The 202,820-nt window shown below is 44.4% G+C and overlaps 1 protein-coding gene across 1 annotated transcript; it reads left to right on the plus strand.

The window, feature by feature from the left end:
• Positions 1-20,774: 20,774 nt before the first annotated feature.
• LOC115457664 (mucosa-associated lymphoid tissue lymphoma translocation protein 1-like) lies at positions 20,775-202,473 on the plus strand. The gene is made up of 17 exons (XM_030187200.1): positions 20,775-21,312; positions 95,855-95,983; positions 105,918-106,036; positions 109,099-109,252; positions 112,593-112,774; positions 126,118-126,214; positions 127,732-127,779; positions 130,412-130,465; positions 135,160-135,186; positions 137,580-137,783; positions 157,333-157,510; positions 161,959-162,033; positions 163,326-163,453; positions 168,246-168,395; positions 174,948-175,099; positions 189,799-189,924; positions 198,609-202,473. The coding sequence occupies exons 2-17, from the start codon at positions 95,974-95,976 to the stop codon at positions 199,005-199,007; spliced, it is 2,103 nt and encodes a 700-aa protein (XP_030043060.1). The 5' UTR covers positions 20,775-21,312; positions 95,855-95,973; the 3' UTR covers positions 199,008-202,473.
• Positions 202,474-202,820: the final 347 nt, after the last annotated feature.

Consider the following 202,820-nt stretch of genomic DNA (forward strand, 5'->3'; position numbering starts at 1 on the left):
CATGCCCTTAACTCCTTAACTGCTGTCTGCCCCCTCCCACCCCCCCCCACCCCCGTTAACCAACATGAATTTCTGTTTTTCTAATTATTATAAATGATACGATATTTTGTTTTGTACAATAATTATATTTCACAGCACTTATTCCGCCTGATTCTATGTATGGCGATCAAAATTGCATGTGCACAATTTAATTGAGTAATGAGCCAATTAGCACTAATAATTAGATACTAATAATCAATTATTGATGCTAATTGGCAACAATTAGAATTTATGTACGCATTTTGCTAGGTGCTATTCAATAAAGATGATTGCGTAAATTCTTATGCATGAATCCAAAAAGGGGTGTGGCCATGGGACAGACAGGGGGGGGGCCTTGATGCTCCAAGAATTTGTGCGCAGTGTTAGAGAATAAGGCAGATCTGCACCTAATTTATGCACAAGGATTTACAGCAGGTTTCAATTAGGCGCAGAATCCGGCGCTGCATGCTATTCTATAAATGGCACCCAGCTCAGAGTGCCGTTTATAGAATAGTGCTTAGCCCACAATTTTTCAGCGCCATATATAGAACTTGGCCCATTGAGTCTTAATACTACTACTACTACTACTACTTATCATTTCTATAGCGCTACTAAGACATACGCAGCGCTGTACACTTGAACATGAAGAGACAGTCCCTGCTCACAGAGCTTACAATCTAATTAGGACAAACAAACAGGACAAACAAGAGATAAGGGAATACTAAGGTGAGGATGATAAAATAAGGGTTCTGAACAAGTGAATAAGGGTTAGGAGTTAAAAGCAGCATCAAAAAGGTGGGCTTTTAGCTTAGATTTGAAGACGGCCAGAGATGGAGCTTGACGTACCGGCTCAGGAAGTCTATTCCAGGCATATGGTGCAGCAAGATAAAAGGAACGGAGTCTGGAGTTACCGGTGGAGGAGAAGGGTGCAGATAAGAGAGATTTACCCAGTGAACGGAGTTCCCGGGGAGGAATGTAGGGAGAGATGAGAGTGGAGAGGTACTGAGGAGCTGCAGAGTGAATGCACTTATACGTCAATAAGAGGAGTTTGAACTGTATGCGGAAACGGATAGGAAGCCAGTGAAGTGACTTGAGGAGAGGGCTAATATGAGCATAACGACACTGGCGGAATATTAGTCGTGCAGCAGAATTTTGAACAGATTGAATGGGAGAGCGATGGCTTAGTGGGAGACCTGTGAGAAGCAAGTTGCAATAGTCTAAGCGAGAGGTGATAAGAGCGTGGATGAGGTTTCTGGTAGTGTGCTCAGAAAGGAAAGGGCGAATTTTGCTGAGCAGTCTGTTGGATACGTGCAGAGAAGGAGAGGGAGGAGTCGAAGATGAGCCCAAGGTTACGAGCTGATGAGACAGGAAGGATGAGAGTGTTATCCACAGAAATAGAGAATGGGGGAGGAGGAGAGGTTGGTTTAGGGGGACAGATAAGAAGGGCCAAGAGGCTCCATTGGTGAGCTGTGCTTAGGACATCAGTTGACCTTAAATCCAGCCCTGGTAACAGGCCACCACCCATAGCTCTGTTTATAATCTGGTCTGTCATGTCTAGAACCCCACATGTACATGGCCTCCAGCAAGTGCCTGGTGCTAGGGAACCAAACCTTTCCAGAGTTACTAAATAATCAGCTACAAGAGTAACCCAGGCATACTGTCAGAGAAAAGAGAACTTATTATAGGATTCAGTAATAATACCACAAGCACTGTGAGTAGTCCAAATGGATTGCTGCACTCATTCTGGTTGTCTGACAGTTTATACATTTCTCCATGGGACCAGAGATGCTTGGTCCTCTGGAATCTTAATTGATATAATTTCCCGAGAACCATAATCAGGAAGACAGGAAAATAAAACAAGATAAGCAGGTGAAGACCTGGCTCCCATTCTAGGTCAGACCAATACTACTACTACTAATTACTTCTATAGCGCTACAAGGCATATGCAGCGCTGTCCATCTAGCCCGGTATCCTGTTTCTAATAGTGGCCAATCCAGGTCACAAGTACATGGCAAAAACCCAAATAGTAGTAACACTCTATGCTACTAATCCCAGGGCAAGCAGTAGCTTCCCCATGTCTGTCTCAATAGCAGACTATAGACTTTCATCCAAGAACTTTGTTAAGAGGGAGTTAGCAGTTTACAAGAAATACATCACAACTTGTCCAAACCTTTTTAAACCCAGTATGCTAACCACTGTAACCACACCCTCTGGCAAAGAGTTCCAGAGCTTAACTATTAATGAAAAAATATTTCCTCCTGTTCGTTTTAAAAGTAGTATCACGAAACGTCATTGAAATTTTTTTTAGGTATATTAAAAGCAGGAAGCCGGCAAAAGAATTGGTTGGACCACTAGATGACCGAGGGGTAAAAGGAGCAATCAGGGAAGACAAAGCCATGGGGAGAGATTAAATGAATTCTTTGCTTCAGTCTTCACTGAGGAAGATTTGGGAGAGATACCGTTGCCAGAAACAGTATTTAAAGCTGATGAGTCAGAGAAACTGAATGAAATCTCTATAAACCTGGAGGATGTAATGGGGCAATTTGACAAATTGAAGAGTAGCAAATCTCCTAGACCGGATAATATCCATCCCAGAGTACTGATAGATTTGAAAAATGAACTTGCGGAACTATTGTTAGTAATATATAATTTATCTTTAAAATCGAGCGTGGTACTGTAAGATTGAAAAGTGGCCAATGTAACGCTGATTTTTAAAAAAGGTTCCAGAGGAGATTCGGGAAATTATAGACTGGTGAGCCTGACATCGGTGCCAGGCAAAATGGTAGAGACTATTATAAAGAACAAAATTACAGAGCATATTCAAAAGCATGAATTCATGAGACAAAGCCTCACCAATCATGCCTCACCAATCTATTACATTTCTTTGAAGGGGTGAACAAATATGTGGCTAAAGGTGAGCCGGTTGATATTATGTATCTGGATTTTCAAAAGGAGCTTGACAAAGTACCTCATGAAAGATAGAAAACAGAGAGTAGGGTTAAATGGTCAGTATTCTCAATGGAGAAGGGTAGTTAGTGGGGTTCCCCAGGGGTCTGTTCTGGGACCGCTGCTTTTTAACATATTTATAAATGACCTAGAGATGGAAGTTACTGCTGATGACACAAAGTTATTCAAATTTGTTAAATCGCGAGTGGATTGTGAAAAGTGACAAGAGGGCCTTATGAGACTGGGAGACTGGGCACCTAAATGGCAGATGATGTTTAATGTGAGCAAGTGCAAAGTGATGCATGTGGGAAAGAGGAACCCAAATTATAGCTACATAATGCAAGGTTCCAGGTTAGGAGTCACCGACCAAGAAAGGGATCTAGTCATCGTCGTTGATGATACATTCAAACCTTCTGCTCAGTGTGCTGCAGCGGCGGCTAAGAAATCAAATAGAATGTTAGGTATTATTAGGAAAGGAATGGAAAACAAAAATAAGGACGTTATAATGCCTTTGTATCGTTCCATGGTGCAACCACACCTCGAATATTGTGTTCAATTCTGGTCACCGCATCTCAAAAAAGATATAGTGGAATTAGAAAAGGTACAGAGAAGGGCGACAAAAATGATAAAGGGGGTGGGACAACTTCCCTATGAGGAAAGGCTAAAGTGGCTAGGGCTCTTCAACTTGGAGAAAAGACGGCTGAGAGGAGCTATGATAGAGGTCTATAAAATAATGGGTGGAGTGGAACAGGTAGACGTGAATCACTTGTTTACTCTTTCCAAAAATACTAGGACTAGGGGGCATGAAATAAAGCTAAAAGTAGTAAATTTAAAACAAATCAGAGAAAATATTTCTTCACTCAACGTGTAATTAAACTCTGGAATTCGTTGCCAGCGAATGTGGTAAAAGCGGTTAGCTTAGCAGGGTTTAAAAAAGGTTTGGATGGCTTCCTAAAGGAAAAGTACATAGACCACTATTAAAATGGACTTGGGGAAAATCCACTGCTTATTTCTAGAATAAGCAGCATAAAATGTATTGTACTGTTTTGGGATCTTGCCAGGTACTTGTGACCTGGATTGTCCACTGTTGGAAACAGGATGCTGGGCTTGATGGACCTTTGGTCTGTCCCAGTATGGCAATACTTAAGACTGAGCTTCTTGTCTTTCTCCTAAACCCATCTCTCCTCTTTCCCCATTTTGTATCTCTGTGGATAACACTCTCATCCTCCCTGTCTCATCAGCTTGTAACCTTGGGGTTATCTTTGGTTCCTGTCTCTCTTTCTCTGCACATATCCAACAGACTGCTAAAACCTGTCATTTCTTTCTCTATAATATCATCAAAATTTGTTCTTTCCTTTCTGACGACACTACCAAAACAATTATTCACACTGTTATCACCTCTCGATTAAACTATTGCAACTTGCTTCTCACAGGTCTATCACTAAGCCATCTCTCTCTCCTTCAATCTGTTCAAAATTCTGCTGCACAACTAATATTCTGCCAGAGTTGCTATGCTCATATTAGCCCTCTCCCCAGGTCACTTCATTGGCTCCCTATCCATTTCCACATACAGTTCAAACTCCTCTTATTGACTTACATTCACTCTGCAGCTCCTCAGTACCTCTCCACTCTTATCTCTCCCTTACCGTTCAGTGAATCCAGACTGCCCCAATTTGACTGCCCCTATCGGACCGACCGTTCACTTGTCTATTAGATTGTAAGCTCTTTAAGCAGGGACTGTCTCTCTTTGTTAAATTGTACAGCGCTGCGTAACTCTAGTAGCGCTCTAGAAATGTTAAGTAGTAGTAGTAGTACACTCCTCCCCAGGAACTCCGTTCATTGGGTAAATCTCTCTTATCTGTACCCTTCACTTCCACTGCCAACTCCAGTTTCTTTTTCCTTTTATCTTGCTGCACCATATGCCTGGAATAGACTTCCTAAGCCAGTACATCAAGTTCCATCTCTGGCCATCTTCAAATCTAGGCTAAAAGCCCACCTTTTTGATGTTGCTTTTAACTCCTAACACCTATTCACTTGTACATCTTTCCCACCTTATTAATTCCCTTATCCCTTATTTGGCCTGCTTGTCTATCCTGATTAGATTGTAAACTCTTTCGAGCATGGACTGTCTCTTCATGTTGAATTGCCTACGTCTAGTAGCGCTATAGAAATGATAAGTAGTAGTAACCGGGTTTTCACTGCTTTCTTGAATTTTCAAAGGGAGGATTCAGCACATCTTATAAGGGGAAAGAGAGTTCCACAGGAATGGCCAAAGATAACAGAAGGCGGAGTCTTCTTTGTTTCTGTCCAGGTTAAATTGACCTGTACAATCTGAACCTGGAATTGGCCATAAAGAGAACATACCGGTTGTTCACTCGATAATGTGGCTTTGTTTTCCCTGATAGTAAATGCAGAGAGAAGTTTCTGTGACTCAAAAGTAGCAAAGCTGTGAATTCTTTACAGAAAATCCTGCCTTCAATGCATGGCATATCTGATTAGCATTTTGTTAAGAAATGTTGTTCCTGTGAGTTAAATGCTAAGGGGACTGTTTCTGACTGTTTTGCTGAACTGTAAAAGGTAAGGACTTTCCGCGCAGTCATATCTGATGGGTTGAAAATGATTAGGGCTTTATTATGAAAAAAAGCCCATGCCTGTAGTGATATTAGCAAGTTTACTCACTGTTGTTCAGATTCGTTCTGATAAGTTTTTATAGACTGTATTAAAACAAACAGCAAAACAGTAGATTTAATAGTCAGAAAGGCTCATGACTTCCCCATCTGCCCCAGTATTTCCACAAATATTCCTAATTATTTTTCTGAATAAGCTGCCTTAAATCACCATGTTTGTATGGATGTTGTAAACAAGGCTCCTACTGGCTAAGTCCGTGAAGCCTCCTCACCACCAGCACCGAGCTCTCTGTTTTCCTCTTTATGTGTTTCTTCGTCTTTCTTGGGCCTCTTTTGGGATTGGCAACCCAACCCCCCCCCTTTTCTTCAACAGCTCCTCGGCTGTTTTAAACCCAGTCCAATTACAGCCAGGGTTCTCTCAGCACAGCTCAATAAAGTCAGGCTGTTTCTAACACAGTCCAATTCCAGCCAGGCTTCTCTCAGCACAGTTCAATGGAGCTAGGCTGTTTCAAACACAGTCCAAGTACAGCCAGGCTTCTCTCAGCACAGCTCAATAAAGTCCGGCTGTTTCTAACACAGTCCAATTACAGCCAGGCTTCTCTCAGCACAGTTCAATGGAGCTAGGCTGTTTCAAACACAGTCCAAGTACAGCCAGGCTTCTCTCAGCACAGCTCAATAAAGTCCGGCTGTTTCTAACACAGTCCAATTACAGCCAGGCTTCTCTCAGCACAGTTCAAGGGAGCTAGGCTGTTTCAAACACAGTCCAAGTACAGCCAGGCTTCTCTCAGCCCAGCTCAATAAAGTCAGGCTGTTTCTAACACAGTCCAAGTACAGCCAGACTTCTCTCAGCACAGTTTAATGGAGCTAGGCTGTTTCAACCACAGTCCAAGTACAGCCAGGCTTCTCTCAGCACAGCTCAATAAAGTCAGGCTGTTTCTAACACAGTCCAATTACAGCCAGACTTCTCTCAGCACAGTTCAATGGAGCTAGGCTGTTTCAAACACAGTCCCAGTACAGCCAGGCTTCTCTCAGCACAGTTCACTAGAGCTAGGCTTTGCGCGGGCTCAAAGCCTTGGGTCCCACCCTCTAGGTCAGTCTCTATTCTCCTGACCTCCTCCCGCATTGACCCAGGCCTTTCCCCTATACCTCCAGTGCTGGCTGAGCCATAGCCAAGAGCTCCATGGGTTCGTCTAAGACCAGCTCAGCTTCCTCTTGCTCCATCGCCTCTGGTTCATTCTCTCCTTCTCCTTCAGTAGCCCAGTCCATTTTCTCCTCCCCCCACCTCAGCTGGTCCGGGCTCTTACCCCTCAACATGTCCGTTAAGGGAGTAGCCATTACAGAAACGTGCGGGATGAATCTCCTGTAATACCCCACCATACCCAGGAACCTACGCAATTGTTTTTTCCGATTGGGTCAGGGAAAGTCTTGGATGCTTTTAACTTTATTCAGTAAGGGTCGCACCTCCCCCCGGCCTACATTATACCCCAAATACTTCACCCTATACTGGGCAAAGTAACATTTCTTCGGGTTAAGGGTAAGTCCAGCCTCCCTAAACGATTGCAGCACTGCCCCTACCTGTTTCAAATGATTGTTCCAGTCCTCACTGTGTACTACCACATCATCCATATAGGCCGCGGCATATGTCTGATGTGGTCTGAGGACTTGGTCCAGCAATCGTTGGCAGCTCGCCGCCGCCGAATTTAGGCCAAAGGGCAGCCTTTTGAATTGGTACAAGCCTATAGGGGTACTAAAAGCTGTCTTTGCTTGGGCTCCGGGGGAAAGGGGAATCTGCCAGTACCCTTTTGTTAAATCTAAAGTGGTAAGATACTGGGCTGACCCCAACCTGTCTACCAACTCTTCAATATAAGGCATAGGATAGGCATCAGCTTGAGAGATAGTATTAAGCTGACGGAAATCAATACAAAATCTCCACTCCCCTTCAGGTTTTGGTACTAACACCACAGGGCTGGACCAGGGACTATGGGATTCCTCAATTACCCCAAAGATAGTAGGGCCTTTGCCTTACTATCTTACCCCGTTCAGTCACAATGTCATGCTCTACTAGGTGGGTACCCCCGGGCATGCTGTCAAAACATCTTTAAAGCGCTCTAAGAGCCTTCCTATCTCTTTTTGCTGCCCCTGGGGTAACCGGGGGTTAACTCCGGGCTCGCAGGGTTTGAAAATCTCTCTTATTTGAGGCCCTAACTCCTCTCCTTCCTTTTTGTCCCCCCGCGTTTGAAACCCTACCCTCGCTACCCAAGGTTTCATAAGATTAACGTGAAACGTCTGGACCCGACCCCGCTCATTCGCCACCTCATACGTGAGGGGACCGAGTCTCCTCTTCACCACCCAGGGTCCTTTCCATCTAGAGGCGAACCTATGGGGGTCTTCCGAGATTAAGATGAGGACCCTATCCCCGGCGGCAAACTCCCTGTCCCGAGTCCCTCTATCGTAATATCCCTTTTGTTGTTCTTGGCTCTGTTCTAGACGGTCCTGGGCATACTCCTGCATCCTACCCAATCTGCCCCTTAGATCTTGCAAATATTCGCCCACGGACTGCTCGCTGGCTTCCGGAGGTACCCAGTGTTCCTGTACGATATCTAATATACCCCTGGGTCTTCTGCCAAACATTAACTCATACGGTGAAACTCCTAAGGAGTCTTGCACCTTCTCCCGGTATGCATAGAGCACAAAGGGTAAAAGTTGGTCCCACCCGGTCCTATCCTCCCCCAAGGCTTTTTTTAGCATCCCCTTTAAGGTCCTGTTAAAGCGTTCCACCATCCCATTGGTTTGGGGATGGTACGCTGCCGTACGTACATGTTTTATCCCAAAGGCCTCCCATACTTGTCTTAAGGTATGGGACATAAAGTTGGAACCCCGGTCTGTCAAAACTTCTTGGGGAAAACCTACCTCACAAAAAATTTTTATGAGTTCCCAGGCAATACCCTTGGCCGAAATGTTCCTTAAGGGCAGGGCCCATGGATACCTGGTGGCCATGTCCATAACTACTAACACATAGAGATACCCTCTCTGTGACCTTGTTACGGGCCCCACAATATCCATGGCTATTCTCCTCACCGGTTGTTCTACCCGAGGCAGCGGCTTTAATGGGGCTTTAGGAGGGAATCTGTCTGATACCTTCTGACATCTGGGGCAAGACTTGCAGTATTTTTCCACCTCCCCATATATGCCCGGCCAATAAAACCTCGCCAATATTTGGGTCAGGGTGGCCTGGGAGCCCTTATGTCCGCTCAGAGGATGGTCGTGGGCCAGCCTTACCACCAGCGGACGAAAAGCTCGGGGTACCACCAGCTGTTTCCCTCCGCCCGAGTGCTCCCAATTTGGCACCCTTCTATATAGGATGTTCCCTTCTATCAGGAACCCCGGAGCTACCTGGCCTTCTCCCTGGCGCGCCCTTTCCCAGGCATACTCTAAGGTAGGGTCCGTGGCCTGCTCCCTATGAAATTGGGGAAACTGCTCCCTCAATTCTTCCGGGGCCACCGGCAGGTAACTCTCCCTCTGTGCCTGCTGAAGAGCCTCCCTTCTACCCTTCTGCTCCTTTTTTTTCACGGCTTTCCTTTTTTTTTCCCGGCCCGGTTCGCCCAATACCTCCCCCTGAAAAGGAAAAACCCCCCCTATTGCTTCTGTCTCTTCGTCTACCTCGCGGTGAGCCTGGGCCCTGGTAGTGACCAACACTTTTCTCTCCCCCATACACTCTATAAATGGTGGCCAATCCCTCCCTAAAATCATCTCATGCGGCAATCTGGGTAGAACGGCCATGGCCAGCTCTAGCTCTCCGGTGGGCCCCTGTAAGTTGACCCGCTGGAGTGCATAACGGGTCCTGGCCCCATGAATACATTGGATAGACACCCCTCCATCATAGGTCTCCCTGCCCGGGGCCCTTCTCTTTCTTATCTGTTGCCACAGCCTCCGGGAGATCATGGATTGGTCGGCCCCAGAGTCTAACATGGCGGTGATGGGTACTCCCTCCACCTTAACTTGAGTTAGGTACCTGGGCCTAACTCCTTTTTCTACCTGAGAGATCCACCCCTCCCGCCACTGGCAATCCTTTTTGAAATGGCCTACCTTACCACACTTAAAACACCCCTTGCTCCCAAAAGGAATAGCCTTTCTACTCGGGCTGGCGTCTAACTCGGTCTTTTTACTCCCGGCGGGGGTCTCCGGCTTAATTAGGGAAACTTTCGGGCCCCCTTTTTCTAACGCCCGAGTCCTGCCTCCCTCCCGCTCTGGTCCCCCCCACTGCTGGGCTTCCAGGTAACATTCCAAACCCGATGTCACCCCCTCTACCGTCTTACATCCCCTCTTTATTAATTCGGCCCTAATTTCGTCGGGCAGACCCTGGAGGAATTGCTCCACTACTAATTCTTGCAGTACCTCGTGCAGGTTGTGTCGCTCGGGTTCCAACCATTTTTTCACTAAATCCATTAGCTTATTTGCTACCGTTTTAGGGGGGGTCCCCTTTTCCCATTTGGTGGCTCTAAACTTACGTCTGTAAGCTTGTGTACTGAGTCCATATCTGTCCTTGATAGCTTCTTTCAACCTTCCATAGTTGGCAGCCTCTTCCGGAGACAAATCCCTAAAGGCGGCCAAAGCCTCCCCGGATAGAGAAGGCACCAATCTCATGGCCCACTGCTCTTGTGGCCACCCAGCCGCCCCAGCCACCCTCTCAAATGCTGTCAAAAAATCGTCCACATTATCCTGCTCGGACAACTTCCCCCAGTTAAGTGAATTCATGGAGACATGTCCTACCGCACCGCTTCCTCCGGGCCCGTGTCCATTTGCTCCGGTTTCCCCCTCACGGGGAACATTAGCCCCTCTCTGGAAAAAGTCTTGTAGCATGTTGAGTACTGGTTGCTGCTGATCCCGGGCCACCATCAGAGAGTCCTCTACTATCTTGGCCGTCAGCTCCTGCTGTTTTTGGAACTGGAGAGTCATCCACCCGAAGATCTCCTTGGGGTCCATCACGGCACTGGCACTGCCACCTGGGGGAGGGACAAAACAACAGAGAACCACCTCCAAGTGCGATTACCTCACTTAAGTTGGACTCTTTCTCTGATCCCTCTAACACCTCCCCCCCCCCCCCCCAGTTAGGCCCGCTTACCGGAACCCAAGATGGGTCTGCGCCTTTCTCAGCGTTGGCCCTCTCGTGGGGCTTCTCGTCCAGTCGGGTCACGGCCTCCTCTAGCGACAGGTCCTGCAGCAAGATCCCACCACTGCCACCACTTGTAAACAAGGCTCCTACTGGCTAAGTCCGTGAAGCCTCCTCACCACCAGCACCGAGCTCTCTGTTTTCCTCTTTATGTGTTTCTTCGTCTTTCTTGGGCCTCTTTTTGGGATTGGCAACCCAACCCCCCCTTTTCTTCAACAGCTCCTCGGCTGTTTTAAACCCAGTCCAATTACAGCCAGGGTTCTCTCAGCACAGCTCAATAAAGTCAGGCTGTTTCTAACACAGTCCAATTCCAGCCAGGCTTCTCTCAGCACAGTTCAATGGAGCTAGGCTGTTTCAAACACAGTCCAAGTACAGCCAGGCTTCTCTCAGCACAGCTCAATAAAGTCCGGCTGTTTCTAACACAGTCCAATTACAGCCAGGCTTCTCTCAGCACAGTTCAATGGAGCTAGGCTGTGTCAAACACAGTCCAAGTACAGCCAGGCTTCTCTCTGCACAGCTCAATAAAGTCAGGCTGTTTCTAACACAGTCCAATTACAGCCAGGCTTCTCTCAGCACAGTTCAAGGGAGCTAGGCTGTTTCAAACACAGTCCAAGTACAGCCAGGCTTCTCTCAGCCCAGCTCAATAAAGTCAGGCTGTTTCTAACACAGTCCAATTACAGCCAGGCTTCTCTCAGCACAGTTTAATGGAGCTAGGCTGTTTCAACCACAGTCCAAGTACAGCCAGGCTTCTCTCAGCCCAGCTCAATAAAGTCAGGCTGTTTCTAACACAGTCCAATTACAGCCAGGCTTCTCTCAGCACAGTTTAATGGAGCTAGGCTGTTTCAACCACAGTCCAAGTACAGCCAGGCTTCTCTCAGCACAGCTCAATAAAGTCAGGCTGTTTCTAACACAGTCCAATTACAGCCAGGCTTCTCTCAGCACAGTTCAATGGAGCTAGGCTGTTTCAAACACAGTCCCAGTACAGCCAGGCTTCTCTCAGCACAGTTCACTAGAGCTAGGCTTTGCGCAGGCTCAAAGCCTTGGGTCCCACCCTCTAGGTCAGTCTCTATTCTCCTGACCTCCTCCCGCATTGACCCAGGCCTTTCCCCTATACCTCCAGTGCTGGCTGAGCCATAGCCAAGAGCTCCATGGGTTCGTCTAAGACCAGCTCAGCTTCCTCTTGCTCCATCGCCTCTGGTTCATTCTCTCCTTCTCCTTCAGTAGCCCAGTCCATTTTCTCCTCCCCCCACCCCTTTTCCAGCTGATTACACTTTTCTTCATTAACTCTGCTAGGCTGCTTTTCCTTCTCCTGCCACCGGTTCCACCACCTCCTCCACCAGGTGGGAGAATCAGTTTTTCCTTTTCCCTGGCGGCCCTCTTCTGGAGCTCCTTGGTTCTGCACCCTACTTCTCCTCCCCCGGAGCTCTCCTGTGGCCTTCTGGGAGTTGTAGTTTCCCATCTTTATGTCCCTTTTGGGCAAAACCTGAGCATCCCTAGGGTCTTCCCTCCCACCCTCCGGCTCTCTTTTCTCCGGTGGGTAGCTGGGGTCCCTCTTCCTTTCGGCATATTCCTTACAATGTGCATGGAAAAAAAAATCTCAATTTGGTTCCGTTTCAGATCAATCATCCATTTGATTCATTTTATGATTCCAAATTATTTGGACTATTCTCTTCATTCCTTTCCATCCAAGTCAATGGAGTAAGCAATTATGCCCTCTAATAGTGGGGTTTTTCACCTGTTTTCAATCAAACTGACTAGCAGGCATCTGTCAGATAGAAACAGCATTGCAAGATCTCAAGAGAACCACGAAGAGGGGCAAAGGGTATTCACAGTGGCATGAAGACTCAAAACCACCATGAATGGAGCAAAGCAACTCCAGGCTTGGTAGGAAGAGCCCAATGCACCACAAGAAGATAAAGCAGCACCAAGACTGACAGTAAGACACCAAAGCAACAGAAGGGGGTAAAGTCACACAACATTGATACAAAGATCCCATATTCTCTGAGCACTGGGCAAAGAAGCACCAAAAGGATTAAGTTATGGTCAGAGTGCATGAAGGAATATCTGAGTGTCTCCATAGACGGGTTTGCCTGGGAGAATTTGACAGCAAAAGCCTAATTCTGTTGTATTGCTAGAAAGATCACTGAAAAAGACTTACAGGCTTATTTTCAAAAGAGAAGGATGCCCATCTTTGGACACAAATCGGAAGATGGTCATCCTTCTCACAGGGTCGCCCAAATCGGCATAGTCAAAAGCCGATTTTGGGCATCCCCAACTGCTTTCCGTTGCAGGGATGACCAAAGTTCCCAGGGGCGTGTCGGAGGCATAGCGAATGTGGGACTTGGGCGTGCCTAACACATGGGCGTCCTCGACCCATAATAGAAAGAAAAGGGCGTCCCTGATGAGCATTTGGATGACTTTACTTGGTCCAGTTTTTCTTATGACCAAGGCACAAAAAGGTGCCCGAACTGACCAGATGACCACCGGAGGGAATCGGGGATGACCTCCCTTTACTCCCCCAATGGTCACTAACCCCCTCCCACCCTCAAAAAAGAACTTTAAAAATATTTTGTGCCAGCCTCTATGCCAGCCTCAAATGTCATACTCAGATCCATCACAACAGTATGCAGGTCTCTGGAGCAGTTTTAGTGGGTGCAGTGCACTTCAGGCAGGCAGACCAAGGCCCATCCCCCCTACCTGTTACACTTGTGGTGGTAAATGTGAGCCCTCCAAAATCCACCACAAACCCACTGTACCATCTAGGTGCCCCCCCTTCACCCGTAAGGGCTATGGTAGTGGTGTACAGTTGTGGGTAGTGGGTTTTGGGGGGGCTCAGCACACAAGGTAAGGGAGATATGTACCTGGGAGCTTTTTCTGAAGTCCACTGCAGTGCCCCCTAGGGTGCCCGGTTGGTGTCCTGGCATGGCATGGGAGTGCACTACGAATGCTGGCTCCTCCCACGACCAAAGGGCTTGCATTTGGTCATTTCATGATGGGTGTCCTTAGTTTCCATTATCGCCGAAAATCAGAAATGACCAAGTCTAAGGATGACTATCTCTAGGGATGACCTAAATGTCAAGATTTGGGAGTCCCCGTCCATATTATTGAAACGAAAGATGGACGCCCATCTTGTTTTGATAATACGGGTTTCCCCACCCCTTTCACTGGGACGTCCTGTGAGGACGTCCTCAGGAAAACTTCTACGCCCATTTTGATTATGCCCCTCTTAGAGACCCTATTTTGAAAGGAAGATTGGAATACAGTGTAAGGTACTTAATTTAGAAGCACTATTCACATGCTAGATGTGCATAAACCAGCATTTAGACATTTATATTGCATATTCATCTGAACTCTGATTTTAAAAGGTCATGATATATATGTTTAAACTGAAAAATGTGGATTTGGCAAGGTTGCATGGTCTGGACATGTTTTGGATGGGAATAGGATGGGCTAAAAAAAATAAACATGTAGAAGCTGATATTCAGACTGCAGGAGTTAGACCGGTTAACTCCCGCAGTTGGAACTAAAACCGGATATTCATTGCCGGGCCATTTTCAGTGACCAGCATTGAATATCCAGTCTATTTTTGGCTGGTTAAAAGATAACCAGTTACGCCAATATTCAGACTTAATCTTTAAACTGGCCAAAGACATCACATGTTTTCACGCGGCCAAATATGGCCACTAAATCAGCTTTAAAAGTCGGCAGATAGACGCTAACTGGGGATATTCAGCGGGGGATAGCCGGTTATCCCCCACTGAATATCAGTGGATAGCTGGTTAAGCGTTATTTAACCTGCCAGCAGCCGTTCTGGTTGGTTAAATAGCGCTGAATATCGGGAGGAGGGGTACTGTATATACTCAAATATAAACCAATTTCACTTTAAAAAAGGGAAACAGTTAACTTGAATAGGGTAGAAATCCAGATGTTCAACCTCAGCTCCCCACTTCTGCTCCCCACCCCCACCCACAGTGTCCTGCAGAAGCCCGACGGTAGTTCCCAGCTCCAGCATGTGCCATTTCCGGTGCTATAAAAATATTTTCTATTTTCGTAGCGCCGATGCTTACCTGGCAGTAATCAGTTAGGGCGGAAGCCCTTATCGCCACCTCAACGGGGCCCCTAACCATCTTCAACCCCCTGAAATGGCTACACGGCAAGTGGTTCACTTACCACATGGCTATTTCTTTTTCTGAAAAAAAGACAGCCTTTTGTCCACTGTGGGAAAAGGGGGCCTCAGCGTGCATCAAAAATGCACACTGACACTAGCACAAGCCCCCTTTTACCACAGCTTAGTAAAAGAACCCCTGAATCTGGGACAGGCTTGTTTGGCTGCTTGTCAGAAAGTTTTAACATGATTAGTGAAAAGACTGCTGACTGTCACATGCTGAATATTGCCCAGTATGTTGCTGTGTTGCTTTGTTATTGTGGAATGAATCATATATTTGAGATGTCTACTGTGACTGAAATATTTCCATTCTTTTTGTGCAGAGTTTCTTTATCTACTGTTACTAGGCACCAATGGATGAGCAGTGGCAACCCCGTTCCTACACTGTGAATCAACATGGGCAGTCTCTTTTCTAATCCATATGAAGGTTCTATGTTTAAATTAATGAAACTGAGATATTTTTGTTTTCATTCTGTGCAGATTCCATTTCCTCTTTTCTTCAGCATTGACTTTCCCACGAGTTCCTACAGAAGTTGCAATGGAATGAGTCAACTGTGCATATGTAAAATGCTGGCAGTCTAAGAGCACCATCACCAGTAACTGGACTCATGATCCCCCAGTACGGATTGTGCTATGGGATATATAGGTGGCCGGTTCAAATCCTACTGCTGCTTCTTGTGATCTTGGGCAAGTCACTTAACCCTCTATTGCCTCAGGTACAAACTTAGATTGTGAGCCCTCCTGGGACAGAGAAATATCCAGCGTACCTGAATGTAACTCACCTTGAGCTACTACTGAAAAAGGTATGAGCAAAATCCAAATAAATAATAATAATATAGTATTTCCAGTGCCAACAAGAGACTCCATGGGTCAGTTTTCAAAAAGACGTATATGTTTAGCAGATAATGCCCAGGCTGTTGGAGCAGATATTCAGTGACTACCAGTTAAATACTGCTAAGTAGCTGAATATCTGTGCTGACCCAGTCAGCAGGAGTTAACCAGGTAAAAGATTAGCTCACGCTGAATATCAACCCCATTGTAAAAGATAGTAGAATAAGACAAATGACTCATTCAGACTGATTTGTGACTTATGTTTATAACCAAAGACAGATTTGTCTGTAACTGTTATTTTGACATACTTTTAAGAGACTCCTGGGGCAGGCATGTTTGTGCCGAAACAGGGTGCCCTGTCGAGTCATCATTAAGAGTCATCAATAAAAGTTTTAATTTCATTTTGGGTGTTCCTTGGTCTGTGTTTGAAGTGCCTAGATCCATCTCCCACTCCCGTTTCCTGCTGTGTGCTACCCCATGGGATTCTGGTGTTCTTTCTACTTCTGTGGTTTGTCTGCATTTATGTTTTTGGAACCGCATTGAATGGCAGTGTTCAATTTTGTAGTATATAAAGTTGTCTTAAATAAATAGATACAAATAAATGTTTGACTTTTTCAGAACCACAAATTTTATATTTTTTCTAGTTTCCCCTTTTATATTGTCTTTCTTTTTAAAATGAAATGCTAAAGCAGTAGTTTTCTGTAGTGTTCTCCTTCCAGTGAGTATGATAAATTTGATCAGTCCCACAACTGTTACCTTTTGCATCACTTCCTATGTTCCAAGTAGAACTAGATCTAAAATAATTTAACTTCTCATCAATTCCAGGACCAGCTGCTCCATGAAGCAGCTATTTATGACATTGAGAAACTTTATTTACCTCTCTAGAATATCCCAATGAGACAACTAGAAAATATATGTTGAAGTAACTGAAATCTCCCTTTGTTACATTTTTTAATCTTCTTTATTTCTATCAGCTTTTCACTATCTGTCTGATTCCCAGGCTGCTCCTCTAACCATTTGATTACTCCTCCATTATGGGTATTAGGTTGCACAGCTTCCCAGATGTTGCTTCCTTTTCCTATTTCTATACAGTATTTTCCCGAGGGCTTTCTTCACCCATTCCAGCAAACCTAGTTTAAAGCCTTCCCCAGTAAGTTAACCAGTCTGTTCTGAAGAGGCTTCATCTCTTCATTAATAGGTGGATGCCATCTCCACTCAGCAACCCTTGGAGGTACAAATTATTATTATATAGGATGTTCTAAGAGCTAGAATCATAACAAGGTTACAACATCCTAAAACTCCCGCCAGAGGCTCCTTCTTTTGTATTGAAGCTGCTTCAGGGGACTGAACTGGACATCCATTTGAGAAGTTGTCTCCCAAGATGGCTGCAGGAAAACAAAGACACCATCAGTTATACACTCACATTGATGATGTAAAAGCTCCACACCTCATAAAAATCAATCACAAAACTTTGTTACTTTCAACCAAAAACATATCAAGAATGTGTTTTCCATTCAATAGCCACATTCAACCCCCATAGTGAGTCTGCTGTGACTTTCTTTATTATTAGTAATTAAAATCTCCCATTATTATTGTCTGATCAATGTTGTGAGCTTTTCAGATTTCTGTTAGCATTTCACTGTCTGCTTCCTTATCCTGGCCAGGCAAACAGAAGTATATGTGTACTCCACTAGATACAGAAACATAGAAACATGACAGCAGATAAAGGCCTTATGGCCCATCCAGTCTGCCCATCCTCTGTAACCCCTAACTCTTCCTTTTCCTAAGCAATCCCACATGCCTATCCCATGCCTTCTTAAATTCTTACACAGTCTTCGACTCCATGACCTCCACCAGGAGGCCATTCCACACCTCCACCACCCTTTCCATGAAATAATACTTTCTTAGATTACTCCTAAGTCTATTCCCTCTTAACTTCATCGTATGCCCCCTTGTTCCAGAGCTTTCCTTCAGTTGAAAAAGGCGCACTTCCTGTACATAAATGCCCTTGAGATATTTTAACGTCTCTATCATGTCTCCTCTCTCTCTCCTCTCTTCCAGCGTATACATGTTGAGGTTCATAAGCCTGTCCCTATATTTTTTGTGTTCAAGACCGTTACTAATTTTGTAGCCGCCCTCTGGACCAACTCCATCCTGTTTATTTCGTTTCGTAGGTGCGGACTCCAGAACTGCACACAATATTCTAAATGGGGCCTCACCAGAGACTTATATAATAGCACTATCACCTCCTTGTTCCTGCTGGTCATCCTTCTTTTTATGCACCCAAGCATCCTTCTGGATTTGAACGTCGCTACTATGCACTTCTTCACCACAAATGGCATTTCGGTCCACAAGAGTTCCATATTGCATTTTATTTCCTGCAGCACTTATATCCTGTTGACTCTGTGCCATCTTTACCATATAATACCAGCCCTCCACCAATTTGATCCACCCTGTCATTTCAATATCTGTACCCTGATAGCACAGTGTCCTATTGGTTATCCTAATTCTCAGAAAACTGCAAACATTGCAAAATACAGCTGCATGTTTCATCTATAAATCTTCTGAGTTTGAAAAGGTAACACCATTTTTCTAGGAACTCCATTGGCTTCCAGTGAGAGCCCGTGTTATTTTCAAAGTTTGCTCATTGGTTCACTTAATTGTATTAGGACTAGCCCCAGATTACATGCTTCAGCTCATTGACCTACCAACTAGAAATTCTGAGGTTTCAGCTAGATCTTATATGATGTTGCACTATCCTCACTCCAAGAAGGTCAAGTATAAGAGTATTCATAGCGCAATTTTTGTATCAAGCTACTTTCTGGTGGAATTCATTATCGATGATTATTACGTCTGAATTGCATCATAATCGTTTCAGAAAAATGTTTTTAGTAAATTTGTAAATGTCTGTTAACAGGCAAATTGCTCTTGGTGGAACATTGTAAACAGATAACCAATAGCTCTACTGTGCTAAATTCTACGGAAATAAACACTTGATCTCTGATTTCACGTTGCTTCTTTTATTATTTGTTATGTTATAGCTTGATGCCCATTATTCATATTCAGTATTTGTATTCGGCCAAATAATACATTTCATTATTTGTATTCGGCCCAAAAGTAAAATATGCTATTTTGTACAGCTCGAATTTAAGACATATTATTTTAGTGGAGCCAGACCTACTATTTTGGGTGGACCCATCGTTAACTAGGATGAGCCAGTGGAAACCAACCCCTTTAGCTCAGCATTTCCTCTGTCCTTCCTACCGCCCCCAAAGACCAGCATCTGCCCCCTCTCTAAATCCTACCATTCCTCCTTGGTGTACCTCAGAGGCATCCAGCACCCACAGTGATTCATCCTCACTGCCTGCACCGGCACCTGCTGGCTTCCCTTTGCTGCTTCCTGCCACTCCACAGAAAGTGATGTCAGCAGTGGCGTAGCCATAGGTGGGGCTGGGTGGGCCAGGGCCCACCCACTCAGGGCTCAGTCCCACCCAACAGTAGCACATGTTTAGCAGTAGCTGGTGGGGATCCCAAGCTCCGCCAGCTGAAGACTTCCCCCTGATAGTAACGAAAATGCTACTCTCTATGATACCAGCACTTGTGTATGCTCAGTTTCAGCACAAGCCTGCTGCAGGCTGCCAAGGTGGAAAGAAGCATTTTCCTGCCAGCTGAGATTTTTTTGGTGGTGGTGGTGTGGGGGAGAACACTTGGTGCCCAACCACTTCTTACCTAGGCCCACCCAAAATCTGCTGTCTGCCTATGCCCCTGGGGCATGACAGAGGGAAGCCAGTGGTGGCCGGCACAAGCTATGAGGATGAATTGTTACAGCCACCAGGATGCCTCTGAGGTACACCAGGGAGAGATGGAGGGATTCAGAGAGGGGGCAGATACCGGATCGCTGGAGAAGAGGAAGAGAGGGGAGTGAGGTGCCACCACTAGGTGGGCCTGAGCCAAGAACAGGTGGGCCTGTGCCAGCTCAGGCCCACGCACAGCTATGCCAACCCAGTTGTTAGTAATTAGGTCTCATTGCATATAATGGGACCTGTGCTATAACAGCATGAGATAGTGGTAAAATAACACCTTAATGGTAGCTCATGTTGATAATTTTGCCCTTTTAATATTTGAAGTCATAATGCCCATATCCAATTCTGTATATTTATAGGATCATTCTAGGAGGTCTGGTGATGGGTGACCATGATTTTGGAGTTGAATTATCAAATTGACCAGAGGAAGGGATTGGGAAAATAGGGGCATCAGGCTAGAAAGGTGAGAAAGTTGTGAGGCTGAAAGCTTGCCTAGGGTTTTTAACACCCTTGCACCAGCCCTGCTCCTCAGTTTAAAGCTCTCCTTCCATGCTCTTTTCACATTTTCCATGTGATTTATTCTTCATAATGCTGGGTGCTTAATGAAAAAGCACTTCCTCAGGAATTAAGTAGAAAGCTAGCGTAAGTGCCCTTTTTACTTCAGCTTGGTAAAAGGACCCCTCACTTTGAATGGGTTGCAGCTTAGTAAACGGGGAGGGGGGGGGGGGGGGATTTGTTCTTAAACTTAGGGCCAGATGCCTGAAAGGGTTTTTCCTATTTTGTGTCTATTGTAAAATCGTTTGGTGCATATCCCAATTACAGTATTTACTGTGGGTTTCAAATTTTATTCTGAGCGAGACGCTCTTAGCCGTCGGGTTAGAAAACACTTCCTGGGGACGCTTTTGTGGGTTTTCTGACAATGATCTCTGAAAACGATATGATATGTGATTCATAGTTTTGAAAGGAAAATGATGTTGCTGAAACAGAGCTGCAACTTTCTTTAGCGGAAAGCGCCTGGGCCTGCTGGATCACCACCCCTCGACTCGTGGCAAGAATAGGTAGATATCAGGCTCCCACGCAGACCAACGCTGCTGGCACCTCCCCATCTAATCGTTACACATAAGCATTAAGCTAGCATCACAAAAGCTGTCTTCTCAAGCCAACAGGGCAAGCATTACACTCTGCTTCTGAGTCACGTGGATGAAATGACAACATTTCGTACGCGTTGAATAATAAACAATTAAGAGATCACAGCACAGCAGGTAGGTAACTCAGAAGACGAGTATCGATTCATTGATTGTGACACTGCAAATGCCGGTAGCAAGTTCAGAAGGACACACACACTTAAACATATCGAGCTGTGATCTGTAAAAGTGTTGTTGTGACCGGCAAATCTCTATGAAAAAAAACTCCGCGATTGGAGCATCTGCAGGAAAGGCGGAGACCTGACCAGGGGCTCATTGAGCTGTTTTGTTTTTTTTCCACTCGGCCCGCTCGCTTTCACTTTCAGCGCCGGGGAGAGAAGCTGTGTTGCCGGCTCAGAAGTTCGCGCGAGCTGTGCGGCTGAGCAAAATGAGGAAGTGCGGGTTAAGAGCAGCAGCAGCGGAGACTGAGCACCGGAGCTAAGCTGGTATGATCACAGCCAGATCCTCAGCCTAGCAGCCGGCAAACAGCTCTGCCAGGAACCCCTCACCGGGAAAGGGGGGATCAAGACCTCCCTCGACAGGATTTGTGCGTGTGGCTGCCTTTCAGGTAGGTGTAGATCGTGACCAACCCATTTTGAGCCGCCTCTTTCGCAAAGTTGTTTTGAGGCGACTGTGGAGGTTCTTCCTAGCTTGGCTGACATGTACTTTCAGCAAAGACTGGGTTTGCTGAAGCCTTCGGCGTCAGTGAACTTTAGGAATGAGAATATGCTAAGATAAAACCATCCTGTCCCGGCAGTAGCTAGTCAGGGTCACATGTACCTAGCAGATTCTGAAATAATAGACTCGAGGGAAACCCCTGACAACTGAGCAGCTGTGGAAGGCTGAGGGAACCCAAGAGGAAGAAGGGGGCCATGAGAGAGCAGGCAAACTCATGAGCACTACCAGATCAGCTTATTTTTAGGGGGAGGGGATCAAACAAATCAATATTTGCCACCACCACCCCCAGGCTCCTAGTTGATGATGCTCTATGGCATCAACAATTGATGGGACCTATTTCTTTAACCAGGCACTGGGATATGGTTGATTCTTGCAGTGTGAAGACCAGTGTTTATTTCTCTTTTGCTTGCTTTTCTTCTCTCTTTTGTTATAGTTTGTATCTGTTGTAAAATGCTTTAGAACGTACGTGAATTGCCGTAATCTGTGATTAAAGAATAAACTCCATTCTGCATCATTGGCTAAGGGTGGGGGCTGGTTTGTTTGCCTCCCTTCCCCCTCCAAACAAAAGCGCTCTGCTGTCCCATGGCTGTAGGGACCTTGTGATCTACTGGTACAAATAATAGTTGTTTTTCCCAGGAAAATTTATCTTGAGTAATCGCCAACCACTTTTTTGGCGATATTGAGGGAAACGGTACCAAAAGTGGGGTTACAAATAACAGAGATAAAAGCTATAAAAATTTGGAGGGGTAAATTTGGAAAACTTTAATTTTTTAAGTTTTGTGTACTATACAAAACGTGGTTCCATAACTTCCATGCTATTTTTCAAATGTGTTTTTCCAAAAATCATACTTTCTTATTGATAAACATGACTTGAGCTACTACTGAAAAAGGTGTGAGCAAAATCTAAATAAATAAATAAATAATAAATACATAGTAACATAGTAGATGATGGCAGATAAAGACCTGTACGATCCATCCAGTCTGCCCAACAAGATAAACTCATTACATAAGGTATGATGCGATACTTCATATGTATACCAGATCTTGATTTGACCTTGCCATTTTCAGGGCACAGTCCTTGTTCTGAAACTTCAGAAGTTGTCATTGAAGCCCCCTGAAAAGCTCCACTCCAACCCATCCAAATCTATTCAACCACATTCAGGGCACAGACTGTAGAAGTCTGCCCAGCACTGGCCTTGTTCTCCATACCTGAGGCTGAGATTGTGCAGGATTATGTAGCTGATATCCTTCTACCTTTTGATATAAATAGGCCACATACCCCACTTTTGGTACCTTTTTGCTCAGCGGGTCACAAATATTTAAGAACTTTCAACAGTTGCTGACATATATAGTAGTTTTCAAAAACTGTGTTTTCAACACAGTTGGAGGGTTTTGGACACTGATTCTCGGTGTGGCAAATGAGAGGAAGCCCTTCAATTCCTATGAGCTTCCTCTAATTTGCCGCGTGGGGATTGCTAGTCCGGCTTTGTTAAAGATGCCCTGAATATAATTGTGCCATGACTACAAATTGCTGGAAGTTATGTTTTTAGACACTGCTGGATTCTATATGTCACATCTTAAATTCTGTGCGGAAATCGAAGCATGTTCTAAAACAATGCACGTAACTTAATTGGTTAACTAGCTAATCAGCGCTGTCAATTGGAAGTTTTTTTTTTGTTACATTTGTACCCCGCACTTTCCCCACTCATGGCAGGCTCAATGCGGCTTACATATTGTATAGAGGTACTTATTTGTACCTGGGGGCAATGGAGGGTTAAGTGACTTGCCCAGAGTCACAAGGAGCTGCCTGTGCCTGAAGTGGGAATTGAACTCAGTTCCTCAGGACCAAAGTCCACCACCCTAACCACTAGGCCACTCCTCCACTAATGGGCATTAATTAAGATTTACGTGCACAACTTGCTAAGCATATTCTGTAACGTGACGTGTGTAAATTCTAAGTTGCATAGTTGAGAAAGAGGCATGGCCATGGGCAGGGGGTGGGTGTTTCTAAAATCTATATGCGTTCTTATAGAATACATCTGCGCTGTGCCTAATTTAGGCGTCGGGATTTAACATGATGTAAATAGCCATCACTAAATGTGGTTGTATGGAGAGGTACTTGGCGTATTCTATACACCGCATAGAAATTTAAGCATATTCTATAAAATTTAGGTGTACTTTAGAGCATACGCCTAGGCGTATTTGTTTTCCACGTGGCATTTTCAGGCACTATATATAGAATCTAGCCCTGTGTGTGCAGATAATATCTGACACTTTATTGAGCACATACAATTTTTCACTTTATTATATAATGATTTTTATCATTTTTTGATGAGCAGGAGACTGAGGTTAACAATCAGTTCCTTTGTATATGGACATTTCCTTGCATACATCTTTCTTTGGGGTCCTTTTATTAAGCTGCAGTAAGCGCTAATGCGTGCATACCGTAGGTTAAAAAGCAGTACCGCAGGGTGCATTTGTGTGTCCCGCAGTAGTTTGGGGATCTGTGTACACTTCCCATGCACTAAACAATAGAATTTATTGTTTTAGCGCTGGGGCAGAGAGTAAATGTGTTCTGCATTAATCGGTTAGCGTCATCCAATGATGGGGAAATTAGTGCCTGGCCATTAATAGGAATAATGGAAAATGGGGCTATTTTACAACCGTGCTAAAAGTGGCCTCAGCATGTGGGAAAGACCCATGCTGGTCACTTTTTAGGACCGCTTAGTAAAAGGGCCCCTTTATCTTACCCTCTTGTTTTCTTTGTTAAGACAGAGTAGGGCAAAAAAGAAAGGTGATCGATGAATAAGACCAAATGAGGCTGCTTTACAACCAAAGAACATGAAAGTTGATTTTTTTTTATAACTTTGGCTACTATGTACTTATTTGTTTGTTAAAGTAAATTGAAACGGAAACCCTCCAGAGTAGCAGGGTACATGGACCATATTGAAAACAGAACAATTACAAGTGATTTAAGATTAGGCTGAGCTGCTGTAATAACTGAGTTCTTGGACTATTTATAGAAAGAGTAAAAGAAAACATGGTGGAAATTGTCTGTTATAAGCATTTCCCAGCCTTCCTCTTTCTGGTCTTCTCTTCCAAGGGCTCACTAGTATTTACTTTTAGAGCCAGCAGAGCTGGAGAAGAGGAGTGGTGACACAGACTCCCATTTCCTTTCCTCCTCCGGTCACTGCCATTTCTACAAATGCTAGTGGAAAACCCATTTGTAATTTTGTTACCCGGAAATGGCAACCGCCACTACGGCAAATGTAAGCCGCATTGAGCCTGCAAATTGGTGGGAAAATGTGGGATACAAATGCTACAAATAAATAAATAAATTAAGAATGCTGTACACTGAAAGCATGTACCCTAGCCTAGCCTGGAGGCTCAGATAGTAAGTGTTTTGCACTTTCATGCAGAACAGACCTAGTTCAGTCCCTGGGTCAGCTGGGACTAGGAATGCCATAAAGGCATGTTATAAATCAGAGCCTCAGGGGGGTAAGGAGCAGTTCTGGCCAGCTGTGACTGCACAGCATAGTGGATTAGAGGTTTGCCAAATCCCAGTCTCTCTGATTGAAAAACATAAGGGCCAGGTCAAAAATTCCCCCTGCCCTCCCCCCCTATAAAAGCCCATACATGTGCCCTAAATCTCCCCCTGCCCTCCAGGTCACAGGTTGAAAGTGAAAAGGGAGTAGACTCAGAAGTAATCTAAAGAAATATTTCTTTAGGGGAACAGTGGTGGATGTGTGGAACGGCCTCCTGGTGAAGGTAGTGGATTGTATCTGAATTCAAGAAAGCTTGGGACAAGTATAGAGGATCTCCGAGAGAGAAGAAAGGATTGTAGAGCTTAGCAGCCGGTGTAGATGGGCAGACTGAATAGGTTGGTTGGTCTTTATCTGCTATCACTTTCTCTGTTTTTACCTCGATCATCACACTCCTACTTACCAGGGCCACTGAGAGACTGAGCCGGGCCCGGGGCAGGATTGTCATCGCTACCGCCTCCGCCCTCCCAAATCATCATCGCCGCCGCCCCCCTCCCTCCCACCCGAAGTACCTTGACTACTAAGACTCTAAACTCTAAAGGCTTCCCCTTACATTCAACCAATCCTACGCTGATACATTGAGCCCCTACCACCCTCTAATGCCCCCCTACACACACACACACACAAAAGAGGTGATGGAGGAGCTTCAACCCTGATGTCTAGACACTTCAGGTGCTTATGGGATGGAGACTCGCATGGGGTGGTTTCTAGAAAAAAAGAGTGTGGTGGGGTTTAGTTTAATGTTGCTTATTGTCCCACCTTCCAAGTCAAAATACCAAAGTGGTTTACAATGCTATAATTTGAACAAATACTAGTAAAACAGATCTCAGATATCTGTGTGTACGTATTGTGCACACGAGTGGGGTGTCTTTGGATAGAGATTGTGGAGTGTAGTCTGTGTGTTTGTGAGTAGGTGAGGTTTATGTATGCAGTGAGTAAAGTGTTACAGGTCCATTCAAAAACAATCTTCTTGTTTCCAGCAATATATATCTGGAAATATTTTGTTTTTAAATAAGCTAGAATTACATTTCCCACAGTGTCTTTGCTTCCCTTCTCTATCCCTTCTCCTCTCTCTTCCTCCCTCTCTCTCTCTCTCTCTCCCTCCCTCCTCATGGCCGGCTGGCTCCTGCCCTCACTGAACTTCCTGTTTTGGAGAGGAAGGTAGCGGGCCAGTCTTGAGCATGTGCGGATGCTCAAGGCCCTGCACTGGGCCAGCCGTGCAATACTGGTGATGCAACTCCTAGAGTCGCCGCCCCATGAGAAAAAGGTGAGACCAAAGGCTTCATTGGGAAGGAGGAAGGGTAGCCTATGGCTGGCTCAGCTGGACCCAGACACAGGCAGTTACATCAAACCTTCTGTTTCTGGATCCGGAAGAGCCAGCCTCCTGTCTGCTGCTGACATCATCATTAATCGTAAATTATTATTATCTATTTATTGCATTTGTATCCCACATTTTCCCACCTATTTGCAGGCTCAATGTGGCTTACAGAGTTTTGTTATGGCATAGTCATTCCAGGATGTCAGTTACAATTCGTAATGTACAGAGATTAAGAAAGGGTAGTGAGAAGGAGGGTATTAAGCAGGGTAGTATAGAGGTGGACATTAATAGCTGGGTGAGCTGGTAGGTAGTTTTGTAAGCTTATGGGTTCTCTTTGTAGGCCTTGTTGAAGAGATGTGTCTTCAAAGATTTGCGAAAGTTAGTTATTTCGTCAATAGTTTTCAGGGCTGTAGGTATTGCATTCCACAACTGCGTGCTCATGTAGGAGAAGGTGGTGGCGTGTATCAGTTCTAGTGGTCATTAAAAATTTAAAGCGTTAATTGCGTTATTAACATGTTAGGGGCCTTTTTTTTACTAAACCACCCTAGTGATTCCTGGTCTTATTCACCATCCTTTTCCTAATAATTCCTAGCATCCTGCTTTTTTGGCCGTCACCGCACACTGAGCAGAAGATTTCAGTGTATTATCTCCAGTGAATTCTAGAACTTTTTCTTGAGTGCTGACACCCAAGGTCAGGGAATGGGTGATTAGCATCGATAGCAGCACTACCCAGCTATAGATAGATATTTTATATCTTTTTAAGCATGGACGTCCTAAGACAGTCTGCCACCTGAGGTGAGGAGAATGGCCTGCCGCCCTGGCTCTGCTCCAACACCCCCTGGCTCCACTCCATCTACTCCCGGCTCTGCTTCACTGCCCCCACTTCCTTCCTTCCCCGTATTTACCTTATTTTCTAGCTTTTGAAAAGTTGTGGCGGTAGCAGTTCCCATACGCTGCCCTGCCACTGACCACGGCCCCTTTTCTCTACTGCTGCCTTCCCTGCCTCCGAGCAAACAGTAAATGTGTCAGAGAGGCAGGCCATAAGAGAGAAGGGGTCGGCAACAGGGCAGCATATAAGAACTGCTGCCGCCCTGACTTCAGGGAAGGAAGGGCGAGGGACGAATCCAGAGCACTGCAGGCATGGGGGTGGACGCCGCTCCAAAAGAGTGCCGCCTGAGGCTCCCTCTTCAGGTGGCCTTATGCTAGGTCCGCTATTGTTTATAAGCAAGATGAAACTGTGCTGAATGTGTATAGCTCATTTTCAAGTGAGTCAGCAACAGCTCATATAAATACTGCACCTAGTGTGGTTTGAGTACACTTAAGCACTTACAACACAGTGCTTTTATGCAAATCCGTTCTCAGACATGAAATCCTCAAGCTCTTGCACCATTTTTATTGGTGTTTATTTTGTCTACTTGTGAAAGATAAAAGGCTGAACCAACTACATCAAGACTAGAAACCAGTGTTGTAACTAAGTGAATGTAACTAGTTACTGTACTTAAGGAAAAGTGTTGTTACTTTTACTTGTAAAGAAGTACAGATAACATTTGTTACTATTACTTTTACTAAAGTAATAATTTCACCAGTTTTTACTACTTTTACTCAGTTACATATGATACTTGCAGTAAAAAGTAAGAGGAAGTGAGATGTAAAGTAAACCAAATGAAACAGCAAAACCAGGAACAGGAATTTACTATTGCAAACTTCGTCACATAAACAGTGGATTATCTCATCTTAAATTTTGCTGTTCAGTGAATATAGCCTATGAGAACAGTGGAGTTGCCTGTGTTTATTGAATTGGTTACTGGTCTCCAGCCAAACAGAACAATGATGAGTTGGGTCACTTTAAAGTGGAGGTGAAGCTTTTAGCAATTCTTGGTGAACAGACATATGTCTCTACAACAATAGACTGCTGGCCATCCCATAGAAAAAATTATATTGGGATGACTGTCCACTTGATTGACAGAGTCTGTAGAGAGGAAGTCTGCTTGTCTAGCCTTAAGACTGAAGGCTTCTCACACAGTTCACATTCTTGTTTCAGTTCTCATAGATAGGAGTGGAAGAGTAGCCTAGTGGTTAGTTCAGCAGCCTGAGCAACTGGGTTTGATTCCCACTGCAGTTCCTTGTGGCACTGGGCAAGTCATTTAACCCTCCATTGGCCCAGCTACAGAAAAGTTAGACTGTAAGCCCACTAGGGACAGAGAAAGCAGGGCCGCCGAGAGACTGGGCCGGGCCCGGGGCAAGGCCGCCCCTGCCGCCCCCCCCCCCGTCCACCCCCTCCGTCCGCCACCAGGCCAGGCCCCCTGCATTGAAATCACAGCGCTTCTCACCTCCATGTGAAAGCGCTGCAGGCAGCAGCAGATCACTTCCCTTCGGGCCTCCTTCCCTCCCTGTGTCCCGCCCTCGCGGAAGTTACGTCAGATGAGGGTGGGACACAGAGAGGGAAGGAGGCCCAAAGGGAGGCGATCTGCTGCTGCCTGCAGCGCTTTCACACGGAGGTGAGAGGCGCTGTGATTTCAATGCAGGGGGCCCGGCCCGGTGGCAGATGGTTGACGACGGAGGGCGGCTGGGACTGCGGCGCTGGGCCCCCCTTGGAGGCCCGGGTATGGGGAATTTTGTCCCTCCTCGGCTGCCCTGAGAGAAAGTGCCTGCATAAAGGGGCCCTTTTACTAAGTTGTGTAAGTGTCTATGCATGTCCAACACATGCCAAAATGGAGGTTACCACCTCCTGGCTACTGTGTGGCTTTTGCGGTAATTTCATTTTTGGCGCACATCCGAAAAATAATTTTTTTTTTTGGATGTTCTTATTGGAAGCGCGCCAAGTGGCATTTGACGTACGTAGGTCATTACTGCCCGGTTACTGTGTGAGACTTTACCACTAGGTCAATGGCTGGCGGTAAGGTCTCACACCCCAAATGGACGCGCAGCAATTTTCATTTTGCCGCACGTCTATTTTCGGCAAAAATAAAAAAAGGCATTTTTTGCAGGTGTGCTGAAAAATGATTCTGCACGCACCCAAAACACACGCCTACACTACCGCAGGCCATTTTTCAGCGCACCTTAGTAAAAGGGCCCATAATGTGTACAGCACTGTGTACATCTAGTAGCATTATAGAAATGATAAGAAGTAGTAGTAGTAAGTAGGTATTCAAGCAGAGTTTGCCATCAGACAAAAAATAACTAGAACAACAACAGGCAATGATTCCAACTTTGTGAAAGCCTTCTCTGTAATAGATAACTATCAAGATACAAGTAATGAGTTGCAGTACTTCTGATGCAGATAATAATGATGATAAAGTATTCTTTGCTATACGGAAGTCATGTGTTGCAGACAGAGATTCCCTTGATCAATATCTGCAGACCCAGACAAAATATTACTACTGCCTGGCCCGATTTGAGGAACCTTTTGTTAGACTAAACACTCCATTCCTTAGTGTCCCTCCGGACCGGCCCAGAATGTTACTGATGGGTTGTGCACGCCTTCCAGCAGGTGGAGACTGAGAAATAAGAGCTCTTGGCAATAAGAGAAAGATCCAGTAATCTCAGTCTCCAGCAGGTGGAAGATGGTGAGCCCTTCAGTCTCATTCTTTATATTATATTTATGTTATATTCTTTATATTTTTTCTGTTTCTTGCTGTAATTTTTTTAGTTGGTTTTAATATCTTGGTTTGGATGAATTTATTTCTTCTGTGCATCCGGATATATTTTAAAAAAGCCTGTTATTTAGAGGCAGAGGCCTGTGGGGGTCTCTTAGCGCCTTGGGGGTTTCAAACTCAGGTGGCCGGGTCCCTCCCCCCATTTCCTCCCTGGTATTCTTTTAAGCTGTGCTTGAGTTAAAAAAAAAAAAAAAAGAGGAAATCTCTGCACAGAAAGGCAGTTTCCTCAAGCTCTTCAGGGGAAGAGCTTTTGAGGCAGGGAGAGGCAGCCAAGAGAAAAAAAAAAGACGAGCTTTGATTTTGGTTCTCTGCCCTTTACTTTCTCTTTAAACAAGCAAGACAGCTTCTGTTTTCTCTCTGTCACGGTTTGCTGTTGTTTTTTTTCTGGCTCCTGTTTTGGTTCGCAGTTGGCTTAGGCAGACGCGATGGCAGAGAAGCTCTGCCGCTGTTCAGTCTGTCAGTGGCAGGGAGTCGGCGCGAGCGGTGCTTGTAAGTTTTGCACCGTGGTAGATGCTTAGTCGGAGCAGGGAGCTGTAAAAATGTCGGCGCTGTTAGCGGGGGGAGGGGGTCTGATTTGGCAGTTTTAAGTGCGGTCGGGTCAGCTTCACTGGCAGCGCCAATTTCGGCGGGAAACACTGCCATTTTGTCTTCCTCTCTAAATGCTGCATTCATGCCTGCTTTATTGGCCTCTCTACCGTCTCTGTCTCAGACTCCTGTTTCTTCAGCGGGTGAAGGTGGCTTCCCGCCTGACTTTGTGGTACAAATGTACTAAGCTTTTTTATTGCACAAAGCTGCTCCAGGAGAAGCTTCAGTGAAGAGGTCTCAGGAGGGCCAATCAGCAGCTGCTAAGTGGCCCAGGCAGTTTTGAGATTTAGAAGAGGATTTTTCTTCTGATTTGGACCAGGAAATGCCGTCCTTGGAGGAGACATAGGTGTTTCTGGAAGGTCATTTTCCTGAGGACCTCGGTCAGCTGGAAGGTGGTGCAGAGCCTCTCTCTGCTGGGGAAGATCCTTCAGTGGTGATAATTTTTCATAAAGGTGATCTGCAGGAGCTTATTTCTCAGATTTCCACTACCTTGTGATTTGAGGAGCAGGAGACTCCAGTGCCGGAGTCCAGAACAGTGGCGTAGCTACGTGGGGCCATGGGGGCCTTGGCCCCCGTAGATTTGGCCCTGGACCCCCTTGCCGATGACCCTCTCGACCCCCCCCCTTCCCACCGCCAACCTTCCCCCGCCGCCGCTGGCTACCTTTGCTGACGGGAGACCCCAACCCCCGCCAGCTGAGGTCCTCTTCTTCCGGCGCAAGGCTTCGTACAACGTGCAGGACGTCAGACTCACAGAAACAGAACGAAGCCTTATGCCGGAAGAAGAGGACCTCGGCTGGCAGGGGTTGGGGGTCCCCGCCAGCAAAGGTAGCCGACGGCGGCGGCAGCGGGGGAGGGTTGACAGCGGAAGGGGGGGTCGAGAGGGTCGTTGGCAGGGGGAGGTCAAAGTTGGTGGTGGTGGTGGCGGCGGGGGCTCAAAAATAGGGGGGTCAGCGGCGCCAGGGGGGGCTAAAATGTGCCCCCTCACCTCGGGCTGTGAACCCCCCTCCCGCCAAAGTCTGGCTATGCCCCTGGTCCAGAAAGGTGGATTTACTGTTGAAAGATATTCATAGGCCAGGTAAGACTTTTCCAATGCATCAGGATATTAGGGACATCATTCAGGCACAGTGGGAGGTTCTGGATTCTGCCTTTTATCTTGCCAAATCTATGCTTAGGCTTTATCCTGTTCCGGATTCAGACAAGGATCTTTTATGCCCTCCAGTGGTGGATACCGTAGTGTCCGCAGTCACTAAACGAAATATGGTTCTCAGGATCGCCTTATAGAATCCTTGTTAAAGAATAGTTTTGATGTTTCTGCTCTGGCAGTGCAGGCTGCTATCTGTGCTTCTTTAGTAGCGAGAGCCTGTTTTCTTTGGTCTGAAAAGGTCTTGGATCATTCTTCTGATGATGTTTCAGCGATAGATGCCGAAGTGGTGAAGTTGGAAATTGGTTCGGCCTTTTTGGTGGATGTTCTTTATGACTTACTTTGGGCCTCTTCTAAGTCTATGGCTCTTTGCGTGGCAGCCTGTTGCTCTCTTTGGCTTCGTGGCTGGTCTGCGGATGTGGCCTCTAAGTCCAAGCTTAGTAAATTTCCTTTTAAGAGTTCTTTTCTCTTTGGCGATGAGTTGGATAAGCTGCTGCTCAGCCTGGGTGAGGCTAAAGGTCTGAGGCTTCCTGAGGATTGTCCCAGGGGGCCTGGATGTGGTGTTTTTTCCGGCCGTGGTAGGGGCTGTGATTTTCGGTATAGACCAGAGTAGTTCCGTTTCAATGATCCGAGTTTTTTTCAGAGGACCTACTCCTTTTGGGGTGGTCGGGAAACGGGAAATTCTTTCTCGTCTTCCTCCCATTCTCAGCAATGAAGGTTTGCGGGCCCAGCCTCCGGTTCAGGTAGCTCAGTTGGCGCAGTTTTATGGGAGGTGGGCCCAAATTACTTCAGACCAGTGGGTTCTAGAGGTTATTCGCGATGGGGTTCGCCCTAGAGTTTGCTCGTCATTTGTCAGACACTTTTGTGGAGTCTCCCTGCTGTTCTCTGCTCAAAACCAAGGCTGTCAGGGACACTGTATGTAGACTTCTCGACCTTCAGGCTATTTGTCCAGTTCCTTTGGCAGAGCAGCGTCTAGGACGTTACTCCATATACTTTCTGGTTCCCAAGCAAGAGGGTTTTTTCAGGCCGATTTTAGATCTCCAGATGGTCAATCGAGCCCTCAGGGTGCCCTCATTTTGTATGGAGACTTTGCGGTCGATCATTGTGGCGGTGCAGACTGGGTATTTTCTGACGACCTCACAGAAACCTACTTGCATAGCCCTATTTGACCGGTACACCAATGTTTCCTTCGGTTTGCAGTGCTCAGCCAGCATTTTCATTTTCGGGCTCTTCCCTTCGGGCTTGTGACTGCTCCTCGGACGTTTACCAAAGTCATGGTCATAGTACTCAGAATGGAAGGCATTCTAGTCCATCCTTATTTAGACGATTGGTTGATCAGAGCAAAGTCTTACCAGGAGACCGTTCAGGTGACAGTTCGAGTAGTAGACGTTTTGAAGTCCCTAGGTTGGGTAGTCAGTGCACAAAAGATCCGTCTGCAGCCATCTCAGTCATTGGAGTACCTGGGAGTCTGTTTCAACACGTTACAGGGCCATGTTTTTCTTCCGCCGGCTCGTGTTCTCAAACTGCAGTCTCAGATTTGTCACTTATTGCAGTCACCGAGGCCAGCGGCCAAGGATTATCTTCAGGTCCTGGGTTCCATGGTGGCGGCGATTGAGGCAGTGCTCACATGAGGCCGCTTCAGAGGTCGCTTCTTTCTCGGTGGTCGTCACAGAAGGACTACATCAGAAATTGTCACTTCCGGTTCAGGTGAAGAGCAGCCTACGTTGGTGGCTTTGAGATGCCAGTATGACCAAGGGAATGCCTCTGGATCAGCCCAACTGGAGGGTGGTTACAACAGATGCCAGTCTCCAGGGATGGGGAGCTCACTGTCAGGGACAGTATGCTCAAGGCCTGTGGTCTCCTCAGGAGAGATCTTGCTCAATAATCTATTAGAGACTAGGGCAGTTAGACTAGCAATCCAGACCTTTGTCCATTTGTTGAGGGGCGAGGCAGTCCGCGTGATGTCAGAAAATGGCACCGCGGTGGCTTACATCAATCGGCAAGGAGGAACGAGGAGTCGGCAGTTGGAGCAAGAAGCGTCACAGCTGTTACAGTGGTCAGAGGTGCATCTGGTGTCGCTGTCAACGGCTCATGTGGCAGGAGTTCAAAATGTTCAGGCAGACTTTCTCAGTTGAAACATGCTTGATCCCGGGGAGTGGGCTCTAAGCGATGTGGCTTATCAGGCGGTGGTGAACCGTTGGGGGTTCCCCAAGATGGATCTGTTTGCTCCCTGGCTGACCGGTCTTCTTTATGCCTTTCCTCCCTGACCATTGATAGGGTGTCTACGTCCGAGTCGAGATGCACAGGGGCCGTCTGATCTTGGTGGCACCGGATTGGCCTCGCAGACCGTGGTATGCCGATCTTCAGCAGCTTCTAGTAGAGGATTCATTCAAGCTCCTGGTCAGGCAGGATCTTTTGGCTCAGGGCCCGGTGTTTCATCCGGATCTGGGTTGATTCTGTCTTACAGCCTGGCTCTTGAGCGTGTGAGACCGACAAGAAGGGATACTCTGCTAACGTAATTGCTACTATGCTTTGCTCTTGTCGGCGTTCTACCTCTTTGAATTATGTTCAGACCTGGAGGATTTTTGAGGCCTGGTGGGAGGAGCTTGGGATAGCTCCCTTTCCTGCGTCCATCTTGCAAATTTTGGATTTTCTGCAGCGTGGTTTCAACAAAGGCCGTGTTTTGGCTTCTCTTAAAGTGCACATTGCAGCTCTGTCATGTTTTCGAGGTCGTGTTCAAGGAAGATCGCTGGCTAGCCACCTGGATGTGTTCCGGTTTTTAAAGAGGGGTTAGCTTCCTGTTTCCTCCGTCTTTCTGTTCTTACTGCCTCAGTGGATGGCAGTAAGTGCTCCCCCTGAAATGGCCGCGCAGTAAGTGCAAACTTACCATATAGCCATTTCTTTTTTCAGGCTTTTTACCCGCTGCGGTAGAAAGGGCCTCAGTGTGCATCAAAAATGGCGGCTACCGCTAGCGCAAGGGCCCCTTTGTCTCTGTATCCACTTATGGCCGACTGCGCTTCTTTTGGCTCATTACTACAGTGCACCCCTGTGCTGTTTCTTTTTCCCTTTTTCTTTACCTTCACTCATTTTTTTTTATATTATTATTTTGATAATATTTTATTGAGTCAAGGATGCGCACCATACAAACTTATTTGTTTGTGGGCAGTAACCCCTCATCCAATTTCTATGCAGGTTACAACAAATATCTATTATCAATCATAAAACTGCAGCTTAACAAAAAGCTGAACAGTTAAGGCATCAGTGTGGAATCCCACCCCTGACCCAGTAGAATTTTTATTGTCAGTTCCTCCCCCCACCCCCCCCACCCCCATCCGTCTATGTAGGGATATGGGTTATACTAGTGAGTTGCATTCTCATCATTGTCCATTAAAGTATGTTTAGAGACATACCTACTCCATATGTCTCGATACTGACGCTGCCCCAAAGAGAACGAGAACCTAAGTGAAGTTAACAGCCGCTCCGCCATCTCCCGCGTAAAACTATGCCAAGTGGAGAGAGATGGAGGCACAGCCCCCACCCATGACTGCAATATACATTTTTTGATAAGGAAAGTGGCTACTAAAACAAATTTACACTGAGCGTCCCCAAGGCTATTCTTCCTCAATGCAGCTGAGCTCCCCAACAGCACCACCGAATACGACTGGACCCAGTTGAGTCCCATGAGTATCGCGTATTGTATTTTCTAAACAAATTTAATGGCCTTTATTATTGATTTTACATACATGGTTATTGCATTTTTATACATGACTACTGCAGGAGTATTAGACACCCTAGGCAAACCTTAAGCTTTGTGCTCCTAGCCCCTCCCCCCTCAAGATTTTAATAACCCCTCCCAGAATGATCCTGTGAAAGTGTATAACTGCACATCATATCTTTAAATATGAAACTTTGTTTTGGTTAGTTATATGTACATATATGAGATAGACTTGTATATACTGGATACCTATTGCATGCAAATGCAACTCATTCATTCTCATCTTGGTAATCCTGAAATCCCAGCTGGCTTGGTGTGCCTCCAGTAGAGGGTTGAGAAGCACAGATTTAGCCAGTCATTTCTTCTACAAAAACATAATGATGGTTATTATGATATTCAACACAGGAAGAGAGAGCCAGTCATGCAGGATGACAGAAAGCAGCTGTCTCGTGTCCCTGTCCTCTGCTGTTATACAATCTGATTCATTTGCACATCCTGGCAGTACTTATAATTAGGGAATAGAAGTCAAATCTGTGTGGTGAAGTAGCTCCGACTTCAAGAGAAAACTGTGATGTTTAGTACAAGGTTATGGAAGAATGGTCACTGTCACAACAGTGTTTGGGTACACAGAGGGAGTCGTCTTAGGGAAAACGGGATGCTTAGGGATGGAATTAGAGAATGACACGGGGACAGGGACCCACAGTAACCACGGGGATGGGGACGGGGACAGATCCCATGGGGATGGGGCAGGAATGGGGACAGAGCTCACGGGGGACGGGCACAAACTTTGTCCCCATGTCATTGTCTACTTTGAAGCCTGTTAATGAACTGGACTGTTATTTATGCTTGAGTGATGCAGACAACGATATTTTGATTTTTTGGAAAAACAAGCAAACATGCTGGCCACATCTAGCAAAATTTGCATGGGGGATCCTGTACATCCTGCTACTAGCACATCTAGGAATACGTCTTCTATTGCAGGAAGGACTGTGGAAGACAGGAGAGCTAGACTGAATCCTGAGGTTGTTGATGACTTATTCATCCACAGATTAAAACATCATAACAGTGCTTCATAGGGTATATTTCTCCCCTTCTGGGTCATACAGAATGGGTTGTATTTTGTACCCCTGGACATTTTAACATGGTGTGGATTAGGATTTCTTGGGGTAGTAGAAATCAGCTATTGTTGGGGTTGGAAGGGTAGAGGGTGGTGGTGAGGAGGGTTATTATAGCTGCTCGCTATTATTATTGTTTTCTATTTGTAATTTGTACACAATAGTTGCATAGCATATTGTCCCTTTTTATACTTTAATAAAAAGATTTAAATATAAAATCATAATTGTTTGAGGCTTCTGCAAATGAGGACAGAGGCCATGAGGACGGGACGGGGTGGGGATGGAGACAGGGCCTGCGTGGACGGGGCAGGGACGGAGACAGAACCTGCAGGGATGGGGTGGGGACGGAGACAGTACCCATAAGAATGGGGCAGGAACGGGGACAAACTTTGTCCCCGTGCCATTCTCTAGATGGAATGAATGGGTTGGAGTATACTGCCCTGCAGTGGCAGAAGGAAGAAGGAAGCTTATTTTTAGCACGTGCTAAAAATGCTAGCGCACCTTAGTAAACAGGACCCTTACAGTGCACTAAAAGGAGTGAAGACAGACCCAGAGGTTTGTTTTCATATTCAGCTTTTATTCAACAGAGTTGACACACTGTACAGTACAGTGGCATAGCTGTATGGGGCCATGGGGGCCTGAGCCCCCCCAAATTTACTGTGGGCCCCTGGTTTTGCTGGCGGGGAAAATATTTTTTCACTCAAAGAATAGTTAAGCTCTTGAACTCATTGCCAGAGGATGTGGTAATGGCAGTTAGTGTATCTGGTTTTTAAAAAGGTGTGGACAAGTTCCTGGAGGAAAAGTCCATAGTCTGTTATTGAGATGGACATGGGGGAAGCCACTGCTTGCCCTGGGATTGGTAGTGTGGAATGGTACTACTAATTGTGTTTCTGCCAGGTATGTGTGACCTGGATTGGCCACTGTTGGAAGCAGGATACTGGGCTGGATGGACCATTGGTCTGACCCAGTATGACTGTTCTTATGTTTTTAAAGCATTCAAGGAATCCATTGGAACATTTCTATTCAGGTAACCCCATCTCTTTAGCCAGATGTTCAGAAATCTCTGTAAGCATTGACCTACGTATCAGAAGTTGTGCAGTACAAGTCTGTTTGACAACTGCTTTAACAATGCCTCTTAAACGTCCGTGTACAAGCTAGACCACGTGCGCTTACAGCTTGCTGCTACAAGTGACGAATGAGAATCCTTTATTATTTTGTCCTGCTTGTTAGCTAGTTATGACACTGTGGAAATGTCAGTACCAATCTTTTCAGCAATGTCTTTGTGCTTACACTTGTCTAGCATTTTTATAATCTCCATGTTTGAATTTAAAAGTCCAAATTGACAAGCTTACACTTAACCACCATTCTAATGTGTATGTGTAGACCGACACATCATTGCTAAACAGAGTCTGCATGAAGCTTTAGCTGAACTAGAATCTGTCATGTGATAAAGAAAAGCACTGTGATTGGCTTTTTAGCGGCATGGATCCTCACTTTGTGACATTAAGCGGTAGATTTTGAATCACCAAGTGGCTAAAATTATTGACATTAACCAATATGTGACATTATGTGAAGTGAGAGTAGGTGGAATAAGTAAGTCCTTGTTAGTTACAATGGGTGCTGACTGGTATGGGTGCTGACTGGTGATAAAAAATGCAGTGATATGTGGGGTGTGATATTAACTACTGTGAAAAATGGGTTTGACTATATATAGAGTGTTAACCTGTTATTAAGGCTGTTTTATTTGTTGTTTATTTTACATATGTTATGATGTGCTTTCATTTTGTGTACCATTTTGGTTTGTATTATATAAGAAAGCTATATATATATATATATATATATATATATATATATATATAAATTAACTGTATTTCAGTATATATTTGTATATACATGTCTAGATGTATATGTGTCCTGATGTGACTAGATTTATCCAAGCTGTGGCTGCCTGTATCCTGTTGCATCTAGAAGTATACAAATGGCATATGGGTTGAATAATTCAAGCTATGCTTCTGTATGCCCTATTACAATAAGATTTATCAAAATTATGGCTGCCTTTCAGGGGCATTTTCAAAAGAGAAGGACGCCCATCTTCCAACACAAATCAGGAGATGAGCATCCTTCTCTTAGGGTCGCCCAAATCGGCATAATCGAAAGCTGATTTTGGGCGTCCTCAACTGCTTCCCGTCGCGGGGACAACCAAAGTTCACGGGGGCGTGTCGGCACCGTAGCAAAGGCGGGACTGGGGCATGATTAAGAGATGGGCGTCCTCGGCCGATAATGGAAAAAAGAAGGGCGACCAAGCCTCAAAAAGGTGCTGAAACTGACCAGATGACCACCGGAGGGAATTGGGGATGACTTCCCCTTACTCCCCTAGTGGTCACCAACCCCCTACCACCCTAAAAAAAATTTTTTAAAAGTTTTTTGCCAGCCTCAGATGTCATACCCAGCTCCATGACAGCAGTATGCAGGTCCCTGGAGCAGTTTTAGTGGGTGCAGTGCAATTCAGGCAGGCAGACCCAGGCCCATCCCCCCCCCACGTTACACTTGTGCTGGTAAATGTGAGCCCTTCAAAACCCACCCGAAACCCACTGTACCCACATGTAGGTGCCCCCCTTCACCCCTTAGTGCTATGGTAGTGGTGTATAGTTGTGGGGAGTGGGTTTTGGGGAGGGGGTTGGGGGGTTCAGTACCAAAGATAATGGAGCTGTGCACCTGGGAGCAATTTGTGAAGTCCACTGCAGTGCCCCCAAGGGTGCCCGGTTGGTGTCCTGGCATGTGAGGGGGACCAGTGCACTACAAATGCTGGCTCCTCCCACAACCAAATGCCTTGGATTTGGTCGTTTTTGAGATGGGCGTCCTTGGTTTCCATTATGGCCAAAAACCGGGGATGACCATCTCTAAGGTCGACCATGTCTAAGGTCAACCTAAATGTTGAGATTTGGGCGTCCCCGACCGTATTATCGAAACGAAAGATGGACGCCCATCTTGTTTCAATAATACGGGTTTCTCCTCCCCTTCGCTGGGACGTCCTTAGAGATGGGCACCCTTAGAGATGGTCATCCCCTTTCGATTATGCCCCTCTTTGTCTCCATGTGATTAGAAGTATCCAAGTCACAATTGCCTGTGTCCCAGTTCATCCAGAATTATTCAGTCCCTGGCTGTCTTTGCTTCAAGTGCAACTAGAATTTGCCAAGCTGCAGCTGCTTCTGTGTTGATGTGTCTCTGATTATTCTGAGCTCGCTCTCCATGACTCAGAACCAAACACTCAATCAAGATTCCCTTTTTCTTTTGACTCAACTATTAGTTGAGGCAAGGAGATATCACGGAGTAGAAGCTCAGAAAAAGTCACTGCAGAAGCTTTTGTGAGTTGGAAAAGTTCTGTACAAGGAGCTTTGGCTAGCTCAATCCTTTCTAGAGCCTTATGGAAGGATGCTGAAAAATTACAAATCAAGGAGCTTCTGGCATTCAAAGTTTCTGGCTGGTTGAAAGAAGGGGAATTTAAGAGTAAGCTGGTTTGGAGTAGGCTGGCTTATTCCTTCTTTTTATCTGATTATTTATGCTTCATTAGCACAGACACCTCTCCACGGTAACACTGTGTGTGCATTACTGGAGGCTGAATATATTATAATATGGTGGCATTTCACTGTGTCACAGTAGCGTAGCCAGAGTTTAATTTTTAGATGGGCCTGGAGGTGGACTGGGTGGGCACAGGCCTCGCATTTCCTCTTCATCCACTACCACCACCACCTCCCCCTGCCCACCCGCCTGCCTGCTGCCACTGCATTTCCTCTCCACCCACTACCCCCCCCCCCCCCCCCCCGCGACAGCCCCCTGCACATGGTCAGTTCTGGTCATTTTTACTGACCTGAAGCGCCGTTCTCCCTCCAGCACCGGCGATTCCCATAGCCAGCCTTCTGCCAGCGCGTGTCGTCAGAGCCTCTTCTCAGGCGTGTCCCGCCTACTCTGCAACTTCCTGTTTTCCACAAAGGTGGGGCGCAGGAAGTTGCAGAGTAGGCGGGACGTGCCTGAGAAGAGGCCCCGACGACGCGTGCTGGCAGAAGGCTGGCTATGAGAATCGCCGGTGCTGGAGGGAGAACGGCGCTTCACGGCAGTAAAAGTGAGCAGACCACGTGGACGGGGAGAGCGGACAGAAGAGGCTGGGCGGGCCTGGAGCAAAAGTGGCTGGGCCCATGGCTACGCCCCTGCCGTGTCATATAAATGTTGACCCCTGGCTACTGAGTGGCCTAGTTTCCAGGGTCAGGTTTCAGGCTAGTTTTGTTTTTTTGTCCATGCCACCTTCTGATGTACAGTGTCTCCAAACGAGTTAGTTCTACACATAATGATCCTCACTCCTTCTGGTGCATTTTGGTACCTTTGGTGCTGGTTCTAAAAAGGAAAAGGACACTGCATTGGAATTTGCACTCCAAAACTTGCACTGCACAATTCCACAAACTGGGTCACCCGGCAGTTCTGGGACTTTGATTAACACAAAATACTTGTGATTCAAGATGATAGTTTGAGGGAGGACTGGGTATGTTGGTGCTCTCTGCCACTGCATCTCCTTTTTTGGCTAGGAGAAAGCAGTTGTGAGCTCCTTTCCACGAAGCCAGCTGGCTTCTCACTTGCTTCCATTGCAACACCAATAGAAGCCAAAGCACTTCTGGTTGGCAAATGTCTCTTAATCTAGATGAGAGGTTGACCCTGTTTGTAGTGTTTCTGTGGTCAGAGTGACCTTTATTGCCGGACTCAATGGAGAGAAAGGCAGCATTGGAGGGAGATGCTTTGGCCTCGGTAGAGATCTCGGGTTGACTCAGTCTCAGCCAAGCAAGGAGATGTAGAGAGTTGTCTTGAGAATGCCGCAGTGAGTACTGCTGATGTAACAATGGGTAGGAGACCTGAGCCGCCTTTTCTACTTCCCTGGAGAGCACAGCTGCTCTGAATAGCTATGTTGCTTTCTTGATGAATCAAGTTGTAATAGTTCTGGCCAATATCTGAGAGACTCAGACTGATCTGCATAAGTTTATTTTAACACTGCTAGTTCTTACCCTATGCACCTATGGTATTATTACTGGTTTATATGGAGCCGGCAAACACATAGGGGCCCTTTTATTAAGCAGCGTAAAAAGTGGCCTGCGGTAGTGTAGGCGCGTGTATTGGGTGTGTGCCGGGCCAGTTTTTACCGCATCTACAAAAAAGGGCACTTTTTTAATGGGACAGGAAAAGGGCCTGTGGTAAAAAAAAAACCAGCGCGTGCCCAAAACCAACCTGTGCCCTTAACACCACCCATTGAACTAGCATAGGAGGAAATAAATAAATAAATAAATCATCCACACGTTATGGCAAATCTGAAATTACCTCCAGGAGGGCATGCTGGCCTTGCGGTAGTCTCATTTGGGCACACGCTACATGCGCTGTAACCAGGTACCTCTAAGTGCAGCCAAGGATAGAACAATCTCCTCCAGCCACGGGCTCCCGGTACAGTCAAGAAATAAATTTCCACCAGCAACTTCAATCTTAAGGACTTTATTCCTTGCAGGTTTCTAGTAGACCTGATACCCAGTTCCAACAGCAGCATTTACCTTCAATCTTAAGCACATATAAGCCACCTGAAAGTGTGTGGCAAATAGTCCCCTTTAAGCAGTAGGCTCTCAGCACATATCAGGATTCAATACAGGCTCACAGTCAGCTCCAGTCTGGGCTCTTTATCCAGTGCACAATAAACAGTAGTTCAATTCCAAATAGAAGCAATTCATTCAATTCATCATCACAGTTAAATCACAAAGCAACAGTTTCTACCTTCTACTCTCTTTACCTTCAGGAGAGTTCAAAACTTTAGGGACTCCTCATACCCAAGGGATTTCACCCTGCATCAGCTTCACTGGTAAATTCAATACTTTAGGGACCGCCCTTACCCAAGGATTTTCAGCCTGCAAATACTTTTGGGACTTCCTCACACCCAAGGGATTTCAGCCTGCTTCAGTACTTTAGGGACCTCTCTTACCCAAGGGTTTTCAGCCTGCAACTGCTTCTCTCCTCTGGGACTCCTTCCCACCTGCCCAATCAATTCCTGGCTTCTGCTACCACAACCAATCATTCTCCTTCCATTAGCTTCCCCCACACCCATACCAGCTGAGTTAAGCATTAGACTAATGAGACTAATGATGAGCTCCTGCACACAGGGTTTCCTATCTCTCTTTCCCCCTAGTGGCAGCCAATCTACACGTCCTGCCAGCTTACACCCATATCTTCCCCTATTGCAGCTAGGAGTCCAGTCCGGGTTCCTCATCTCACCCCCTGGCTCCTTGCCTGCAATGCCTTCTGGGACTTGTATTTCAAACTGACACTGCCTTAACCCAACTATCCTGGATGTGACTTTATCACAGCGCGTAGAGCCTACCATGGCTTAGTAAAAGGGCCCCTTAGCCGGTTAAGTCAATATTCAGACCTTAAGTGGCTATGGATTTATTTATTGATTGATTGATTTGTTACATTTGTATCCCACATTTTCCTACCTAATTGCAGGCTCAATGTGGCTTACATAGTGCTGGAGAGGCGTTTGCAGACTCTGGTGTGAACAAATACAAAGTTATGGTAAGATAAAGTTCATGTGGCACAGCCACATTAGGGAGTCATTCAACAGTAGAGTTGTCTTATGTCCGTAACATAATTTGGTTTTGTTGTGTTGCTGGGATCTGTCATTTAAGTTGGATTGGTAGCATATGCCTTTTTAAACAGGTTAGTTTTTAGTGATTTCCGGAAGTTTAGGTGGTTGTACGTCGTTTTCAAGGCTTTAGGTAATACGTTCCATAATTGTGTGCATATGTAGGAAAAACTGGATGCGCAAGTTGATTTGTATTTAAGTCTTTTGCAGCTTGGGTAGTGCAGGTTTAGATATGTTCATGTTGAATCGGATGTGTTTCTGGTTGGTAAGTCGATCAAATCTGTCATGTATCCCGGGGCTTCGCCGTAGATGATTTTGTGGACCAGGGTGCAGATTTTGAAAGCAATGCGTTCTTTGATTGGGAGGCAGTGTAGTTTTTCGCAGAGCGGTTTTGCGCTTTCAAATCGCATTTTTCCAAATATAAGCCTAGCTGCCGTGTTTTGAGCGGTCTGAAGTTTCTTTAAGGTTTGCTCTTTGCATCCCACATAAATTCCATTGCAGTAGTCTACATGGCTTAGTACCATTGATTGTATCAGGTTGCGGAAGGTTTCCCTTGGGAAGAATTGTTTTACGCATTTGAGTTTCCACATTGAGTGGAACATTTTCTTTGTCAGTTTGGTTTTGTAAGGAATGTATATTATGACATAGTCTGCATATATGGAAAGGTTAAGGCCTCGGTTGGATAAGGACTGGGCTAGTGGGGTTATTAGGTTGAAGAGGATTGGTGATAGCGGTGATCCTTATGGTACTCCACAGTCTGCTTTCCATGGTGATGATTTGTTTGAGTTAGATTTCCACATAAAGATAAGATTGACTTTTATGTGGTCCCATTTATGCAGCAACCCTGGCTGGTTAAGCGCTGAATATCGGAACCTAACTGTTACCATGCTGAATATTGACTTGGCTGGCTATGTTCATAGTGGCCAAAAATAAACCAAATATTCAATGCTGGTCACCTGAAATGGCCCAGCATTGAATATCTAGCATCACCGCCAACCGCAGGAGTTAGCCGGGCTCCCTGCCGCAGTCTGAATATTGGCCTCTAAGTGTGTAGTGCAGGAATGGTCACTCTCTGCTCCCTGACATGTCCGTTCAAAAATTTTGCTTTTTAGCATGAGCACATTTGGCAGTTACCGCAGGACACCTGAGCACATAGGAGCCAACTTTTCAAAATAGCTGGAGCTGCAAAACCCAACAGATATTGTCCCTCCCTGGACATAGTCAAGGAGTTTGGTCAATATTGAGGGTGCTCAAGCACCTACAGAGCTGGCTTCTTTGCGCATCCTGTGGTACACTTTTAAACTGCATTTGGTGCACATTAGCACCTCATGCAGCTTAGTTAAAGGGCCTCTTAGTATGTAAACAAGAACTAAACAACATGCATCGAATAATGGCAGCTCCAATAATACAGGGTGTATAAAATTAATGGCAGAGGGAATTAACCAGCATTTTGCTGATCTAGAACAGAATGTAGCCCTGCCTCCTGAATCAAGGCACAGATGGTTAGAGCTTGTGGTAATGGAATGTAAATTTTACATTCAGGGGAATTCCCTGATGTCTGTTCATACACTTTTTTCCACATATAAATTACTGGCTTTGTGTTGGTTTGCATTTTGGTGGTTGGCCTATTTATTTGTGAGTAAATGCAATTTGGCAAGGGTAATCAGACCTCTTCCTGTCCTGGGACATCAAGTTTCTGCAAGGGGATCTTAAGTGAAAGAGATTCTATGATGTGATGGAGGGCAGAGAGGTGGCTTTGTTTAAACTGTGGTCTAGTGACCTAGGACAAGAAGTTACCCCTGAACATTTCAGTGCTTTTTGGGCAAGTGTGATTTATGCAAAGCTGCGAGTGCAGCGGTAATATGCATGCAACATATTTTGAATTCTCTGTAATGTGGAAGGGACCATACCAAAGTGGGCACCCCGGGACACATCCTCTACTATTAAAATATTTTGGTCTCGGGTGGTGAAGAAAATAAGTGAGTGAATTGGGCCTTCTGCCGTACTAAGCCTGCTCCTAACATTGGGCTAGATGCACTAAACCTTAACGACCCTCTAACAACCCTTTAACGAACGAAATTCCCAACTGTTGCATGCATTAAAGGCCTTTTTCCAACGAAGCAAGCAGCTAACGAAAACGGAGTAACTACCATTGTAATGTGGGCAATTCAGGATGCACTAACAATACCGACGATTACACTGAATCATTTTCCGCAACATATTTAACGTGTGGTCAGACCAGTCGTAAAGGCCTGAGCTGTCATCTCCCCGCTGCCCCCTGTACCAGAAAAATCAAAGCTGGCATGTTTAAACATGAAAAGTGAGAAAAAAAGAATAAAAACACCACAAACACTGGCTCCCCGCTTTCCCCTGCATTGCTAAAAAAATTAACATACCTTAAAAAAGGATTGGGAGGGGGCAAAGGCGCTCTTCAGAAGCGTCCTGTATGGACGGCCTTGCCCCCCCCCCCCCAGATCGCCGCTGTTCCACACTTCCGCCCTTCACTAAATTAAAAACTGAAAATAAAAAGTTAAACTTTAGCAGCGCCGGGCCCCCCTCCCTTCCTGTGTTCATCTTCTTCTTTTCCTAACACTGCTCCGTCTCCTGCCATCCTCCACCCCCTTGCTCCGCCCCCCCGAGTTCGTCGCCGCCGTTCCCTCCCTCCAAAGGACCCCCCTCCGCCTTACCGGCCGTGCAGCGCCTCTCACCTTTGTGTGAAGGCGCTGCACGAGATGAAACAACGGATCGTCGCTCCCTTCTGCCTCCACCGATGTCTCTCTCCTTCTTCCTCATGTGCACGCCCTCCTCTGACGTAAGTTTCCTACGTCAGAGGAGGGCGTGCACAGGAAGAAGCACAGGACGCTTCTGAAGAGCGCCTTTGCCCCCTCCCGATCCTTTTTTAAGGTATGTTTATTTTTCAGAGATGCAGCGGGGAGCCACGTGTTTGTGGGGGTTTTGTTGTTGTTGTTCTGACGGTTCTGGCATGCGCAGAGCAGCCAGCATAACGCTTGGCTGCTCTGCGCATGATTTAAGGGCCGATTACCGAACAGCATTGATACATTGTACTTTTTAAATCCGCACCGAACTTGTGCAAATTGTTTTTTTTTTGAGCATTGTTCGTTTTTTTAAATTCAGTTCGGACTTTAACGTTTGTAATTTTTTTACGTATGGTTGATGCATCTGGGCCAATAGTTTGGAGTAGATGTACTGTATGTTCTGATCTCTAAATCTCAGGAAAAGCACCATAAAATCTGTTTTACTCTTTTGGGATCTTGCCAGGTACTTGTTACTTGCATTGGCCATGGTTGGAAACAGGATACTGGGCTTGATGGACCTTCAATATGTCCCAGTATAGTGATGCTTATGTACTTTAAGAAAGTGAAGTTTTTCATTAAAGAACTAGAGTTTTTCATATAGGACCTGATTTACTAAGTTTTTTTTTTTTTGCCATGGAGTGGGGAAAAACTTTAATACACTAGGCACAGAGGTTTTAAACTTTTGTATTTATAATTCTAAATGAACCAAAATATATTTAGGGCTTCTGATTTTAGGTTTTATCCAATAAACACCAATAGCCACCCATAATGCAAATAAATTAGAATAGGCCTTTATTGGATAAATATTTGAAAAAAACTTATTCTCCTAAAAATCTTCACCTCTCCCCTACCTTGTCTTGTATCCTTCACTCAGTAGTGTATGTGTTGTGCAGTGATGATCCTTAAGTGACACAAATGTGCATATTTGATTCCTCAGGAAAAGGTACCCAGTAACAGTACCAGTGGTGTGAAAATGTAATGTAAGCCACATTGAGCCTGCAAAGAGGTGGGAAAATGTGGGATACAAATGCAGCAAATAAATAAATAAATTACTCACCAATAAACACCAATTTTTCATATCCTCAAAGAAACCCCGCCCTAAATACATAGATGCCAAGTTACCCAGTTCCAGGCTGTAGACTTTTTGGCCACTCCTGGTTTTGAACTCACATCCCAAAGCAGTGTGGGATTTGTAGTGCCTGATTTTGCCCATTGAAATCAATGCTGCAACTCCCATAATGATGGGGTGGGCAGAAATCCAGGACAGTCCCAAAATCTTCAGCCTGAAAATGAGTAACTTGGCAGCTCCATAAACAACTACCCCCCCCCCCCCCACCAATAAAAATAAAGGAATAGAATCCACTTATCCCTCTCTATGAGGAAAGGCTGAAGCGGCTAGGACTCTTCAGCTTGGAGAAAAGATGGCTGAGGGGAGATATGATAAGAGGTCTATAAAATAATGAGTGGAGTGGAACGGGTAGACGTGAATCATTTGTTTACTCTTTCCAAAAATACTAGGGGGCATGGAATGAAGCTACAAAGTAGTACATTTAAAACGAATCGGAGAAAAGCTTTCTTCACTCAATGTGCAATTAAACTCTGGAATTCGTTGCCAGAGAATGTGGTAAAGGCGGTTAGCTTAGTGGGGTTTAAAAAAGGTTTGGATGGCTTTCTAAAGGAAAAGTCCATAGACCATTATTAAAATGGACTTGGGGAAAATCCAATGCTTATTTCTGGGATAAGCAGCATAAAATGTATTGTGCTTTTTTGGGATCTTGTCAGGTATTTGTGACCAGGATTGGCCACTGTTGGAAACAGGATGCTGGGCTTGATGGACCTTTGGTCTCTTCCAGTATGGCAATACTTATGTACTTATGTACTCTGTCCGCAAGGTTGCCAGCGGACTCAAAAAGATTTAAAGAGCATTGAGGCGAGGACTAGAGACTGACACATGGACAAAGTTTGTCCCCGTTCTGTCTCTGTCCCCACCTCCTTCACCGCAGGTTCTGTCTCCATCCCCACCCCGCCCCTGCAGGTTCTGTCCCTGTTCCCGTGGGCTCTGTCCTCATCTACAGAAGCCTTGAATACTTATGATTTTATATTTAAATCTTTTTATTAAAGTATAAAAAGGAACAATATACTGTGCAACTGTTGTGTATAAATTACAAATAGAAAACAATAATAACAATGAGCAGCTATAATAACCCTCCTTCCCACCACCACCCTCTACCCTTCCAAATAGAAAATGACACAGGGAAAAACTTTGTCCCCGTCCCTGTGGCCTCTGTTCCCGTCCTGTCCCTATGAGCTCTGTCCCCATCCCCAATCCCTGCGGTTCCCCATCCCCAATCCCCACGGTTACTGCGGTTCCCCGTCCCCGTGTCATTCTCTAGCGAGAAACAAACTTTGGGAAACACTTCTGTACAAGGAGATAAAGGGAAGAGGGGGAATTGAAGGTGACCTGAAAAACACAATCCCTAAAAATGAGTTAAACCGATGAAGAACAATGCACCCCCCCCCCCCCCAACAAGTGATAGCAAATGAGGAGCTGACGGTCTTTTTTTTACTTTTATTCAATAAGATATTTTGATTGCTCACCCCCACGGTGTCTTGGGAGTATTGTGTTGATCTTGCTACTCTTTTGCTGTTCCTCTGTGTTTATCCAAGTAGGGGATCTAGTTTCTACACTTTTTGTTGTTTTTTTGTTTGAGCTGATGGCCCACCAGGTTAAAGGCAGAGACAGGTTTAAAGACATTATTATTGCTGCCTGATCTGAAGAGGCAGTCTTGATGACAAGGGCTGTGGCCAGGGTCAGGATCCAATGAGCAAGGCAGAGGGCATGCCAGGAACGGCCACTGAAGAGGCAATATCACTGGGACTGTTACTTTAGGAAGGCCTGAAGCACACAATTCAGGAAGGACCTGCTCTATGGAAGGTCAGAAATAAGCTCCTGTACATTCCAGGGACATTGACCGGCTGATGTGGAGGAGCCTTGCTTGTCGCTCCTTATTGAGCCTCTTGTGTGACTGTACGGTTGCTTGTACAAATTTGTGAAAGCTGGAATGAATGATGGATTTTATTTCATGGTGCATGTAATAAAATGTGCTGTGGAGAGACATTATAAGTTGGCACTTAACAACCAGGGGAAGTCCAGAGAAATAGCATTGTGGAAGGAGAAAATGAGGAAGTGGCTAAACAAATACTAATTCATGCCACAGGAAATCAACATCAAAGGCTGTCTTTTACACATGGTCTAAAGAGCTTATCTGTTTATTTTCTTCTGTTGAATGGAACTGAAATAAATCATTAATTCACGTTTTGCTGAGGGAAGAAATCTGAGGAGAGCTATGGGAACAGCCAAGCTGAACTCTGATATATTCACTACATCATTTCCTCTTCCCATTTAAAGCAATATGGCTGCTGTTGTAATCCACCTGGATGCCTAGACAAAAAGATCAATAAATATGTAGGTGATACCTTTTTTTATTGGACAAATTCAATATGTTTATGACAGATTTTGAAGCTTTCTGCTTCCTTCTTGTAGAATTCTTCAGGTCAGTGCAGAATGAGTCGAGGTTAATGTTTTCAACTATATAAGTGAATTATACCCATCATTATGATGGTGATCTATCTGGTGGTATCTGGTTTTGAAGCTATAAATTTGTTAGCTCTGTAAAAAGGCTATCACTTTACTTACAACTTGTTTGTTGAGCTTTCCTTCTATTGCTTCCTACTTAGCGCAGCTGATCTATTCAAACTTTATCCTGTAACTTCCAGTTCCACTAAAATGACTCACAAGTGGCAATTGAAGTACAGAAGCATTCTGATGCCCCTGTCTTCACCAAATTCAAGCCTTCTCCCCCTGGTGTCAGACCCCTACTTTTTGCTTTATGGTGTAGGGGTTTATATACTACTTTTCCCTCTAAGCTGAGTGGGAGTCTTCCAACTGCATTGCTGCCAGTGGGTGATGGTGCTTCAGTATTGTGCTTTCAATTACTGGGGGCAGGCAGGTGCCCTGGAGTCCTGCAGAGCTTGTCTGTCCCTCACTATTGAAAATGTGGTCAAGAAACAGCACCACCCACTGGCAGAACTGTAGATGGAGAAATCCCGCTCAGCTTAGAGGGAACAGTGCTGTATTATTTATGTACTAGTAAAACATGCCCGTTTCTTGTGCAAATAAAATGGGCGCTAGCACGCTTTCCTTCCGAACCTCCCCCCCTCCCTACTCACCCCTTCAGTGTTCTGAAGGCACTGACCGCCATTGTTGCGGACCTCGGCACGCCACCTTCAATCTGCTGATTCGTTGGTTGTGAAGCCACTGACGCCATTGCTCTGCCCTCGACGTCATCACGTTTGACGCGAGGGCGGGGCCCCAACACAATGTTTTCGGTGGTTTCACCACCACGAAGGCTTCGAACTGGAAGGAAGTGCCCGGAGGACCTGACAGTGACGTCAGTGTCCTCAGAACGTTGAGGGTGAGTTTTATTATATAGGATTTATTATTTATTAGGATTTATTAACCGCCTGAAATAGACTTCCTGAGCTGGTACATCAAGCTCCATCTCTGGCCGTCTTCAAATCTAAGCCACCTTTTTGATGCTGCTTTTAACTCCTAACCCTTATTCACTTGTTCAGAACCCTTATTTTATCATCCTCACTTTAATATTCCCTTATCTCTTATTTGTCCTGTTTGTCCTAATTAGATTGTAAGCTCTGTCGAGCAGGGACTGTCTCTTCATGTTCAAGTGTACAGCGCTGCGTACATCTAGTAGCGCTATAGAAATGCCAAGTAGTAGCAGCCAATTTGCATGTAAGTTCTAGAATACTAGCACTTGCGCTCGTGATTGTTACAGTTACACGAATAAGTGCTAGCTGTGCACTCAGTAGCATTCTTTAACATAAGCATCCAACACATTTACCCCCAGATTCTATAAAAGTTATCCATATTTGGATATGGATCCAAGAGGCACATGCAACTAATTAGTAAATGTCACGTAAACATCCTCCCTTAAAATGACATGTCAGAGATGTGGTCTTGTGGTTGGCGGAGGGTGCAGGGAAATTAACATTGTGTCACAGACTGTGATCTCACTCAAGTTACTGTGCTTCTCTCCTCAGTTTCCCTACATTTAACTATAGCACTATAGCCGAGGCAAAGAAGCAGTGATAGACTCCTGGTTTTAAAGCTGAAGGTGTCTAACGTCAGAGTAGCGCGTGCCCGCAGGTACACACCCAGACTGTAGGCACGCCGGATAGACGCGCCCAGACTGTAGATGCGCTGGAATGTAGGCGCCCAGGAGGGAAGGAATCTACATGCGTAGCATCTGGGTCAGGAACATTGTGGGCATGTACGTCTGGCTCCGCATGTTACACTCCAGGTTTGTGACAGTAAATGAGCTGTTAGCTGTCAATTGACGTTAACAATCATTTGTTGATGTTAATTGGTAATAATTAGGATTTGCATCCCCCTGCATGCTATTCTATAACACAGTGTGCCTAGATCGCATATCGCTTGAAATTGTACACTATTTAGCAGTCAGAAGAGCTGCTGACTGGTTAAATAGTGCTTAATTGGCTATCCATTGATATTTAGCAGGGAATAACTGGCTATCCCCCGCTGAATATCTCCAGTTAGCTGCTATTGGATAGCCGGTTATATCATGCTGCGATATAACCGGCTATCTGCTGATTTGTAAAATGGTTTTATTGGCCATATTTGGTCAAGTTAAACCCTGGAATATCTTTGGCCAGTTTAAGGATAACCGGCTAAATCTGAATAGCAGCTTAGCCAGTGGATCTTCAAACCGGCCAAAAATAACCCAGATATTCAATGCTGGTCACTTGAAACGGCCCAGTATTCAGTATCCGGGCTTAGCGCTGACCGCAGGAGTTAGCCGGTCTAACTCTCACAGTTTGAATATCAGCCCCATAGTGCGCATCTCAAAAGGGGGTGTGACCATGGGAGGGGCATGGGTGGATCAAGGGCATTCCGATAATTTGGGCACAATGTTACAGAATAGTGCCATTTATGCACTCAACTACCATGAGTTGGGTGCTAACGTTTACACCAGGTTTCAGTTACTACTACTACTACTACTACAAATCATTTCTATAGCGCTACCAGTCGTACGCAGTGCTTCACAATTGAACATGAAGAAGAGACAGCCCCTGCTCAAGAGAGCTTGCAATCTAATTCAGGACAGACAGACAGGACAAAGTTAGCATGGGAATTGCCACTACACACTGTTGTATAAAGGCTGCTCAGCCCAGAGTGCCCTTTGATTTTTGAATTTCCTTTATTGAATCAGGTCCTTAGGTCAGAATTGCAAGGTGAATATTCATGGGCAGATCCCACATGTATGTGCATGACTTTCAGAATACTGTAGGCTATACGCTAAAGAGCCCCATTTAGACTCATATTTATGTAAAATCATGTGTACTGTACCTGCCAGCATACCCAGTAGGAGCAGCAATTTAAAAAAACTGTACATGGAGAAAGAGAGCTTCCTGTTCTCCCAAATTTCCAAGTATTACAGCCTTTTAAAATTGATGTGTCCCACAACATCAAGCCTCCCACCTCCTCCAAGCACCCCCCAACTTTCCCAGATAGTGTCAGAAACTTTTTTCCTTTCCCTCAAAACCCCCCAATAACATCATGAACGTTTTCCTTCTTCTCCCAACCCCCCTCCCCACCACCACAATAGTACAATAGCAACAGAAATAATCTCTCTCTATCCACTGATGAAGACATAGGTACATCTCCTTAAATCCCCCCAGTACCACCACTCCCTAACATACATAGAGGGGAATAATCGAACGGTGCCGGCGAAATACATGGGCGGCGACGTATTTTGGCGGTGCTGCAAACAGCTGGCCAGACCCGTATTTTCGAAAAAGATGGCCGGCCATCTTTTGTTTTGATAATACGGTTCCGGCCAGCCAAATGCCTTGGATTTGGCCGGGGTTTGAGATGGGCAGCTTCGATTTTTAGCGATAATGGAAAGTTATGTCGGCCATCTCAAACCCCGGCCAAATCCAAGGCATTTGGCCATGGGAGGAGCCAGCATTTTTAGTGCACTGGCCCCCCTGACATGGCAGGACACCAACCGGGCTCCCTAGAGGTCACTGCGGTGGACTTCAGAAAAGCTCCCACGTGCATTGCTCCCTTACTTTGGGAGCGGAGCCCCCCACCCCCCCCCCCCCCCCAAAACCCACTACCCACAAATGTACTGCACCCACTAAAACTGCTCCATGGACCTGCATACAGCCTCTAGGACTTATTGCTGCTGTATAACTTTGGCACATCACTTGACACCTGAAGACTAATCTGTTTGAAAAAGTCCTTTATTTGAATAAGCACGTTTACTCACAGTTAACTGCAGATCAGAGGTTGTGCCCCACTGGCAGAGTCCCCTAGTACAAAGATGAGCAGTAGGTCAGAGCTGGCACAATGGTGTACAATGCCCTCTTTCAGCACCATTCAAGGTAAGAACTACGTTCTCTAACGTGGGTAACACAGGAAAGGGAACTAAAACTGGCTTACAGAAATGGCCACTACCGCATGGAATACAACAGGAAACAAAACAGGGCACACTCTGACCCAGTAAGCAGGGGGAAAGCACCAGGGGAGTAGAGCCTACCAACTACCAATACCTACACCCACCACAATGCATTGCTGATGTGACTCTGCAGTGCAAATAGCAGAAAAGGTGTCACACTCACCCCAGAGCCACATCACAAGCAGGAAAAGGCTGTCGGAGGGCATTGTGCTGTCATGGAGGTGGGTACGGCATTTGAGGCTGGCATACAGGCTGGAAAAAAAAGTGTTTAAAGTGGGGTTTTTTTGGTGGGAGGGGGTTAGTGACCACTGGGGAAGTACGGGGAGGTCATCTCCGCTTCCTTCCGGTGGTCATGTGGTCAGTTTGGGCACCTTTTTGAGGCTTGTTCGTGAAAATAAAAGGACCAAGTAAACCCGGCGAAATACTGCTTAACGCCGTATTTTTTTTTTTCCATTATCGGCAAAAGCCGGCTATCTGGTAGCCACGTCCATACCCGCCCATGTCCCGCCTTCGCTTCGCCGCCGACACGCCCCTTTGAACTTTCGCCGGCGAGGCGACGGGAAAGCGGCGATGCTGTCAAAAAAAGCAGCTTTCGATTATACCGATTTCGCCGCTTTCCCCAGATCGCCGGCCATCTCCCGATTTGTGTCGGGAAATGGCCGGTGATCACTTTCGATTATGAGCTGGATAGTAACATAGTAGATGACGGCAGAAAAAGACCTGCCCGGTCCATCCAGTCTGCCCAACAAGATAAACTCATATGTGCTACTTTTTGTGTATACCTTACCTTGATTTGTATCTGCCATTTTCAGGGCACAGACCGTAGAAGTCTGCCTAGCACTAGCCCCGCCTCCCAATAAAGTCATAGTAACTTCTCTCCACAGTACCCCCATAGCTCCCTGATAAAGGAAGCTCTCCACAATGATGACCCTCCCCCTGGTGTCTGGTGGGGAGGTAGGAGCATTCCTCAGTCACTCCTGCCCCTCCTGATACCAGGTTCAAAATGGTGATGGTTGGACCCCTATTGATAGTTTCTTGGTACTGCTACTAGGCATGTTGCCAAATAAGGTCATTTGATTTCACCTTTCTTTGGCAGCTTGAACCCTAGTGATTGTACCATGAGACTACAGCTAGAGGTCAACTGGTGCCATACTTTTTATCAGGGAGGTGCAGGGGGAGAGGTTTGGGGATGTTACTATGTGTTTTGTCAGTGGATGAGGAGTTTGTCAGATGTTACTGTGCCTTTACTGTGGGGTGCAGGATGTGAGGAGATGTTTCTAATGCTATCAGGTGGGTTTGAGGCAGGGGTAAAATATTTTTGATACTTTCGGGTAGGTTCAGGGGCAGGAAAATGTTCCTAATGCTTTCTTGAATTCAGATACAGTTCTTGTCTCCTGCACTTCCATATTGGACGGAATCCAGCCACCATTAATTTGTCAGCATTAACCTGGTTAATTTTTGAGGATTGTATCATATTAATTGTAACCCTGCCATGCAGTGGCTACGACATCATAATATTCTTCTTCTTGTATCTGTTCCTTGCTTACTTATCACTTTTGCTGAAAAATATCAACCACACCAACTTGCTTGCACCAGCTCGATTGATTTCTTGGGAGTTGGAGCCTGCTGATTCCAGTCAGGCAACCTCATGACCTGGGGGTGTTAGATTGTGCTTCCTGTACCGCTTTTCTCCTGTTTATCACTTCTGGAAGAAGTGAAGATTGGGTAATTTGCAATACCGCAACCTCCCAGCTCTGTTTCTACTGCTGTTTCCTGTATCTTCAAAACTGATTTCAGTGGGTAGAATCAGGGACTACAAATACATCACCACTTTAGGATGCAAGTTCAAAACAAGGATTGGCCAAAAGAAACTTTGCCTGGGACTGGGTAACTTGGTAACTTTAAGTCAGGTGGCAGAGCATTAACTTCCCATTTCAGGGCAAGAAGGGACTGCCCTTAGTTCATGACTAGATCTTAGCTTTGATTGTATCTTAAAAGAGGCCAAGAAATGATACTGCGCTGACATTCGGCCTAGTCATTCATAGCAAATTTGTAAACTTGTCATGAGTAGGCATGTTGTATCACAAGAGTTTGTGAATTATTCTGTTACCAGAAGGCTTCTGTAGTAAAACAAAACCTTGTGTGTTCTGATTGCTACACTTTGTGTAACATCCTCCCTTAAAATGACATAAGTCAGAGATGTGGTCTTGTTGTTGGCAGAGGGTGCAGGGAAATTTACATTCTGTCACAGACTGTGATCTCACTCAAGTTACTGTGCTTCTCTCCTCAGTTTCTCCCTACATTTAACTATAGCACTATTGACTCCTCTGAAGAAGGGACCTCTGTGTTATGCTGCAGTATCTTTACATACATTTTTTTAGGGTCAAAGGAAGGATATCACAACCTGAAATCATCCATTTTATTAGCGCCAAACATAACTCCAGTTTCTCAGTTCTCAGTACTCCTGCTTCTAATCAGGAAAAATATTTTAGTTACACACATCCAGAACCCATGCTCAATACTCTGCCCAGGCCCAAGTGAATTGTGGGGCCTCATTCCCTTCAAATACTGTAGTCCATCCAAGCTTCATTCCTAGCAGATAGAATTACACTTTTTTTCATTGACAGCTAAGCAAAAATGGTATTTTTGCCTTGCTCTTCTCCCTCTCCACTTAAAACCTTTAAACAAATAAGACATATCCTTTTCCCCGGCTTCAGATGTGTTTTCTGGTTTATTGCTTGCCAGACTAACATTCCTTTCTCTGTTACATTTTGGAGTCAGTTCCTGGCAAGAGCTCGATTAAGTTTATTTACACAGACATTCATTGCAGTTATAATCTCACTACTTAATCATTAATTTTCTAAACCAGTGGAAAAGCCTGTCATAAAATGAGGGTAAAAATAGATGGTGGGCTACTACTTCAATTTAGGCAGCAGGATACCCACTCCCTCCCGCCCTCCCTTCAGTCCTGACAATCAAAGTCCAGGCTCCCTGCCAACTGCACTTCTGTTTGTGCCATCTCTCTGTCCCCCAGGCACTGCCTTTGCTGAGCAGGCAAGACCTGAGTGGAGGAGTAGACTAGTGGTTAGTGCAGTGGACTTTGATCCTGGGGAACTGGGTTTGATTCCCACTGCATTTCTGGGCAAGTCACTTAACCCTCAGTTGTCCTGTATATCCTATGTAAACTGCTTTGAATGTAGTTGCAAAAACCACAGAAAGGTGGTATATCAAGGTCCTTTCCCTTTCTGCCACTCTTCTTGTTTATTGCTGTGGTCATCTGTTTTGAATGCAGCATACATGTAGAGGGCAAGTCTATAAGGGGCTGTCTATTGGGATCCTATTCTGGAAAGAAAAGTACCACCTACTTTCCTCTATAGAATACTTGCAAACAAGGTAATGGGGTCACAAGAAGATGAAATATCATATTACCTTAACAATAATAGAAACAGGCTAAAGATAAATCTGAATCCAATTCCAAAGGACCATCAGAGCGTAAGCACAAGCATCTAGCTAGAGCGGCTTACAATACTACTACTACTACTACTACTATTTAGCATTTCTATAGCGCTACAAGGCGTACGCAGCGCTGCACAAACATAGAAGAAAGACAGTCCCTGCTCAAAGAGCTTACAATCTAATAGACAAAAAAATAAATAAAGTAAGCAAATCAAATCAATTAATGTGAACGGGAAGGAAGAGAGGAGGGTAGGTGGAGGCGAGTGGTTACAAGTGGTTACGAGTCAAAAGCAATGTTAAAGAGGTGGGCTTTCAGTCTAGATTTAAAGGTGGCCATGGATGGGGCAAGACGTAGGGGCTCAGGAAGTTTATTCCAGGCGTAGGGTGCAGCGAGACAGAAGGCGCGAAGTCTGGAGTTGGCAGTAGTGGAGAAGGGAACAGATAAGAAGGATTTATCCATGGAGCGGAGTGCACGGGAAGGGGTGTAGGGAAGGACGAGTGTGGAGAGATACTGGGGAGCAGCAGAGTGAGTACATTTATAGGTTAGTAGAAGAAGTTTGAACAGGATGCGAAAACGGATAGGGAGCCAGTGAAGGGTCTTGAGGAGAGGGGTAGTATGAGTAAAGCGACCCTGGCGGAAGATGAGACGGGCAGCAGAGTTTTGAATCGACTGGAGAGGGGAGAGGTGACTAAGTGGCATAATAATGGCATAAATACAGGTTATGCCTCCATTCTTCATCAGTCCAAAATATGGATGTTTTAAAATTTTTATTATGTACAAAATACTTCAATCGATATAAAATACAAAATTATAAATGTTTTTCTTTTTTATCAATTTTCCTTGTATAAAAGTAGTGAAACTTAGCTTAGTTGGTCTGAAGCAGGTCAAGCCTAATAGAGCCTCCGACACAGCGCCTTGTTTCACTTCAAGCTGCGTCAGGGAAGTATAAACATTGTTCAAGCTACTTCCAGGCATGTATCATATCCATATCAGTTAGCTACACCGATATGGATATGATGCATGCCAGGAAGTAGCTTGAAAAATTTTTACACTTCCCTGACACAGCTTGAAGCAAAACATGGCGCTGTCAGAGGCTCTGTTGGGCTTGACCTGCTTCAGACTGACTAAGCTAATTTTCACTACTTTTATATAAGGAAAATTGATAAAAAAGAAAAAAATTGATAATTTTGTATTTTGGATGGAAGATAAAAAGGATAATTGAAGTATTTTGTACATAATAAAAAAATTTTAAATTCTGTATTTTGGACAAATCAGGAATGGAGACATAACCTTATTTTTTTCTGTTATTGTAAGCTGATTTATCTAGATGCTTGTGCTTACGTTCTGATGGTCCAATGGAACTGGATTCAAATTTACCTTTAGTCTGTTTCTATAGAATATTAGCATAACCTGGTTTATACATGCGTGCTTAAAGCGTGTTCACTTATACCCGTTGCCGTGTTATAGAATTACCATTTATCCCCCAGATTCTGTATAGGTCACCCAAAGATAGGCACTTATTTGGGGCACAGTGGCAAAATTGGAGCTAACGATTATTAATTGGTGTTAACAAGCACTTAATTGGCAGTCATTAGGAGTTAAGTGCACATCTGCCCTATGTCCTATTCTAGAACATGCGTATCTAAATTTCATAGCACGCAGTTCTAAAGGGGGTGTGGCAGTGGAAGGGCATTTGGCGGGTCAGGGGTGTTCCCAGAATGTAGGTGCGATATTATAGAATATCTGCATATTCACGCCTGACAGCCATTGATTGGGTGCAAGCATTTACACTAGCCTTTAGTAGGCATAAGTGCTTGTGCCCAAAGTTAGGCGTGAAATATGTGCTAAGTTAGCATTCTATAAAGGCCATTCCACCTAGAGTGCCCTTTACAGAATAGTAGCTTAGCACAGATTGTTTGATCACGTATCACCATTATTTGTTAAGTATCACCGACTGCCCATCCCCTAAAGAACTAAGTTTAAGATTTTGTGCTTCGCACATAAGGTGCTCTGGGATCAACAGCCTCCCTATTTGAATAGGTATACAATCTTATATACGCCTTCTAGATGTTTAAGGTCTCTGCGAGATTTCAGGATGCATCTACGAGGATCAGAGCGTTCTTTTGGCAGGCCGCTGCGCTCTGGAATGATTTGCCTAAGGTAATCAGGGAGGAGATGAATTATGAGAAATTTGTCTACTGAAAACCTACTGCTTTAAATTAAGATTATTGTTTAATCTGTAACCTAGGGGGTTGAGTAATTAAAATGCCTTCGCTGCTGTTACAGCTGTTAGGACTGAATGTAACTTCTGTGTGCTTGTAGTAGGACAGTCCTATCATACTATGGAGTTCCTTTCCTCATTTGCTTTTCTTTTATTTGAATTTTATTGTAAACTGCTCTGGTCTGGAAAGGGTGAGCAGGTAATCAAGCGTTTTAAATAAACATAAACATTTGTTGAATCTATCCCTCCAAATCTCCAGGAAATTATGCAGATTTTTGTAGTCTTAAACTAGGCTTAAATTCCTCTAGCTTGAGTTTGAGCTGATTAGTTTATAGTTCTCTACAAGTCTTATACAATAATACCCATATGAACCTCAATAACATTGTATTTCCCTGTTTCCTTTTGGAATCTCCATGCTGATATACGAAACGCTGGTGCTATAACATACATTCTGTCCAATCACACCACCTAATTAGCTTCTACTGATAAGCCAAGAGTTACTAGTTCTGGAATAGTTCTGTCACATGAAGAAAAGCACAGTCATGCTGAAACACTGGCATGCTAGCTCTCTTATTTCATTATCAACTGGCTGAATTTTGCTGACTCTAGTTCCATTAAGCAATAGATGAGTGGTTAAATGGAAACATATACAGAGTAGTTTATCTAGGCTGACCTTTTATGAGTCACTTCTCTTATTTGTTCAAGTCATAGGAAGCATGGGAGGTTAAGTTCTTCTTTTGTAGTTGTTTCAGACATTAGATAAGAAGAGATATTTGTCAGTTAGTATTGATGCTTCACTTTCTGTACTCACAAGACCATAAGGCAGCTTTCTGTTTTTCTTGCCCATCTGTTGTGCTTTCATCTCAGATGGAACCGCTATCCACCGCTACCCAGGGACTTTTCTTTTGTTTCATCTATTTCAGTGCTTTTTACTTATGACTCTTAAAGGCTGCAAATGGGTTGCATGCATGCAAATCTATCTCATGCATATTTATTTATTTTATTTATTTGTTACATTTGTATCCCACATTTTCCCACCTATTTGTAGGCTCAATGTGGCTTACATAGTACCCGAGAGGTGTTTGCAGACTCCCATGTAAACAATTACAAAGTGATATTGTGGTAAGATAAAGTTCATGTGGTGCAGCCACATTAGAGAATCGTATAACAGGAGAGTTGTGTTATGTCCATTACGTACTTTAATTTTGTTGTGTTGCAGAGATCAGGCATTTATGTTGGATTGGTAGGGCATGCCTTTTTAAACATTCATTGGGAATGTCCTGAAAACTCAACCCATTTGTGGCTATTGAGAACCTTCAAGAAAAAACACTCACCTATAAGCAAGGCGCAGTGCCCCCTGGGTGCACATAGCCGCCATTAACATGGCGCTGTGCCCCGACGGGCATGCGCTCTAATGCCAGTGGGGTGGAGCGGAGCGCGATGGGCACGTTCCCGCCGCTCAGATGCACCCCGCTGGGAAGGGTGGGGTGAAAAAGGGGTTTAAAACCCCTGGGCGGAGCCCGGATGTCCTTTTCTGGCGTCCGGGCATCTGCATGCCTAAAGGCCGGTGGGCCTGAGAGCAAGAAGATATCGCAGCCGGAAGGCGGCCCTGGTGTCCGAGCACCGGCTTGCAGCGGAGGCTGCCGATCGCCCTTCCTAGGTTGCGTGCAGGTGGCCCACTCATGCAGGTGTCCCACTTATCCGGCGCGACGATGCGCCCTGGCCCGTCGGCGGATTCACTCGGGCTTCGCGGTCTTAGCCAGCGGCGCCAAAGAGCGCGAGCGGACATCCCACAAAAAAAAACTATTCGTGGGGCCGCCGGTCACCTATTGTATATCCCCTCTCAAGTTTCCTTTGTCTGGTCACTGCTGCCACAGACTTCTGCCTGGGGCCACTCACCAGTGCTCCCTCTGGAACCCTTTAACCATGTACCCTAAATCTGATCACTACAAATATGCCTCCCTCTAACCCAGGGGCTGTGAACATTGCTTCCACTGGATCCCCAGCCCCAGATGACTCGGGGAATGAAACGTCTGAGTCAGGAATTTAACCCTAAATGGCAACTTTCATTGCTTAAGCTTTCATAACTTTACTGACTAGTTAAGTCTAGCTCCGAACTTACTCCTACAGTTTTCTTCTGACATTGAGGACATGTCTCAAAGACGTTTCTGCAGTTAGAAAGCATCCATTAGCTGTCTGAAAATTCCCCTCTCTCAGTGTGGCTATTATTCCATGCATTGTAATGAAAAGTATGCATGTACTGGGCATTCTCAATCTACGCACATATTTATCAAGCAACATTATACCTACACAAAAAGCAGGTGAGGCTGCGTACGTAGATGTCCACAGCTGTTTCCAAAACTTTCATTTCATGTGGACTTTTGCTCTGAGAAATGGGTAAAAAGCATGCATGGTGTTTGTCCAAGTGTGGGCAGTTTGACAACCTCCTCCCAGTGTGACCATGTGGATTTACTGATCAATTGAGTTTTCAGGAAAATTGGATTCTGGAATGAAAAAGTTGGCCTTTTGTGGACACTGAACGTGCATCCGTGTGCATTGTGGCATTCACTGTAACATAGTAATGATGGGAGAAAAAGATCAGCCTGGTCCATCCAGTCTACTCAGAAAGGTGGCTATGGTTGTACCTGCCTCTCAGTGCAGGTTACACCCCCACCCCTTTTTTTGTTTATTTTTAGCATTGTACCTGTTAGTCCGTGTAAATTACCCCATTTTGTGTTTAGGGTTGTAACTGTTGCTTCTTGCAGGTTACCTTTTTGTTAAAGTGTGAAAGTCATTTAAGTTTTGCTTTGGGTAGAAATGCTCTATACTTTTATTCCATCTTGCACCATAGGAATTCTCCTATGCCTTTCTGATTTTTGTCACTTCTTTTGACCTCACTAGTTCTCACTGAGATCATTCCAAGCATCTATCACCCTTTTGTGTGAAAGAGTATTTCCTGATGTTGCTTCTGAATTTCCCTGCTTACAGCTTTATTTCATGAGGTCAATAGCCTCTCTGTTTTTGGAAAAGGTTTGTTTGTTCATTGGTATCTTTCAAGTGTTTAAACATCTATATCATATGTCCCATGTCCCTTCTGTCATCAGCCTGTAGTTTCCTACCTCTTCTCTGTTACTCTTTTTGTGAAGCGAGACCACATCAGCCTTTCTCTGGTCCTTTCTCCAAGGGTCTATTAAACTCATGTTTATGTGTATTAAAACTTGATATACCACCTTTCAGTACTAAAAGCAAAGCGGTTTGTATAAAATAAAATCAAATGTAGAAAATAGAAAGGAACTGCATCCTTTAGAGAACCCACCAGAACCTCTCTGAACTTGCTTAGTATTCTGGGCTATATCTGATCCACACCCATGGCTTTGCGCACATTCAGTTTTGTAAGCTGTTCATAAATATTTTCTTCCCTGAACTGTAAGAGCTAGAGCACCCCCAGTATTGTGGAATCGCCTTGACTGTGTTCATGGAGGGGCAATTTCCATTTGATTTAGCGCTCCATTCCTAGGCCATGAAAGGTGCGGTATCTATGCTATTCCCATTTGTATGTTTGTGAATCATCTGTGGACCTTCTCTACGTTTTTCTTCAGTAAACACTGAATAATAGTATTTGTTGAGCATTTCTGCTTTTCCCTCAACACTTTCCACACATCGGTCCTCAGCACCTTTGAGTCTTGTAATGCCACCTCTGGCCTTCCTCCTGTTTCCAACATACCTGAAAAAGTCTTGTCTACTCATTTCCCATCTTTAGCCATTTTTTCTTCTAGCTGTGTTTTTGCCATCCTGATTTCTTGCTTTATCACTTTCAGCTTTACATGTTTTTTTTTTTTGGTATTCCTTTTCTTGATATCTGTATTTTGTGAATGTTGCCTATTTTACCTTTACGTTTGCAGTCACTTCTTTGGAGAACCATATCAGTTTCCTTTCCTCTTGCTTTTATTTACTTTTGTATACAAGTGAGAGAAAGAAAATAAAAAACAAATGATAGTGACTCCAGTAATAATATCTACCTGGCATGGAGGAGTAGCCTAATGGTTGGTGCAGTGGACTTTATGTCTGGTGACCTGAGTTCAATTCCCACTGCAGCTCTTTGTCACCTTGGGCAAATCACTTAACCCTCCATTGCCTGAGGTACAGAAACTTAGATTGTGAGCCCTCTAGGGACAAAGTACCTACATATAACATACACTGCATATGTCTAGTAGCACTATAGAAATGAATCAAATGATTAATAGTAGTAGTTTCTGTATATCAATAAGACTCTGCAGGTCTTCTTCCACCCTTGGTTTGCTTTGCTTACGTTTCAGTGGAAGGCGTGAACCCCCCTTCTTCCTGTGTCAACACAATAACATACATAGTAGATGACAGCAGAAAAAGACCTGCACGTTCCATCCAGTCTGCCCAACAAGGTAAACTCATATGTGCTACTTTTTGTGCACACCTCACCCTGATCTGCATCCGCCACCCTCAGGGCACAGACCGCAGAAGCCCGCCCAGCACCAGCCTTCCAGACAGCCACCCGAGAGAGAAACAAACTATTGCACAGTGAAGTGCAAGGTAAAAAGAAAGGTTTACTTAGCTTTAGCACAAATGTAGATATCATACATACACGCCAATTGTGAAAACATACTGGCAGCAGTAAGGCCAATTATTGTAGGAATAGCACACATAAAAATCTGCATGGCATGCTCAGAGGGCTTTAGCACAGGAAACAATGTGCATAGCAGAGATGGCCATAAATTATATTTAAGTGCAGTGAAACATATGTTATGCTATGCATTCCCAGTGCTCAGAGAACAGCACACACTCAAACCTTGGAGCTGGCTGTGGAAGGTTTGAAGAGAGAATTTCTTCTGATTTCCAGTTTTAAAACTGCTGGTTTTCATTTCATTTAGAAAAGGCAGCTGAGGGGATATATGATAGAGGTCTATAAAATAATGAGTGGAGTTGAACGGGTAGGTGTGAAGCGTCTGTTTATGCTTCCCAAAAATACTAGGAGTTTGAGTATCATTTCCTTTCAACATTGGAAAGATATTTTTCTGCACTGTTCCAGCAGTATGGGATCTGCGCCGTTGGCTTTACCACGGGAGTTCTGGGACTCGATCTTATAGTTAGGAGAGCCCCACAACCAAAGATGAGTCCACTATTTCCTGGTCACTTGATCCTGGCACTCTACTTCTGGGTATGAGGCTCTGATTTATAGATTAGTTTTACATGGTGTCTCTATGTGATTAAAGCAAGGTGTTTTCGGTCACATAGCACTTCTGGAAGGTCTTTGTTTAAGGTAGCTCTATGAATCACTACCTGAATTTTTCCTGAATTTTTCTACAAATGTTTCTCTATTTACAACTTTCCTTACAAAAAATCAGTTGCCATTTTTATAGCCTCCTTCCAGTTTTGCAAATGGCGTAATAGTTAGTGCAGTGGCCACTGCAGCTCCTTGTGACTGGGCAAGTCACTTAACCCTCCATTGCCCCAAGTACAGAATAAGTACCTGTATGTAATATGTAAACTACTTGGATTGTATACACAAAAAAGTGGCATATCAAACTCCTCTGTCCCTTAGCCCACTTTCATTCCAGTTCCCTTATCACCTCCAGTCCTGCCAGCTACTCCTTCAAGAATTTCCCTGTTTTACTGAAGATATCATGTTTGAAATTTAAGTTTCCTGTGACTGAATTCTTCCTTAGCTTTTATATCAAACCATACCGCTTGCTTTTTTTCATTTTCTATCAGCACTACAAATTCCAAAATATAATAGAAGGCTATTTATAGATGCAGGACTGGGTCACAGCCTGCAAACTTGACACATCCTGCATAAGCATGTTGGTGTATAAGAAGCCGACTGGAAGATCTCATATGGTGACAATATTCAAAGCAATTTAAACAGTCAGGAGAGGCTTCTGGCTGTTTAAATCACTTGACAAAAGAAAAGGGGAAAACCAGTGCTTCCACAAAAAACAAGCAAACAGAGAAAAGGTGGAAGACTTCATGAGGTATGTTCCTAGATACCAGTAGGTGCAAAAAAAAACAACAACAACAACCCAGAAGTCTAAAACATATGAAGGTTTATTCTCCAGTATTCAGATACAGAATGTGTTGACAGTTCTGACCCAACATGAGCCGTGTTTCTGCTATTGGCCTTCCTCAGGGGTCCTAGCTGATAGACAAGTAAGGTTACCATAAACCACACTTAGTAAAAATTACAATATGCAATAGAAATATATAATATTTAATAATGTCAAAATGTAGAAACCAGTGAGACGGTGTGAGACATAAATATGCAAGTGTAAACAAGTATAAACGAAAAGTGAAAGTAAAAAAAGGAAAAATGAATAAAAAGAAGGTATCAAATTGAAAAGTGGAGAAGGTATCATATAAGGTATGATGAATAACCAAAAACTACCTATATACAGTATATTTATTTACTTGCTTACTTATTTATCTATTCTTCCATCCCACTATTATCCAAAAACAAGTTTTGATTCAAAGTGGCTTACAATTTACATTTTGGTGGAGTTTCAATAGTGTTGTGCAATGTGGAGAGAACATAAGAGTAGCCATACTGGGTCAGACCAATGGTCCATCTAGCCCAGTATCCTGTTTTCCAAACAGTGGTCAAGCCAGGTCACAAGTACCTTGCAGAAATTCAAATCGTGGCAACACTCCATACTACAAATCCCAGGACAAGCAGTTGCTTCCCATGTCTGTCTCAATAGCAGACTATGGACTTTTCCTCCAGGATTTGTCCAAACCTTTTTAAAAACCCTGATACACTAATCATTGTTACCACCATCCTCCGCAAAGAGTTCTAGAGCTTAACTATTCATTGAGTGAAAAAATATTTCCTCCTGTTTGTTTTCAAAGTATTTCCATGTAACTTCCTCAAGTGTCCCCTAGTCTTTGTACTTTTGGAACGAGTAAAAAATCGATTTATTTCTACATGTTCTACACCACTCAGGGTTTTGTAGACCTCAATCATATCTCCCCTCATCCGTCTCTTTTCCAAGCTGAAGAGCCCTAACCTCTTTAGCCTTTCCTCATACGAGAGGAGTTCCATCCCTTTTATCATTTTAGTTGCTCTTCTTTGAACCTTTTCTAATGCCGCTATATCTTTTTTGAGATACAGCGACCACAACTGAACACAATATTCAAGGTGCGGACGCACCATGGAGCAATACAAAGGCATTGATAGTATTTTCGGTCTTATTCACCATCCCTTTCCTAATAATTCCTAGCCTCCTGTTTGCTTTTTTGGCTGCTGCCACCACACACTGAGCAGATGATTTCAGTGTATTATCTACAATGACACCCAGATCTTTTCTTGAGTGCTGACCCCCATAGCTACCTGTTGCTAGGGTCCACCTTGGGGGTCAGCGCTCAAGAAAAAGATCTGGGTGTCGTAGATAATACACTGAAATCTTCTGCTCAGTGTGTGGCAGCGGCCAAAAAAGCAAACAGGATGCTAGGAATTATTAGGAAAGGGATGGTGAATAAGACTGAAAATACTATAATGCATTTTTATTGCTCCATGGTGGGTCCGCACCTTGAATATTGTGTTCAGTTGTGGTCGCTGTATCTCAAAAAAGATATAGCGGCATTAGAAAAGGGCATCTATGTAGAAGTACATTTGAAATGGAAAAGGTAGTGATAGCTTTAGTGTTCATTTGTAGAGTTTTGGTGATATTTATTCATATAGTTTTTGAAAAAGTAGATTTGAAAGGATGGCGACAATATCTTTGTGATTAGCTGTAGAATTTTTTGAAGAGGTAGGTTTTCATTCCTTTCTGAATTGGAGGAGATTTGTGATACTTCTTATGGTTTTGGTATCAAGTTCTACCATTTGGAACCCAGGTAGCTAAATCCTGCTGTGTAGATAGTTTTGTAGATGGTGTTTTTGCAGTTGAGTAGATGTAAGAGTAGGTAGAGTCTGTTTTCTAGGCTGGCATTGTTTGAGGATAGTTTCAATCATGTTAAGCATATATTCAGGTACCATTCCGAATAGTATCTTGAAGATTAGGCTGCTTCGCTTAGAAAATATTCTTGCCTTGACTGGTAGCCAGTGTAGTGTTTTCAAGCAGTGGGGGTTGTTCTTTATATATATAAAATTTCAAAGTGAGAAAGCAGAATCAAAAGTGATTGGAAGACTTTGAAAAGTATGCTGGAAAATTTGCAATGGTCCTAAGTCATGCAGATTACTGCAACAGAATCTATGTGGGATGCAAAGATCACACTCACAAAAAACTCCAGACCGCCCAAACACAGCAGCCAGGCTGATATTTGGTAACGCACGATTCGAAAGTGCCAAACCCCTCCGAGAAAAGCTGCACTGGTTCCCAATCAAAGAAAGGATCATCTTCAAAATCTGCACCCTGGTCCACAAAATTATCTATGCGTAGTCCCAGGATACATGGTAGAACCTCATAGATCTACCAACCAGGAACAGAATCCGATCATCACGATCATACCTAAACCTACACTACCCTAATTGCAAAGGACTTAAATACAAAACAACTTACGCATCCTACTTCTCCTACATAAGTGCACAACTATGGAATGGACTCCCAAAAGCTGTGAAACAATCCATCACCATTTAAACTTTAGGAAATCACTAAAAACCAACCTCTTTCAAAAAGGCTTACCCCACCAATCCACCGTAAATCCCCACACCCAGCAACACAGCATAACCAATAATCTTACTGGACAATATACAATCTACACTCCCTTCGACCCTCATGTTACCTGATACACACCTACCTCATTAGACCACAATACAACCTGTATTTGTTATCAATCAAATTGGCGAATGCCATTACGGTATTATGTAAGCCACATTGAGCCTGCAAACAGGTGGGAACATGGGGGTACAAATGTAATAAATAAATACCTGGTAAGAACGCTAAATAAAACCTGGAGAATAGCCTGCCAAATTAGAAACAAAACCAAAAAGACAAAAGATGTATCCTAAAAAAAAGCCAAAGGCTAAAACCACAGATAACAAAACCTGGAAACACTCCAAGATGGTCCAAAAGAAACAATGGACAGTGCAAAGGTACAACGCAGTGTGTAAGTAGTGTAGATAGTTACAGAAAGGACAAACAGGCTGTGTAGCAAAAAGGACAAGCAGCAATAGGAGAGTCTGCATAAAGCATTACTATTAGTCAATGTTAATTCTAAGGACTGGCCTGCACGTGCAAATTTTTTTTCATTGAGTGACAATTTTTAAAAACCAACAATTTTTGAGTGCCAGTATTAGCGCGATTTTTTAAAAACTTGTTTAAATCGGGTCATTTAAAGATGAAGTTTTATAATTTAATTTTGTTTGCAAGTGGGATCTGTATTTTTCTGTTAGGCAAGTCTGTGCCCACCATACTGCTGCATCTGCTGCCCATCTTCCCACCTGTGAAATTATTCATACAAGGGCTGTCTCCTTCTGAAAAAAAAAAAAACTTGTATCCTCCCCCCCACCAAATAGTCCTTAAATCCCTACCCCACCCCACCCCATCTTCTTCCACCTTTTACTCCCTTATTCCCACAACCCTCTATCCACTGTTGCCCCGCAATTAGGGACTACCACATAGTAACGCCCTCCCCTGACCCCTCATCCAATTTCCCTATACTATAAATAGAAAAGAAGAGAAACTCCTATATATCAGGCATGGCAAGGCATGAGGGGAAAGCGGCAGGGCTCAAGGTACGAATCAAGAAGGTAATACTGAAGTCAGGCAAGGCATTGAGGAGAAGGCTTCCTGCCGCCAGTCCTTAACATAAGTTCCTTCAGCGCACACGTGCACTCGCATACCCAGAATCTGGCGGACACTGAAGGAGCTGCAGAGACATGGACCACTGCCCCGAGGAAGGTCGCAGGACCCGACAAGAAGGCTTGTCTAGGTTTAAGAATGGATACGGATTCTGACGTTACTTTCATAGCATTTTTTCTCATGGTTTAGGTTTGGTGTCCTGATTTTCCAGGTGCGTTGGGCGTCAGGGGAGGGGAACATGGAGAGGGAATGTGACAGTTTGTGAGTGACCATGTAAAAAAATGTGAGCAACGCTTCTGCAATGTATGAGCAATCACACACGTGCTTACCTAGAGGGAACACTGGTTGTAGTCTAATCTTAAAAAGCCAACAGAAGACAGCTACATAACAGAAGTAATGGCACTAAAAAAGTGATAAGTAGGACATGCAGTATTACAGGCGATGGTGAAACTCGGTACTGGTTGAAAGCCGGAACAATAATGGGAATGGGAAGAAAAGAATGGCACGAATGCATGGAAACATCTTAAAAGGCAGAACAACAGTGCTCGCACCACTAACTAGGAAAAAAAACACCAAAGCCTTACCCTCCAAGAAGTCATAGTACGAAAAGCGCAGGAAGATTTCAACTCGGCAGTATACAAGTGCTCAGACTGTTTATGGCACCAAACAAAACAGCCAGTAATAAAGAGATGTGGTGCTGCATTACATGTATGCAAATAAAGCGTGCCTCAAACATATCTCAGGAGCCTGTTCTACTCATTACATATTTAACAAGAGCAATCACGTCGCAGTATGCCTATGTGTGTACATACCACATGTGTATGAAATTTAAGATCTATATGTCCATATTTATCCAACCTGGAGGAGTAAGAATTAAAAATAAAGAACAGGTTGAAGCCTCGCTGGTCAGGTGCACTGTAATAAGAAACTACAGTGGTGGGGAATGTGCTCACCACAAAATCGACATAGCTGTATAACACCACAGGAAGGTTCTAGCTGGAATCCTGCAAAGAGATACCATGGATAGAAATAATTTTCTATTTTCTACCGTGGGGGGCGTTCCTGGCAGTAACTGGCGCAGTAGAAAATTATTTTCTACTGTGGGATTACCACAGTAATCAGAATTACCACTGGGCGCATGCGCTGCCCCAGCGGTAGTGCATGATTGGCCGTGCGCTACCTGAGCGTTAGCCTCCCGCGCCATTGTAAAAGGGCCCCTAGATGAATTCTGTAATTCTGTGTGCAACTTTTTTGAAATGCCTCAACATACCACTGGCCACGCCCCATTTTCAGATACACGCAATGAGAATTAGACGCCGAGCCTTATAGAATAGCGCGCAGGCCAAGTTATGCACGCAAATCTAATCGATGCCAATTAACTGCTAGTTAAGGGGCATTGATCAATGAAGTTGCTCAATGCAGCTTGGGCAAATGCCCAAAATTTTGGCATGCAGGTTTGGGCATCATCTATAGAATCCAGGATGATAAGGCAGAGTTGGGGGGGGGGGGGGGGGGAATGGGTCTTTTTGCCTTCTTTCCCTGCCAAGCTGGCAGCTGTGATGCAAGCTCCAGGGTCAGTGGGGTTGGGACACTAAACATGGCCTGTACCAAAAGAAAAGGGAAGGGAATCGAGTGCTGCTTTAGCTGCGATACCACCACTGGATGAGGAAGTTTAGTTTTTCTGTGTATTTTCTGCTACGCAGCAGAGAACAGCATTACACATTTTGTGAGGGGAGGGCCCTGGTCTTAGGACAGAGACAGTAGCCAGGAGAAGGCAGTCTCTGTGAGGAGGTAGTGCCTAAGAGGAACCAGGTTGAAGCTGGTCAAGAAAGGGCCGAGAGTCTTGCAAGTGCAAAAAGACTGGAATGCCAGGGGTTTTTATTTATTACATTTGTACCCCGCGCTTTCCCACTCATCGAAGGCGCAATGCGGCTTACATAGTAACAAGAGAGTACAATCTGTAGTATCAGAATCAACAAAGGAGGTATGTGATAGGACAAATGAACGAGGAGTAAATGGGATAGAAGAGGTGTGAGAGAAAGGATAGGGATAGGTAAGGAGGTGGGGCGATAAAGAAAGGAGAAGTGGGAAGAGCATGGAGGGTAAGAAGGTTGGTAGGAGATATTTTCTGAGTCATTGTTGTTAATGATTAGTTGGATCCAGCAGCACATGAGTCAGGGTGGATATGCTGAAAGTGAGTCGTTCAATGTGTGTGGAGACACTGCCTCTACTCTGCACTGGTGCAGGGAAAGGAGTCAGGAGTTGGGTCAGTGTCAAGACAGAGCATTAAGAGATAAAGGAGTCAGAGAAAAGAAGAGTGGTATGTGAGAGGGAGAGTGAAAAGGAATGTTTCTCTTTCAGATTCCAGGGGGTGTGGGAGTCACAGAACAAGAGAGGAGTTCTCACGGAAAATACTAGTACGCCTGAGTGAGGAGTCCCCTGAGAGGTTTATCCAACTGTCTGAGAGGCCTGAAGATTACCCAATTCAGTAACCTTTAGAATTTTGAGGTGCCAATAACCGTGAAGCAACAGATGAATTTTGATAAATTACAGTTTTACCGTAATCCACAGCAGGGCTGCCGAGGGGTGGGGTGGGGGCAGTGGGGGGCAAGATTCCCCAGGGTCCGACCTCCAAGGGGAGCCTGGCACTGACAAGTCTTCTGGTGGCAAGCAGGCAGGCAGGTACACAGTCAGAAGGTTCTGCTCCCTCGGTCTGTCTCTCCTACTCCTTTAAAGAACAGTACTATTAGTATTTGCACTGAACATTTATATAGTGTTGCCAGGTATACAGATCACAGCACAGCCTCTGGTTGGTGGGATTGGATCTTTGTGTGACCTCTCAATGGTTACATCCTAACTAGTGTGGACCAATGAGGCCCATGGCGAGCATGACAACTTGTGATTCTGTTTCAAACATGGCTACAGAAGGGGGATGATAAAAACAGCATGGAAGTTCTTAAAGACTTTCAAGCTTAACCACTTAAAAGATACAGGCCCAATATTTAAGGATTTATGCTCCTAAATTTGAGGTTTTTTTTTTTACAAAGGTGCAGTAAAATTGGTCTTTCCCACGTGCTAAGGCCATTTTTACCACGTATAAAAAAATAAACAATTTGTATTTATTTCATTAATGGCTGTGCAACATCTGTTCAGCAAGCGAATTGTTGAACTGTGTTAAAAAAGTGAATATGTAGCGTAAAAACTCTGCAGTGATGTGTCTAGCTCAGTTGTATCTGAAGAACTGACTGAGCTACACATATCACTGCACTGCAGAGAGATTTTATGCTTCGTATATACTGTTTTTAACACAGTTCAACAATTTGCTTGCTGAATACATGTTGGACTACAAATTGTTGAATCTTTGAAGGATAACTACAGCTGACCACTGTAGTAGGCATTTGCCAAAACACGGCCCGTGTCGATTCCTTGAATAAATATTGTCCTATTACACCAATTCTTGAAGCCAACGTGCTTTTTCTTTACTGTACCATTAATGCTTAGCCATTTTTTAAAATTACCATGCGAGCACTTACTATTGCTTATTGTGTATGCAGTACGGGCTCACGGGGTATCCATGCACTAACCAGTTAGGGCAGGAATGTCCACTCTCCCGCCCCTGACATGCCCCCTGAAAAAAAGAAAATAGAAAACATTTTTTAGTATGTGGTTAGTGCATGTATAGTTTGAAGTTACCAAAGAATGCCTGAACACGTCTATGGCACGCTGTTCTTTGCCGTGTTAGGTGCGTGTTGGTGCCTAACATAGCTTAGTAAAGGACCCTGTGGTACTGTGATCAAGGGCGGGCCACAGATCCCAGTAAGACAAGCCACACACACTCCACAAGTTACAGTGAAAACAAATAAATGTTTAATTAAAGGTATCCAGGAAGGGCGCCTGTTTACTTCACAGGAGGGGAGAAAACAATATCCAAAGTTAATTATGTAAGCACAACAGCGTCTTTGAGTGGCCTGCTCTTGCAGGGCCACAACATACAGGAATGTCCTTTTCCTCAGCAACAATTCTTACTAGTCTCTGGCCTGATCCCTGGATCCAGAGTTACCAGCACAGTCTCTAGCAGGCACACAAGGCTGGCCTGCAGCCAGATCAAATCACAAAAGGGGCCGCTATTCAGACCTCGGTAAGTAGCCAGGCTGCTTCCGTGTGGTCGGCACTGAACCAGGATATTCAGTGCCATGCTGTTCCACTGACCGGCATTGAATATCCAGGTGTTTTTTGGCCAGTTTAAATTTAACCATCCAAGCCAATATTCAGTTCTGGCCGGTTAAGTTTAAACTGCCCAAAGATATTTCAGTTATTTTGACGGCCTAAATTGGCCAACAGACTTAACCGGTGTTGTGCTGAATATTGCTGGATAGCCGGTTAAGTGCCATTTAAACTCCTGGCCAGTTAAATGGTTTAAAATATCAGGTGATAACTCTTCAAGGTTCCAAGCTAAGCTTGGCCTACCTGAACATAGAAGGTTATTGGTAAAGTAATGGAAGCGATGCTGAAGGAAAGGATAGTGAATTTCCTGGAAGCAAATAAGTTGCAAGATCCGAGACAACATGGTTTCACCAAAGGGAAATCGTGCCAAACGAATCTCATTGAATTCTTTGACTGGGTGACGGGAGAATTAAATCAAGGACATGCTATGGACGTAATCTATTTAGATTTCAGCAAAGCTTTCGACACGGTTCCCCACAGGAGGCTCTTGAATAAACTAGATGGGCTGAAGATAGGACCCGAAGTGGTGAACTGGATTAGGAACTGGTTGACGGGCAGACGCCAGAGGGTGGGTGGTGAATGGAGTTTGCTCGGAGGAGGGAAAGGTGAGTAGTGGAGTGCCTCAGGGATCGGTGCTGGGGCCGATTCTGTTCAATATATTTGTGAGTGACATTGCCGAAGGGTTATGAGGTAAAGTTTGCCTTTTGCGGATGACACCAGATTTGCAACAGAGTGGACACCCCGGAGGGAGTGGAAAACATGAAAAAAGATCGAAGAAGCTAGAAGAATGGTCTAACGTTTGGCAATTAAAATCAATGTGAAAAAATGCAAAGTGATGCACTTAGGGAGTAGAAATCCAAGGGAGACGTATGTGTTAGGCGGGGAGAGTCTGATTGGCACGGACGGGGAGAGGGATCTTGGGGTGATAGTATCCGAGGACCTGAAGGCGACGAAACAGTGTGACAAGGCGGTGGCCGTAGCTAGAAGATTGCTAGGCTGTATAGGGAGAGGTGTGACCAGCAGAAGAAGGGAGGTTTTAATGCCCCTGTATAAGACGTTGGTGAGGCCCCACCTGGAGTACTGTGTTCAGTTTTGGAGGCCGTACCTTGCGAAGGATGTCAAAAAATGGAAGCGGTGCAAAGAAAAGCTACGAGGATGGTATGGGATTTGCGTTCCAAAACGTATGAAGAGAGACTTGCTGACCTGAACATGTATACCCTGGAGGAAAGGAGGGAACAGGGTGATATGATACAGACGTTGAAATATTTGAAAGGTATTAATCCGCAAACAAATCTTTTCCGGAGATGGGAAGGCGGTAGAACGAGAGGACATGAATGAGATTGAAGGGGGGCAGACTCAGAAAGATGTCAGGAAGTATTTTTCACGGAGAGGGTGGTGGATGCTTGGAATGCCCTCCCGCGGGAGGTGGTGGCGATGAAAACAGTAACGGAATTCAAACATGCATGGGATGTGCATAAAGGAATCCTGTGCAGAAGGAATGGATCCTCAGAAGCTTAGCTACAATTGGGTGGCAGAGCAGGTGGGGGAAGAGGGGTTGGTGGTTGGGCGGCGAGGATAGGGGAGAGCAGACTTTTATACGGTCTGTGCCAGAGCCGGTGATGGAAGGCGGGACAGGTGGCTGGGAGGCAGGAAAAACTGCTGGGCAGACTTATACGGTCTGTGCCCTGAGAAAGACAGGTACAAATCAAGGTAAGGTATACACATGAGTTTATCTTGGGCAGACTGGATGGACCGTGCAGGTCTTTTTCTGCCGTCATCTACTATGTTACTATGTTGTAGTTTCTCAGCTTCAGGGTGAAAGCATCTGCAGTGGCTGTTGCTTCTTTCCTCTGTGCATCTTTAACCTAGCTCTAGCCCAGCATTTTATACTTCCTGGGTCATGCCCTCCTGGCTCTACCGCTCTCCTTTAGGAACCCTTGGGTGGGACAAAGGTTCCTAAAGGCTCCTTTTACAAAGCCACAGTAGTGATTCCAGCGCATCAAATGCAATGAAGGCCATAGGAATTGAATGAGCTTCATTGCATTTGCTGCACGGGAATTACTAGCGCGGCTTTGTAAAAGGAACCCAAAGTTTGGTTTAAAATAAGACATTTAGAGCCATGGAGTCCAACAGACTGGTGCTTCCCTTCCCCCCTCCCCCACCACACACAAAAGAGCACACTATGAGTGGACTAGAAATGCTGTTTTTTGCTATTTGGCACATATTTGTGGAATGACTTACCGCCTTTTTTTCCACATCAAGTTGTCATTTATTAAATTTAAATCTGGTTTAAAACTCCCTTTATTTTTAACCTTGCTTTTAGCAATCCCCAATGATATTATCTCAGTTGATGGGCACTGTGTGCACTCAGAACGGTTCTTCTTGGTATACCTGTTTAGCTGTGTTTTGCTTTTAGATGTGTGGATGTTAGTTACCTATTTTTATTCCTGATTGGCATTCCTTTTATACTTTTATATATTGTAATTTGTAAACCGCCTTAAACCTGCATGACAAAAATGGCAGTATATCAAGTCTGATAATAAAGATAAACATAAATTTTGGAGCCTAAATTTAGGAAGTCAGCTTTTTTTAATATCGGGCTCGACACTTTTTAATCAAAAAATGTGTGCAGATTGTAGCTGTACATGTTTTTTTTAAATATTGTTCAGTGCATGTTATTCAAAGCTTGCTTTTAAATGAGATGCCTGAAACCTAAAGGGAACTATTAAAGATTCTCTATTCATGTGCAAGGGAAAAATACTCTGACTCAAGTCAGCCTTACAGTTTCCGTTCTCCATGGTATGTATATAGCCTAAGTTATTTATAGACCTTTTCACAACTAATTCCGCATTTTCATTTCCTGCACCGAGAAGTATGATCCTGCCTGGCACGCCAAGCTGTGTGTAGGCGCATCGAATGTGTGTGTGGGTGTTTATGTGCCTATGGTAATATCTCTTGTGATTACATCCTCTCCCATGAGCTGCATGGGCCAGCAGACCTAAGCTGAAAAAGCTGCATCCCCTGCTCCTCCCCCTTAGCATCCTCAGTTTTACCTCATCTTTAAAATCAAGTGACAGGGTTAAAGGGGAAAGTAAAGCAGAGCAAGGCAAAGTGGCAGCAAAGGTTGCAGGCTGTTCTTAGAGTGATGTGTGAATGGATTGTGAAACTTTAAATGTGGGTTGCTTTGAAAGAGTTTTATTCCCTTTTTCAATTCTCAGCGAGAGACTGTTCTGTCACATTCCTTAGGGGTTAGTGCTGTAAAGTAGGTGCTAACATTTTCATTCTGATTAATTTTTCAGTTGGTTTTAACTATTGCATGCTATCAGGACTTTACGTGTGCCACCTTCTTCTACAGGGTCTCTCCCAGATTTGCTGGTCCTCTGTAGACAATTTTTGTTGCCAGGACACACTGGGGCTCATAATCGAAAGAGAAAAACATCCATAACGTGTCATAAAGCAGCATTTGAATGAATTTCTTCTCAAAATGTCCAAATCGGTATTTTCAAACCTATTTTGTAGATATTTATCTATGCAATTCGTCTGCAGTGCGTCCAGATCACAATAGAGCATGTTGGGGGGTGTTTAGAAGGTGGGATTAGGGCATGCCTAACACTTGGACATTTACAACCATAATGGAACAAAACCAAAATGTCTAGGGCAAAAAAACTTCAACATTTGGTCTAGACCTTTTTTTCTAACAAATAAGACCAAAAGGTGCCCTAAATGACTAGATAACCACTGGAGATGGCCTCCTCCCCCCTCTTACTCCTCCAATGGTCACTGACCCCGTCCCACCACCAAAAAATGTGAATAAAATAGTACTCACCAGCCTCTATGACAACTTCAGATGTTATAAGGAGCCAGATCCATTAGAGCAGCATGCAGGTCCCTGGAGTATTCTAGTGCTGAGTGCAGTGCACTGTAGATAGATGTGACCCAGGCCCATACCTCCCCCTCCCTGTTACACCTATGGTGAAAACTGTGAGCCTTCCAAAACTCATTAAAAATCCACTGTACCCACATATAGGTGCCACCTTCACCCATAAGGGCTATTGTAGTGCTGTATCCAGTTTGGGGGGGTTCTGGGTTTTGGGTGGGTTTTGGAGGGCTCAGCAGACAAGATAAGGGAGCAACAGTGAGATATGTACCTGGTAGTATTTATATGAAGTCCACAGCAGTTCCCTCTAGGGTGCCCCATTGCTCTCCTGGGATGTCTGGGTGACAAGTTTGCTAAAAAGTGCTGGCCCCTCCTACATTCCAATGGCTTGATTTTATGCTTTAGGGTTTTTTTTTTCAAAAATGGCCTAAAATGATAAACACACAAAGCACAAAACCTTGTTCGAAATGGTATTAAAAAAAAAAGATAGATGTTTTTCTTTTTCTGAAAATGGTTACATTTGCTATTCAGATCTGGGACGTTTAGCACAAAACATAGTAACATAGTAGATGACGGCAGAAAAAGACCTGAAGTTCGACTTAAACACCTTATCAAAAATACCCCTCACTGTCTCCCAAGTTATTAAATATCACTAGACCTAATGCGATCATGAAACTCATACATTATTTCACGCCTTCTGGGAGTGCCCGTGAATTCGTACATTTTGGAGACAAATTCAACGGTTTCTGACTAAAACAATACAGAAACCGGTAGGGGGGCATGGGAACACTACGTGTTGGACATGCAATCAGCGTTTAACACACAGGCGAAGGGACCGTGGCTGCTGGTGTCGCAAGGTCTGTCTGATAGCTGGTAAGACCATATTACAAAAATGGATATCCCCTAATAGCCACCTGCATATTGGCACTGGCGAAACCAAATACACGAGATGGCCACCTGGGAAGCCAAAGAAGCGAAAGAAAACCTGAAAGGAAAAAATATTCTTGCAATATGGGGCCTTTATTTTGCAAGGGCTTAACCCACGGGGTAGAAGCTTACTGCTAAATTTGCTGTAACATGACCCTGGACAATTAAGAAATGAGAATGTCCCTACGTCCAGCGCGGGCTGGTACAAACAAGGCTGACCCGCTCACCCTAAAACAAGACATAAAAAGAGGGAGAGGGGGAAATGGAGGGTAGGGGGGAAGGGGAGGGAGGGAGAGGGTGAGGGGAGAAAACTGAAAATGTGATGATGAAAAACCATATTTACTCTGTATCACTTTTTGATGTTGACATTGTATTATTGAGTTAAGAAGTTAATTGGTTGTGAACATCTGACTGATTCATCAATAAAAAAGTTGAAACTAAAAAAAATATATATACATATATATCACTAGACCTTCTAGCTTCCACTCCCACCCAAACTTTGAGATCAGTATTGGCAAAAGTTCTCATGACGATCTTGCTAAGCTTTCCTAACTCAATCAATGCTCTTTTTAGTACACAGGACATACTGGACTCCCGCTAAATTGCACATTATTAATACTGCATTTTCTAGCTGTTGCTGGACATGTCAGTCTCATTTGGGAACTTTAAATATGCTCTTTGATTGTACCAGTTTACACCACTACTGGTACAGTTGGGCTACGCTGGGGACTGTATTTCCAATCCAAGCTGCTATTTCCTGTCAGCTGATACTCTTGAAATCTTTACTTTTCCAGCAACAGCTTAATACACCAGAGTGTTACCTATTTGATCTTCCGTTGGCCATAGCATGTAAAATGGTGTTAGGTTATTGGAAAGACATTTCAAAGGTCACTTATCAGTAATGGTGGAATCTGGTGTGTTTAATGTATCAATTTGAGGCTTACATTGCTAAGAGAGCTGGTCATTCTGTCAAGTTGCTGAGCAGTGGTCCCCTCTGCCTATATATCTCCTAAGGAAGAAGATGAGAATTCTTTGCTAGCGTAGAGGTTCACTACATGCCATAGATTATACCAACAATTATTTGATTCAGAACATTAACTATAATCTGGCACAGATCACTGATTGGTTACAACATAACAAATTGATGCTCAATCCAAATAAATCTAGCTGTGTTCTCTTTTCAAACTGCCCAAACGCCTCTCTATCCTGGCCCATCCTTCTCAGGGCAATGGCTATTCCTCAATCATCTAACACAAAATTTTAGGCATCGTTTTAGATGATTCACTCTCCTTTAGGCCACACATTTCTACTGTAATTCGACAGTGTTTCTACAGAATATGACAAATCCATTCAGTTCACACCTATATTGACCCACCTGCAATAAATATACTCATCCACTCTTTTGTTATCAGCAAACTTACTACTGAAGTTCTTTTTATATAGGTCTCAAAACATCTGATAATAGGCGCCTACAAATAGTTCAGAATGCCACCATTAAAGTTATCACTGGAAAAAAGAAATTTGATCATGTTACTTCACTATTGAAAGCTGCCCATTGGCTCCCCCTGCCCCACCATATTATCTATAAGATTTTACTCTTGGTCTTTAAAATCCATCTGTCTGGTGAACCACCCTTTCCTTCTCGTTTGTTAACCCCATATTCAAATACAAGAACATTGTGATCATGTTTTCAGAATTTACCACCTTTCCGGGAGATAATACGCCAACACACTAGGAAGGCAATCTTCTCAGTTCATGGTTCTGAACATTGGAACAAGCTACCTCAGTCTCTTCGGCAACAAACATCTCTCCAAAACTTTAAAATTGATCTTAAAACTTTCCTTTTCTCTGATGTGTACTCCTAATCCTGCTAATAAAATTCACGGAGATGGAACCTGTTGGACCCAGCGGACCAGTTTCAACTATCCTTTTCTATCCCCTTCTCTTCTATCCTATATGAAATTATAGTTCTACCCCACCCCTTCCTTCCGTCTTTACTATTTTCTTCCTTTTCTGTAAGCCACCCAGACATGCTTTTTGATGGGTGGGATAGTAAATCCTGAAATAAAATTGAAACTGGAAACTTGCTGTAATTCTTGGTGTTTTGCTTTAAAATGTACATTGATGATGCTGTCTTGTAGACTTTGTTGTGTATGTTTTGTGGTTCTCTGTTACATGACATTTGCTTATTAATAAGTAAGCAAAGACTACTTGATTAGAATAATGGCATATAAGTAAGTGTGTATGTGCACATGTAGGAACGGAAATGCCAAAAATATGACTAAGCAGTTTGCTGCAGTGCATATTTTAAAGGTGGGCACACACATGAGCAGACTCCAGGTGGAACATGGTTGGGGGGGGGGGTGCACATTTACACGCATTCAGCGAGATTCTATAAGACTATCTGTACTTCAGGAAGCAGGTGAAAGCTTGGCTCTTCAACCAGGCCTTTAATGGCAGAAGTAACTAACTTGTTAGTCTCACTCACACACATAAGGAGTGACACGGGCTGCATATACTGCAGCAGGACATGTTTATCCACTCCTACCCTAGCTAATATAAAATGTAACCATCTTTCTAACCTCATATGCATGTTTCCTTAAATTAGTCACCTTATTTTCTAACTCCTCTTACTCTGTTACCTACCTATATGTTAACCATCTCTCTGACCTCATGTGTAACTTTCTTTGAATTAGTCGCCTTACCTTCTAACTCTTCTTACTCTCTTACCTATCTATATGTTCCATCTTTGCTTATACCCTACACTGTCTATTAAAATGTTCTATTACGTATTGTGTTGACGTAAGTAGTATACTATGCTATACTTTGTATTGTTATTTGAATATTTTTACTGCTGTAATTGCCTATTTCTCATGCTTGATTTACTCTTTCTGTACACCATCTTGAGTGAATTCCTTCAAAAAGGCAGTAAATAAATCCTAATAAATATAAATAAATAAAATGTACAGTACTTCAAGCATTCCTCACCAGAAACTCTTATCCTCTCCACAACTAATTTAAAGATAAGTGTTTTTGTGAGCAATGCTTGAAGTACAGTACATTTGAAAAACTGTTTGGAGTTTCATTCAGTTGAAGAACTTATTTGAAGAACTGTTCAGTTTCTTTTGAAGTACTAAGCATTTGCAGACCTGTTTGAAGCTTTTTCTGTTTGAAGGACTGTTTAGTTTGTTTTGCTTTTTGTTATTGTTTTACCCGGTAGGCACGTTCAGTTTTCATAGCACAGCATGCATTCATGGCAAATGAGGATATATAATATGCGATGATTGAGAAATTGGAGAGCTATTACTTAGGGTGGTTAACCCATGCTGGTCTCTTCAGCAACTTCTGAGCATGTTACTATATGTATGTGTGTGTATATATATATATATATATATATATATATATATATATATATATATATATATATATACAGTGCACTCCATTTAAGTGCACGTTGGATAAGCGCATGCTCTGTTTAACTGCATGCCATACTTCGCTCCTGTTTTTGGCGCCATCAATTTCTATGGTGAAAAACTTCAGTTTAGCGCACCACTGATAAGTGCAAGATTCACTTATATGCATGGTTTAAGACCGCTCCTCTGCAGGAAAGACTCCGCATAAGCGCATGTGCGGAATATGGAAGTCAATTGGCACGTGACAAAGGGGCAGTAAATTTGAAATCTCGTTGGTTAACTGCCACAGGCAGAAGAAGTGAAAGAATGTTGTTAGAGTGTACACTGGCGGCGGCGTCCTCGCGCAACTGTAAGACTTTAACACTGGCTGAACGAATAGAAGTTCTTTAAAAATTAGAAGGCAAACAAAGTCAAGCATCTATTGCTAAAGAATATGGTGTCAATCCCAGTCAAATTTCACTTATCTTGAAGCAGAAAGACTAGCTTCTGGAAGATTGGCAAAACAATACAAATCCACACTGGAAACGAAAACGGGTGGGAAAAGCTGACGAGGTATGCTCGTATGCTCTTCTTCGGTGGTTTTCTCAAGTCAGGAGCAGGCAGTTTCCTGTCAGTGGTCCACTGCTTATGGAGAAAGTTAATCAGCTAGCTGAAAGTCTTGGACTAACTGAATTCAAAACCACTGTTGGATGGTTGGAAAGATGGAAGGAGAGGAACAACATAAAATTCAAGAAACAGCATGGTGAGAAACAAGACGCTGATGACTTTGGTGCTGAAAATTGGGTTGTTTCAGTTCTTCCTATCATCTTGAATGAATTTGCACCTCGTGACATTTTCAATGCTGACAAAAACAGTCTCTACTGGCAAGCGATTCCTGATGGAACACTTGCATTCAAACAAGCCAAAACTACAGGAAGTAAAATGTCGAAGGACTGACTGACGATCCTCCTTTGCTGCAATATGGATGGGAGTGAGAAGTTGGAACCCCTCATCATTGGAAAGAGCAAACAGCCCCGTTGCTTCACGAATGTTAAGCGACTTCCTGTGTCATACGAGGCTAACACAAATTCATGGATGACTGGGGAAATTTGGAAGCAGTGGCTAAAGAAGTTAGACACTAGAATGCAGGCACAAAGGCGTCAGATTTTGTTGCTTTGTGATAATTGTGCTGCACATAGTGATGATGTCAGGCTGTCTAACGTCAAGGTGGTCTTCCTGCCACCAAACACTACCTCTCTGATCCAACCTATGGATCAGGGCATAATAGCCAATTTCAAACAACATTATCAGGCCCTTGTGCTATGTCGTCTGATGAGCGTTATGGATGACCAGACTGGCAAGGATAAACGTGCTGTTGAACTGGCTCGTAATCTATCACTGTTGGATTCCCTACATATGCAGAAAGAAGCCTGGAATCATGTTACACAGGCAACCATTGTGAACTGCTACAAGCGGGCAAGCTTTGTTAGGGATGTGGAGAGGGACGAAACAGATGCAGCTGTTGCAAACGCGTCAGATGAACAGGCTATTGACATCCCAGCCGATGTTACTGAAGAGGAGTTTCATTACTATGTAGCTGTTGATTACAATCTACAAACAGCTGATGGCAGCACTGATATCGAGATATGCGCCTACACGCAGACAACGGCTGATGATGAAACAGATGATGAAATGAGCAGCGAGGCACATGCTGATGAAATTCAACAGCCCCATGTCACTTTTGCAAGAGCGCTGGAGAGTCTCAACACCGTGCGGGCCTATCTGGAGGCCACTGGATGTCAGTGCTATGACAGTTTTTACCGTCTGGCAGACGTAGTCTATGGAACTCATAGACACAAGAGTGTATGGAGGACTATGACTGATTACTTCAAGTAAGCCTAACGTCAGTTAACGGAGACTGTATACTGTACGTATAATAAACAGTACTGTACATATGTTTATTAGATGTCAAGCTTCTTTGGGTTACAACGGTGAAGTTCACGCTCCAGTTAACTGCATGTATTTCTTTGGTCCCAGACCCTTGCACTTAAGCGGATTGCACTGTGTATGTATATATATATATATATATATATATATATATATATACACACAAACATATTTTGAAGCCTTGCTGAAAAGATTTTTTGTTAGACTGTAGGTTCTTTTTTCTATTATTTGACGTTTGACTATTACCTGTCAGCATTCTTTAGTTATTTGTCCCCTGATTAGTTTTTGGTTGGCTGGTAATGTGCATTAAAATGTCTTACCAGAGGATAAAAATCAATAATGTACATTAAGAGCTAATATAGGTTTTTATTGAAAGCAGCAAGGGGGGTGGGACCAACTGAAGGATAAGGGCCAAGAATCAGGGCCAGGGCTATGGTTTCTGGTGCCCTCCTGCAACCTATAAATTTGCGCCCTTCTCCATTCTCTCCCCTCCCTCGCCCCACACATTTATTGCCATATTCTCACCATTTTTCCAATTTTTTCTATCTGCCTGTGTCGGCTGCCCCCTGCCCCCCCAGGTTGAAGTTTACTGTCCAAATTGTGGTGTCTCTCTTGCCAGGGAACTAGGGTTGCCTTTTGAAAAGAAAAACTTGCCACCTGTCACTGCTCCTGCCCCACCTCCCAAAATAACAACAGTGACAGTAGCAGTGCAGGCTTTAGGGTGGCAGGGCAATTGGGAGCGGACAGTTTGGTGCAGACATTTCAGAGTGGGCAATTGGTGACAGACAAATTGGTGCCGGACCACTGAGGTGCTAGGGCAGTTGGGAGCAAACTGTTTTCCTGGTGACTGTTTCTTCACATAGAAGGATTTCTAAGCTCCAGGCATTGTTTTTCAGGGACCCTTGTCTGCAGTTTTCGCAGACAGGCATGGCTATGCACACGGTTCCTTCCATTCTTCCAAAAGTGTTTTTGTTTTTTCACCTCATCAGTCGATTTTCCTTCCATCCTTTTGGAGGGAGGATTATGGTGAGGACTACGCCTCCCTATGTCTTCTGGATGTGAAACGGTAACTGGTAAATTCGGCACCGGACAATTGGGAGTGGATAATTTGACACAGACAATTCGTCGTGGGATAATTTGGAGTGGATATGTTGACGGAAAATAACGGCTAATTCGGCGCAGTAGCTTTTAATATCTCATTAAGCATTCTACTAAGATGTGAATTCATGTCTTTTGACTATGCAGTTGAAGTATTTAAGGTCAATTACATTCATCAATGAATGCATTTACTGACATCTTTAATCTGCAAATTCATGGATGTCATTTTCATTTCGGACAATACATTTGGCTTATGGTGTAAGAATATAGCTATGCTGGACGTTACAACATGGATCCAGATTTCACTACGCACATCCAGATTCTTGTTGCTCTTGAATACGTACCGATTCCCAAGAAAGTGCGTGCTTATGAAGAACTTATAGATCTTGAATCATTTCCTGAAGTTGATGACCTTCTGAACTACTTCGAATACACTGTTATTGGAGGAAGACGGTGATGACCACAAAGAGGGGGTGCTCTTTTCCCTTCCAGCATCTCAGACTGTTACCAGGCTGTTTATGATGACGAACCACGAACAAATAACTCAGTTGAGGGATGGCATAACGCATTTGCACGTGCAAATTGTCCATCCAGCAACACTGAGGCTAGTGCTGAAACTACAAAAGGAACAGAACATGAATTGCCTGCATATTGAACGTCTCACTGTTGGTGAACAGCCTTCCTTGCAGAAGAAGAAAAACCGTGATCCCGATCATCGACTTTGAACGATTGTCATGGATTACTCTAATCATTCAACTTTGGATTATTTGCATGGATGCAGCCACAGCATTAACTTAATTGATTAAAATCTATTTGGACATAAATTTAATTAAATGATTCTACAATGGTGCATCCTTTACACATCTTTTTTGAAAATAAATTTGCTTTAATTGATTCTATAGTAATTAGTTCATCCTTTAGAGATATTTGCTTGTTGACTATTGATTTGATTTGTAAGATTAATTAACACTTTTTATTGTGTTTTCTTAATAAAGCCTTTACAAAGTTTTATTGAATCACTGTTTATATATCTTACTGTTTGTGCTGAAATGTTTGAGCCAATTTGTCCAGCACCAGCTTGTCCAACAATTGCCCGCTCCCAGTTATCCTGCTTCCAATTGCCCTAGAACAAGCTTTTGCACTTGCAAGCCACATCGGTGGGGGGTGGGGGTGGGATGGGGAGGGGAGGGGAGGGGTACAAGACAATTGCACTCTAATCCAGGGATGCTGGTTTTAGCCTTTAAAATTCATCATGTTTATGACCTGGGGGGTCTATATGTAAGAAATTTGAACATTATACAGCAGCATGTTCATTACATTTACAGTGGGAATGACACTTGTCAACGGTTAGAGTTAGAAGTCATGCTTGTTACATGTTACTCTGCTAATACAGAATAAGTTGCCATCATCTGTGAGAATTTCTGATGAACCGATGTGGTTTAGAGGCCAGTTAAGTCGTTTTTATTCCCTGTGGGTTGAGTGTGTCTGGCTGGAAGTGGTTGAAAGTGGGCCCACAATTTTCTATTATGGTTTACTGCTGTTTACAAAGTTGGTGTATTTTATTCTGTATGTTTTTTTGTTTTTGTTTCTGGTTTTTTTTTTTTTTGCAAACTGTAGTGACTATGGGGCCCTAATGTGGGCCTACTGCATGGTAAAAGGACATGACCACCGGATGCGCTGAGGCATCCCGCAGTAGTCTGAGCATTAGCGTGTGCTACTCCTTTGGTAAAAAAAAAAAAAGTTTTGCCATGGGAAGCGTGGCTGGGGGGCAGAGAGTAGGTGTGCCTGCTCTAATCAGGTAGCATGGGCACATTACTGTGCACTACCTGATTAGCACAGGAGTAGCATGGGAGCCCTTATCGCCTGCTAAATAGGTGGTGGTAAGGGTTCCTGGCGGTAATGGCCACACACTAATGGGGAAATTAGCTTATGTCCATTTTTTAAAAAAGGCGACCATGGCCATTTTTCTACAACGCTAGAAAGTAGCCAGAGCACGCAGCAAACCTGTGCGTTAACCACAGTTCTGGACACTTTCTAGTGCACCTTAGTAAAAAGGCCCCTATTTATTTGGCAGAATGGGCTAAAATATTGAAATAAATAAATAAAATGCATTAAAGCTAATGTGAGGGTTTATCAGGGGAACATAACTATATCTCCAGAGGTGTAGTTACGTGCTTCTGTAGTAAAAATCACCACATTAGCGCACATCAGTATGTGTTAACTTCGCAGCTGTTTCTCCGCACTGTTGAGTACATCGTACATCCCCTTTTACATAAGCGCAAGTTCATGGAAATATTGCCCTTAAGATGTGCTTAAAATTGACGATAACATACATTAACCAATAACCTGTACTGTAGCTTAGTAAATAGGCCTCCGAAGCAGTAGTCGAAGCCAGAGGCAGAAATAGAAATGGGCTCCTGAGGCTCCTGCCCCATGTCTATTAGATAGTACCCCAGAAATTATGAGGGGAAGGGGTGAGGCTGGAGCATATAGAACAAAGAAGAGCCACTCTGCTTCTTAATCTGCTGCTCCCCTTCTGTCCGTCAGGGATAGGAGGGGAGGAGTTGATTGGAACCGACATTGTAGATGAAAGTAAATCTCTTACTCTCTCCACTTGTGCCCTTTTCTATCCTGCGTTAGAAGTAGAAAAACACATTTTATTTTCAGGCTAGTGATTGGGATATGGGATGTAGTAATTGTGGGGCCCTTTTACTAAGCCACGTTAGCGTCTATGCATGCCCAACGCACCCCAAAATGGAGTTACCGCGTGGCTACCACATGGCTGTTGCGGTAATTTCATTTTTGGCATGCGTCCAATACGTGCGTCTGAAAAATCATTTTTATTTTTGGACGCGTGTATTGGACACACACCAAGTGGCACTTGACGCGTGTAAGTCATTACCTCCCAGCTACTGCGTGAGTCTTTACCACTAGATCAATGGCTGGCAGTAAGGTCTCAGACCCAAAATGCACGTGTGACATCCATTTTCAGCAAAAAAACTTTTAAAAAGGCCTTTTTTAAAGGCGCACTGAAAAATGGATTGGCACGCGCCCAAACCCATGCCTACCCTACTGGAAGCCATTTTTCTGTGCACCTTAGTAAAAGGACCCTTCAATGCTTACTGGAGCAAGTTGGATGTTCCACTTAAAAAAAGAAATAAAGTAATGTCAGTCTGGATTCATTGTTTCTTGCATGGCTTACTTGGCACAGGGACCTACTAATGGTGGTATAATAATAATAATTAAAGGAGGCAAAATCATAGAAGAAGATGGTTTACAGCTAATGAATGGAAGTTTCATTAAACAACTGGCAACAGAAGAAGGAAGTAAGTATACAGGATTATTACAAGTCACGGATTTGCCACATGATCAGATCAAAATAAACACCAGCTCAAACATAGTGGGAGAATTCTAAAATCAGAGTTAAATGGAGGTAGTGTAATTAAAACTATTAATCCCTGGGAAATTCCAGTCATCACATATACTGCTAGAACTGTAGACTGGACACAAGCTGCTTAAGCTAAACTTGATCAAAGAACCAGGAAATTAATGGGAGTAAATCAAGCCCTTGCAGTGACATTGATAGATCACATTTACCAAGAATCTAAGGAAGTAAAGGCCTATTAGAAATGAAGCAAAGCGTGGCTTCGATGAATTACAAAAAGCAAAGAGCCCATGTTAATGAAAGACTGCAAAGAAAATTTGCAAAAAAATATCAGAACTGAAAATAGAATATAAGAAGCAGGAAACAGAATGCAAGTTCAACAACTTTAAAGACAAGCCATTCTTTGGCCAATAAGTAAAAGATATTGATGGAAAATGTGACAAATACCTACCATGACAAAAACTGAAAATTGAAGCACCTAAAAAAATGAAGGAATGATCTTAACAGCTCAACAGCAAGTGTTGCAATCAAACATTATGACACCCCTGTACTAAAATGCATTAAGCACTAACGCACGCTTAACGTGGGGAAAAAAGGCCTACTTCAAAATACATTAAAGTATTTCGTGGTAGTTCGCCTTTTAGCGCACATTAATTGCACATTCTTTATATATATATATATATATATATATATATATATATATATATATATATATATATACATTTTGGGGAGGAGGCATGACATGGGTAGAGAACAGGTATGGAAGTATTATCCAACAAGTATGCTCTGATTAGCACACTTTAAGTGGATAACATGGACTTAGGGGTCCTTTTACTAAGGCGCACAAAAGGGTGGGTTTCTCATGCACTATGGCCACCTGTAGTGCGCCGGTAAAATGGCCATTTTTGTGGGGGCTTTTTGTAATAGCCACATGCTAATTTCCCCATTAGCATGTGGCCACTACCATGGGAGCTCTTACTGCCACCTATTTAGGAGACGGTAAGAGCTCCCATGGTACTTCTGCACTAATCGGGTAATTCTCCACCCATGGGCATGCCTCCCATGCTGAAAAAAAAATATTTTTTTAAGCAGAACACTACCACAGGATGCCTTAGTGCGTCCTGCGGCAGTTGTCTTTTAGCACATGTTAGGCCTGTGTGAGGCCTACGGCACCTTAATAAAAGAGCCCCTTAATTCAGGAGCACTTAGGGGCCGTTTTACTAGGGTTACTGTATTTTGTCCCCCCAAAAGGAGAACACATACCCCGCCCCGTTCACGCCCCACCCCTTTCATACCTCGCTCCACCCCCTTTGATGCCCTCATTCCGCCCCTGTCACATTTTCCCCTCCCCCCTGTCACACACCCCATCACCCCCCTCCCCTTACCTTACTACTGCCATGGTGGTCTAGTGAGCCCCCTCTTTCCTGCCCGGAGCGCTGCCCTGCATGCATCTTTCCTGTTCGTGATCTCGGCGCCAATTCAAAATGGCCACCGAGAGTTGAAGTCTTGCGAGGTCACGTCAACTTTCGGCGGCCATTTTGAATCGGCGCTGAGATCACTAGACCACCAGGGCAGTAGTAAGTAAGGGGAGGGCAGGCTAGCAATCTGCCCGTTTGTCCGGATTTCTGGACAAATGTGCAGGCTGGCGGACAAACGGGCAGATTGGCAAAACCCAAACGTCCTCAAAAAGAGGACATGTCCGGGTAAATGCAGGCATATGCTAACCCTATATTTTACTAAGCTGTGTAAGGGTAGGGTTACCATATGGCTCCAGAAAAACAAGGACGCATTGATGCAATCCAGGGTTTGCTTCCATTGAAAGCAATGGAAGCAAAACCCAGACTGGCTCAATCTGTCCTCCTTTTTCTGGACGTTACAAAAAGCTCCAGTCATAAATATGGATACCAACTGTATCTTTTATTGCTTCCGTATGAATTCATACAGTAAACAATCCCAATATATAATAAACTCTAACCTTCAACTCATTCATACCTCGTTCACTCAGTCATCTACCCCTTCAAATCCACCATCATATGCATTTACAAATCCTATATTTCCATCTCAAATGTTCATATGATTTCATGCAATAGTATATTACTAGAACACAAACTAAAGATCCTAATGATCTTTCTGGAGCCATATGGTAACCCTACGTAAGGGCTTATGCATGTACAGCATATGCCAAATCGGCACTATTGCCCGGCTAGCACTTGAGCCAAGCGGTAATTCCAAAGTAGGCGTGCGCTGAATCCCGCAGTAGAAAATAATTTTTTATTTTCTACCGCGGGCTGCTTACCCAGTGGTAAACAGCAGTTGGCACGCGCTGCATGCGCTTTTGCAAAGACAAAGATGTAAGAACAGAAACAACAAACAAAGAGGCAGGTGCTATATCAACCAGCAGAACAAAAAAGAGAACAGCACCAAAAAGACCAAAGACAAAGGATGACACATTTAATAAAAGGCAATAAAATAAAAATATATAATATCACAAAATGTAATCCGACATGGCCATGCTTCACCTGAAGGCTGCGTCAAAAGTTAATAGATGACATGAAACTCTTCACAGATGGATAATCCCCTCTTATTCAAGCACTAGCTCTCCCCACTGGAGTTGTTCAGCGATAGGTTAGTACTCTGTAATTGAGAAAAGCAAGGTTTATTTGTGTGTAATAACACTGTATAAGTATGTATTTTTAACTTGTTTCTGATGGTTGTTACATTTTGTTTGATGTCTTTAATGTGAGAAATGAAACATAAAGAATAGGTATAGATATATGTATATAGATATATTTTTATTTGTACAAGCAGAAATAGGACACACAGGAGTAGATAAATATTAAATATGTTTAATATTGTAATAAGTTCTCATTTGAGCACATTTTGATAGACAACATTTTTTGTTTTTTGATTTGGAGCATATACGTATAAAGACTTATTTGAGCCAACTCGTGAACAGGCAACATATAATTGGCCTTATGAAAAACATGGGTTTTGTAAGTTGACACCTGTGACTTATAACGTTTGACCTTGAGCCTTATTTATCGACATTGCAAAGGCTAGTTGAACTGGAAACTGCAATCTTTTGAATTGTATCAGATAGATGGAAAAAGAGGAATTTTAGGTATAAAAATGTGCTGTCCTTTGTCACAACCTTTCAAGATTGTAGCTTCAATAACGTGTGGCGTTAGAGTTTTAAGAGCTAAACGTGTGCCATTACATAGCTTTGGAACATTTAGATTTGGTAGCAGTATGATTGGTGAACCAATTTTTAAGTGTAGTGATAGAGGTCTATAAAATAATGAGTGGAGTGGAACGGGTAGACATGAATCACTTGTTTACTCTTTCCAAAAATACTAGGACTAGGGGGCATGCAATGAAGCTACAAAGTAGTAAATTTAAAATGACTTGGAGAAAATATTTCTTCACTCAATGTGTAATTAAACTCTGCAATTCATTGCCAGAGAATGTAGTAAAAGCAGTTAGCTTAGCGGGTTTTAAAAAAGATTTGGCTAGCTTCCTGAAAGAAAAGTCCATAAGCCATTATTAAAATGGACTCGGGGAAAATCCACTGCTTATTTCTAGGATACACAACACACTACTGATGGAGCAAATGGTGCTCAGTGCTAAACCTTGGTTGATTTGTGCATGTAAGGAGGCTGGGGGCAGTCAATGATTATAAAGTGGCACGAAGCACAGGTTCACGAGTTGAGTGGCATACAGTGCCTGAGCTGGCATACAGTGCCTGAGCAACTTTATGAGACGTCCTCTTACAAATTAACATAGGTTTATCACTGAGCACCATTTGCTCCACCAGTAGTGTGTTGTGTATGATTCATATGTTATAGGTGGAACATTGCCATTTGAATTTTTTTGATTATTTCTAGGATAAGCAGCATAAAATGTATTGTACTGTTTTGGAATCTTGCCAGGAATTTGTAACCTGGATTGGCCACTCTTGGAAACAGGATGCTGTCCCAGTATGGCAATACTTATGTACTTATGATGTGGTGGCATTCCTGGTGGATGCAGTGAATTTAGAAATTCAACTGGATAATTTACAATGTCATTAGTATCTTGCATTGTGTCAATGGACAAATGCTATTTAGTTTCACCTGGTAGCATTTCTTGGATTTCGTTGTTTATTTCATTGACGTTTAAGTTTTTCGGAGCTATATTTTTGGTCTGTTTTAAATGCTGCACAGAAGTCTAAAGAGTGGAGGACTTGAGGCAAATTTTGAGTTCATCGTACATCATACCTTTTTGAATGACAGGCAATGTTTGTCGATAGTCACCAGAAAGGACTAACAATTCCTCCCATCAAATTCTTATTACATTTCAAGTCTTGTAGGCTTGACTGCTTCTGTCTAGAGCAGTGATGGGCAACCTTTTGAGCTTGGTGTGTCAAAGTTCGCCAAAAAACCGAGCATAACTCGGGTGGTGTGTCACTTCGAGAAAAATCACTGCTACTAGGACCGCCCCCGGGCCCCCCCTACCCGAGATCACTGCCCACCCGAGGTCGCTGGGCCCCCCCTCCACCCGCTACCGGGCCCAGAACTAACCTTAAAGCCTCCTTTCACGTCGCAGCAAGCAGCAGCAGGGCAGACCTCTCCTCCTTCCTTCTGTGCTCCGCCCTCGCGGACGTTACGTCAGGCGAGGGCGGGACACGGAAGGAAGGAGTGGCCTGCCCTGCTGCTGCGTGCTGCGACGTGAAATGAGGCTTTAAGGTTAGTTTCCAGGAGGGAGGGCGGACCACACTGCGGCGGCGCCGCGTGTCATCGAAAATGGCTACACATGTCAGTGCTGACACGCGTGTCATAGGTTCGCCATCAGGGGTCTAGAGCATGCTTATGAGACATGGTGCATTCATCCCAAACAACGAGGTTACATTGTTGTAATAATTTGGCTAAGCCTGTTCCTTTATGTGACAAACTGAGTTCTCAGTTTGCGCTAAGTTAAGAGGCAATTTAAAAGTTGAGTGAGCGGTTCGGCCTCCTTGAAGTAATGTGGTAGCTATACCAGAAGAAGCAACTCTTAGTTTAGTCTGCCTTTTTCGCTGATGTCATATTTCATTTTCCATTGTAGTTTCAACCATCCTGGATAGAAAACAAACTATTTAGTATCTGGATCCATGACTGGCCCAAAAACTATGGTCTCCTTTAAATATATTCTACTTTAAGCAAGCTTTAAACATTGACAGTACTGAGGGGTGTGTGAAAATGGCTGAGTGGGGGTGTACTGCTGAGAGTGAGTGTGAATGGTTATTTTAGAATGAGTGGGTGAGGGTGTGTTACTAAGGAGTTGTGAGAATGGATGAGTGTGAATGGGGGTGTGGTACTGAGGGGTGGGGAGAATGTGTGAATGGGGGTGTACTACTGAGGGGGCTGAGAATGAGTGTAAATGGAGGTGTTCTACTAATGGGATATGAGAATGGGTGAGTGGGGGTTTACTGCTGAGGGGTGAGTGTGAGAATGGATGAGTGTGAATGGGGGTGTGGTACTAAGGGGGAGAATGTGTGAATGGGGGTGTACTACTGAGGGGGTGAGAATAAATGTGAATGGGGGTGTGCTACTAAGGGGATGTGAGAATGGGTGAGTGTGGGTGTACTGCTGAAGGGTAAGTGTGAGAATGAATGAGTGCGAATGGGGGTGTACTGGTGAAGAGGGTTTGAGTTGGAGTTTTCTGCGCTGAGAGATGTGTGAGAAAGGGTGAGTGTGAGTGAAGGTGTTTTGCTGAGGGCTGTGTGAGAATAGATGAGTGTGGTTGTGCTATTCTGTGGTGTGTGAGTGGGGGTGTACTGCTGAGGGGTGAGTACAGGTGTGCTACTCTGGGGTGTATGAGAATGAGTGAATATCAGTGGGGCCGTGGTGTGGGAGTGGGAGTGAAGGTGTGCTATTCTGGGGTGTGTGATTGGGGTTGTTTTGCTGAGGGGTATGTGAGAATGGGTGAGTGTGAGTTGGGTGTTTTGCTGAGTGCTGTATTAGAATGGGGGAGTGGGAGTGTGTGAGAATGGCTGAATGTGACTGTGGTGTTTTGTTGAGGGGTGTGTGAGAAAGGGTGAAATTGACATTGAGTTTAATACTCCCTTAAATCAGAAAATGTGGAGACTGAATCCCTACCTATGACAGCCAGGCTTATCTATGAAAAACAGTGGCATTCCCAGGGTGGCTGACACCCGGGGCGGATTGCCGATGCCCCCCCCCCCCCCCCGGTACAGCGCGACCCCCCCCACCCCGGCGAAAGGACACCCCCCCCAGGTGCATTTTTACCTGCTGGGGGGGGGGGGGTGCCGAGCGCCTCTCGGCTTCGCTCGTTCCATGCTCCCTCTGCCCCGGAACAGGAAGTAACCTGTTCCAGGGCAGAGGGAGCAAGGAACGAGCGGAGCCGACAGGCGCGCGGCACCCCCCCAGTGGCGTGCACCCGGGGCGGACCGCCCCCCCTTGGTACGCCACTGATGAAAAATGTAAATTTGAAAGCGCAAAACCCCTTCAGGAGAAACTACACTGGCTACCAATCAACGAAGTATGGCTTTCATAGTAACATAGTAGATGACGGCAGAAAAAGACCTGCACGGTCCATCCAATCTGCCCAACAAGATAAACTCATATGTGCTACTTTTTGTGTATACCTTACCTTGATTTGTACCTGTCCTTTTCAGGGCACAGACCGTATAAGTCTGCCCAGCACTATCCCCACCTCCCAACCACAAGCCCCGCCTCCCACCACCGGTTCTGGCACAGACCGTATAAGTATGGCTTTCAAGATTTGTACCTTTGTTTACAGAATAATACATGGTCTAGCGCCGAGCTATATGTCTGAACTAATCAACTTACCAATTAGAAACACAATTGAATCAGCCAGAATGTACTTAACTCTTCACTTCCCAAGTTGTAAAAGCCTGAAGTATAAATCAATATACGCATCAAGTTTCTCTTACATATGCACACAGTTCTGGAATTCTCTACAAAAAAAATGCCTGAAATCTACGAATAATCATCTAGAATTCCGAAAAAATACTAAAAACTCACCTGTTCAAAAGGCATACCCCACAGTATCTGACATAAACGCCGAATAATGAAATATGGCATTTAATCAGGAAACGGACAGTTTTCAACCCCGACGCATGATCACACCCTAACATTTTGTCTGAATCACCCCAACCTATTTACTGATACTTCTTTACTGTACTTGTCACTCTAATAGGACCCCTATACTGTATTTGTTCACATCACAGTCTGTAATCACCTCTCTGGAACTATGTAAGCCTTTTTGAGCCTATGGGATACAAATGTAACAAATAAATAAATACCTAGCACTAACTCTTCTTTTCTGATCAATTTGTTTAGGTTGATTTTCTTGATTAGTTGTTTCTTTCAACTAGCATGTGCCTGCTGTTTGGCTTTCACCATTTTCCTGTCAAAACACAGCCTTCTTTTCAAGGGCATCTTGAAATTCAGTTTCCCGCCCTTTTCGAGGAGCATTCCCCTGGTGGATCCGACAGCCATGCGGCTGCTCCCTACACCCCCTTGCAGCATGCACCCAAGGCAGACCATCCCCACTGCCCCGCCCTTGGTATTTCACTGCCTGTGCCCTTGATTCTCAGCCCAGTTCTCTCTCTAAGAAAGTGGAAGTGATTGAAAGGTAGCAAGTATAAGCTTAAAGACAATTGTCCTTTGATTTCATATGCATTGTGAAATACAGATGTTGATAACTCAGAAACAAAGCCTGATGTAAAAACCCGTCTAATCACACACCACTCATTGAAAAAACCTCCATTAAAAATTTTTAATGGAGGCTTTTGACCAATAAAAGATATCTGGAGCTGAGTGGAAGACACTGAAAAATAGGGTGTCTCTTGGCATCTGAGGTCTGTTTTCTTCCATGTAGTTTTTAGCCATTGTTTCTCAATTGTTTCCTTGACTCAATAAGTGATGTGTCATTACATTTTTTTTTATGAGAGTTTTTCATTGCACTGATTTGGGAAGATCCATCTAATAACACATCATTTTTCTCTTCTCCTCTGCAGCCTTCTTCTCCTCTTATGGAAGTGAGATTGGTGCATTAACAAGAATGCACAAAAATTGAGTCCCATGTTCCAGTTCACCACTGTCGGCTGCACTCGGCAGGACCAGCTGATGCGTCGTCATGCTGAAAGGTAGATGCTTTTATTAATACAGACAAACAGTAGTAATATTTTAAGTTCTAATATTTTATTGACGACTCTACAACTTCACAAGGAGACATATACAGAGATAAAGAAAAACATTTGAACAGAAAAACAATTCATCATGTGACATTTCAGTTTACATTGAGACCTGCCGATATTTAACTGTGGCGGTCAGCGTTTTTTTGTTCGTCACCGGCTGTATTCCCAAATATTCAATGCCAGGCTATGTCTGGGCATCGGCATTGAATATCCAGTTCTAGGTTGGCCGCTAAAGCTTATGCGGTTAAATGCAATATTCAGCCCTTGACCACATAAGCTAAACTGCTTAAAGATAGGACTACTATTTAAGCGGCCCAATCTGAGCGGTTATATTATCCAATCAAGGGCTGATTACTGGCACTTAACCACATAAGTGCCACCTCCACCCCCAGACAGTTCTGAACAATGTTGTTAAAAAAACACAAAAACAAACAAATTTCTTCAAGGCTTCCCAGGTTGTGCAAAAGGATCTTTCTTGCCCAGTTACTAATGTGTGTTATCACATAGCTGCATGCTATTTTATAAGTTTGTGCCTAAGGGGCCCTTTTACTAAAGGGTTGCTGCGCAACAGCGGGCTTGCCGTGCGGCAACCCAAAACTACTGCCGGCCCAACACGGCTGCTGGCGGTAGTTCTACCTTGAACGTGTGCCATTTACGGTGCTACAGAAAATAATTCCATAATTTCTAGTGCAGCGCTAACCCAGTGGTAATCAGTTACCACCGGGTTCCGCGGGAGCCCTTACTGCCACCTCAATGGGTGGCGCTAAGCGCTTCCTCCCACATGGCCATACAGTAAGAATAATCTTACCGCATGGCCATGTCTTTTTTAGGGGCTTTTTACCCACTGCGGTAAAAGGGGCCCCTGCCACTACCGCAGGGCTTTTTTTACCGCATGTATGGATTTCCCGCATGCTAAGGCCATTTTTAACGCAGCTGTAAAATGGCCTCATTTCCTATTTCCCCATTAATGGCTACTTGCTAATTTCCCAATTAGCACATGGCCATTAGCCCGGGAGCCCTTACCAACACTTATTTTCTATTCGGTAAGGACTCCCGTGCTAACCTCATGCTAATCGGTTAGCCCTTTGTGATGTAGGTGCACTAACCAGTTAGCGCTGAACACGCCTACTCTCTGCCTCCGAACACACCCCTAGCGCTAAAAAATGTAAAGTATTTTTTAGTGTGTGGGAAGCATGCTCATTAGTATTTACCACAGCTGGGTAAAAGGGCCCCTTAGGTGCCAAATTTATGGAGTACTGTAAGTTACACACCGATGTGCAGCAGGTCCGATTTCAGTGAGAAATGCTTCGGCAGCAGATTGTAATAGCAGTTTCAAGATAAGTAATTGGAAAACTGTTCTTATGCAAAATATAATTGACTTCAAGTTTTGAATAAGAAGATGTGTTTATATAAAAATTGAGACCAGTGAGGAATGGCTACCCTAGCACAAAAAGTAATACTCTGTGCTTTGAGTATGCCATTTATTTATTTATTTATTTTAAAAATGTATGTATCGCCTATCAACTAGGTGATTTACAAGTCAAACATACATATTCTGAGGATCCCCTAAAAAAAGTTTTGAAAAAATATGTAGTTGATTGATTGAGCGACACATTTCAGTACATTTTATTGACATCTTTTGCTGCTTTACATTCATATGTTGGATTAAGATACCCTGCTGTTTGAGTAGTGTCCATCTGCTTGAACATTTAGGCACCAGCATTTATACCTATCTTTTATGGAATCTGGGCACCCAGATGCTGTTATAGAATATTATCTTAGTGCACAGATTTTGGGCGACTAATTTTCTAGCAGCTTTATAGAATTACCCCCATGGTGTTTCTGCAGCCTCTTCATACCTACAGTTACACACACTGAGCTTTCCTTGCTAATATTGAACCACATCGAATGGTGTAGTTCAATATTAAGACAAAGGAGGAGAGGGCTTATTCGAGATTGAAGGTCATAGATTTCAAAAGCACTAATTATGCCGAGATGTGGGAATTTCTCAAGGAACAGTTAGTTGGATGGGAAGAGCTGAAGGAAGTAGAACAGCAGTGGTCGAAACTGAATGGAGCCATTTTAAAGGTGACAAACCTTTATGTTAGAAAATTACATAAAAGAGGAAAAGAAGACCGCTCTGGTTCTCAAACGTAGTTGCTGAAAAGGTAAAGGAAAAAAGATTAGCCTTCATACAATACAAGAGGACACAGAAAGAGGAAGACAGGTAAAAATATCTGGAAAAACTGTCAGGAAAGTGAAGAGGCAAATGGAAGAAAAGATAGCCAACATGGTGAAATTGAGGGACAGGATGTTTTTCAGATATGTAAGTGACAGGAGGAACTGCCATAATAGCATCGTGAGGCTCAAAACTGAGGAGGAGGAATATGTGGAAGCCGATAAGGATAAAGCTGAACTGAACAATTATTTCTGTTCTGTGCAGGGCCACCGAGGGGAGGGGGCAGGGGGACAAAATTCCCCAGTCCCGGCTTCCAAGGGGGTGGGGGCATGGGCCCTGCGCCGACAAGCTTCTTCCTGCCTGCCTGCTTCCGGGTTTGTCCTCTCCCCTGCTCCTGCATGCCACCCAGGACCCAGATGATTGCATTAGGGCAATATTGCATTAATTCAATCATCTGGGTCCCGACTCCCGGCACAAGCAGGAGAGGACAGACCATGGGAGCAGGCAGGTAGAAAGAGGCTTGCCGACGCTGGGCCCAGGCCCTCCCTTGGAGGCACAGAAAGAAAGGTAAGGGGCGGGAGGGAGCAGCGGAACGAGTGGAGGGGGGAAGCAGTGGCACGAGTGGGAGAGGGGGCTGCATGCTGCAGTCTAGTTCTGCCCCAGGCCCACCTGTATCTCTCAGCGGCTCTGGTTTTCTGTTCATGGATGAAAGGCCAGGAGTAGGACCGCAGAAAACAAATGGGGATGGATGCATGGTAGACCAGGACTGATTCTCAGAAGACTGTGTTCATGAGGAACTAGCTAAAGTAAAAGTGGACAAAGTGATGGAGCCTGATGGGATACATCTCAGGGTACTCAAGGAACTTGGAAATGTTCTGGCGGCTCCGCTGTCTGACCTCTTCAATGCTTCCTTAGTCTGGAGTGGTCCCGGAGGACTGGAGAAGGGCGGATGTGGTCTCTGTGCACAAGAGCTGAAGTAAGGATGAGGCTGGGAATTACAAACCTGTCAGTTTGTCCTCGGTGGTGAATAAACTAATGGAAACGCTTCTAAAGCAGAGGATCATGAAGTTTCTTGAATCGAATGGACTGCAGGACCCGAGACAGCACGGCTTCACTAGAGGCAGGTCATGTCAGATGAATCTGATTGATTTCTTTGAGAGGGTGACCAAACAGTTGGACGTGGGAGGGGCGCTTAGGTGTACTTGGATGTGGTGTACTTGGATTTTAGCAAAGCCTTTGACACGGTTCTGCACTTGCGACTGACTAATAAATTGAGTGCCCTCGGTATGGGACCTAAAGTGTTAAAAACTAGTTAATTGGGAGGAGACAGAGGGTAGTGGTAAATGGAGCTTGCTATGAGGAAAGGGATGTTTCCAGTGGTGTGCCACGGGGGTTTTTGCTCATGCTGGCTCTTTTAAACATCTTTGTGAGTGATATTCCGGAAGGGCTGTCTGGTAAGGTTTGTCTCTTTACAGATGACACCAAACTCTGTAATAGGGTGGACACTCCGGAGGGCGTGGATGGTATGAGATAGAATCTATCGAAGCTTGAAGAATGGTCCGATAATTGGCAACTAAGATTTAATGCTAAGAAATGCAGGGTCATGCATTTGGGTTACACGAATCCAAGGGCACGGTACAGTAGAGGGGGTGAAATGATTCTGCATACAAAAGAAGAGCGGGATTTGGGGGTTATTGTGTCTGATGACCTTAAGGTGGCCAAACAGGTAGAAAAGGTGACAGTCAAAGCCAGAAGGATGCTTGAGTGCATAAGAAGAGAGATGACCAGTAGGAAAAAAGAGGTGATAGTGCTTTTCTATAAGTCTCTGGTGAGGCCCCATTTAGAATACTGTTTGCAGTTCTGGAGACTGCACCTACAGAAAGATATGCACAGAATGGAGACAGTCCAGAGAGCGACTACAAAATTGGTAAGTGGTCTCTGTCATAAAACATATAGGGACAGGCGCATGAACTTCAACATATATATATGCTGGGAGAGAGGCAGGAGAGAGCAGATATGATAGAGATGTTTAAATACCTAGAGGCATTAATGTACAGGAGGTGAGCCTTTTTCAAATGAAGGAAAACTCTGGAATGAGAGCGCACAGGATGAAGTTAAGTGGAAATGGGTTCGTTTAGGAGAAATCTAAGGAAATACTCTTTCACGGAAAGGGTGGTGGATGCGTGGAATGGCCTCCCGGTGGAGGTCGTAAAGACGAAGACTGTATCAGAATTTAAAAAAGTGTGGGACAGGCATTTGTGATCCTTTAGGAAAAGGAGGAGCTAGTGGCTTCTGGGGAGGGGCAGACTGTATGGGCCATTTGTGTGCCATCATATTTCTGTGTTCTAATTATCCCCATTTGGGAGTTATCCTTCCAGTTATTAATTATCTGCTTGAAACCCAAAGTTAAGACAAAAAAATATCTAAGAGCTTCCATTTTGATTTTGGTAGCATGGAAACCAGGGCTCTAGACTTCCATATAGCCAGTGGCAGCCCTACCATTAGGCCAGCTGAGGTGGGGGCCTCAGGTAACACTAATTATGGAACGGCATCTTTCCCCCTTCCTTCCTCAACTCCCCTCCACAGCCTATCTACTTTTTTTTGTTTTTCAAAAGTTGGCAGCGATCCCTATATGCTGCCCTGCCACCACTGGCATCTCCTCTGTACTGCAGCATGCCTCTCTGATGTAACTTCCTGTTTCCTCTGCCACCTCTGACTTTTGAAAACAACAACCACAAAAAAAGAAGGTAGGCTTGGGGGGTGAGGGGGAAAGATGTTAGACCACAGTTGGGGGGGGGGGGGGGGGTGAGAAGGAGTTGGCAGGGGGGGAGGAAGAAGTTGCCAGGGGGTGCGATGCTGGGGGGCCAAGGCACCATTTCATCCTTGCCTCAGGCGGCAGATTTCCTTGGGTCACCCCTGCATACAGCTATTTTGTAGCTTATATTTTGTCTACTAGGCAGAATTATCCAGGGTCTTTCCTGCACTTCCCACCAATACAATTTCAAATTGGAACAAAAAATTGGCAATGGAAAGAGGGTGCCTCTTCCAGTCATAAGTACATAAGTAATGCCACACTGGGAAAAGACCAAGGGTCCATCGAGCCCAGCATCCTATCCACGGCAGCGGCCAATCCAGGCCAACGGCACCTGGCAAGCTTCCCAAACGTACAAACATTCTATACATGTTATTCCTGGAATTGTGGATTTTTCCCAAATCCATTTAGTAGCGGTTTATGGACTTGTCCTTTAGGAAACCGTCTAACTAACACTGGTTTCGCCAATCTGGTTACTTTAATTTATATTAACAATATCGAATGTTTTATATGTACTATTCTATTTTTATGCACCTGCTACAAAATTATGTATTTCTCCTAATTCACTTGATTTTTACCTTTCATATCTAATTTAAGTGATATTTTCATGTATCTTGATTGTACCACTCCTTTGTATTATCATTCCGTTAATGGTGATCACCATTGCGGCATAATGTAAGCCACATTGAGCCTGCAAATAGGTGGGAAAATGTGGGATACAAATGCAGCAAATAAATAAAATAAAATCATCGGAGAAGGCAGGACACTGTATGAAGAGGGAAGGGAGAAGCTGGAGGCAAGCCTGCAGTGCCTTCTTCTTTACTGACGTCACTGCTACGGACAGGAAAAGCGTTAACGCTTGGGGGGGGGGGAAGGAACGGAGCTGAGTCGGGCTGCTAGGGGGGTGAGGAGGAACGGAGCTGAGTCGGGCTGCCGGTCGGGGAGCTGAGTTGGGAGGGAAGGAGACATGTGCCTGTGGGGTAGAGAATAAAAGGTGCCGGTACGCCGTACCGGTGCGTACCGGCACAAAAAAAGCACTGTTAGCGTGTGGCACCTTCATACAGTTAATGTGGGAGTACTTACCGCCTCCTGTTTAGAAGGCACTAGGTGCTCTTGTGTTAACTTTGTGTTATCCAGGAAGTGCGCAGTAATCTTAACACGCCAGCTGGATAATACTGGAATGCACACTCAATGCTCATCAGCAAGAAAAAGGGGGACGCAAAGCTTCCACAGTTAATCAAAGGAAAACCAAAAGAAGTGGAAGTGAAATGTTCCAAGATGAATAAGACAAAAAGTGAAGTCCAAGCTTCTAAAAAGTCTTTATTCTTCAGTAATAGATCAAATAGTTGTACAGTCTTTACCCTCCACAGGCTGACCCAACACAGGCCATGTTTCAGCATAAAGCCTTCCTCAGGGGTCTAACAATAACAACAAAATAAAATATAATTGCAAGTAAATAGACAGGATTAAAAGATATACCACAGAAATATATACAAAAAAAGGAAGTTGGGCAAAGTGAACAGCACATTGGGCATGAGAGACTACCCCCTCTAGTGATACAGCTGGTCCAGTGCCTCTCCCCTCTGATGATGTGATCAGCTTGACTACTTACGTACATTTAGAGAGACTCGTGTAACTAAAACAAAGTCTACTTCTCACACTCTCTCTTTCCCCTAAATCCATATCTCCCTGTACATTCTCTATCCATGTTCCTCAGTCCATCATCCACTCACACACACACACATATTCTCCCCAGCCACTCTTCCCTATACACTCTTCTCTAATCGAAACCCAACTAGTCTCAATCCTACCCCCATTCTTACCATCAACCTCTTCACACCAGTTTTTGAATTCCCCTTATATTTTCTGCAGCAGCTTTTTAGCCTCTGGAACAGCATGTTCTGATTTCTTCACTGCTCTTTCATTCTTCTAAGAAAGTGTGGAGTTTGGGGAGTTCATGGTTCAAACTTACAGACAGCGACATAGCACAGGTAGAAAACAAAACAGCTGTTATGGATGTAGTGCCAGCAGCAAGTTTTGGGACAAGCAGGGAGAAGAGTGCAAAGGGGGAAAGAGTCAGGGGAGCAACACTTATGGTTAGTGGGGGGCTGCCGCTAACCCCCGAGCTTTGCAATGAAGAACACTGGTATGCGGGGTGAGGTTCTATGAATGAAAGAGCAGGACCTGGTAGTGATCCTGTCTGATTATCTAAATGTGGTCAAAAAGGTAGAAAAAACGATGGCAAAAAGCCAGAAAGATGCTTAAGTGCACAGTGAGAAGAATGGCTAGCAGGAAATAGGAAGTGATAATGCCTATGTATAAATCTCTGCTAAGATCTCATTTAGAATACTCTGTACAATTTTGGAGACCTCACCTTCAAAACGATATAAACATGATGGAATTGGTCCAGAGGACGGTTAATAAAATGGTCAGTGTTCTTCATCATAAAGCGAATGGGGACAGACACTTAAAGATCTCTCTCTATATATATACTTTATCATATTTCCCCTCTCCCACCTTTCTTGCAGAGTCATTCAAATATCTCCACGGCATAAATGCACAGGAGGCAAGTCTCTTTCAGTTGAAAAGAAGTATTGGGGCACTGGATGAAGGAGAAAGGGGATAGACTCAGGAGTAATCTAAGGAAATATTTATTTTAATGGAGAGGGTGATAGATGCATGGAACAGTCTCCCAAAGGAGGTGGTGGAGAAAAAGACAGTATCTGAATCCAGGAAACATGGGACAAGCACAGAGAATCTGTGATGGAGAGGAAGGGACTGTAGAGCTTAGTAATTGGTATAGCCTCTATCTACCATCATTTTCTATGTCACATTTTGTGCTCAAAGTAATAAATTTAATACGAATTGGAGAAAAGTTTTCTTCACTCAACGTGTAATTAAACTCTGGAATTCGTTGCAAGAGAATGTGGTAAAGGTGGTTAGCTTAGCGGGGTTTTAAAAAGGTCTGGACGGCTTCCTAAAGGAAAATTGGCTTGGGGGAAATCCACTGCTTATTTCTGGGATAAGCAGTGTAAAATGTATTGAACTTTTTCAGGATCTTACCAGGTATTTGTGGCCTGGATTGGCTGCTGTTGGAAACAGGATGCTGGGCTTGATGGACCTTTGGTCTGTCCCAGTGTGGCAATACTTATGTACTCAAAAGACTTAAATGCAAAAATGAATGTGAGAGGTTCTTTGGAGGTGTGATAGGAAGATTGAGGAACTGGAGAGCAGCAGCAGATACAAAGAGTGGTTTTAATGGCTCATATAATAAAGATTTTCTCTGTTTGATACATCAAGGACTGGAAAGTTCTGTTAAGGAGAGAATGAGAGAACAGAACAGGGACTCTTGGGATTCCAGTGAGGTAGAGAGCTCAGCATCAGTCACCCCTCTCCCTAATGACATCAGTCTACGACAGAAAGATCTTTTGCAGTTTAACAGAGGAACTTGTAGAAAATGTGAAGTGAAAGATAAATGGTCTCAGCACAGGTACTTTAATCCGCAAAGATGGAGGAGACAGTTTTCCTGCACACTCTTTCCTCAGACCTCGTTCTATCCCCCTTCAGCAGAAGTGAAAGCATCAGTGTTATGGGGTAGGCGGTATTTTTCAGATGACCTTTCTCTGCTGATAAACAGCTCTGAAATTTACTTTCTAATTGGGGGTCAGTTGTAAGTGTACAAAAGGATTACAATTAGTCATCTGTCAACCACTTCAGACCAAACAATGAGCATCACAAATCTTATTCATAATGTATTGTCATATTCTTCCTGGCTGCATTCAGCACAGGCTGGGATGGTGCCAGCGCCTTGAGCTGTGCTTTGTTTGAAAATGGAAACAGTTATTAAGCCCTTTTCAGGTATTGTACTGCTTCTAATGGACATGGATCTTTTCTGAATCTAATCTTGTTTGATTAGAGGGGAGGGATTTGGTGATGTTGCCGCTTGAGGTGTAAAGGGTGCGGTCTGCATGATATACAAGTATTACATGACTGGTTTCAGGTTACCTGGTTCCAGGAGGGAGATTTTAGGCCAGTTCTGGATTTCTGACAACCCTATCCTGCTGCACTATGGGACCTGCAGAGCTGATTTCAATGGGTGGAACCAGGAACTAGAAATTCCACACTACTGTGGGAAGTAAATTCAAGACCAAGACTGGCCAAAAAGTCTCCCTCCTAGAACTGGGTAACTTGACAGCTCTGGTAGCACTTATAACCTAAGGCAGTGTTTGCCAAGTTCGGTCCTGGAGTACCCCTTGCCAGTCAGGTTTTCAGGATATCCACAATGAATATGCATGAAAGAGATTTGCATGTAATGGAGGCAGTGTATGCAAATCAAGTTCATGCATATTCATTGTGGATATCCTGAAAACCTGACTGGCAAGAGGTACTCCAGGACTGGACTTGGGGAAACATCTACCTAAGGGATAAATATTCATCCAGCAGCAGTCAGTGCTTTTTTGGCCACTGCTAGAATTACCCCCAGATATTCAGTGCCGGGGCCATATTCTGCCGGTTAACACATGCGATTATTGCAATATTCAGCACTTAACTGCATAAGGTGAACCGCTTGAATATAGGTCTGTGTTTTTTGCGGTCCTATTTATGCGATTACCTTATGCAGTTAGGTAAAGAATATCAGTACTTAGCCATATAAGTGCCAACGCGGCCCCCAGACCGTCCACAAATTAGTCAGTTTTGGCGTAGGTACTAACCGGGGTTATTCAGCAGCATTATAGTCATCCTTTTTCTATAACTGCTGCTATTTCATGGTTCATGTTGAATCCAAGTCTTTCTTGAACATTGTTTTGTGATACATGCATTGCCAAAGCCCTATCAGTGGTTCCTTACAGTACATAAAATGAGTTTCATGGTTGTGTTTTGTATATTTGCAGAAATCCTGATCACTGAGCACCCAGTGAATGCCTGTGTTCCTGCCGGCTATCCCCTTACCTTACGCTGCAGAGCTGAGGGACCTCCATCCCTGCAGTTTCAGTGGTTTCAGCAGGCAAAGGTAAGTTTGGAGAAAAACAATTGCACCGGACTTTGTTTCTTTATAGTGGGGATGTTTTCATTCAGTAGAGCTGTGGTACAAAGGAAATCTGTAAAGACCAGGAGGTCAATATTCAGAAACAACTACATGCTGAACATTGGATGCTGAGCTCTGTTGTTAAAACATTTCCTGCCAGCTAATGGATACATTTTGGTTCCAACAATTGAATTTCCAACCCAAATTTATGTATTAAGGATAATTTTTTTATTTGGATTTTCCTCACACTTTTTCAATAGTAGCTCAAGGTGAGTTGCATTCAGGTATTTCCCTGTCCCTGGAGGACTTACAATCTAAGCGGTCCTTTTACTAAGGTGTGCTAATGGATTTAGCGCATGCTAATGACTAGTGTTCACTAAATCCTAAGAAGCTCATTTTACCTATGGGTTTCTTAGCATTTAGCATATGCTACTCATTAGTGCGCACTAAATCCATTAGCACACCTTAGTAGAAGGACCCCTAAGTTTGTACCTAAGGCAATGGAGGGTTAAATGACTTGCCCAAAATCACAAGGAGCAGTGGGATTTGAACCAGGCTCCCTTGCAGGTCAAGTTCAGTGCTCTAAACACTACCCTACTCGTACAGGGGTGGGACAAAAGTTTGGGGCTATTACACTAAAGGGCATTGAGCACTGGAGGCAGTGCATGCAAATCTCTCTGATGAATATTCATTATCGATATCCTGAAAACCTGACTGGCTGGGGTGCCTCTACTGCCTTAACACATGGTTTGGGAACCACTGCCTTAACAAATGGTTAGCACGCTGCAACGGGCTACCACAAAAGCGTTAGAGTATTTTGCTGCATTTTGCCTGTTAGCACTCGGTAATCTGCGCGTTAGCTTTTTTTTTTTTTTTTTAATTTTTCAGGGGATGTGTCATGAGCGGAGAATGGGCATGGAAGGATTAAAGTTAACGTGTAGCATTAGCTTGTGCTAACTGGTCAACACTGGGTTAAAGTGAGAGCACTTACAGATAGATGATCAAAACCCCGCGCTGTTCCAAACAGCGCTCCAAATATAGCGCTGGAACAGCGCGGGGCATTATTAGACCTATGATCAGAGATAATTGCATGCAAATTTAAGCATGCAATTATCTCTGATCATGGGGTAGAAGTGCGGGAGAATTGTGCCTGAGCATGCGCTCAGCACAGTCCTCCCGCACTTGTTTGACAGGTCTGAGCTGTCAAAAGCCCAAACCTGTCAAACACATGGGCTGGAGGTCCATGGGACCACCAGGCCACAACTACCCCTGCCCCGAGCAATGGGGGCTGGAGGTCCGGTGGACCTCCGGTCCCCCCCACAATCCCCCCCCCCCCCCCCCCGCCCCTCAGAGTGGCCAGATAAGTTTTAGAGACTGGGCCACTCTTTTAAATACATATCCTCACTTCCAAGAGCTTAAGGCAGGGCTTCTAAATACAAGTCTTTGAACCATGCTGTAAGATGTTTTTAATGAGTATTCATCAGCTATATTTGGAGATACTTGGTTCAGACACCTGGATAATTTGTTTATACTGAAATCCAGACCTATTTGTGTCTGAAAACTCCTGGTTTTAAGATTCCCATATCTGAATATATCACATTAATTTAACATCACTGTTAATAAAGGATAGTGAGATCCCCTCATTGCATCCACCATTCATTATTCAGGGGCCTCTTTACTAAAATGCATTAAGGGGCCCTTTTACAAAGGCATGGGAGGCTCTACACACGTGCAGCGCGCGTTAAAACAAGACTACCGCCAGGCTAGCGTACCCCCCTGGCGATAATTTTGGATTTGGCGTGCGCCCATACGGCCGGGACAAATTTTTTTTTTTTCCTACCACGCACGGCGTTTCCAACATTAATTGGCAGTTGGCGTGCGCCAACCCGTCACCAAGTATGAAGCGTGTGCTGGTTTCAACTTTACCACAGGCCCTTTTCTTGGCCCATTGAAAAAAAGCCCTTTTTCCCAGACGTGGTAAAAACTGCCTCGATTTGCACCAAAAACACGCGCCCACACTACGCCGGCCACTTTTTGCCGTGGCTTAGTAAAAAGACTCCTACGTTTGGGGCTTAACACTGAATAACACTGAATAACACTGAATTTTAATACATGGCAAGCCCAAAACTAAAGCTGTATTAAGAAGAGGTTTTCCCACAATTTTTTATTGTAGGTTGTGTGTTAACATTTGGATAAACATGTGTTACATGCTCCAAATTAATGAGAGAACATATACCACCTTCCATTTAGGAAGCACTAAATGTTTCCATATCAACAATGTGCGAGCCAGTTAGCCCACAGGAAGTATAATGTGCTGGCTAGCTAATGCATCCACTCCCACTCTCCTCCCATGCCACACCCTTCCCTGCTTATGCCACACCCCCTTCTACTAACCTATAAATGTATTCACTCTGCTGCTCCCCAGTATCTCTCCACACTCGTCCTTCCCTACACCCCTTCCCGTGCACTCCGCTCCATGGATAAATCCTTCTTATCTGTTCCCTTCTCCACTACTGCCAACTCCAGACTTCGGGCCTTCTGTCTCGCTGCACCCTACGCCTGGAATAAACTTCCTGAGCCCCTACGTCTTGCCCCATCCTTGGCCACCTTTAAATCTAGACTGAAAGCCCACCTCTTTAACATTGCTTTTGACTCGTAACCACTTGTAACCACTCGCCTCCACCTACCCTCCTCTCTTCCTTCCCGTTCACATTAATTGATTTGATTTGCTTACTTTATTTATTTTTTGTCTATTAGATTGTAAGCTCTTTGAGCAGGGACTGTCTTTCTTCTATGTTTGTGCAGCGCTGCGTATGCCTTGTAGCGCTATAGAAATGCTAAATAGTAGTAGTAGTAGTAGTAGTAGTAAACAGGCAAACTACCGCAAAACCCATTAATACAGTTGCTCAGCAGCATGTTAATCATGCGTTAAGGGCTTAACACTGTTTAGTAAATGTCCTTGTGCATCCTCTCATTTGATAGACTGGGTTATTAATCAGTGTGGCTTGACATTCTTGACAGTCTTCTGGATGTGTTTTTGCCTTTAGTTTCCCTGCTGCCAGATTCCTGGTGCCACTCAGCCGGACCTATGCATTGTGGCACAGGAGACCCAGCTGTACATCTGCAGAGTCCATGACCAGCACAACAACTCCAAGTTCAGTCACTGGGTGAAGGTCAAAGTCCTGCAGAACGTTGCCAAAGGTAGGAAGATGCCTGGGACACTTTTATCCTGCCATGTCCAATTGTTCAGGTCTGACTGCATTCTTGGAAATCAGAAAATTCCATGTGCTTGGATTTAGAAGCATTCCCTGAGTTTCAGGGTGCACCATGATGGCAAGAAAATAAAAAAACAGAAAGAAGCATTTGTGGAAATCATTTATCTCTGCCACTTTAAATTTTGAGGTATTTGCTAATTTTGTTGGCATTTAACTTCAGTCTACAAGGTTATTTTAACTGGTAACCTTGAACCATTGCTGTACCCTAAAATTCTCTATGAAAAGTGAGACTTTGGGGTATCATATAGTACTGGAACCTGCTCTAGCACTTCCAGTAATGTCTGCTCAGTTGTTTAAAATAATAAAATAATATTTGCACTTTCACAGTTACTGTATGTGACAGTATATTGTGCAGGTCTTTCTTTCCTCTCCCTGCTAATGACATCATTGGACAGCTTCTTAGTGGTCAATTCTCAAAAAGATCTAGCCTTCTAATGGTATAGCAAGATGAGTAGATTCAAGTGGCTGCAAATTTTCTTATTTCAGAGCTGCAAAATGATAACTGCATACTTTCACCAGGCAGTCAGTTTAACAATAATAATAAAACTTTATTTCTAACCCACTATATCTGAAACATTCTAAGTGGAGAACAACAAATACATACAAAGTAAAATATAACAATACAAACCAAACAACATAAAGTACAATAAATAACTCAACACTAATACAGAGTAATCCACTACCAAAAATAAAACAGCATCAATAATCTACTGACCCATATGCTTGAACTAACAACTTAGGGCCTGTAACATAAAAGATGGAGGATCTGTACTCTTCCAAATGAATCTGCATTCATGGGGATCCTGTTTAGGCCAGAGAGGAGTAAAAACTTAACCAGAATTCTTAAATTTTCACTTCTAGCTAGCTAGGTTTAGCTGCTAGACCTGAGCGTATGAATGGTAGGCAGAACTGTAGTTGGCTACATTATAGCAAGCCAAGTTTAGGAAACGTTTCAACTGCAAACTAGTCAACTTAGCTGAAATTCTTAAATTTAGATGGGTGTAATGTAGTGGAGCACTGAAGATGCAGTGCTAGAGCATGGCACCCACATGTGCACTCCTGAACACTATGGTTAAGTTGCCATCATCAACTCTCCACTGAACAGTGGTGTGCATCCCAGTAATTTTAATGTTTTTGTTTCCCATGTTGTTTACAGCAGTATTTCCCAAGATTCTGTCCTGGAGTACCCCTTACCAGTCAGGTTTTCAGGATATCCACAATGAATATGCATGAAAGAGATTTGCGTGTAATGGAGGTAGAGTATGCAAATCAAGTTCATGCATATTCATTATGGATATCCTGAAAACCTGACTGGCAAGGGGTACTCCAGGACTGGACTTGGGAAACACCGGGGGTTTTTTCTTTGTATTTTTTTCATTATGGGAGTGATATTGCTAATACTCTTTCGGAAAAAGTGCTCTATTCTCTTTCCTGATAGTCAGACATATGCTCAGTATTTGTGCATACACAGTGTTTCACACATGCATGCACTTTCAAGAAATCGTATGCAGTCTTCTGAAAATGTACACACTCTTCATGACATTGCACACTCTGTGTGAAAAATGCACACTCTTTCAGCAGAGCACTCACTGTTGTGGAAGAGTGCACACTATTAGTGGCACACACAAAAAAGCAAGATTTCAGGGTTTTTTTTTTACTTTTATTTCAACCAAAAGATGACACAAAACTATATTGGTAGCAAAAGGCAAAGAACACACCAGGGCCTTCAGAATGGAACAATCGAGAGTCCTTTATTCATAAAGACCCGACACAGGCTGTGTTTCGGTGTAACAATGCCTGCCTCAGGGGTCTAACAAAAGACAATAATATAAACAACACATCAAAACAATATATAAAAAAAACAATGTAAACAATGTATAAACAGTTATACATGTGCTGGTATCCATACAGATAAAATGCAAATATGTATGCCATGTTGATGTACTTTAGAACATACCCAGAAATACAAATAGAATGCAAAACAGTATATACCTGCATAATTGAATGTGCCATAATGATATACATAAGAAACATGTCCAAAAATACATAAATAATGCCTCACGGTGAATACCTGTGAGAGATATTATAAAGGTGTATATAAGGTGACAAATATACAATAATAGTAGTGAAAATAAAAGAATAGTGGTGAAAAAGAATACACTTCACGTTAAAAAATGTGATTGGATCTATAACATGTGTAAATCTACATAGGAAATATCACCTGGCATTTCAAACGAATGCACATCCCTAATAATTGATTAATCCATCAGTATTCCTCAATTTCTCATCCAGTTAAATATAATCAGGACGTCATACTCCAAAGTCAGGATTTAAAGAGCACTGGAGCTGACAGTATTCTTAAGATCCTCCCATCTGTGCCTTGCTTTTGAAAGTCTGCTTCTCTAACATAGTAAAACAGTAATAGCCATGTCAAGATTCTTCTGCACTGTTCTCTTTAAGCTGAGTCCTCCTCCTACAGTCCTATCAATGGGGTGGGGAGCACTGTTTCACTATCACATTTTCAATAGTGAGGGATATGCAAACTCTGCAGGACTCCAAGGGACCTGCCTGTCCCTGTGCTGTGATTGTGGCTGGACAGCTTCAGAAGCTGGAGAACAAGGCCAGTGCTGGCCAGACTTCTAGGGTCTGTGCCCCGATCGTGGCTGAATAGATTTGGATGGGCTGAAGTGAAGCTTTTCAGGGGTTTCGACATTAACTTCAGAAATTTTAGAACAAGGACAGTGCTGGGCTGACTTCTGCAGTCTGTATCCTGAAAATGACAAGGACAAATCAAGACCACATATACATATGAAGTATCACATACCATATGTAATGAGTTTATCTTGTTAGGCAAACTGGATGGACTGTACAGGTCTTTGTCTGCCGTCATCTACTTTGTGAAATACAGTATTGAAGCACCGTCCCCCACTGGCAGTAATGCAGTTGGAGGACTCCTGCTCAGCTTAGAGGGACCGGTGTCCATCAGGTCCATGTATTCTATTCAAAGATTTGTTCAGACACACATATCAAGGCTGATGGTTTAGACTGAGTAAATGTTTGATCTGTTGAATCTGCGTTACAAAAATCAAACCATCAGTCATACACAGGTATATTCCAGTATCTAGAGCTCATAATCAGAGGCATTATTGAGAGATGTTTTCTGGATAGTGGCTCAGAGGGAAAAGTGGTTATGTTGTTAAAAGCTTATAGCACATTGTCTCCAGTCTGTTTTAGTAACTTCTCTTTCTGCTTTGTGCTGACACCAGATCTGTTGCCAGTGAAATGGAAAGGAGAACCAATCATAACTGTGAACCCTAAAGGAGCGACCGTGAAGGCAGGGAGGCAAGTGGTGCTGAAATGCCTGGCCCTCGGTATACCAGCCCCAGATTACCAGTGGTACCACAATGGAAACCATTTGCACTGTGGGAAGAAGAAGGCAGAACTTACGGTAATGCCAGTTCCAGGTTACTTACAGACATGTGCAGAATAATTCTGTAAAGAGGAACCTCTTTTTAGGAGCCAAGAACATATCTGTTTGGAGCCTGCTCTGTAAAGTAGGCACCTGTTTTTCTTTATAGAATACTAGTGTAACTGATGAAAAATTTGTGATCGCTTACTTTAACCATAGAGCTGGTGGAAATAGACTGTTAAAGAATGTGTAAACAAAATTCTGTTTCAGAGACAAGGAGTAACCTAATGATTAGTGCAATAGCCAGGGCCGCAGAGAAGGGGGGCAAGATTCCCCTGCCCAGCCTCTGAGGGGGGGGGCCCAGTGCCAGCAAGGCATCCAGAGGCAGGCAAAAGGTCCTGCTCCCTCGGTCTGTCTCTCTCCTGCTCTTGTCAGAACTCGGGTGATAGCTCCACGCCTAACTTATTCACCAGCATTTACACCAACTTATACTTGGTGTAAATACCCTGCAACCAAACTTAGTTGCATGGACGGGCGCTAGATGAATTCTGTAAACCATGCCTAACTTTAGGCTTAGTTCATAGAATATGCCTAAGAGTATTTTTTTCATTGCTGATTTTTATGGCACCATATAGTAACATAGTAAATGAAGGCAGATAAAGACCTGAACAGTCCATCCAGTCTGCCCAACAAGATAAACTCATTTTACATATATAGAATCTAGTCCTATATGTCTGATACTCCAACATAAAACCAAGACACCACTCATTTTTTATGTATGTTGTCTGTCGTTTCTTTCTTTATCTGTCGTTTCTTTCTTTACAACATCCGTAAAATCTGCCCCTTTCTTTCCGAGCACTCTACCAAAACCCTCATCCACACCCTTGTCACCTCTCGTTTAGACTACTGCAATCTGCTTCTTGCTGGCCTCCCACTTAGTCACCTCTCCCCTCTCCAGTCGGTTCAAAACTCTGCTGCCCGTCTCATCTTCCGCCAGGGTCGCTTTACTCATACTACCCCTCTTCTCAAGACCCTTCACTGGCTCCCTATCCGTTTTCGCATCCTGTTCAAACTTCTTCTACTAACCTATAAATGTATTCACTCTGCTGCTCCCCAGTATCTCTCCCACACTCGTCCTTCCCTACACCCCTTCCCGTGCACTCCGCTCCATGGATAAATCCTTCTTATCTGTTCCCTTCTCCACTACTGCCAACTCCAGACTTCGGGCCTTCTGTCTCGCTGCACCCTACGCCTGGAATAAACTTCCTGAGCCCCTACGTCTTGCCCCATCCTTGGCCACCTTTAAATCTAGACTGAAAGCCCACCTCTTTAACATTGCTTTTGACTCGTAACCACTTGTAACCACTCGCCTCCACCTACCCTCCTCTCTTCCTTCCCGTTCACATTAATTGATTTGATTTGCTTACTTTATTTATTTTTTGTCTATTAGATTGTAAGCTCTTTGAGCAGGGACTGTCTTTCTTCTATGTTTGTGCAGCGCTGCGTATGCCTTGTAGCGCTATAGAAATGCTAAATAGTAGTAGTAGTAGTAGATACAGGATTTGACAATATTCTGATGGTAACGTTTGATGTGGCAGTTTTGTACACCAGAATACCACAAGATGCAGCCATTGAAATGAAAGAATGAAACAGAAAATGACAGTAGATAAAGACCATATGGCTTATATAGTCTGCCTATCCAAACCAATTACTAAACTCTACAATCTTTGACGCTGACTAGTCTAGGTTGTAAGTACCTGGCAGATCCCAGAAAGTAGATCAATTTGTTACAGCCCATTTCCACAGATATGAAATATATTTCTCAAGTCTACCTGGCTAATATTATTTTGTAGACTTTATTCCAGAAACTTGTACAATTTTTTTAGTTAGTGTTAGTGATCGTGTCCACATCCCCCAGCAACAGCTTAATTATGAAATATATTTTGAATATATTTTCTACAATTTGTTTCCAGTCTCCTAGTTGTTACTTTCATGGAGTATCCTTGTATTTGAAGTTTAAACAACCTTCACATGTTTAACTGTTACATAGTAAATGATGGCAGAAAAAGACCTGTTGGTCCATGCAGTCTGCCCAAGAAAGAAGTCAGATTTCTACCTGCTAATCCATGCAGGTTACACCCTTCTATGCTTTGTTTAAAATGTGAAAATAATTTGCCTATATAGGGATCCTCTTTAGTTATACCACACATTTTTGAATTTGGTCACTAATTTTTGTCCCCACCACCTCTCCTGGGAGGCTTTACCGGGCATCCACTACCCTCTGTATGAAAAAGTATTTCCTGATGTATACTCCTAAGTCTGTCGCCCTGCAACCTTAATTCACATTCTCTAGTTCTACTGTTTCCCCATCTCTGAAACAAATTTCTCTGTATATTAAAGTATTTAAATGTCTGTATCATATCTCCCCCGTTCCTCCTCTCTTCTAGCCTATGAAGTAACTTACCGTATCTAGTCTTGAGAATTAACATTTGGTCTCCATCTTGAGACTTAACATTTGATCTCCGACGGGCTTCTGAGGCTTTTTCCCTCCTACATTATATTGTTTTCATCTATTGAAGTGTGAAATATTATAACTGTATTTAAAAAGTTTTCTATGCAATGTTTGTGGATCTAGCGAGTGTTATATTAGAAGATGCTCCTCCCCAAATAATCACCTTTGAAAATTGACCTCATAAGGGCATAATTTATAGCTGTGTGCATGGATAAAACAATTCCTTATATTCGTGATGTTTACACTTACGCGCTCAGGTATAGAATTAATTTTTAGAATGTAAGGTCTTGGAGGCAGGGTATGAAACTGTTTGTAAAGTGCCCCAGTTTAGAGTGGTATACTAGGGGCATAGCCAGACCTCGAGGTGGGAGGGGGCCAGAGCCCAAGGTGGGGGGGGGCACATTTTGGTTGCCACCCCATCGCCACCTCGTCGCCCCCCCATCCGCTGCCCACTGCCGCCGCTGTAACATCTTGGCTGGCAGGGGTCCCCAGCCCCCGCCAGCTGAAGCACCACAGCTGCAAATACCTTGGCCAGCTGAAGACTTCGTCCAGTGCTAGTCTCCGGCGCCACTGCATTGCCTGCCCTGCTCTCTCTTCCTCTCACATCTGGCACACTCATTTTAGTGAAACTGAGCATGCTCAGATTCACTAAAAGGAGCGTGCCTGACATGAGGGGAAGAGAGAGCAGTGCAGGCAATGCTGCAGCACCAACACAGACCAGTGCTGGACAAGCCTTCAACTGTTGAAGACCCCCCCGCCAGCCAACCAGGGGCCCAGAACAAATTTGGGGGAGCCCAGGCCCCATTGGCCCCACCTAGCTACTCCACTGTGGTATATAAATGACATTTCAGGGCTCTGTTCTTTCCTGGTTTTCTTCTTATCTCTCCCATTGTACATTTACTGTATACTCTGGTGGATCCTCCTCCACTTCTATCCCACTATCAGTTGGTATACTTCAGGGATCTGTCCTGGGACCTTTTCTTTTCTCCATCTGTATTTCTTCCTTTGGCACTCTGATCTCATCCCATGGTTTTCAGTATCACCTTTACGCTGATGACTCGAATATGTACATCTCCACACCAGAAATTCCAGCAGGAATCCAGGCCAAAGTATCAGCCTGCCTGTCTGACGTTGCTGCCTGGATGTCTCACCACCATCTATCTGAAACTAAATATGACCAAGACTGAGCTTCTTATCTTTCCCCCTAAACCAATCTCTCCTCTTCCCCCATTCTCTATCTCTGTGGATAACACTCTCATCCTCCCTGTCTCATCAGCTCGTAACCTTGGGGTCATCTTCAACTCCTCTCTCTCCTTCTCTGCACATATTCAACAGACAGCTAAAACATGTCATTTCTATCTCTATAATATCACCAAAATTCATCCTTTCCTTTTTGAGCACACTACCAGAAACCTTATCCACACTTGTATCACCTCTCGCTTAGACTGCTGCAGCTTGCTTCTCACAGGTCTCCCACTAAGCCATCTCTCTCCCCTTCAATCTGTTCAAAATTGTGCTTCATGACTTATATTCCACCACTGTTGCTATGCTCATATTAGCTCTCTCCTCAAGTCACTTCATTGGCTCCATATCTGTTTCTGTATACAGTTCAAACTCCTTATTGACTTACAAATGCATTCAGCTCCTCAGTACCTCACCACTCTTATCTCTCCCTACACTCCTCCCTGGGAACTCCTATCTCTTCCTACACTCCTCCCTGGGAACTCCGTTCACTGGGTAAATCTCTCTTATCTCCCCAGAAACTTCGTTCACTGGGTAAATCTCTCTTATCTACACCCTTCTCCTCCACCGCTAACTCCAAACTCCATTCCTTTTATCTTGCTGCACCATATGCCTGGAATAGACTTCCTGAGCTGGTATGTCAAGCTCCATCTCTAATCGTCTTCAAATCCAGGCTAAAAGCCCATCTTTTTGATGCTGCTTTTAACTCCTACCTCTTACTCACTTGTTCAGTACCCATGTTTTATCATTCCCACTTTAGTAATTCCATTATCTCTTATTTGTCCTGTTTGTCTGTCCTAATTAGATTGTAAGCTCTGTCGAGGAGGGACTGTCTCTTCATGTCCAGTGTACAGCGCTGCATACACCTAGTAGCACTATAGAAATGATAAGTAGTAGTAGTAGTAACATAGTAACATAGTAAATGACGGCAGATAAAGACCTATACAGTCCATCCAGTCTGTCCAACAAGATAAACTCATTTTACATGGTATGTGATACTTATATGTATACCTGAGTTTGATTTGTCCTGACCTTTCTCAGGGCACAGACGTAGAAGTCTGCCCAGTACTGTTCTTGTACTAAGTTCTGAAGCTAACATTGAAGCCCCTTAAAATTTACACTCCAGCCCATCCCTATCTATTCATTCACGATCAGGGCGTAGACCGTAGAAGTCTGCCCAGCTCCGGTTTTGCTTCCCAATTACCGGTGTCGCCACCCAATCTCCGCTAAGATTCCACGGAACCATTCCTTCTAAACAGGATTCCTTTGTGTTTATCCCAGGCACGTTTGAATTCCATTACCGTTTTCATCTCTACCACCTACCGCGTGAGGGCATTCCACATATTCACCACCCTCTCCGTGAAAAAATACTTCTTGATATTGTGATAAATAAGAGGCTGTCCTAGCCAGGGCAGGCCCCTAGATGGCGCTGTTCCCCTAAAAATGTCCAGGATGTCCGGGGTAGGCCACTAGAGGGCACTAGGAGAATAGGTGGAGGTCACTAGGACCAGGGAGAGCCCTGGGAGGTCCACAGGTGTAGGAGGTTATGGGCTGGGTCCTGTGTAGCTAATTAATCACTTTATACCCCACCTGAGAGGTGAAAAGAAGAGAGCTGGTAGCTGAAGCAAGAGAATCCCCCTGGAAAGAACTGGCTAAACCCTATGGACTTGTGGTAGCCTGTGTGCTCAAGGAAGAAAAACAAGCTGGGGTAAGAAGTCCCTAAAGCATTAGTATTGGACTGTGTAGCCTCAGTACTTAGAGGAACTGTGTGTTAAAAGAAAGGACTGTGAGTCTAAAGAAAGGAAGGACTGGGTGTCCAAAAAAGAAGTAGGGCTGTGTCCCAGTACTGAGAAGCAGGCTGCAAAGCCTGGGGTTAGAAGTCCCCAAAGTATTGAGGTTAATGCTGAGCCCAGGAATCTGTGTGGGGAGGCTCAGTGTAAAGATATGTGAATGTATAAAGTATTTAAACTAGAAGAACTGTGCCCAGGGGCTGGAATAAAGAATTGCCTGAGGATTATGCTGTTGGTGAGACCTGTTTAATTTTGACTCTGGAGAACCAGGTCACCCTGAGCGTGAAAGGATAACATGCTCATCTGCATACAATTTGCATACTGAGAACCAGCTCACCCTGAGTGAGAAAGGGGCCCAGGAACTTGAGGTTGGATTGCTCAGGATGCTGGGAAGAGACTGTTTGGAATCCTGTTCAGAGGCCACAGGCCAGTGAGGCCTATTGCAGAGTGGGAGCAGAAGCCTCATCTTCACAATATTCTCCTATGTATTTAAAACCTTCTTTACACCAATACACAAGCCACTTATTGAATTCCTCTGTTTTGCGTAGTAGTAATATATTCAGCTGGCGGAGATCAGCATTTTGCTGACCACCGCCAGCACTAAACCTGGAAATTCAATGGCAGGTCATGTGGAGCCAGCTAACACATGGTCAGTTAAGGGGTCTTTTACAAAGGAGTGCTAGCTTTTTTAGCGTGCTAATCATTAGCATGTGCTAAACGCTAGAGATACCCATAGGAATTCATGAGCGTCTCTAGTGTTTAGTGCACACTTATTTTTAGTGTGTGCTAAAAACCCTAGCACACCTTTGTAAAAAGGGCCCCAAGTGTGATATTTAGCAGTTAACAGCGTGGGTTACCACATAAAGATAGGATTGACTTTTATGTGGTCCTATTTATGCAATTAACCTGGCCGATTAAGTTCTGAATATCAGCACTTAATCGACCAAGTACATAAGCACTGCCACACTGGGAAAAGACCAAAGGTCCATCAAGCCCAGCACTCTGTCTCTGACAGCGGCCAATCCAGGCCCCATGAACCTGGCAAAAACCCCAAATGTAATAATGATCAATGGACTTTTCCTTCAGGAATCTGTCCAGACCCCCTTTAAACTCAGCAAGGCCAGCTGCCGTCACTACCACCCCCAGGAAACCCTCGAAATAGCCCTTATTGAATTTGGCACTAACTGGTTAAGAGCCACTGCAGTCAGGAGCCATTTCTTGCCAATTAAATCAAACCTAACAATAATTTGCAGTCATAATACATCACATTTTCAGTATGCAACCAAGAAATCGCTAAAAGTGACAGTGAATTCAGGAACTGGCCTCCCACTGAGTCAGCAGCACAACTCTTGAGCACTCATTCAGGGACTTTCCAGGGACAGCTGGAAGGTTGTCATTAGATTGGTATGAGATTTCTTTGTTTTGCACAAGACCAGTCACAAGCTATTAGGCCTGGCAGTCCCCTGCGGTGTTTTTGCAGTTTTTATTAACTCTGTGTGGGTGTGTGAGAGACCGGACTGCATAAACATGGCAGTAACATTCTAAAGTTAGGACCTGGTATGTGTAGTCTGTGGGCATTGATTTATTTGGATTTAAATGTCTCCTGTTTCTGTGAATGTGCTTCTGTATGTGTGTGTAATTCAAAGCCCATATGTGTAATTATTTACCCCTTGCACATGTGCGTAAAACAGATCCCATGGCAGTCAGCTAATTTCTTCAGCATAAGACTGACTGATATAGGTGGTTTAGCAGTGTGGATGAAGGCTGCTAATAGACACCTGATAAACACTTCAAAAACACAGTGATCAGTTGAGCTCTCCCTTTATTCAAAAAGATCATTGCCGGCAATGGAAGGACTCATAAATTAATTTCCTTCTCAAATGGTAGAGCCGGCATAGATATATAGTAAGAAACTGCTTATATTAGCAGGTTGGCTAATCTGAGGAAGAAGGGCAACCTTTGAAAGCTAATCAAGAAATGTATTAAGTTATGTCCAATAAAAAAGGTATCATCTTATTTTCTTTTCCATGTTTTATTTTGTTTGATTTCTGTTGATAACCTTAAGAGTGGACTAACACGGCTACCACACTCCTCTACTTAAGACCTTCTTTAGAAAGGGCCCCTCTTTGTCAAGGCTGTGGTAAGACTTTTCTTTGTACACATGCCAGCCTTCTTTTTCACAATATAAAGTGGAATCTGCTAAGCTGGTATGTGTCAATAACTCACTCAACGCATTTCTTAGATTTTTCAGACAAAATGTTAGCTCTAACTTTTCCAGATCTACAGCAGCAACACAGGGAACCTTGATTGTAGATCTCCTGTAGTCCTTAGCAAACCTGTGTAAGCTCTGTTTCCAAATACACTGTGGACATCTGTGTATCTCTGCCTACGATGGCTTGGTCTGTGCAGGAAGCTACCATGGATCCCTCCTATAGACTCCAGTAGAAATACACACAAAGGGGTTCAGGGTTGGTGCAAGGTTATTAGGTTCCCCCAAAATGATCCTTCGGCCTTGAAACCCCCTCAATTAATTTTCAGGATGCCTGAATTTGTAATCACCCTTCCCAAAACAATCCTATAAAAATGCATTCAAGGAAGGGATCCTCAGGAGCTTAGCCTAGAATGGGTGGCAGAGCTGGTGGTTGGGAGGCGGGGCTAGTGCTGGGCAGACTTATACGGTCTGTGCCGGGGCTGGTAGTTGGGAGGCGGCACTAGTGCTGGACAGACTTATACGGTCTGTGCCGGGGCTGGTGGTTGGGCGGCGGGGATAGTGCTGGGCAGACTTATACGGTCTGTGCCAGAGCTGGTGGTGGGAGGCGGGACTGGTAGTTGGGAGGCGAGGATAGTGCTGGGCAGACTTATACAGTCTGTGCCGGGGTTGGTGCTTGGGAGGATGGGATAGGGCTGGCCAGACTTATACGGTCTGTACCCTGAAGAGGACAGTACAAATAAAAAAGTAGCACATATGAATTTATCTTCTTGGGCAGACTGGATGGACCGTGCAGGTCTTTTTCTGCCGTCATCTACTATGTTACTATGTTCATGGGAGCATATTGGAGGTCACTGGCACCAACATTGAGGTGCCATGCGTGTTAATGACCAGAATACCATCATATATGCATGCGTGTGTTTATATAAGGGAATGAGACAAACAAAATCAGTGGAGGCAACACAGGACAGGTTTTCACATCAAGGGTATGAAAGAAACTTTATTGTTGATTCTTGCTGTGTGTACATAAGTGCCAGTAATTTTGATTATGTGCCATTTATAAGATGGCTTCTAAATGCGATGGTGCGTAGTTTGAAGTGTGATGGCTTCTGTGGTGGAAGGATTTCTTACTAGTGTGCCATCTTCAGAAATATTTCTTTTGAAAGTATGGCAAGTGGCCAGTAGGACTGAGGAAAGGCTGAAGAATTCAGTTACACAGCTTTGTAAGTTCTCTCAACAAGCTGTCCTTATGATGGAAGATACATTGACTAGAATAACCAAGTTAGAAACTAACTTGGGGTCTCTGGATTCTCAAGTAGCAAATTTAGAAGCTGTTGGAATAATTGGAGTTAAGGACAGCTTAATTTTACAAAGACATTTGGAGAATCATCTTCAAGCAAAGAATTTGAGATTCCCTCATTTTCTTATATGTTGTTTGTTGTCACCAGAAATATTACTCTGAAAATATTTTAAGGAAGTATTTTTGATATCTAACCCTAATACTATTTCCATATCTAACTGTTATTACCAATCAACAAATGTGATAAAGAGGAACAAGAAGGAGGGCACTTTATGTTCTTTCAGTTTTATCTAATTTCTTGGAAACCACTCAAGATGATATTTGTGGTAACATGAATGAGAGCAGGCCCGGAACCTGGATAAATGGAGCCACACAACAGATTGAGGTGAACAGAAATATTTATTTATTAAAGGTGTCAAGTAAGGGTCCTGTTGAATTCACAGGTGGGGGAAGAAAGTATGCACAAAACTAGCCTTTAGATATAAGAATGTCCTCTTGTGGCCTGCTCCTGCAGGGCCACGAAGTGCACTACTGTCTCTCAGCAAGGCAGCCCACTCTGCTTCACTCTGGTCTGGATCCCCAGAGTTACCAGTATAATCTTTAGCAAATAACACAGACCGGCCTGCATCTGGCCAGGCCAAACATACAAGTATAAAATCCCAAGTAAATGTACATAAGTAATGCCATACTGGGAAAAGACCAAAGGTCCATCGAGCCCAGCATCCTGTCCCTGACAGCGGCCATCCAAGTCAAGGGCACCTGGCAAGCTACCCAAACGTACAAACATTTTATACAAGTTATTCCCGAAATTGTGGATTTTTCCCAAGTCCATTTAGTAGCGGTCTATTTAGGAAACCGTCCGACCCCTTTTTAAACTCTGCCAAGCTAACCGCCTTCACTACGTTCTCCGGCCACGTCCGCCACTTCAACGCACCATTTTCCTCCTTGGGTTAGGCCCCGCTGTGCTCAACTGGGCGGCGGCCCACTCCCCCGTGGCACTTCCTGTGACAGCCAATACACTCTTACTCCATAGTATCTTGTTTAAAGGGCCAGGAGCAGGAGGCGCCAGATCTTTGGGGAATACCTCAACTTCCAGTCTGGAGCCTGTTTAAGGAAGGCCCTGGTGTTCCTGCAGCACCTTTGCAACGGATTGCTTGACTGTCATGTGGGAGTTGCAACCTTGCCTCCAAGCTCCAGCCTTGCCTCCACGTTCCTGTCTTGCCTTCCAGCTGCAGCCCTGCCTCCATATTGCAGCTTTGCCTCCAAGCCCTACCTTGCCTCCAGACCAACTTACCTTGTCTGTCTCCAGTCCAGCTTGCCTTGTCTGTCTCCAGTTCTGCTTGCCTTTCCTTGTCTCCTGTCCAGTCCAGCCTTGCCTCAGCTCCTGCCATCTTCAGCTCCAGGCCAGCCTTGCCTAAGCTCCTGCCGAGTCTTAAGCTCCAGTTTAGCCTTGTGCCTAGTTCTGTCTGTCTTGTGCCCCTATCCGGGTGACTTGCCTGCTGCCAGTCTGGGCCTGGCTAATCCTTGGGTTGACTGGGTAGCTTCAACCCGGCTGCAGCCCAAGGGGCCACTCTTCCTGAAACGTGATAGATTGCAAAGGCCATGAGCTTAGATGGGTCATCCACACTAAGCTGCTCTAGCAACTGATTCTTTGGGTCAAGCAGCTTGCTGACTCAGTCCAAGACATATCTGCTCACATGGGCCATTACTAGGTGTTGGTGGTACAACAGGCTCCAGCTTTTCCAGGTCCAGATCCAGCCCCAGCGACTGCTTCCGTAACTCCAGGTATTCGACTCATGGCTCCGCCGTGATATGACAGGAACCCCAAAGACTGTAGAGGGTTCATCAACCAGTGTCTGATAATTTTTGAACTCCAAGCTAGAGACTTCTCTTCTGATGGGGCCCGGGTGGCCTACATTATCTCCCTGTTGTCTGGCCCAGCCCTTGCTTGGGCTTCTCTACTTTGGGAATGTAAAGATCCAGTTTTCAATAATCTATGTTCTTTCCTGGTGCAAATCAGGAGGGTCTTTGAGGAGCCAGGGAAGGTCACATTGACAGCTTCCGAGCCTCTTAGACTGAAGCACGGGACACAGACCCTTGGGAGTTATGCTGTCTAGTTCTATACTTTAGCTTCGGAACTAAGCTGAAACGAGAGTCTAGTCATGGCCTTTTGGCAAGGGTTGACTCCCCAAATCAAGGATGAGCTGGTAGGATGGGACCTTCCTACTGCACTGGATGATCTTATCGGTCTATGTAATCTGTTCGATATCTGGTTTCAAGAGCAGGCTCGGGAACAACAATCGTCGAGGAAGATGGCCCGCCAGGTGCCTAGTTATCAGCAAAACTCATGCATCCCCAGCCAGGGAGGCCCACCCCTTGATCTGAGGAACCCATGCAGGTAGATCTCTCCCCTATCTCTGCACAGGAAAAGCAGAGGCATCAGACATTGAATTTATGCCTCTACTGTAGTGAGAAAGGACACTATGCACTCAATTGTCCTAACATGTCTGGATCATCAAGCCTAGTTCTGGCCAGAGTTGTGGCGCTGGGCAAGTTTTCTGATGCAAATTATGTTTTTTTTATGATCCAGCACAGCTTGAGAGATTACTCCTTGATAAAGAAGTTAGTTAAACAATTACCTGGATTATTGTTATGGTGTTGTTAGAAGCCAAGTTTAAATAAGTGGAATGTGAAATTAGTTTGATTTTTCTTCATTTGTTTTTTTTTTCTGCAATTATTGTTTCTTCCTCTGTCCCCATTTATGTGGGCTAAATTAATTTCCTGTACATATTAGTACTTTCATGAAATTTTCATTCGTTAATTTTTTGCAAGTCCTGCTTGTTAATGAAAAAATTAATATCGGAGCTGCAAAAAACAATTATTTATAAAGTCCTAAGGCTTAACGCACGAGAAAGTGCTGCATTAAAACACGTTAAGCCCAAATCTACTACTACTACTACTTACTACTACTACTACTACTTAACATTTCTAGAGCGCTACTAGGGTTACGCAGCGCTGTACAAATTAACAAAGAAGGATGGTCCCTGCTCAAAGGAGCTTACAATCTAAAGGACGAAATGTCAAGTTGGTGCAGTCTAGATTTCTTGAGTAGAGGTGTGGTGGTTAGGTGCCGAAGGCGACATTGAAGAGGTGGGCTTTAAGCAATGATTTGAAGATGGGCAGGGAGGGGGCTTGGCGTATGTGCTCAGGGAGTTTGTTCCACGCATGGGGTGAGGCGAGGCAGAAAGGGCGGAGCCTGGAGTTGGCGGTGATGGAGAAGGGTACTGAAAGGAGGGATTTGTCTTGAGAGCGGAGGTTACGGTAGGAATGTAAGGGGCGATGAGGGTAGAGAGGTAAGGAGGGGCTGCAGATCGCGTGCATTTGTAGGTTAGTAGGAGAGGCTTGAACTGTATGCGGTACCTGATCGGAAGCCAATGAAGTGACTTGAGGAGAGGAGTGATATGAGTAAATAGGTCCAGGCGGAAGATAAGACGTGCAGCAGAGTTCTGAATGGACTGAAGGGGGGATAGATGGCTAAGTGGGAGGCCAGTGAGGAGTAGGTTTGCAGTAGTCAAGGCGAGAGGTAATGAGAGAGTGGATGAGAGTTCGGGTGGTGTGCTCAGAGAGGAAAGGGCGAATTTTGCTAATGTTATAGAGGAAGAAGCGACAGGTCTTGGCTATCTGCTGGATATGCGCAGAGAAGGAGAGGGAGGAGTCAAAGATGACACCGAGGTTGCGGGCAGATGAGACGGGGACAATGAGGGTGTTATCAACTGAGATAGAGAGTGGAGGGAAAGGAGAAGTGGGTTTGGGTGGGAAGACAAGAAGTTTGGTCTTGGCTATGTTCAGTTTCAGGTGGCGGTTGGACATCCAGGCAGCAATGTCGGATAAGCAGGCTGATACTTTGGCCTGGGTTTCCGCAGTGATGTCTGGTGTGGAGAGCTAAAGCTGGGTGTCGTCTCAATGTGTTTTAGTAAAAGGGCCACTTGGTTTTCATTTGTATTTTGACCTTTGGAGAATTTGGATATACCAAGGTATACAAACATCTCTGGAGTTTCATATAAAAGGCTGGGGGTAGGTAGTTGTAGGGGGGGGGATTCTTTATTGTTAAAAACTGACCCCAGATCAGGCCCTGGTTTTACCCCATTGCACAGATGGGAATTGTATTTCTGATCTCCTGAGTGAACACAGACCAAGAGAGTATATGAAAGTAAGTAAAACCAAAACTGGGCTCCACCTGTCCAACAAACACAGACTTGGGATGTAAGTCTGTAACACAGAACTACATGTTGAGGATAAATCCTGCTTCTTTTTTTATCTCCCTTCCAGATAACAGCTGAGAAAGTCAGTGAGAGCGGCAGTTACCTGTGCTGTGTGACCAACGAAAAAGGGGAACATTGGAGCCATCCCGTAGAAGTTACCATAGGTATATATTTTAGTAGTTGCTAGTAGAGTAGCCATGGGTAGGAAGGGGCCCTTCCCACTTTGAGTTCAGGCCCAGCCAGAATTGGTGCACTCTTGGCTGTGGCTGTCAGGAATCCACAAACCCTGCGAGCTGTAGACCTCCTCTTGGCTACAACTCTTCCAAGCTGGGCAGCTGGTGGCTTGAGGCTCATTGTCACTGGCTGCCCAGCTGGGAAGAGTTGTGGCCAGAAGGAGGTCTGCAGATGGTCAGGAGGATGGGAGTGGAGAGAAAAAATTCCTGTCCACTACCCACTTTGGGTTGTATGGGTGTTTGTTTTAGAGGGGTGGGGAATGGAAGGGTCTGGGAGCAGTTGTATTCTCTGTGATTTTGTATTATTATAACATTTACACATAAACCACCTGATATACAAAAGGGTTTAACCGAGCAGAAGAGACTCCTGCCAAGTTAAACCCCTGCTGAATGACTTGGCATATGATCTTCAACGGCACTTAACCAGTTAGTGCCGCTAACTGGCCATCTCATTACCAGTTAGGTTACGGACAGAGTGGGGGCAGAGTATGGGCGAAGCACCTGTGTAATAAGTTAGTGGTGTTTATCAGTCCACTAACTAGCTAAGGGGTTCTTTTACTAAGCTGCAGTAAAAAGAGGCCTGTGGTAGTGCAAACACGTCTTTTGGGCGCACGCTGGGTCATTTTTTTTACTGCATGTAGGAAAAAGGGCCTTTTTTAAGGGGCCAGAAAATGGACGCTAAAATTGAAATTAGCGTGCATCCATTTTACAGAATACACTTAGCCAGTTGTGCGCCTAAATTCTTATCAGTGACAGTTAATGCTCATTATCGCTTGTTGAGTGCTGTTAGCAGCGCTCATTAGCTTGTTAAGCCAATTAAGTTACGCTAAGAGGCTCATTTTCAAAGCACTTAGCCTCCCAAAGTTCCATAGAAACCTATGGAACTTAGCCTCCCAAAGTGCTTTGAAAATATGCCTCTAAGTGTTATAGAATCTGCGTCGAATCTAAGCGCATTATATAGAATCTGGGGGTAAGTATCTCTGAAAATGACCATTTAGCCCCAAACAGGTGATTTTACATGCCAGGAGCCATTTCTAACTCATTAAATTGCTTTGAATATAGGCCCACAAATTAATCACCTAATGCAATAAGCCTCAGTGTGCTTTGACATAACATTCTCTGCACATTATTTATTTAATAGACACATAGCAACCACTTGTTACTGGTGTTAGGTATGACAATACACCAGTGGTGAGAAGTAGAGCACTCACTCTGGTGGTGAGAGGTGTAGCACATACCCCAATGATAAGAGGTATGGCACATCAACCAGTGATGATAGTTATAAAGCGGCAAGAGAGGTGCAGTGCATCCAAGCAGAACCAAGGACTTCACCTGTGATCAGTATTTCAACTGCAAGAAGCACTTGAGAATACACAGTTGGGAAACAGATTGTGATAAGCTATTATTATGCTTCAAGTTTCTTTGATTTTATTCTTATTCTCTGATAGTTGAAGATATCATTCTCCAGCCCTCTCTACAGCCGCCACTCTCCTCAGGTTAGTGGTACTATGTTTATTCTCCATCTTCTCATTTTCTGTTAAAATGGGTGGGGATAAATCTAGGGTCCAATATTCAGTCAGTGGCAGTCAGCATTTTTTGAGCTGCCTCTGGCAGTATTCCCAAACATTGAATACCAGGCCATATTTGACACCAACATTGAATATCCGGTTATATATAGCTGGATAACACTTATCTGGTTAAGTGCAATATTTGGCTGCAAAAAAGAAGAAATAGTCGTCGCAAATAGCACAGATGGCGAACAAACACAGCGAAAATGACAATGAAACAAACAACACACAGTCAGTGATGGTGTTGTTAAAAGTTTTAATCACAACAAGGCGCAATTTGACAGGGGCCTGTGTTTTGGCCACCTGGCCTGCATCAGGAGTCCGAAGCCACTGATGGTGCTGAGCTCAGGTTCTGAATATCGGCACTTAACCAGATAAGTGCCTACTGTGCCCCCTTAGCACCCATAAAGTAGCCAGTGTCAGCTTAGGCGCTAACAGGGTATATTCAGTGGGACTATCCAGTTAAGTGCCACTGAATATTCTTGGTTAGCCCTGGACAAGTGTTTTAAACAGCAGGAACCTCTCATGGCCATTTGAATCGGTTGAAATATTGAATCCTTAATAAACATTTCTAAGCAGCAACATAATAAATGACAGCATGGCCAACGTGGCCTATCATGTCTGCCCAGGAAGGTTGTTATGATGATATACAATGCAGTGTTATTGGTTTGTACCTGCCACACAGTGCAGGTTACTTTCCCCATGCTTGTGTTGTTAGGGTTGTACCTGTCGCACAGTGCAGGTTACTTTCTCCTTTCTTGTAATGCTGGGATTATACCTTACATGCAATGTAGGTTAGTTTCCCCTGCTTTCTTAGAAGAAGTGCAAAAGTCATTTCACAGCTGTTTCGAGCAAAAATGCTCTGCTGGTTTCCATTCTTTTGCCCTTTTGAGATCCTGTGCATATCCCGTTACTTCTTGAATTCCAGCATGGTTTTGAACTGCAGCACCTCCTTCAGAAAGCATTCCAGGCATCTAACACTCTTTCCCTGGAGAAATATTTTCTGATATTGCTTTTGATTCTACCTCTGTGTAGTTTCATATCATTTTCTTAGTTCTGGAGCCTACTCTTATTTAGAAAAGTCCTGTTTATTCAGTAATACCTTTCTTGTGTCAGAGGCTCTATATCATATCAATTTTTCCTTTTTAGGTAGCCAGCTTTGGAATGCGCTACCAAGATCTGTCCGTACCATTAACAGCCTTCTGCCCTTCAGAAAAGCACTGAAGACCCATCTCTTCAAGATAGCCTACCCTAACAATCCAACCTAACCAAAACTTGCCCATACGATTCTTATTGACAATAGTTTTATTTTGACCATGTTCCCCATTATCCTTTTTGCTGCCCCATATCCATTCCTTTCCATCCTTCTACGCCTACCTCCCAACGCTCATTTCCTTCTGAACCCAATTCCTCCTATGTTTAACTTACTTTCCGTTAACCTCATTAGTTTTGCGTTTACCACAAACTGTGTATTCTTCTTACGACTATGTAATTATTTATATTGTTACTATGTAAGCCACATTGAGCCTGCCATGTGTGGGAAAGCGCAGGGTACAAATATAATAAATAATAATAATAATATCCCTCCATCCCTCCTTTAGAAGGAAGTGAAGTCTACCAGCACCTGTATAACCTCCACCAGAAGCTCATCATAGCACTACCGCCATACCAGGACAAGAATTACTGTCACCATCAGAAGCCAGCAACCAGAGCACCCATACAATCCCTCATACCCACCAAACCATATTTCACTAGTCCAGGCAATGTTTCTCATAGCAACAGCATTTCATCTCTATCAGCCCCAACACAATTACCAGTATCACACATTACCACCACCAGCCACACCAACATAGGTCCTCAAGTGTCAACAAATGCAATCAGAGACCAAAGTTACAAAATTTATTCTACCAACGATATTGGATGCCCCTGGCCTGTCAAAGAGAATTTCCAAGCACCTCTAGATAAGTTTCCTGTATATATAATAAACTCCTGAGAAGATACTCTTTGTTCTGAGATGAGCTTTAGCAATGACTCTTGAGAGGTTGAGATCATATTCCTCTTCCCCTTGCATAGAGGTGAGGTTCGTTCCTGTCATGGTATACACAAAATGAATCCATATGGAGACACTGCACTTTGTTGCCTGGATTCTCAACAGCAGTCTAAAATACTAGAGCATCAACCCTAAACCCCAGATCCTGGTTTGTCTCTGTTGTGTATAGTCTGGCACCTACAAGGGTTTTCTGTCTTCTATTGCACTCTCTTTGTATCAGAATACACATGACTGGATGTACTAAAGGTTATCCTTCATTTTGTGTCTCTATGGGAAAATGCTTAATACATCTCACCCATACTACGGCATCCAGGCTATAGCCAGTGATGGCTAAGGAAGCCGTTTTCAATGCAATATTTGATTTGACATCACTGCTTCACAATTTCTAGGGACTGTAAATAATGATGTATTTGATCACTGCCCTCTACCACTAATAAGCCTATAAATCTGGCCCCTGCTTTGGAAGACTTGTGCAGGTCCTTATCTTTTTGAACTGTATTTCCTTTGTAGATCCTTTAGTAGAGAAGACCAGGGAGCTCCCTCTCAAGAGGAGCAATGAGAAAGGTACAAAATCTTCTGATGCCAGGTTGAGATTAAAGGTTTGCATGGGGCAAAAAATGTTACTGATGCACCGATTTCACCTCTGCCTCCTCTTCTAATCTCATCTTGCCATCTTCTTCTATTTTTTGAGTTTTTATATGGCACTTTTCACCCAAGCAATAGTACCTATTGAGGAAGGCCCTTCTGTCTGTCTGTTCATCCATCCAAACGCATAGGTTTGTTTACACTTGACGGGCTGAAAGAGAGAGACAGAAAGTGGAGGGGGGGAAGTGGGTTTGGGAGCTAGGAAAGGGGGCAAGCTGGAGGTGGGGCTAAAAGAGAGGGGAAGAGATGGAGGAGGTTGCTGGGAGAGGGGACAGAAAATGTTGGGGTGGGAGACGGGATTGGAAGATAAAGAAAGAGAGAGAGAATGAGTTGGGGTGGAGGCAAGGATCAAAGTGAGAAAGGGTGGGATTTTGAGGACATGAGTGCATGGGAAGAAATGAGCCAGAATGCCTGCCAAGAGATACATAACCCATTTCACTCCATCTCCCAAACACACCCACATACACCCAGCTGCTCACCTCACCCACCCACCCAAATGTGTGCACCCACATACCCTGCCTTCTCCCATCCCACAGCTCCTCTTCCCTTTTCCCTAAGTTCACCTCCACTTCCACCCCTACACACAACCACCATGCACAACCACATATCCTTGCACATAGCCACATACCCTACACAGCAATACACCCCCCACAAACACACACCAACATACCCCTTTGAAAATGTAGCAGAGTCCACACGAAGAGACGTATGCATGTACTGTTTGGGCCTGTTGGTGCAGGGCCTCAGAACCAAAACCCAACACCTCACCCATACAAATTCCCGAACTGATTTCTTAGGACTACTAGCCTGATAAGTACCAAAAACAACTATAAACAAAAGAAGCTTCTCACATTACCAAAGTTTATTCTTACCCAAGAACATGAAAAATAAGAAATAATAGAAAATTAGGAGCAGCAGATAAGAAACAGGGTAGCGAAGGAACATAAACAAAAGGGAGTAGCCATGGAAATGGTCGCATATTCCTTAGTCTGCTGAGACAAACTGAGGAAGATTTTCAGGGATCCTCTCTGCCTTCCAGATCAGGCATTTATATAGGCTAGGCAAAGGTTTCCGGCTGGTTGCTTTTTTTGTTGTTCTTGTTGTTTTGAGTGAAGGACGTCCATAAAGGACGTCCCTGATGAGCACTTGGACGTTTTTTTCCTGATGTTTTTTTTGGGGGGGGGGGGTAAATTTATAGAAGTTTTTAGAGGCGAATAAATCCCGCGCAGCCCCAACAAGAGGTACAGACCTCCCATTAGATTTTCCACGGTTAGACAATCGGAAAACGGTAGTGCATCTCATTACAATACGATTTATACACATTATAATACTAATTTGCTCATCTGCATTCCATTTTCGTTAGCTGCTTCCGTGATAGGACAATGCCCTTTTGTGCATGTCCTGGTTTACTTCTTGCACGTTAAACTGGCCAGAACCAGTTTAAACCCACGTTAATGGCTCCTTAAGTTTAGTGCATCTGGCCCATTGTCTTTCATTTACCTGGCCAGAGGAAGGGGGGAAGGGATGGGGTACTTGCTTGTTTTGCTAGGCACCAAATGGCCTTGTTTGTTTCCTTGTAATCCACAGAAGAAAAAATGTCTCCACACTTCACCCTCTGTAGATTATGGTTATTCTTTTTATTAAATATTACCAGCACTGGAACTGCATGGTCTAGGCCTTCACAATTGCACCCCCACCAACAGTACTTTTTATCTGTTCTGTGTGTAAAGCCTGTTTTACCTGGCAAAAAAGGGCTCTTTTAAATTGTGTGAGGATATGTGCTTCTAGAAAGTAGGGATGAGGAAAGACTGTGCTCTGTGTGTAGACATTCCTAGGGATGGACTTTGGGTAGACCAGGGATGGCGTTGTGATGTAGACATTTATTTTGTAAAATATGTGAATACACACATACAAGGTCATTTTATAAAGCTTGTTCCAGGGTAAAGCTTGTTTTGCATGCAGAAAAGGGCTTTAATAAAATCACAGGACTATGTAAAAATAGGCACATAGAAAATGCGTGTTACCTTTCTGCAATCTGCATGCAGGCATTCCTAGGTGTAAAGGAGGTGGGATTTCAATGTATATGTGCATTATATAAACTGCATGGGTGCGCACTAACTCCCAGAATTCTATAAATACCGCTGCAAAATCGGTACCAAAAAAATAATGCGCTAAGTGCTATTCTTTAAACGGCACTGAAAGTTAGACACCATTTATAGATTACTAGTAAAAAAGGCCAGTTTCTGTTAGAAATGAAACGGGCTCTAGCAAGGTTTTCCTTGGAGTGTATGTTTCAGAAAGAGCGTGTGTGAGAGATGGAGCGTGTGTGTCAGAGAGAGAATGTGAGAGAGAGAGAGACAGAGTGTATGTGTTTGTGCGAGAGAGAGAGTGTGTGAGAGACAGTGTTTGTGTTTCTGTGTGACACTGTGTGAGAGAGAGGGACAAACACAGTGAGTGTGTGAGTGAGACTGTATGTGGCAGACAGAGAATGAGTGACTGCGTGTGTGGTGTGAGGAACCCCCTCACCCCCTCCCTCTCCTCTGCCCCCTTGCAGCCAGGCATGTGCAGCGACCCTCCTCTCCCCGTGTTCCCCCTGCAGCCACCCATGTCCAGCATCCCCCTGCAGCCACTCATGCCCATCAACCCTCCTCTCCCCCTGCTGCGTCCTTCCTGTCTCCCCTGCTCCCCCTGCAGCCACCCATGTGGTCTCAGGCCCCCCCCTCAGCATCCCTCCTGTCCCCCTGCAGGCACGCATGTCCCTCCTCTCTCCCCTGTCCCCCCTGCAGCCAGCCATGTCCAGCGACCCTTCTGTCCCCCTGCCCCCCCTGCAGCTACCCATGTCCAGCGACCCTCCTCTCCTGTGCAGCCATCCATGTCTGAGGACACTCCTCTCCTTTTTCCCTGTTCCTCCCCTGTGGCCAGCCATGTCCATCGACCCACCTGTCCCCCCTGATGACCACCAATCCTTCTGTTCCCCTGCCCGCCCTGCAATGTCCGTCCTGTATCCCCTGTCCCCCTTGCAGGCACCCATGTGGTGTGTGGAGCCCCATCCCTATCTCCCTGTTCCCTGCCCCCCCTGCAGCCACCCATGTGCAGCGACCCTCCCCTCCCCCCCTGCTTCCTTCCAGCCACCCATGTCCAGCGAGATCCCCACTTCCCCCCCCCCAGCCGGCACAGCACCTAAAGAAAGCCCCTTGTCCCCCCCCCTTCGCGCATCACCCGACCCCCCCCCACCATGGCACATCACCAAGCCCCTCCCCCCCTCATCAACCCCCTCGCCACCCGCAACCGCTAATACAAACTGTGTCCGGCAGCTGCTGCTTCTGCTATTCAGCAGCAGCAGCCCGTACATAAAGAAAACCAAAAAAAAAAATCCTCCTAAAACGCACCTCTGTTGAGAAGCATCTCACATTGGCTGAAGTCTCAGCATGCGCTCCTCCTCTCCCCTCTGACGTCTTGGCGTTTCTCCGGGGTCTTCCAGCAGGGGCACTGACGTTGAGGGGAGAGGAGGAGTGGCTGCAGAGACGTCAGCCAATGTGAGATGGTTCTCCACGGAGGTGCATTTTAGGAGGTTGTTTTTTTTGTTTGTTTGTTTTCTTTATGTACGGGCTGCTGCTGCTGAATAGAAGCAGCAGCAGCAGCCACCGGACAGAGTTTGTATTAGCGGTCGCGGGTGGCGAGGCGGTCGATGTGGGGGGGGAGGGGCTTGGTGAAGCAGCGGGGGAGGGGTTGGGTGATGCGGCGAGAAGGGAAGGGGGGTAGGGGCTTTCTGATGCCCCGTTGCACGGGTTGTTGTGGCGATGCGGCGGGGGGGCACTTAGAGGTGCACCGTCAAGGCTGTTTGTGTATGTGTGTGTTTGTGTGTTTGTGTTTGTTTGTGTGTGTGTTTTTGTGTGTGTGTGTAGGGGGGTTGCGGGTGGCTTTTGTGGTCGTGTGGTTGGGGAGTTTGCCAGCAGTCTGTAGCGATTCCTAGGCAGGGGGAGGAGTACAGAAACACTCCCCCTGCCCGGGTTGTTGTTTGTTGGAGGGGGTTGCCAGTTGGTAGGGGTGCCTTTATGGATCCCTTTACTCTCTGTGTTCCGCCCTCGAGGGCGGGGCAGAGAGACATGGTGAGTTGGATGGCTTCACCACCATGAACTTACGAACTGTTTAGGGATTTTGCAGATGGCTTCAGCAGGTTGTCTTCAGAATGTTGAGGTAGCGTTTTATGTACAGATGGGGCGTGGCTGAGGGCGGGTCTATGAGTGAGGGTGACTGGTCCTAGCCTATGAAGACTACAGGAATTTTGTGCTTCTCTGCCTTGGAGTGAGCTTCTCTGCCTTGGAGTGAGCTTCAGAATGTTCAAGGTGGGATTTATTAATATAGATGCTTAGGGTTAGATTCTATATATGACACCTGAAAACTCCTAAACTCCTATGCTAAGTGAGCAGAGCCATTCAGAAATAAAGTCCCTGAAGTTACCTATTTAATTCTAAGTCTACCTTTAAAAACAATTTCCCAGCAAAGTCTTACCAATGAAGATATCTCCTTCTCTGGAACTGTTCTCACAGCACCTCTTCTGGATTGATTAAATACAGTCCCACATTTTAGTGCTTTATTTTTTTTTTTTGCAGAGCCTGATTGGAAAGATCAATTTTATGGTGAGTACCACTGTATTTTACACTTCCCCCCATTCTATAAACTTGCACATCCAATTTTATACTTAGCACACAAAGTTGTGTTCACAAGTTACAGAATAAGGGCAGTTATGCCTGTATCTTAATTTAATTTTAATTTAATTTAATTTGAGCCCTTGTATTCCACTTAACCAAAATAGTTCAAGGTGGATAACAACAAAATCCCCCCCCCCCCCCCCCCCCCCCAATATTCAGCACTATTTAACCATCTAGGAACGGCTCCTGGACGGTTAAATAACACTTAACTGGCTATCTGAGAATATTCAGCATATCACCGGCTAAGGTTGGCTGCCAAATCAGGCTGCCCAAATAGCAGATCCGTCTCTGTCCAGTTTAAACATAATCGGCCAGTGCTGAATATTGGCTTGGCTGGTTAAGTTTTAACTGGCTAAAAATAAACCGGATATTCAATGCCGTTCACCAAAAACAGCCCAGCATTGAACATCCGATCTAAAGACTGTACACTTGTCTTTAGATTGTCTTTAGATTGTACACCTGTCTTTTAGATTGTAAGCTCCTTGAGCAGGGACTTTCCTTCCATGTTAAATTGTACAGTGCTGCGTAACCCTAGTAGTGCTTTAGAAATGTTAAGTAGTAGTAGCACACCGCCAACTTCTGGAGTTAGCTGGGTTGCCTGCCGCAGTCTGAATATCAGCTCCAATCAATTTTACAAACATTTTCATAGTTCATACAAACAAACATCCCAGTGAAAAACAATTATGACAAATACTCCATCAGTAAATCTCTATAACACTAAATAAAAAAATTCCGGTTTAGCTTAATTAGCTGCTAATTGACATTAATGACCACTTATTGGCTACAATTAGTCTTAATTGGCACTGATTAGAAGTTACATGTGTAACTGCCATCAGTCTGTATACTGTAACCTGCGCATGCAAATTCTATTGTACACAACTGCAAGGGGATGTGACCTGGGAGGAGAGTGCCTAACACTTACATGCACAAGTTATAAAATATGAGCATTTATGCACCTAACTGCATACAGTTAGGTGTGAGCACATACAGCAGCCATTAAGCTAGCAGAAGTTTTAAGGTTAAGGTTTATTCATTTATATTCCACCTATATCTAAGCAAAGTACAAAATAATATTCATAATTAATAAAATACAAAATCTAAAAACAAATCAGTAAAAACAAAATAAAATACAGTAATCACATAAAAACAAAACTATAGTCACTAATACATCACTAATGCATACCAATCATTTAAACATACCTGCTAGGCATGTAAATGCAGGCTTACACTAGTATTGTATAATGGCAATTGCACGTGCAATTGCCTTTATAGAATCCACATTTAGTGCACATTATCCCGGCACCTTACTTTAGGCGATCTATACTCAGTTTCTCCCTTTTCCCCAGATTCTATAAATGGTGCGCAAATTTTTGCATGCAGAATTGCATGCTATCCTGAAATGCGCATGCCACTAAATTAGCTAATGAGCCAATTAGCACCAATAATTGGGTGATAATTATTGGCATTAATTGGCAACAATTTGGATTTTTGCTTGTGTCTTGCTACTTGCTATTCTATTAAGATCCATGCGCAAATCTCATAGTGTGCAACTCAAAAGGGGACATAGCCATAGGAGGGCATTCACTAAAGATGTGAGGAACAGTATTACTGAATACCAGGGATCCGTGCCTAACTTACACACCAAGATTTACACCAGGTTTCAGTTGGTGTAAATCCTTGCACTCAAAAGTTTGGCATGGAAATCAGCTCTAAGCGCTATTCTATAAATGGCATGAAACTCGGAGCACCGTTTATAGAAACTAGGGACTGTTTTACTAAGCCACGTAAGCATCTACACATGCCCAATGCATGCCAAAATGGAATTACCACCCGACTACAGAGTGGCTCTTGCAGTAATTTAATTTTTGGCGCACGGCCGAAAAATAATTTTTAATTTCGTACACACATATCGGATGCGCGCAGGTCATTACCACCCAGTTACCGTGTGAGATTTTACTGCTAGGTCAATGGCTGGCCGTAAGGTTGCAGACCCAAAATGGACGCGTGGCAATTTTGATTTTGCCGCATGTCCATTTTCGACAAAAATTTTAAAAAGGCCTTTCTTACAGGTGCGCTGAAAAATGGATCGGCGCGCGCTCAAAACCCACGCCTACACTACTGCAAGCCATTTTTCAGCACACCTTAATAAAAGGCCCCCTTAGTCCTGTGTGTATACATTTCTAAATCTTGCTCGCAAGAAGTATTTGGGTAATTTCTTAGATGTGATCTATCTTCTTTCTGAGGGTGAGGGGGGAAAGCTTGTGATCTTAAGGTTCAAACTTTTTTTCTTGTCATTTATTTTTAAATTTTCTTTTGGTCAGCGACTGACAAGGTCGCATTGCTGGTAGGCAACAACAGGTATCAGAGTCACCCCAGCTTGCTTGCCCCCATGATGGACGTCTTTGAGCTGACACTCCTTCTCAGGCAACTCAACTTTCGGGTCGTCTCCCTTCTCGATCTGACAAAATCCGAGATGCTGACCGCAGTCAACCAGTTCCTGCAGCTTCTGGGGAAAGGCGTCTATGGTGAGTTATTCACCTGAACTTGTCCTCTGAGTTTTTCTAAGGTCAGAAGGAGCAGCCAGGAGAAGAAGTGGTCTAGGGGTCTACTAACAAGCTGAGAACAAGGAGCTATGGGTTCAAGTCCCAGGTTTGCTCTTATGTGCAGCAGGCACTCTATTAAGTGGCAAGCCATTTGGTTGCACCTGTATTTAATGCACTGTACCAAAGCCTGGGTAGCCTACCAACAGTGTAGTCACCCCTGTCCTTGAGAGCTACATATATATACGTAGATTAACCAGGCTCCTAGATCAAATGTGTGTAATTTTATGTGATCTGTAATTTTATGTATCTGTGTGGTTCTGAAGGACTGAAATTCTCCAGCCCTGGTATAGGCCACGTGGAGGGGCATAATCAAACGGGGCGCCCACGTTTTCCTGAGGGTGTCCTCGCAGGACGTCCCCGCAAAGGGGCGGGGAAACCTGCATTATTTCGATAATAAGGTCGGGGACACCCAAATCTCAACATTTAGGTCGACCTTGGAGATGGTCGACCTAAATGTTGAGATGGTCGACCTTAGAGATGGTCGTCCCCGGTTTTCGGCGATAATGGAAACCAAGGACGCCCATCTCAAAAACAACCAAATCCAACTCATTTGGTCGTGGGAGGAGCCAGCACTCGTAGTGCACTGGTCCCCCTGACATGCCAGGACACCAACCAGGCACCCTAGGGGGCACTGCAGTGGACTAACTGATGCACTAACTGAACAGGAAAAGCCCTTCCCTTACTGATGCCTTAGCGATTCGGAAAGGAACGGGCATGCGTGATGGAAATCGCATGCAAATGAGCTGCTCACTGTTAGCTCATTTGCACACGATTTCCTTCCTAAGGAGGGGAAGCCAGTGCGCATGCCAAAGACGGCCAATTCGCATGCCAAAGACGGCTTCATACATGCAGACAAGCTGCGTGTATAATAGTCGTCTACAACCTTAAATAAATTGCTATCTACAACCTTAGAAAAATACAAGTCCAGGTGAAAACATCCAAGTGCTTGTCAGGGACGTCTTTTTTTTTTTTTACCACATTTTTCCAAAATGTGGATGTTTCTGTGAGAAGGATGCTCATGCCTTTGCTATGCCTCTGACACCCCCTTTATTTGGATTTTGGATCACAAGTTGCACTAGGCCACTCCTCCACTTCACTCCACTCCCTTGAAATTTGGCTGTCCCTGTGGGGGGGGGGGGGCAGTTCAGGACGTCCAAAATGTTTGAAAGAAGGACATCCATGCCTTCGCTATGTTTTCGCTGACACACACATACCTCCCCCCCCCCCCCCCCCCCCCCCAGGGACCTGCATACTGCTGCGATGGACCTGAGTATGACATTTCAGGCTGGCAAAAAAGTTTTTAAAGTTGTTTTTTTTTGGGATGGGAGGTGGTTAGTGACCACTGGGGGAGTCAGGGGAGGTCATACTACTACTACTACTACTACTTAACATTTCTAGAGCGCTACTAGGGTTAAGCAGCACAGTACAAATTAACAAAGAAGGACGGTCCCTGCTCAAAGGAGCTTACAATCTAAAGAACGAAATGTCAAGTTGGGGCAGTCTGGATTTCCTGAGTAGAGGTGTAGTGGTTAGGTGCCGAAGGCGACATTGAAGAGGTGGGCTTTAAGCAGTGATTTGAAGATGGGCAGGGAGGGGGCCTGGCGTATGGGCTCAGGGAGTTTGTTCCACGCATGGGGTGAGGCGAGGCAGAAAGGGCGGAGCCTGGAGTTGGCGGTGGTGGAGAAGGGTACTGAAAGGAGGGATTTGTCTTGAGAGCGGAGGTTACGGTAGGAATGTAAGGGGCGATGAGGGTAGAGAGGTAAGGAGGGGCTGCAGATCGAGTGCATTTGTAGGTTAGTAGCAGAAGCTTGAACTGAATGCGGTACCTGATCGGAAGCCAATGAAGTGACTTGAGGAGAGGGATGATATGAGTGTATCGGTTCAGGCGGAAGATAAGACGTGCAGCAGAGTTCTGACGGACCCTCCGGTGGTCATCTGGTCAGTTCGGGCACCTTTTTGAAGCTTGATCGTAAGAAAAAATGGACCAAGTAAAGTCACCCAATTGCGCGTCAGGGACACCCTTCTTTTTTCCATTATCGCTCGAGGACGCCCATCTGTTAGGCATGCCCCAGTCCCGCCTTCGCTACGCCTCCAACACACTCCCAGGAACTTTGGTCGTCCCCGCAACAGAAAGCAGTTGGGGACGCCCAAAATCGTCTTTCGATTATGCCGATTTGGGCGACCCTGAGAGAAGGACGCCCATCTCCCGATTTGTGTCAAAAGATGGGCGCCCTTCTGTTTCAAAAATAAGCCCACTAGTCTCTGTAACCCATGCTGGGCCATTATGGAGTCACCAGACCCACTGCCAAAACAAAATTGGTCTAACACAATGGTCTTCTCTAATTTTTAAGTCGGGGCCACTTTGGATCCAAATGAGCTGAAGGAGAACCATCAAATATCTTCTCATGCTAGTCTTTGGCACTACTGATTATGTCAATGACATCCACCCCACCTCTGCCTTCAGACTTTTTCTTGAGTGTATCCTCAAAGAGGTGGGCATTTCCAAATATACTATTAAGAAATGCATTGTCCTTGAAGCATGTGGCTCTTCCTCCCATCCACTTCCCCCTTTCTGTATGAGCTTGGATAGACAGGCAGAGAGTAGCAGAAAAAAAGCCAGAATAATGATGAGGGCTGCCCCAGAGGCCGCCATTGGTCCCTGGGCCTTGCATTGAAGAACACTTATCTAGTGCCAGTAGAAACATCTTGCAGAGACAAGAATGAACACTTCATCTAAGAGGTAGGATGCTACATTCAGGAAAAAGTGCAATACATTTACCATGGCTATAGATAAGACAAACTGTTTAGTCAGCAGATATTAGTATGAGTTAAGCCAGGTGAAGCAAACAGACCAAAACTGCAGTAAATGAATCAATTCTTGCCATACCTCCTGGCACCTGCCAGGTGACTTGAGCTGTTGCTTAAAGAGACCTCAAGGTCAGAGTAGCAGTCTTCATTAACACAGATAATTAGGCTCTGTTGTAATCTGATGACAAGGGAGGGATGTTTCACAAAAGTGTGCAAGGGAGAATTCTTAGTTTGTAACACTCTCAGGTGGTACAGAATTATTTAAAGCAATGGTTCCCAAAACCTGGTCCTGGAGACACCCCAGACAGTCAGGTTTTCAGGATATCTACAATGAATATTCATGAGAGAGATTTTTTCATGCACTGCCTCCAGAACCAGGTTTGGGAACGGCTGGTTGAAAGGCCAAACTCAACATGTTGCCGTGTGAGCATTTACCATCACCCATTTTGTAGGTGCTGGGGGCTTCTGCAGTAATCCTGCGCTAATCAGCGTGCAGTAGTATAGATGCACTGGCTGATTGGCACAGACATGCCCACTCTATGTCCTCCAGATACACCCCCTCAACCAAAAAATAAATATTTTTTGGTGTGCAAGAGGTGCACGCATATTTGGGACTTACTGCGGGACACCTGGGTGCGTCCCACGCTTGGCCCTATTAAGCTGTGTTGTGCGTATGCTGGTGCTTACTGCAGCTTTGCAGGATGACCCCTTAGTGACTGAGTGAAAATTTGAATGTTTATTTCTCCTGTCTTTTTATTTAATTTTCATTCCTTTCTCATTGTTTCCTTGTTAGAATTGTAAACCACTCTAACCTTCATGTAAGAAAGAGCAGTATATCAAGTCAACTAATAAACTTAATAATAAACTCAAACATGTGATACCTAGGCCAAACTGAAGGAAACAGAACAAAATAGACAAACACCTTTATGTATTCAGCTGTTGTTGGCACCCTTGGTTGTGTAGCACTCTGATATAGTCCAATTAAAAAATGGCCCCAGTATTCTGTGGAAAGGATCAGTTCCATTTTCCTGTTCATGCTCAATGGTTTGTAAATGGCATGGCCAGAACCAACACAGGAACTAAAAAAAGAGAAAAACATTTAGTGGTAATTTTGAGACTGGTTAGATAGGTGCAAACTGTACCCGTGAATTATGCACTAATTGTCAAAGTGAAAAAAAAGAGAAGTCTAAAACTCCACAGAGCAAACCAAAGAAAAGCAAAAGGTGGAGTGCAAACACACATAAAACAGTGTGCGAAATAAAATTAGCCGTTATTAAAATAACCCAAAACGCTCCCATGTTTCGGCTGAAAAGCCTGCATCAAGAGTCAATATGAGCTCTAGCTGATAATGAAAGCACGAAACATCGATGAAGGCAATAAAGCCAAACATCAATGTTGCCAAATATAGAGGCCCCAATATTTAGACCGCGGGAGATAACCAGGCTGTCTCCTGCGGTCAGTGCTAAACCCAGATATTCAATGTCGGGCCATTTCCGGTGATCGGCATTGAATATCTGGTTTAAATTTGGCTGGTTCGAATTTAACCGGCCAAGCTGATATTCAGTGCTGACCGGCCAAAGTTATTCTACCTATGGTGGCGGCCAAACATGATTGCCAAACCTGGCCAGTCTGGCTTTTAAAATTGGTGGATAGCCGGTAATATTGCACAGTATAACCGACTACCTTTAAGCCACTAACTGGCTATATTCAGCACCGGATAGCTGAATAGCTGCCTAAGTACCGTTTTAGCGGCCATTTTACTTTAAATATGATGCGGAGAATGCCTTCAGTGGGGCTGATGATGTTAAACCGCCAAATGCAAGTAGTTCAGAGTGGTATCCTGTTGTGGGAGAACAACTAATTGTCAAAGTGAAAATATGTATGTGTTATTTTCATTTGAAAATTGCCCAAGGAAAGTACCCCAAAATACTCGCACCTGCTAATTTGTGTGGGTAGATTTTGCAAAAAAAAAAAAAGAAAACTTGAAAATTCCAAAGTGCATATATTTTTCCAAACCCCGCCCCAGGACCACCTCTCCCTCCTGCAGTTAAGCCCACGTCAAATAGCCTCACATGTACTGTTACCTGCATATCACTCCGACATTAATGTAAGTAATGCACTACTTTTTTTATATGTCTTTATTTTCTCGTTTTATATGCTATTGTATTTTTTGTGTTCAGTGTGATTGTTTATGATGAAATCTTGGTTTCCACATTGTACCTCCTAGTGTTGGCTCTACCATTAGGCTACCTGAGGTGGGGGCCTCAGGCAGCACTCTTGTGAGGCAGCATTGCCCCCTGCCCTTCCCTCCCTAACCCCCCTCCCAGAAGTTATCTTTTCTTTTCTTGTTTTTCAAAAGAAGGCAGCAGCAGCAGCAGCAACTTCCATAGGCTACCCTGCCGCCAGTCCCAGCCCCTTCTCTCTACTGCAGGCGCCTCTGAGGAAACAGGAAATTACAGAGAGGCGAGCCACCCGCAGTAGAGAGAAGAAGCCAGACTGGCAGCTGGGCAGCCTATAGGAGTCACTGCCTCCCCTTCTTTTGAGAAACAAGAAAAGAATAGAAAAGGTAATTTCAGGGAAGAGGATTGGGGAGGGAAGGGCAGGGACAGCTTCAGAGTTGCTGAGTTGGCAGCTCATTTTCTGCCTCAGGCTGTAGATTGTCTTGAGCCGCCCCTGGTACCTCACGTGCAGGCGAAAAGGTGGATTACAAGTATTTGTACTACATTAAATAGCTTTGAAAACTATCTTCTTACAGTCCATGTCTGTGCCCCCTTTCCCTTCATGTGAAAAGAGGGACAAAAAAGGAAAGATGTTTCAGTATGGAAACATGCTAAAAATGATGAGAAAGTTATATTTGACCGTGGTGCTGATAGCTGAAGAAAGCATTTACAATGAGAGGGGGGGTCTCCAAAGAGCACAGCAATGGACTGAAAAGCAGGACACAGTAGTTCAAGTCCTGCTTCTGTCGCTGACATTTAGCTGTTTTGTAGAATAATAAAAAAAAGGGGAGCAAAAACTATTGGGTTTCTGTTTGGAGCATTGTGGGACTTGTTTTGTAATGTGCTTTGGGTGAATTTGGCTATATTTTAGTTCTGATTTTTTAGAGAGCAATTTTTTCTCCTATAATGGAGTATTTTTTATTGCTTTTTGTTCAGAAGCTATGATTCAGATGGCCAATGATAATATTTGGGTACGCTTGTGTGAGTTATAGATGACTGCTGATGGAGTAATAGTTCTGAGGCCGTGTTTGTTTAATTATGTTTCTTAGCTGCACATGACTTGTATCATGCACAGAATTTAGCAAACCTTTTTTGAGCTGTTTTGCACATTTTCAGGGCATGGTTGAGAGCATTTTTTCCCATACACCCGAAATAGAGAAACCTCTTTCTCTCCCATTGCCTCAAGTTAGACTGTACAGTAAGCTCTACAAGGCAGGGAGAAATTCCGGCTGATATTCAGTGCTATTTAATTGGCCTAAAATGGCTCCTGGCCAGTTAAATAGCATTTAGCCGGGTAACCGCTAATATTCAGTGGGAGATAACTGGTTATCTCCACTGAATAATCGCGGTTAGAACATAGCGGCTAAACAGCTATATCATGCACTATAGCCGGCTGTCAATATTCAAGCGCTGGCCAGCTAAATTTAGCAGCCAAATCCTAAATAGCAGTCCTATCTTTGGCCACTATAAACTTAACAGGCCAGCACTGAATATTCATTTAGGGGCCCTTTTACAAAGGCGCATAGGCACCTACACGTGTCCAACATGCGTCAATTTTGAACTAACATCTGGCTACCGCATGCCCCGGTCGGCAATTCCATTTTTGACATGCATCCAAAACAGTTAACGCGTGAGACCTTACTGCAAAGTCAATGGGTGGCAGTAAGGTCTCAGGCTGAACATGGACGCACACTGATTTTAATTCTGCTGCAAGTCCATTTTCGGCCACAAAAAAAGGCCTTTTTTCAAGGCACGCTGAAAAATGGACCTGCGCGTGTCCAGTACACGCACCTACACCAGAACAGGCCATTTTTCGGTGCGCCTTAGTAAAAGGGCCCCTTAGCCAGTTAATTTTGAGCCAGCCCCCCAAAAGAAAATGGATATTCAATGCTGGTTACCGGAAATGGTGTGGCATTGAATATCTGGGATCAGCGCCGATCGCGGCAATTAATGCAGGCTGCCTCCCATGTTCTGAATATCGGGCCCATTGTACTTAGTGCTCTTGCTTCTGTAGTTTCTATGGTATTGCTAGACATATATTTGTTTTTTTTATTGGGATTTATTTATCGCCTTTTTGAAGGAATTCACTCAAGGTGGTGTACAGTAAAAATAGCATGGGCGCTTTTAGTCGTTTGTTACTTGGTTCCAAAACTATGCAGAAATAATAAATAGTCCAGTGATATGGTAAATGATCAACACAAGCTATGTGGTTAGAGTTCGGGGAACAGCTTCCTCTAGCACAAACAGTTTACAGTTTGCTGAACCAGATAGGGCTGACCACATGTGATTAATTTCTTGGTGGTTTGCCAAGCAGATTAGGTTGCTTCATACATTGTGCTATATATGCTGTTGACATCATTTGCTGACAAGATGCTGTGTGAAAAATGCCCGATCTACAAAGAATCCACAGAGTGACTAGGGCTTTGAACCACACTCCCTCCCCTGCTCCAAAGGAAGAAGTTCCCACACGAACTCACTGCCCAGCCATGTCCTCTCCCGTCCCACTCACCACTGCAATACCCTACCTACCCCTGTCCCCCACCACCTCACCATCCCTACTGACCTCCTCCTCCTTCCTAGCTCTCAACCTTCAACACTTCCTTCCCGCCATGAACCCTTCCCCATTCCTCTTATGCGCATCCTGTCTTCGTCGCCTTCGTCGCCCTACTTCCCCCATCCTTCTCCGCTCTCTCTTACTCCTTCTCCTGCTATCCGCGGGAGACATCAATGCCAACCCAGGTCCCCCACATCTGTCCTCGTCTCATCTATGCAAACGTTCCTGCAATATCTCCAATCTCATCTCCATTCCCCTCCTCCCCCCCTCCTCCCTCCCCTTCTCGTGCACCCTGTGGAACGCCCACTCAGTCTGCAACAAACTTTCCTTCACCCACGATCTCTTCATCTCCCATTCCCTTCATCTGCTCGCCCTAACTGAAACCTGGCTCACCCCTGACGACTCTGCCTCAATCGCTGCCCTATGCCACGGAGGCTATCTCTTCTCCCATTCGCCCCGCCCAGCTGGCCGCGGTGGCGGTGTCGGGCTACTACTTTCGCCCTTCTGCAGTTTTCAACCTCTCCACCTACCTCAGTCTCACTGCTTCTCTTACTTTGAAGTTCACTCCATCCGTCTATTCCACCCGTTGCCACTCAGAGTTGCAGTCATTTACCGCCCCCCTGATAAGTCCCTCCCTTCCTTCCTTACCGACTTCGATGCCTGGCTCTCCGTTTTTCTTGAGCCCTCATCCCCATCCCTCATTCTTGGTGACTTCAACATACACACTGATAACCCATCCAACTCATACGCTTCTCAATTCCTCACTCTAACCTCCTCCTTCAACCTCCAGGTGAGCTCCACCACCACCCCTACTCACCAATCTGGTCACTGTCTTGATCTCGTTCTCTCTTCTACCTGCTCACCCTCCAATTTCTGTACATCAGTTCTTCCTATCTCTGACCATCACCTGATCACATTCACACTTCATCACCCTCCCCCTCAGTCCCGCCCAACTCTAACCACCACTTCCAGGAATCTCCTGGCTGTTGACCCCCCACCTTATCCTCTATTATCTGTGATCGGCTCCCTTCCATCATGTCCTCAGAGTGTGTCGACAAGGCTGTCTCCACTTACAATGCCACTCTCTCCTCTGCTCTAGACACCCTTGCACCATCTGTCTCCTGCCCCACAAGGCGTACTAATCCCCAGCCCTGGCTGACCCCTGGCACCCGATACCTTCGCTCCTGCACCCGATCGGCTGAACGCCTATGGAGGAAATCTCGCACCCATACTGATTTCATTCACTACAAATTCATGTTATCCTCCTTCCAGTCCTCCCTATTCCTCGCCAAACAGGACTACTACACCCAATTGACCAATTCCCTCAGCTCTAACCCTCTTCATCTCTTCGCCACCCTCAATTCCCTCCTCAAAGTGCCCTCCGCTCCCACCCCCCCTCACTCTCTCCTCAATCACTGGCTGATTACTTCCGTGACAAGGTCCAGAAGATCAACCTTGAATTCACCACCAAACCCTCCCCTCCTCTTCATCCCATAACCCACTCCCTCAGCCAACCAACCCAGGCCTCCTTCTCTTCTTTTCCTGATATCACCGAAGAGGAAACCGCCCATCTCCTCTCCTCCTTGAAATGTATCACCTGTTCCTCAGACCCCATCCCCACCAACTTACTTAACACCATCTCTCCTACTATCACCCCCCCTATCTGTCATATCCTTAACCTCTCTCTTTCCTCTGCAACTGTCCCGGACACCTTAAAGCATGCCGTAGTCACACCCCTCCTCAAAAAACCATTACTTGACCCTACCTGTCCCTCCAACTACCGCCCCATTTCCCTCCTACCTTTCCTCTCCAAGATACTTGAACGCGCCATCCACAGCCGTTACCTCGATTTTCTCTCCTCTCATGCCATCCTCGATCCGCTTCAATCCGGCTTTTGCCCCCTGCACTCGACAGAAACGGCACTATCTAAAGTCTGCAATGACCTACTCCTCGCCAAATCCAAAGGTCACTACTCCATCCTCATCCTCCTCGACCTATCCGCCGCCTTTGACACTGTCAATCATAACTTACTTCTTGACACCCTGTCCTCCTTTGGATTCCAGGGCTCTGTCCTCTCCTGGTTCTCCTCTTATCTCTCCCATCGTACCTTCAGAGTACACTCTCATGGTTCGTCCTCCTCCCCTATCCCGCTCTCTGTCGGAGTCCCCCAGGGATCTGTCCTTGGACCCCTCCTTTTTTCAATCTACACCTCTTCCCTGGGCTCCCTGATTTCATCTCATGGCTTCCACTACCATCTCTATGCCGACGACACCCAGCTTTATCTCTCCACACCAGACATCACTGCGGAAACCCAGGCCAAAGTATCAGCCTGCTTATCTGATATTGCTGCCTGGATGTCCAATCGCCACCTGAAACTGAACATGGCCAAGACCGAACTTCTTGTCTTCCCACCCAAACCCACTTCTCCTCTCCCTCCACTCTCTATTTCAGTTGATAACACCCTCATCGACCCCGTCTCATCTGCCCGCAACCTCGGTGTCATCTTCGACTCCTCCCTCTCCTTCTCTGCACATATCCAGCAGATAGCCAAGACCTGTCGCTTCTTCCTCTATAACATTAGCAAAATTCGCCCTTTCCTCTCTGAGCGCACCACCCAAACTCTCATCCACTCTCTCATTACCTCTCGCCTTGACTACTGCAACCTACTCCTCACTGGCCTCCCACTTAGCCATCTATCCCCCCTTCAGTCCATTCAGAACTCGGCTGCACGTCTTATCTTCCGCCTGGACCACTATACTCGTATCACCCCTCTCCTCAAGTCACTTCACTGGCTTCCGATCAGGTATCGCATACAGTTCAAGCTTCTCCTACTAACCTACAAATGCACTCGATCTGCAGCCCCTGCTTACCTCTCTACCCTCATCTCCCCCTATGTTCCTACCCGTAACCTCCACTCTCTAGATAAATCCCTCCTTTCAGTACCCTTCTCCACCACCGCCAACTCCAGGCTCCGCCCTTTCTGCCTCGCCTCACCTCAAGCGTGGAACAAACTCCCTGAGCCCATACGCCAAGCCCCCTCCCTGCCCATCTTCAAATCACTGCTCAAAGCCCACCTCTTCAATGTCGCCTTCGGCACCTAACCACCACACCTATACTCAGAAATCTTGACTACACCAACTTGACATTTTGTCCTTTAGATTGTAAGCTCATCTGAGCAGGGACCGTCCTTCTTTGTTAAATTGTACAGCGCTGCGTAACCCTAGTAGCGCTCTAGAAATGTTAAGTAGTAGTAGTAGTAGTAGTATATGGGGCATTTCATGAAGTGTGCTCTTCTAATGCAGATGAACTTGTTCATCCAGTTTCAGAAGCAGAAGTTTTGTGTTGTAATAACCACAAGCTCTTAGTGAAAGGTGGGGGGGGAGGAGGTGGTTGTAGAAAGGAGATCGAACCTGGCTCATTTAGCACACCTATGTCTAATGAGGCCACCGATAAAGCAAATAGAATGCTAGGAATGAGTAGGAAAGGAATGGAAAACAAAAATGAGAATGTTACAATGCCTTTGTATCACTCCATGGTGCGACTGTTCCTCGGATACTATGTGCAAATCTGGTCACTACATCTCAAAAAAGATATAGCTGAATTTAAAAAGGTACAGAACAGGGTGACCAAAATGATTAATGGGATCGAATGACTCTCATATGAGGCAAGGGTAGGGAAGTTAGGGTTCTTCAATTTGGAGAAGAGACAGCTAAGGAGAAATATGATAGAGGTCAATAAAATACTGAGGAGTGGAATGGGTAGATGTAAATTGCTTGTTTACTTTTTCCAAAAGTACAGGGACTAGGGGCCACACAATGAAGTTACTAAGTAGTACATTTAAAACAAATCAAAGAAAATATTCTTTACTCAACATAGAATTAAAGCTCTGGAAATCATTGCCAGAGAATGTAGTGAAATCAGTTAGGGCAGCAGGGTATAAAACTACTACTACTACTACTTAACATTTCTAAAGCGCTACTATGGTTATGCAGCGCTGTACAGTTTAAACAGGTTTGGACAAGTTCCTGGAAGAAAAGTCCATAACCATTATTAAAGTAGACTTGGGAAAATCCACTTTGTAATCCTGGGATAAGCAGCATAAAATCTGTTTTACTTCTTTTTTGGGAGCCTGCCAGGTACTTGTGACCTAAATTGGCCACTGTATGAAACTGGATACTGAGATGCTGGACCTTCAGTCTGTCCCAGTACAGCAGTGCTTTATACTTATGCATGTATACATATAGACAGATATCCCCAAAACCGGGATAGCTTTATTTTCAAGACTGTAATAGTTAAAATTGCTTTCATTTTGATAAGGCTGCAGTTCAATTAATGAAGGCCCCTGTCTGAATGTAGAAGTTATGCACTTAGCAAAGAAAACATGAATTGTTCTGGCCTTTGTTTCTCTTCTTTGGGAGGCAAAAGAGCCCAGCTTGTCATTCCAGTTTGATGCAAAACTAAAGGAGCATCAAGAACAGAGAAAACTTCTCCAGCACATGGAGTTTTCTTTGGGTTAAAGAGCATAGTGAAAGCAGTCTCAGCAGAGAGAACCTTGAATTTGATAAATAAGTAGAGCTTAGAGCCATAAAAGGTATAGAAATGCATTTACATTTTCACATTTTTCTGGGTATCTTGGTAGGGGACGTGTCTGAGAGTCCATACAGAATAAAAGAAGGACCTTGCATCAGAGCTGTGTTCTTCTTGTGTGATTTCTGTAATGACCACCCCCCCCCCCCACACACACACACACCACACACACACACCACACACACACACACACCTCTCACCAGTTCAGTAGGCCAAGTCTCAGAATACAAAAACTACAGGCACTGAGTGGAGAGGGAATCCTGGGCTGAGATCAACTGTGGTGTGAAGCAGGGCTTCTGTGACTTAGTAGAGCTTGGAGATAAGAGACTTTTCCCAGAAACTCTCCACATACCTCACTATGTATAGACATGATGGACCTTCAGATGCAGCAGGGTACTGCTAGAGTAGGTCCCACATGCAGTTCTCAAGGGTAATTTGCCTGTGGGAGGAGAGTCCCTTTAGTTTCCCACCCTCACCGGTTCTCAGAAGCAGGGCAATGCTCCAGGAACCGCTCTTCAGCACAATCAGAACAGGAGGTGTGAGTTTTCGGAGCCCCTCCCTTTTACCCGATATGTAGATTGCCCACAAAACCTCACTTACTTCAGATCTGGGTCAGGGCACTAGATTTCTGTTTTCACAGGAGGGTTACGTTAATATCTTTGTCTATGCTTTGTTGCAGTCGTATAGGGGGCAATATTACAAAGTATTTGCATGCATGTGTGTGTCTACCCACTTAAAAATACACAGTTTGAAAATACCCTCCTCCTCCCCCCCCCCCCCCCGATGGGGTAGAAGCATGCACTCTGTGTCACATAAGCAAGGGAGCAGAATTAGATCAGGAGAGGTGAAGCATTTATGGCAATTGCTGAAATCTCCAGGTGACCTTGCCAGTATGAACTTCACACCTCTTCCATGCTGATGCAAAGAATAAGTACCAATCTTGTGCACGCCTTTAAATTTTCAAAGGAAAACTGCCACGGGCTTTCAAAACCGTTCTCAAAATGACTGACAGGGTATTGCTCCTCATTGTTGCCACAACACAGCTAGTTTATTAATGTTTATATAGGGCCCGATATCCAAAACTATTTAACTGGACAGGAACGGCTCCTGGCCTGTTAAATTGCATTTTAGTGCCTGTGGACATTCAGCGGGAGCAATGGCATACCAAGGGCAGGGTGGTTGGGGGTGGTCCACCCCAGGTGCAGGCAGCAAGGGGGTGCGCTGAGCAGTCACGCAGCTGTTGGCTGTGCTGGTCCCCTGCCCCCTCTGATATCTGTTCCAGGACAGAAGACCAGCTGAGCCAACAGCACATCCCCTTGCTCGGAGGAGGGGGGCTCTGCCCTAGGTGGCAACTAAGGTAGGTATGCCACTGAGTGGGAGATAACCGGTTATCTTCTAATGAATATGTTCAGTTAGTGGCTAGCTGCTAACCAGCTGTATTGCGTGACATAGCCAGTTAGGCGCAGATATTTACTACTACTACTACTTATCATTTCTATAGCACTACAAGGCATACGCAGCGCTGTACACCATACACAGAAAGACAGTCCCTGCTCAAAGAGCTTACAATCTAGATAAGACAGGTAAACAGACAGAACAATAAGGGTAACAGACAGAACAATAAGGGTAAGGGAATAAAGAGGTGAGGATAAAAGGACAGGGCAGGTGAGTGGTGGTTAGGAGTCAAAAGCAGTGGTAAAGAGGTGGGCTTTAAGTTTGGACTTGAAAACGGCCAAAGACAGGGCTAGACGTACAGGCTCAGGTAGTCTATTCCAGGCGTGAGGTGCAGCAAGATAAAAGGAACGGAGCCTGGAATTAGCAGTAGAGGAGAAGGGGACAGATAAGAGAGATTTATCTACAGAACGGAGTACCCGAGAGGGGGCGTAGGGAGAGACAAGAGTGGAGAGGTACTGGGGAGCTATTTAGCACCAAACTGGCTATATTTAGCGGTTAAAATAGGCCGTATTGATAGCAGACCTATCTTTAACCACTAAGGGGTCCTTTTACAAAAGCGCACTGAAAAATGGCTTGCGGTAGTGTAGGTGTGGGTTTTGGACGCGCGCCAATCCATTTTTCAGTGCACCTGTAAAAAACATGTCTTTTTAAAATTTTTACCGAAAATGGACGTGCGGCAAAATGAAAATTGTCACACGTCCATTTTGGATCTGAGACCTTACCGCCAGCCATTGACCTAGCGGTAAAGACTCACGCGGTAACCGGGCGGTAATGACCTACATGCGACAAATGCCACTTGGCACTCGTCTATTATGTGCGCCCAAAAAATAAAAAATATTTTTCGGACATGCATATCAGACGCGCGCCAAAAATGAAATTACTGCAAGAGCCACGCGGTAGCCAGGTGGTAACTCCATTTTGCACACATTGGGTGTGCGTAGATGCTTAAACGGCTTAATAAAAGGGCCCCTATGCACTTAACCGGTTAGCACTGAATATCATCTTAATCGGTTAAGTTGCTGCGGCCAAGTTTGTGTTGAGATGGGAGGGGGTGCAAAATACTGAAAAACTTGTGCTCCTTTATTGTTCTGCTTGTTACATCCTTTTCTAATAAAAATTATATTTAAAAAAAAAAAGTTGCGGTCAAAAATGAAACCGAATGTTCAATGCCGGTCACTGGAAACAGCCCACCGTTGAATATCTGGGTTTAACACCAGTGGCAGACAGCACAAGCACTGCCCGCCGGCGGCTGAATATCAGGGGGATAGTGCTCTCTATTGAGTTTCATGCCACAAATCACAGAGGAGCAATGGGTCTTCTATCGGAAGACCTTACAGTCTAACTGGGTATTTGAGAACTGGAAGATAAAGGGGCCCTTTTACTAAATATTAGCCCGTGCTAAGTGCCACATGGCCCATAGGAATAACATAAGATGAGCAGCATTTAGCACGGGCTAATTTCCATTACCACACACTAAACATTAGTAAAAGGGCCTCAAAGTGACTTGTAAGTGGGGCCGGTGGAGTTTGTAAGCAGGGTGTGCGGGGTGCCGACATTCAGGGGACGCCAGAAACTGCCGATGCTTACCCGTTACGCCGACCCTGGACCTTTAGCCCTCCCTAGCTGCCGTGCTGTTTGGAATAATTAGAAGAGCAATGGGAGCATCTTTTTCACTGCCACTGCAATGCCTGTAATAATCATCCAGTGGGTCTGGTGTGCTGGCACCGTGTACTCCTCTGAGTCACAAATTAACTACTTCAGGTTTTGTGAAACCAGAAGTAGTTAATCTGTGCCTCAGAGGAGCTTGCGTTGCCGGCGTGCCAGACCCGTTGGACTAGGGGCAGATCGGTGGCAGTGAAAGAGACGTTCCCGTTTCTCTGCTAAGTATTACAAATCAGGGCAGGTGGGTGAAAGGGCAAAAAAAAAAGAGCATGTGAGAGAAGGGGACTGTTTGAAAGTAAACAAGAGGAAGGTAGAGAATTGCTGTCCAGCAGCTGCAGATGCACTTCTCATCGCTTTCGCAGCAGCAGCTGTATTGGTGAAGGCCTCAGAAGGCATGAGCCAGACTTGAGAGGTTGAGCCCTGTACCTGGGTCACGCGAGCCCGGCACAGTCCCAAGAGAAGGAGGAGGAGGAGAGGTGAGGAACAGTCCAAGGGTGTTCCAGGCTGCAGCACCCACTATTGTAAGAGAGTGTGAGGTGAGTATCGCAAGATCGTACTAATCCCCAGCCATGGCTGACCCCTAGCATCCGATACCTTCGCTCCTGCGGCCGATCTGCTGAACGCCTCTGGAGGAAATCTCGCACCCATACTGACTTCATTCACTACAAATTCATGCTGTCCTCCTTCCAGTCCTCCCTATTCCTTGCCAAACAGGACTATTACACCCAGTTGACTAATTCTCTCAGCTCCAACCCTCGTCGTCTCTTCGCCACCCTTAACTCCCTCCTCAAAGTACCCTCAGCCCCCCCCCCCCCCCCCCCCTCACTCTCTCCTCAAGCACTGGCTGACAACAAGGTGCAGAAGATCAACCTCGAATTCACCACCAAACCACCTCCTCCTCTTCACCCTTTAACCCACTCCCTCAACCACCCAACTCAGGCCTCCTTCTCTTCTTTTCCTGATATTACCGAAGAGGAACCCGCCCACCTTCTTTCCTCCTCGAAATGCACCACCTGTTCCTCTGATCCCATCCCCACCAACTTACTAAACACCATCTCTCCTACTGTCACCCCCCCCCCCCATCTGTCATATCCTCAACCTCTCTCTCTCCACTGCAACTGTCCCTGATACCTTCAAGCATGCTGTAGTCACACCACTCCTCAAAAAACCATCACTAGACCCTAACTGTCCTTCCAACTAGCACCCCCATCTCCCTCCTACCCTTCCTCTCCAAGATACTTGAATGCGCCGTTCACAGCCGCTGCCTTGATATTCTGTCCTCTCATGCCATCCTCGATCCACTTCAATCCGATTTTTGTCCTCTATACTCAACAGAAACGGCACTCACTAAAGTCTGTAATGACCTGTTCCTTGCCAAATCCAAAGGTCACTACTACATCCTCATCCTCCTCGACCTATCCGCCGCTTTTGACACTGTCAATCATAATCTACTTCTTGCCACACTGTCCTCACTTGGGTTCCAGGGCTCTGTTCTCTCTCACCGTACCTTCAGAGTACACTCTCATGGATCATCCTCCACCCCCATCCCGCTCTCTGTTATAGGGACAGGCTTATGAACCTCAGCCTGTATACGCTGGAAGAGAGGAGGGAAAGAGGAGACATGATAGAAACCTTTAAATATCTCAAGGGCATTTATGAACAGGAAGAGAGCCTTTTTCAAATGAAGGAGAGCTCTGGAATGAGGGGGCATACGACAAAGTTGAGAGGGAATAGGCTTAGGAGCAACCTGAGGAAGTATTATTTCACAGAAAGGGTGGTGGAGGCATGGAATGGCCTCCCGGTGGAGGTGGTGGAGTCGAGGACTGTTCCAGAGTTTAGAAAGGCATGGAATAAGCATGTGGGATCGCTTAGGAACAAGAAGAATTAGGGGTTACAGAGGATGGGCAGACTGGATGGGTCATATGGCCTTTATCTGCCATCATGTTTCTATGTTTCTACAATGGAGCTAGTATATGTAAACTTATCCCCATCCATATTCATTATGGTTATCCTGAAAACCTGACTGAGTATGGCCTGAGGACTGGGTTCAGAACCATTGCTCAACCATATGCAAATTGAGCTCATGAATTCAACAGAGTTTCACAAGTTTGGCCTCAATTAATATGCATCAGATACATTTGTATATGCTGGACCTCTAATGCATGCATATTTATCTCTTATGGATTTATTGTGGATATCCTGAAAACCTGACTGGCTGTTGGGTCCCCAGGACTGGGTTGGGAAGTCCTGCTCTACAATAAAAGCCCTGGGGCCACATGGCCAGGAACATGTGCCAGAACTACTGAGCCCCTAACTTCAAACTGCTTACCTGCCATGATTTGCAAAGAGTCCAGGAACATATTCATTCATGTGAAAAGTATCCAAAGCAATTTAAACAGCCAGGAGAGCCTCATGCCTGGTTAAATCACACTACTGATATTCAGTAGCACTTACCGGTTAGTGCTGCTCATTGACTGGCTGCCACCTGGGATGGGTCACCGCTATCCCCCCCCCCCCCCAGCACATCACCCCCCCCCCCCCTCAGTGCATTACCCCTCCCCCCAAAGCACATAACCCACCTCTCCCCCACCCCTGAAGAGCATCATTCTCACCACGTGGAGGTGCATGGAGTAGTCGTGCGACTGTCAGCTCCGGCAATTCCATGCCCCGGAACAGGAATTATCATCAGAGGGAGCAGGGAACCAGTGGAGCCGACAGCCACACGACTGCTCTGTTCACCCCCTTGCTGCCTGCACCCAGGGCAGACCACCCTGCCCTTGGTACGCTAGAGGTATCGCTGAAAATCATCACTAACTGGTAAACTCATAGCCAGTTATTTTGTGGGCAGTCTGGGGGCAGATTCAGCACTTGTTTGGTTAACCATCTAAGTTAACCGGACTAGAGAATGACATGGGGATGGGGATCTGCAGTAACCGCGGGGATGGGGACAGAGCTTGTGGGGATGGGGCGAGGACGGGCACAGATCCCACGGAATGGGGATGGGAACAGAGCCCACGGCGACAGAACGGGGATGGGAACAGAGCCCACGGGAATTGGGACAAACTTTGTCCCCTTGTCATTTTCTATTTTGAAGCCTGTTAATGACCTGGACTGTTATTTATGTTTGAGTGATGCAGACAACGATATTTTGATTTTTTTTTTTTTTAAACAAGCAAACATTCTGGCAACAACTAGTAAAACTTGCATGGGGGATCCTGTACATCCTGCTACCAGCACGTCTTCTATTACCAGAAGGACTGTAGAAGACAGGAGAGCTAGACTGAATCCTGAGGTTGTTGATGACTTATTCATCCACAGATTAAAAAAAATCATAACAGTGCTTCATAGGGCATATTTCTCCCCTCTAGGGCACACAGAATGTGTTGTATTTTGTACCCCTGGAAATTTTAACAGGGTGGATTAGGATTCTTTGGGGTAGTAGAAATCAGCTATTGTTGGGGTTGGAAGGGTAGAGGGTGGTGGTGAGGAGGGTTATTATAGCTGCTCGCTGTTAATATTGTTTTCTATTTGTAATTTATACATAATAGTTGCACAGCATATTGTTTGTTTTTATACTTTAATAAAAAGAATATAAAATCATAATTGTTCGAGGCTTCTGCAGATGAGGACAGAGCCCATGGGGACAGGGCGTGGACGGAGACAGGGCCTGCGGGGATGGAGACAGAACCCACAAGTTGTCCCCATGTCATTCTCTAAACAAATCGGACTGTATAAAACATAGTCTTGTTTTTGTCTGGTTTCACTTAGGGGGTTAAGTGCTGAATATCGCACTTAACCGGCAAAGGGATAGCAGGCCGCACAAACTTGGATATTCAGTGCTGGTGCCAGGACATGTATCAGAAAAAAAAACAGGAGAGAAGACTTCTACCAGTAGTCCAAAGAGAAGTAGAGGGTGACACAAATGATAATCAGCCATTGGAAATGAAATCAAATTTAAGCATCATTTCAGCCTGCCCCTTGCCACCACCATAGCAAGAAAAAAATTTTGGTGCACATCTCCTGTAACTGTCCCTAGAGATGGCAGACCTGGATCAGTTGGGCTTGGGATTTTAATCTGATGAGTTAATAACAGAGGCCCCTCCATTTTGTTCTCCCCGACCAACCCACATTTGGAATGGGCCCTGGGAGACTCCCTCTTGAAGTTGTGCTGTCTGTTGCTCTCTAGGGCTGTTCTACTATGCTGGACATGGGTACGAACGCTCAGGGAGGAATTACATGGTGCCCATTGATGCCCCACAGCCCTACAGACCTGAGAACTGCATCAGCGTCCAGAATATCCTGCAGAAGATGCAAGAGAGACAAACAGCCCTGAATGTCCTGCTGCTGGACACCTGCAGGAAATGGTATGCATCCCAGGAATGTGTATTCATGAGCACACATTGAGGTCATATGGACAGCTAAAAATGTAAAGTATGCGCAAATTGCTTGTATGAGTACATACCTATGAATTCACACATGTAAAATTAATTTTGTATACACAAAAAGTTCTTGCATACAATCCAGCCGATATTCAGCCGGCGGCGGTCAGCGTTTTTATGTCCACCACTGGCTGTATTCCCAGATATTCTATGTTGGGCCATGTCCGGACACCACCATTGAATATCCTGTTCTGGGTTGGCTGCTAAATCTTATGTGGTTAAGTGCAATATTCAGCCCTTGACTGCATAAGCTGAACTGCTGTTTATGTGGCCCAGTTTAAGTGGTCATCTTATGTGGTCAAGGGCTGAATATCGACACTTAACCACATAAGTGCCAACTTCACTCCCAGAATGCCCACAAGTTAGCCAGTTTTGGCATAGACTATTCAGCAGCACTAACCGGTTAAGTGGTTAGCCACAGACAAGTGATTAAAGCCTCTCCTGCCCACTTAAATCGTTTTGAATATCGGCCGGAATAAGTGCACAAACCACAAACATTGCTAAATCTGTGTTTAAAATGAAGACTAACCAGACATTTTTATGGCGATGCACACTCTTAACACATTAAAGCTCGTGAATTAAGCACTTCCCATTAGAGCAATCACACTGTACCGCCCACAGCAGGTTGCATGCTTATTTTCTTTGCTAAGGCCGGTTAAAATGGCATTTTAACTTTGTCAGCTGAAAAGTCAGCTCCTTCAGGTGTGTATTCTAAATTATATAACTATGGGTATGGAGATGGATATATAAGTCTCCTTTCAAGCAACAAGTCATTTTTAAAAGGTGCTTGTTTTCTGTGTAATTTGGAATATTCTAGCATGGCAGAGTTGTGAAGAATAAACATTATCTTTTGGAAAGACAGTAAAATGTTGGCTTTTAAGTAGGTCTTCCCTCATATCTGATTCCTCTGGATCCTCTGATTCTTATGTTACCAGTTGGAGAAATGCTGTAATTTTGGGGCTAACATGTTGCGTAGGTTCTGTTCATAATCTAGTTTATATTGATCTTAGTTATTTTATTACATTTATTGTGTTATTTTGTGTTTGATTAGTACATTGATTACTATTTCATTGAGAGTATTTTGGTCTCTTTTGGGAAAAGTGGAATAGAAAAAGTGTTCACTAAATGAATGAAATATATTCAGAACCAGTCCAAAAAGATTTGCAGTGTGAGTGGAGGAGTGGCCTAGTAGTTACGGTGGTGGACTTTGGTCCTGAGGAACTGAGTTCGATTCCCACTTTAGGCACAGGCAGCTCCTTGTGACTCTGGGCAAGTCACTTAACTCTCCATTGCCCCAGGTATAAATAAGTACCTGTATACAGTATGTAAACCGCATTGAGCCTGCCATGAGTGGGAAAGCACGGGGTACAAATGTAACAAAAATAAAATAAAACAGCTTTTAATTATAAAAAGTACTTTCTCCTTTCAAAATGTATTTTGTTTTAGTACTGGAAGCCCTTGGAAAACATTAAAGATAGCGATGGAGGTGAAGCGGATCTGATGATGGAGGGAAGGGAAGTTATACAGCCCTGTGGGGTTATATGGGACTTTTGTGTCCCAGTATATGAAACATTAAAAAGGGTAACAAATATAGGAGCCTTTTACTAAGCTATGGTAAGCACTAATGTGTACTTACTGCAGGCTAAAATCCACGACTGCAGGGTATACTCAGGCATCCCACGGTAGTTTTTGCATCAGCACGCGCTTCCCACTTGCTAAAAAATAGAATTATTTTTTTACCACTGGGGCGGAGAACAGACATGCCCAGCGCTATTTGGTTACTGCAGCTGCATCACTGCACGCTAACCGATTAGCATGTGGTTAGTGCATGAGCCCATACTGTCTAATTGGGAAATTAGCACGTGGCCATTAATGGGGGAAATAATAAATGCAGCCATTTTACTGCCATGCTAAAAGTGGTCTCAGTGCGCAGGAAACCCGCATGCTAGTCGTACCACAGGCCACTTTTTAGCGCAGCTTAGTAAAAGCACCCCATAATAAGAAATAGATGTTTCTGTTTTACAGTAAGTTAGTTTTTGATAATCTAATTTAAGTAGGTGCAATTTAAGAATGTAACATTTTGCTTTTTCAACTGATAGGTTGAACAGATCAGATTTTAACATTGAAAAATAATAAATATAATACAATTCAAAATTAAAATGCCATAATGAAATACAACTAAACAATAATAGAAAACTTTAACCCATCAAAGCAACTACAGTAAATCAAACAAATAATAAAAATAGTAAGATAATAGAGTAAGATTAAATACAGGGGCTGGAGAAAAACATCCTACAATAGAATATAGAAGACACAATCACAGCACTGGTGCATGCCTTCCAACAACAATAACACTGAAAAGATCTTATCCTACTAAGAGAAAAGAAAACTCTGCCTTCACCTGCAGCTTCCTTTACTCAGATAATTTCGATAGTAGAAACCAGTAGTGACATTTCTTTCTTTAGTTTAGTGTATTGGTATGGCTTATGGGGTTTTTGAAAATTTGATATACCAACTGTCTCTAGAAAAACCTATACGGTTTACAATAATAAATGTAAAATATACATATCTATTTCAGATATAAGTACATAAGTATTGCTATACTGGGACAGACCGAAGGCCCATCAAGCCCAGCATCCTGTTTCTAACAGTGGCCAATCCAGGTCACAAGTACCTGGCAAGATCCCAAAAAAGTACAATACATTTTATGCTGCTTATCCTAGAAATAAGCAGTGGATTTTCCCCAAGTCCATTTTAATAATGGTCTATGTACTTTTCCTTTAGGAAGCCATCCAAACCTTTTTAAACCCCGCTAAGCTAACTGCTTTTACTACATTCTCTGGCAACAAATTCCAGAGTTTAATTACACGTTGAGTGAAGAAATATTTTCTCTGATTTGTTTTACATTTACTATTTTGTAGCTTCATTGCATGCCCCCTTGGGGTACAAATGATGGCGATCGAGGCCTAGGTTATAGCAGATGTAAACAGTAAGATATAACATAAAACTATCATATAACACTAAGATACAGTAGGAAGTAGGATATATATAAAATAGAAAAGACAAGTTAGTAGGGATTTCCCAGAATCCCAGCCACGTCAGATTGACCCGATTAATGATAAAAGCTAACCAAAATTTAAAACAAAGTGGTGTACAATACAAGGTAAAAGCCAATAGGGTACAATAAATATCAGGCAAAATAAGTGTTGGGGAGGGGAGAAAAACTATACAATAAAGGGGTAGGGCAAGAAAAGCAATGGAGGAGTGGCCTAATGGTTAATGCAGCAGGCTTTGATCCTGGCAACCTGGGTTCAATTCCCACTGCAGCTCCTTGTGATCTGGGGCAAGTCACTTAACCCTCTATTGCCTCAGGTACAAAAACTTAGATTGTGAGCCCTCTAGGGACAGAGAAAGTATCTGTATATAATGTGTTCAGTGCTATGTACGTCTTGTAGCACTATAGAAATGATTAGTAGTAGTAGTAAGCACATAGAAGTCAGGGCTGATCCAGGCAGCGTGAAGGGGAAAATGGCCTCAAGGGTGTAGAGGCCAACTAGGAATGGCGAGACTGATAAACCTGTGGTCCTATCAATAATATTCCTCTGGGTAATAAGCTGTTGAACAGAAGACAGTGCTTCTGATGCTGGGAACTAATTCACCACGGCTAACTGAGTGAAAGTTACTACTACTTATCATTTCTGTAATGCTACTAGATATACACAGTGCTGTACACATTATATGCAGGTACTTTGTCCCTAGTGAGCTCATAATCTAAGGTGTTTTTGTACCTGGGGCAATAGAGGGTTAAGTGACTTGCTCAAGGTCATAAGGAGTTGCAGTGGGAATTGAACCCGGTTCACCAGGATCAAAGCCCACTATATTAACCATTAGGGTACTCTTTTCCGAGCTGATTGGCTCCTGTACCTGTTACTTAAAAGAAAGAAGAGGTGGGGGGAGACATTGGAAGCATTTTCAATGGCTCAAGAATTTTAACAGTACAACTGTGGGCCTAATTTACTGAGCTTTTATCCCATAAATGAGAATGGGTATAAGTGAACTAGGCCATCTGAGTTCCTGCTAAGGGAGGAGGTGTGTATAGTATACCCCTGCTTCCTAGCATTACATTTCTTGTTTTGTGTCTGCAGGAAACAGATACGCTGGCACCCACAAGAGTGCCCCTTTCTGAGCATTAAGGTTTGAGTATCCTCCACAGCATGATTTGCAACTCCCCCTCCCCATCCTCAGCCACACTTTGCATGGATTTTAAAAAAACATTCTAATTAGAGAACCAATGGCAAGGAATTACTGCATACCTCTAGGCCTTTCTGCTTTATTCCACACTGAATTGAATCTTGATTCTTATCTCTTTCAAGGTACAACCCTAAGTGTGCACTCTCTGAAGTGAAGCCCTTAGAGCCCTGGGGGAACACGGTCTACGGCTATGCAACGTAGGTATAAAATGTGGTAGGAACAGAGAGACCCTTCTTCCTAAATCCTAATATCTTGTTGGAAAAAAATGCATTGTATGAGGCCGTTCAAAGGCCTGGAGGTAGTATCAAAATCCACAGATACTTTTGTTACCTGTGGATTTTATTTATGGATCGATCTTTGTATACCACTTTCCAGGTCGACAAGACCCCCTAAGCAGTGAACAAAAGCACTGGTGGTGCAAGCACTTTCCTGTTGATAACCACCTGCAATATATACCCACAAAGATCTACACCTGTTTTGTCTGCAGGTACTTTTTCCTGCAAAATAACCTAGAGTTTTGAAAATGCAACAGTACACTTGTTGCTGTTCCTCTGCCCCCCCCCCCTTACATTTCCTTGGGGGTGAAAGTGCCCACATTGTTGAACCCTGTGTGTTGTTACCCAAAGAAAGGGAGGGTAATTTCTAGACAGACAAGTTACCTAGGTCAATGGCTTTTGACACTAGTCCACATTATATTGCATATCCATATATAATTTCCTATCCAAGACAGCCCTTTGCAAATATAATCAATGATTTTTCATTATGGGGCAGAAGAAGCACTTATTTACTAAAGTAGGTTCTGTGCAACTGTGCTCTTATTTGCTGGTGTAAATCTATGCTCAGTTGTGCAAAACAGTTTAATTTAACTTTAAAATGAAAAGCACAGGCAACCTGTAAAGTTATTTATATGGAAATTAGTCCTGAAGGTAAAACTTGGGTAAGGTTAATGTGTAATGAAGCAAAAGATAGAAACCTAGGATGTGTAAACTTCTACACAGAGCTGTAGCTTTGAAAATTACCCTGATAAAATCCCCTACTTAGTTCAGCAGCCCTCCCTTCCCATGTCTAACCACAAAGCTTGGTAGAAACAGCTGCCAGTACTTAGCAGGCCTTTGCCCTGCATCCAGCCTAGGTTTCATGTGCACCTGCCAGCCAGACCTGGCTAGACTAGCACTTGTGTTTCCACTAATATTTCTGGTTATTACATACTTGCAGTCTGCTGTATTAACAGACATGTCATAGGTCCATCATACTGAGAATCCTTCAGCTGCATCTTCGGAAACTCCCCAGGAGATGGCAAGAAAACATCTTGTCACAATTTGTTTAGTTTCCTAATGGAAAATTTGCCCTTTATGTCCGCAGCTATGGCACCTTACTAGATCAAGGCCGAAAATCTAAACCAAGAATTTTTTAGATTAAGACTAGTGCTTTTCCAGATAAACTCCTTCTGCATCTAATTGAGCCAGACCTTGCTTAATTCTGTTTGCAGGAGTGAGGATGCAGAGGCATACGAGGTGCAAGATGGGCAGTTCAGCTCTGGTATTTTCATGAAGTACCTGAAGAAACACATTCAGAAGGAGAAGAAGGTTACCCACATGCTCGAGGAAGTGTTGGAAGGTACTAGGGATCCCAATTATTGAAAAAGAATGTGTGATGGATCATGATGGTTCAGTGGTAGGGTTATGAGCAGGGCTGCATGCTGTTATATGGGGAATCAAGATTCAGTCCTGGGAATTGTCTTCTGTTTCTTGCTCTGACAAGGTAAGGGCATACATCCTTGGAAAGACAGGATGGGGATGGCAGCCATTACATGTCAGCGACACCTAGAGGTAGAACTCAGGAAGCATCCCTGTCAGATTCCAGAGAAAACCATGATAAACAGCCTTCTGCTGAGTGCTGTTCTAGTGATTAGTTGATGTTATAGATAGAAAAGGATAATGTCCAATTCGAGAACTAGCCCTTGCAGTTATGAATGAAGTCTTGTGGCACCTCCGTTTCAGAGCCCGTGTCATAAGTGACAGTGGATTCAGGGCAGGTTCCACCCAACTAGAAACGTATGGGGAAATGAGCCCAGCCAAAGCAGCTCCTCAAATCTCAGTCTATGAAATAACAAGTTTCAAGTTTCATTTTTATTTGATATATTGCCACAAGCCTAGCTTTCATAGCAGTTTATAGCATAAAATACAGTGCAATCCGCTTAAGTGCAAGGGTCTGAGACTAAAGAAATACATGCAGTTAACCGGAGCTTGCACGTAACCGTTGTGACACAAAGAAGCTTGACATCTGATAAACATATGTACAGTACTGTTTATTATACATACAGTATACAGTCTCCGTTAACTGACGTTAGGCTTACTTGAAGTAATCAGTTATAGTCCTCTGTACACTCTTGTGTCTGTGACTTCCATAGACTACGTCTGCCAGACGGTAAAAACTGTCATAGCACTGACATCCAGTGGCCTCCAGATAGGCCCGCACGGTGTTGAGACTCTCCAGCGCTCTTGCAAAAGTGACAGGTGGTTGTTGAATTTCGTCAGCATGTGCCTCGCTGCTCATTTCATCATCTGTTTCATCATCAGCCGTTGCCTGCGTGTAGGCGCATATCTCGACATCAGTGCTGTCATCAGCTGTTTGTAGATCGTAATCAGCAGCTACGTAGTGATGAAACTCCTCTTCAGTAACACCGGCTGGGATGTCAATAGCCTGTTCATCTGACACGTTTGCAACAGCTGCATCTGTTTCGTCCCTCTCCACATCCTTAACAAAATCACACTTTTGAAAATTAAGTGCTGCTACTGTAGATTTCCTTATTGGCTTTACTCCAGATAGCTCAAATTTGATCATGTTATGATCACTGTTTCCCAATGGACCTAACACCGTTATCTCTCGTACTATGCCCTGCATTCCACTAGATCTAAAATAGCTCCCCCCCCTCCTGTCAGTTCTTGGACCAGTTGCTCCAAGAAGCAGTCATTTATTACATCTAGGAATTTTACCTCCCTAGCACTTCCTGATGTAACGTTTATCCAGCCAACATTGGAGTAATTGAAATCACCCATTATTACACTGTTGCCTAATGTGCCAGCTTTCCTTATTTCTATAAACTTTTCTTCATCTGTCTGTTCGTTCTGTCCCAGAGGATGGTAGTACAGCCCTACCTTCCCTTCACACATAGATCCGTAAGGATTCCACGCTGCTATCTGTTTCATATAGAATGTTTATTTTGTTTAACTCAATTCCCTATTTTAACATATAGTGCAACCCTCCTCCAATTTGATCCACTCTATCATTGCAATATAATTTGTATCTTGTTAACACCGGGTCCCATTGGTTGTCCTCCTTCCTGTGTTAAGGGGTGGTCCCTTGTTAATAAACTTTACATCTCTATTTTGGACTCTTGTAGTCTGGTGCTACTTTCCTTTATCCCTTGTTGGACCTGAAGCACTTCCCTCCTTTTTTTTTTTTCATGTGTATTTGGTGGAAGAAACATTTTACAAAAATACATATTCAAAAAAGAGCAGCAGCACATTGTCCCCCAGATTCTGTATAGGTTGCCCAAATTTACGCGCAGATCACAGATCCGCAGGTAAACAAATTAGACAATTAGGCATTAACAATCAATTATTGCAGTTAACAAGTACTTAATTGACAGCAATTAGGAGTTATGTCTAGATCTACCCTATGTCCTATTCTGTAACATGAGTGCATACTCCAAAGAGGGTACAGCCATAGGAGGGGCATGGATGAGTCAGGAGTGTTCCCAGAAATTAGGCACGATGTTATAGAATATCTGTCTTTGCATGTCTAACTGATGTAAATGTTTGCAACCAAATACCAGTGATACACATGTAACTTATAGTATTCTAATAGTTACGCACATAACTATGAGTCCTGTCTACGCCTTGCCCATGTGTACACCTACCTGTCAAATACACAGTATATAAGATATGCATGTATTTATAGAAGAGTGCTTAAACAGACTTTTGGCATTACCCATGTGTGCACACATGCATTCTAATCATGTATGCATGTGTTTAGTGCATAAATGTTACCGCCCACTTTACAGAATTAACTCCTATATCTCTATATAAAACGCACCTCCAACGTTCTGAAGCCTCTGTTAACCAACATTCTAAGTGAAGGGGGTGAGATCGCATTCTGTCTGCCCCGCCCACGCGTCAAACGTGATGACGTCGAGGGCGGAGCAATGACACTCAACCAATCGCAACGCTCGGCAGCGAAGCGTCAGGGAAGGAGGCGGCGCTCTCGACGTCTAGCCTTCCCTTCGCTGTGTTCCGCCTTCTTCTGACGTCAAGGATGATGTCAAAAGAAGGCGGAACACAGCGAAGGGAAACCTAGACGTCGGGAGCACCGCCTCCTTCCCTGACGCTTCGCTGCCGGAACCGCCACGGAGGTAAATTTAAAAACAAAAAAACAAAAAAAAAAAAACGCATGTTGGGGGGAGAGAAGAGGGTGGCCACTAAAGTACAACAATGGGAGCGGGAGGGCAAGGGAGGAACGACAGCATGGATGCGAAGGGGGGGGGGGGGGAAGAAGAGGGCGGCCCAGGCTGGGAGAGAGAGGAGCATGGATGCGAGGGGGGGTCATGGAAGGGAGACAGGGGACTTGCTGGAAAAGGATGAATGGAGGCGGCAGGGGACAGAGGAGCATGGATGGCCATGGATTGGGAGGGCAGGGCTCAGGGAGAGAGGGCAATTGCTGGAAAGGGATGAATGGAGGGGGCAGGGGACAGAGGAGCATGGATGGGCATGGATTGGGAGGGCAGGGCTCAGGGAGAGAGGGCAATTGCTGGAAAGGGAAAAATGGAGGGGGCAGGGGACACAGGAGCATGGATGGGCATGGATTGGGAGGGCAGGACTCAGAGAGAGAGGGAAATTGCTGGATAGGGATGAATAGAGGGGACAGATGGGCATGGATGGATATGGATTGCAGGGCAGGCCTCAGGGAGAGAGGGCAATTGCTGGATAGGGAAAAATGGAGGGGCCAGGTGACAGATGAGCATGGATGGGCATGGATTGGAAGGGCAGGACTCAGGGAGAGGGGAATTGCTGGATAGGGATGAATGGAGGGGACAGATGGGCATGGATGGATATGGATTGCAGGGCAGGCCTCAGGCAGAGAGGGAAAATGCTGGATAGAAAAAAATGGAGGGGCCAGGTGACAGATGAGCATGGATGGGCATGGATTGGAAGGGCAGGACTCAGGGAGAGGGGAATTGCTGGATAGGGATGAATGGAGGAGCCAGGTGACAGAGGTGCATGGATTGGAAGGGCAGGACTCAGGGAGAGGGGAATTGCTGGATAGGGATGAATGGAGGGGACAGATGGGCATGGATGCATATGGATTGCAGGGCAGGCCTCAGGCAGACAGGGGAATTGTGGATAGGGATGAATGGAGGAGCCAGGTGACAGAGGTGCATGGATTGGAAGGGCAGGACTCAGGGAGAGGGGAATTGCTGGATAGGGATGAATGGAGGGGACAGATGGGCATGGATGGATATGGATTGCAGGGCAGGCCTCAGGCAGAGAGGGAAAATGCTGGATAGGAAAAAATGGAGGGGCCAGGTGACAGATGAGCATGGATGGGCATGGATTGGAAGGGCAGGACTCAGGGAGAGGGGAATTGCTGGATAGGGATGAATGGAGGGCACAGATGGGCATGGATGCATATGGATTGCAGGGCAGGCCTCAGGCAGACAGGGGAATTGTGGATAGGGATGAGTGGAGGAGCCAGGTGACAGAGGTGCATGGATTGGAAGGGCAGGACTCAGGGAGAGGGGAATTGCTGGATAGGGATGAATGGAGGGGACAGATGGCCATGGATGCATATGGATTGCAGGGCAGGCCTCAGGGAGACAGCGGAATTGTTGGATAGGGATGAATGGAGGGGCCAGGTGACAGAGGAGCATGGATTGGACTCACACTTTCACTCTGACTCTCAAACACTCACTCTCACATACACTCTCCCAAACATACACACTCCGAGGAAAACCTTGCTAGCGCCCGTTTCATTTGTGTCAGAAACGGGCCTTTTTTACTAGTGTATATTATAAACACCATTTTAACACTAGTTAGATTAACCAGGAGATGTGAAACAATGTAGCATTTGGAGTAAAAGTGCTTATGTGAACTGCTTTGGTTGTACCACAGAAAGGCAATACATCAAATGCATTACCCATTAAAATGATGTAGTTTGTGATGGCCATTTGCTATTGCAACCTGAGTTGTTAAGAATTTTCCAGCTGTCTTTCCAGGGCACTGTACTGAGGCATGATGCTGAAAGTCAGTTCAGAGTGTCTCGGAGGGGAGAATTGCAGCAGCAGAACCTAAACTTACTGGACAATTGAGCAAGGGAGAGTTTAATTCTTCTTTTTTTCTATGGGTTGTAGACCTGGGTCGAGATCCCTTGGTAATGGGAAAACAAGTGATGGAAATTAAGCACACCCTGAAAGAAGGACGAGCACTGACAGACACCATATGCAGGATAGGACAGACAGACAAGCCCCAAGCCTGCAGTGATGTATGGGCACATGCCGGAGGTAAGAACATTTGTAACACTGCATGTTTATGGACTGATGGGACTTAAGTTGCTTTTGCTACTGTCAGCTGTTGGCTAAGCTCCTCAAGCACAGTCACATGCAGCCTTCAGACACTCGGACTTGGTTTTGTTGATTCCCAAAGGCTTTATAACGGAGGCAGTTGCTAGATTCTCCAAAATAACAATTTGGTCTGCTTCTTGGTGCCTTCTTGCTCTATGGGTCTTCTTCAGGTCTCCTCTCTTAATTGTCTTGATACATTTTCTTTTCTTGGTACTCTTTTATTTTTCCTTTGGAATAAAGGACATGCACCTTTCATCATGGCAGTTGTCATGTTGAAGCTCTGCCTGTAGCCACCTCAGCTGTTCATGCCATTAACCTGCTTCCTGTAATCAGCAGCCTCCTAATTTATGTTGAGCAGTGATTTTCAAATCCAGATCTTAAGTGTCCCCACTAGGGGGGCCAGTGCAACAAAATATGTTAGGTTTTGCACACAGTTTAGCTTGGTTTTAGTGCACAGTTTGTGGATGCCCCATGTCAAAACAAGTTTTGCACAAAGCCTCAGGTAGACATCAGTGCACAATATATTTAAATCCCATAGGAATCAGATTATATTAGTTATTCAGCACTAAGAAGTGTGCAGGAGGATGAGCACAACACTGGGGTTTTAACACAACATCTGAGGAAGGGTAAGAATTAGCTCATTCTCCTTCAGTCAGCACTAGTGAGGATTTTATACCTGTTTCTTCTCTTTACCACAAGCGTACAGGTCTTGCAATATTTCTGGCTTTGTTGATGAGGAATAGCTGAGGGGAGATGTGTGCTGAAACTAAGAAATGCTAGACTGTTGACAAAATTAATATTAGCCAAAGTTGCGAATAAATAATGTTGGTATTGCAAAACTTGCATACGCAAAATAGCATTCCAGCACATGCACAGATGTATGTGGATGTAACTCCAAGTGCTAATAAAACTGTTCTGTTTACAACTGCTGGTAGCACATAACCCTGTGCACATGCATTTGGCATGTTCTCACCTGATAGCACTCTTTTTTGGTGCACAGCTCATTTGCATTGGGTACAATTTTTTTTTCATTTTGTATGCATTAAGAAATCCTTTGCTGAGCTCTGGCGCAGACACTTTCTGTATTAGCCCCCCAGGTGGGTTATCAGGACAGCCAAACTGTACAAATTACTGATTTTGAAACTCACTATAGGTAAATGTCTCTTATGGATAGGCATTACACATATCCTGCAAACCCAGCCTGCTGCAGGCATGAGAGGATCAGATCTGAAACCCACTGATTTTAATGGCATAATGATAGGAGTGACGTGGAGGGGCGTAATCGAAAGGAACGCCCAAGTTTTGCTGAGGACGTCCTCGCAAAATGTCCCGGTGGAGGGGCGGGGAAACCCGTATTATCGATACAAGATGGACGTCCATCTTTCGTTTCGATAATACGGTCGGGGACGCCCAAATCATGACATTTAGGTCGTCCTTAGAGATGGTCGTCCCTTGACTTGGTCGTTTTTGATTTTTGGCGATAATGGAAACTAAGGACACCCTTCTCAGAAACGACCAGATGCAAGCCCTTTGGTCATGGGAGGAGCCAGCATTCGTAGTGCACTGGTCCCCCTGACATGCCAGGACACCAACCGGGTACCCTAGGGGGCACTGCAGTGGACTTCAGAAATTGCTTCCAGGAACATAGCTCCCTTACCTTGTGTGCTGAGCCCCCCAAAACCCACTACCCACCACTGTACAGCACTACCATAGCCCTTACTGGTGAAGTGGGGCACCTAGATGTGGGTACAGTGAGTTTCTGGTGGGTTTTGGAGGGCTCACATTTACCACCACATGTGTAATAGGTAGGGGGGGAATGGGCCTGGGTCCACCTGCCTGAAGTGCACTGCACCCACTAAAACTGCTCCAGGGACCTTCATACTGCTGTGATAGACCTGAGTATGACATTTGAGGCTGGCACAAAATATTTTTAAAGATGTTTTTTTGAGGGTGGGATGGGGGTTAGTGACCACTGGGGGAGTAAGGGGAGGTGATCCCCTTTTTTCTCCGGTGGTCCTCTGGTCATTTTGGGCACCTTTTTGTGCCTTGGTCTTAAGAAAAACACGACCAGGTAAAGTTGTCCAAGTGCTCGTCAGGGACGCCCTTTTTTTTTCCATTATGGGTTAAGGTCACCCATGTGTTAGGCACGCCCAATCCCTGCCTTCGCTACGCCTCCGACACGACCCCGTGAACTTTGGTTGTCCCCACGACGGAAAGCAGTTGGAGACGCCCAAAATCGGCTTTTAATTATGCCGATTTGGGTGACCCTGTGAGAAGGACATCCATCTTCCGATTTATGTCAAAAGATGGGCGTCCTTCTCTTTCGAAAATAAGCCTGTATGTAACACGTTGAGATTTGGAGTTAATGTGACTTCTATACGGCTGGATTTGGTAATCTGGGTTCTAAATGGTGGAATTCAATTCCCAAGGATACTAGGAGCATTACAAATTATCTTCAGAAAAGAATTAAAAACCTACCTTTTCAAGAAATATTATGGTTAATTATACGTGTTACTGATGTTCCATATAGCTTTGTAATTGTAAAACATTACTGTAATTTCTCCTAACTGTTAACTATAAGCCACATTGAACCGAAACTTTGTTTTTGGATAATTGTGGGTATAAGAATGAATGAATGAATGAATAAATAAATATGGCATTTTCTAGTGTGTTAGCTCCAAACTTAACATGACACTTATTTTTTTTTTTTTGTTACATTTGTACCCCGCGCATTCCCACTCATGGCAGGCTCAATGTGGCTTACATATTGTCTAAAGGTACTTATTTGTACCTGGGGCAATGGAGGGTTAAGTGACTTGCCCAGAGTCACAAGGGAGCTGCCTGTGCCTGAAGTGGGAATCAAACTCAGTTCCTCAGTTCCCCAGGACCAAAGTCCACCACCCTAACCACTAGGCCACTCCTCCACTCTATGGGGGCATTTTCAGTTTTTTTAAATTCAGGTCACATAGTAATGTTGTCATTAGTGAGCAGTGCCTGCTAAGAGTTAACACACTTACCGCATTCTATGTAGGATGTTCCTGCATTAACCCTGCGTTACCCAGTTAGGACATGCTAATCCTAATGAGCTAGCTGGATAACGCAGAAACACCCATACCCTGCCTGTATCATGTCCCCTTTCAAAAATATATTTCAAAAATTAGTAATGCACTGATGGCTTTAACAAGTTTCTGCAGTAGCCTGTTTGTGCGCATTAATCACGCATTAAAGGGGAGATTCTATATATGGCGCTTAACAAATCCACACGTAAAACATTTCCGCCTAAGCATATTTTATAAGTGGCGCCTAGATTTAGGTACAGTATATGGAATATGCTTAGTTGATATCCCAGCACCTAAAACTATGCATGTCCATTTACACCAATGAAAACATGGCATAAATTATGACACATAGATTTAGGTGCACTGGGCCATATTCTATAACTACGTGCATAAATTTTGGAACACCCATGAAACACCCATTTCCCTGCCCATAACCAAGCCCTTTTTTGCCTGCATGCATTAAAATTTAGGAGCTCTACGTTACAGAATACATTTAGCAATTTGTGCACGTAAATTCTAGTTATTAACAATTAGTGCTCATTATTGCTTGTTAAGCCAATTAAATTATGCGTGCTATAATAGAATCTGCTTGGATTGTGGCGCGGAATGCCAGGCACACTATATAAGATCCGAATTCCCTTTAGTAAAAGAGTCCTATTGGGGAATAAGCACCAGTCTGGTTTTCAAGATATCCACCATGAATATGTATGAGGGAAATCTGCAGGCACTACCTCTGTTCTGTATCAAGATACCTCATGTATTTTCATGGCGACTTTCTGGGGTCGCTGAGGACTGGACGAATAACCACTGACAGAGGAGGAGTTTTCAGAGAGTTTAAATGTCAAAATATCCTGTTCAGTGAAAATACGAGTTACTAAGAGAAGGAAGTTTATAGGAATGTATTTGTTTTGCCTGCCAGCTGAACTCCCTTAAATAATCTGTCTTGCAAAAGCATTGCCAATCCAGTTTCTCTTGGCCTATGAGCTGGGATGACCCTGGGTTGATTGAAAGTTGCATTTTAGCACAGGCTATAGAGAGATCTGTGTGGAAATACCTTCCACCATCCTCATGTCCTCTTCCTGGAGGGAGCATCTCTCCAGTTTAATGCCAGAAATCCCATACAGGTAAAAATAGCTTTGGAAAAAAATCCCCCATTTCTTGTTTATTTTCAGCAGCAGTATATCTTAGGAACTCTGCTTTCTGACATGCATTCTGCTATGTAAGCAGCTTCTTGGTTGAGTGACTCACATCTACGATCCCCTTAACCCTAATATACATTTGAAAAAGAACCTATTGCTCCCCTCTGGAATGGATGGAACTACAGCAAGGGTTCAAAGCAGTGAAGCCCTTACTCTCGAAGGCCTTCAAGGGGGAACTGTAGATAATAAACACAGTTATGCACCCTGGAGTAGAGTCATAGGGCAAAGGCCATAAATCGTGAGGCCCAGGAACTTATGATCTGATATGATATCATTACGGACAAACAGGCCTGGGAAAGGAGGAAGCATAAACAAACATGAGAATGTGGTCTAGCAGGTGAGGGAAACCAGATAGTTTTGAAAAAAGACCAGATGATCCCGAGTAAGATAACTTGCTGAAGCTTTGTAAATTATTGTTAAATACAAGTGTATAAAAATAGCTGTTTCAGTTCAGTATGTTGGAGTGATAGATACAGAGAGCATATGTATGCAGTAGTTCTATCCTCCCATGAGAAAATATTAATTGTATCTATACTTGGTAAGTAAATAAATTACTTTTCTCATAAGTGGCAGCCTCGGTCTTTTATCTCTACAAATTGTGGATAACTGGTATATGAAGATTTGGAGAGGTGGTAAAAAGACCTAAGCATTTACACTGAATTAATTCATGGTACAGCCCAGTGAGACCTCGAGGGCAGGTCTGGTTACCAGATGTTGCCATAAGATTGAACCACGCCTGGTTATACGTCATTCTGTTCTGGTTTCCCTGAAAAAACAATTATTAATTCTCAGGAAGAATTAAATCCCTACCCTCCCTCCTCCCCTAGTCAGGCCGTAGAGGGGTCAGAGTGTGGAAGTGTGGCACAGTGCTGTGGAGGAGTGAGGTGAGCGAGAGAATTTCATGAAAGCCATTTTTCGGGAACAGGTTCTGAAATACCACATTCAAACAGTCCACATCCCTGCTCTGGCATCATCTTTCACAAATTTACAAATCCCTGGAAGAAAAATCCATAAACCGCTATTAAGGTGGACTTGGGGAAAATCCAGTGCTTATTCCTGGGATAAGCAGCGTGGAATCTATTACTCTTATGGGATCCTGCCAGGCACTTGTGATCTGCATTGGCCACGGTTGGAAACAGGATTCTGGGCTTGATGGACCTTTGGTCTGTCCCAGTGCAGTGATGCTAGTGTACTTTAAAAGCATGGCTGCTTTGGAGTGTCCAGTCTTCTGCTGTACCCTGCCATGTGAGCTAAAAAGCAACCAATCAAAACACAGCTGCAGCCCATGGCAGCAGTCTATTGGATGATACACAGCTGCTGTCTGGTTGCAGATTTGTATTCATTACGGGCTGCTCAGATCAGCATACAAATTGAGAATTCTTTGTTTTGCTCTGACCCCTTTCTTCATTCCTGCCTTTTGCCTTTAAATATTTAAGTCATAATGCTCCATAGCAGTATCTACAACCAGAGCTTGACAGCTGTGGACTGCTGCAAGCTGTTGGCCAAGAAAGTGGGAAAAGTGCCAAGTCAGCTGCCAGCTCACCAGCTCTGCCTGGTTTACTTTCCATCCTGGTTCCAGTCCCAGGCAAAGTGCTGCAATAACTTGGCTGGAGGAAGCTGTGCTGTGCACTTACCCCTGTTCTAGCAAACAAATGAAAACTAGATTCTTCATGTGGAATATTTGCCATTGGTAATAATGGATAAAGGATCCACTTCAGGCACAGGCAGCTCCTTGTGACTCTGGGCAAGTCACTTAACCCTCCATTGCCCCATGTAAGCCACATTGAGCCTGCCATGAGTGGGAAAGCGCGGGGTACAAATGCAAAAAAAAAAAAAAAATCTTGATTGTTCTGCTGGTTGATAGGCTCCAACTGTAGGGTTGTCAAATAGGTTCTAACTCTAACTTTGGCTCTTGGAAGGGTGTGAGAGCAGTGTGAAGCCCTCACCCACCAAGACAAAAGAGTGGCATGTGAGAACATCACATTGCTGTTCAGTCACAAGAGCAGCACTAGAAGTATCTCACAAAAGATCTGCATCCTTCTTTCTCAGCCATAGGAAGACACTGCAGTGATGTACATGGACTGCTCACCTTCTACCACCGGTCAGAATCTGAGGAGGGATTATCCCTGGTAGGACAGTGGTGCACTAGGAGGGGAGGCTTAATGATCAATAGGTGCAGGGATTAGTTTTGCATAGAACAATCATAACTCCTGCCTCTCTTGCTGTGATTCCAGAGCTGCCCAAGGAGACCAAGAGATTCACCTGTGGTGCTGAAGTTGAATTGTGTTTCCATGCTGTCTTCTCGAACATTATGCATGTGTATGCCAAGCTGAAGGAGGTCCCTGCACATGCAGCCAACGTCAGGGTTCTTCTGTTCAACCCTCCGGTGAGTCTCTGACAGCTGCTCATTTATTTTCCAACCATTCCAGAAGCTGCAGAGTGGCTTATATGATTGAGATACAGTGCTTTCTAACTGTAGCTGTTCTCCTGATTCACTTCTGATATAAGTTTCTAGAATTTTCAGTCTATGTGGTATGTCACAGTGTCATACTCCATTTTCTGCTCGCTTCCCTGTCTCTCAAGCAGTAAATTCTCATAAGCAGCAGAGGGTTTGTAGGGCCCAGTTTCGGAGGAAGACTTTCTGCCAGTCCTGGCTTTCTTGTAGCATGACCTCCAGGATCTCTGCATTACCTGCAGAGCTGATTAAATATGGAAGAAATTGGGTTATGAGTACCATAAAGCACTCTTGGACTGGCCAAAAGTCTCTCTCTGGACCATCCATGAAAAACCAGTATAGTAGTTTAACCCCTGACTCATGCTGCATCATTTCACCATCATTTCACCAGACAGGTGATCTGTAGTGAAAATCAGATCCGATCTGACACTTGACTGTTAACCATGATTGTACTACTTTGCTGAAATCAGCCCTTGGAGCACCATCTTCCAAGGTCTGTTCCTTTCCCTTGGGAATACCTTCCATAGAGTTTTGCTTTTTATGGCCCCTTCCAAAAAAAGGCTTATTCTACCCTGTCAAATGCTTTTTCTGTATCCAAGAACAGCAAGAGGCCTCTTTTCTTTCTGTTCTTGATCAGAATCATTGGGGTCAATGATCAGAGTGATTTACCTAGATAAATATATGTTTATTCATGTAAAATTGTGAACTACAGGACGATAAGGCTGACTTCTATGGAAAGTAAATTAATGGAAACATTTTAAAAACAGAGAATAGTAAAATTTGTGGAATCCAATGGATTGCAGGACTCGAGGCAACATGGTTTCACTAGAGGCATGTTTTGTCAGATAAATCTGATTAATTTCTTTGACTGGGTGACCAGAGAGTTGAATCAAGTGAGAGCGCTAGATGTGGTGTATTTAGATTTAAGCAAAGCCTTTGACACAGTTCTGCACAGACAACTAATAAATAAATTGAATTCCCTCAGTATGGGCCCTAAAAGTGTCTTTCTGGGTTAGGAATGGTTGAGTGGAAGGCGACTGAGGGTAGTGGTAAATGGAGCTCATTCTGAGGAAAAGGGTGTTACCAGTGGTGTGTCCCAAGGTTTGGTTCTTGGGCTTGTTCTTTTTAACATTTTTGTAAGCGATATTGCTGAAGGGCTGTCTAATAAGGTTTGCCTCTTTGCAGATGATACTAAAGTCTGCAATAGGATAGACACCCCTGATGGTGTGGATAACATGAGGAAAGACTTAGCAAAGCTAGAGGAAAGGTCTGGAATTTGGCAGCTACGATTTAATGCTGAAAAATGCAAGGTCATGCATTTGGACTTCAAAATCCCAAGGGAATGGGGGGTGGGTGAAGAACTTTTGTGCACAAAAGAGGAGCAGAACTTGGGTGTGATTGTATGTGATGATCTTAAGGTGGCCAAACAGATAGAAAAGGCGAAGTCAAAAACTAGAAGGATGTTTGGGTGCATAGGGAGAGGAATGACCAGTAGGAAAAAGGAAGTGACGATCCCTCTGTATAAGACACTTGTGAGACCTCATTCTGAAAATGCACCTTCAAAAACATATAAACAGGATGGAGTTGGTCCAGAGCACATCTACTAAAATGGTCAGCGGTCTTCATCATAAAGCATATGGGGATAGACTTAAAGATCTCAAAATGTGTACTCTGGAAGAAAGACAGGAGAGGGGAGATATGATAGGGACATTTAAATACCTGCACGGCAAAAATGTACAGGAGATGAGGCCCTTTCAATTGAAATGAGGGGGCATAGGATGAAGGTGAAAGGGGATAGACTCAGAAGTAACCTGAGGAAATACTTCTTCACAGAAAGGGTGGTGAATTTGTGGAACAGCCTCCTGGTGGAAATGGTGGAGACAAAAACAGTATTGAATTCAAGCGAGCCTGGGACAAGTACATAGGATCTCTAAGGGAATGATAGGGAGAGTATATGGCATGGATGATCAGACTGGATAGGCCATATAGTCTTTATCTGCCTACATTTTTCTGTTTCTATATTGTCTCCCATATAAAGTGTGTATGCAATATTCTATCCAGCCTTGTTTTGAGTTTCAGTGTGTTTCCTGTGGCAAGATTGACAAACTCACATTCTTTCTGTGCATCCCAAAAGCAATTCCCAGACTTGAGACGTAGAAAATGAAATGTCACCCAGTGATTTAGCTCCACAAAGAGGTGTAGCTAGGTGGGTCACCAGAGGATTGGCTGCTCCCCGAAACGGACTTCTGATGGCGACGCCACCTATTTTTCACGAGATCTGTCACGTTTAAAATATGCACTGGTGCCGGCGTCAGTCCACACTCCGCTCTCTCTGCACCCTCAACCTGGCTATGCTTCTGGCTCCACACCAGGTTCAGTTGAACTAGGGCCAGCTGTTTAGCAGCTATGAAGTGGACACACACACAGATAGAAAGCACAATACACACAGGCAACAGAACTTAAAAAGTTATATCTCATATTTTCACAGCTTGGGTTAAAAAAATTTACAAATCACACATGCTATATTATTGTTCAGCACAAAGAAGTTACTAGAGAAAGTATGAAACACTGTTAAATATCTAATAAATGTTGATGAATCACTTAAATATAACATCATCATATGGTGATATATAGCATATCTCAGTATGATTTAAATATGCTATATGACTAACATTGGATACTTCTGTGCTTTATTAATGGTTGTTGTTATTCACTGCTTTTGTTTGTATTAAAACCAGTAAAAATACTTGAACTAAAAAATTCACAAATCACAGACACGCCCCCTTAAAGTTTGGCCGGCTCCACGACGGAAAGCAGTTGAAGCCGGACAAAATCGGCTTTTGATTATACCGATTTGGCCGGGTTTAGGAGATGGCCGGCCATCTCCCGATTTGTGTCGGAAGCAGGGGCGTATCCAAAAGCTTCACAAATAACAGTATGGAAGTAACTGCTAACAGCTTGCAACTTACCCCCAACATTTTTCGGAATGGGTGTTAAAATGATTTCTCCCTGATATATTGGAAACTTGACCTACCATTAAACATTAATTTAACCAAGAGGTCAGAATAGATTTAATAGCATTGCTCATAAAGTTCATCAAATATGCCGGACGTAGATCTAAACTGCAGTTGGAATTAGCATATCTCGTTATCAACCTTTTAGTTTCTGTCCTTTTTGTTAATCTGTACAGCGCTGCGTAACCCTAGTAGCGCTCTAGAAATGTTAAGTAGTAGTAGTAGTAGTAGTACTTGTTATGGGAGTAAAACAATTCCAAATAAGATCCACTGGGATTTCATTCATCAGCACCATGGGCTCATACTCATCTATAACAGACATATTCAGCTGCTTTTGAATAATTGCTACTTTTTCCATAAAATAGGAGGCCAAAGTGTCAGCCGAAAGAAGATTATCCAAAACATTAAACAGTTTAGGAGAGCTTTGAGAATTGCCTTTTTTTTTAGCATTTGCTGAGGCCAAAAATAGAATGGTCTGAGGCTTTGTAGATTTTTCTCTAACTTAGCTCTGAAGATGCTGAAATTCAGTTTTCCAAGCTTCTGATACAATCTCTTTTTCTTCCCTGGAGAGTTCAAATCCTTGATGTTAAGCATAGACCAAAAAGAAGTCTGTGATTATTAAAGCTCCTAACTGTAAAAGAAATCGGCTTTTCCATATCATCAAGCTGATCAATCCATAGACTGGTGGGTTGTGTCCATCTACCAGCAGGTGGAGATAGAGAGCAAACTTTTGCCTCCCTATATGTGGTCATGTGCTGCCGGAAACTCCTCAGTATGTTCTCTATCTCAGCAGGTGGTGGTCACACACAGCAGCAGCTCTGGCTAGGCCTCCAAGCCTAATTTTTAGGTTTTGTTGAGTGCCTGGGGTTGAGGGCTCTTTTGAGCAAGTGCAAACCTGGTGGTGCCAGGTCCCTCCTTTTCTCCCCCCTCCCGCTGGCTCCGTTAAAAAAAAAAAAAAAAAAAAATTTGAACGTCTTTAAAGGCGTTTATCTCGACGTTTATTTAAGCGTCTATTGCAGCTACTCACTGGGACACCAGGTCGATACAACTCGGAGCGGACAGCAGGTAATTTTTACCTTTTTATAGCGGGCAGGGGGTTCCCCGATTCTTCTCCTCGTGGCATATGGCGTCGGAGGGCGAGGGCGCAAAGGGTCGCTTGAGCGCTTCTAGAGGGGATGCGGGGGTCTTAAAGCCTGATTCGCCCTTGTTGGGTGACAGTTTCGTGACCGATGAATGTCCCGGTCCTTCCTCCGGCGTGGCGGTTTTTCCCGCCATAAACGCCCATCCCCCGCTCCTCGCCTCCGCCATCTTGGCCGGCCACGCGGCTCGGACGGCTTCTTCTTGGGCCGCCCTTGAGGTTGGAGACATTAATGCCATGAACGCCCTTAATTTGGGCGACGGCACAGAAGCGGCTAAAGTTAAGAGCCGTTCTTCCCGCGCGGCTCCTTCGCGGAGTTTCGCGCCGGACGCCATTTTGGATGCGCAGCATGTCTCTCCCCCGCTATTGAGAGCGCCGGTTGAGGGTGCGTCTAGGGCTGTTGCCCAGGCTGCGGAAGTGCACAGTCTGGGGGGTTTCTCCCCCGAGTTTGTTTTGCTGCTGCATCAGGCCTTCCTCATGCACAACGCTGCCCCTGCTCCCTCGTCTGGTAAAGAGGTTGAGGTTCCCAGAGGTAAACGCCCTCGGGTTGATTCCCAGGCCTTGGAGGAATTTGTCTCCTCCGATGTAGATGAGGGCAGCGTGTCTGAGGTCTCCCAACGGTCCTTTGCGGATTCCTTGGAGGAGACGGATCCCCGCTCGGATGGAGCGGATGACCCCTCTGCAGCGCGGCTTTTTAGCCCAGAGGATTTGCCCAACCTGTTGTTACAGGCCATGGACACTTTGAAGATTTCCTCTCCGGAGGACGTCTCTCCCTCAGCCCCTGTTGGCTCTGCCATTATGCTGGGGACGAAGCGCCCGCCTAGAACCTTCCACGTGCATGATGCCATGCACACCTTAATTTCGGCTCAATGGGATGTCCCAGAAGCGAGCCTTAAAGTGGCTAGGGCTATGTCCCGCCTTTATCCTTTGGCTGTGAGTGAACGTGAGGTCTATCTGTGGCCTACCGTGGATTCTTTGATCACTGCGGTGACTAAGAAAACGGCGTTGCCGGTGGAAGGTGGCACAGCCCTAAAGGACGCCCAAGACAGAAGATTGGAGGCGGCCTTAAGGTCGTCCTTTGAGGCGGCTGCTTTAAATTTGCAGGCCTCAGTTTGCGGCTCCTATGTGGCCAGGGCGTGCCTGACTATGGTACAGCGGGCTTCCCCCTCGGATCATTCCTTGAGGGCTGATTGGCCGGCCCTGGAATCGGGCTTAGCCTATTTGGCAGACTTGCTGTATGATGTCTTGAGAGCCTCAGCTAAAGGCATGGCTCAGACAGTCTCTGCGCGGCGGTGGCTTTGGCTGAAACATTGGTCTGCTGACCACGCCTCTAAATCCCGCCTGGCTAGATTGCCTTTTAAAGGCAAGCTGCTCTTTGGGGTCGAGCTGGACAAAATCGTGACCGATCTCGGCACGTCTAAGGGCAAGAAGTTACCAGAGGTCAGGGCTCGGGCTAGTGCTCGTCCCGGTACCTCCAGAGGACGGTTTCAGGAAGCCCGTCGGTACCCGCCCGGGCAGGTCGGGTTTTTCTGCCCCCTCTTCCTTTAAGAGGAATTTCTCCCCCAAGCAGCATTCCTTTCGCAGAGACCGCCGTCCCGGAGGTGCTCCCTCCGGTCCTCCCCCAGGGTCTCGTACCCAATGACGGGGTCTTGGTCCACGCCCCAGTGCAGATTGGAGGACGGCTGTCCTCGTTTCTGGGCGAGTGGACCACAATAACTTCAGACGCGTGGGTGCTGGAAGTCATCAGAGACGGCTACAAACTAGAGTTCTGCCGACCCTTAAAAGACGGGTTTGTACTCTCTCCCTGCAAGTCTCCGGTCAAAGCTGTGGCAGTGCAGCAGACCTTGGACAATCTGATCCGCCTGGGCGCGGTCGTTCCGGTGCCAGAAAGTCAGCTTGGCAAGGGACGTTACTCCATTTACTTTGTGGTACCAAAGAAAGGAGGTTCTGTCCGGCCTATCCTCGACCTCAAAGGGGTCAATCGGGCCTTGAAAGTGCGGCACTTTCGCATGGAGACTCTCCGCTCTGTTATAGCGGCAGTGAAGGCAGGAGAGTTCCTGGCATCCTTGGACATCAAGGAAGCGTACCTACATATTCCCATCTGGCCTCCTCATCAACGCTTTCTGCGTTTTGCAGTCCTGGGACGACACTTCCAGTTCAGAGCCCTCCCTTTCGGGTTGGCTACTGCTCCGCGGACCTTTTCCAAAGTAATGGTGGTCATCGCGGCCTTCCTACGAAAGGAAGGGGTACAAGTCCATCCTTATCTGGACGACTGGTTGATCCGAGCCCCCTCTTATGCAGAGTGCGGCAAAGCTGTGGACCGGGTAGTTGCTCTTTTGAGCTCCCTGGGATGGATCATCAACTGGGAGAAGAGCCAGCTGCGCCCGACTCAGTCCCTGGAGTACCTGGGAGTTCGATTCGACACCCAAGTGGGCAGAGTGTTCCTGCCAGACAATCGGATTGTCAAACTTCAGGCTCAGGTGGACCAGTTCCTAGTAGCCTCTCCCCTTCGGGCTTGGGACTATGTGCAGCTGTTGGGCTCTATGACGGCCACGATGGAAGTTGTGCCCTGGGCCAGGGCTCATATGAGACCACTTCAACACTCTTTGCTGCAGCGCTGGACTCCGATGTCGGAGGATTATGCTGTGCGCCTTCCCTTGGACCCAGCAGTGCGCAAGGCGCTGAGCTGGTGGATGCAGACAGACAAGTTGTCTGCGGGAATGCCTCTGGTGACCCCAGAGTGGATTGTCGTCACGACGGACGCCTCGTTGTCGGGCTGGGGAGCCCACTGCTTGGGAAGGACAGCGCAGGGGCTATGGTCTCCTGCAGAGGCAAAGTGGTCTATCAACCTCCTGGAACTCAGAGCCATTCGGTTGGCGCTTTTGGAGTTCATCCCGGTACTGGTGTTGAAGCCTGTACGGGTCCTGTCGGACAATGCCACGGCTGTGGCCTATGTCAACCGCCAGGGAGGTACCAAGAGCGCCCCTCTAGCCAAGGAGGCTATGAATATTTGCCAGTGGGCGGAAGCGAACCTGGAGCAGCTTTCAGCGGCCCACATTGCCGGAGTCATGAATGTCAAGGCGGACTTTCTCAGTCGCCATACCTTGGAGCCCGGAGAGTGGCAGCTATCTGCTCAGGCGTTCTTGGACATCACGAAGCGCTGGGGCCAGCCGAGCCTAGATCTGATGGCGTCATCGGCCAATTGCCAAGTGCCGCGCTTTTTCAGCAGAGGACGGGACCCTCGATCCCTGGGAGTAGATGCTCTTCTCCAACAGTGGCCGACACAAGAGCTTCTCTATGTGTTCCCGCCCTGGCCCATGTTGGGCAGGGTGCTAGACCGGGTGGCAAAGCATCCCGGCAGGGTAATCCTGGTGGGTCCGGATTGGCCCAGGCGTCCCTGGTATGTGGACTTGATCAGGCTCTCAGTCGACGATCCTATGCGGCTGCCAGTGGAGCAGGGCCTGTTACATCAGGGTCCCGTGGTGATGGAGGATCCCTCCCCCTTTGGTCTTACGGCCTGGCTATTGAGCGGCAGCGTCTGAGGAAGAAGGGCTTCTCAGACAAGGTCATCGCCACTATGCTGAGAGCGAGGAAGCGCTCTACTTCTACTGCTTACGCCAGGGTTTGGCGTATCTTTGCAGCGTGGTGTGAAGCAGGCTCACTTTCTCCCTTCACTGCTCCAATTTCTTCAGTGTTGGCGTTCCTGCAAGAAGGTCTGGAGAAAGGCCTGTCGCTCAGTTCCCTTAAAGTCCAGGTAGCGGCTCTGGCTTGCTTCAGGGGCCGCCTGAAGGGTGCTTCCCTGGCTTCGCAGCCAGATGTGGTGCGCTTTCTCAAGGGAGTTAATCACCTGCGCCCTCCTCTGCACTCAGTGGTGCCTGCGTGGAATCTCAACCTGGTACTAAGAGCATTGCAGAAGCCGCCTTTTGAACCCTTGTCGAGGGCATCTCTGAAAGACCTGACGTTGAAAGCAGTCTTTTTGGTGGCTATCACTTCAGCCAGAAGAGTTTCCGAGCTCCAGGCGCTCTCATGTCGAGAGCCTTTTCTGCAGTTCACTGAGGCAGGAGTGACTATTCGCACAGTGCCTTCCTTCCTGCCCAAGATTGTTTCTCGCTTCCATGTGAATCAGCAGCTCTGTCTCCCTTCCTTTCGTAGGGAGGACTACCCAGAGGAGTACTCTGCTCTTAAATATCTGGATGTGAGACGAGTCATCATCAGATACTTGGAAGTGACCAATGATTTCCGGAAATCGGATCATCTGTTTGTCCTGTTTGCAGGTCCTCGTAAGGGTCTGCAGGCTGCTAAGCCTACAGTGGCAAGATGGGTCAAGGAAGCCATTGCAGCGGCTTATGTGGCCGCGGGGAAGGTGCCGCCTATCCAGCTGAAGGCTCACTCCACGAGAGCTCAGGCGGCCTCGATGGCAGAGGCCGGATCCGTCTCCTTGGAAGAGATATGCAAGGCGGCAACTTGGGCTTCGGCTCATACATTCTCCAAGCATTACCGTTTGACTGTGGCTGCACGGGCGGAGGCCCGGTTTGGAGCTTCGGTGTTGAGGTCAGGGATTTCATTGTCCCGCCCTGGGTGAGTACTGCTTCGGTACATCCCACCAGTCTATGGATTGATCAGCTTGATGATATGGAAGGTAAAATTATGTATAATCATACCTGATAATTTTCTTTCCATTAATCATAGCTGATCAATCCATAGCCCCTCCCAGATATCTGTACTGTTTTTATTCTGGTTGCATTTCAGGTTCAAGTTTAGTCTTCAGTTACTTCAGAAAGACTTCGTGTTCAAGTTTTTTCACTTGGATTCTTCAAGAGTTAAGACGACTTTGTGTTACAGTGAGCTGCTGCATTCCTCTCCCCTCCGTTTTACGGGGCTGGATTGAGACATAAATTCTGCCGGCACTCCCTCCCGCTTCGTGCGGCTGTAGGGCAGCTTTGTACCCCTCCCGCTTCGGCGGTGTTAGGGTCAGTCAGCTCCTCCCGCGGTTGCGGTTGCAGGATAAGCCAGATCCCCCCGCATCGGCGGGTGTGGTGTCCCTCCCCCGCTCCGCGGGGATGAGCTGGACGGATTCCCCTCCCCCACTTGTGTGGGGATGAGCTGGGTTAATTCCCCTCCCCCGTTTCGGCGGTGGTGAGCTGGGCAGAGTGTCCCTTCGTGGGTGTAATTCTCTAAGTGCTGAGTCCTGCGGATGGAGCTTTGATATCGACATACTGAGGAGTTTCCGGCAGCACATGACCACATATAGGGAGGCAAAAGTTTGCTCTCTATCTCCACCTGCTGGTAGATGGACACAACCCACCAGTCTATGGATTGATCAGCTATGATTAATGGAAAGAAAATTATCAGGTATGATTATACATAATTTTACCTTACTAGATCCTTCCTCAAATTGCATTTTATGGGTTATCCACACCTCTTATCACACAAGCATTCTGATCCAACTGCTTTTTAGATCTTAGGTCTCCTTTACCACGTCGTGAATTTTTTTGGGAGAATTGTGCCATCAAGTCAATTTGTTCACCTGTGCAAATCTCATTTTAATTCGCTCTATCTGAGATATAGTGTAACTCTTGTTTTAGTCCTGTGACTGCTTCCATGACATCAGATCCAATGAGTATCAACACTTTTATCAAACTCAGTTATACATATAGCTTATCACATACCATGTAAAATGAGTTTATCTTGTAGGGCAGACTGGATGGACCATTCAGGTCTTTATCTGCCATCATTTCATTCGTTTGCTATGCTAAATGTGCTGTGCCCAAAGGCCGTCAGCCAGCTATATCTCCTTCAGCTTTATGCAGGCTTAGGGGCCCCCTGTAGCATTGAGGCCTGTTTGCATCCTCCTAATGCCACCCTGGACCACTACATGTTTGTCAGCAGCCCCACACCCTTGGATACCATCATAGGTGCTTTGCTGTCCACATGCTTATCACCTTTACTAAATTTTGTTAAAGCATCAGCATAGCTACAATTACTCTTCACTAGTTCATTCTTCTTCAGGGTACCTGTAAGTACTCAGTGGGCTATCTCAAAAGTTAATATTGAAGCTCTGCCATTTGTACTCCTGCCGTGTGGCGCTTTGGCTGTCTGGTGAATTGAAGTGTCCTCTCTTACAGTAGAAGCTGGTTTATCCTTTTGTACCATTTAGGCTGAGTTAGATTGGGGTCTGCTGTTCCCTCCTTATCTGCGCAAGGATGGCAGTTCTGGGTGCATCCCAGAGGACACTTACATTTACTGAGCTAGTGACACCCACACATAACCACTTCTGTGAGGTACTTAGCCAGTGTTTGCTTTTTTTTCTTGCTACAGCAGAAAAGTCACACAGCACACTTGTTACCTACATGAGGCTCAGAGCTGAATATGGCTGAGCCACCAGTTTCCTTCCAGACTACTGTGGGTTTATCCATCTAGACCTTATGTTTCCTCTATCCATCACAAACAGGATTTGTAACTCCATGTGCACAATCATGGTTGAATGTGGCCTGAGCTCCAAGAGCTAAAGTCTCTCCATGACCAGACTGCTGCATATCAGGTTTTTCTGGGCCCTTAGAAACCTGGTGGCAAACTTATTCTGTGTCATGTAAAACTATGAAAGACAACAAACTCCACCTTTCTGTCTTTCTCTGTCTTGCTTCTCCCAGTACTTACATCAGTCCTTGCATGTGCTTTTATCTAGCTTGGCAGAAGGAGCTACTGAAAGCAGGTGCCCAAAGTGGTCTCTGTATTTTGTTTTCTTTGGGGTTTTTTTTTTTTTGTAGTGAACAATGCAGCTAATGCTGACATCTAGTGGTAACAAAGTTGAATGGGATGAGAAAGGATCGTTCTGGCTCTAGGGGTGCAGGGTTGTACTTCAAGCAGGAACATTGTGTTAAAAAATGAACAACAATGGAATGTTCTTGGGGACTCCTTTGTAGCAAGTGACTAGGCCTAGGGTCTGACCTGCCTTGGGTTAGGTGATCAGCTAACTCCAAAATTATGGAAATGCTAGGGGTAAAAACCCTAAAGTGCAATCCAGTAAAAGCGCGGAAGCTATGTCTGCTAGGCTTGGTAACTGGCTCCAGATTTTGAGGACAAGTTGGCCCAGTCTTAGTATTACACTACTGCCTTCAAGGACAGGTAATCTTTCTTTTCTTAAGAACTCTGGAACTACAAGCCTTGAAGGCAGTAAGATAAAAGCAGACTGTCTTGAAAATCTGAAGCCATTGGCATTCCAAGTAACTACATCAAAATATGCTGAATTAATTTACTGTGTTTTGGTGTATCTGATAGTACTGCAAGGGTTATCTTCTTAAAGGTTGATATTGCAAGGTCCCCAGGGCATCTCTCAGCTCATAATATAGTCATGTAATCATGGTGTAAGAAGCTTTAAGATAAAAACAGGGGGCTGGAAGAACTGCAAGACTGCCGATAGGGGGGTCAGGCACCAATTTGGAGGAGGCACCAACCCAGGTGGCAGTGGATAACCTGATATATTTTCAGACCCCCGGGTAGGGCATGGGTGAGGTTGGGAAGGGGGTCCAAGTTTCTGTAGCAGAGGGCAGGGCTTCTGAGTGGCAAGGATGGGGTTTTCATGACAAGGAGCAGGGTGAACTAGGGCGCTTTGGGGAACTGTTGCCAGGGGCTCAAGGGATCCAAATTTGTAAAGGGTGGTTTGGGGTGCTTGAGTGAGGGGGATCTGGATATGAGTTGGAGGATCAGGATTCTGGCTTGGGGAAAGGTGCTTATTGTGTCAGGGCTCAGGGTTGGGTTGGGGGGCTGATGGGAGGTAGATCGGGAGGAGGTACTGAGTTAGGGGGGTTGGGAGTCCCACTGCAACCTGATGTGTAGGAAATATTTATTTCTGCTATCAGCCTGCACTGCATTGCATATTCTACACAGCCTTTGCACTTACCACACAGTAGCTTTTGCCTAAGCCATGCAATGAGTACAAAAATTACCACTGTTTAATAGATTCTTTATCTTGATTCTTTAGCATAGGTGTCCGAGTTACATGGAATCTATGGGACTCTTATAAAGGATAAGAATTATACTATAAGAAAATGGGATATAAGGAAAATCAACTGAGAAAAAATACTTTGAGATTTTCAGTCTTTCCAAGATACCTTTAATTATACCAGTTGAGATGGATAGAAAATACTTTAAAGAAATGCTTAAGCTCTCACCTGAAGCATTACCACCATTAGAACGTCTTTTACTAAGCTACAGTAGCATTTTTAGCTCGCAGTAGAAATCAGCTGGTGGTAAACGCCGAGACACCCATAGGAATATAATGGTATAGTAGGTTTTTGGTGGGTCTTGCGAGGCTGATACTTTCCACCACACCTGTAACAGTTAGAGTAGATCATAGGTCTGGGTCCCTTTCTCCACAGTGCACTGCACCAACCACTAGGCTACTCCAGGGACCTGCTTGCTGCTCCAGTTGGACTGGCCATAACATCTTAAACTGTCATAGAGGCTGGTATGTACTGTTTCTTTCACATCTTTAGGAGGTGGAAGGGGGTCAGTGACCACTGGGGGAGTAAGGGGGGGTCACTCCTTAATTACTGCAGTGGTCATCTGGTCATTTAGAGCAGTTTTTTGTGCCTTAGTCGTTATTAAACAAGTCTAGCTCAAAACGTCTTAGTTTTAGTCCTGAATGTTTTTGTTTTGTTCAATTATGGCAGAAAATGCCCAAGTGTTAGGATCGCCCTGATCCTGCCTTTGACACGCCCCCTTGTGATTTGGACACACTGAAAACAAAATGCATAGCTAAACATCTGCAAAATATGTTTTGAAAATAGCGAATACTGTAAGCTACATGCAACCCTGCCATGTTTAGGTGCCACACTTAAGCCAGCTCTATGGCTGGTGTAACCGCGGGTGCCTAAATGTTACACTAGTATTGTGTAACAGAGCCTGAGCATTATAGAATAAGCTCCTACCACCCAGCCCACTCTTTGGGTGCCTATATGGAAGTGCCGAGTTCAATAATTGCCTCCTAAGTCTCCACATATGTTTTATAATGAAGACTGCTGATCATTTCAGCCCACTGAATGAACTCCATCCTCTCAATATCCTTTTGTGGGTGCAGTCTAAATGAGGCTGCATAGAAGTAAGTGGAACCGATGTTTTGGCCATCATGCTGTGGTTTTTCATCAGAAGAAAGCCACTGCATGATGACTGAAACATTGGTCCTAGTTACTCAGACACAGCAAGAACCAGACAGCTGCCACAATTATGATGCCAGTCGTGAAAGCCTAAGAACAAACTCTAAATGAAGTCTCATTAGAGATTTATAGCACCTCTTTTTTCCTAATAATTATTCCTCTCCTTATGCACCAAAACATCTTTCCAGTCTTTACTGCAACCTTATCACACCGCATCGTCCAATATGATAATCTCTAGATGCTTCTCTTAGAACGTCTTCCTCTATGTATATACTGTACCAGTGCTAAAACCAGATATTCAATGCTAGGCCATTTCCAGTAACCAGCACTGAATATGCAGCTTACTTTTGGCTGGTTTGACTTTGACTGGCCAAGGCGATATTCAGCATTGGCAGGTCAAAGTCAGACCGGCCAAAGATAGGACTGCCTTGCACACGGCCAAATATGACTGCTAGAGTTAAGTGGTGATGTGCCAAAAATCGGCAGATATCTGGTTATATCACCCAATATAACTGGCTAGTTGCTAACCAGCAATATTCAGTGGGACCTGGCTAGCCATGTCCACTGAATATCGGCGGATAGCTGGCTATGTGGCATTTACTCGGCCAGGTGCCAACACTAGCCAGTTAAATGTCTTTGAATATCAGGGGGACTGTGTACAAATACCCCTGGACTTTATATAGGCTGACCAAATTTGGGTGCAATCTAGAACTGCACACACCACATAATTGGTTAACAAGCCATTAACAAGCAATAATTGGATGCTAACAATCAATTATTGATGTTAATTGGCACCGATTAGGGGTTGTGTACACATCTACATGACTGCTATTCCATAACACTGGGCGCCCAAATCCCATCGCGCACAACCCAAAACGAGGTGCGTCCATGGGAGGGTCAGGGGTGGTCTGAAAATTTGAGCACAGTGTTATAGAATACTGGGGAGGCTCACTAAGATTTACACCTGGTTTCAGTAAGCGCAAGTCTTCACACCCACAGTTGGGTATGGGAATCAGTGCCACACATTATTCTATAAAGGGCACTCAGCTGGGAGTGAACAGCACTGATTTTTTGAGTGCTATTTACCGAATCTGGCCCATGGTGCCCACTATTAATGACATTTATTTCAAAAGATAAAAAGAATAAAAAATCATGAAATTTTCTGGCTGCCCATCCCTAATAAATATCAGACATGTGTTTCCTGGCCTCCTACTTTGCCTGTGTTAAGTTGCTCAATATGGTGTGTAAAGATCTAGAAGTGTGTGGGGAAATGTTGTGCTATATTAACATATTTTTTCTCTGTTTATCCCTTCTGTATTCCAGGAGATGCTGGATTTACTGACAGTGGCTGACAGCCATTGTGAAAAAGTAGACTCCCTGTTGGCTAATTCCAGTGACAGAGAGGAGTCAGATTGTATGCTCAGGCTCTGTGGGCTACAAAAGTATCAGGTACAAGGAGTCTTTGGCATCAGTATCCTTCTCTCTTTCTCTGTACTCATGAATTATCTCTTCTTTTCTTGATCTGCGGTAAAGTGTTGAACTACTGCTCCACTACAGCATTTCCATGGGTATATCATTGACATTTCAGTTTTCAAAGGCTACTAGCAAATTTTTCTGGACTGGCTGTCTATCATGGGACCAGAAGGAAAGAATCAAGAGTCCAATCTAAAGCAAAGAACTGAAACTGTGGCCCAAGATGAAAAAATGAATTAAGGGCCATTGGAGAGTTCAGTGTAAACTCTCAGTCTATACTGTCCTCTACTCCCTTAATGTCAAAATATCCAATGATTTGGAGGACAATATTCAAAGCCCTTTCTGCCGGTAAAAATGCATTTTACCCCTGGCAGTGGGGGCTTTGAATATTGAAGTTCCAACACCAGATACACTGCTAATTTACTAGATAATCTAATTACACCTGTAGCAGAGATTTTTTGCAAATGAGGGAAAAGTCTCAACTGCTACGGCTATCTTTACACATTAGTGTTCATTGTATAGCACGTAGAAAAAGTCATCACTGACTCAAAAACCCTTGATTATTTGTTTTTTCTTTTTTTGTTTCAATTTTTAATTACAATGTCCTTTATATTAGATCATGTGAGTGTCTTTTTAAGACTTAAAAAAACAGTTCAACATATCAAAAAGCATTGAACCCCTTCACTTATCTTGCCACATTTTCTTCTCCTTCTTAGTGATGCGCTGGATCCAATTCCTACTTGGTAATACGATGGTTCCTACAGTCCCGTTTCGAATATCTTCATCAGGGAACCTGCTCGCACCTAGATTTCAGCGCCGTGAACACTAGATCAAAGCAAGAAAAGTAAAAATAAATCTTGTTGTTACATACTTTATCGCGTCTGACTAAGATGATCAATACCATGAAAAACTCTCCCAAGATGACATGACTTGTTTTTGAGGGACGATTATGTACAAGTTTGGGAGAGTTTTTCATGGTATTGATCATCTTAGTCAGACGCGATAAAGTATGTAACAACAAGATTTATTTTTACTTTTCTTGCTTTGATCTAGTGTTCACGGCGCTGAAATCTAGGTGCGAGCAGGTTCCCTGATGAAGATATTCGAAACGGGACTGTAGGAACCATCGTATTACCAAGTAGGAATTGGATCCAGCGCATCACTAAGAAGGAGAAGAAAATGTGGCAAGATAAGTGAAGGGGTTCAATGCTTTTTGATATGTTGAACTGTTTTTTTAAGTCTTAAAAAGACACTCACATGATCTAATATAAAGGACATTGTAATTAAAAATTGAAACAAAAAAAAGAAAAAACAAATAATCAAGGGTTTTTGAGTCAGTGATGACTTTTTCTACGTGCTATACAATGAACACTAATGTGTAAAGATAGCCGTAGCAGTTGAGACTTTTCCCTCATTTGCAAAAAATCTCTGCTACAGGTGTAATTGGCTTTGAATATTGGCCAGCTTGTCTGCGGGTGAAGTTATATGTGGATAAAGTTATTCACACATGTATATACATGCAAACATGCAAATTCCAGAGTAGGAGAGGGATGAGAAAATATGGCATAGAACATTAGATATTTCAAAAGTATAAATAATGAAGAAGGGATAATCATTTCTCGGTGGAAAGAAAATTGAAAAAGAGGTCCTTTTTGAAATAACTGAAAATGGCCTTCCTCTGTCTTGCTAAAAGCGGGCATGGGCTTCCCTAGCACTAATTTTATTTTATTTTTCTATTTATTGCACTATTTAGCCTGTCCTCCCAACAGAGCCCAGAACAGGTTACAAAAAAACATAAATAACAAAACAAAAATAAACAAAATCCATACAGAACATAAGATCCTAGATATTAAAAATAAAAATACAGTTTGATAAAATTAAAAAATTTCACAAAACTCATGTCATCATTAAAATACAGTATCTTCTATTTTCCTAAAAATCCTTAACCCTTTCCAGTTTTAATTGCTTTCCCGTGAAAGGAAGGAAGCTTATTCCAAGAAAAAGCAACTGAATAAGAATATACAGAAGAATAAGCTCATTCAAGATGAAAAACCGTAAAAGAACAAAGAATCTTTCCTCTTGGGAACGCAATATGTAATTTGGAACATATTTACTGATCTTACTTAGCTGGATTAAAAAGAGGGACTCTCACAGGCATATTTAGTGTACATCAGAAGGGTAAACAGTGCCCAAACACCTACATTTTCAAATGTATGTGTGCTATTTTATCCCTCCTTGGGCATCCGTTCCAATAGCAAATGCTGAATACATACGGCCTTGCTATCATGTTACACTAGCAAATTTTCAAAGCCAAATTTCCCAAGTAGTTTCTTGTTGAAAATGAGCTACGAAGTATTTGTGTACTTTGCAACTAGGCAGCATATTGAAATGTCCCTCTGTATGAAGCTGGAAGAATTGTGAAGGAGGGCTTCCCAACAGAGACAAAACCAGTTTCAGAATTCCAGGAAGCCTGGAACAAACATAGGGGATCTTTAGCTGTGAGGAAGTGAAGATAAAGCCAGAACTGAAAGTACTCTATAGCTGTGGCCTGACTGAAGTTTTGCTCCACAGAGCATCAGCAGCTAGGAAGCTTGGAGGAACAGAGGCAGAGGCCGATTTCATATTATTCTATAAGGTGTATGCAGGGCTGGTATTAGACATTCAGGAGCCCAGGGAAGAAACCAGGGAGGGGCCCAAAAGCTAGCCTTTAGCCTATGCCTCCTTTATTTTGAGGCAGGTTTGGGGCCTCCTACAGTATGGGGGCCCAAGGCAACTGCCCTATTTGCCAGTCCCTATCGCTGGCCCTGTGTGTACGCCTTGTTAGGTGGAACACCCATGTTAGGCCCACGTTCTACCCACCAGTAAGCCCATTTCCTGTTTGGCGCTATGGGGGGAATTCTATAAATGATGCCGAAAGATAGGCGTCAGGAAGATTTGTGCTAATCTAGTATTCTGCAAAGGGCGCTCTGCATGGAGCATCCTATATAGAATCAGGGCTTTTTTTGAGGGGGTACTTGGGGGTACTGAGTACCGGCACCTTTTCCATTGTCTGCTAAAATTGACCCATGTTCCCCAAGTTTTAATGAAAGAGCTGAGGCTCTACACACCAATTCTGCCTTGTCATAGATTCTGTGACTGATTGCAGGGGGTCTGGCTACTGTGGGGTGGGACCCTCAATGATCACCCCACCCCTGAACCGTGGCCTTGCATTTGAATACCGACACCTTTTTCGCTAGAAAAAACGCATTGTATAGAATACTACTTAAATTTAATGTAATTTAATTTTTAATTCTATAAAGGGAGCCTAAATTTAGGCTGTCAACTGAGTGCACCAATTTATAGAATAGATACACTTATGTACATGATCTCGTGCTTAACTTTGGTCGTGGCACTTACACCTGCTGAAACCTGGTGTGAATGCTGGCGCGCAATTAATGGCAGTTGGGCTCATAAATGATTCTACTCTATAACATCATACCTAATTTCTGGGAATGCCCCTCCAATGGCCACACCCCCTTTTGAGTTGCACTCTATAAAATTTAGGGGCACATTTTATAGAATAGGGCGCAGGGCAGATCCGCGAATAAACCCAAGTGAGTGCCAATTAACACCAATTATTGATTGTTAATGGTTCATTAACTAATTAGTTTACATGTGGATCTGGGTCCCACACCCAACTTTTGAAGACCTATATAGAATCTGGCGGCATGCAACTAGCACACCAATTTTATAGAATAGCGACTAAATTTCAATTTATGGCAGCAATCACATGCATAAGTGCATCTATTCTATAAATCAGTGCGCTCAGTTGGCACCTAAATTTAGGCACAATTGTCCTTTAAATAAAAGTATCAGCTTCTTTGAAATTCATCAGCCATATGCGCTCATATTGTCTTTTTTCACATCCTTTCTGGATTACTGCAACATCATTTATGCAGACTTACCGCAATCATTTCTAAAGAAATTACAAACCCTTCAAAATACAGCAATTTATTTACTTTGCCATGCACGCTGTTATGATCATATTTCACCATTATTACAACAGTACCACTGGTTGCCGGTTTACCAACGTATTATCTATAAGGTTGCCACTCTAACGTTTAAAGCTTTTTGTGTAGGATCATCTGACTATCTTTCTTCCCTTACTATCCCATACTCTCTAGCCAGAGTCCTCTGTTCAGTCAGTGAACATCGTCTGATTCTCCCAAGTCCAAAATTCGCCTACTTAGAATCCAGCAGACACTGTGCTTTCTTTTTCCTCTCGCCCCACATCTGGAATAATCTCCCACTGTCCCTCCGTTGTACCACCTCCTTTAAGCAGTTCAAATTTGAACTTAGAACATGGTCATTTTTGCAGGCTTTCGGAATACCAGTTGCCTAAGGTGTGAATATTTTTAGGATTTGCCCTGTCTCAACATGCTATCTTTCTCTATCATGTCTTAACTCTGTGTGAATGTTTGCACTTTCCCATCAGAAATTGTAGTTCTTTTCCTTTTCTGTTTGTATTTTGTAGTATGTACACCGCTTAGTCCTGCATAGTAAGTCAAAGCGATATAGAAAGCATGAATAAACTATCTTTCTTCAATCTCAGTTGGGTGGGTGATGAGAGTGTTGTTTAGCTGATTCTAAACACGTCTTCCCACCGGCACTGGTAAAGAAATATTTGCATATTAGAATTAGAATTTTTTATTTATACACCATCTTTATCCAAGGTGGATATACAAAAAAGACATAGGTAATAAAAATACAAACAAAGACAACTTCAAAGACAGTAAAAACTAAAAATGGCAGCAAAATGTTCTGCTTAGAGTAAGTCCATAAGTTCAATATACTGCAAAATCTAGAAGGCACAAAAAATGCCAAGCAAAATAAATAGTCTTTCAGTATCTTATTGAAATTCAGTCTTCAAAAATAAAGGCAACTTAATCCTCTCCACAGGTGCTCTAACAGAAAATGCCCCTGCTCTACTTAAACCCAGACGAAAGTGTTGCAAAGTTGGTATCACAAAGTTGTGTGAAGCTTGTGAACGCAAAGTGTGTCCTGGCACATACCATGTCACAGCTTGCTTCAATAAGATGAGTCTTGATACAATGCATGGTGTGTTAACATATCTCCCCTCTTCCACCTTTCTTCCAAAGTAAACATATTGCAACAGAAAGGGAAGATGGGAGACTAGACAGGCCTGAAGGTCATGATCTATTATCCTAATCTGTATTTCAATTTACAGTGCTGTGAAAAGTTTGTGAACCAGCTGAGGTGGTCTGTATTGTAGGAAAATGTGTACATAAAATGTAATTAGATCATAATGTAAACTCTGTTAAGAGAGAAGGATAACCCCATTAGATAAATAATTCAGACAGAAAGGATATATTTTGATTATTCAACAAAACGATTCAGTGATAAGTATCCTTGTGTGAAAAAGTATGACAGCCTTTCATTCAGTTGTTGGCAACATCTCCTTGAGCAGCAACATCTTCAACTAAACCTTTCCTGTAACTGTTGATCAGTTTCTCACATTGCCCTTAAGGAATTTTGGCCCATTCTTCCATGCAGAATCCTACTGCATGACCCACTTTTGACTCAACTTCATCTACTACTACTACTACTTAACATTTCTAGAGCTCTACTAGGGTTACGCAGCGCTGTACAATTTAACAAAGAGAGACAGTCCCTGCTCAAAGAGCTTACAATCTAATAGACAAGTGAACGGTCGGTCCGATAGGGGCAGTCAAATTGGGGCAGTCTGGATTCACTGAACGGTAAGGGTTAGGTGCCGAACGCAGCATTGAAGAGGTGGGCTTTAAGCAAAGACTTGAAAACGGGCAGGGAGGGGGCTTGGCGTAAGGGCTCAGGAAGGTTGTTCCAAGCATAGGGTGAGGCGAGGCAGAATGAGCGGAGCCTGGAGTTGGCGGTGGTGGAGAAGGGTACTGAGAGGAGGGATTTATCCTGTGAACGGAGGTTACGGGCGGGAACGTAAGGGGAGATGAGCGTAGAAAGATAGTGAGGGGCAGCAGACTGAGTGCATTTGTAGGTAAGAAGGAGAAGCTTGAATTGAATGCGGTATCTGATCGGAAGCCAGTGAAGTGACCTGAGGAGAGGGGTGATATGAGTATATCGGTTCTGGCGGAATATGAGACGTGCAGCAGAGTTCTGAACAGATTGAAGGGGGGATCTAGTGGATAGGTGGTCTGAAATTCTTCTCTAGAATTTTCTGATGTAAAACAGAATTCATTTTTCTATCTGCGATGGCAAATCATCCAAGTCCTGATGCAGCAAAAGAGCTCCATACCACGATACCTCCATTACCAAGCTTGACAGTTGAGATGAGGTTCTCAGTATGGAAGGCAGGATTTATTTATTATGACATTTGTATCCCGCATTATGCCAAACAGAGTTCAGGTTGTCCTGGAGCTCTGTAGCAAACAGCATTGTTCTTTTTAGGTATCCTATAACCATCAAAAGAAGGAAGTGGAAAACACAACTTCAAGAGATCAATCCGAAAATTTTTATAAAACATAACATTAAGAAACAAACAAATACATTTTTAAGACCTTTCAAGATCTCTAAGAATATTGCCTCCTCCCTCAAAACACCCAGGGAGATTGATTGATCTCTTGAAGTTGTGTTTTCCACTTCCTTCTTTTGTTGAGTTTTTGTGGATACTGCGAACCCCTTTTGTTTCTGCGGTTATCCTATAACCATCACCATTCTTATTCAGATTTGAAATTTATCATGCAGTTTTCCAGATTTTTGCTCAAGGCAGGTTCCATTCAGGTACAAGAGTTATTTCCATGCCCAATTGGGTTCACAAGCATGCATTTTTAAATTCTGTTACCATTTTCATCTCCACCACCTCCCGCAGGAAGGCATTCCAGGTATCTACTACCCGCTCTGTGAAGAAGTACTTTTTTCCTGATAGTATTCCTGAGTGGGCCCCCTGCAATCTCAGTTCATGTCCTCTAGTTCTACCACCTTCCCATTTCTGGAAAAGGTTTGTTTGTAAATTAATACCTTTTAAATATTTGAATGTCTGTATCATATTTCCCCTGTCTCTCCTTTCCTCCAGTGTATACATGTTCAGGTCATCAAGTCTCTCCTCGTATGTCTTGCGATGCAAACTCCATACCATTTTTGTCTCTTTTCTCTGAACCGCTTCAAGTCTTTTTACATCCTTAGCAAGATACAGCCTCCAACATTAAACACAATACTCCAAGCGGGCCTCTGGTAACATCCTTTTCCTCAGAATGAGCTCCATTTACCACTACCCTCTGTCGCGTTCCACTCAACCAGTTTCTAACCCAGTCAGTCACTTTAGGGCCCATACTGAGGGCACTCAGTTTATTTATTAGTCATTTATGAGGAACCATGTCAAAGGCTTTTCTAAAATCTAAATACACCACAACTAGCACTGTCCCTCAATCCAACTCTCTGGTCACCCAGTCAAAGAAATGAATCATATTTGTCTGACAAGACCTGCCTCTAGAGAAATCATGTTGCCTTGGGTCCTGCAATCCATTGGATTCCAAAAACTTTACTATTCTTTGTTTTAAAAGTGTTTCCATTAATTTACTTACCACAGAAGTCAGACTTACTGGTCTATAGTTTCTAACCTCTTCCTTACTTCCACTTTTGTGGAGTGGGACCAGATCTGCCCTTCTCCCGTCCTCTGGGACCACTCGCAACTGTAGAGAAGCATTGAAAAGGTCAGCCAGTGGAGTCACCAGAACTTCCCTAAGTTCCTTCAATACATTTGGATGTATGCCATCCGGCCCCATCGCTTTGTCCACCTTTCGTTTACCCAGCTCCTCACAAACATAGTCCACTGAAAATTGTTCAGGGACTACCACACTTCCATTCCTATTTGTGTTTGTCTTCTGCAGTCCTGCTGGTGGCTCTTCAGTTGTGAACACAGAACAGAAATATATGTTAAGCAATTCTGCCTTATCTGTATTAGCTTCTATATATTCCTACCTTCATCTTTGAGTCTCACAATACCACTTTTGCATTTCCTCATATCACTAACATATCTAAACAATATCTTATCCCCTCATTTTACCATCTCATCACTTGCAGTAAAAGAGGCCTGCCTATCTCTATATGTTGGTCTGGCATTCCTTATGACTTTGTGGATGATTTTCCGATTTGCTTATGGCATGATCTTGGTATGGCAACCACTCTTGGTACAGTCACTATAGTCTTCAAATGTTTCCATTTCTAGACAGTGGACATGCAGAGTTCTAAATGTATAGAAATGGTCTTAAAGCCCTGGCCATACAGAAGACCATCAACTAGTCTTTTTTATAGGCCCTCTGAAATTTCTTTTCATCAAGGTATGATGAGTTCCTCCTAAAATTTATGGTGAAAACTCCAAACCTTTTAGACCTTTATATAGGCAGGTTGCCCAAACTCATTCATCCAGATTTATGTATGTTATTGTGTCTCAAGAAACACAGAATTGTTTAATTTTTACCCTTTTTATTGCATAAGAAAAGATGGCTTTCAATTAAACAAGGGCATCATAGTAGTAATAACTTGTCATTGTTATATTTAGGATTCACAAACTTTCTTGCAGTACTATCAATTAATAGTCAAAACTATGTATCTTTTCCTGTGGCAATTTTTTTGTTCATCACTTTTATGAATTTTTCTCTTTCTGACAGAATGGTGTGGTGATTAGGATTGATCTGCATTACACAAATCTGAAAAATGCAGAGAGAGAGCATGAGTTCTTGGAACTAAATCTCAGGTCGCCTCTGGTAGCAACTTTATTCAGCAAAAAAGACTCTGATATGGACCCCTCCTCCTCAACTGCTCATGAGAATCACAATGCTGCTGCCATGAAGCATAATGACATTCCACAGCAACAACAGCTCTCTCTGAACAGCTTATGCACTAGGCCAGGGACCCGAAGAGCAGATAATGGACCCAACTCATCGGCCAGTAGCCAATCCAGGTCAAGCAGTGAGCCAGAGGAAAACGATGAAAGAGAGTTGTTCCATCTGGCACTCTTGCCTCAGTGGCCAGCCAGCTCATGCTCCGTGTTAGACAGATCAGTATAATGGGCTTTCTCTGTTCATCATTAACTGAAGAATCCTTCCCCACCCTGAGGGGAGACCACCACGGGAGGCAGTGAGAAAAGAAAGGCAAAGAGCTGTGAGGAATATCTGCAAAAGCCAGTACTCACCGATAACTTCAGAGCATGACACGGAATGTGGAACTCGAAAAAGCATGTTCTGATTGTCTGTATGTGCCAGAGAATAGGCCACTGGTGGCTAGGTGATGATATACACTGACATTTCTTTCACTTAGAAACCCCATTTTTGTGCACTGCCCCCCTCCTTTTTTTACACTGCTTTATACTTGATAATATATAACATTAATAATGTTCAAATTGGACATATAGGGCTCAGGGGCCTATGTATTAAGCATTTATAGCCATGGACACAAAATGAATGCTAGGCCCTACATTTTCAATGATGTGCACGGCCATTAGACCTGCAAAGGGAGCCAGTAGGTGTGACATTTCAAAATCATGAGCTAAACATCTAAGTGGAAGTAGAAAGCTGGGTCAGATTTCCAGCAAAGAGAGGTTGAGAGCTATGGCCTTAGGCTTGGATGCTTTTAACTAATTTTCAATATGTTAATCATCCAAATCTCCCAGGTAATGAGACCATCTTAATTGGACAGTCCGATATTCAATCTAACTTTTGGAACTTTGATTCTGACTGAAAATTGGTCCTGTTTCAATGCGCTTGAAACATCTTTGTCTTTGACAAGGTCCCCCATGCCTCATCATTAATTCGAGGAAGCTTAGAGCCTGACGATGATGATTATGTAAGTGAAAGCAGTGATTGATCCTTCCCTGCTGTATAGTTTTGCAGGGGAAGTGCCTTATCTAAGGCAGCAGTTCCCCAAAAGAGGCATCTTCCTTTTACATCTACCAGTGAGGAAGGGGTTTTTATTTAAAATAAAAAAAGAAAGAAATATCAGAGCTTGATATTGTACTTATGAAGGTGCAGTATAAGGGTGTAGTTCCTCATTCAGGCTTCCATCTGAAATGTCTCAGCATACCTACCAGTTGCCCCTGCTTCAGCCGAAAATCTCCCTCATATATCTTCTATTTTGGTGAGAGCCTCTTCCTTCCTCTCTCACTTGGTCACTCAGGATCACCTATAGGATTCAACTTGAGAAGCAGGAATGACAGTAAGAACAGAAGAGGGAACTCACCCTACAGGACAGCTTTCTGCTGTGGTTTGTCAATAACTTAGTACATTTTGGAGGTACTGGAATGCAAGGCTTGCAGTTTAAACACCAAATAAAATGTAAGCATTCCCCAGATTTGAATGAGCACATGCAGGAGAATGCTTGAGTACTTAGATTAGTCAGTATCGGAGCAGTTGGTCAGGTTAGCATGACTGGACTGCTTCCTGGGGCTCCTCGGCTGATAGGATGCAATTATCATCTGACACTTTCTGGTGGAAATAATTCAACTACAAAATGATCCTAAAATTGCTCATTTCTTCCTGTCCTGATCCACCCTGATGCCTGACCCAAAGCAGAAACCAAAGTACTAGGTAGCTCAGACATTTCACTGGGACTCAGTGTGTCATTACTTTCCTCTCTCCTTGTGTCTCTTTCCTTTTCTGGTGCCACTGAGCCAATTTGCGTTCTTCTACTGGCCAAGACCTGGAAGGGAGTTCTTCTCCAAGGCTAACACCATTGACTTCCTTCCTTGACAGTAGAGCTCAGCCTTCAAGCACCTGGCCAACAGCTATTTCTGCATCAGGCCCAGCAGTGACTATCAGGCCTAATTCAACCCATGGCAGTCAGCACTTACTAAAGACTGACCTTCAAGAGCTCAACAATTCCCCCTTAGATAATTCAATTCATGTTGGTCACTGACGTCCTTTGATAGGCATTAGTGGCCTTCTTTGTATCAGGTACTTATTGCTAAATAACGTGCTTTGTTGTATTTCCAGTACAGTGTTTCCTTTTATACCAAAACTCTCCGGTACAATGGGTGGGTGTTCCAGTACTTGAGGGTTAATAACCATCAGATTTCCCAAATACTTCCATTGGATATACATGAGATATATGTGCATACCTGAGAGGCAGTGCATGCAAATCTATCTCATGCATGTTTATTGTTCATTGGGGTTATGGGGAAAATCTGACTAGTTGATAGCCCTTGAGAAGCAACATACCCACCACTGCCCTAGCTAGAACCCTCAGCTTTCCCTCTGGCGTATAGCTTTTCACACTGACACACTCTTGCATATAATTGAGTGGTTTGCCTTGGCCATCACCAGTTAATCTGAATCCATGATCATTGCCATAGTGGAACATGACGCTGGAACTGCAGAGGGTATGCACTACAGTTTACCTGATCTAATTTTTAAGAAATTAGGGTGGTAACAGCAGAACACAACCCTTCAAGGAAAAGGGCCTTACTGTCAAAGTAATGAACAGAGCCATGATCCATGTGAAAGCTACAGTCCATACAGAGCACTAGGGCTTCACGGCTTAATGACACACCCTCTCCTGCTGGTAGCATCACCAATCTGGCACAAACTACATGCATCTCGCTATTCTGTTAAAAGTATGTCAATTTTAATGTATTAATGGTGGAAAGTAAGATGATCTATTTTTATGGTTTAATATTTTTGTTTTTTTTAATGGTGAAATTAATATGTTTGTAAGAGAAGCAGCCTTGTGTAGGAGATGCCACCAGTGAATAATAGTTCTCATATTGACAACAGAAGTTATGTTTTCGTTGTTCTTTTCTTTTCTTCTTTTTCTATGAACCCTGTCAAGAGGTGATTTCTATTGTTTTGCTTTATTAACTCATTTCAATGCATAGCCCAAGTACATACTGGTAGAGACAATTTCACTACAGGGCTTAAGTATTTCAGTAAAATATCAACCAACCCAAAAGATATGGGTTCATCAGTGCTTCAGTGTATCAGAATACTTCAAGCATGCTGTGTTATTTATTGTATTATAAAGTTCCTGCTAGCTTTCAGCCAATCAATTCAACTTGTTGTCTAAACATTCCATAGCTTTCTTGTCATACAGGACATCATCGATGGACTATTTCATTCTACCACTATGGTGGAAGCTGGCTTTCCCTCCCACTGTTTATTTTGTAATAAAATGATATCCAAAATCTGCAGGTATTGTATCGTAGTAAGTTCCTAAATAGTGCGCATGGGGCTAGATTCTATATATGGCGCCTGAAAAATCCACATGGAAAGAAACACATCTAGGCGTATTCTGTAAAGTACACCTAAATTTTATAGAATAGGCGTAACTTTCCACACGGTATATAGAATACACTGAGCAGCTTTCCACAGGTATGCCACATTGTACTTGATATAAATCCCAATGCTTAAATTAGGCGCAGACTGGGTGTATTAGAAACCCCCATGCCTCGCCCATGGCCACCCCTTCAGTTATGCGACTTAGAATTTAGGTGCGATTTGCGTTACAAGACGTATGAGGAGAGACTTGCTGAACTAAACATGTATACTCTGGAGGAAAGGAGAAACAGGGGTGATATGATACAGACGTTCAAATATTTGAAAGGTATTAATCCGCAAACGAACCTTTTCAGGAGATGCGAAGGCGGTAGAATGAGAGGACATGAAATGAGATTGAAGGGGGGCAGACTCAAGAAAAATGTCAGGAAGTATTTTTTCACGGAGAGAGTAGTGGATGCTTGGAATTCCCTCCCGCGGGAGGTGGTGGAAATGAAAACGGTAACGGAATTCAAACATGCGTGGGATAAGCATAAAGGAATCCTGTGCAGAAGGAATGGATCCTCAGGAGCTTAGTCGAGATCGGGAGGCGGGGCTGGTGGTTGGGAGGCGGGG

Source organism: Microcaecilia unicolor, chromosome 1 (genome assembly GCF_901765095.1).
Source record: "Microcaecilia unicolor chromosome 1, aMicUni1.1, whole genome shotgun sequence".
In the NCBI taxonomy this organism is placed as follows: Eukaryota; Metazoa; Chordata; class Amphibia; order Gymnophiona; family Siphonopidae; genus Microcaecilia; species Microcaecilia unicolor.

Bases quoted from the DNA above. Each gene is read 5' to 3' on its own strand.
- LOC115457664 (XM_030187200.1), top strand. The intron at 126,215-127,731 runs GTATATATTTTA...ATTCTCTGATAG, and splicing joins TCCCGTAGAAGTTACCATAG to TTGAAGATATCATTCTCCAG. The intron at 189,925-198,608 runs GTACAAGGAGTC...TCTTTCTGACAG, and splicing joins GTGGGCTACAAAAGTATCAG to AATGGTGTGGTGATTAGGAT.